The sequence below is a fragment of the Panthera leo genome, chromosome F3, assembly GCF_018350215.1.
Source record: "Panthera leo isolate Ple1 chromosome F3, P.leo_Ple1_pat1.1, whole genome shotgun sequence".
Classification (NCBI taxonomy): domain Eukaryota; kingdom Metazoa; phylum Chordata; class Mammalia; order Carnivora; family Felidae; genus Panthera; species Panthera leo.
Window position 1 is genome coordinate 52,675,068 of NC_056696.1, and position 288,358 is coordinate 52,963,425.

Below are 288,358 nucleotides of genomic sequence, written 5' to 3' on the forward strand. Positions count from 1 at the left end.
CATTTGCCTTCCGTCTTGTTCCTTGATAGTCAAGGGGCCCCCCCCACACACAGTGGCCAGGGAGATATTCTCAAAATATAAGTTGGAGGGTGCCTGGATGGCTCAGTCATCTGAACGTCCAACTTTGGCTCAGGTCATGATCTCGTGGTCCATGAGTTCAAGCTCTGTGTCAGGCTCTGTGCTGATGGCTCAGAGCCTGAAGCCTGCTTCAGGCTTCTCTCTCTCTCTCTCTCTCTCTCTCTCTCTCTCTCTCTCTCTCTCTCTCATAAATAAACATTTAAAAAATTATTTAAAAAAATTATATATGAGTTGGGTCATGTCCCTCACCTGCCCAAAGCCCTCCTGTGGCTTCCCATCTCTGTGAGTAAAAAGTCCAAAACTTTACCACCACCCACCTGCTCTGGCCCCTTCTCATGGAGCCTAATCTCCTGCCAGCCATGTCTAGCTCACTGCCACCTCACCACAGATTGTTTTCTTGCTATTCCTTAAAATACTAAGGTCAGTGCTTCTTCATGGAATTTTCACTTGCTCTGAGGGAATTCTTTCTGCTCAGAATGCCAACACATGTTACTCTTCAACTCCATTCAAGTCTCTTCTCAGATATGAGGTTAGGTGCTTCCTGAGTCCTCTTTCTAGAAGAGCAGTCCCCAACCCCTACACCGCACCATTCTCTATTTTTTTTTCCTCCTTAATTTCTCCTCTTAACACATTTTCCCAGGTCCTAATTAATATTTACTTTCTTGTTTACTCTCTTCAACTAGAACGTTAGATTCGGGAGACCAGGGACCATCTCTATTTTCTTGAAAATACTTATAGAAACTAAAACAATAATTATGGTACATTATGGAACAATGAAATTTCTTGAAGGAATAAATGAAAAAAAAGGCATCACCCTTAACTATTCTTGTTTATAAAAACAAGTATTCTACAGATGCCTTAAGATTCCTTCTTCTTCTTTTATTCTTCACCTTCTTTAATTTGTATCTAGTTATTTCTCTGACTAAATATGATTAAAAGTAATTTTATTTTACTTTTTAGTCACTTGGAAAAGAGCAAACTGGAAATGGTACTTTATCTAAATCAAATTATCTTCCATCACTCTCCTATGAGATAGGTCAGTGGCAAGTTTCATAGAGAATATTGGATACTATTCCATGACCTTAAATCAAAAACTAATTTTTACTACTTTTTTGCTATCAAATTAAATAACATTAAATTAAAATATAATTATACTTCAACATGAAAAATGTAAAAAAATATTTTCAATAAGTAAATTGAATTTTCTTATTAAGATAGAGTGTAACATTTTAATCATACATATCCCCCAAAGAAATAGTTCCTTTTGCATTCAGTACTTAGAATGCTGCATATAATAGTCACAGAACAGAAAATTAATTGCAGGAGAGATGAATGGAAGTAGTAGCATAGATAAAGAGTTATTAAGAAAATACCCTTTTAGAATTTATTGGACATTACACATTATAAAAGAATTTTCCGAGAGTGCCTCACAAACTTTTTTGTTTCGTGACAACTATGTCATGAAGTAAATTTGTATGGAGAGAGCAGAAGGAGCAGTGAGCCAGGCAAGACTCCATGCATTCTCCAAAGTTGTAACCATTGATGAGGCAAATCAGAGAAGGATTTTTCTGCCATGCTCCAATTTCCAGGGCCTGGTACTTTCTGTATTCAGTGGTTTACCCAGGAGAGGGTCAACCTGAGAGAAAGTGGGACTGTGATGCTCAGTGAAGATTGGGAAGCTAAATTCAGGTGCACAATTGCTTCTGTAGATTTCATATCTTCCTGCAAGGGATGAACATAACTAAAACATTAATCCATCTGGGTTAGGGGATTCAAGTTTAACAAAGTATATATAGAAACTCTATAAATATAGGCATATGAGTTCTGTAAATATTTTAGATGTTAGCCCCTTATCAGATATATTATTTGCAAATAACTTCTTCCATTCAGTAGGCTGCCCTTTCATTTTGTTGATGGTTTTCTACACTGTGAAAAAGCTTTTTAGTTTGATGTAGCCCATTTAATTATTTTTGCTTTTGTTTTCCTTCCCTGAGGAGAAAGATCCCCCAAAATATTGCTAAGGGCAATGTCTGAGAGCTTACTCCTCTCATTACTTCTAGGAGTTTTATGGTTTCAGGTCTTACATTTAAGTCTTTAATCCATTTTGAGTTTATTTTGTATCTTGTGCAAGAAAGTGGTCTAATTTCAGTCTTTTGCATATAGCTGTCTGGTTTCCCCAACATAATTTATTGGAGAGACTATCTTTTCTCTGTTGTATATTCTTACCTCCTCTGTCATAGATAAATTCACCATATACAATGGATTTATTTCCTGGTCATCTATTCTGTTCCGTTCATCTATGCTCTGTTTGTATCCCAGTACTATACTGTTTTGATTACGATAGCTTGGTAGTTTAAAGTCTGAAAGTATGTTATGTCCAGATTTGTTCTTCTTTATCAAAATTGCTTAAGCTATTTGGGGTCTTGTTTGGTTCCATACAAATTTTAGGATTATTTGTTCTAATTCTGTGAAAGATGCCATTGGTATTTTGAGAGGAATTGCGTTGAATCTGTAGATTGCTTTGGGTAGTATGGACATTTTAACAATATTAATTCTCCCGATCCATGATCACGTAATATATGTCCATTTGTTTATATCATTTTTAATTTCTTTCATCAATATCTTATAGTTTTCATTGCATAGGTCTTTCACCTTCTTTGTTAAATTTATTTCTAGGTATGTTATTCTCTTTGATGCAATTATAAGTGGGATTGTTTTATAATTTATCTTTCTGATAGTTCATTACGAGTGTATAGACATGCAACAGATTCCTGTGTATTAATTTTATATCCTGCAACTTTACTGAATTCATTTATTAGTCCTAAGAGTTTTTTGGTAGAGACTTCAGGGTTTTCAATATGTAGTATCATGTCATTTGCAAATAGTGACAGTTCTACTTCTTCCTTTCCAATTTGAATGCATTTTCTTTATTTATCTATATTTTCTTGCATAACTGCTGTGGCTATGACTCCCAATACTATGTTAAATAATTAAGTGCTGGGGTGGGGGGGGGCACCTGTGTGGCTCAGTCAGTTGAGCATCTGACTTCAGGTCAGGTCATAATCTCTCAGCTTGTGGGTTTGAGCCCCATGTCAGGCTCTGTGCTGACAGCTCAGAGCCTATAGTCTCTTCTGATTTTTTCCTGTGGTATGGCTTATAACTTATCTTTTAGTACTTATTTTATTTAATTGAAACCTCTCTCTCTCTCTCTCTCTCTTTTTTTTTTTTTTTTGATAAATCTGGCTAAAGGTTTATCACCTTTGTTTATTTTTTCAAAGAACCATCTCTTAGTTTCATTGATTCCCTTTCTTTCTTTTGGTTTTTCTTTCTGTCTTTATTTCATTTATTCCACTCTGATCTTTATTATTTCCTTCCTAATACTAACTGTGGGCTTTTTTTTTCTTTTTTTAGTTCCTGTAGGTGTGATATTATATTGCTTATTTGAATTTTTCTTTTTTCTTGAGGTAGGTCTGTATAACTATAAACTTCCCTTTTAGAACTACTTTTTCTGTGTCCCATAGATTTTGGAAACTTGTTTTTCCATTTTCATTTGTGTCAGCATATTTTTTTCCTTTTTGATTTCCTCATTGACCCATTAGTTGTTTGATAGCATATTGTTTTGTCTCCATGTATTTGTGGTTTTTCCAGTTTTCTTCTTGTAATTGATTTCTAATTTTAAACCATTGTGATCATAAAAGATGCTTGATATGATTTCAATCTTAAATTTATTGATACTTTTTTGTGGCCTAACATGTGGTCTATCCTGGAGAATGTTCCATAAGCATTTGAAAAGAATGTGTATTCTGCTGTTTTGGGGCACTGCGTGTATCTATTAAGTACATCTGGTCTAATGTGTTATTCAAGTCCATTTAAGGTCATTTGTTTCCTTGTTAGTTTTCTGTGTGGATGATTCATCCATAGATGTGTCCTTCTTTGCCTTTTGTTAAAGTCTTTAAGTCTATTTTATCTGATACAAATTATGCTATTCTCACTTTTCATTTCCATTTGCATGGATTATCTTTTTCCATCCCTACGCTGTCAGCTTTGAAAACTGGTTAAACAGAGCCTCCATAACAAGGGACATAGGGACACCATCAAGAAGGGTAGGAGTGGCAAAAGCAAGGTATGAACAAAAAAAGAAACTCTCCACCCCAGTTGCAGCAATCCACAACTGGAAGGGATCTCAGACACTTGGAATTTTTCCCTGAGGACCAAGGGGTTGGGTCTTCATATCAGGCACTCCAGTTCTTGAATCTTGCACAGGAGAGATGAGCCCCCCCAAATCTGGGTTTTATAAACTAATAGGGATTACATCCAGGAAAACCATAGACCTATACAGAATGGAGAGCCTGCTCTTAAAGGACTCATATGCAGTCTCACTTGTCCTGGGACCCAGTGATAAAACACCAATCAGAAAAGAGCCTAGAACATAGGTGAAGGAGACCCACTTACTAGTTCCAGGGCATCTGAGAGGCAGGAAACTTCTGAGACGCTCTCTGGGGATGGAGACACTGTTGGACCTCTTATGACCACATTCTACCTTGCTTGTGCTGATGCTGATGGGTGCCATCTTAAAACTCTCACTTTAAACTCCTAGTAGTGGCAGATGCACCTGCTGAGAGCTTTACCTACTGACTCTCATGGCATATTGGATTTCATGCACCAGTAAAATCTACCAAATTATCTTCATCTTCTACATTATACCAAGAACCAAGAGGCCACAACAATAGGGAGTGTAGATAATAGAAACCTCGGTGTGTTAAATGACCTGTTTAAAGTCTCATTAACAGTGAGTACTAGTTCTGGAATTCAAATACTTTCCCCCTCCCCTAACGTCTGATCTATAGCATACAGAGTTACTCACTCTGGCAGCCTGTCCAATCTTTCCTCTCTATAACTCTGTCAGCCACTCTGACCTTCTTGCTGTTCTTTTAGCACAATAGTTACTCCATTGCCTCTGGGCCTTTGCACCTGCTGGTTCCTCTTCTCAGAATGCCCTTTTATTGGATGTCCATAGGGTACACTCCTTAACCTTCTTTAAATTTTTGATCAAAGATCACCTTGTCTTAGAGACTCTCTTTGACAACTCTAAAGTTGCAACTCTTCTTACTCTCATTAATTCTTTCTTTTACTTTTTCTCACATTTGTCATCCTGTAAGAGATTATGCCATTTATTTAATTTCGTTATTATTTATCATCTATACCTCACAACTACTAGAAGGAGATCAGATTTTTAGAATATTTTTCCCACTGTATCACTACGGTTTTGAACAATTCTGAGCACCGAATAAGTGTTCAATAAATACTTTTAAAATTAATGAATGAAAGAAAAACATCCCTAAAATACTCATAGCATTTCTTTGTATTAAGTTACTTTTAATGCTAATAATTTTGACTGGTGCTAGAAAAAATTAAAAGCAAGCAATGGAAATTCTATAAGGAGTTAAAACAACACAGCCCCAATATTCATCTTTATTATGGATTGGCTTGATTCAGTGAATAAATTTAGAACAAGGGTTCCTGAGTTAATTTATGTGGATCTTCATGGACCTCTGAGAATGGAATTCAGGGGTCAATACATTATGAATAAATGTGTAAATTAAGCAGTATGCTTTTAGCATATTTAAGCAGTGGAGTCCATCAAAAAACTGGCCACAAGAATATTCTGAATACATTTTGTCATGCTAGATACCTTTCCCTCACCAAAAACACACTGCTTCCACTGGCCTACCTTAAAAATTGGATATGCCTACTATACACACCTAGTCCCTCATAGTTTTAGACACACTGTGCATTTATGTATGCAATTAAATACTATGTCTACTCTGAGGGAAATGATGATATAGTTGATATTTATTAAAGAAAACCCACTGTGGATAATTTTTAACAGTGAGAAAAATAAATATGCAATATATTTAATAAACCAATAATTTATTGGCTTATTGAATATCATGCTTAATGACATCCTTTAAATAATGGAATTCCAAAAGTAATTTAGTGTTTTGTGCCCATATAAAATCTGAATTAGTCAATGTGACTATCTTGAAATTTGAGAGACATTTAGTAGACAATTACAAATAAAAATATAGTATAGTTGTCTCTTTTTAAAATATGGTGCAGTACTAGGATAATTTAAATAGTGTTCATTTGGAGGATCATTTATTTCCCCTGGGTTTTTATGAATTCGCAGTTAATATTACCAGCACAATGAAGATTAAGATATGGAGCTCTAGAGTCTTGGTCAAAGTGGAATGTTAAGTGAATGATTTTCATAGAATTAGGATTCATAACTCCATGGAGTTGGCTACTTTGAGCACTCTGGCCTGTCACTCTTCTTAAGTACACATGCTATAAGCCACACTGCCTCTCTTGAATAATGCTCGTACTTATATATTGAACTGGGCTTAGGATTGTCAAATCTTAAAAAAAAAATAGAAAAAAATATTGTTTTCGGTATTTTATAATTGTATTTCCCCCAAACCCCATACTTGAACATTAACTCTTGCGGGTCTTAAAGGATGTGAATCAAATGTGGGATGTAATTAGGACTGCATCGTCTAATGAAGCACCATGGCAAGCAGAGGAAGGGGGCCGGCACATCCTGCTGATATTGGAGCATCCAAACCGCCCAAGGTTTCGGAAGACCAGGAAGAGCTGCATCCTTCACAGGAAGCATATGGAAAGCCTGTGGCTGAGGTCAGGAATCGTGTTGTGAGGCAGCATTTTCAGAACCATCTGTGTCCATATGTTTCGAGAATATGTCCTGGTGATAAAAGTTCTATAGAAATGTTTGGGAAATTAAACGGTATAGCTCAGGGACAGAAGAGGCTACAAGGTACGGATTATTTCTGAAACTTCATCTTGCACATAATGCTATGCGTTTTGTTTTGTTTTATATTACTGGTACCACCTTCGTTCCTTTCTGGAGTAAGAGCAAATGTATGTAAATGAATAAAAATATTGTTTCAATTAAATCTTTAAGAATGCAAGAGACATTTGCCCATAGGAAAAAATGAAATGTTGTCTACTATTCAGTACCCTTAATGAGTTTATTTCATTTTTTTAGATTCAGTAAATTCCAATTTTAAAAAGTTTTGACATATTTAAAGTTAAGACAGATGGGAACAGTGTTCAGGAAGGTAATAACAACAACAACCAGCAAATGAAGAAAGCTTTTCTGCCTTAAACCCAATTCCATGGGACCATAAATATGAATTGTGGTTCAGTGTTCATGATTGATTAAAAAAACAGACAAAAAGCTTTATTTATTCTAAAATTATAATTTTAGAAGTAGCTCATTTATTCAGAGATCAGATTTTATGCCATCTTGGTCTTCATCATCAGCAGTGGGGAAAAAATATCCAGCACATAATCACTTGCCACAGAGCCTTCCTTTATAACAGAATGGGGGATGTGGATTTCAATACACAATGTAATTTTCTCGAATGACATACTACAGAAACCATCACTCAGGATGAATGTTACAATCTTTTTTTTTTTTGTTTTTTTTGTACATCAATCAAGGATGAGAGCACAAATACATTTTAGAAAGATTTCTAACAAAACAGTTAAGTATTAATAAATAACCAATACTTGCATTTATTTACCTAATTTTTATCTACCTCATGTAGTCTTTTTTTTTTTGCAGTAGGGTTGTGGCATGACAGTTAATAGAAAGTGAGTAACTGACCAGTTACTACATGACCAGTCAGAAGTTTAATCCAAGCCTATATGAATTAACCAGGGAGCCCATCTTGAGTGAGTCAGTCTAATTTTTCTAAGGATCAATTCTGGCTTCTTCAAATCAGTATATAAGTTGGGTTAGTTAATTTCTTTGTTTTGTTCTAGCCCAAACATTCTAAAATTGTGTAACTTTAAGGGAGCAAAGACAATGAAATTCAGTTGTTCAAGTAAGATGTAAAGGACTTTAAGCCTATACATATTTGAAAATTGTCATCCCCAAAATTCAAAATTTAAATAAAACAGAAAAACAATCTGATTACTTGTTAAATAATCAACCTTAGCAAATTCATCAGCTTAACCTGCAATTACAAAATGGAGATTATTATGACTTTGGACTTAGGAAACCAAAAAAGTAAATGTGATTTTTGACACAATTGGAGAAAACTCTTACTCTGGACTTTTGAATTGTATGTCAATAACAGTAAGAATGGTAACCAGGCAAATAAAATTCTATTAAATGTCATGTTCTTGCCCAATTCCATTAGACCACCTGAGATATTTAAAATAAGCCTGAGGCAGAAAAGGAGCAAAATTAAGTCATTTATCTTTTGACTAATTTGTTCATGAAACAGACGGACTCATGCAGGGTTCCTTTCAGATAAAATATACCAAGTGCTTTCCTGATGTCCAAAGTCATTTTAATCTGAATATTTCTAGTTCATAATTAGCTGTCAAAATTATGATATTTTATTTAAAAGGACCCCTCTTGAGGAAGAATCTTATGTTAGAAATTTGGGCATTTTCGAAATTAATTTCTGCAATGTCCATGAGAGATCATAATAGAATACCTTTGAAATCAGACCTACCAGGTTGACTGTGTTTAATCCACACTAACCGTTTGTTTTGTCACCTACCAAGTGGAATCTTAACCCTGATTTATAATCATATAGATCTCTGGAATTCCAGCTATAGAAATATACATCTACAAACCTAAAAGTTAGGATGAGAAAGGATGAAGAAAATGTCATAACCTTGGTTTTAATCAATTCTTGTCAGTTAGCTGCTATTGGGTGAAATTCCCATAAAAAGAACTGTAACCACAATAAAATACCACTTCACACGCACTAGAATGTTATTTAAACAAAACAAAACAAAACAAAACAAAACAACCAGTGTTGGTGAAGATGTGGAGAAATTGTAACCCTAGGACATTGCTAATGGGAATGTCAGATGGTGCAGCAACTATGGAAAATAGTATGATTGTTACTTGAAAAATTAAGCCTGGAATTACCATATGATTCAACTATTCCAGTTCCAGGACTCACATGGATATTCGTACACTGATTTCATAGCAACATTATTCATAATAGCCAAAACATGGAAGGAATCCAAGTCCCCATTGATACAGGAATGGATAAAGAAATTGAGATACACACACACACACACACACACACACACACACACACACTATGGACTATTATTCAGCCTTAAAAAGAAAAGATATTTGCATACATGCTATATCATGAATGAACCTTAAACACATTATGCTAAATGAGAAACCAGTCACTAATGAGCTTCTTATGAGTTTCCTAAAGTAGTCCACGTCGCAGAGACAGAAAGTGTGATGGTAGAGTTTCCAGGGAGTGGGGTAGGGGGGATAGGAAGTTACTATTTGATAAGCACAGAGTTTCCGGTTAGGGAACATGAAAAATTTCTGAGGATAGATAGTGAAGGTACTTAATGCCACCAAATTGTACCCTTAAAAGGGACTAAAATGATATATTTTGCTAAAATGACACGTTATGTTATCTTTAAAAGGGAGAACTATGGCCAAGAAACTGTAAGATGCTTTATAAACAAAACAAAACACCCAAGCCCTACAACATATGCTGTTTTGAATACATACCTCATGTCACTATCCTAAAAACCTAAAATTGTTATAAATCTTTCAGATTTGTTTAAAAAATATTTTAGGTGCAAAAACTTTTGCAATAGATAGAGCTTATTTTGTTTTGTTCATTTTAGGTTACAGGTAGTGCTTCCGAGGTGATCTTTACATTTACTAATTTTTCTAAATTTTTTTCCCCTGCTTGTTTCAAGTCTGTGAACATGCCCTTTGCAGTGACAGTTCAAGTCACCAAACAAGGCACAAGTGAAACATCTTGCTCATTCAAGGAAACATGTGTGGATGGCCTTCTTTTTCAATGCCATCTGTCTGCTCCCACATTAGTCTCTGCATGTAGAGCTATTGCCCTCTTGCTGAAATTTATCTTCTGATTTGAAATGTAGATAATTTTACCTGGTTAACTTCAGACATATATTGGCTATCTTTTACATTCATATTTTGAAGAACTGAAAAAAATATATACTGCAAGGTAGTAGAAAGTCCTTTCCCCATGTAGGTGTATTTTATTGCCTGCAAGATGAAAAGGAACAACTATTTTTTTTTCTGCCAGCACATCTGATTTTTCTACATATTATGAATAACTAAATTCAGATAAATAAGCATGTTACAGAATAATTGGCTTTATCCTTTGCCCACCAGATATAAACTATGCTTTTAATTTTCTCTATTCCTTATTCATTTTTTGATATAAATGTTCAATAGGGGCTTAAATCCTTTTCCCAAGCTTCTCCTTTATCATGTTTCTAATTACCTAGCCTAATTGCTCAAAACCTTTAAAAGCTTGTGAAGTTTTTAAATGGTTTTCTTTGATTATGATTCTTTAGTGAAGAAAATGCGGCTAAACAAAAGTTAAAACTGAACACTGAATATCTGTGTTACAGAAGTAAAAAGAAGGAAATGAAATGTTTGCTTTAAAAACATAGCCAAAGAAAAGTGATTTTTATAATGATTTCTTATAGGCCACTTAGACAATATAAAAGACTCAAGATTCATGGTGACAAACTGATCTAATGAAAAGATTCATACATAATATAAATAGCACAGTATACGTACTAGAGACTGTCCTTTTTTGTTTCCGTAATTTACACATGCATCCAGTCAGAACAGTAAGAAAGGATTATTATATATTTCAGATAGATGCTTTCTGCCCAGTATAGAAATTCAGAACCCTAATTCAGATCTGAAGACAAAGACAATTATCAGCAGTGGCAAAGGTATGGTTGACACCTTCCTAGTGGTTAAGTTTCTGTCTAACTGGGTTCTAAAACAAATGTGATTGAGACCTCTGTCAAAAAAATTTTAAAAAAGCTCTGTGCTGGGAAAACGTCATTTTATATGCTTGTGATTTTTAAAAATATTGTAGTGAATAAAGCTATATATTATAAAACTTTATTTGGCACACGGTACAAACAAAACTGTATAGATCCAAGCCAGGTATTGGAATCAGAATTTGGTTTGCTTTGGAGTGGCATAGACTGGAAGGGTCCAGTTACTTCTAGAGATTCTAATGATAGCTGGAGGGTCAGGAACAGAGGCAGGGATGCAGATAAGAAGCTTGTGACAATGTTGCTTTAGGGATCAGCGTTTGGGAATGTGAGCCCAAAAGGCAGAGGGGAAGTAGAGTGTGAAGTTAGGCAGAAAAGTAGAATGAAAGAGGATTAGGATTTGAGAAAAGAATGTCAGGATGAGATTGTCTGAGGCAGTACACGTGGAAATTGAGGCCTCATATGAGCAGGTTTGTTAAGGGAATAGAGAAGAGATGTGGACTGGACGGGGCCAGCAGTTAGTTAAGGTGCGGTGGGCAGATTCAGTTGTGATGGAGCCATGGGAAGGTACAGAAATAGAGTTAACTGGAAGAACTAATAGGCAGCCAAGGACTACATTAGTATTGACAAAGAGACAAATCAGAGTCACAAATGTCTACTGACAGATAATGGTTACCTACACGTGGAAATTGGAGGCCAGGTACGAGACTAGCCATAGGAACCTGAGCCAACAGTGCCAGAAGCTGACCCGTAGGAAACTCTGATATCATCACTAGCGGGAACACTAGCAGGGGAGCTGGCTACCTGAAAGGCACCACCACGGGACTTAGCAAAACGAGCTCCCTCCAGCAGCAGCAAACCACGGATGCACAGCCGGAGTGGCGCATTTATGCAAGAGAAAGCAAAAAAACCCTTTCCTCGGGGTGCACTCATCTCCAGAGCAGTTGGGCAAGGCTGACCGCAGAGCTCATGTGGGTCCTCGCCCAGGTGTCTTTCTGCGATGCCCACTGACTGCCCAGCCACGTGAAGCATTCCCGCCTCGGGCACAATCCCTACAGTGTGGGCTACAAATGGGATCAACAGAAGGAAGGGCTTCATTTTTCTGTCACTTGTTTATCCAAGACATACCGAGCATCTGACTTGGCGTAGGTGTTGTGTGTGACTATCATCAAGATATGAATCAAAATCAAGCCCCACTTAAAGGACAAGGACGTGACCCAGGCTGAAGCTGGTGATGACGGGCAGTCTGACATAACTAGGCCGTGGTAGAGTGAGGCTCCGTCTATCCAGCACTATCAAGATATCTACACGTATTTCTGCATGTAAATGCACTACTAAAAAGAAAGAGAAAGCTTATTAAAGACAGAATGCTCTTCTATTGCAAAATTTAGGGTAGAAATTGTAAAATGCAGACTGCCGACATTCCCATGTATAGACAAACTTGGTAACTAGGAGTACTTTTAGTCACATAAATTTCTATGGAATATATTGAGGTTCTGGGATCTGACATTATCAATATTTAGCCATGTAAATATAAATACCATATGTAATGCTCTTAGATCTCAATGTACGTTAAGTTCCTTTCCGGCTGTGTAGTTCTCTGTTTATAAACTACCGGTCTATTTGATGCCTAAATGAAAGATAATATTTATACAGCACTAATCATGCTGTCCTTCGTACTTTGGGTAGTGACGTATTTAATCCACTCAAAAACACTGTGAAAGGGCCACTTTTATTATCTGCAGTTTACAGTTGAGGAAATTAATGGAGAAAGGGGTTACTCACAGCTGCAAAGTGACAGAGATTTGAATGCAGGAAACCTGTCCCCACAGTCACTGCCAGTATCTAAGATGCCACCACACATCAGATTTCTTATGGAGCAAAACTTTTATCCGAACATCAATGCAACTGGAAACCTAGTATTTAAAATAAGCAAATACTGAGATGCTTCAGTAGAAGAATGGGGGTTCAGGTGGATGGGTCAGAAGCCTAGATTTCTTGCCTCTTTCCTCCTCCTCCTCCTCCAAACCCTCCTATTCGACAGACAAGAGAATAAAAATTGCCAAAATAGGGTTGTCTGAGTGGGTCAGTCAGTTAAGCATCCAACTTTGACTCTGGTCATAATCTTGCAGTCCGTGGGTTCAAGACCCACAACAGGCTCTGTGCTGAGAGCTCAGAGCCTGGAGCCTGCTTCAAATTCTGTGTCTCTCTCTCTCTTTGCCCCTCCTCTGGTCATGCTCTGTTTCTGTCTCTCTCTCAAAAAGAAATAAACACTTAAAAATTACTAAAATAGATTCAAAACAAATGATCTCTAATTCAAGTGCCAATATTTTGACCTTATAACTTTAGATAGCACACACATTTACCTTTGTTTAAAACATACTTATTGCTTTTTATATATCTATCTGGTAAGCAAAACATATTAATCCTATTTTATAGAAAAAAGATAGTTTTGCAGATTCTCCTTGTCAGCATGAAAGATGAATATTATTGTGTAGTTGTGCTCGCTAGATTGCAATTACTTTCTCAGCAGTATATTAATTAGTCAACTGCAGTAGTCTAGAACTCTTTGATGCTAGGTAATGAGATTAATAATAGATTTCTATCAACCCTCCCAAAGCTACAACAGGCATCAAGTACTTCTAATCTATATTGCCTGTATGTGACATGAAAAAGCTCTTCAGGTGTCCACAGCTAAATGGGGATCATCATGTTCAGCACAGCACATGTTCAGCACAGTATCTAGTGTTTCCAAGGGTAACATCTACGAGAACAGCATTCCAATATCCCATTGCAAACCTGGTGTACAATGGACTGGCTCGTTTCAGTTAGGTATATGAAGTTGCAAGTGCTTTCCTATAGGAGTAATTCGATGCTAGCTATAGCCTGATGGGTCGTAGCTTCTAAGAGACACAAGCCTGCAGGTTAGGCGCTGGGCACACCACAGATAATGAGTGTTGAGAAATGTTTATTGTAAAAAGAAAATATCAAGGATTTCTCTTCATGAGGCATTCATAATTTTCCAAAGAGAAAACTGTTTTGTGTGGAGTAAGAGTCATGAATCATAGAAATATTATCTAAAAATTAAAGCTGGACTATGTATTATAAGTCCTTACGTGTACACATAGAAACACTAAAATCCATGCTCATTGTGTATATGGTTCTTCTGCCTTGTACAGTTCAAGCATACTCATTTCTTTCTTTTAAGGTCTTAGCATACCTTCATTTGGCCAGTAGAAGTATGCTATGACTTCTTTGACATGCAGGACTTCCTAATCATGTCGGAACCCCAATAGAGCTGCCTTCTCCTAGGGACCCTCTCTGGTGAAAGACCCACTATAAAGAAATTGAACTCCTACATTCTGCATTATGTCCCGTGACTACTTGAAACATTGGCACCATGAACGTGAATTTTAAAGCTTTGCCCTTTTCATTTTCTTACAAAACATGTGGAGTGACATCTGCCTAATGTTGGTGGTCCCATCACCAATATCTAGAGGGTATCTCTGGGTAAGCATTTATTTGTTTAAGATTATGTTCACTGAACACTATTCATATATATATGTGTGTGTGTGTGTACAGATATATATATATATATATATATACACACACACACACACATACATATATATACATATACACATATACAAATATTCATTATATACAGATATATATATATATATATGTATATATATACATACATACATATGTACATATATACAGATATTCATTCCAGAAAATGTTTGGCCAAATTCTCATTTATAGACTTAATGCTCCCAAACATTCATAGTGTGTTAATATTTTTCTTTGTTATGAAAAGTATAAGAAAAAAACATTATATATAGAAATATCTATATTTATAAATATACAAAAATTGTGAATATTAATTATTGATCTCAAATACATTACAGCAAAATTTCTAAGCAATTTTTTCAGAAGGATAAGTTTTGCTTTTGCACCAAAGAGAACATGTGATATTTGTAAAGCTCCCTGAGATAAATGTCTGCACGTATTGTTTGTTAACACGGATGCTATAGATTACCGGGATCTGTGGTCTGAGATGACCTCAAAGAAGCTGAAGGAGTAATGACTAGTCCTCTTTGCTGGCTGTTATTTCTGCCCCAGAAGAGGGTATCCTAAGGTTCAGAATATCAAGAAAGTAAGTTCTCATGTAGTTGTGGGCAAAAACATGGTGTCATAGTAGACTCTAACCAAAGACTGGAAACCATGAGATCCGCATGTGCATTGAAAGATTGTAGTATGGGAGGCTTGGTGTGTGTTTATGTGAATGTGTGAGAGTGTGTGTGTGTGTGTGTGTGTGTGTGTGTAGTAAAATTGGAATAATAAAAACCATAACTGAGAATGAGAGAGCCTACACTGCCTTCCCTTTCTTTGACATCCTCCCTTTGACACAGTGGCCCTATTATTGTCCTGTAAGATTCGATTGATACAGTTAGTTTAATGAGAAAACTGACACCACTATTTTTCAGGGCTGACTTAGTGTATTCTTCATTTACCATTATGCTTTGAATTAGATGCATTAAGTTGACAATGCTGAGTGCACTAGAGTGTCCTAAATGTCTGCTAGGTTGCCATGTGACAGAAAGGGACCAAAGAAAATTTCCAACCTGTGAGATTTAAAGTGCATTCCCAGAAAGAATGGGTTTTATTATCAAGTCACACTCCTCAATTAAACAAATATCCTCTTACATTACAATAATCATCCTCTAAGCCAGAAGTCAGTCTCTTGTAAAAGGTTTTTTTGTTGTTGAATTCCCTGTATGTAAGTGTTCCTGGATGTCAAGTACAACGTTTTACCTGCTCTCTTTAGGGTCACATGAAGGTTCTATTCGTCTGACTCGGTGCACGTTTACCAACTTCAGGGCTTTGCCGTGTTACAAGGTTCTAGCCCAGTTTCAAGGCTGGGAATAGCACCTGTTTCCTCTTCCCCTTGCATACTGATGGCTAATGTTCTTCAATTTTATTTGATTATTTGCTTTAAGGCAAGCTTAAGAAACTTTTTTTATCATTAGAACTTTAAATATTGAACACGCTTTGAAAAGCTCTAAAATAAATATATATTTTGTTCAGTTTTCCATAGCATATTATTTTAACCCTACTTTTCACACAGAACCTTCTTTTTAAAAAATGACAGATTAATATCTCTTAGAAGACTGGTATTCTGAAAAAGGTTTGGGAAGTTCTTGTGTAAAGCTTTGTCTCCTATTGAAATGCAAATGAAATTACACATTAAGCTGTACCATTTCACTAGGTATAAGTTCTATTTATCAAATCTTTTCCTAACAAGCTTCAAAGAAAGGGAGGAGGAGGGAATATGAGGACACTGATGTGGGCAGAACATTAAACCTTGGCCCAGTGTATAATTTTGTTTCAGAATATTTTGGGGCACATGTGGTCAAAAGAATATATTTTAAATCAAGGTCCAGAACATTCTGCTCCTACCTGGTGCTATGGGTATTTGGAAGCACATTTGAATGGATCATTGATTTATTGAAATCAAAGAATTCAGTGGTTTTCTGTGTGGGCTTATTAGTATTTGTGTTAGTCATTTTTCTGTGTATTAACATTTTAATATAATGTTTATGTAATAGGAATAAATAAGTAAATTATAACATTTTAAAAGTAAACATCAAAGATTTTCAAAATTATGATGTTTAGTCATGATTTTACAATCTCGGTCTCTGAATTATTATTACTACTACCATTATTGTCTCTTCAGCACCACAATCACCCAAATTTTCCTTTGATTTCCTGTGATCATGTAGTTGGTGGTTGTTACGAGGTGAACTGTATCCTCTCCAAATTCCTATGTTGAAGTCCTGCCACCAGAGCCTCAGAATGTGAATGTATTTCATTATAGGGTATTTAAAGAGTTCATTAAAGTCAAGTGAGGTAATCAGAGTGGACCCGAATCCAATTTGACTGGTCTCCTTATAAGAAGAGGTGATTAGGACACAGACAGAGAGATGACCACATGAGGACAGACAGAAGACAGCTGTCTGCAAGCTGAGGGGACAGGTTTCGGTAGAAGTCAAATATACGGACACCTTGATCTTGGACTTCCAGCCTCTAGAATTGGGAGAAAATACCCTTTCTGTTGCTTACTTCATCCAGACTGTGATATTGATTCTGTTATGTCAGACTTAGCCAACAAATGCAGTGATTATACAGGATATTTTCTTTTTACTCCATCCAAATGCAATCTCTGTGCTTCTCTTGCTCTGTCCAAGCTAATCTTTATGAAGCCTGATCAAGGCCTCCCTTTCCCAATGGCTTCAAGCTGGGCTCAGTGAAAAGGAAGCATCAGCAGAGGATCTGTGACCAGAAGAGTAAGATATAGCCATATTCTCCTGGCTTCTGGCTAGGTGTCTTCAGGTACCTGGCCCTCCTTAAAAACCATGACTCCTGTTCAGCTGCCCTTACAGCTTCTGCTTACCATCTCAGGTTTCTGACTAACCTCCCTTCCTTTGCCCAAAGTCTAAGGCTGGTAGGACTCCTGTCTGTTGCCCCACACTTGGGTACTTCCCACACCTTTGTTTATAACAACCTTATTGTCTTCCTCAGTAACTCCATTTCAACCTGTGTGCTGCTCCTGCCAGGGAGGGTACTGAGGCAGCAGTTTCGTGGATGTGAAAGGAACAGTCTACTCTTAGCAAGACCAAATCAAAAAGTCAGTGTTACCTGCTTGAATATATACTTTATGGTAATACATGGTCTCTTTTTTTCCTTATTCCTTTATATTAAATCTGATAGTGCCTTAAATAGATGGTACAATCAATGAGTAATTAGTGAGTAGCTATCTTACAATACCTTTTAAAGATGTTCATCTGCTAGAGTTGGTGCTTTTAATCTCCTAAACATAATTGCAGGTTACTCTAAGGAATCAGAGAGGCAGAATTAATGTTAGCATTTCTTAATGCACATGGTCTCAAAACGTTTTTTCACTCAATCTCACCCTATTTATCTCCTTTTTTACTACAAAGTGTTTACTATAAAGGGTTTCTATATTCACAAATATAGAAATTGGGAAAAGTGAAAAATTTGGTTTGGTAAATATAATGTATATTAAATACCATTAACTCTTATTTATATTGAGGAAGAGATCCTTGAAATTAAAACTATACTAAAATTATTTTACTATAAATGGTTTGAAATGATTACCAAACATACTCTAAGACACAAATCAGTTACCAATTCTAACCTTATGTAATTCCTTAATCAGATTTCAAGATTTTTAACATTATGTTTTTCATAAGCCATTTGTCAGTATATTGTGCTAAATATTTATAATAATTGTACCTCTGCTGCCATCTAGACTTTAAGGGAAAGCATTGCATCTAGATTTGGATGAGGTGATGCATAAAAAAGAAATGCTGATGCATAAGAGAATTATCTGCCAAAATTTGGTTACATTAATTTTAACAAACTGTTGAAAAAATCTTCATAAGAAACTTCCAAATAAATTTGTTTAATTATTACATAGTGTAATATACTCAAGCTTAGTTTATTAGTTAAAGTGGATGAGGAAAGAAAAGGGAAATATATATATATATATATATATAAATGATGAAGCGACTCATATTATTTCAACAAGTTTTCAGTAGAATGAGCAACACTGTAAATTAACATGATCAATTAAGGTTTATAGTGGATGTATTTACTGTTTTAACATTGATCTCTCAATTAAAATTAATCTACAACCATTAATTGCTCTTTTAGAATATGGCTGCCCCCACCATTACCTATTCATAAATTTCATTGGGCAGCCAAGTGAAGCTATAAATGTCAGGCTTTGGGGAGAATGAGCGTCAGGTTCAAATCCCAGTTCTGACACTTACAAGCCAGGTGAGTTTCAGCAAGTTGTTCAACCTGTCAAAGTGTCATGTTCCCCATCAATAGCAAGGAGATAATAATACCTGCCAGGTAGGCTTGTTTTGAGGATTAAATCTGATGACATAATACCTGTGCTGGACACAGTGTTCAGGACATTTTACCTGGCAGAGTAGATGCCAGCTCTCTCAGCTCTCAAGCCAGGCATCTCACTGAATTTCTTAGAGATACTGTAGTCCTTCCCTACACAGCCAGAAAATTGCCTTTAATATTTAGCATGTATTATCTTTGCTGTTTTAATTTTCTGATTAGAAACTTCATCTACATTTAACTTAAAAATTCAGATGCTGCAGAAAAAAAGGTTGATAGATAAGATGGATGATAGATGATAGATAGATAGATAGATGATAAATAGATAGATAGATACAGTTCATCACAATTCCACCCTCTCATCATCCCCAAAAGAGATCTACTAGCAAGATACAATACATATTGCTCTCTTTATTTTTCTTTTTCTATACATCTGCTGGCATAGTTTTTATTATTTTTATACTAACGAGATTAGTGTGTGCATTCTATTGTAAGCGGAATCTTAACAGTAACTCTCTGATCTGAAGTTCATTCGGTTTGACACCTGTTTCGGCATGTTTTCACACCAGAGAATTAGATTTGATTTGAGAAACACTGAAAAAATAATGCAAAATATTGCTGGAGATTTCTTAGAGAAATGAAGGTATCCCCAAAGTACCACTTTTCCTTCAACTGCCACCTCTCTTCTCTTGCTTGCTCTCTCTCCTCCAGCCCCCGCATGCCCTGGGGCTTTAGCTAACCTACCCTTGCCTCCATTCACAACTAACCACATTGCCTGCCATCTCTTTCCTTCCTTAGAGCAATTTAGCTCTCTCTTAGTGTATCTCATGAATAGAAGATTTCCTGTAGATTCTGCACAAAATGCCAAGGATGAAGGGGTCAAGGGTAGAGAATTGTAAGTAATTACTTTTTTGCTTTTATTACATTGATTTTCAACAAACTTTTTCACTTAAAAATATTTTCCTCGGTAATGTAACAACCAAGGTCTCAGACAGAAAAAGATGTTGGACTCAAAGGATTTAACTGAGGAACTCTGTGTAATGAAAGGAACTTTTACAGATGTCTGGAGAGAATTTAGGGAACACACATGGATGGTTACTGCTCTCAGGGAATAGCAATACTGAGAATCCATTAGAAGCCGTAGGCCACTTGGCCACAGGAGGCAGTGGTATTATAGATGCTGAGGCTGTTCTAGCACAAGTTTTGACCTTAGACCTTGGCCACTGTCTAGGTTGGAATGCATTCCCTGGATTTTGGCTCATTCTACTTCTCTTAAATGGAACCTAAGCAGACCATGAGCACAGAGCAGTACAGAGAAAGAGGCAAGTGGATGAGAGGAAGGAAAGGGAAGGAGGGGGAAGGATGCTGGAAACAAATGGCACACACAGACCTCCTTCAATACATGAAGGACATAGAGGATTTATTCTCAGCAAGTAGTTCTCCTAGGGCCAGGAGGCAGAAAATATATGGTTTGTCTCCTGTTTATGTTCTTTTCTTAAATTTTCCTCTTTAGTGAGCTCCAGATTATTTAAAAGAAGTCTGTTTCTTATTAGCATGAAGTTATTTTATATCTACTAACACAGGCTTGGTATAACCTAAAAGTTTAATAAGCAGAATTGAGTTGAAATCTATGCAAGATAGATTTATAAAGAATTCATGTATTCTTAATGGAAGCAATGAAGCACCATCCTATTTCAAAATTTTGAATATTTATGCATGCAGGTTACTGAATGTATATAGTGTGGCTGAATGTCACATGGGGTCTCTTTGTTGTTACTTAGATTATACAATATCAGTTTATTTAAAACTCCACTCTAAATGAATGATTTTTAAGAATGCATCAATGAGCTGTTGTTATGCATTAAAGCCCATCCGAACTTAGTGGCTTAAAGAAAGCACAATTTGTTACTTCTCATAACTCCCTTGGGTTATCCATCTGGAAATGTCTTCATCTGGTCTTGTTTAGAATCACTCACATGACTGCGATCATCTGATGGCTAGACTGTGGTTGGAAGCGTCACTTGCAAGTTGAGCAGTTGGTGCTGGCTGTCATTTTGGGCCTCTTTATTTTCCTTCACAGGCCCTCTTTTCCTGCAAAAGACTAGACTTCCACATAGAGACAGTTTTGAGCTCCTAGAGAGTGAAATATCTGGCCTTGGGAGTAACACATGGTCACTTCTTCCACATTCTATTGGTCAAAATAAGGCAAAACAGATTCCAGAGGACAGGAAACAAGATCCACCTTATTAAGTAGTTAAGCAGCAAAATCACATTGAAAACAGGCATGCTTGGTGGAGACGATTTTGCCATCTTTGCCAACAATCTACCACAAATCTCACTGGTCATTTAACAGTGTTATCCAAATTGACAATTTCGAGTCAATTCTTTTATACAGCTTATATTGCTCCCCACTCCTGTGAGATTATAATAGTTCATGTTTATAGGTCAGTATTGAACACCATACTCTTAACTCTTAGTAAAATTATGAAATATCTTATCCTTGTAATAAAAAGCCTGACTCCACTTTATGGTATTTGATTGTCAACAGCAGTTAAGCCTTCCCCTTCTTTTCCCCCATCTGTTCCATATCTGGCCAAACTGATAAGAAAGCCCAGGTGGTCTCTCTTTTGGTGCCAATAAGCGTTTCAACCCACATAAGAGTCTAATAGTGCAGGAGCCCTCAAACCTTGCCGCACACCTAAGCATCACGAAAAAACCAAGACAGTCACATTTCTCTGTCTTCTGAAGTCATTTTCATTTTGGATCAGCTTTGGAGGACTGCCTAGAAATCCTCCTTATATAAATAATGAAAACTCCGTGTGTGTGTGTGTGTGTGTGTGTGTGTGTGTGTGTGTGTGTGTATTTCCATACATTTTGACAGCTGAACTAAATTTTGAGCGGTGGTCCATCCTTTATCTTAAGAGTGGTCACAACAGTTGGCATCGTGAACAGGATTGTCTGGACAATAGCAATCACCACGAGCAGTATTTCTTTTCTTGCTTTGGCTTGCTAACTGGCTCTGCTACCTGCTGACAAGCAAGCACTCTGAGCTGTGCTGCTTTGTGTTGTGTTTTCTGAATACTACCTAAGTTGGATACTTTGATAATTGACACTTAGGAACAGAAGTTTGAAATTGGATTCTTCTTATTGTGGCTCCAGATCATATATCTATTCCCAGACATATCTATGTGTCTTAGATTTATCCATGTGTCTTGATTTCAACACAAATTGTGACTAACATTAGACTCCAGGAAAGGACTCTTAGCTTATGACTGATTGGTTAGGACCAGGCATTTGTCCCTGTTCATAGAGTGCTCTGTCCAATAAAAAACAAACAAACAAACAAACAAACAAACAAAACAAACCTGGACTGTCATTAATATGGAGGAAGAACAGCACTATCTGAAGAGCAGTCATTATTTGAGGATTTGAATTCCTAAGGTCCACAGTTCTGAAGGCAGATGTCTCATTAGAACTCTACAAAATGTCTTTGCTGCTGCTGCTATCTATGCTCCTATCTCCAGAAGACACCTTTATCCTCAGGGTTATAGGGAAAACATGTATAACAACCCTGTGACACAACCAGTGGGCTAAACATTTCCATGGGGAAGCCCTTACCCCTGATGATACTGATTTGAGGCTTTCTGGGGGAAGGAATGTATAATTTATGAATGATTGCAAATTAGAGGAATCCCCTCAAATTTCATCCAGTAACCACCAGAAAGACAAAGAAAGAGAAAGAGATGGAGAGAAAAAGAGAGAGAGAAAGAGAGAGAGAGAGAGAGAGAGAGAGAGAGAGTTGAGAGAGATGGGACAAAAGAAGAAAAACAAAAAAACACAGAAATTTGCATATAGGCAAAGGAGGACATTTAAAAAAATTACCTGAAACAGAGGTTCACAATTCGACAAAATTGAAACCCAAAATTTACTAAAAGAATGTATATGACAAAAAGAGTAATGATTGGCTTGTGTATGTCTACAAACTACATCATGAATTTACTTTAACATCTGATGAAATGCACCAATTGGAAAATCTTCATGGCCTTAATCATTAGTGGGGCACAAATTACAGTTATACCTGGGATTCCATTAACTTTCAACAAGGTACTCCCTATAATCTTAGGGGAGTTACTCAATATGAAATAGAAGAACAAACCAATGTGCCTTACCTTAGCCATTGGAATTATTGCCTAAATTCCTATGATCATCACACACATAGTCCAAAAACACTGGACAGTGAACATGGACATTGTGATGCAATGAATAATAAATTAAAATTAAATTAAAATTTTCGCACTTACAAATTGACTTGACACAATCAGGCTTTCTAGACCCATCCCTTGCTCCCCATTAAAACAGTTAATAAACTCAATGTAATGTAAAATAAGACTTTCAAGGATTGAAACCCATTATACAAGACCTATTTAGAAAAGGAGGGATTATCCTCACAGATTCTCCATTTAAGAGACCAATTTGACCTGTTCTTTAACTTCAAAATAATAGTGACTTTCTGTGGATAACTACAAACTTAATGCCATGTTCCCACCTGTTAAGGTTCCTATATGATGCCAGAGGAGTTCACCCATCTCTTTAACCCCTTGACTTCCTAGAAAGTCACTTGGGACATACTGAGTGAGCAGAAATGGTAGTCCATACACTTTACTGATGGAATCACCAGTATGCTCACTGAAGAGTTGCCGCTTCTTATTTCTTAATTGGGATAATTCCAATAAAGAAGAAACAAAAAGGTCAATACAGTTGGCCAGATTTCAAGTAATCATCTTAGCACTGATGCTCTGGCCAGCAATCAGCCTCATCTGCACATTTTTACTGAATTTTGGCCCATTGCCAAAGATCTTGCTGTTTAGTCTGGCCAATGACAATAACAACAATTCTTTGCCCAAGGAATTTCCTCTAGGGTAAAGAATTCTGGGAATTTCTTGCCTTATAGATACTCAAAATCCAAATTAAGATTACATCATCCCTGTACCTTTTAAAGTCACAATACAAGTCCCCATCGAGACACTTCTTACTCTCTTTGGAGTTCCACATATCAGCAGTAGTGACTCATTTTACTTCCCAAAATACACAATACTCAGCTCTTGAATAAGGCATTCAACAGAACTTTCACTTGCCTTACTTGCATCTGATTGCAGGCCTCCTGAGCACAAAATAATGATTTGTCATCCCCCAAACATCTGAAGTGAAGAGGAATAAAAGGGGCTGATTCCGGTTTTTGATGTTTGAGTGCTGCCATATTTTAAGCTTCACCCTGTCCTCTTCTCCTTCTGCTGAATATTTTGGCAAGTTGATGAGAAACTTTAGGTGCTTTCTCCATTAGTGTCTGTGGCAGGTTAAAGTCACACAAGCCCATGACAGCGTGGGAACCCTCACTGCATCCTCTCTCGCTAAAGACCACAAAAACTCCAAGCCAGTCTCTTTCCCCTGTTCTCTCAAGCCATGCTCAGACTAGTTTTGGAGACCAGCCCTGCTCTTCCATGAATGCCTCATCACATGGGTAACAAACCTTTTTTCTTTTTTTTAAGATGTTGATCCCTAAGACTTCAGAGTTTTTATTTTTTTATTTATTTGTTTTTAATGTTTGTTATTTTTGAGAGAAAGTACAAGCACAAGCAGGCTAAGGGCAGAGAGAAAAGGAGACACACAATCTGAAGTGGGCTCCAAGCTCCTAGCTGTCAGCACAGAGCCTGATGCTGGGCTTGAACCCACGAACTGGGAGATCATGACCTGAGCTGAAGTCAGACGCTTAACCAACTGAGCCATCCAGGTGCCCCAGTAATAAATCTTCCCATATATCCTTTTGTTGTGTGTGTGTGCATGTTTAGGCTTGACGTCAGATCAAATTTTGGGCAGGAACAGGGGCCATCCTCCTTCTTCAGAGAGACCATAACAGTCTTTTAATCTTATTTTTAGGAAGACAGTGTGATTTAGTGAAGCAACATAGACTTTGAAGTTAGACAAACATGGATTTTATTTCTGAATCTGCTACTTCTTAGCTAAGTAACCTTTGAGCAAGCTGCTTAATGTCTCAGACTTAGCTTATGAGACATGAATAAATATTTCCAAGATCAAAGAATGTAAAAGCTGATGTGAAATGAGCATTCATGTAAATAAGGAAGGACTCAAACAAGAATTCCCCATTTATATCTTTGTCACATTCATTTGATGTTTAAATCTTGAGTCTGCATGCAAAGGTGGCCAAATCCCCAATGCCATGTTAAGAAAGACATTCTGTAGAACAAACAATCTTATCTTCATACGGTCACCAACCCTTTGCCTCTTTCTGGCCTTCATAGTACCTGTCCCATTCTTTTTCCTTGTTGCCAAGCCTACTTAATCATTTCTGTGTTTTCTTTTTAGTCCCCAAACCCAATAAATACCTTATGAAAATCTTTTTTTAACATTGTGGTTATTAAAAAGTGCTCAACTCAGTTTACCTATGTGATTGGACCATGACAATTTATACAGACTACCTATGATTTATACAAGTTTGTCAAGAAGCCATTCTCTTATGGTGGTAGAAGAAAACTTCTCTAGTGATGTAATACAGAGAAATGTCAAGCCCCGGGCACATCCTTTTGGTAACATTCAAATAGAAAGAGCTTATTGGTTAAGAGATAAGACTGTATTTTAATCCCTGTACCTCTCTTTAGTAGCTAAGACTTAGGGCAATTTACTTAGCTCTTTTAAATCTAGGTATCCTCATCTACAAAATAGGAGATATTATTGTGCCCACATAGGAGTGCTTAGAGAATTAAGTGAAATAAAGTATTTAAACTGTTTAGAACGATGACTAGCAGATAAGAAGAACATTTATATAAGTTGTCATAACTACACAGTGTAAAAACGAAAACTCTCCCTGAAAAGGAATACCTATGATACTGTATTTGAATAATGTGTTGATTCTTCTATAGATACACATCTGCTTGCATCAGAAATACACGATTAAAGGTATTTTCCTTCTCTAGATTGCATGGTGCATGACTTTTCGAGGCATACACTGGATGCAGGCAGTATTTGTTACACTAGCAAAATAAGATGCCATGGAATGCTCAAAATAGTGGCATTTGAGAGTGACTACGATGACTATGAGACATAAAATGAGAGTTGTGGTTTTAAAAATGTGCATACAAACACCTTAACACACCTCCCTTCAAGACATGATTAATTTTCTTCTTCTTGAGTATGGGGGGAATTTGGTGACTCACTTCTAATGAATAGAATGCAGCAGGCAGGAGGATGCTTTGTCACTTCTGAGATTAGCTTCTACAGAAAATGCAACTTCAATTCTAGGTTCACACACTTTTTATTGGATCAGTTACTCTGGGGAAGCCAGCTGCCATGTCATGGCAGTCAGGCTTCAGAGAGACCCATGTGTGAGGAACTGAAATCTCTGTCAAACAGCAATAAAAACACTGAGACCTGAAAAGTGCCATGTGGCTGAGGTTGGAAAGGGACCCGCCCCCCAGTTAAGCCTTCAGATGAGACAGCAGTCTTGGCTGACAGCTTGACCATGACCTCATGAGACACCGTATGCCAGAGGACCCAGCTCCATTAATCCCTGGTTCCTGACCTGTGAAACTGAAAAATGATAAATCTGTGTTGTTTTAATTTGCTTAGACTTAAAGGTAATTTATTACATAGCACTAGATAACTAATACAGATGGACTAGAGGTTGTTGGATTAATTTAAGTGTGAAAAACTAGAAATTAGACCAAATAGAGGCAGTGTGAAAGGATGGAAAATACCTTTTATGAAGATTAGAAATAATCAGAACATATATACAAACATAGTATAAATACATACACACATTATACATTGTAACAGAATATAATGTATATTATACTCATTATCAGAAAAAGTTATTAGTAAACAAATTAATTTTAGTGTCTGACTAGAGGAAGTAGAGGTATGGAGTTTTGAACCTAGAAGAAATCACAATTACACAAATCGCTGACCCAACTTGAATTTAAAGAATCACATAGCAGTTCTCAATTTCACATTGTACTAAGTCAGCAGCTCCAGTGACATAGGAGCAACCTCAACAACTTGTACTAAAAAGAACATAATACATGGCAAATTACAACCATGAATTTTTGAACAAATATACCCCATACAATAATAATACTTTGCTACAGACTCATTTCACGAACTCACCAATATAACCTTTATTTGCTTATTTTTAAAGAAAAAGAATCCTAGGGTTTTCCATGTGAAAACAAAGGTTTTTCCATGTGTGAAAGTTATTGAAAATTTGGAGTATGATGGCCATAGTGCAAAAATGTGAGTTCTATTAGAACACGTATGGTAACTTGACATCATAAAACTATACAATGAACAATAAAACTTTAAAAGGAGTAACTTCTAATGAGGAATAGAATCATCAGTTCATAAATTTTATGGTTCTGCAATTAGGTTGTGGTTGGTAGAGCAGGCTAAAGTTTAAAACTAAGGGCTCATGACATCTGTAAACATGAGAAATTGCAACTACTGTTGATTGCAGAATCTCCCTTAACATACACACACATAAAATGCCCACATTCAAAAACGGGTTCACCATATTTTTGTGCACTGGACAGTCTGTAGCTTAGAAAACTTAATATTTGTTCCTGGACAGCGGTTACTGTAAAATCTTTCCATGTCCCTGCAGTTTCATTTTTCTAAGTAGAGATTTTAAGAACCCACACTCCTAGGGACTACCAGCTTTTAGGGACATAATCCTATGCATACAGTGTTGCAGATCTTGTCCAATGAACTCTACATTTCACAACAAAGAATAAATTAAATGCTTTGAAGAAAATACCTCTTTATCGACACATAATTGCCCATAATATTTTAATTCACTTTATAAGGCTGTTTTCCCATTGTACAATTTTCCATGTGAATATAATTTTCTGTAATTTAATTTTTTCAATAATTCTACCAGTTAGTATGTAATAGATATAGTGATTTCTTTTTGGTAAAGTTGTAAATAAATGTTGCCATTTTTTTCAAGTGATGTGTGGAATCATTGAAATCACAAATAAAACTTGTTTATGAGACAAATATAGAGACCTCATATAATGTATAGGAAAGCCTCCTTAAGCTTCCAGAAAATTTAAAATCACACCGTGTATGTTCTTTCTAACATTTTTTAACTTCTGTTTTCCATGAAGAAATATAATAAAATCTATGCAATGAAAAATATTTTTTTACTTGTCTTCTCGGGCCTCAGGGTACATCATCGGCTTTGCTGAAAAATTTGAATCACATGTTAACGGAAGAAAAATGCCATAATATATAAGGAATGGTGGAGCTACCGAACAGAATAAATCAGGTTGAGTCCTTGGAGTATGTAGCAACAAGATAAAGCATCTACGGAGTGTTGAAGGATTTAGCATTCTTTTCTTCAGACCTGGGTTTGAATTCCACTTTCTCAGCTAAATACCCATGGAATCTTAAATGTGATCTTAAAATGTTCTGAACTATAAATTCTTCATTGGTAATGTGGGGATATCAAGAATACTAACTTCCAATAATTGTTCAGAATATTAAGGAAGATAATATATTTGAGGCACTTAGCATAGAATCTAGCATTCCGCCTACCGCTGTCCATAACCCTTGAGAGTGTGTGTGTGTGTGTGTGTGTGTGTGTGTGTGTGCGCGCGCGCACGCACGGGTGTGTTCATAATTTGCTGGCTATTTTATGATTATCACCATTATTAGTGGCATAATTAATATTCTCACAATCAATATTACAAATAGATATGATTGTTTATTTTGAATTTATAAGGAAGCTGAAGTACTGAGAGTTTAGATAATTTGCTTGTATTTCCACAGCGAGTAATGGTAAAGCCATGATGTGATTTTAAGTTTTTCCGACACAAAACTCATGTTGTTTTAATGTACCATAACACTTATCTCTCTCTCCTTTTAGAGGCAGAATAGAACCCATAATTCCTCAGTAGTATATAGCCTGACCTGGCTGATAGTGAGGTTGTCAGAATAGATATAAATTACTCAGATAGTTAATCTTTTAAGTAGATAGACTTTAAACTACCCTGAACAGTGACCAGAAAATCAAGGTAGGATTATATATAAAATCTATATAGTTCTTTAAAATCTAGATGCATGACAAGTAAGATATGCCAATTGTTGCACTGACAAAATAGACAGTATTATGGCAGCTTAAAAAAATCCAGAATATATGTTTATAATAGTCTTTTTCACCATCTGTCTCACAAGTGTCAAACTTGGCTTACATGTCTGACATGCACAGCTGGTGATAGGCTGCTGTGATCCATCTGCATACATGCCTCATGCCAGTTGCTTGACTGGTACTAATTTGAGGAGCCTGTGCTCTAAAAATACTCATTTTGTGGGGCGCCAGGGTGGCTCAGTCTGTTAAGCTTTCGACTTCGGCTCAGGTCATGATCTCGCACACAGTGAGTTTGAGCCCCACATCAGGCTCTGTGCTGACAGCTCAGAGCCTGAAACCTGCTTCCAATTCTTTGTCTCCCTCGCTCTCTGCCCCTCCCCCACTCACGCTCTGTCTCTCTCTGTTTCTCAAAAATGACTAAATGTTAAAAAGATTTAAAATATTCATTTTGTGGCTAATAACTATTTATTCGTGTGTGTGTGTGTGTGTGTGTGTGTGTGTGTGTTTGCGTGTGTGTGTTCAAAACGTCTCAAATAAAATAATGCCACCAGGAGAATGAAAAGAACTAGAATTGGAGTCCTCCTTCTTACTTGCCTCTTGTAGGATATGGTTCTAAATATTTTAAGCAAAATTTTCTCATTTTCAAAATAGTAATAGTCAACTTCCCATTGGACTGTTGGATAAATGAAATCACACAAGTAATCCACTAAGGACTATGTTTTCAACATAGTGAATACACATTAACTACCACTACTATTATCCCTCCTACTATTGTTGTCATTACAACTGGTACATGATGCAAGGAAAATTATTTGTAATAGAACAATTAAATACAACAAAATCAATTAGAGGCAGTCTAAAAAGTTATCATAAATATCATGAAAGTAGAAGAAAAAAGGTGTGTTGTAATCAAAATTGTATAGCCTTTTAAGTATGCACCATAAGAGAAACACCAAAAACAGTCAATAAAAACCAAGGAATAAAAGGCAAAACTTCCACACATCAAGAATTACAAAAAAACAAAATTAAAAAATAAATCCTAGCTTATAAAAATTATTTGAAACAATAAAATAAATTCTTAATACCTTTACTATATAAAGATCTTTACAACTATGTAAGACACTGAAAACTCCATTTGGAAAACAGCAATACTACATGAACAGGCAATATTCAGGAATATTAAAAATCATTGTTAAACACATGAAAAATGTATATCCTCATTAACAAGGAAAGATAGCCAAATTAACCCAATGATGATTTAGTTTCATTTTAGCAATTAGCTATTGTCAAATGATATTAATATTGTTCAGTATACACTAGATCGGTTTGTTAATATCTGCAGGATGTGAGTATAAATCCGGCAACATGTATCGAGAAATTTTAAAAAGTTATCCTGATAATTGAACTCCTATCATGTTTTAATGGCATTTCAGACGAATGTGTTTCCAAAATGTTGATCTCAGTATATTTTTACATCCAAAATTGGAACCAAGTCAAATATCTGTGAATATGACATTTAATTAATAAATCATTTCATATAAATTTATATTGTTATATATTTACATTACAAAATACAACTATTAAAAGTCATGAAAACTTGTAAGTAAAAAAGATCATTGCCATATGAAACCGCTGGAAAGAATCATAAGACCGTAGGACCAACCATCTCCTCTTCGACTCGCACCCTGTGATTTGGTAGCTCTCTGCAGAACGGTCTGATGGTGGAAATGACAATGACAGAGGCTCCAGCCCTGGGGAGACACAAAGTTTCTCCTCCAGACAAATGGAGGGCAGAGCTGGGGCCTGCCTGGGCCGATCACCAAAACCTCCTGCTCCAGTGCCTGTCAGCCCAGCCTCCACAAACCGTTCGTGGCTCTCCGAAGCCTGGACTTTGTCAGCCTGAATGGCATTACCCCACCTTCACCAGGACTCGATGCCAGCAAGGCACTGGGCACACGTGTCACGTCACTCTTGCCCACCAGTTTTCCTTGACGGGGAACATGGAATCACAGATGATTTTTATTTTTGCTTCGTATTTTTTAAATTTTATTTTAGATTCCTTATAAGGATCACAAAACTGCTTTATAATTAGATTATAATTCAGTGACATCATAGTTGAAGTCCATAAAAGCTATGCAGTCAAAATTGGAGTGTCATAGGAATTCTGTACATTAGACAGATATTTGAAAACATGTTGATGATTCTCACTGCCCAAGTTCTGATGTCTAAATGACAAAGACTCTCTGGCCCTAGAGGACTGAGTAGTCAAAAGGCGATAGTACAGGGACAGGTTTATGTGTCTTCATTTGTCTCCGGGGAGAGTCAGTTCATCTCCGCCTTGAACAAAGAGGGAACACTAATGGTCTTACAAAGGGGGAAATGAAAGGAAATCTCTGACTATTTGTTTTTCCTGAAAACCAACATAACGAATTGTGTGATTCTCCCATGCTGCCTAACAATTATACACAGTGACAAATTGTTTCCTGAGATTGGTTCCAGGTGCTGCACCTGATGCATAATAAAGGAACTCAGTGAAAAATGAACAGTTTTCATTTTTCCTAAGGATAAAGGGAACCAAATGATTAGAACATCTTAAATCCACTGCACTATTTTCCTCTCCCTCTTTTTCTCTGTCTCTCTTTCTCTCTCTTCTCCTGTCCTCTCCAATCAAGTCATGACATGTTTTCCTTTTTCCGAAAAGAAATGTGTATTCAATAACAAAAGAAAACTATTTTAAAGATGTCGTTTTTTCAAAGGCAACAGTAAATGACACTTTTTCAGAAAGAAAATAATTGCTTTAGTTGGAGAAAAGTGGAAAATTCTAAAGGTTTATAGTAATTGGAAGAAAAAAAGAGCAAACTGTGATCTAAAAGAACTTCTATATCAGCAACGATCAAACACCTGCTGTGAAAAAAAAAAAGGTTATCTAGGTAGTACACATGGGTATAGATTAGATATAAACATACATACACACACTATATATACACACACAAATACATTTATGTGTGTATGTATAGACATATTTCATTAATAAGTTTACATACATATGCATACATAAATTTATATTATATTATATTATATTATATTATATTATATTATATTATATTATATTATTGTATCTTTCTTGACCAGTGTTAATAAATAGTAACCAGATGGAGAACTATCTTAAATGCATCATTTTATAATCACTGGGGAGGACAACAATATGATATAAAAGATATCTCACTGTATGTACTTGGAGAATTAACAAAATGGCAATGATTTCTAATTTCACTGCAGCATTCACCCTTTACTAGGATGACAATAACAAATTACAACATGACTATTTGCAACCCAGGCAAAAACTAATTTGGTAAGGTTTAAAGAATAAGACAACACTAAACTGTTACTTTTATGCTGGAATTCCTTATGTGAAACACATTGTTATTTATGCTGTGAAAGCCAAGGAAAAGAGGAGAGACAAAAAAAAGAGAAAGGCAATTTTCTTGTGTCTCTATTACCCTTTATTCATTCCTTTTATATTCTTCAACCATCCCTGGGTCTCCTTCTACACACAGTGTACCCTCCCAGGTACAGTGGTCCTTGAACATGAATAAAGCACACAGAAGTAACCACAGCCCTCCACTCTGCCCTTTGCAGATGCACTCAGCTCCTACAAAATTAACTCAGATATATTGATATGGAATATCATTGCTTTTGAAAATTCTATTTGTATTTAACTAATACAAATTCTATTTGTATTTATTTATATTTAACTCAAAGAGGAAATGTATTTTTAAAATGTTTGTTCTACTTTATACCACTTACTGCTGAGTGTCAGGTTACTCTATTTGGGTTATATCTAGCACAACGAAAACTCTTCTGGGGAAAAGGAACGATGAAGTTGTTTCAGCCTGCATAGATGCCCAAAGCACTTTTCCTGGATATAAAATACTCAGTAATAAAACATTCAAGGAAGATTGGGTATTTTTCTCTTTATGTTGCTAAATTTTGTATTTTCTTTCCTTTTTTTAAATAAAAACCTTTGGCGGATAAAGGAGTACCTGCCAAGTGATTAAAGGTAAATGAATTAAAAAACTCAAGGATTCTGAAAGAAAAAACTATTCTGAAATATAAGTGCCCCAGACATTTATATCTAAAGTAGAAAGAACTTATCCACTAAGAAACATTGCCATTTGCCATTGAAAATTTTGTTGTTGTTTTATCAAAGGCTAACAATATTTGAGTAAAATATTTGATCCAGGGCTCAAGATAACCGAGCCTCCTTTGTTCATTTTTATATTCACTTACAAATATATATTTTTCAGGTTTTTTTTTGGTATCCTCATCAATCTTCTAAGCACTGGGAACAGAACAGTAAAAAAAAATTAAAACTAAAAGTCCCTGCCTTCTCCTTGGGAAGAACAAACAATGAACAGTATAATAAATAGTATTTCTGTGGTAAGTGATAATGAAACACAGAATGCTGGGATTTGCTAAAGATACTCAGGAAAGATGGCCCTGCTAAAGGGATATTTGAGCTAAGAACTGAAGGAAGTAAGAGAATATGATGGGGGGCTATCTGGAAAAAGCCATCATGGGTTGAGGAACAGCAATGGCAAAATCCTGGATGAAGAGAGTCTTCAGTGTGTTTCTGATACAGCAGGGACCAGGATGGCTGGAACAGAAAGAACAGGGTGAAACTATATAATGAGGTCAGACAGATAGGTATTGAGGGTGGAGTACAGATCATATACAGCATTTGATCATTGTAAAAACTTAGACTTTTACAACGAGTGAAATGAGGAATTAACTAGACTTTGGACAGAAGAGCCACATAAGCAGCCTGCTGTGTTAAAAAAATCACTTGGGCTGCTGGGTTGGAAATACCCTGTCTATGGAAAGAAGATATTAGTTTGAGAGCCATTGGCTCATAGATGGCATTGAAAGCAATGAAGTAGATTTAATCCTAGTATTTCTAGTTACCATGCAGCAAGTCCCAAGTGAGTCTTGTTCTCAGGCTATCAACAAAAACATACTAGAGCTACATACTCTTTTTGTTTCCATTTATCAATTAAACAGCCGAAGATGCATAGAAATCATAACATTTTGTTCCAGCTAATCAATCAGAGAGTTGAAGATGCATCAAAATTGAACAAAACTAAATTTCAGTAATATAAGCAGTCTACAGAAAATAAACGTGCAGATTCAGAAAGCTCAGCTAACCCCAAACAGGAAATGAGAAAGAAAGAAAAATAAAATATGCCGGGTGTTGTATGTAAGTGTTGAATCACTAAATTGTACACCTGAAACTAATATTACACTGTATATTAACTACTGGAATTTAAATGAAAACAAAACCAAAACAAAACAAAACAGGACATGCCTAGATACACCAGAATCAAACTGCTAAACGCCAAAGATAAAGATTCAAATTCTAAAGTAACAAGAAAAATGGCATGTTGCAGAAAGGAAACACCAATGCAAACAGGTGTGGAGTTTTTATCAGAAACCATGGAAGCCAGATGTCAGAGAATGCAGAAAAAACATATGAACAACTTCACATTTATTCATGATTAAAATTCTAAGTAAACAAGGAATGGAAGGGAACTTCTATAAGCTGATAATGAGCATTTACAAAATATATAATGATGACTATTGAATACTCTCCTTTCTCTAAAATAAGGCAAGGGTATCTGAGGTCACCTGTGCTATTAAAATCATACTAGAGGCCCTTGTTACTGTAACAATGTAAGGCAAAGAAATAAAAGCCATAACACCTGGAAAATAGAAGGTTAATCTTTATTTGCAGATGGCATAATCATTTAGATAGAAAATCTTAAGGGATCCATATATTAAAAACAAACAAACAAACAAACAAACAAACAAACAAACAAACTTCCAGGGATGCCTGGGTGGCTCAGTTGGTTAAGCGTCCAACTTTGGCCTAAGCCATGGTCGTGAGTCTCACTTTGGGCTAGGTCTCACGGTTCATGAGTTTGAGCCCTGCGTTGGCCCTTTGTGCTGACAGGTCAGAGCCTGGAGCCTGCTTCAGATTCTGGGTGTCCCTCTCTCTCTGCCTCTCCCCAACCCGTGCTCTGTCTCTCTCTCCCTCAAAAATAAATAAACATAAAAAAAAGCTTCCAGAACTAATATGTGATTGGCAAGGTCATAGGACACAACTATAATATATAAAATTGATTGCTTTTATATACAAGAACCCAACAATTATAAATTATAAGCCATTTAGTTCACATTGACCTTAACATAAAATACTTAGGAATAAATTTAACAATGACTGAAAAATCTTTTCATTGAGCAGAACAGAACTCTGCTGAGAGAAATGAAAGAAGACCTAAATGAAAAGATATGCCATGTTTATCAGCTGCAAAACTCATTTATTAAGATACCAGTTTTCTGCAAATTAATCTGTTGATAAAATTCAACACCAACACAATTTGAAACTTTTTTGTGACATTAACAAAATTATTCTCAAATTTATGTGGAAATTCAATTTAGAACACCAAAACAATTATTTATTCACTCATTCATTCATTCATTCATTTATTTTAGAGAGAGCACAAGCATGAGCAGGGGAGAGGCAGAGAGAGAGAGACAGAGAGGAAGAGAGAGAGAATCCGAAGCAGGCTCCATGCTGTCAGCACAGAGCCCAACACGGGGCTTGATCTCATGACCATGAGATCATGACCTGAGCCTAAATCAAGAGTCGGATGCTTAACTAACTGAGCCACCCAGACACCCCAAGAATACCAAAATAATTTTAAAAGATAAAATGGAATTGAAGGAATTAAGCTACTTGATTTCAAGATTTACTTTAAAGCTGTAGTAATCAGTAGAGTATGGAATGAGTGAAATAATAAACATATAAGTTGTGGAATAGAAAAAATAATCAACACAGAAATCAATCCACATATATATTGCCAATGAAGCTACCAAGGTAATTCAGTGGGAAAATAAAAGACTTTAAGATTTGTGTATGTTTTACTTTATTCATATAGATGGTACTGAAACTCTGGATATGTGTATAGAGAGAAATGGACATCAACCTTCGCCTCGTGCTCTACATAAAATAAGCATAATTATTAACTTAAAACCAGCCTAATATTCAACTGACTTTCAAATAGGAAGATTATCCTGGGGGCTCCTGGGTGGTTCAGTCGGTTAAGCATCCGTCTTCGGCTCAGGTCATGATTTCACAGTCTGTGGATTCGAGCCCCACATTGGGCTCTGGGCTGACAGCTCAGAGCCTGGAGCCTGTTTTGGATTCTGTGTCTCCCTGTCTCTCTCTCTGCCCCTCCCCCACTCGCGCTCTGTCTCCCTCTGTCTCAAAAATAAATAAGCATTAAAAAAATAAATAAATAAAATAGGAAGATTATCCTGGATTATCTGGATTTGTCCAGTGTAATTTCAAGGGTTCTCAAATGTGAAAGACAGAAGCATAAGAATAACATCAGAGTGATGATGTTATGTAGCCATTCTTGGCTTTGAACATGGAAAGAGATCATGAGCTAAGGAATGTGGGCAGCCTCCAGAAGCTGGGGAAGGTAAGAAAATGAATTCTTTCCAAAAGCCTCCACAAAGAAACAAAACCCTGATAGCACTTTGATTTTTAACCCAGTGAGACCCATTTTGGAATTTGACCTTCAAAATTGTATGATAATAAATTTGTTGCTTAAAAAAATGGATCATAAGCTTAAATGCAAATGGTAATACCATCCAACTCTAGAAGAAAATGTAAAGGAAAATCTTTTCAACCCCAGGGTAGGGTAGCATTTCTGTACAGGAATTTCTTCTCAGCAATCCTTACAAAGTATATATATTTTTTCCGAGTCCAGAAAGTATAGAAAAAAAGGATTAATTCAAAAAATGTAAAAAAAAAAAAAGTATTGTAATTCTAAAAGTACTAAAGCTTACCAATCAACATAAAGACAAAACTTGAAGAAATCCACTAATATCAAAGTGAGGGGGAAAACAGAAAACACTAACATATGACCATAAAGTTCAAGGCCAATATCTGCATGAACTGAAGATCATGTAGGAGAGAAGCAGTCACGATGCTCACTGCAGTTGCCGTGTGTGTGTGTGTGTGTGTGTGTGTGTGTGTGTGTGTGTGTGTGTGTGTGTTTGGTCCTGTCTGTTGCTAACAGGGAAGCATTCTTACACATAAAATAACTTTTAATAAATTTAAGTGCATAATGTATCTTTTTAAAACCCTCAGTAGTGTTCCAAGAAGTAATGTATTTGGGAGAATGATGCCTTTAAATTGGCAGTTTCGGCAAATAATTTGAGGCTATTAAACTTGCAAGGAGATTCAAATGTTGAAGTATTCAAATGCTACAGTAGGAGTGCCTGGATGGCTCAGTTGGTTAAGCATCCAGCTCTTGGTTTAGGCTCGGGTTACTCTCTCATGGTTCGTGAGTTTGAGCCCCTGATCCAGCTCCGTGTTGACAGTGTAGAACCTGCTTGGGATTCTCTGTCTCCCTCTCTCTGCCCTCCCCCCACTTGCACTGTCTCTGTCTCTCTCAAAATAAATAAACAAACTTAAATAAATGCTACACGGTAATATCCACAGGTGTTTTTCAGTGTTTGAATATTCATTATAGGCTTCACTTCTTTCTAACTACTTTAAATGAAAGTATTGCAGTGAAGAAGATATGGAATTATTGTGGAATACTCCAACATGAAATTAGAAACTGTTTTAAACTCTAAGTTATCTAAAGAAATAAGATACAAATGGAAAGGGAGGCAAACTTGAGAGACTCTTAAGTATAGAGAACAATGTGAGGGTTCCTGGAGGGGAGGTGGGTGGAGAGATGGCCTAAAATGGGTGATGGGTATTAAGGAGGGCACTTGCTGGGATGAGCACTGGGTGTTATATCTTAGTGGTAAGTCCCTGCATTTTACTCCTAAAACCAATACTCTACTCTATGTTAACTAACTTGAATTTAAAGAAATAAATTACAACAACAAAAAGTAATACTAATTTTAATGGCAAAGCCAAATCAGGGCAAGCAAACCACAGTTTCATTACGTAAAAAGAAAATAAGTTTGTGTTTTGGGAGACAATTTTCTGTTGGTCTCTCATGTGTAGGTATTAACAACAACTAATTTGCTCCAAATGGCATTTTCAAGGATTTTTGTATAAGCAAGCTCTCAGGGAAGATAGAAATATCTTTCTCCCCAAAGATTTGCTCTGCTTAGTTTCCAAGATATTAAAGATAAGGATTTCCCCCCTCCTTGAATAAATTTCCTAACATTCCAGGATAGTAAATAAAACTAGTTTTCTCCTTCAAGATTTGCATATATACTTATATTATTAGGGTAATGAAAATAATGTCTCTCTCTGGAGGAGAGGATGGACAGATTTGCCTATAGCCTTCTATATAAGATCAGGCTCCCTGATATCAGTGTTCTCTCCTGTAATGTACTCTACTGTGTGCATACACAGTAGCTAGCTTTCATCACGTCACCCCACAGAAATGGGGACTAAGGTGACTGACACAGCAATGGTACTTTGGCTACTGCTATTGCTGTGAGGAATAAACTGCATTTGCATGCTTTCTGTCAACATATATTAAACTGTGGCAAGCTAACTGATTAGTTGTAGGCAATGAAACCCTCAGACACTTTGCATGTTGTCAAAACATAAAGCAACATGTATGCTAACACTCAGTTTGAAGATTCTTTGTATTAGTTTTTAATTTTAGAATAAAGAAGAGAATTTGAAAGGAGACCAAGAATGAAGAGTCAAGGCAGGAGGAGTTGTACCAAAAGAGAGTGGTACCCTAGAAAGTCAAGTTAAATGAGTACACTCTGTAAAATGTTGCTGACAATCACATAAAATATGGATGGAGATCTGATCATCAGATATAGTACTACAGAGGTCAAGAGTGACTTTGGCAAGACCTCTCTCAGTAGAGACATAGGAAGACTAACCGGTGTGGGCTCAAGAGGGAGGAGTGGAACATACATGCGATAGCAAGTAAGGATATTCTCGTTTTAGAGTTGAAGGAACTGAGGGTCAGGAAATTTTGAAAGACTTTACCCCCAAAACACTTCTCTAGTAACTAATGATGTTGAGAGAATCTGGTTCTGTCAGATTCTCTTTCCATTATAACATGCAGCCTACTATACAGAATGTTAGAGCTGTAGAGCTGTCAGGGTCTTAATTCTCTTGACAGATGAGAATTTAGAAGTCATTTGTGAATTAATGGCACTATTCTGAATTATGATTGAGATGGACTCTGCATTGGCTAGCTATACTTTTAGGTTAATGAAGATATATTAGATTTAAAATGATGGCTAGGTGATTTACATTTCAATTGACTCTGGGAATTTAGGGTTTATTGCCTGGGGAAAACCTTAATTCTCATATATTATGATTGACTACTCCATTGTTAAGGGGATATAATTTGATTTTACCTAGGTCTTACAATGCAATTTAGCTTTTTTCTCCTTAAGTGTCCTTCTTTTTATTTTATTATTATTATTTTTAATGTAGAATTGTATCTATTTTGGTCCTTGCATAAATTATGTGCCAGAATGGCCATCTCAAACCACACAGCTGCTCTCCAATTCCAGAGAGTTTTGGTTAATGCAACATCTGCCTTGTCTGTCTTGTGCTTGCCCATGTATTAATACCCAGCTTTATGCAGCTCACAGAATCTCTCAAGCATATAATAAATAAGTTCCAATGAATTAGAACCTTCTGCTTCAGCTGATATTAGTTTTTGTTGTTGTTTTGTTTTTTCTGTTGGCTAGTTTAAAATTTCTCCTGTTCTCTCAGAACAGCTCAAATAGTCAGGGATTAAAACTATTTTTTAAAAGGCTAGTGTTTTTTTTTTTTTTCTCCAGGAAAGTTCTGAATCCCCTTTCATGAAATAATAACTGGTTTAGAAACAATTTTAAAAGCCAAATATTAGAATATGAGGTTTTTGTCACCCCATTAAAAATGGTTTTCATTTCAGAGTGAGCTGGATACACTATGTTGAAGTTATTCTAAAAATAAGAATTACAATTTTTTAAATGTATTGTATTTTGAGAAGTATATATTTTCTCACCACATACTATAAAATAATTCAAAACCAAAAATATATAAAATATTATTTTCCCTTAATGGAATTTCTAGCCGAAGAGGAACAAAGAAAGGAAAAAGAGGAGTATGCTACTGACATTCATCTACAACAGATTCTACATGAGCATTACATTTTTCTTAAATATCCAGGGAAAATAAATTAAATAATACTGTCAGAATAATTTGCAGACCCACTAATTTCTCTGTTGCTTTGGTTTTGGTTTTTAATCATATATACTGCTTTCTGTTCTCAGAGTTCAGGCAAGTACATGCAACTCCATGGCAGGCCTTCCAACCTGGCTTTTGCATTTCAATTTTCTCTGTATCTTTGTAGGAGTATGCTGGAATAGAGGGGTGAGAAGATAAAAGGCACTCAGGAAGAGAGGGAATCCACAACTTTTCTAGAGGTGAAGTCCTATAGATTCCTTGCCTTTTTAGTTCCCCAGTTTGGTGGCAGTTCTTGGTGAGGAGAAGCTTGTATGAAGCACATAGGTTGACTGAATCCTGGGTATAGGGGTCTCCAGACTTAGCAAAGATCATTAGATACTAGGTACTGATGAAGCTTCCAATCTCAACGGATTGGTCCTGACCAATAAGTATACCAACATAGAGATCTTCATATAACTTTGGAACTTAGAAGGGAATCCCGATAATAACAGATTGAATTTCACAAGCTAGGAAATATAATGTTTTGGAGTTTGATATAATCTGATTTAAGAAAGATAAATAATATGACATTTTCTACATAAAGTATATCTAACATGTCAAGTAAAACTTTGATGATTGCCATTAAATTAAAAATACTTAAAACTTTCATATAATAAATTTTATTTTATATTTCACTCACATTTCATATAACCTCCACAATCACATGAATATAGATAATATTATCCTCCATTTTAAAGATTCATAGATCTACATTCAAAACGTTAAGTGGCTTTATCTAAGAAGTGAAGAAGCGAAATTTAAATGCTACCCAATTCCAAAGTCTTCCCACGATATTTCAAAGAGATACTTTTATTTTAGGGAGTAACCACTGTAAGTCATGGCCTCATGTGGGAATTCAATTGGAATAATAATGTTGGCTCTTCTTTGAAGATTTCACTCTATCTTCCCCCTAAGAGGAGATAAAGATTTCCCTGCAGGTATCCTTTTTGAGTCAGCCAGCCTATCTATAGAACACACACTTTTTTCTATTCCATGCCTGAAGTTAGAGAAACTGACTGTTCAGAGATCTTGTGGTTTCCCTGCTCTGACTGTGACCAATGGAAAACTTAATTCTGGGGTCCAGAACTAGAAGTCCACGCACTTTGAATCAACGTTGATTTTTTCAGTAATAGTAATTATATTTTCATCTTTGTTTTCCATGTGCTCATCTCTCAATCTGTTCCAAACTCATGAAGGTAGATGAAGTACTATTATTTTGTCCCCATCAAACTCTACCAACCGTGTTTGAATAGCAACTTTCAATTTTCTGTACTTAAATTTACTCGGTAGTTCTTCACGTGAACTCTTTTGGCTGCAAACGATAGAAATCTGGGTCAATCTAAATTTAGTCATAAGAAAAACGTTAATCAATCAAATTGCAAGAGAGTATGGAATGCAAGCAGGTATTGGGAACACTGAAATCATAGACTTGAACATTCTGATCTCTTATATCAGCTTATTTTTATGTTGCCTTCACTGAAAACTCTCTCCATGTAGGGAGAAACACCGCCATGATGCTTCTGATGCTTAAATCTGTAATCCTGTCTTATAGAAACCATAGCTGCAGACAAAGTAACCATAACAACTAGTATTTATATTTTAAATGTGCTGAGCACTTTAGGTACAGTAATTCTTTTTATCCTCACAACAGGCTTACAGGATGTTCCCAACAGTATGTCATAGTGACAGACAGTATTGGGGAGCAACTCTGAATGTGCTCAAAGTTGGCTTGCCAACCTACACTGCTTAGACTGCTCCTCCCAATTATATACTTCCTCTCTTATTCTGATTAAAAATGCAAGACTGCAAAACTGACAAAATTTGGGTATTTTTTTCCTAAAAATATTGATCTCAAACATGGCCTTCACTGCGTGAACAAGAAACTATAAAATTAAACGTCATCTCTAGTTACATGGGTAAGTTTGAATTTAAAACACAATATTTGGCAAAAATGTTTTTGATCATTTTTATTTTATGAAAAGTCCATGCTTGTTGAGTTTTTCATTTCTCAAAATTTACTTGTTACCATGTAGGCATAGTTGTTTACTGGATAATTCAGTGGCATAGGTTATGAAAGCTGGAATCCACATAAAGAAAAACATACAATTATGAAATATTTAATGGAGATGCCACAATGTATCACTTCTTTAATACTTGATATTTTACCATGAAATTTAGGTTGGCATTGCCTTAAAATTAGAACTTTGACATTTCTGATTATAACAAATGTTAGCAATACTTCTTAATTCTTAGTGACAGGATGTAGTTGAAAGAAAAAGAGAAGAATTTTGTTTTGAATAAGAAGGATCCAAACAAGAACACGGTTGTAAAAATAAAGTCAATACTCTCATGCATATTGTTATCTTTGGTAGAGTGAATGTGTTTTAATAATACAAATCAGAAAATATGAATTGATAGGTATAAATATTCTTACAGATGACAGAACATTTGAAATGGGGAGTGTCTCAAAACCTAGAATATTTGGTTACTATATATATGGTTATCTGTCAAGATTAAATGAAAATATTACTTATGTTTTGGTATTTCCTCTGTATTGGAGGAAAGAGCATGAACATCTTACAAACTATTAAGAAGTAAAATGATTTTTTTAAAGTAGGGTTTTTGTCAGTCTTTGTAGCATCAGTTAAATGTGATCATGAAAAACATTAATCCTAAACATACCTTTTTGTTGGTTTCAACAACTTTCCAGCATGTGCCACTGTCTATTCATATGAGAATTTCTCTTTCTTCAATCTTTTTTCATTCTGTTATTCTGTGACTCCCACAGAGGCCCAATGTCATGGAATTATCTTTCTGTTACAAATAAAAATAAAACAAGCAAGAAAGATATATAGAAAGGCAATTCCCCTTATATAGCCTATTAAATTAAAATTGTCATGCCCAAGTGTGCGTTGAATATTTCCACAACAAAATCCTCCATGGTTGTCATTCCTGAACATCCACATAGAGACTTTGGTTCTTTCATGAAGGTGAAATGCAATATCAAGCCTCTTACGTCTCACACTGTTCCCTGAAAAATGTCATAAGTCTGTAACTATTTTTCTCACTTTGACTCTATGTATTCTAGATATGTGCTGGAGATATATTAAATGTTTTGTGGTTTAATCCAGGACATATGATTATGAAATTGAGTTCAGGAAATATCAGTACTGAAAGTCCTGTAATTCCCTTTCTACTGCTGAAAACTTTCTATGATGTTAGTATGCCAATTATCCTTTACGGAAGTTCCCCAATTCATTTCCACTAATGTACTCACTAAAATGGATTTCAAAAGTAGTATTTTCATATACTTTAGAATGTACTAATTCTGCAAAAAAACAAAACAAAAACAAAAAAACAAGCTTCTACTTTTTCAGTTATGTCAGGGCCACGGTTTGAGGGTTGAAATTCTTCAAGGAGCAATGAAAAGCCAATGTCTTTTTAATATATAACCTTACTATTTAAGGCAGTTTGTTTGGTTTTTCTATTCTTGCAGCCAAAACATGCTCTCTGATTTCCAAGTTTCATTGGCTAGCCTGGTGCTCAACTATAAATAGTAATAGGCACATTATTTATCTTCCCTTCCTGGATCTAAAATTCTGCTCCCCTACCAACATTGTTAGAGTCTCACTCTGTCTGGCCAGCTGGTTAGTTTCTGAGAATTTTCTCTTTAGACTTTGGAACAATTTTCTTTTCTTCAGTTAAATAATCACAAGTGCAGATGTCTTTGAGGGCAGAGTAGGTAATGTAAAAGGTGTAATGCCAAGGGTAATGAAAGGTGTTTGCCAAGGGTAAGCGAGTAGAGCATGTTTTTCAGACTTTAGTTTGAACTCAGTGGGCCATAGTCAGTCCTTTTAAAGGCGAAGAATAAAAAAAAAGAATAGAATAGACTAGATCAGAACATAAATGTAGTAAGGGTAAGGACTCTTTTGTATTTGTGTGTATGTGTGTGTGTGTGCGTGCACGCATACATGTACGTGCACATGTCTGTATGTGAGTGACAAGATTGGGGGGGCGGGGAGGGAGACAGTATAGGCTGGGGTAACATAAAATATGTCTCTCACTGTTAGTATTTTCAAATTTTGAAACATACTGAAGCAGATAATATCTGCTCCATTTAGAAACATTCAAATTTAAAACAAAATCAATAAAACCCTGCTCTAGCCAAAGAAAATACATATACAGGTGTAATTCAGTCTAGATGCAACAAATATGTGATTCCAAGTATGTACAACACTAATTTATTTTCTATTTAAAGATTATCAGGAATGGATATTTTAGAATTGAAATATTTACACTGAATTTACCAGTGCTTATTAAAGTTCCAGTACATCCTGAACGTACTGAAGTGATTATAGATATTACTAGGTCATCCTCATTTACTTTGCTCCATTTCTCACTTCTCCCTGAGTAGTTTATATGCATTTACATATAAAATTCAAAATCTTGTCACTAGGTAACAAATTGATAATGTCATATAAAAAATGCTATCTTGTGACATCAGAATTTTTTAAAACTACTTTAAAAGCAAGGTAACCATAAAATAATGTGTTAATATATGTTCAATGAAAGATTATTTACCAAAACTTTCTGATCTCCTGAATTCTGTCTTCTTGGTGAATACATTGTATTCTTGCTATGTAAAAGTAAATATCTTCTTTTTCATTTGATGAAAAAAAGTATACATTCAAAACATGTATCTTGGTGTACCTTGGTGGCTGAGTTGGTTAAGTGTCTGGGTCTTGATTTTGGCTAAGGTCATGACCTCATGGTTCATGAGACTGTGCCACATTGGGCTCTGTGCTGACAGCATGGAACCTGTCCAGGATTCTCTCTCTCTCTCGCTCTCCCTCTCTCTCTCTCTCTCTCTTTCAAAAATAAATAAATAAACTTTAAAAAAGATAGTTTTAAAATATGTATCTGAAATAATTTTTTGAACATAAAAAACTATAAATTCCCAAACTAAGCTTTCATAAGCATTATAATTGATGGCTGTTACGCGAGATAACATTCTAAATCAAATATTCAGAAAATCTGATAAAATAAAAATTAGTTCACACTACAAAACTCAAAAATGTAATCTGTGTATCTTCTCCCTTACAAAAGGAGAAGACACTTGTGATCTAGAAAGGAAATATACTATTTTAACTTTTGTTTTATTATAAAACTTAAAACCGTAGAAAAAAACCAATCAACTTAAAAAACCGGACTGCCTATCAAAGCATTTATTACTTTGTCATGATAATTAAACTGTTGCCTTCTTATTTGATAGAGTCAGCTCCCTCATTTTATAATTTGCAAACTATATTGCTCCATTGTTACATTTGTACACAAACACTTTTAAGCATAAATACCAAATTCAGGAGAATAGGAATAAGATAGATTAATGTAGAAGCCAAGAACACGGAAGAAAAGACCAGTTATTTTTCAAGTGATCATCTGAACTCCTACTCTGGCCTTTCACTGTGGTATAGGAGCCCACATTTCGCATGCCGCTCGGTCTACAATGTCGTCCTGTGCAATTCTGAAACAATCAAAACATATTTGCATGAAATGCATCCTGCCACCATCACTTTGGGCTTCATTTGGGAACAATTTGGAAACAGCAGTCTGGATCATCTGGATATTTAGAGGAAAGTTTTGGTGGATGTTTGCTTGGACTGGTGGCTTTCTCTCTCTTTAACTGTTCTGTATTTTTCACATTCATTCTTTGGTGCTAGGGGTTCCTCGAACGATGAAGTTATTTTGCTAAACTCTTGTTAACAATAATTCTGTTCCATCTGACTGAGGCATGTTTTCATAGGGTTTTATTTCTTTATAACATATAAGAAGACTCTTTTCCAGTCCTGCTAATGGCTCTAACTTCTGCCATAGCCTGTTGCTTCCACTCCACATTTTTTCTTTCCATGCTCCTTCCTTCATGACCTTCTCTTCCTCCTTCACAGCCTCTTCTCCCTCCACATCAAGTTCATCTTTTAATTTCATTAGAGTCAGAGGGAGTTCTGGGTGTTTGGAGGGGTAATTTCTCTACCATTCCAGTTCTTAATTTGGATTTGTTTCCTTCTTTCATGGCACCAAAGACAACCAGTATAACTTTCTTTCTTTCTTTCTTTCTTTCTTTCTTTCTTTCTTTCTTTCTTTTTAATTTTTTTTCTATATCTCCAATGTGATTTCCAGTTTTTTTGTTTTGTTTTGGTTTGTTTTTTTGTTTGTTTGTTTTTTTTAGTTCTGGTATTTCTGTGGGCTTTACAGTTTTTATCAGCCCTTTACGTCTGTCCTTGTTTCCTCAGTCGCAAGTCCTTGAGTAGTCTCTTCTGTGACACAACATCTAATGCACTCTTTGATTTTGTTTGTGACGTGAAAGCATCTAAAACATCTGGAGATGGTGACTCTGACAGAGCTTTCTTTGAGGCCTTTAGCCTCTCAGAGATTTTAGAGAATTGTTTTTCCCTATCATTTAACTTTGCAACAAATGGCTAAAAGGTCTCTGACTTCTTGTCGAATTTTCAGCCTTCTTCATTTGGTTCAGAGGCTTCTTCTCAACCAGGTCAGTCAGATCAAGGAAGCTGTCATCATCATTACCATAAGAATCTTTGTCTTCCCAGTTTTTGGTTTTCTTTTTCCAAATGATCTGCCTCCTGACTCAGCAGGAGTCTCAAAGTGCATAGGATCCAACAAACTTCCAGTGAACACTATCATGTCTTTTTTCTATCCTGAGCCGATGGCTTCAGCCTTCAGTTGTTTTTTGGTTGAATATAATTTTACTCCAGAGAGAGAGAGAGAGAGAGAGAGAGAGAGAGAGAGAGAAGTGCTGTGTCCCTGTTCATCATCAGATTCATACTCTAATTTTTCTCCTTCTAAGTTAAAAAAAGGAAAACTCCTCTTTTAGATCCTTTATATAAAAGATGCCTCTTTCTTGCTGAAATTTGGAGGCAATGGGTTCTTTCTATTCAACTTTTAGCTTCTACAGCATCTGTTTTTATTTCCCAGATTCCACCTATCTCATCTTTACCAGCATTTCTTTTCCTTCCAGTAAAATCCATTTCCTCTTCTTCATCTGGGTCTTCTAACATCTTCTCCAACATCCTTTGTAGCTGCTTGCCCAGTTTCTCCAATGGTCTTACTACTCACTTGAATCCTGTCCCTGTCTCTGTCTTCCTCTTATCCCTGCAGAATAAACAGCTGGTGCTACTTCCAAAGCTCAGAACATGCTCCACATGGACCAGACAATGGATGTGCTGTGGCATTTAGATTTTTTTGAGAACAATGCCATCTCTGGGTGCATCCCAGAACAATAGAGAGAAGACAGGTCCCTGGTGATAGCGTTGCATCTGAGAGCTGGATGGCTTGTGTGCAACATGACAGTGTCTGAAGGTACTGGAAGGTGCTCTGGAAAGTATGTTACAACTAGGCAGTGGCCTTGGAAAGGCAGAAACTCAGCCCTTCAGCCTGCTTGTGCCATGGATGGTACTGCTCTTCAAAGTCCATAGGCTGCAGTGGCCGTGACCAGGCTTCCACAGGAAGAAACTGTTGTGGGTAGGGGGACATGGCTCCTCCTCCTGTGGGGACCTAGGAATGGGGTCCAACTGTGCCATGGGTCTTTCCTTCTTTATTTCCCCAAGGTTTGAAGAATTGGCTGGCCTTTCCTCACGTCATGAGGGGCACTAGCAGGTCTGGCTTCTTGAAGTCACCATGGAGTGCTTTGACACTAGGGACTCTGACAGAGAAGAGGGATCGCTACTGATCTTTGATTCACTGTTTCTCTTAAAAACAGTGGAGACAATAACAATCTACATTAATGTTTTAAGGAAAGATTTGAATAAGGCATGTATTTGGGCCTTACTATGGAGCAAGGAGCTATGAGGCAGAAAAATGATTATATATTCCATATTAATATTTTTGTACAGGTGAGGTTAATTACATTTAATACAAAATGTGACCGTAAAAACTTTAAGGTTTAAACTTGATATGTGAAAGTTAGAAGTTCAACCTGTCCATTTACATTGTTGGTGGAAGGAGGTGAGTTCTGTCCCCAGCTCACATGTCAGAAACTAATAGGAGACCATTTCTTAAGTAAAAATGTTTTGAGTTTATGTGATTTATTATCTTATGAGTGGGGGAAATCTAACTATGGGGTTTTGGTAGCAGCATTAGGCTTCAACTCACTCTGATGGCTGTTCAAAACTTAAACTCATTTTAAGTTGTCAGCCAGATATTTTACAATCCATGAGAATTCACAAGCAGAGATGCTAAGCAGATTTACCCTGGACCTGGTCAGGATCTGGCTCACACTTCCTCTTGCTCACTAACACTCTTTGACACCCACCTCCAAATGACGCAGACTTGTCACATTCAAAGGTCAGAGCCTGTGAGCCTCCAGGAACAGTGGGTGAGTGAAGAACAGTCCCTCATATGAGGTCCCTGGATGATTGACAGCAGGCTGCTCTGGACTGCTATATGCCTGCAAGAGTGTGTCCATGGCTACGTGTGCTGGGGTGGCTTTAGGGAGCCCTGAAAGCCCCCACCCACTTCTGAGGTTGCAAGACTCAACCAGAAGGCCAGGAATCTCATCTCTGCTCAACAATGCACTATTAGTTTCAGGTGTATACCATTGCAATTTGAGCTTTATGTATATTATGAAATGATTCCCTTTAGTTATCATCTATCACCGTACAAAGTTATCACAATATTATTGACTGTACTTTCTATGCTGCACATTACATTTCCATGACTTCTTTATTTTGTAGCTAGGAGTTTGTATCTCTTCTCCTCTTTACCTATGTTGTCTGCCCTCCATTCTCTTGCTGCTCTGGGAACCACCAGTTTGTCTGCTGTGTCAATGAATCTGTTTTGTTTTGTTTGTTCGTTTTTTTTTTTTTTTTTTTTTTTTTTTTTTAGATTCCATATATGAGGGAAATCACACAGCATTTATTTCACTCAGCATAATGACTTATAGGTCCAATGGAGTTGTTGCAAATGGCAAGATTTTATTCTTTTTTGTGGCTGGGTCCATTTTATATATATAACATATTTTTTATCCTTAATCTGTCAATGGACATAGATTACTTCAGTATGTTGGCTACTGTAAGTAATACTACAATGAATATAAAGTTATATATATATTTTCAAATTGGTGTTTTTATTTTCTTTGGGTAAATAATACCCAGAAGTTAATTTTCTTAATATTAATGGCAGCTCTTTTTTAGGAACCTCCATTCTATTTCTATAGTGGCTGCACAAATTTACATTCCCACCAACAGTGTATGAGAGTTCCCTTTTCTCCACATCCCACTGATGCTTGTCATTTCTTGCCTTTTGGTAACAGCCAATCTGACAGCTTTGAGGTAATATCTCGTTATGGGTTTTGGTTTGCATTTCCCTGATGATTAGTGATATTGAACTTTTTTTCATGTACCTGTTGGCCATCTTCACATCTCTTTAACTTCTTTGACCATTTCTTAATCAGCTTTTTTTTTAAATAGTAAGTGGGGGAGGCTCTTTGTGTATTTGGGATATCTACTCTATTGGATGTATGATTTGCAAATATTCACTCCCATTCAGTAAGTTGCCTTTACATTTTGTTGATGGTTTCCTTTACTGTGCAAAAACTTTTAGTTTGATATAATCCTATTTGTTTATTTTAGCTTTTGTTGTCATTGTCTGAGGAGACTGGTTCAAGAAACTATTGCTATGACCAATGTCAAAGAGCTTACTGCCTATGTTTTCTTCTAGTAGTTTTATGGTTTTAAGTCTTAGATTTAACTCTTTAAGACATTTTTAATCTCTTTCTTTCTTTCTTTCTTTCTTTCTTTCTTTCTTTCTTTCTCTCGAGAGTGAGCACAAAATGGGGAGAGGTAGAAAGAGAGGGAGAGAGAGAGAATCCCAAGCAGGCTCCTCACTGTCAGTGTGGAGCCTGATGCAGGGCTCGAACCCTTGAACAGTGAGATCATGACCTGAGCTAAAGCCAAGAGTCAGATGCTTAACTTACTGAGCCACCCGGGTGCCCCTTAATTTATTTTTGTGTGTGGTGTAAGAGATGGGTCCAGTTTCATTCCTTTGCATGTAGCTGTCCATTATTTTCAGCACCATTTTTTGAAGACATAGTCTTTTTCCCTTTGTATATTCTTGCCACCTTTGTCATGGATCAATTGACATATATGTGTAAGTTTCTTTCTGGAATCTCTATTGTTTGTTTTAATGCCAGTATAGTACTATTTTGATTACATAGTTTTGTAGTATAGTTTGAATCAGGGAATGTATTACCTCCAGATTTGTTTTTCTTTCTCAAGATTGCTTGGCTACCTGGGGTTCCCATCAAAGTGCCAATGGTATTTTTTACAGAACTAGAACAAAGAATCCTAAAATTTGAATGGCACTAACAAAATAGTTCATTGTTAACACAGGAAAAGTTAAGAATAAAAAGTAGTTAACACAAGTTAACTCATTAAAATAGTTCTATAAACCAGGGCTTTTTGGTTTTTTTAGTGGAATAAAGCTGGAAATTTTCAATATTACTTAAACATCTGGGTTTTTTAATGCTTATTTTTGAGAGTGAGTGAGAGTGAGCAGGGGAGGGGAAGAGAGAGAGGGAGACAGAGCATCCCAAGCAGGACCCATGTTGTTCATGTTGTCAGCATAGAGCCTGACGCAGGGCTTGATCTCACAAACCATGAGATCATGACCTCAACTGAAATCAAGAGTCAGATGCCTAACCGACTCAGCCACCCAGGCACCCCAGTATTTGTTTTATTTTTAATATTTCTTTGGATCTTATTTGATTTCATTGACCCAAGATTGCCAGTATAGTCAGCCTATAGAAGTAAATTATCCTGATCTTTTTTCTGTATGACACCAAATTATTTTGTCTAAATTCTTAACATGGTGACTAGTAATGTCAAATAATGGGTTATGTCAAATGAGGGGCAAGATTTCTTGCCCATTGTTTTGTATGGCTGTGTGAGCCAGGTGGGCTTCTACAGGAATTCAGGAAGATTCATGGTAGGGACACCAGCCACAGCTCTGCACCGAAGATTCACAAACATACACCATTCTTCCTGGGCATGTTCCATAGTGTTTCATCCAGTCCATCTGGAAGAGAATGGTGACAAACTAGGTTGTAAGCAAGCCTATTTTTATATTTGGTCTAATCGTTCACATGCAAATTATATATGAGGAAGAAATATAGCATAAACTAAGTGATACATGCATACTAGCGTGTTATCACTTCTTCATTTGTGTGTAAATATGTGGAGAGTGGTATAAAAGGTAGAATGGGATAAAAGAATAAACACCCTTTTATTTACGGAAAATAGTGGCTCTGCAAGTAAAAATAGTTCAATTCAATAAATGATCTGAGTCAACTTATTTTAATACCAAGTAAGTAGATGATAGAAGATAAAATAGTATTGGCTAATCACCAGCTTTATTTTAATAATACATTCTTTTATTATTTTGATCAGATTGAAACTCACACCAGAAACAAATTATAATTGTTTTAAATTAAAAGTTCATTCTTGACTAGTAAAAATGAGTGTATTGTACATTTAATAGATGATGTCATGCCTAAGAAGGAACTCTAATTCTTTTGTTTGATATAACTTTTTTCTTAAATAATTTTTCATAATTAGTACTAATTTATAGTAACGAAATGTCTTACTTATGAAGAAAATACTGAATAATGTATTGACTAATAGCATATGTTGAATTATTTAGTGTAATTTGAGAGTAATAATTAAATTCATGTTTTTTGACTCTGACAGTGAAATACATCATATACAAAAAATTTTGGAGTATCTGGTATTTTTTACAGAGAAATTATGTATTTATATTTCAAAAGCAGAAATAGAGGTATTCCAAGTATATTATGGAAAAAGTCTGTATTTTTGCTAATTTAATGTTTTGGAGACATAAGACACTAACTAAACATTTCAACCATGTAATCTAGTTAGTATTATTAAGTATTATTCAACTTAAAAGTATATCCCATGTTGAGAAGTTAATAAAAATAAAATTAATATAATAAAATATTAACAATATTTAAAATAAGAACATTAATATTAATAATAAAATAATATTAATCATCCTAATTCAATCATTACAATGTCATAAGTCAGAGTATACATATGGGGTTACCCAGAAAATTCTACCCTAGATTTATTTTAGTTTTGGTAGACAGAAATAGTTTGCCTTTACCAGACCCTATTATTCCAGTCTATGGGTTTAAGGACTTTATATTATCATAGATACAGGACACATAAAAAACCTAGAAAGGGAACTAAAATATGACAATTTGAACTAGTTAGAGAACAAGAACTATCTGTATCATTGAGAATAAGATAGCACGTACATAAGCACAATCTAATCGTAGTCAGTAAACCAAAGGTATTTAGGTTAATGGAGGGCCACTGTGGATTGAGTCTGCTCACGTTGGCAGAAAGGACCACGGGCATTGAACTCGGCTCAGCGGTTATGTAAGATTCACAGAAAAAATGAGGCTGCTCTGGATGTTGTAAAAAGCACACACACAGGGAAATCGGCAGAGCCTAGAGTGGCACTAAGAGAGATACGATGTCCGCCACAAATACAAACCACATAGGTAATTTTACATTTTCTAGTGGTCACATGAGAAAAATTAAAGCAGATAAATGAAAGTAAACTTACAAAGATATTTTACATAACCCTGTATATTCAAAATACTATGTTTCAGACTTTCAAATTATTGAGATGTCTTGTATTATTTATACTAAGTCTCCGAAATCCAGTATATATTTTACAACTATAGCACATCTCAATTTGGACTAACAAGATTTCAAGGGTTTAATATCCATAGGTGGCTGGTGGGTACAGAAAGTTCAGCCTCGGTGTTTTGAGTGAAGAATTCCTTAGTAGTTTCATATATTGTATTCATGAGAAAATAAGAAAAGTAAAAAATACTCTGATAGTTTAGAACAATGTATAAATATTACAAAAGCCTAATCCAAAGGGTACTTTTTTGGTCCCCATCTCATTAGACTTTTCTGCTGCATTTGCCACCATAGATTACTTTTTCCCTCCTAAACTACATACCAATTGTTCTCTCCTATTTCACTGACTAATGAACATTTGGCCTCTTAGTTAGACCCCTTTGTCTGCTCTTCAATGTTGCTGTTTTACAGGCTCTTTTTGGACCCCACTTTGTTCTCACCCTGCAACTTCTCCCAGGAGTATCTCAAACTCTTATATATGCTGACATCACTCAAACCTTACCTCTGACTTTACATCTTCTGTTAATTTTTATTTCCAAATGCCTGTTGGTTATGTCTAACTGATGTTTTACAAGCACACAAACCCATCATCCTTCTTTCCATACCTACTCTTTTAGTCCATAGTTCATATTGTGTCATCACTATCCATGGAATTAGAAACCCGACGGTAAGCCTTGACACTCCTCACTCCCTCACTAATAGGAAATTCCTGTTGATTTCACCAACCAAATATATCAATATGCCTCTCCCTCTAAAAACATGTGCAATTCACTTGCCTAGTACCTATTTCTTGGAATGAGGCAAAATCGTCATCGATTCTCTGTTCTACTAATCATGTGCCCTCAAACCCATCCTCTCAGCTTCTATCAACGTCAGGGAAAATGAAACATTGACTACCTTTATTTTTCTTTAAAACACTTCCATGGCTTTCATAGGTTAAAGAATAGGGTCCAGACTCTCTGATCCTTCATGTCCTTACTGTCTTGCTCTTTACCTTTATTCTTGTACCACTTTCTGAGTTGAACTTCACACTCTACCAATGCAAGACTCCATGTAACTCTCCACAAACATCAAGCTGTGTGGTTTACTGAGCTATGAGTTGTGCTTACATGATTCCTTTTTTTTCTTCCCTGTCTTTATCCCCAGACTCATCCATTAAGAGCCCACACATGCTAAAAACACACAATGAGGCAAACCATAGGAGACTCTTAAATACAGAGAACAAACTGAAGGTTGATGGGGGAGAAGGGGGTGGGTTAAATGGGCGATGGACATTAAGGAGGGCACTTTTCAGGATGAGCACGGGTGTCATACGTACGTAAGAAATTAATCACTAGGTTCTACTCTTGTCGCCAAGACTAAACTTCATGGTCACTAACGTGAGAATAAAAGCATTTCAAAAATGAAAAAAAAATACATTTATGCATTTATATTTCAAAAGCAGAAATAGAAATATTCCAAGTATATTATGGAAAAGGTCTATATTTCTGCTAATTTAATGTGTTTGGAACATAAACTAATTAATTAAACATTTCAACCATTTAATCTAGTTAATGTTATTAAGTATTATACAACTTAAAAGCATATCCTATGTTGAGAAGTTAATAAAAATAATATTAACTATGTAGTACATCATTGGTATAGGTATTACATAATTTCCTATAAAAGGTTGTAAATTGACCACCATCAAAGACTGCTTCAGACTGGGTTGGGTACTCTTGTTAGAGCCTAAACATCCCTCTATCACGTTATTAAGCATATATATCACATTATCTTCTAAATGTCTCCACCACCAAGCTGTATTCATCTTTGTATCTTTGCTATCCAGCACAATGCTTCTTATAAGGATTTGATGAACTCACTGAAATCAGGTTAAAAATACAAGCATGTGTATGTGCATATTTACACACACGACTATCTGCACACATGATGTACGCTCAAGCAAAGCAAAGATTAGTTTAAATGCAGCAGTGTAAAGAAATGGAAACATTTAAGTAAACTATAAGTTGAATATGTGTAAACAGTGAGTACAGCACCCTCAAAACATGAATTGTGTTCAGGTTGCTTTATTTGAAGAATATGTGACCGTTTCAACTCTAACCTTCCTTGTCCACACCTAAGGACTGGATAGCTGTGGGTGAACAGAGGGAAAGAAGGTTAGAGAGATTACTATTGAAATCGCCACATACAATCCAGGGCACCAATTCCCTTCTCGAGCCCTCAGTTCTTTCATCAGCAAAATGAGGAAATGAGGCCTCTAAGAGCCCTCCCGAATCTGAGACTCTATAATTCAGTACTGTGTCTGCATAAGGGGTAGAGACAGGAGGAATACAGTGAGAGGAAATACAACATAACTTGCCTACATCCCAATGCATTCCACTTGAACCTATTAAAACATAGATATATATAATTTTATCAGAAGTGTTTTGTTATATTATTATTATTATTATTATTATTATTATTATTATTATTAAGTAGGTTTCATGCCCAGGGCAGAGCCCAATGAAGTGCTTGAACTCACAACCCCGAGATCAAGACCTGAGCTGAGATCAAGAGTCAAACGCTTAACCAACCAAGCCACACAGGCACCCCTGTTTCATTCATTTTATTTTTTCAAAATACATGAGTATTTATGATAGATGATAGAAATGATTAATTATGAGGAAATGTGAACCTGTTTTATTCTTTTTAAGTCCAATAGGCATTACATGATAGCAATGTCTGTAAATTTTGATGATCTTAGTTTAATTTTCCTTTTCCCAAGATAGGATATTTGCATTAAGATAATATTGAGTCTGGTAGGAATTTAATTCCTTATGCAGTTGTACTCAGGAAATCAATGGGATTAAGATTCACTTGGTCAGTCATGTCACACAAATGTGTTAAAATCTTTGTATTTTTCAATAAGAAGCGTTGAGTGTCATTAAGAGTATACAGACTCAATATGGCCCTCACCTCAGTGGTACCTAGCACATTACTGTGTATACTGTTAGTGTTTAGTAGCTGAATCATCAGCATACTAGCAAAAATGTGCTCTGCAGAGCATAATAGTATAGTGTTAAGAGCATTATCAATGACCAAGAATAGACTGAAAAGCAAGGTTTCCATCCAACCTCCAAAATAACTTCCTGCTTGTAACCTCTGATAACAGCGTGGTTTATAATGGTCTGGATATTTTCTGTGCCATTGCAATGGGATTTCAAGTGGAAATTTTCCTGCCAAAAAGAAAGCAAGACGCCCTGAATCCTATGAAAACCTGTCGGTTGAAAACTGTTCCTGAAGTTAAATGTAAATTTTGTGATCAAATCAGTGCCTGCTCAATAAAATGCCTGCTCAGGGGCGCCTGGGTGGCTCAGTCGGTTAAGCATCTGACTTCGGCTCAGGTCATGATCTCATGGTTTGTGAGTTTGAGTTCCATGTCAGGCTCTGTGCTGACAGCTCAGAGCCTGGAGCCTGCTTCAGATTCTGTGTCTCCTTCTCTCTCTGCCCCTCCCCAACTTGTGCTCTGTCTCTCTATGTCTCTCAAAAAATAAATAAATGTAAAAAAAAATTTAAAAAAAGAAGGGATCTTCTTAAAAAAATAAAATAAAATAAAATAAAATAAAATAAAATGCCTGCTCAGCTGGAGTATTCGCTAAATTAAAATAAATTTTAACATTTCACAAACTGTTCATGAAATTGCCAAACAACTATTATACAAGCATTAAAACTAATTATAATGTTTTTCTCCTGTTTCAAAAAATATACATTGAGTAAACTTCAGAGTGAAATAGTATTCTGTACATTACCATTGCAACATAAAAGGCAGTACAAACACTGGAAACAATGTGCCCCAAATGCAAATTGTTGCAATCAGCTTATAGACTGTAACTTTTCAAATCTTTACATGTTTTATGCCTTTTCATTTTGTTTTAATATAAGGGAATATCAGAGATAGAGAAAATCAGCAGTTGTCATTTACTATGGGATAAACTAGAAGATAAAATCCCTACACATACTACTATAAGAAATTTATCTCAATGGTCTTTGTTATGGACTGAATGTTTGTCTTCCTTCCAGAAGTTCCTCTGCTGAAACCCTACCCCCTAAGGTGCTGGTAGTAGGAGGTGGGGACTTTGGGAGGTAAGGAGAATTAGATGTGATCAAAAGGGTGGAGGAGCCCTTAGAAGAATCAGGAGACAGTTTACTTTCACTGCTCTGCTCTCTGCACCACCAGGACGCAAGAAGTCAGCAGTCTGCAACCTGGAAGAAGGCTCTTGCCAGAACCTGAGGGTTCTGCTACCCTGATTTCAGACTTTCAACTTCCAGAACTGTGAGGAATAAAATTCCCATTGTTTATAAGGTAGCCAGTGTATGGCATTTTGTTACAACAACCTACGCGGACAAAGAGGTTCCTATAGTAACAAATAACATAATGGGAATGAATGGAGGAAAAAGACTCTTTCCCTGGTGGCTTTGGACTTCACTAATAATGTTTGGTTATTTGTATTTTTCTTAACATTATTTCTTCAAGTCCAGAGTCTCATAGTGGCTTGAAGGATTCTGAACCCCTGCTCAGACCCTCCCTAATGTGGGAGCACTGGACAAGAAACGGTCTCTCCAGATTTATAGGAATCATTGTCACTGGAGATAGTTTTCAGAGAACCTTGACCATGTTCACAGGAGTGAACTCCTTGCCCTGGGCCAGGGCACAGAGAGGAGATCCAGCCTTGCCCTCAGAAAGAGACCCATCTGTCAGAGAAGTCAGAAGACTTGGGCCCCAACAATCCCTATCTGAGGCAAATTTAGATGTAGGTGACTTATACAGGTGCCATGAAGACTTGGGAGAGGGGTGGGAGGCAGGGACAAATCTTTAGGGCTGGGGAAAGGGGCAATTTCCCGAGCAAAGAATATGGTCTTCAAGGCATGGGGCGTTTAACTAGAGACTTCATTTCTCATGTTTCTAAAACCGCACCAGCTATAAGGGGCTGGGGGCGGGGGAAGGAGGGACCCTAGCATGGTGAAAGTTGAGGCTGAAGAGATCAGAAACGCCTGGAGCAGTGCATCTGGAAATTCCAGAGTTATGCTATGGGAAATAGGGAACCACAGGGTGATTGGAACAGGACGACACCAGTAGCCAAAGAGAAGGGGCAGAGGAGAGTGTCATGGCAATAGGTGAAAGATGATAGGGCCTGAAGAGCTTTGGGTCCAGCCCGCTTCCTTTGCAATCTAGGGAAACTGAAGCCCAGAGAGGAGAACAGATTTGTCCATGGTGATCAGTTGACTTCTGAGGTTGAAAATGGGGACGGAGGCAACCAACAGAGGGCCTGTCCTGCTTCTCCGAAGACAAACACGTGATCGTGTGGGTGCTGCTGGGTCTGGGGTCAGCTAAGGGTTGGCGTTGCTGGAAGAAGAGAGAAATGAGAGACAGCAGCAGTGTTTTTGTTGACCAGTCCCTGCCCCCACATCCCTTGCTCCCACAGTCTCCTGCCTCCTACACCTCCCCGCCCCAACTTCCTGCTACCTGGGGGAGACCCTGCACCTGCCCTGGCCTCACACAGGACAGATGGCAGAGATGGAGAAGGCGGATATCTGTTCTCATGGTCCCTGTACTTGTGTTTCTGTCCGACCTGCGACTGTGCACACTATTGCAGCAGTCTGGGGCCCACCTCCACGGACTTGTCCTCACAACGCCATCTGCTCCGGCTACGGGAAGGGTCAGCAGGTCCCAAAGGCAACAGAGCAGCAACATGCCCTCAGAGCTCAGGAGCAGGGGTCTGAGAGGTCAAGGCCCCGCGCAGCAATCCCTGCTGGATGCAGTTGTCCCCGCCGGGGGCTGTGTCCTCTCCGCAACATCCCCCCCCCCCCCCCACTCCTCATTCCCACCCCCCTGTGGTAAGCACCGCCCACGTTGACAATAACAAAACCATATTCCGAACTACATTATATTTTCAAAGATTTCAGTTTTATAAATATGAATGCTTCAATGCTGCCATTTCAAGGGGGACCAAATATTCTCAAGATATGTAAGAAACTGAAATTTTAATTATTCACAAATAGCTAAAGTTGACAGGATGGTGCAAAGAAAAAAGCCTCAAAATACTTTTAAAAGCATGTTTTGTTTTGTTTTTTTCCTAGATACTTTTACGTGGTGAAACTGACCTGGAACTCTGATCTCTATAATCTGTCTGGTTTTAAAAAAAACATTAATGTTTAGTCTTTGGACTTGAAAAAACATCATTGTGAATGATAATTCCAAAATCAGCCCGTGACCCATTACATCTCAGTGGATTTGGTGGCCTGATCCTTCCTCATTCTGGTGTAACCCCAGCATCCTGTTTCATTTAATTCTTTAAACTTTAATTAAAAAACAGCAGGAAAAGCCAAGAAGATAAAGCAGATGAAAATCCCTTTATAGCCTGTAGTATGGTGAATAACAGTTTGAGAGAATGAGGAAAATTTTGTTCAAATATGAGTATGATCCATGCAAATTTATTTCTTGTGGGCTATTATTTTGCAGAGGAAAACCATATCAATCTATTGTCTTACTGCACCAAAAATATCAGACTCAAGCTATCTGAAAGGTCCATATCAGATACACAATGTTATTCTACCTAGCTCTTTTTTATCCTTCTACTGCATTATTTAAGCTTGTTGTTAAATTTACTCTATTGTGCTATCAGATTCATAATCTTGTAATGCATTCTGCACTGGATGATGTGGCCATTTCAATAATGTAGCAAATATGAGAACTTAGCTGTAGGTTTGTTGAAGGGCAAATTAACCTTACAGCAATATTCTGTGTTAGAAGTGATCTATTTGTAACATAATTATAACCTGAATTGGGATCCAAGCAGGTGTTAATAAAAATGTGGCAAGTGCCTAGCCCAGTGCCCTGCATATCAGATGCATTCAGTAAATGTTTTCTCCATAAATAGTTGGGGAAATAGATGAGGGAAGTATTTGGAGAGGTGGAAAAGAAAATAATGATTGTGTGTGTGTGTGTGTGTGTGTGTGTGTGTGTGTGTGTGTGTGTCTGTTGGAAATACCTCTGGAAAGTAATCTGAAGAAAAATTCTTTAATAATGTCCATCTTTTCCACTGGTACACTTAGTGTGTTTGAAACTCAATTTCTTTATTTGGGATAGAATAATCAAATGTGGAGGTTTGTGCATTTGATTAGACCAACTGATTTTCCTGAGCTGAGCGCAATCATAGACGGTCATAAAGAGGTCATTTGCCAGGGTCTTGCAGGGTGAATTTTAAGAAGAAGCAAGTGTTCCCTGAAAGTTCGCAAACTAGAGGCAGAAGAAATAGAAAGAATCAAATGATAAATCACTCAGGAATAAATGCATTTTCCGAGGACATCCACTCTGCTTTTTCTACAGGGGAGGGAAACAGCTTCCTCCTATGTTTTCTGTTCCTCATGTTGGACTATGATGGTGCATTATCATTCTCCCATCACCCCTGCACAGAACCTAGAGTCCATCTTACAGCTTGTATGACATGCTTTCTGACTACTTCAGTTTGTCTTCTCCTCAAAAATTTTTGGCTGAAATTTTATTTTAAGTTTAAATATTTTGAGAGAGAGAGGGAGAGAGAGAGAGAGAGTTCAAGCAAGGGAGGAGCAGAATGAGAGGCAGAGAATCCCAAGCAGACCCCACGCTGCCCATGCATCACCCAATGCAGGGCTCGATCTCATGAACATTGAGGTCATAGCCTGAGCTGAAATCAAGAATCAGACGTTTAACTGCCTAAGCCACTCAGGCACTCCTTGGCTGAAATTTTTATACGCCCAAGCCCACAGGTCCTTTAAGGGAAACAGTGACCCTCTCTGGCTCATGTTTTACTTTCTCCCTCAAAGTCATGCAAGTCCAGGATGCCGTGAGTCACTCGGGGTCCAAATACCTTCCAAGTACAGGTCCTCGATGGGTGATTCTCTGAGACCCCTCTGTCTGCGCTCCACCTCACTCATATTGGTGCTAATAGTTCTTGTTTCCGACTTCGCCACAGATCGAGCTTCATCTCATTCAGACCAGATTTCCTCTCTATTCTGCTTGTTTGTTCTGTGGAGGCAATTCTAACCCACTTCCCTTCTGTGTTCTTTGCCAGGCTCTGCCATCATAGGTCTCCTATCACTTGCCCATTGCTTTCATTCTGGGTGCTGACACATTCACTTAGGTTCTACCCAGACCGCATGTCTCTGCTGAGCTTATCTTGCTGTGGTTCAATATCCTCCTCTCCATTATGATTTCTGCTGCAGTCTCTGAAACAAATCGTAGGGTTTAGTGGCTCTCCTTCTGCTTCTCAGATGATGGTTAAATACTGGTCTTCTGCAGTAACTGTCAGTCTCGGGAGTGTAAGACTCGTGATGCAGTAATAACTAGCCCTGGTACTGCAACTGCCTGAAGACCAAGAAGATATTCATATGGTCTTCAAACCTACAATCACATGAGAATTATTTAAGTACCACATAAACGTGGCACTAATTTTGAATATACACATAACCTGATGATTAATAAAATAAAATGCGTAAGTTATTAATTCAAAGTAACTTGTGCCATTGTTTACTTCATCCGTCAGTGCACAGTAATAGCACAGCTCCACATGTGTTTCCCATGTTGACACAGGTCATTGAATATTCTCCAGGTGTGGCCGCAGACTGTCCTACCACCCATCATTATCGGGTCAGTTATTGCTATGTCATGATCCTGTCCTGTAGCCAACACGGGCACCAAGGGTGGCATTTCGCCCAGATTCCCACATTTGAAATCTCTTCCGGGATTTCTCAGACTGGAGCCAATGGGCGCAAAGCCTTTCTTTCCTGGTGGTTTGACCTTCTAATACCATGAGACATAAAAGCTCTCTGTTCCTTCTCATGGAACAGAAGATAATCTAGAGTAGAGTAATCTCTAGAGTAAGAGAGAAGCAGGGATGAGAAGAAACATGAGTCCTGGAAATCTGTCTCTCCACAGATACCCAAGAATAACTGCGGATATTTATGATCCTCAAGTTTTATCAAGTTTCCAGTATGCCTCAGTATTTAGACAGTGTGCTTATCACCTGAACCGAAGAGACAGTCAATAAAATAATTCATTGCATTGGTGTACAATGTGCTGTGTGTGTGTTAGACTGATCTTCTCCAAGACTCAGAAGTGGCACAGATCAGATATAATGTGGAAGTATGTCTTCTGTCTGACCAGAGCATATAGAAATGACAATGAAAAATATTAAGACTTAAAACAGGTCATCCTGACATAAATAAAGGATTGTCATGAGATCTCAGCTCCTAGGAGTTGCAGAATTTGTTGTGAATGGTCAGAAATCCTTCAGTGGAAAAACCATCTCACAATGTGTGGAGGAGTCTCATCTATAAATTAGGCCCACTCTTGTCTCCTGCAGTTGGGGATAGAAAGCAGCCTAGTCTAATACATGAGTAACACATACTCCACCAATCACATCTTTTTCATTCCAGACTCCTTCCTTATCCCTTTAATATTTTTAGCTAAGTCGTAATTCGAGTTAATGTCCTTACATGGAAATTTCACTCTACACACTGGAGCTGAAAGGCCAACAGTCAATAATTTTGGAAGTGGTTAGAGAAGGAGCGAAGGGCTGCCATTTGAATTAGAAATGATAGAGCTACAGGGGTGTGCTGCTCTTCTAGAGTCCAGTTTATATTAGCAGACGCTTTTACCCAAGTAGCAAGATTTACTAACACAGAAGGGTGATGAGTGATAGGCAAGAATCAAGATTGGCTGCTCTGCAAGCCTGAACTGAGAAGTGAAAGAGAAACACTGTTGCTGCCAAGGCAGTGAGTCTGGGGCTGGAGAAGAATTAGATAAGGAGCCCTCATGTTTGAGGGACCCAAGGAACATATGCTAGTTGGTATAACTAGTAGGCACCTAGGTAGATGAATGGTGTCTAAATATTCCCAAGTGATGAAACTGGGGGTAGGGAATCAATATTCAGCCACGTACAGGTGCTCATTGAAACAACAGAATTGAAGAGATTGCTCAGGACAGCACAATAAGTGGAAAGGTACAGGGCTAGAAGGTCAGTTCCTGGTAGCTCCTTATTTAAACAAAAATATAAACAAAACATTCCTTTGTAGGTTTGATAGAAGAACTGCCTGCTTAATTTTTAATAAGAATAAGTGTGTCCTTTATAAAGTTTATGACTAAAAAACCATGACATTTAGCTATGCCATGACTTACATACCTCTTTCTTTTTTTTGTCTGGAAGCCAGATGAACTCTACTCATCATAGATAAAATTATGAGTCAGGAAAAATTGCTTCACCTTCTTCATCAGTTACTTTCAGTGTTTACTTTCCATTCATTGATACCTTCATTTTACTTTCTTCCTGTCTCAAGTGACTTCAGTGAAAGATAACAAGCTTAGGAAGGAGTTGATACTTTTGGTCTGATAGACTTGCCAGTGCCCTTTAAAAGATAAGCAAAGAAAAGCATAGAGTTCCCCGGGGAATAAAACCAGCTCCACCAGCCTTCTTTCTAGCTTATTTTATTTAAAGACGTTCTTTGGATCTTTCTCCTTTGGACAGATTTCTTAGGTTTAGAGTATGAATCAAACAAAGGTTTCACATGATGTAGTAGACTGAATAATGACTCCCAGAGCTACCAGAACCTAATACCTGAAATTTGTGAGTGTTACCTTGCTTGAAAAAAAAAAAAAAATGTTGTTACAAGTGTGATTAAATTACAGAACTTGAGATGGGGAAATTATATTTGATCATCTAAGTGGACTCCAAATGCAATACTGCAAGTGTCCTTATAAGAACAAGGCATAGGGAGATTTGACACATAGACGTGAAGGAGCATACAGAGCTTTGAAGGTGCTGCACTTGAAGATTGGAGTGATGTGGCCGTAAGTCAACGAATGCAGGCGGCTACTAGAGAGTGGAACAGACAAGGCAGGACTCTCCCCTAGTGCCTCCAAAGGAAGCCCAGCCCTGCCCACACCTTGATTTTGACTCGGGGATACTGACTTTGGACCTCTGGTCTCAAGAACTCTTAGAGAATAAATTTCTGTTGTTTTAAGCCACCAGTACAATGGTGTTTTGTTATAGCAGCCGTAAGAAACTCCTACGCATTAGACAAAACCTGCCTTTCCTGCTTCTCTTGTCCCTTTGCCAATCATTTATATTTAATTGGTTCCTTGTTTTGTACAAACGTCCACATATATTTATGTACATTTTATTTTATTTTCAACCAGTCTCTATTTCAAACCCAGCTCTGTACTCTGTAAAATCCAAAATATCATCATGAAGTGCGGGGGGGGGGGGGGGGGGGGGGGGGGGAAGAAAGCACAAGGAACATATTTTTATTTTACCAAGGAGTTGCAAGCCACATGAGAAATGTAGACAACAAATTGGTATGTCATTTCTAGGACTATTTTTTTTTCCATTTTTTAAATTTTTTTCAGATTATTTATGTGAAACAGAGTTAGGTCTTCTATAGGAGGAAAATTATTGGCTCCCAAGTTTTCAGTTATTATTTTATGATATATGACTTTCCCCAGGGGGACTTGGTTTTCGTTCCTATATTGTGACAGCCAGGGTGTCAGTGATGGCAGATGTCCATGTGTCACGGTCAGTGGAATATTTGCCAAATATTTTATTCTCTACCCTTCCCCACCACACACACTTTCTGACCCCCTTTTCGTTAAGCAGGCAATGTCATTACTTCTGGCCAATGAAATATGGGTAGAAGTGACACATGCCAATTCTTGTTCAAGGCAGTAAAATTTCCAAGGGCTAATCTTCAGGGGCTCTCCTTTTCTGTACCAGTGACAAAGGGACCTTTGTCCCTATGGACCTTTGTCCATAGTTGCAACATGGAGACTTGATCAGTCCAAGTTTAGGTCCTGCTGACCCACAGAGGACCTGTACTGTCAGAGAGAATAAATTTTTGTTGTGTTAAACTAGTGAGATTTTGTGGTGCTTGTTGAACCGTTTCCTAACCTATTGTGATAAATTCAGGGTTTCTTTCTTGCTTCCAGTTTTCTGACAATAATATAGATTTTCCTCAACTTACAATGGGGTTACATCCCAAAAAATCCATAGTAAGTTGAAAATACTGTAAGTCGAAACTGCACTTAACGCCTAACTTAGCCTACAGTGGGTAAAATCATCTAACACAAAGCCTATTGTATAATAAAGTGTTGAATATCTCATGTAATTTCTTGACTCCTGTACTGGAAGTGAAAACCATAATGCTTGTATGGTTACAGAATCTTCGTAAGTAGACTGGTTGTTTACCCTCACGGTCACGTTGTTGATTGGGACTGTCCAGCATCACAAGAGAACATTTTACCACATATCACTAGCCTGGGAAAAGATCAAAATTTAAAATTCAAAGTACAGTTTCTATGGAATACACATCAATTTCACATCATCCCAAAGTTGAAAAATTGTAAGTTGAGCCATCATAAATCCGAGACCCTCTCTAGTTTCAAATAAAGAACTGGTAAAGAATTTAAACTTAATTGTAATATCTTAGTAACTTCCTACAGAAAGAAATTCAGATTTTGGAAGAAAACACTCCATTAGCTTAGTTTAAAATCTGAAATGAGAAATAATCAATTTTAAGAATGGAAGTACATAATTTACATGCAATAGTATATATAATTCCTTTATAAATATGTTTTAATTGTAACTGAAAAACATATACTTGTTATTGTCTCCCCCCAAAAAAAATTTAGACCGTTAATCCCTTGCCAAGAGCAATAGCTAGAAATATTGCTTTTATGGAATTATAATACAAAAAAAGTTTTTTTTTCCCTTTAACAAACTACTTTGATAAGATTTCATGAATTGTAAGAATTTTATTCCCTTCAAACGGAGAAATCCTTAGAAGTTTGATAAGAGTTTTAGTGTAAAATATTTTAATGATGGTATTATAAAATAATTAGCATGCTTTAAATAAAAGTATACAAGATCATGGCCAGCAACATGTATATTGTGAAATATTTTTTATGTCAAGATATTTTAGAGACAAAAATAGCTAATATAACTAAAACATTTGATCAATTAACTTAGATTAAACAATGAATTGGTTAGAAAATCTTCACTTACTACATAGAGAAGTTGACTTTTTATGTAAAGAAAGGCATTCACTAGCTTGTCATGTTTTCAGAAAAACAGATAATCTGTAATTTCTTGTTCCAGGAACTCCTCATTAGAGGTGTTCTCATTGGAGTTTTCCACCAGATGTGAAACCTCACAGAATTCTCCAGAGAGGTTTATCATAATCAAAAACACAGCCTCTTGGAGAATATGTCATTATTCAAATCTTTAATAGTAAATATAAAATGCACACAATTGAAACAGAAAATAACAAGCAGAGGTCCCTCAGGGATGCGGGGATCTCTGCTGGAATAGAAAAACTTAATGATCCGTGGAAATAGAACAATAATCAAATTTGCAGACATAGGAAGACATTAATATAATGATAGCAGAGGTACTTAGAAGAGCGTGGAGCGTGGTTCTGTGGAGAATGGTCAACTCGGTAGATAAGCAAGTAAAATCATTATTTTGGAACTGATAAAAACTCTTACCTTGTCTTATCTGAAAACCATATTTATCTAAAGTTTATTTCTATTAAAATTGGACTGGAAGCCTGATCTGGGAGTTCTTTTGTGACTGATTTGCACCAATTCCGCATCAAGTCTATTATAATGAATATATTTCACAGTATTTCAAAGTTGACATTTATTTATTTCAAATAATCCCTAGTTTATTCAAGGGCCAAAATGAAAAATCAAAAGGGGTGTCAAAAGATAAAAAAGCTTAGGCGAATGAAACAAATTGAGGTGAAAACAAGGTATCCCCTTGGTACCCTTCATCTTGTACTTAAAATTAACAAATCTAAAGTCATTTAGTGAAACATAGTTCCAGCCCAACAAAATTCATACATAATTTTCACTTCCATATGAAGCGTCTTATATTCAGTCAGTTTAATTATCTACAGCCCTTGAATGGCATTTTTTAATCCTTTGTGGTTCACTGAAAAACTTTGTAAAGTATAACTAAGTAGTGTGTTCATTAAAATGTCAGAAATATTTCGAGTCCAAATAGCACAGCTTCTTTTTCCTAAGTGTAGTAATAACGCAATAACTGTGCCAGGAGGGTGTAATTAACAACCATTTAAAAGAACAATTGTCTCCAATTATTCAGGATCTTCATGCATAGCATCTTAATTAAGAACCAAAATTATTTTTAAGTTCATCCATAGGAAAAAAATACACAAGGAATAATGAAAATAAACTTAGTGAAAAATACAAATTTGCAGAACAGAACTTATTTAATATGTTTTACACATAACATAGCTGCAACTGCTTTGTCAAGGCACTCAAATATCATTAACGTTGATGGAATATTTGAGTTGACACAGAATTTAGAAAAGCACGGCGGTGATTGTATTCTATTTGGATCTTCACACTAGCTGTTGTGACTATAGAAATTGAGAGGCCATTTATGCTGCCATATTCTGTTTAATCTGAATTAACTTATAATAGAGGTGTGACCAAGTCCTTGAGTGACAACGTGTACCTCTCTATTACCAGGCCTTCCTGAAGTTTTGTGAAGGAGCTGTAAGAATCAGTCTAAACACTTTCCTGTGAGTCATTTCAGTGGCCAGCATTCCTCATGTGTGGGCTTATACAAGGGAAGATATTGTTAACACATGGACATCTTGAGCTAGGGTTGTTCCTCCTGCCTCTACCTGCAAAAGGAAAATGAGGCTGGTTGCCTCTCTGTTTACCCTGCCATAGCACCAGGCCACCTTTAGGAGACCTTAATTTCCCCTAAGTGAAATACATGTCTTTCAGTCTACCTTGGATAGTTGGATTTTGAAATGATTACATTTTGAAACGATAAATTTAAGGACCTGAAAGTGTCTCATAAATGGACTAAACACTAAATTAAAAGGAAGATATTGTCAGAGTAAAAATACTTCAGGGGCACCTAGGTGGCATCTGACTTCGGCTCAGGTCATGATCTCGCAGTTTGTGAGTTCAAGCCCCACGTCGGGCTCTGTGCTGACAGCTCAGAGCCTGGAGCCTGCTTCAGATTCTGTGTGTCCCGCTCTCTCTGCCCCTCACCTGCTCACACACACACATTCTCTCCCCAAAAATGAGCATCAAAAAATGTAAAAATACTTCAAAAGAAAGGTGCAACTATATACTGTTCATAAGAAACATTAAAGACACTACCAAGTTGAAAATAAAAAGATATCAAAAGATAAAGAATGCAAACACCAAGAACAAGACAATCGATATGGCTATATTAATGTAGACTCAAAGTAAAAAATTTAAGAAGGACATTTTATAATGACAAAAGCATCAATCTATCAAGATACACTTCTAAATGCTCATCTATACTCCCCAAAGATTTAAATGCATTAAACCAGATTTGGCAGAATTATAGAGAGAAGTAGACAAGTCAATAATCAAAGTTAAAAATTGTAATACCTCTTTCAGTGACTGATGGGCCTAGTATGCATGTGGTGATCTTTAGGGTAAATTAATATACAACAGTGCATATAGTAATTGTAGATAGAGAGAGAGAATTAATAAAGAGAAAAATGGAATGCTAAATTTGTGGAAGATTCCAAAAAAAGAGAGACAAGTTCTTAAAACTTAAGGATCACATAAAAAGCAAATAGTATGATGGCTATTATCAATCCAATTTATCGGTAATCACATTAGATACACTTAGACTAATTTCTAAATTTCAAATATAAAATGGTAACAATAGATTTTTTTAAACCTCACCATGTCTTTATAAGACTCCCCTAAAACATTAGGAAATAGGTTGGAAATAAAAGGGTGAAGTTATATCATGTAAACCCCAACCAAAAAAAGCTTCTATAGTTACATGAATGTCAAACAAAACCAATTTTACATCAAGAATTGTTGCTAGAGGGGCACCTGGGTGGCTCAGTCGGTTAAGCCTCTGACTCTGGATTTCTGCTCAGGTCATGATCTCATGGTTCGTGAGTTCAAGCCCCGTGTCAGGCTTCACACACTGACACACTGACAGTGTGAAGCCTGCTTGGGATTTTCTCTCTTTCTCTCTCTCAATAAATAAATAAACATTAAAAAATAAAAAGAATTGTTGACGGAGATTAATGTGGACATTTCATAGTGAAAAATTATCAAGAAAGACATAACAGTATTAAATCTGAAAGCATCACATAACCTCAAAAATATAAAACGGTAGAGATGGGTGCTTGGGTGGCCAGTCATTTGGGCGTCCAACGTCAGTGCAGGTCATGATCTCATGGTTTGTGGGTCCAAGTCCCACATCAGGCTCTGCAATGTCAGATTGGGATTCTCTCTCTCTCTGCCCCTCCCCCACTCGTACACACTCTCTCTCTGTCCCTCAAAATAAATAAACTTAAAATAATAAAATAAAATAAAATAAAATAAAATGTTATAGAGATATTCGTTTCAAGATGATGTATTAAAGCATCTAATAGTGCATAAGACAATGGTACTTAGTAAATGTCATTTGCTCATTCACTTAAAATCAGAAAATAGAATTTAGGGGGCACCTGGGTAGCTGGGTTGGTTAAGCATCCAACTCTTGGTTTCATCTCAATTCATGATCTCATAGCTCATGAGTTCAAGCCCTGTGTGGGGCTCTGCACTGTCAGTGCAGAGCCTGCTTGGGATTCTCTCTCTCCCTCTCTCTCTGCTCCTTCATTGCTCCACATGCCCCCTCCTTCTCGCTCTCAAAAGTAATAAATAAATAAACTTAAAAATATATATATTAAAAAAAAGAAAATTCAGAAGAAAACTAGGTTGTACCTCCTATTCTGCAACTAGCTAGCTGGTAATTCTGTCTCTCAATTTCCTCAGCCAAAAATTAAGTGATGATACCTTGTATAGCCCTAACATTTGGTGATTGCAGAAGGAAAAGCAATGGTAATGCTACAATGTAGTTTGTCGAAAGAAACTTTTGATTTCTGAAAAGCTACTGCCCCACCCACTCAGCCTCACCAATTCTCGAGTCACGTGGGGTCATATGAAAAAACTTGGTGTTAACCACTCTGTGTACCCACCAGCTTCCAAGTGTGGGAATGGCGAGCCCTGGTGAGCAGCCGGAACTTGTTTTACGTATCATGGCCCTGCAAGGTGTTCTCACTCCTTAGAGGAAAACAAGTTCGGAGAAATTAACTTGTTTCCCCAAGCCCTGGTAGATACCGGGACTTCTGAAATCTCAATTGCTTAAGTATATTGTCTCAAAGTTTAATTCACATTTTAGAAAAACCTAATGAATCTGTTAAGTGGTTAGAATGATTCTTAATTTTGTTTCACAGAGAAAGAGGATTTTAGAGTTCAAAAGTTCATTATGTAATGTGTCTATCCAGTCTCATTTTATAGATGTTGACATTGATTGACTGGCTTAGAGTGGTTGCTAATAAATATTTGTTGGCTGCATTAATGCAGTCATATTGAATAACACGGCACAGGGAGTTCAAATTTTGCCACTAATTATCTATGTGATTTCTGATTTCAATTTCTCTAGTTATAATTAGTTCAGATTTACTGGCTTCAAATACTCTTCTCAAATGTCTATGATTTTCTGAATCTGATTGCCTGAGGTCCTGGACCCAACAGTAGATAGAGCCGATACTGGAATCTGCTGTTGAAATGAGTTTTCTTTTAAAACAGTTATCGTTTATACCAGCTGCATTTTTAAATTACAGAATATATGCTTAAGATATATGTTTTATTGTATTGGCTACTGTTGATTCATCAAATCAATTTCAACAGCAAGAGTCTGCAATGTCATCTTTAAATAACCGCATATAGTACGCCAACTGACACATAATGCCTAATAAAAGCCTGCATTGACCATACTCTTACTATGTGCCAGGCAATACTCTAAGAACCGCACATGAACTCACTGAATCCACGTGGTAACCCTGCGAGATATGTTCTATTAGTGTCTCCATTATACAGCAAGAGACCTTAGGTATGTGCACACATGCATGTATAAACACACACACACACACACACACACACACACACACACACACACACACTTAACCTGCCCTAAGTTATCTAAGTTATAGGACTAGTAAGTGGCAAAGTGAGAATTTCTGTCATCATTGTGCATTTAGTTGTTTGTGTTAGAATCAGGGTAAAGATAATATCTGCTCTCCTTAGCAAGAAAGAAAATACAGCTCATATTAGAAGAGTTTTTGAAATACAGGATTTGACATACATGAAACAGCTAAAAAACTAACAACTTACATATGTCAGACTGAAGCAGCCAAGTCTCTGAATGCAGGTTTTGCATCAGTAATAGCAACTGAGGATTTCCAGTATTTCTGCTGCACTTGTAATTGCAAATAGACGTGGGGAGGTAACAAGTCTAGATTAACACAGAACTCTATTTTTTTCTCCTTCCCATCCCCAAAATAGAGAAAACATCTTTCAAGAATGAGAAGAAAGGAAGCTGCTAGGCGTAATGAAATCAAATGCATTCAGAAATCAACTGTAATGCATTGTTTTAACCATCCAAGAAACTAGTGATTCTTTCCTCAATCGCACCTGACATTCTTTTCAAAATATCACCAAATGCTGACATGCCATCATTTGACAGAGATTGCTTGTCAAAACCGAAATATATTCTTAGAGTGCCTTTCACTAATAACAGTCCTCACAGCTGTGAGAACAAGGAAAAATCTCCCACCCCCACTTTCTCCTTTATTATCCGTCCTTTTGGGAAATGTCAACTTGCAGAAATCTTTAATATGTAGAGGATGACTCTATCAAAGCATCAACACCCCTGAATTCATAAAATGACTCTGCCCACTGAAATATCAGTAAGTTAAGGATAAGGTGTGGAGTTCACGGTGCTAGTACGAGTCTGTTTATATTTTCAAAAGCCCACTAGCTAGCCTCTCTTCAATTTGTAATATTTTTGTTCACAGAGACTTCACAAACTCCACTTTGAAACAAGCCATTAAATCATATGGGGATTATTGCATAAATAATGAATGAACAGAGAAAAATGGGGTCATTTAATTTTCTTTTAAAAGCAATGGACTCTGGATTAATCTTAGCAAGTTCTTTGGGGAGTAAAATTCATTACTTTGTCATAATGTTCAGAGACTTTCTATTTATGATTTTGTAAATTTTATAACCTATAGTGCAGTTTTATAACCTGTATGTAAGTGTGCATTCATACTTTAGGTGTAATTAAATAATTTAACATAATCAACAACACATATTTTAAGAACATGGACTTTTAAAGACAAAATTTTACCAAATAAATGTATTATAAGACAATCACCTTATGTTACATTTAACTATAAGAGGCTTTAAGTATCTCTGAAAAATACTTTATCTTTTAAGAGTTTTGTAATGTGATGTCAGTGCAATTAGCCGGAAACTTATGTCTAAATGTGACAAACACAAATATCCATACACACAAGAGTTCAAATCAACACTATTTATTATATTGAACTAGGAATTAAGCCAAGTCAATTAAATAACAATGGTTTCCATACAACAAAAGGAAACATAGCCACTAAAATGATGCTATAGATCTATATTTATTGAATAATCAATTTTATGACATATTACAGAATATTTAGATCAAATTTATGCATTTATTTGTTATGTGGATATATAGATTTCCAGTTACAGACTTATATTCATGATCTTACCACTTTTTACCTCCTGTATTAGAGTTCAACCAGAGAAGCAGAACTCCTAGAAGGTATACATGTATATATACCCATACACACACACACACATATACACATATATACATATATAGACACACACATGTTGTGTGTGTCTGTATGTGTACACATGTGCATGTGGAACGAAAGATGCCAAGGAAGTCAGGAAGTAGCTTCCATGATTGTGCGGACTGGACAAACAGGTCTGAAATCTGTAGTGCAGGCTGTCTGGAAAGGAAGATGATAAGCAAGCTGGAATTCATGTGCATAACCATAGCTTCTGCCCACAAGAGAATTTTTTCTCCATCTACAAGGAAAATTCAGCCCTACTTTTAATACTTTCCAACTGATTATGTCAAGCCTATCCAGATTATCCAGGATAACCTCCTGACTTAGAGTCAACTGATAGGAACTTTAATTATATCTACAAAATCCCTTCACAGTAGCACCTAGACTACTGATCAATTGAATAATTGAGGACCGTAAATAAGCCAAATTGACATCTTAAACTAGCCATCACGCCTTTCAAACAACTATTATCTCTTGCTTGGATCACTATAATAACCTCTTCTCTGGGCGACTTGTTTCTGCTGTTGCCCTTGTTGACTCTGATCTTGACAGAGTAGCCATAGTAATCATGTAATAAAGGGCAGATTATTACATTGCCCTGCACAAACTCTCCAATACCTTTCTGTTTAGCTTAGAGTGAAACTGAAGCTCTTCACTATGACATACAATTGTTGTGACCTCCTATTCCTTCTCTGACTGTGTTCCTTAGATCTAACTACCCCATGCCTACCCATGCCCATTCACTCTGTCACAGTCACACTGGCTCCTCGCTATTTTGTGAAAACAGCACAATGCCTACAATTTTCTTTCCCCATGTGAACAGGAATTGGATGATTTCTTAATAGGCTCATCAGTAGACCTGGTATAGCAGAGGAAATAATTGGTCAAAATAGGGCAATATAAATTACTCAAATTTAAGTACACAAAGAAAGAAAAGTGTGGGGGAAAAACAGAATGGAGCTTCAAGAATGTGGAAAATAAATTATCTAGCCAAGGGATAAGTAGAAAACAAAGTAGAAGAAACATCCAACAAGATAATGCCAAATAATTTTCCAAATACATCACATTGCCAAAAAAAAATTGCCAAGAAAAAAAAAAAAGAAGATAAACAGGAAAAACTTGAAGTCAGCAAGATAATAAAGACACATTACATGGGAAGAAACAAAGGTGAAAATTAGAGTAAATTCCTTATCTGAAAATACACAACTCTGATGATAATTGAGAAATCTTTAAAGTATTGAAAAAAAACTCAATTCATATTCCTATGTCCTATAAAAATGTCTTTCCAAAAACTCATGTCTAAATGAGAAAGTCTACATGCAAACAAAACTAAGATAATTCAAGAAAATATTTTTTTGTTAGTATTGGCAGGGAAGCATTTGTTAAATTGCACTGCTCAAAAAATGCCTAATAAACATTGCTCAATCTCTCTTATTTCCTCCTTATGTTGGGTGGAAGAAATTGGAGAGGAAATATTTAGGAGCTCGACTTAGCCAAGAATCTAGGTCACTTCATATTGTTGTAAAGCAAGGAAATAGGTCACCACATGCTTCACTAAGCATGCAATATATGTAAATCTGTCTTTCATTAGCCACTGTGATGGAGGAAACAGAGTGTTTGGTAGCTTTTTCTTTGGAGACAATCCAGAAAATAATTGTCGTTTCAAAAAATTACATAATAGTGGGTGAAATATTTTAACTAGGTCCTTCTTTCGTAATTTATACAATTGTGAATAGAATTCTTATTTCAAGCTTATATTATAATAACGAATATTACCATGCCATTTTAAAATAAATCTAAAGAAAAATTAGCCACACCTAATTCTTTTTCATATAATTCTTTTTTTAATTCTCATGTTTTTTATCTGTGTAAAAACAACAAATGTCTTCAATTCATGGGGGTATTGCAGAAGCGCTCTCTGTTTCTCAGTGGAGAGCAGAGATTCACAACAGAGTGTGGTAATTCTTTCATTAAAGTACAAGCTATGCCTCTTCTTTTTCCATTAAAAGATGCCTTTGGCATGAAATGGAACAGGATTTGGCTGTATAGAAGTAAGGGAAAAGAAGCAACAGGTAAAAAAAATATACCAGGATTGATCATCGTATGTATATACATAAGGAAATGACAAAACTCTGGAATAGGTAAAAAGAAAGGCAAATATAAAAGCCATTTTTTCTTATTGTAGTTGTTTTAAAAGATAACTGACTGAATAAAGCAAATATAGTAGCAATGTTTTCCAGGTTTATAGCATAAGAAAAAGAAAATTTATGGGGCTCAGTCAATTAAACGCCCGACTTCGGCTCAGGTCATGATCTCAGGGCTGGTGAGTTCAAGTCCCGTGTCAGGCTTTGTGCTGACAGCTCAGACCCTGGAGCCTGCTTCAGATTCTGTGTCTCCCTCTCTCTTCACCCTTCCCCTGCTTGTACTCTGTCTCTCTCTTTGTGTCACTCAAAAATAAATAAACATTAATTTTTTAAAGAAAATTTATGAAAGTGATAGCAAAAAAAAAGATTATAAGAAAGATTTGGAAGTGTATTGTAAGAATACTACCCTGTACAAAAGTCACGTATTATTATCTGAAGACAGTGATTAAGTAAAAATGTATATTTTAAGCCCTAAAGCAACCATAAAACTAGCACTAAAATAAATTAAAAATAATACTAAATATGAATAAATACTAAAAATAATACTAAAATGAATAATACTAAAGTAAGATGCCAATAGTTGACATAAAATAGAACTAAAGTACGGAACTAATAGAAATCATATAACAAGAAAAGAACAAAGAATAAATGAAATGGAGTAAAGAAGTAGAAAGATTGTAAATTTTGATCTAAACATATCAATAATTGTAATAAATGTAAATGGTCTAAACACACAAGTTGAAAACTGTCAGATGTTCAGGTGGATTCAAAATCAGGACATGATTATATACTATCTATAGAAATTCTAACTATAAAGACACAGATAGGTTGAAATAAAAATAATAGAAAAAGATATGTGATATAATAACTATACAAAAGAATGCTGGAGTAATTATATAAATATTATACCAATCACACTGCATATGAAATATTATCAGAGCTAAAAGAGTCATTATACAATGATAAAAAAGACTATCATAATTTTATTCTCTTATGTTAATACATACTGTTAGCATTAATAGCCAAAGTTGGAAACTTAGTAATAAGCAAAAGAAAACAATATCCTTGTATCTAATTTTTAAAAGAAAAATGTAAATAGATATGGCATTTCATGTAATATAAATAATTTTAAGGTAGACTTCAATTTTTCTTTCTCACAAAAAGAACTGTCACCTTGTGAGAAGAAAAAGAAGTTGGCAATTATCTGACAGGTAAAAATAAGATTCTAGATTTTAATTTTCAAATTTATGTATAGTTTTGTTGTTGTTGAGTTTCTTAAATCTATCTTTGGTGTTTGATTTTATGTGTCAACTTGAGGGGTCCATTGGGTGCCCAGTTATTTGGTCATACATTATTCTGGATGTTTCCATGAGAGTGTTTTTAGATAATATAAACTGAGTAAAGCAGACTGCTCTGCATAATGTGACTGGGCCTCATCCAATCAGTTGAGGCCTAAAGAGAACAAAATGTTGACACTCTCCTAGGAGAAAATTCTCCCACCTGATGACCTTTGAATTGAGACATTGCCTCTTCCTGGTTCTCCAGCAGCTTTCAGCCTTTGGACTCAAACTGGGACATTGGTTCTGCAGATTTTGGATCTGCCAGCCTCTATAATTTTGTGAGTTAATTCCTTAGAATGAATCAATGAATGAACGAATAAATAGATAGATAAATAAATAAATAAATCCTACTGGTTCTGTTTCTTTGGAGAAACGAATACACCATCCCACACACCCTCTTTTTTTATCTTAAGGAGTACAGTTCCTATATTTTCATGTAATGCATATTAGAGTACCACTAGGGTTTCCAATTCTCAGGTTGAAAATTTATTATACGAGAGAAATTTAAAATTGATTAGGGACTTATTAAAATACTAGCATGAAAATGATGATTACATAGCCTCCTGTAGAAGTCAGGGCTTAGGCAGGGAAATGAATAATTTAGGTAAAAATTCATGTCACACTCAGTAATACAGGAGTCAATCAACTTTTGTTCTTGCAGTCTCTATTTCTATTTTTATCCCTGTAATCTTGCAAGTTGTTTTTTTTCTTCTGCTATTTTAATGAATGCTGGCATAAAGATTCCATTTTAATACAAGTTTAATAAGGAATCTACTTTATTTAATGGCCAGTAAGATAGCATCATCCCATAGCTACAAAGTATACTTCCAAACTGTGATGGTTCTAAGTTATGTAAATTTGTTAATGAAATATTAACATGAAACTGCTGCTAACTTGTGTCACTTGGACTTTACATGGTCTCTTAACTTGTCTCAGCATATTCTGCTCCACCTGACCTTTCACAATATGAGCAAAGTGCACTTTTCCAAAGGCTGGTGTAGTCCTGTCAACCCTCTGACAAAGGCATCTTCCTGTTTTCAGTATCTTCCCGCAGTTCCTCACACAAGCTTCCAAATCGCCTTGTTCAAATTGCCTTGTTTCCTCAGCGTCCTTCTCCTGCTCTCACTCTAGCTGCAGTTCTTTGTTTTTTCTCGTGAGGATGTTCAACTTCTCAAGTTCCTCAGTTTTCCACCTTCTATCCCTCCCACTTCCTTTCCCCAGATGAATCAACCTGCAGACCTTTCCTCAATTTCCCTTTCCCAGCTGTCAGCTTTCTCACCACCCTGAGTCATGCCCCCAGAGCATGACATACCTCATCGAGCACGGTTTTAACTTATTTGGTTCCTCCCTCTCCCTCCCTCTGTCTCTCTCTCTCTCTCTCTCTCTCTCTCTCTCTCTCTCTCTCACTGAATGGTAAACTCTTTGAAGACATCAACATGCTCTGTTGTTATATTTTATCTTATTTGTTTTTGACTTCCCAGCACCCACACAATATTTGGCCTATACCAAAGGCTCAATAAACATGGGTTGAGGTAGTAAATAAATAAACCACACGGTGTACAATCTATTCAAATAATTGGCTTAGTTTGTCTTAGCAGTATCGACAATTCTAGAGAGAATAAGCATATATAGTAAAGGTCTGATGAGGGATAAAGCAAAAACAAAAACAAAAACATCAACTCTCTTTTTAAGTACTCAACTGAAATCTTTGTTTTAACCTATATTTGAAAAGATGCGGCATTTACATTTTAAACAGATCCTTCTCATTACTGTGTAATTTGAGTAATTTTTATGTTAAATAAACTTTTTTCTTATCACACTTAGTCTCATAATTTTCCCTTGCCCCGTCCTTTTTTTTCTCATTTTACTTACTTACAAATATAATCAAACAAATCTAAAGAAAAGTGATGAGTACAAGGAAAAATGTGCACTTAATAGGAAGTGAGGAAGAGCCTAATATTGAAAAGAATCATAGATATTGGCAGAATGTAAAAATTAAAGTTTTTCACTAGAAAAACTTTTTTTTTCTTCTTTTTTTTTTAATTTTTTTTTAACATTTATTTATTTTTGAGACAGAGAGAGACAGAGCATGAATGGGGGAGGGTCAGAGAGAGAGGGAGACACAGAATCAGAAGCAGGCTCCAGGCTCTGAGCCATCAGCCCAGAGCCCGACGCGGGGCTCGAACTCACGGACGGTGAGATCGTGACCTGAGCTGAAGTTGGATGTTTAACCAACTGAGCCACCCAGGCGCCCCTAGGAAAACTTTTTCCATAACCCATTGATAGTTATACCATAGACATGAAAAAGATAGCTCTGGGAACAATATTTTTCGAAGTCATTATGTTTCAAGTTTGGGGTGGCTTTCTGATTGTGGCGGAGTGTGTCAAATGAGAAGGTTTTTATTTTGCAGTATGGTCAAAAGAACTTACTTGAATATAAGTTATAAGTTATATGAACATGCTTCAAATGGAGAAATAGGGTAATTTTACAGATCTATTTCCTCACTCTCTTCCATTTGCTGTCAATTAAAATTAAATTGGTTAATAACTCATGGATATTCACTAGTTACTTCATGTAAGACAGGTGATTTTAAAGATCAAAGAGAAAAGTAAAGACATACATATATTGTAGCAGTCAGAATGTGGGGAAACCAAATTGGGGTTTTCTAATGAAGAATTCTCATAGATATGCCTTATCGACCTGTTGCTGAAACACATCTGTATCTTTGTGCAGATGAAACTGCTTCATTGATTGACTCCCACTCATTCGCAATTTGGTGTGTCTCACGCGCAAATTCACCATCGCTTTCCTTAGGTTCAAAGTGGTTAGGCCTCTTCTGTATCACAGAAGCTTCCTCCTTCTCCACCTTCACATTAATATTGTACAGTTTTGTCTTAATTTTGTCTTCTTGTTTTGTTTTGTTTTGTTTTGTTTTGTTTTGTTTTGGTTCAGCCATGGTAAGTGGTGGAAGCTTCTCAGCTGCACAACAGCGGTGACCACTGGGAAGAGGTACGCTTGGGAGTTCAGGTGAATTGCTATTTGTAGGACGTGCTCACTTAGATGGACCTTACTGGTTCTCAGAATTGGCTGTGCATTTTAACTTCACAAGGACTTTAAAAAATCCAAGTATCAGGGTTCTATCACTATAGACTCCTATTTATTTTGCTTACAGTGTGATCTTGAGACCAGGACCTAAAACTATCCCCATTTACTGCATATTAATACCACTCCCTAGAATCTCTTTCTCTCCCAATTCCCTCAACAAAAGGTGCCCTTAATTTGGATGTTTTTGAGTCAGAAATAAAGAAGGATATGCTATTTAGTTATTGAAGCCAATATCACATTATTAATGTGCTTCTAAACAGGTATAACTTTTGATAATGGAATATTGGAATTTGTGACATGAATCATCTTTAATTAGGAAATATTATCAGTAATGGGAAATGTTTCTAACGCTATTATAAAAGTGTAGGACTGAGAATTCACTGCATGGGGAACCAGCAATAAGACAATGTCTTGATTAATAAATGGCAAACAATCTAGAGGATTCATTCAATAAGTACTGGGCCTGACATATAAACAACGGTAAATATTTTATGGGGAAATGCGCAGATTATTTTACCCAGCAATAGCTACCCTTCATGTTAATTATTTATGAGGGTTGTTTTACCTACCTTTATTTGTCTGGTTTATGCCTGTGCATTTTTGTAAATTTCTTTTACACAGGAGAAGACAAAGGCATTAGAATTTCATAGTTCATTCCAAAGGGAAATGCTAAATTTGCACTTATATAGGACCAAAGGGTTTAATCGGTTAAAGAATGAATGTTGTAAAATATGCTGAAAAATTAATATAATTGAAAAATGGAAGTATTTCTTATAAATAGAATGCCCTTGACTATGAATGCCTGCACATAAGATTAGGAAGATTGGCCTGGATAGATCTGTCAGTTTACAGAAATAGATACGATGTAAAAAAAAAAAAAAAAAAGTTTTAATCCATATAGGGAAAACGTATGGATTTTTCCAATTATAAAGGTAAAAATAACCTGAGAATAAAATTTAATACCTGATTACTACATTCTCTATTGAGTGAAAAGGTAGCCATTCATAATTTTCAGTACAATCTTACATTTTGACAAAACTGAGAGAAGATATGTAAGCAATGTTGCTTTATATTTTAGTAGATTTAGACATGCTGTAAATATTCTTGTTGCTTCTGTCTCCTCATGGCACGTTCATTTGTCTTTACACATAATTTACCCCCAGATCTTTCACAGACCTTCTAAGCAGATTCTTTCCCCCATCTATTTGGTTCCTTGTTAACTAAATTGAAAATAATTGTAGAAATTGAATATGTCCTAAAACAATAGTCCTTCACCAATTTATCAGAAGCTACATTGAGTGCGCTCTTTAATTTTTTAATTAAAATATATTAACTTTTAATGGAAAGAAGTTTTGAGAGGTAGCCAGAAGTGAACTGAAGCTTGGAAATAACATTTCATAGCTGGCTCAGGCAAATCCCTAAGGGTTCCCGATTTTCATTTTCTCATCTGTGAACAAAGGATAAGTCTACCTATATTGCAGGGTGATGAAAAGGGGTGTAATAATGTAAGTGAAGAATGTTGTGGTGCCTGTTATACGCTAGATCATTCACAAACATGTATATTACTATTATTCAGTACTACTATTTCTGTGCTATTATTTATTACAATTATTTTACTCTAATTTAATATCTCATTTATTTTTACAACATCATATGAACTAGACCATATTAATTATTATTATTTCATATAAAGGAAACTGACACTTGGAGAAAGTAGATAGCTACCTACAGAAATATTTGAAATAACAGAGTTAGTGTTTGGCTCCAAGCCACCTGCCTGAAGAATCCAGCATCACTGTGTCCTTCCAACTGTTATATTATCAGTTGGAGAAGTTGCTACTCTTGGAGTCCGCTATCTGAGAATTGTCTTGAGAGGTCACTATATCATCACCCTGGGTCTTCCTTTGTCTCCTTTCCTGTGTGGATTCACCTACTTTCTGTATCCAATTCTCCTCTCTTCCTGTTTTACACCCTTGTTTGGTCAAACACATCTTTCCTGAGAAAGGAGTGATATACTTTTTTAAAAGTATGTCTTTTAAAAACTTTTTTTGGTCATTTTAAAAACTTTTATTACAGAAATTTAAAACATGTACAAAAGGAAAGAATATCATGTAACGAAACCCCATATATCTATCACCCAAATTTGATAATTCTCAACGTGTGATCAAACACCACCATGGTTTATAAATCAAATAGGCTATTCACCTCTAATACTTAAGCATATATCTCTAATCTAATATTTTTACATACTATCATAATAACATACATTATATAATGCTTTAGCAGCCATTGATAATTATAGTGTGGAAGAGGTAATATTTGAGGCTAAACTGTCCATTTTAAGAACATAATTACTGGATAGTTTTTCTGATATAAAATTCTAGGAAACGAATCCTTTCCCATCCTATTATTAAAGGCCTTCATTAATTTCTTTTGTTAATTTCTGGCTTCCATCATGGCTATTGAGAAGTCAAACTCTATTCACATTCTGTATCCTTTTTGTGGCCCTGATTTTTAATCTGTGGGGTATTTTAGGATCTTATTGTTATCCACGGTATGCTGGAGTAGCACGACTGTGTGCATTGGTGGGTGCTTTTACTTACTGTCTTACGCCTGCCACAGATGGCCTCATATTCAGGATTCATTTTCATCCTCTTGGATATTTTTAGAATGACTTTTAGACTTTCTTTCTGACTTACTGATTATTACTTTTTACGTTTGTTTAATGTTTATTTATTTTTGAGAGAAAGAGTGAGAGAAAGCATGAGTGGGGGAGGATTAGAGAGAGAGGGAGACACAGAATCTGAAGCAAGCTCCAGGCTCTGAGCTGTCAGCACAGAGCCCGACGCGGGGCTCGAACTCACAGACCTTGAGATCATGACCTGAGGCGACGTCGGAAGCTCAACCGACTGAGCCATCCAGGCGCCCCTCTGACTTATTGATTATTTAGGAGAGTGTGTGATTATTTAGAAGTTATTGTCTTGTATTTTAGCCAGAAAAAGTCAGTCCTGGCTTATATGTGTAGGCTCTGGTTCCAAGGACAATTTTATTTTCAGAGCCCTTTCAGTGTTAGTCTGGTCTGCTTTATGTACCTGCTCACCAGAACACCATGTTGGATTTCTGTTGATGTCACCCATGGGGTAGACACTTACCCGGTGCCTGGTGTGGCTGGGTGGAGATACCAGGCCCACAGAGTGGTGAGTGCTTTTGTGCCTCTTCCCCAAAATCCAAATGGAGAGGATCCTGCTTTGGTGTCCCCATGGAGTGGAGTCTTTCCTTGAGCCACCGAGTGCAGTTAGGTAGAGTATGGGAGACTCATAGATCAAAGAACAGTATTTCCCCAGGTTTGTTCTCTAGCCACGCAGTTGTAATGGCCTTTCCTCCAGAGAGCAAGATGCCTTCCTGGGACACTGGGAGAAGAGTTGAGAAGCTGCTAGAAAGCCAAGTTGGGGGCAGGGAAGGGATCACCCACCCTGTCTGCACGTGGGCCATCCATCTAGGTAAAGTAGGTCCCTGCGGGAACTGGTTGGAAGGTGGGGATGGCTTCCCCAGCCCTGTCTTTCCTGATGTCCCTATTGTGAGTGATACCAGCTTCACCTGCAGCCATTTGGTGAGAGATGGAGTGCTCATACATTTTTTTTCCTTTATTTCAGTTTTGCTCTGTTGTGTTTTGTTTTCTGCTTGTGAGCTTCCTTAACTTTGTCTTCCAACTCTCCTATTAGAATTTTAAAATTCTACTATTTTATCTTTAATTTTGGAAAACTCTTGTTCTTTAAAACTTCTTGGCATACCTGAGTCACTCAGTCAGTTAAGCGTCTGGCTCTTGACTTTGGCTCAGGTCATGATTTCATGGTTAGTGAGTTCAAACCCTACATCAGGCTCCACATTGATAGTGCAGAGCCTGCTTGGGATGCTCTCTCTCCCTCTCTCTCTTCCCCTCCCCCACTCATGCTATCTTTCTCAAAATAAATCATTAAACATTTTTTAAAAACCTTCAAACTTCTTTGAAACAACCATTATTTTATTGTTTTGTGGCAATAAAACCGTTTTTTATCTTTAAGGTGTTAAGATTTATTTGACAGTTTCTTCTTTCCTGTCAGCACTGAGACTTTTTTATTTCCATTTTGCTGCTTGCTTATTTTGTTTTTAGTTTTTCATACTTCAGGCTTTCCTCTAATGTCTGGGGACCTTGGCTCACTATTGACATTTGCTACTGAGGAGCTAAAATGACAATAAGATGTTCTGTGCATCCTCTAGCTTATTGCTAATGGATTTCTGTGAAAGGAATTGGACCTTTTTTTCTCTTTTTTTTAACCGAATTGCATGAAAGATAAAATCCAAATGGTGCTAATTAGCATGATTGTCAAGATTTCTAAGATACATTTGGTTTCATCATACTGAAGGGAATATACTTGGGGAAAAGTACGAGGGTGATTGGTGGACATCGTTTGTGTTCTGGAAAGACAGTGCCTTGCAACCATACGATGTAGCATTCATTCAAGACATTTAGCAGGTATATTCATCCAGATGAGATGGTCTCTTCTGACCTGTTAAAATGATGGCAGTCAAAGAGAGATGAATATGCTTCTCAGAGTCCTGAGATAAAACTCACTCAGATGTTATTATTAGCATCTGTGCACCATTTTTTGAGGCATTTGGAAGAAGATGGTAACTCTCTGTCATGTATGCTAAAGGGCTTTCTTTAATATCCTCTCATCAATAAAACTTTTGACTTACATGAAGCCAAGATTTGTTCTTTTTATCAATCTTTCGCTCCCTATTTGTTATTTATATACACATTAATCTACATTTGTAGAGCTACTCGGTTCTTCTACAAAGAATTTCTGGTCTCCTTCTGAGAATCTAAACCCCTGTTTGCTATTGTTCAGGGAGGCAAGGGTGAGAGGAGCTGGGGAAAATTCATTTTTTTAGTGTGCAAACTTTGGTACCTATTCCTGCCCTGAATCAATCCTGATGTCTCCTCGTTAAGAATATCCCTCATTCAGTTACTAGGGAACAACCTCTTGTTTTTGCTGAGTTGGCAGAAGGTTAAATAGTCTGCTAACTAGGAGGGATCTGGGCACCCTAATACTCCTTATACAGACTTTCACCCAGTCTTACTATTGAACAACCTGGAGAGATACGTGTGTCTCCAGATCCTAAGACTTATTTAGATTCCATGGCATAAATCACCTTGGCTTTTAAAAAATTTTCTCCAAGCTGCTAAATCTGCTATCATCAGATAGCTACTTTTCAGTTTCCCAATTTTTGTTGATACATCTTGCTTGACGAGGTTATTCTTCTATTTTCATCAATTTGAGGACTATGATTTTTAAATTATTTGACTGTCATTTTATAAGTATTTCATGAGGAATGGAGATAAATGTATGTGTTAAGTCTGTCATATTTAAATGAAATCATATATTCATTTTCTATATGAATTTGGATATCACTTCAGGAAATATAACCTGTCCTTTCTAAGGCTTACTATTATATTAATATTATATATTTATACATAAATAGATGGACATGTTCCAAATGACTCCACTAGAAATTTCAAAATTTACTAACACATGGTAAGGAGAATGGAGTAATGTTGAGATTTATTTATTAGATCTTTTTCGAGAAAAATTTTATCAAAGTAATCAACGTGAAATCTCTACATTATGATGTCATCCAAACAACTGAGTCCTTCAGATTCCTGCTCTGTTCGACAGAATGCACAGATTACTTTTCATCTTTGTCTAATAGAAAAATATTTACTCCAATACCAACAAAAATAACAAAAAGACCTACTTTAATAATATTTAAAGTGAAACCAATTGTAGTCTAAGATGTTTACTGACCTACAAAGTTAAAAAAAAAACTTTTCTTAAAAATATGGGTAGTATGAATGTTCATAACTGATGGTTTTTTTAGTTTTGTTTTATTTTTCATAAGATTTGTTGATTCCCACTGTCAACCTAGCTGTTCTGGTAAGTATTAAGGGAGCATGTAAGTTGAGATAGGCAGACACTGTTCATTTTAATGCAGGTAGTGTTAAATGGATAGAACTATAATAAATAACTGAGTTCTCATCCTTATGGACATTTTGTGAATCTGTCAATTACAGTCACATGATTCCGATGAGAAGCCTTAAGGCTGCAACTACATCTACACATGTTTGTAGGACCTGAGTAGTTATTTCATGCAGAACGCAGGATAACCACCAAAAAAAGTTAGCTCGTTTTAGTTACCTAAAGTTAGTTAGGATGGCAAAATTAGATCATCTGTAATAAAATACTTCACTAACACCATACTTTATCAATAATTGAAGTAAAATGAAATCATATGCAACTATTTTCCAAGTCTTTTATCTAAGAGAATCAGGAGTAACTTTTAGTTTCAGATGTACTCTGTATTTTGCAAGCAAGTGTTTTTGAATTTAATTTATAGTTTGGACTCTACCCACGTACCAAAAAAAAATGATTTATGGATTATTCAGTACTTTTTGATTCCAGGTGAGAAAAGCACACACTGAATAATATATGTAATAAAGGGAAATGGATCAGCTCAGATAGCTAAATAGTAGAAAGCCCAAAGAGGATTGAAAATAGATTTGAATGTTGCAGAAATCATTCTCACTCTCTCCTTGTTTTTATTGGCCTTCTCTATTCCCCTCAACAACTAGGTATGTTTTCTCTATGTGAGGGAGGGTATAGTTTAGGCAGATTACAAAATTGCATCCTCCTAGCCTTGGAACAACGAGTTTTAAAGCTCTGACCTTCAGTTTGAGCTCAAAGGTACTGGGAATGAACTTTCATGGGGCCAGGGGTCATGGGTACTCTTATGAGCTGAATTGTGTCCCCTTCAAATACATGTGTTGAATCCTAACCCCTGATACCTTAGAATGTGACTGCATTTGGAGTTAGTGCCTTTAAAGAAGTGATTAAGTGAAAATGAAGCCATTAGTTTGGGCCCTAATCTACCATGACTGATATCCTTTTAGAAGAAGAAATTTGGACACACAGGGAGACAGCATAGAGGCAAAGACCATGTGAGGACACAGGGAGAAGATGGCCCCCTGCAAGCCCAGGAGGCCTCAGCTAAAACCAAATCTGTCAACACCTTGATCTTGAACTTCCAGTCTCTGAAACTGTGAGAAAATAAATTTCTGTGGCTTAAGCCACCCAGTGTGTGATACTTTGTTACCGCAGCCCTAGAAAACTATGAAAAGTGCCATGATTGGTTGTGATCCCTGACAACCCCTGTGGCCGTGGGAGCAACATGCCGTAACTGTAAGTTCCGACTGGAGAGGCGTGGGTACTGTGGTGGTAAGAATGAACAGCTCTACAAATAAAAAAGGGAGGTGGGCACATTGCCAGAAAGAGAAAGGAAGCCTCAGGAGACAAAACAATGGTGTCAGCAAATCATCTAATAATATTAAACCATATATGGCATTATATTTTTATATTTGAATTATAAAATATATGAGTAAAATCATGAAAAATAAAGTGCAGGAAAATATTAAAATGAACAACCTTGTACTCACCACCAAGATAAAGAAGTCAAATGTTACCAATATTTTGAAGCTCACTGTGTGACCCCAACCCTTCCTTCAAAAAGTAGTCATTTATCTTGAATATTTTGCCTTTTATTCTCTTTCTTTTTGTCATAGTTTTAGTAAGTAGATATCACCCAAAATACTTTTTTTTAGTTTGGCATCTTTTCAGGCTTTACAAAAATGGTGTCCAACTCCAAGCATGCTTCTGCAATGTTCTTATGTTCTCAATATTGTAAGTATTAGCTGATACATGTCATTGCATTTTTACAGTTACACAGTAGGGAAATTATACACTAATTATGTTAAGGTATGAAGATATACTCACAGACAGACTAAGGTCACACCTATTTTTCTGTTTTATAAACAATACCATTCTGCTTCATATGCATGACTCCTAACACACACAACACACACACCACAAAATACACGAGTCCTCTGCCACAAATATCTAGGGGTAGAAGATTACAGAGCAGTAGTTTTCAACCAGGGGTGATTTTTTTCCTCCCTGAGATATTGGGCAATGCCTGGAGACATTTTGGAAGGAGGAATAAGGAACGCTGCCATCACTTAGTGGATGGAAACCAGAGATGCTGGTAAACATCCTACAAAACATGGGACAACCCCCAAACAGTGATCCAGCTCAAAGTCTCAATATTGCCATGGCAGAGAAAGCTCAGCGTAGAGGACATAAACCTTCAAACTTGTGGTCCTTTTTGCCCACCAGACCACAGCTCCGAAGAGTTCCTTGTGCTCCATATCTTGCCAATATTTTCTACTGACAGACTTTTTCATTTTTTTTTTAATGTTTAGTTATTTTTGAGACAGAGACAGAGCATGAGCAGGGGAGGGTCAGAGAGAGCGGGAGACACAGAATCTGAAACAGGCTCCAGGCTCTGAGCTGTCAGCACAGAGCCCGACGCGGGGCTCGAACCCACGGACCGCGAGATCATGACCTGAGACTTTTTCATTTTTAACCATCATCTTCATTTTCTGAAGTCATTGAGAGTTTGACTCTATTTGTTGTTATTTTCCTGATGACCCCCATTCTTTGTGAATTTCTTTTTCTTTGTTTTTGTAAAAAACAAAGTTCTGAGCTTATGGACAGTATTGTCATACAATACAACTTCCCATCTTTCCAGGCCCTCTTTTTATGTCTTGTTTCATGTGGAGAAACTGAAATTCACGGCCTCCAGGGAGCAGTAACTGCTACCAAGAAAATCAGCCACTAGCTTTGATGCTTGTTACTTACTCCAGATTTATGTTTGCCTTCTTTTTTCTTTTTCTTTTTCTTTTCTTTTCTTTTCTTTTCTCTTTCTTTTCTTTTCTTTTTTTTTTTTTTTTAAATTCTCTCTTTTCTTTTTCTTCCCCATCTCCCCTGGTAATTTATCTTATTTTTCAGGTTTTGAATTTATAAGTATTTTAAAATATACTTTATCTTAGATTCACCTGGGTAGCTCATTCAGTTAAGCCTCCAACTTTGGCTCAGATAATGATATCATGGTTGGTGAGTTGAAGTCCCATGTCGGGGCTCTATACTGACAGCTCAGAGCCTGGAGCCTGCTTCAGATTCTATGTTTCCCTCTCTCTTCCCCTCCCTTGATCATGCTCTCTCTCTCTCCCTCTCTCAAAAATATATAAACATTAAAAAAATTTTAAATATACTTTACCTTATATTTTTGGTGTTTTATGCAGAGCAGATTGATCAGGGTATGTAGCCTATTATAACTGAAACTGACCTTTGGGATCATATTTTAAGCTTATATTTGCATTTTATAAAATTCAAAGTGATATACATTAATCGAATTTTTTACTATTTTCCTCCTAAAATTCTATGGTACTTAAAGAATGGTAAATGTTTTAGTGTTTAATTACATGTTTAGAAGGCATAATTGAAATTGTATAAATATATGCTAAATGTCAAGAAAATTTCCTTTACCACCCATATGCAAGATGCCACTGAATCTTATAAAATATATGTGACTTGTACCTTATACCCAGTCTTCTCTCTTCATTTGTTCTCCAAATCCTTGATGAAGGTTACCCCTCTATCATATTTGTTTCTCCTTTTTTTTTAATTTAAATTCAAGTTAGTTAATATACAGTAGTGTCTTGGCTTCAGAACCTAGTGATTCATCTCTTACATATGACACCCAGTGCTCATCTTGAAAAGTTCCCTCATTAATGCCCATCACCCATTTAACCCACCTCCCACCCCCCTCCAGCAACCCTCAGTTTGTCCTCTGTATTTAAGAGTCTTTTATGGTTTGCTTCCCTATCTGTTTTTATCTTATTTTTCCTTCCATTCCCCTATGTTTACCTGTCGTATTTTTCAAATTCCACATATGAGTGAAAACATATATGTGCCTTTCTCTGACTGACTTATTTCACTTAGAATAATACACTTTAGTTCCATCCATGTTGTTGCAAATGGCAAGATTTCATTCTTTTTCATCACCAAGCAGTATTCCATTGAATGTATATACCACATCTTCTTAATCCATTCAGAAAACATCCAGATGGCTAATAAACATATGAAAAGATACTCAACATCACTCATAATCAGGGAAATGCAAATCAAAACCACAATGAGATACCAACTCACACCTGTCAGAATGGTTAAAATTAATAACTTTGGAAACAACAGACGTTGGCAAGGATGTGGAGAAAAGTGAACTCTTTTGCACTGCTGGTGGAATGCAAACTGATGCAGCCACTCTGGAAAACAGAATGGAGGTTTCTCAAAAAATTAAAAATAGAATTATCCTACAACCCAACAATTGCACTACTAGGAATTTATCCAAAGGAGACAAAAATGCTGATTTGAAGGGGCACATGCATCCCAATGTTTATAGCATCATCTCTCTGACTGCTTCAAGAAGCTGCTTTCTCATTTCCTCCAACTAGGAGCCATTTTCACACTGTTGCCAGATTTCATTTCCTCTGGACATGTTACCTGTCAGTTACCTGATAGACTTTTGTGGAGTCTTTTGTGTACCAAATAAAAATGACTTTGTTTTGTCATCTGGTCATGATGATTCTTTTGATTTTAGCTCTCTACCCTTTTTACCATGCCACATGTGGTTGGATTAAAACGAATTTAAAGTTCCTATGCTTGACTTTGTATATGCTGTGTTTAATCTTCCTAAAATTGGCATCTTCCCAACCTTTTCTGGATCATCATTGCTGTTCTATCTAGACTGAGCTAAAATCTACCTTTTCTATGAAAGCTGCTTTTAATCTTATGGCAGAATTGGTGACTCCCGTCAGCGGGCCCTGTAACATTTTGACATTTTATTTGATAGTTCTGAAACAGCATTTATCCTATGGTGCTATGCTGGTATTTGACAAGACTAATAAATCTTTTTCCTCCTCCTCCCATCCTTTCAAAGTTTGACATCTACTGAAGGAAGACGGAGGAAACAGCCATGTGGAAATCAAAATGTCAGCTCGGTTGCCAATAGAGCTGTTGGAGAAAGTGGCATCCTGGTTTTGTACTCCAGTGTTCCAAAGACTTACCCATCCAGTGACAGCATTGGAAACCCACAGCCTTGACACAGTGCCTAGGCTGAGAACATATCAGAGCACACACTCTCATTTAGGTGACCACGTCTAGAAGAGTGGTGGTTCAACCATGAATACTCGGTCTCAAAATGTACTCAACTATGAATTGGAGAAGAAAATGAGAAGGCAGAAGGAAAGCAGAAGCATTATGCCATTGAAATACAAAGCAGGAGAAAGATACCACCTATTTCCCATGCTTTTTTGTGTGTTTTTTCCCTGGTACCATATTTATTTCCAGGAATGCATTGTTTGAAGGAAGAAACATATGCATGCATCTTTGTAACTTCCACACCAACTATTTATATAATATTTTGTTGACTATTATAAGATTTAAAGCTAAACTGACAGATTTCAAACCCTAGTTCTTCATGTGTAATATTAGGATAATATCATACAAGAACTTCTGTAGAGTGTACATAATATAAATAATACCTTTATTGAATGGCATACTTTAAACCTCACTTAATGTTAGTTACTATAAGATATAATTTAATGGTTTTCCATGACTGATATGTGAAATTTTCCTTTCCAACACTCCTTTGATCCATTCAAAATTTTCAATTAGCCAGTCTCAAATGTTCTGTTCCGAGGGTTGCTATTAATCAAATGATTGGAAAGACAAAGGACAAGGGCAAAAGAACCTGAGAAAAGTGAAGAAAATAGTCCAATGTAAACATATAAAGGAATAGAAAATCTTTCTCACTTTTCTGACTTTAGGAAATGAGGTATGCTCCTTAAGTAAATTTCCAAGATAACTGAAGTTTAACTGACGGTCTCAAAGGGTATGGAGGAGCTTTGCAAGCCTCCAGGATCCTGTCCTTTGCCACCCTCAGAAAACACCGATCTCTGAAATTCTCAATGCAATTGACCCAGAGCTACAAAGCAATCACTGACAGTTAATTGGAATTCAAATCTCTTAATAGTTCTTTCTTCCTTTAGCAATTTATGCTATTATTTTAAAATACCACTCGTATCAAAATGAGACCTTAAGGAAGGCAGTCATTTATTTAGGTTATGTGTTCCATTTTATGAATCATAAAAAGCAAAGGGATGATTTAAGACAGTCTAAAAGGTGTGTTTGTATTTTGGTGTTGATTTGAATTTCAATTCCATGTGTGATGGCTGAGTGTCTTGGGGGAGGGGACGTGGGGTAGAGGAACAGACTCAGGAACACTTACACCTCTGTCCCCAAGGTGTCGTGGGACAGAGTGCCATCTTAGTACAGAGGAGATAGAAAGAGACAGGTATGTAAGGAAAGAGATGAAAGGCTATGACGATGAATTAGAAAAGGAATTCCTGCCTATGACTCTCTCCTTAGTGAGTGCATGGTGAACGACAAACTGTGTCTTTAATTTCCCACTGGTTCCCTTTGGCAAGTACCAAAAATATTCTCTTAAAACAAGAGTAGAAGCAGTTTCTTTCTGCAAATAGCAAGAAAATAAACATGAGCATGGCATGCAATCACACAGTTAAATGTCTTGTAGGTTCCCTTCACCAAATAGGATGTGAGAGTGTATGCGTGCACCTGATAGAGAAAAAATGTGTAAGCAAATTTAATATAAATTAATTTGTGGATTTTATAAGTTATTGCAGTTCATGTTATTTTAATCCTAGCATGTATGTCCATAAAAGCAACTTGCATCAAATCCTGACTATATAGGGGTCAAAGACTAGTGACTTTGCCAAGAGAAGTTGCTTGTGTTGAGCAGGGACCAGGGATGAATTCACCTTCCCAGGAGGGCTTAGCAATTTGATATTAGCTAATGAATATTTTACCGGAGTGGGGATTGGAGGAAAGAGGTATAAAGAAGGACTTTTCAGCCCCTTCTGAGGCCAGTTCAAGGGCCTGGAACTTGGATCTCCAATTGTCTCACTAAGCAAAAAGCCTACATATAGTAGCTGCCAGGCACCCAAAATCCCTGCAGAGGTGAGTGGCCCCCAAGCTTCTTCCATGTATTAACAAGGTCAGTGAGGTTAACCCATAAGCTGGTTAAATATCAGTAAAGGAAAATTTGGTATAAGCTTAATTTTAGAATGTTGTGAATGAGAGGACATTTTCTTAAGCAAATGCTTAAATTAATACCAAATGCATAGTTACTGCATTTGAGTTAAGATCTGTATTGCATAGAGTATATAATTCTTTACATTTAAATATTAATATACTGTAGATAACTTCCAAGCCTCATTATAAAGCCTAATAAAACCCCAAAAGTTTTGTCTTAAATCAAAAAGTTGCTGTAAATTATTTCAGGTTTGATGCCTTTTTCAAGCATATTTCAAAAAGAGAACCCATTTCTCTCTACGTTTCTATAGCAGTGGGTTCTAAATGATGCAAAGAGTATGGGAAATATCCAAATGGAAATTCAGCCATTTTATGTGAAAATTAAATCTTTTTGTGTAAAATATGAATTAGAAAAGCAACATTTCACAGCATTAGTTTCAGTGTTTAATTTAAGGGGAAGAAGCAGAAAGGGCTCATTGTCTTGGAGGGGAGGTGACCTGAAGGGGTTGGCCAAAAGGGCAGTAGGACTTAGAGAGAAAGAGAAAAGCGATTACATTAATTTTAATGGCACAATAGCAGTTTTCAATAAGCTTTATGACAGCAGAAAAGATTGATTTTTTTTGCACTTTGTGCTAAAACGTGCAGTGTCCTAAGCTGCATTTTGCCAGAAATCTAATACCTGTAATTTATTGTATCCCATATTCTCAATGTTAAAAGAGGAAAGAAGGCAAAAGTCTGAGGGCTTAAAATATAATGGACTGCAGATTCATTGCTAAAACTCAATTGGAGTCCTAAAGATTTCCTTTTAATTTTAAAATGCACTTAACAAAAATTAAAAAGTACAAGAATAGCTGTAAAATGGTGTCAGAACACTGTGTTTTCCACATTCTTGCTATAAGAAATGATATGAATTTCCAGAGTCTGAAAGTGGGAGCAAAGAGCCTGTCGTTTAAACAGAAGACACGCTGTTCTGAGCAAAGACTCTCCAGTCTGCATGCGATATTTTGCTAGAATGAGAGACCAAGAAGCACATTTCTCTTCAGTAGACTTATGCTGTAGTCTAAAGGTCAACACTGCCCTACTGTTTCTTGGTCTTTTTTATACCCTGCAGTCAGAGTGATGACATCCAGATTTTCTCTGTAAGTCACCATTGCCTTGGACACTACAAAATGCAGTTTCCTTCAGGAAATCTCTTCTACACACCAAATCTATGGTCTTGATAACCACAGTACTGATTTCAATGAAGACTCTAAAACATGGGGAGAAATGTACCAGATTGCCATCAGATTAAGATGACCTAGAGCTTTTGGCTTTCCTCAAGCTTAGGATAAACCATTCATATAAAGCAGCAACTGAAAGGTATTAAAATAAGATAATCGGTAAAAATTGTCATCCAGATGAGAAGTAATATTTAATTCCATGTAAATGGAACAGTGAAAAATTAGAGTAGTCCTTTAAAAAAAAAATTTAGGGGCGCCTGGGTGGCTCAATCGGTCAAGCGTCCGACCTCAGCTCAGGTCGCGATCTCGCGGTGAGTTCCAACCCCGTGTTGGGCTCTGGGCTGATGGCTCAGAGCCTGGAGCCTGCTTCCGATTCTGTCTCCCTCTCTCTCTGCCCCTCCCCCATTCATGCTCTGTCTCTCTCTGTCTCAAAAATAAATAAACGTTAAAAAAAATTAAAAAAAAATTTAATGTTTATTCATTTTTGAGAGAGAGACAGAGACAGAGACAGAGCATGAACGGGGGAGGGGCAGAGAGAGAGGGAGACACAGAATCCAATGCAACCTCAAGGCTCTGAGCTGTCAGCACAGAGCCAGACAGGGGGCCTGAACCCACAAACCATGAGATCATGACCTGAGCTGAAGTTGGGTGCTTAACCAACTGAGCCACCCAGGCACCCCTAAAAAATTAGAGTACCTTTAAAGGGAGAGAACTAAGATGTAGAAAATTTGGAAGCCACCCCATATAAGGACTCCTTTAGAAACCTCACGTACCTTTTCTTAAGAAGAAAGGATTTGGGAAGAAAGAAAGGAAGAGTATGATCAGTGCCTTCAGATATATGACCATCTTTCTATCAGAAAAAGGATTAGAATTCTGGTGAGCTTCTAATGTCAGGTCCAGGACAAAGAGGTGAAAATAGTGAAGAAGTAGATGGTTGTTCATTGTTAACCACGACCATAGGACAATTGAGGTTGTAATGGAGGGGATGGTTTCAAAAAATAATGACTTCCCCATTACTTCAGGAAGAACCTAGATGTTCTAAGGAAGTGAGATGATTCCAAAAATGACAGCACAGCTGGTATTTGGTGCACCTTGTGCCCTTATTACAAAGCCATCGGTGCTCATCTTTCAGACTTATCAAAGGAAGAAATGGTCACTCGATTTTGTCTTATAATACATGCCTCACGTGTTTGTCACAGAGTTCACCAAATATATATTGTAAATATTTAGTAACAGCCATTATGTCCCAGGTATTTTGCTAGATGATAGGAATAAAATAGGAAACAAGATAAACAAAGTCCTTGAACTTAGAAGATTCTCTCTTGCTGGTAGTAATCTCCAGTTCGGTTATGTATTAAGGAAGGATAGAGGATCTGTTGTGATTGAGGCACACATGGTAAGTGTACTAATACAGAACGGTTGTGTTCATAGAAGTGGAGTGGGAAGGGGATGTCTGTGAAGTATTTATTCTGAAGATACAAAATTCACACAGAGTCATGCAGGCTAAATAGTACTTACCTAGATGAAATAGACTGAAGGGTTGGGGGAAAGAATAGAGAAAAAGTGTTCCAGGGAGAAGAAAGTATTTGTGAAGCCCCAAGATTTAAAGGGGGTGGGAGAGAGATATGAATACTCAGTGTGTTTGATGAACTAAAAGAAATTCAACAACGGTATTGCAAGGCACTTGCTAAACTTTAAACTCCCTGGATCAGCTTTCTTTTTAGCCACTGTTATCACATGAACGGTTAAAGAAGTTATTTGTTGTATCAAAATGAATTAATATGCAGTTTTAGAGAGGAGTTGGTATTACTAGAAGTTAAATTCTTACAAAGTTAAGCAGGGCAGATCATATAAGGCCTAATAAGATCTTAATATTTTTTGACTGATCCTAGAAGAAATTAGGATCCAGGAAATAGTTTTAATTATATAACCAATCAAGAGCTATTGTCTTTGTAGAAAAAACAATATTATTTTATTTTTATCAACTATAATACATCAATCCAGACTTTTAAAAAGGATTTTATATCAATCATATTTTGTCAGAGGCTTTTTAGTAAAAATATTTTCAATATCAGACCACAATATGTGAATTGACATACAATTATCTGTAATTCATAGAATAAGTTTTACTTCTATTAAAGAATAATACAAAGGGCTTTTTATTTTTAGTTGGGTTGTAAAAAACACATTTTTGAATCTTAAAATGGAATATGAATATTTTAGAGTGGTTTGTTTTTATTTATTCAATAAAATAAACACAATTTAGGACTATTTTAAAGATTAAAGTTCTATCAAAGGAAGAAGGTGAAAAGATGCCTAACTGCACGTATTTCATAGCATAGAGGTGAGTGAGCATTTAAAGGACATGGAATAATTTCATGTACAAAACAAACCATTTACTAAATGATAACCTTAGTACCTTAGAAGAGTTAATTTACCTAACATGAGGAACACTTTCCTCACAGGGAGTAGTTGTCTCTTCTCAGACTCTTGATAATTTTTGAATTAAAAAAAGGGTGAAATAAATGGTCAGATGTAATCTGTCTTTTGTATATTGATTATAATTACTATTAATCTTGGTGATTGCTACTGATGAAGACAGATTTATTCCTGCTAAAATGGAGAAGGCTTTGCTTTCAGAGTTTTTTTTTATTTTCTTTTTACATATTTATTAGTCTTTCACAAAGTACTCGATTAATCTTCAGACTTAAATTAGCAAACCCATCAAGCATTTGTCTCATTAAATGTAGGCAATGGAAATTCTAGAATAAAGTGATGCTTTGCCAAATTCACTCTTGATGCACAATCATTGGTCATGTCAATTCAGAAATCCAGAAAACTCTATAGTTGCTAGACTTATCATTTATACTTCACCTACTTCTGAAAGAGAATTTTGTTCACAGTTCACAGTAAAAACATACCCACTCCTAGAACCTTGCCTTAAATCTCCCAGTAAAACTGTAGCTAAGAAAACATCTCAGTGCAATGGGGTGCAGGTAACAGAGGCATGATAGAAGAATAATCCAGCATCCTTAGAAGTAACAAAATGAACTCTTCAATGAAAGCCCAAGAAATGTAAAAGTCTACAACACTGTGAGCAAGTACTGATAGGTAAAATGGAATATGGATGAATTATAAAAGAGGCAGAGTTAAACTTATATCATAAGCTGATCACTGGGCAGTTGAATGTAAAATAGTACAACAGTTAACTTGCAAACTTTAAGGGATTTTTCTCATATGGAATAGATAATACAAATCTATCCTGCTGATTGTCACATATAGAGTCTGAGAAGATCCAAGGCTGGGTTCAAAGGCCATCTCTATTATTAGGCAATACTTTTCTTTGTTGCCTAAATAGTCCCATTTTTCCTTCTGCCAATGTCAACTATCATTCTAGATACCTTAGTTTTCTTAAATTTTGCTTAATTTGCATTTATGGCCCTAATGGGGTTTATGCACTGAACTGTGTCTCCCCAACCAAATTCATATGTTGAAGTCCTAACCTCCAGTACCTCAGAGAGTGACTATATTGGAGATAAGCTTTTAAAGAAGTGATTCAAGGGACGCCTGGGTGGCTCCGGCATTTAAATGTTGGACTCTTGATTTCAGTTCGAGTCATGATCTCATGGTTAGTAAAATCCAGCCCTGTGTTGGGCTCTGCACTGACAGCATAGAGTCTACTTGGGATTCTCTCTCTCTCTCTCTCTCTCTCTCTCTCATCACACATACACACACAATAAACAAATGTTTAAAAACTTTTAAAAAAAGAAGTAATTCAAGTAAAATGAGGTCTTTAGAATGGGCTCTAATCCAATATGACTTGTGTTTTTGTAAGAGATTAGGACACAAACACAAATGGAAGACCATGTGAAGAAAGACACCAGAGGAAGACTACCACCTACAAGCCAAAGAGAGAGGCCCTCTGAAGAAATCAACATTGCCAATTTCTTGATCTTAGACTTCTCGACTCTTCTAGAACTATGAGCAAAAAAAATTGTTATTTAAGCCACCCAGCCTGTGATACTTCATTTCAGTAAAAACTGAAAATAGGAAACTAATGCATAGGGGATTAGGAGAAATTCTAGAAAAAGTTATCTCCTGGTAGAAAGAGCCCATAATCCTAGGAGTTATTGGTGCTTAGAAAAACACCATACTACAGGGAAATGATGTTCTGCAGACAGAGGTCTTTAAGTTTGGAGTTTTATGCTTTAATAGTATAAGACAGGCATGAAATTCAGTGATATTCAATATCTTTAACCCTCTGGATGTATATGGTCATTGTACCAACTACTTTTGACATAGCATATTACATTTTGAACTCAATTCTAGTTTTTTAAAGAAATATAAGATTAAGGAAGTACAGGTTTGAATTGATTCTTAGAAGCAATCATACCTTTTACCTTCATGAGATTCCAAACTCGACTCAATGTACTACTGATTAATTTTATTCAGGAAAAAAAAACTTAGATATCATAAAAGTAGGAAGAATTATTACATGTTTAATAGTTAAATGATCCCCAATAAAGACATTACCAAAATACAACAATTTTCAAAATGTCTTATTTTCTCTATTTATAATTATTATCCATTTTAATGAACTATTTAAAATAAATCCCAAGCATTATGTCATTTCACCCTTGCTATGTAGCACTAAAAGTATGGATTTTTAAAATATAACTATGTTTTATTATTGTATCCAACTAAACTAAAATCATTCTGATATCATCTTAGATTAGTCCATAATCAAATTTCCATGTTTGTGCTTTTTAGCAATTGGCCGTCAGTTCAAACAAGAATCTGAAACAAGGTCTACATGTTATATTTGGTTGTTTTGTCTCTTAAGTCCTTTAGGCTAGAGCAAAGCATTTTAGCCTTCTCCTTATCTTTAATGTATTTATTTTTCTTTATTATAGACATTGTGTCCATTGTCCTGTAGAAAGAATCATATTCTAATTTTTTTCTGTTTATTTCCTTCTGGTGTCATTTAATTTGATTCTCTAACATCCTCATTTCTACTTCCTGTAACTCCAGATTAGCCCTAGATTCAGACCTCACATTTGGGGAAAAAATACTTCGTGAGTAGTATTGTGAGCATCACACTGCATCATATCCAGAGGCAAGTAATAATGTGTGTAGTCCCACTGTTACTTCTTGGGTGGTTAGAATGTTTTAACATTCTAACACTTGACCCTTCCATTGCAAGTTTTGCCTCACCCTTTCATCTGATGGTTAATCGACTGATGGTTATTGCTTGAATCAATTATTTAATTAAGTGTGGCAAATGGTTATTTTCTAATTTTACAATTTCTTTAACAAGTTAGACTGAGTTTTTCTGTAAAGAAAATAACTTCTCAGCTGAAACTATTTGGTTCCCTGAAATACAGTTAGTATGAAAGGGATAGAATAAGTTCTAGGTGCCCTCATTACTTCCAATAGTTTCCAATGATTTATTTGCTTGTCATTTATATGGCTTTCTCTCATTTATTTGACACTCATCATGAACCTATGGAGATTTATTGATATAGTATGTGTTTAGTTATTTGCATTTATTATTCTTTTTGATGCTCAGATAATCACATCATTGGTAAATGCTAGCTAGGCCTTTCAAGTTGTCTCTTCTGTCCTTTGGACAAAAGCTATCACTTTCTTGCTTTTAAGCATAAGCTCTGCTAGGTTCATCTTCAAATTTCTTAGCAACCTAAAATCACCATTCCCTTTAGGGGGATGGTACTTGGAAGCTAAATTCTAAGCACCCAAATCAGGAGCAGTCTATGTGCCCACCGTATTTGCCCACGGGCATGCTGACATTCTTCGTACTATTCAAAAGCATTTACTGTAAGCAGTACAAAAGCAAGAAATGTTTATGCCTTTTAATTTATTGTTCTTAACTCAGAACTCTCTTTATCATGTAGTTGCATTTTTTCTGAATGCTTTTCAGTATAATCACTGTAGAGGTCAACAATAGAAGCTTACTATGAAGTATAGTATATAACATAGAAGTACATTATCAAAGTTGCATTACTTAAAAATTCAGATAACATATTATTAGAGAAAATTCACAGAAGAACAACAGTATCATAACTAAGAAAGGGTATGGGAAGAGAGAGGTTGAAAAAGTAAATTTGAAATGTGAAGTGGTCAGTTGTACACTCTGGAAAATGGTAGAAATTCTAACCTTCAATGTCCCGTTCCTACTGTTTCCTCAGGCAATGGCAATTATGATGGGAGTAACACATGTGATTCTGGTTGGAATCCTGTTTTCTTTACAAAAGGAAACATAGTTTCTATAATTTACTGACAGGAAGAACAACTTATAAAGCACTTTTTTTTTCTTTTTTTTTCCTTTTTTTCCTTTTTGCTATTCCAAGAGGACCAAAATAAAAAGATCACCAGAGGAAGCCCCAAAAGTTTAGAACTTGAGGAACTCTTAAGCATCTTAAGGGAAACTTCTTTATGGAAGGGAAAACTAGTGATCATAGACTTGTCCCAATCACAAAGCACATATCCAGCAATATGGAGAATTCAGCTCATGGCTCTCTACTATCACATATCACTCTCTAGTAAAGAAATAAACTTATTATGTCCTTTTATCTCTTCATACCTCCTATCCTACCACTGTATGAGAATTGGCCTTCATATTTTTAAGGTATTTTTAGCAACCATAATGTTATTTTTATATTTTAATGTAATTTACCAAAAGGTTTTTTTGTGTGTGTGTATACATATACATATATATACACACATATATATACATATACATATATAAATATACATATATAATATACATATATATTGCCTATATATGTACATATATGTATATATGTATGTGTACATATATGTGTGTGTGTATACATAGATACGTATATGTAAACACACACACACACACACACACACACATATAGTAAAAATCAATGATTAGACGATTCAATAGAACCAATCCTAAAAACAACGTCTTATCCCACTTGGTTATATGTGAAATTTTCATAATACATAAATATGTAATTGTTTGACTAGGATGTTTCTCCCCCTTAAGACACCTTCAGAATTCTGTGAATCATCATTTGCTTTATTTGCAGGAGATATGAGGAATCACGTTTTGTGTTGTCTTATTAAACAATTTGGAAAACTGACTCAAATTCAATCACTGACACACAAAAAGAAAATTACTTTTAAGATATCAGTCTGACTTTCATCCTTCAAAGAACACTCTGACATTAGATGTTGATAGTTTAGCAGAAATTCCAGGGCCCAAGGCTGTTTTACAGCAGCTGCTTTATTGATCCAGACCACATTCAGTTATTTGTCATGGTCTTTTCTAAAAATCTAACTTGCTTGTGTTCAGAGGTGGAAGAAAAGAGCAACAAATGCTTACTCTTGCCTCCTAGCAAAATAACGTGAAAATTCTGACATTATCCGGTGACAGGAGACTTTCGCCATCTTTAAGTCAAATATTTCAGAAAAATACGGATTTCAAGATTGCTAAGTGGATAAGCACCATAGAAAACAGTATCTTGTGGTTAGTGATATGGGCTCTAGATTCATATTGACGGAATACCTTATTAGCCATGTCAACTTGGGCACATTACTTAGTATCCATAAGCTTTAATTAGCCACTTATAAAGTCAGGATAATGATAGGAGCTCAGCAACAATATTTTTCTGAGGTGATGCATGCACCATGGCTGGTTCATAAAAAGTTTTCAATAAATTTTTGCTCCAATTATTCACATTATCAATATAGAGAGAGTTATATTACTAATATGAATAATAATAGGTAGTTCCCAAAGACATGAAGTTCATTGTCTTACACTAAGTTTCAGAGGAGTAAGTTTATAAAATTTTACTTTCATTAGTTGGTAATGAAAACTGAAAACAAAGAAAGAAAGGGAACTAAATGTGTTTGGTATACACAATTTTTTCGAGTATTTAATGTATTTAATGTAAATACTTCTGCAAGAAATTTTTACTGGATAGACGAATGTAAAGCTAAGAGCTAAAATTCTCTAGGACCCACAGCATAAACCTGAGCTGAAGTCATTTAGGTTAAACTAAGGTCTCAAATGTGTAAATGTTTTAGATACTGGAACTCAATAGCTAGTGTGGAAGATAGCACACTTTGAAAAATCCCAAAAAATTGGAGACAAGTGACAGGCCAGAAGAAGAAATCTTTCTGTTTTGTAAAGACTTTCTTCAAATCCTTGCCAGGTAATGAGTTAAAGATTACTTTTGTGGTTCTAAAGGTGTTTTCACGTACTTATTCATATTGTGTTGCAATTATTTCTTTTGTAACTAATCCTTTGAAAATGGATGCACACACGTGTACACATGCCTGTGCGCGCACACATACACACACACACACACACACACACACACACACACACACTTATCTTTCGTTGTGCCCTAGCAAAAACAGAGGATATTATAATCAGATTGAGAAGGGAAAATGGGTGGGATATTCACTTCCAATCCCCCCTCTCTGTAAAGAGAGCTTTCCTACACTTCTTCCTTTCTAGTCTTATATTTTATTCTAATACACTTTTGCCTGCTGCTGAAAAAAAAAGGAGGGGGGGGGCAAAATGGGCATAAAGGTCTCAATTAGCAGTCCCTGACACATCATATTTAAGGAAAGAGCAAGATTTCTCTAAAGACAACATAATCCTCAAAGAATCACCAGGTAAAAATTATGATGGCTTTTTATATCATTACGGAACAGTTTTCGGGTCCTGAAAATGAGTCTACTATAAGTTCTCGTTCTCCAAATCCATCTCCCTGCTTTAAGACTCACTTAGCTACACAAAGACTATGTGCCAAGGGACACATCATGATAAAACAGATACAAATTCCTGCCCTCGGAGAGCAGAAGATACAAACATAACTCATGATCACCACAAGTATCAAAACTGCCCAAGAAGTTAGGCCTCAAATGCTGACAACAATACCTGAAGGAATAAGGTGTGGAAAAAAGGAGGTTATATAATAACTGTCCTGATGGCCTGAAAATGAGGATCATATCTGCCATTTCACTATTACAGCTCTCGTTTTCTTTAAAATGAATGTGATTGGATTCATTGATTTCTAAAATTTCTTCCAGCTTTTCAATCCTATTAAACAATACTTTGATGTCTTTAAGGAGTTAGCATATTGCAAGAGAGGTCAATTGCTTAAATCCAATAATTTCTATATTCTTTAATTTTGTTATTTTGCTAAAGCTTTTAAATACCCACAGTCTACTTCAGATTCCCTCAGTTAAAACAAATGCTCATGTGAATCATTAAATTCAGTGGTATTAAGATGACATAGATAAACACACTTCTATTTTCTAACTGAATCTTTATACCAGACTTAATTCCTTTTCTGTTGTATTCTCTAAAGTAAAAGTTGGTAAAAATAATTGTATTGTCCGCATATAATAACTCCATAATTTGGTTTCCACTCACAGACTATTAGAATACCTGACCTCCAAGATGCTGTTAATGCAGTTTTGAAATTTAATTTTGATGTATTGATTTTTTCCTAGGGGATGAGAACTATTCCAAATGGAAAATATGATTTGCAGTTTATTTTTTACTAGTAGGGAAAAGCCTAAAAGAAATGTTCACAAAAATAAGATTTAGTTATAAAGCGAAACGAAAATCAGAATTAACTTTTGTTTATAATTATGTCAGTTGTTAAAATAAGTCAGTTGAGGGCATTTTTGGCAGTCAGTTAATGCTGGAGTAGGGGAGCTGATGGTCTGTTTTTGTGTGAGATATTGTTTGAAGGAAAAGAATTGTTGGACTTCATAAAATTAATCGCCTCATCCACTAAATACAGTGGGCTTACAATATCATTTTAAAAATCTACAGTCTTGTTAGGTAAGTAAAGAAAATTTGTAAATAATTTATCTTTTATAAACCAACATAACTAAACTATTATTTTCTATAAATTAGTTTAGTTTAAATGAGCAAGATTAGGAAGAAAGTCTCCAAACACTGAAAGATCAAGGTCATCTCTTTTTTCCTAACGTTCAACATTCCGATGCAATTATTGCTACAGTACAGCCATGCGTGTGTCCTCGTTATTCCCTTCAGTGCCACATGCAGTATATGAAACAGCGTAGGCATTCAACAAAGGATGTGTGGGATTAACTTGAATTGTCTCTTAAAAGACTAGATAGAGTTTAGAATAGAACTCTGCATTATATTTACTAAAGCATAATTTGAAATTTTACCTATTTTTATGTTTGTGTATATCTTGCAAATATACTTTGCCTCTATATTTCTATAGATTTATTATGATATAACACTCATTTATCTTATAAGCCAAGGAAAAATTGCTTTACTAAAAGTGTGGTTTAGCAAATCTGAACTTTTTTTTTAATGTTTATTTATTTATTTTTAGAGAGAGAAGAAGAGAGTGTGAGTAGGGGAGGGAAAGAGAGCAAGGAAGAGAGAGAATCCCAAGCAGACTCCTTGCTGTCCCGACAAGCCCCATGCAGGGCTCCATCTCATGAACTGGGAGATCATGACCTGGGCCGAAATCCAGAATCCGAGGCTTAACCAACTGAGCCACCCAAGCGTTCCTACTTTTCTATTATTATTCATTCTGCCTCCACCCCCCCTGCCCCTTTTAAAATAGTTTTTTTTACTGAAACATCTCCTTTGCTATACAGGGAGGGCTTTTTCTGGCTTTTCGGTATCATCCCAGCATCCTTCTTGTTTCACTTTATGTTTATAGTTCTCTTTTTGTTTTGTTTTGTTTGTTTATTTTTGAGAGAATGATCAGGGGAGGGGCCGTGGAAGAGTGAGAAAGAGAGTCATAAGCAGCCTGACCCATGAGAGCCACATGTGGGGCTCAGTCTCACAACCGTGAGATCATGACCTGAGCTGAAATCAAGAGTCAGATGCTTAACTGACTGGGTCGCCCAGGTGCCTCAATGCTTATAGTTTCTTATTTAATGTATGCCATCCCTAGAGTCCTGCCCAGAGGGCAGCAACGGTGCCTACCTATAGTTTCAGGGCCTTGCAGTGCCTGCCATTTAATAAGTGCACTTAACAACGGGTCTTAAAATTACATTTATTATAAATTACAAAATTACATTATATAACAGCTCAGACAATATTTATCATTGAATTACAAGATGGCTAAGGGAGACAATAATATAATGCAGAGGGGAGAAAATATATCCTTGTGAGATTGACCACAGAGGTTGAACTCCAAACTCACCTTGATGATGTGCTCGCTGGGGATTTAAATCTGGAAGTATCTACAGTGCTTATTCTGCTATTTTCCATCTGTGTTGCTCCCAGGAGCAGAGCACACCTGCACTGAGGACAGCATACAATTTTGTGACTTTATTAAAGCCTTTCCCAGTGCCCTTGAACCCTTCTGGGAGCTGGAGAAAGCTGCACACAGCACTCTTTTCTTAAGGGACAGACTACAAAATGAAGAAACTTTCAGTTTCTGATTTTTTCGGCCACAGAGTGAACTTTCCTAAATTCATTATTTATAAAATGTAAATATGACATTTATGTGCAAAAGGTCAGAAACAATCATCTACACATATTCCAAGCAAATTAACCTTAAAATGTATTTTTTTACAAGTCAAAAAAAATCTCATTGAATTTCAATTCAATATAAAGTTTTAATTTACTTAATTTATTTAAGATGTGGGATCTATTTTTCCCCTCATGAAATACCAATAATTTAAATCATCCTGTAAAGAGTTGAGTGGGCCTCATTATATTAAGTTATATTAAGTTAACTACATTCAAATTAAGCTTACATTTTTCTCTTATCAATTATATCTAGACTTCATCACTTCAAGTTTTTTTAATTATTCAATTGATTCAGTGTACAGGATGGAACCTAGTCCCATTTCTGATTTTCACATCTGAAGACATTTCATTACATTTCCTCAATAGTGATTTTCTTCACACAAAATCAACCAACTGATAAAACACTTTAAAGAATTCTTTGTTATTCTGGCAACTGGCCTGCTTGTAAAAATTGCAGTTAATCTTTATTTATAGCTTTGTTCCCAATAGTGTCTTGTTCTTGTGAGGAATCCCTTTAATTTCCTCTCTATAATATTTCCACAAACATATTATAAACACAAACGATGATTTGAAAAACAGCTAGTTCTTTAGAAATTAATCAGAATGTGCAAATTATATTTCAAAAATAGTTTCTTCAAATTCTATTGTGTTAATTGTGTGTTAATTGCTATGTAAAAACAGAATTTTTCGGTCACACAGCGCAAAACAACACAGATTCAGTAGGTCACCAAGGAATGAGGTGGGTAAAGGAAGATTATAATCATTATGTACATCTTAATTCCAAACATCTACATTAGAAGAGTGGTGGTCTATTATGTAGCCTTCTCGGTCATGACTCAGAGCCTTACCTCATACTTTCTCTCTGCTGGATTTCCCTATGAAGGCCTGCCTTCCAATTGGTATTTCTCATTTACTTCAAGCTACAGCTCTTCCAGAAAGTATGCCTACCCGGCGTGTACTATAAACTAGTGCCCCTAAAAATCAGACAATAAACAATCAACAAGTAAGGCTGACCAAAAGGAATCAAAGCAATCATGCCAACCCCCTTCTCAGTGTGTAGGAGACATCAGAGAGTAGAGGATCCTGTCACACCGAGATCTCCTGGCTCATTCCAGGAGGACACCAGCTACTTAGCTCTAAGTACAACCATCTATCTCTATGTAAGCTGTGGGTGGCAGACCAAAATGAAAATATTGTCTCTTATTCAAAAAACAGAAAAGAAACGTTTTCCTTTTTTTCTGTAATTTCTTTCTTACTTGTTATGCTGTTTTTATTTTTTTATTTTTATTTATTTATTTATTTATTTATTTATTTATTTAGAGAAGGTGCAAGTGAGTGAGGGGCAGAGAGGAGAGAGAGAGAAAATCCCAGGAGGGGCACAGAGGGGGAGAGAGAGAGGGAGGGAGGGAGAGAGAGGGAGAGAGAGGGAGAGAAAGAGAAGCGGGGCTCACCTGAAGTGGAGCTCGAATTCACCCAATGCGGGGCTGGAGCTCATGTTAAGGTGTTTTCAAATTGCTATTTTATTGCTGCACTCCTTGGGATACAGAATACTTGCCAGATATGAGCTGGCCTTCCTAGTCTCCCAGGGCCCCGCACAACGACTTGCAGGCTAGTGTGGGCACTGGACCCTGAACCTCTCTTTGCTCCAGGCCCTGGCTGGCTTCAGAAGGGGATGGTTGGTGGGTGGGGTCAGAAAAGTAGACCATCGAGAACCCCTCCCCAGGAGGCAGTGGGAGGGGAGACCACCCCGAAGGTAAGACTCCACGAACCTGGTATATGCTCATTTCACTGACTTCATTTAAAAGAGACACAAATTCAAATATAAAGTTATTAAGAATTTTAAGGCAGCATCAAACCCGAGCACAGGACACACTTTGGAGCACAGGGCCCTGGGCTACTGCTCTGTGCTTAGGGGCAAGCCGCAGGCTCTGGCTGTAGGTGTTAGTTGTGGGAGGTTTGTGAGGAAGAGTTGAGAGAGGGGTGAGTAGGAGAAAGGATGAACGAAGGCTATCCTTGAAATTCAGTCTTTTCTGGGTTTGGACTGGATCTTGAGACTAGACTCATGACACCATTATATCCTGTCTCATAACAACAACAATAAACTGTGATTTTCTCAACCACAGACAGACCTGAGATTAAGGAATGGAATGACAGGATATGTCTGAATGGAGAGTTGGGCCAAGTGAGTCCATCTGGTTCAGCATGGCCATCAGTAGCCCTTGGGAGCTGCAGAGCTCAAAGCTCCCAACTGGAGCCAGAAATTATCATTTTATTACCATTATCTTTCTCAGGGGGCTTGCTCCTGGTTCCTGGGCTGCCATAGCCTGGGGTTAGGGTTTGACTCAAGTCCATAGTTCCTGGGCTTGGGTTTGGCTCCTTTGTATGGTTTAAGTAAAATGTACATTAACATACATACTAGGAAAGGTAGTCTCTCCAGAAAAAGCTGGTAGAGTTGCCTGCTTCCACAACTTTTTTTTTTTTAAGACAGAAATAATCTTGTCCCCCTCTGTTTAAAACCTTTAGTTGTTTTGCATTCTCCTTAAAATAAAGTCCACTTGCCCTTTGCAGATGGCTTTACCTAGCTATTTCCTATCCCTCCAATATGACATTTAGGTTAGGAATATCTTATGAACCCTCATTGGTTGCCAATATCATAGCTTTCAGTTCTAGAATATAGCTTTTAACTTACATATTATTTTTTCCCATTAGTCTTAAGGTCCTTGAGAGGAAAAATGTCCCAATTATTACTGAATTCCTAGAGTTTCACAGTGCCTGCCACATCAGAAGCTCAATAAGTATTAGTTAAAAGAATGAATATTGATCTTTGAATTTTGTCTATGGGGGCGCAGGGGGAGGAACAACAAGCTGATGAGATTTTGGAGTAAGAAAATACCAAGAATATTCATTACAGAATGAAGTCCATCATGATCCCAAGAGTAACAGTTGGCACATCTCCTTCTCCCTCTTCTCTGCACCTGGCATGACAGTGGAGAGGGGATGGTGATTGAATTTGCATCAGGCAAGCTTCACAGTCTTTTGGATCCACGTCGACTCCACAATAGGCTCTATCCCTGGAAGGTCTGCTGCAGCCACAGCTGTGGCCCCTCCCACTTCGAATGCTGCTCTCCATTGCATTGAGCTGGATCATGTAGAATTCACTTTAAAATGTGACAGCAGATGCTATCACATCTGCCACAACCTCAGAGTGGATCTTTCCCAAGACTGCTCATCAATTTTAAAGCACTTTCACAGCAAAATGCAGAACAAAATTCAGAATCTGGTAAGAGGCATAGCTGCAGCTACATTTCCAAGACCTTCAAAATCTGGGTGTTGTTTGCCATTAACGCACCCACTAGTAAAAAGTGCTTTCAAAGAAGAGCATCAGTGGTCATAGTTCACTGGACATGGTGAACACTGGACAAAGTATCATGGACAAGGTTTTTGACTCTACTCATTCAGATCTATGGGGGAATATGATGACACTGACCAAATTGAATGTAGATCATTATTATCTGTTAGTGTTTGTGAAATTTTAGATTTCTAGGTCCTGACTGCACAACTTTTAGTGCATCTCTATATAACCTGTATCATAACTCATCTAATAAAGTCAGGAAATTAACTCATACTTGAATTAAAAAAGGAAATTATTAATATCACTGAAACAAATGGGAAACAAGTAAAATTGTCATAAATAGGAACTGTGAAAATAAATATAATGAAAACAGAAGTATTCAACTAAAAATTAAGCTCGACTTATAAAATTTAAAATAAAATAAAAATTAAAATGATATGTCTTGATGTCCCTTAATTTAAGGCAAATAAAAAGTACTTTGTCAATAATAAAACTGTGTTGGGGGAGGGGTGGTGGTGTGTGTGTGTGTGTGTGTGTGGGTGTTAACCAGATCTGAGAGCTGCATATTACTTGTATATCTTTTTTGGAAAGGGTAATGTATTTGACCTCAGATAGAGTCTAAAGAGGAACATCACTGCCCCATGCTCCTCAGGTTTGCACAAGCGAGGTTTCCCATAAACATGCTCCATCTTCTCTCCACTTTACCACTTATTCCACCATAATGAAGGTGAAGAAACTTCTCTAGGTGAGAGCTGGTCAGAAAGCACTGGGCACATGGAATGCCACTTCTCCCTTTTTCTTTTTGGGAGCAGGTGTGGCCTCAGAGATTCCTGCCCAGTTGGGAGGCATGCCTGTTCTTCTGTGGTAACTCATTTTTCTTCAGGAGAGCCAGCAGCATCAGGGGAATAAAGATGATGTTTGGCTAATCTGGAGGCTGTTTTTTACCCTCATGGAGAACATTACCTCCTTCAGTGTTGCCTTTATTTACTCTCAGAGGAGAGGAGATTAAACCTGCCTAATTTTAAGGTTCAGTATAAGCTCAATAAATTAGCTAATATTGTCTTAAATCATCTCCTCTGATCTGGAGTAATAAAAATAATGTGTTTTTTATACCTATTGCTCTTTTATTCCTCAAATTATTCAGCACCAGAACAAGGAAGAGGGTCATTATTTTGAGTGGTGGCCCTCTGTGACTCTCAACGTATGACAGTAAGAATTAATTCCTAACCAGATGAGTTTTTATTAAATTTTCTTTATTCCAAGAAACCAAGTGAGATTATTTCTTAAATTTATTCTTATTCTGAATGTGTTAATTTATTTGATCATATCTGAAAGGCCATGGAAGAGAGATTTCTTATCCATTCCCTTCTAATTTAGGAAAATATGTAAGAAGAATGTATCAAGGTTTTACAATACTTCTTTATAATGTTAAAATATTCTCTGGGAGTGTCCAGACAAGTTAAAAATAAAACAATTCAAAATAAAAATGTTTAAGAGTGTCTGGGTGGCTCAGTTGGTTAAGCGACCAACCTCAGCTCAGGTCATGATCTCAACGGTTTGTGAGTTTGAACCCCACATCGGGCTCTGTGCTGGTTGGGGCAATGTCTGCTTGGGATTCTTTCCCCACCGCTTCTCTCTCTCTGCCCCTTTCCTGCTTGTGCCCTCTCTCTCTCTCTCTCTCTCAAAATAAATGAATTTTTTAAAAATTAAAATGTTTTCAACGTCGCTCCTCATCAGGGAAATACAAATCAAAACCACACTCAGATATCACCTCATGCCAGTCAGAGTGGCCAAAATGAACAAATCAGGAGACTATAGATGCTGGTGAAGATGTGGCCAAACGGGAACCCTCTTGCACTGTTGGTGGGAATGCAAATTGGTGCAGCCACTCTGGAAAACAGTGTGGAGGTTCCTCAAAAAATTAAAAATAGACCTACCCTATAACCCAGCAATAGCACTGCTAGGAATTTCCCCAAGGGATACAGGAGTACTGATGCATAGGGGCACTTGTACCCCAATGTTTATAGCAGCACTCTCAACAATAGCCAAATTATGGAAAGAGCCTAAATGTCCATCAACTGATGAATGGATAAAGAAATTGTGGTTTATATACACAATGGAGTACTACGTGGCAATGAGAAAGAATGAAATATGGCCCTTTGTAGCAACATGGACGGAACTGGAGAGTGTGACGCTAAGTGAAATAAGCCATACAGAGAAAGACAGATACCATATGGTTTCACTCTTATGTGGATCCTGAGAAACTTAACAGATACCCATGGGGGAGGGGAAGGAAAAAAAAAAGAGGTTAGAGTGGGAGAGAGCCAAAGCATAAGAGACTGTTAAAAACTGAGAACAAACTGAGGGTTGATGGGGGGTGGGAGGGAGGGGAGGGTGGGTGATGGGTATTGAGGAGGGCACCTTTTGGGATGAGCACTGGGTATTGTATGGAAACCAATTTGACAATAAATTTCATATATTGGAAAAAAATAAAAATAAATAAAAATTAAAAATGTTTAAACAACTTTTGATTGATTGTCTACATAAATACAGTTAGAAGACTTGCTCCCAGGGCCTCGGGTATGCAAAGTCTGATACGGTAATGAAAATTACAGCACATTCTAGGTATTAGTAGTGGTCTCAGCCCTCTTTTAATTTTGACAACAATCCAAAAGATAAATACTCATATTCCTTTTTTTCCCAGCAGATTAAATAAAAGCTCAGAAACATGGAGTTGCATAAATCATAACTCATACAAATCATAAGTGAAAGAACCAATTCAAGTCCAGTTCAGTCTTGCCTGACTTGAGGCCAACTGTTGATTGCTATGTTTTCTTTCTCTGTGGAACTGAGTTGGAATCTGAGACAACAGTCTGGTCTTCTAAGAGTGCCTGGTTCAGGGAAATGTTTTAGCTAGGGCTTGTCACCTCTGATAAGGCATTTTAGAGAGCCAATGGGATGAAGGTGCATAGAGGTTCTACAGGTAGTAAAGACAGAGTGAGCCAAGGCTTCAGGAAAAAAACATGGCATGCCCTGAGGGAAAGGTGAAAAAAATCCTTTTGATTTCACTAAAGAAAGTGATAAATGAATATGTTAACTGAGATAATTAAGTGTGTGAAAATCCAGGCATAAGAGCTTCAACTATTGCTGTAGACAATGGGAGAGAAAGGAAGATGATTGACCTCAAATGAAATTCTTCCTTGAGTCAGGTAGGGAGTAAGTTACATTACAAATGATGATTCTCTTAATATCCATGGCACCCTATCAGGAATGAATTTTAACTTCTATTTTATAGATGGATAATAGAGAGATTTTAATAAGTTGCTATCCATCACACAAGTAGTAATTGATAGATCTTAGATTTAAAATATGCATTACAGTAACCCTAAAGCAAAGTTAGGAAGGGGAAGGAGAAGGGTGATGTTGCAGTGGGAGAAGGTGTGAGTTGGTGAACTATGGGACTGTTCAAGGTTTAAAAAGAATGCTTGGGAATTACAGCATAGTAGACTTGATAACTGCCCCCCACCCCCATCCTGCACCTCGAGAATACATTCCTCCTCTCCTTCACTGCTTAGCAATCAAGAGGTTTGGACAGGGGTACCTGGGTGGCTCAGTCGGTTAGACCTCTGGCTATTGGTTTCATTTCACAGTGGGTTCAAGCCCCACATCAGACTACACTGACTGCTGTGGAGCCTGCTTGGAGTCTCTGTCTCCCTCTTTCTCTGCCACCCCCTGCTCACTCTCTCTATCTCTCTCTCAAAATAAATAAATAAACATTAAAAGAGAGAGAGAGAGAGAGGGATTTGGAGAGATTAACTCTACCCTTCACCCCAGAGTATCCCCTACTTTGTCATGGAAATTTCCTCTTCAGAGCCACAGCGACAGATTCAGAGAAAATTAGTGCATCAAGAGCTCTGGCCATAAGCTTTGATTCAACAGTAGTCCAGTCAGTGTAAAACTCAATATTTTTATTCAATAGTTGTGAAAAGACCCCCCTCTTTTTCTATCCCCAAAGGTGAACATAGCCCTATTGCTATTAAAACAATCTTCCTTTCATGGGGGAGGTCATCCAGGGAATGAAGCTAACACATAGAAGAGGGGCAGATTTACTAAGTGTGAAACAGCCTAGTTTTGGGAGTTTGAGTTGCTTGAATCTTTGTATTCCTCAATAAGTTCTTTCTTTAAACCAAATTAGGTTGAGTTTTCTTTTTCTGTTTTTTATTAATTTTTTAATGTGTATTTATTTTTGAGAGAGAGAAAGACAGAAAGAGACAGAGAGAGAAAAAGTGTGAGTGGGGGAGGGGCAGAGAGAGAGGGGGAGGGCACAGAATCTGAAGTAGGCTCCTGGCTCTGACAGCTCAGAGCCTGACTCAGGGCTCAAACTCACCAACTACATGGTCATGACCTGAGCTGAAGTCTGATGCTTAACCAACTGGGCCACCCAGGTGCCCCGGTTGAGTTTTCTTAATTGCAATAAAGAATTTTAATATAGAATATGATATAATAATTGTACACTTATAAGAAACAGAACTTAAGATGTGAACTAGATTGGGAGGTAGGACAAATGCAATAAATACCCACTTAGCTGGTGACCAAGAGGACCTTAATACTTTCCTCACCTTGACTAAACTTTGGGCTGGTGTCTTCCTGACTCTAGGCCCCTGACTTCCCTTTTCTGACGATTTACTGTAGAAAATTTGAAATGATAAATCTTTTCTCTGCCCTCTTAAGATATATATATCTTTTGAAAGAACTCTTTTTAGTTTTACAATCCAGGATCCAGGATCCATCCTTGATATATAGTCATTGAAGGAGACAGAGCCCCTATCTTCCAATCGCTGTGGAGGGTAGAGACCTAACTCTGAGGGGCCCCTTGCTCTAGGTTGTAACACACCTCTTATTATGGAAGGATTTTTTACCTCAATGCCCAGGATTCTTGTCTCCCTGTTTCGAAGAATGAAAAGCTGGACACAAAATAAAATGAGCAGCAGGCAAAAGTTTATTAAAGTATAAGATTAGAAAGAAGGAATGGTCTGAAACCTCTCATTACCGAGAGAGAGGGCATTCAAAAGTGAATACTCACAGGCTATGGGCAAGGGACTTTGTTTCATAGGATTTTGGTTGCCCCCCTTGTTCCTTCTCAGGTTCTACCCATATCAGCTAGGTAACTCTAAATCCCTAGTCATTCTGTTTTGATTGGCTCTTTTCCATTGTATGAGGGGTGCTTATTTTTAGTCAGGTCTTTGTCAAATTCCTGAGGGAAATCTGAGTGGGGAGTAGGTGATGTCTTACATTTTCAAGAGAAACTTTACACCTGAGGGATTTTGCTCCACAATAGTGGAAGAAATGTTTTAAAATTTGTGTTTTTCCCTACCCAGAGTCCTTCAAGCCCTAGCATCCCCTTCTCTGCCTGCTGAATCCTATCTTTTCCTATCATATTATCATGAAGATACAATAAAGTTTACTTTTTCTTTAGGAAAACCAGTTAGCAAAAGCTGATGGCCTATGACACACTCCCCCTGTCCTCAGTTCTTAAAAATTCTCCTTTGCTTTGGCCAGGTTGAGCTCAGACCCAGTTCTGGTTTTTCTCCTTTCTCCCCTATTGCAATAGCATTGAATAAAGTCTTTCCTATCTGTTTAACTTTATCTGGTGCAATTTTTCCTTTGACACCAGTAACCAAGGTCTGCAAGCCTTGTTAAATGGCCAAAAAATTTTTAATGAAAACTCTAGCCTGTTATTATTTGGGATCCAATGAGCAGCACTGGAGGATTTGATAGCAATGTCTTAAGGATTATGAAGTGTGTTAGCTATTTTGTACATAGTTTGTACATATCTACTAGAAAGTGATAACTTACTTTGAAACTAAAAGTAGGGTAAAAAGGAAATATGGAATTGCTAAGAGAGATCCTCTGCCTGAAAGCTGCAATCCGAAGCTATCTGGTCCGTTAATTTGAAGACCCAGAGATAGAAAAGCAAACTTCTCCGTACAAAGCTTAGATTTGTGTGTGATAGGTTGGTGAGAGATGTAACTGAAAGATAACATTGGAACTTACAGGAAACTGACCTTTTAGGCCATTTTCAAGCTTTTAAAGTATTATTTGGCTGACAAAAGAAATAATCACTCTAGTTGCAGAGGAGCCTGAGGGCAAAGGACTAGTTAGTGTCTCTCCAACCTACAGCGGAAACTTGTGTATTTGTTACATACCAGAAATACTCAATTGTTGTTCTACAGAAGTTAAATCTCCAATCATTTGAACTTCAAATGTCTTCGCAATTGATGCTTTATCGTGATATCAAAATATTATTTGGTTTGCATACTCAAAGTAGTATTTCTATTTTTAATTCACATAATTGCAACTAAATTTTGTTTGATTAATTATATACTATAAAATTCATCTGCATTCCTCAATAAAGGATATGAGTATTAAAATATTAAGGGTTCTGCATATTTAATTATAAAATACCCAAGTCATTTATTCAGCTATAATCTATTATGGGTGGAAAGTATATAATCTGCTTGATGATTTGCTTGATAAATGTATTTGTCTTTTTAATGAGCTTCTTTGTTAAGGTGGTTAGAATGATTAATGTGCCAGAGCACATCATCAGTAACCTTGAAAACCAAAAGTCAATATTTGGAAAAAATCCTTACACAGTGAAATGCAGTGCTTAAAACTGCAGAAATCTCCATGGGGATGCTAGCCAGTTGATTAGCAGACATGTTTGACATGTTGCTATTTAAACAGGATTAAGTGTACTGGGTAAGCGATGGGCAAAAAGGCAGGCAGGAGGAGGGGCCTTGGAAAAGCAATTATAACACAAGAATTGTTAAGCTCCATTATCTCCAAAAGGATTTGATAGTTCGGATTACTAATTGCCCTGCCACTAGGCACAGAAAATATAGCAAAAGAGCTATAATTTGCTCAAAGAAAATATACTTAAAAGCAAATATGCATTCCATAGCATATGTGTAATTACCTTTCATCTTAATCAATTGCTTGACCCCAAGGATTGCAAAATACATCTTGTGTTTTCTATGGATGGAAGATATTGGTTCTAGAATATAATCATTTTGTATCATACGAAGTTACAGGAAATAAAATTCCTAAAATATAAGGCAATGAAACAGAATGAGAAATTCATAAGAAAAATAGGTTAAAACACTTCTTGTCAGTTGTTTTGCAGATTTCTCCTAGGCCCACAATAGTTCTGTGTAGCCAGAAAAACATTGACCTGACACCACTCAGATTCACTTTTGGCAACCTCTTATTTCCTTTTTCACCTTTTTTGCTCTTATTACTAAGTTAGAATATAAATTCTTCTATGCTAGCATATTCCTATGGAGATAAAAGAGAAAAGAGAAAAGGATTACAGAGATAAAGCATGTTCATATTTTTGCACAACTGATTTCCTTTATATTTACAATTTTATTTAAACCCCAGGCAGTCAAATGAGTTGTAATCTCATGAATAACCTATATCATCATAAATGTTTAAACAAATCGCTAGACTCTTTTGCACTAAGGTACATAGGCACTATTAGATTATCTATTTTGTAGAGTTTTTTGAGGTAAATGTGTCAAACTCTTTGGCTTCATATATTCAGTAGCAACAGCTTGAATAGAACTCTATTGGTGCTGCTTCTGTTCACATCACATCATTTGAGCACAGCATATATCTGAGACATTGGACTCTTGAGTCAGACCCCTTGTGTTTGAATCTTGGTTTTTCCCCTACCTGGTTGCGTGACCTCGAGAAAGTTGGTTATCATCTCTACCTTAGAATGCCCCGTCTAGAACAGTATTTGGCCCATGTCAAAGCCAAAGACCAACAGGAAGTGCACCTGTGATAAAAAAAAAAAATGTTAGGTTTATGGGGCACCTGGCAGGCTCAGTTGGTGCAGCGTGCAGCTCTCAATCTCAAGGCTGTGAATCCAAGCCCCACGTTAGGTGGAGAGATTACTTAAAAATAAAATCTCGGGGCAACTGGGTGCCTCGGTTGGGTAAGCGTCTGACGGTTGATTGCGGCTCAGGTCATGATTTCATGTTTCACGAGTTCGAGCCCCTCATCAGCATCTGCACTGACTGCGTGGAGCCTGCTTGGGATTCTCTCTCTCCCTCTGTCTCTGCCCCTCTCCTGAATGTGCTCTGTATCTCAAAATAAATAAATAAACTTCAAAATAAAATAACAAAATCTTTAAAAAAGTTAGGTTTATTAACTCTTCTTTTTTTTTTCTTTTTAATGTTCATTTATTTTGAGGGAGAGAGAGACAGAATGCGAGCAGGAGAGGGGCAGAGAGAGAGAGAGGGAGACACAGAATCTGAAGCAGGCTCCAGGCTCTGAGCTGTCAGCACAGAGCCTGATGCGGGGCTCAAACTCACCAACTGTGAGATCATGACCTGAGAGGAAGTCAGATGCTTGACTGATTGAACCACCCAGGTGCCCCAAGGTTTATGAAGTCTTCTCTACTAAGCAAGGCAAAAGATCACACCTGGTGAAATCTTCAGGTACCCAACTTAGAAGAGACTTACTACAGGACGTAAATTGGGAAGAGGTTAAAGGAAGCAGGGATCTGTTCTGGATTGGATGCTATCCAAAATAAATGCAATTTGCTGTTTGGGTAGCTTTTCTGAGAGTCAAGAAGAGCAAGGAAGCTATAGTTGTTATTAAAGTAATAGTATAAGTTGGAAGCAGGAGACGGTTAGTAATATTTTGTGGCAGCATGGGGTCTGCTTCTTTTTTTTTTTTTCAAGCTTGATAGTCATGGAGGTTCCTCATCGAATGCTGATACCATATGAAATTGATCACGTTCATCAGGGAAATACCGTGGTCTAATTGGTAGCAACTGCACCAGCCACTAGCTTATAGCTCCTGGACTACTTCTGTTTTGGTTGTTTTGTTTTTGTTTTGTTTTATTTTGTCTCAATACTTCTTTTGGCCAAAGGCTGATAAAGCAGGCAGCAGGATACTGTTGAGAATTTACTAATCGGAAAACTGTGCCAGCAACACTCTGTCTACATGAACTAAGGTTAGCTTTTTCTCTTCCTGTTATAGAGTAAGTTATCATATAATTTGATAATGGCTACCCAGTAACTTTTAGGACTGAAAAGCTTTCATGAGCCAACTTCAGTACAGACATTTACTAGGAAAAAAAAAAAAAAAAAAAGAGTATTCGTCCTTATAATAGATTGAAGTTAGGAGACTAGATGACCAAACCCTGACTACAAAACACGTATCTCACAGTCTAGATTAGTGTTTTCAGTCATGTCTTTTTTTTTTCTTTATTGGCCTGACCATGGAATTTTCATTACAAACACTAACAAGTATTTGCTATAACACTTTCTCAACTAGCTGAAAGGAAATCAAGAGCTAATGTGATTATCCATAACAGCACTAGATAATATTGTAAACTAGTTTGTTTGATCTTCAGGGAAAAATTGTTGTTCATTGAAGAAAAAATGGGACCCCAGAATTTATCAGGAATAGAAGAATCATTTATGGCAAGAGGAGTGAGATAATCTTTGATACCTTTAAAAGAGCAGATTTTCTGACTGAAGTTAAACAGGACTTGCAAAGCAATAAGCTGAGTATGACATAAAAAAGATAGTCCTTATATTTGTTTCTACTCTTATCAAACTATGTGTTGATGAAAGTACTGTACTGATTTCAGTAGAAGCATTTTGTTGACATGGGGTCAAAGTCTACTTTAATGAGATTGAAAGTTAGAATTAATGATGAAAGAAAAATGTAAATACTTAAAGGAACATGCAGAAGGAAATCAATCTTCTGAAAAAGGTAAGAACAGTATTTGGAATTTTTATCAGCGGGATCAGGTGAAGGCTGACACAGTTAGCAATAGCTAGGCTCAGATCAGTAGTTATGGTCTGAAAGAGGCTTCTCTTTCATTAAGTGGCAGTTAAAAGACTGTGAAGGTGGAAGTGGGAAAAGTTAGAGGAGAGCATAAGGAGTACCCTTAACTGATCACCAGACAGCATAGACATATGATAAGAGACAAGACTGTATTACAGAAAAAAGTACAGAAGTATTGGGAAAATAGTATTATTTCAGCTTCTTGGTTGAAAGTTATTGACTTTGTTTTGCCATATAAAACAAGAGTCTTGGAGTCAGCTATCTGCTGTTAAAGAAAAGTTGCACCAGACAAAGCAAACAAACAGACATTGATTTTATTCTGATACTCTTGCCAATAATAGGAGAGAGCATAGGCCAAGGCTAGATAGCCAAGTCCAGGGAAACAAAGGCCTGCAGAGTGTTTAAGAGCTAGAATAGAGGGACATTAGGTTATTTGTGTTTGCTAATTTTCTTTACCCAAAAGAAAAGTAAACTTTCTCTTATCTTCATGGCAAGAGGTAGTTTTACAACTTGGAGCAAGGGGACCACCAAAGTTAGGTGGAGAAACCTACAAAGACTGGGAGATAGGGATTCTGTGTCCTTCAGTAAGTACATTACAGAGGGACGGCTCAAGGTCCAGGTCCTGAGAATGACCTTCCTGTAAACCAGCAAAAGACTTTTTTTTTTTTTTTTTTTTTAACGTTTTATTTTATTTTTGAGACAGAGAGAGACAGAGCATGAACGGGGGAGGAGCAGAGAGAGAGGGAAACACCCAGCAAAAGACTTTTTAAAATGATTTACATCTCAAAGGGGCAGAGAAAGAATTTATAATTACAAGTTTCTTAAAGTAAATGCACTCAGAAAAGTCAGAGGCATAGAGTCAGGAAGAAACTTGTCTAAAGCTTAGCTAAGCTGAGGAGGATGTTAACAGTTTCTCAGTCACTCTCTTCAGGATTGTCAGCTTCTGGAATATTCTGTAGGCTACTGTCAGCTCAAGTTCTTCCAAAGGCATTTAAATCTAATGAATGAGAGATGATGACCCTGTCTTTTTAAATTGAGGAACATAAATCCAAGGATCAAGATTTTTCTTGGAGATCCTTGTTAATAGTATGATAAAACCCTTACCATTAGAGGTAAACTGGTGAATCAGTCTCTCTCTTTCCCTCTTCACTTTCTCTCTCTTTCCTTCTTCACTTTCTCTCTCTTTCAAATCTCACAGGAGTCATTTATGTGACTATCTTGGAAAAGCTACTTCTTTTTGTTTAGTGCTAAGATTTTGTTGTTTCAAGAATATTTTCTATCCACATTGCTTTTCTACAGGATAGAATCTCTGGCTAAATATGAGATTCAGTGATGCATGGGGTAGCTTTTTCTTAACTTATAAGGACAGATCTTGTGTCACCAAGCTATCCTAGAAAACCAAGGAAGTTCTAGAGCAGTGCTGTCCAATAGGACTTTTTGTAGTGATGGATATGCTCTTACCTTTACTAACTAATATAGCAGCACTCAGCCACACATAGTTACTATAGAGCACTTGAAATGTGGCTAGCACCATGGAAGGACTAGATTTTGATTTACTTAAGTTCAATTAATTCAAATTTAAATTTAAATAGCCATAAGGCCAATGGCTACTATATAGAAGAATGCAGGTCTCAAGTTCTTAGAACTTTGCTAATTTTTGATTTTAGAACTTCATGTTAACTCTTTACTTTCTCCTGAAGTTGGAGGATAAGAGCAATGAAGATTTTTTGAGTGAAAGCCCTTGCAAAATTTTAAATAAATTTCTCCATAAAATATAGTTTACCAACATAGAAAATCCTTAATCCAAACTGAAAATAAGCAAAAAAAAAAAAAAAAAAAAAAAAGACCAAAACATTTTAAAGCTTATGTGATGTTTGTATAAATATTTGGGCTTTTTTGTTTGCTTTTGTTTTGGTACCTGGCAAGCTCAAAGTCGGTTAACTTCATCTGAATTGATTTAACTCCTAGGAGTAATATTCCAAAAATAAATTTGAATTTATGATAATATTGGACACTTCTGGACAGTGTCAAGTTTCGGTTTTAAATATGGCCTTTAACTAACAAAATCAAATCACAGTTATCCCATGGAGTCTCTAAAAGTTCTGCCTAAGGTATAAATAATTATCTAAAGAGTTACAAAATAAAGGAATTTTCATTCCTCAGGCAGGAGAAGGAGATACTGGTTTCAGGTTGTTTTAGTGATATGCGAAGGGGAAAGAAATCATGAAGGTATAAATCAGATATTTTAATTTATTTCATAAAGTGGATTATTATAGCCTCTGACAATAGTGTGCAAACATAGATAGCTAGAAATAGTTTTTTTAGAAAATTATTATATCAGTATTTATTCTTAAATATGAGAATGTTTCTTTAACTTGCAAAGTGTGTGTGTGTGTGTGTGTGTGTGTGTGTGTGTGTGTACGTGTGTGTGTCTGAGTGTCTGAGTTAACTTGCAAATGCCATAAAGGAAAAAAGGGTTCCCAATAGTTTTTTACATCATTAAAATTTAAGGGATGCCAAAAGCACCTGATTACTTTCACTTTTCCTTCCTTCGCACCCACTTAATCTTTTTAAAAAATAAGATGAAGAAGTAAATCTTTGTTTTATTGATAGCCATTCCAGGGAGCCAAAATTTAGGTTAGGCGTGAAAAGAGGTCTTAACAATTTTAGTATTCTGAATTTGAACTTGAATTTGGAAAAGACAAAACCAGAATTTGCCAGAGAACATAAGATGTGAACATAAAGCATTAGTGAATTATTACAGGTAATATTCTGAAAACATGCTGCATCAAAAAAAATGATTAATAGGAATATTTTGTAGTCTTGCAAAATTAAGAAGTTATTAGAATATTTATTAAAAGAAATCTCTGTTATGTGGGGACAGGATAATTTAATCTTTTAACAAAAAACATATTTGATTTTGTAAGGGGCATAATTAATGCAATGATTTTCATACAACAGATTTGTGAATGTCCTGTTATGTACATTATATAGAAATACATAGATGTATAAATATACAAATCTCCCTTATTGCTCTACTGTCCCTGTGATATTGTCCTTCATTACTTTAATGGAAAGGCTTGCTTAGGCCTGTCACCACCATGGTCCAGATGAAGAGAGTGAGAAAGAAAAGTGGAGAATGAATAGCACATATTACTTCTGTCCATATGTCATTGGCCAGAACTTAGTCAGATAACTACTTTAAGGTACAAGGAGAATTTTGAGAAATATTCTCTCTATCCAGGTCTCAGGGGCCCTTCTAAAACTAGCAGGGGGAGTCAGAAGTAGGATGAAGGTGGGGTTCTACTAGAAGACAGAAGTTTGCTGTATTCCATTAAGAAGCACTGCTACATAATTAGATAATGCCTATAAACTGTAGGGGTGGAAAATTTTCCTTTTTTGGCTGGTCTAATTATTAAATTGATCTAAGACAGATTAACAGGAAAAAAAAAACTTTGAAAACATGTATGACTCCTGTACATATGACAGAGACCGAGGGAAAGTTAGCTTTCTGAAATGTCTGAAGCCATCACCTTAAGTATCAGCTAAAAACCAAAGAAGATGTTGGGCGTGGAGAGTCAGTCATGTGCGGGGGAGGGGGGGGGGGTTACCAGGAAAATCACAGGAGACAAAGATAGGGTTGTTATGAAGAGTTAAATCTGGGCCTTCTTTACTGATAACAGTTGCTGGACACTGATTCATCCTTTTCTTCCTGGTACCATAAGGGAGACAAGTTTCCCATGGAGATTTCCCTTATAAAGGTAAATGTATCTTACAGAAGGGTGACTTCTATTCAGTTTTCAGAGCTTTGCCCTGTCAGTTGTTTCTTTAAAATAACCAGTTTAAAATAATCAATATATCAAAGAGGCATATTTTGCAGCAGTATCTTGTGTTCCCCTTCAGTATCTTTATGTGTAGATGTACACCTGTCCATCTCACATCTCGGTGAGTGAAATTTCCCTTTTAAGTGAAATAACTTCCTTTTCTTTCTTTCCCCACATACCATGTTCTTACCTAGTTCCTTTGCTCATAAAAAAAGGATTAAAGTGTAGATTTAGCCATAAAATGATTCATATGTCATACGTTCTTCACACACAGTAAATGCTCAGCCATATGCACGACCAGAGTAATTAAGGAAGTAGTGGCAACATCCAGCGTTACTGGGAGCAGCTTGGCTCTCGGTGGTATCATCGCATCTCCTGCTGGGCTAAATAGACTCTGGGAAAACAAATGTGTTGGTGGGCAACGTGAGAATTCCAAGCCAGCTGACTATTTAGTGTTCCAGTACCCAAGCCAACAGTCTGTCTAAGTACCTCTTTGGGAAAGCAGAACTCCACCTTGGGAGAAAAGTTACATATTTTACTAGTGAATGTCCAAAAATGAAAACTATGGAAATATTGCTTTAGAATCTGTTATTTTTCACCATTACTGACAGAGAATTTCCTCCTGGAGGGAATAATTTTGCAAAGAAATTTGATAGTTGACTTGAGAAAACAAATCTCTCCTAAATATTTTTCTGTTTTCAGTCTTCTTTTAACAATCTTGTCACACAAGCCATTTTTATATGCTTATTCTAAACCTCACCTGTTGTGAGGGTGGCAGAAAGGTCATCACTTTTTATTCTTTTTTTTTTCTGTATGAAATATATTCCTGAGAACTCTCTTATAACGAAGTTCTGTTTGGATGTAAAATTAGATAAATAACAGGTAAAAATATTCTTTACATTATATGCTCCATGGGGTGCCTGGGTGGCTCAGTCGGGTAAGCTTCCAAATTTGGCTCCAGTCATGGTCTCGTGGTTTGTAGGTTCGACCCCTGCATTGGGGTCTTTGCTGACAGCTCAGAGCCTGGAGCCTGCTTCGGATTCTGTGTCTCCATCTCTTCTGACCCTCCTCTGCTCAGGCTGTCTCTCTCTCTCTCTCTCTCCCTCTCAAAAATAAATAAACATTAAAAAAATTAAATTATAAGCTCCATGAGGATAGAGGGTTCCCCCCCCCCCCCACCATCTTATTCACTATTTATTACAGGTCTTGAAATGTTGTCTGGCCCATAGTAATCATTCAAATATTGTTGAATGAATACCAGAGAATTTTAATATAAAATTTAGCTCCTGAGTTGATGTGGTTGGATATACTCTTTCTTAGGCTTAACAGTTTCTTATGAAACATATTTTTTAAGAATGTGGAAGTCACAGGAGTAGACATTCAGAAGTTGGGTGGGAGGGTGTAAGTAGAAAAGAATGGAGTTGGGAACATTCATGACAAGTGAACATACATAGGAATGTTATGTGCTCTATAGCGTACTATTAAAAACTGCTTCAGGGGCGCCTGGGTGGCTCAGTCGGTTAAGCATCCGACTTCGGCTCAGGTTACAATCTCACGGTCCATGAGTTCGAGCCCCGTGTCGGGCTCCGGGCTGATGGCTCGGAGCCTGGAGCCTGCTTCCGATTCTGTGTCTCCCTCTCTCTCTGCCCCTCCCCCGTTCATGCTCTGTCTCTCTCTGTCTCAAAAATAAATAAACGTTAAAAAAAATTAAAAAAAAAAAACAAAACTGCTTCCAGTCTGTGAGATAGAAGGAAGCGAGGTTGGCTCTATGTTTACACCTATAAGATCTATAAGATGTCTATAAGATAAAGAACACACCTAGCCAGGGCCTTTTAGGAGTTGTGAAAGTATCGGTCTCTTCCACTTTCTGAATCACTAGACAGTAAAACTTTAATTTGCGAGCCTAATTCATTCCAGAAACATGCTTGTCATCCAAAGCACTTGTATATCAAAGAGAATTTCCCCATAAGAAATAATGGAAACACATGTGATTTATTCCACCACCCAAATATATTCATATAAAAATGATTACAATGCTGTAATATAATACAAAACAATAAAGAAAATGCAAAATATAAAGAAAAACAAATTAACCTGCACTTACCTTTCAAAACCTTTGTGGCTGGTGTGAGGGAGAAGAGAGAGGAGGATTATTGTGTAGAACCACTTTCACTACCAGTAACAGAAATCACTTCTATCTATATTGGCTCAAAGGAATCTTTTTCTTTTCCTGCAACTTTAACAAGAAACCTATTCAATGACCTAGAATGAAGCAAAGCATTCCTAAGCTTACTCTTTTATGGAAAAGCAAAGGACTGTCCATAGGTGCTTTGAAGTAACAAAAAATACACTAGTGACAGTTGTGGGCACCTTCCAATATTCTGAAAAATCACTGATGTTTGCCAAACATCATGGCCTGAGACTGAGCATCTGAGCATGGGAGACAATCACCCACAACCCTTCAGCAATAGAGAGAGAGAGAGGGAGAGAGAGAGAAGAACCATTGGCTCAGTTGTGATCATGTGACGTTTGGCATCACATAACTACTCCTATTGCAAGACATAGCCTGTTTATCAAGTTAAAATGTATCAGAAATGTTTGCTCATCTTGTGGAACACTCACAGAGCAAGTTACTCGCAACCAAGGTTTTACTGTATTACTACTGAAAAGGTCAAAATATTATCAACAGGATTTAACCTGTGGGGTAATTTAAATGCTTACATTTAAAAAAATAGTATACTTGGCAGACACACACATACAAACTTTCACACCAGTTTCTAGTGTATGTGCCTCATTTGAAGATAAGGACAAAGTTTACATCTGGGTTCTGTTTTGAATATGTGGCACAGGCCAAATGGCCCTTTGGCCCCTCTTTAGAGAAACCCTGCTCCTGGCAAACTTCTAACGCCAACTTTCCCTTCTTTCTGAAGTTTTTCTTGGTGCCTTGGGCAGCTTTGTGTGCACTTTAATTTTTTTTTTTTTTTAAGTTTGCACCACATCCAAATCGTTTAATTGTTTGTCTCAATGGCTGTGCTTCCCCCAGTTGACAAATCTTTGAGCACTGAGAGAGGTTGAACATTTGTATCCTCTCCAAAATTCATAAGTTGAAACTTATTCCCCAGTGCGATGTTATTTGGAGGTGGGACTTTTGGGGGGTGATTAGATCATGAGAGTGGAAACCTCACGAATGGGGTGTTTTATAAAAGAGGTGCCAGAGAGCCCCCGTGAGCTCTGAGGCCACAGCCAGAAGATGTCTGGCTGCAGCCTGGAAGTGGACTCTCCCCAGAACTTGACCTTGCTGGTATCCCGAACTTGGACTCCAGCCTCCTCAACTCTGAGAAGTAAATTTCTGTTGCTTAAACCATCTGGTCTGTGGTACTTTGTTACACCAGTCTGAAAACACAGACAAGCACAGAAACAATGAGCAGTGTAAAATATTCCTTTTTCACCAAAATTAAGAAAACTAAAATGTATCCAGTGAATGAACAAATGAATGAAAGAATAATGAATAAATGAATCTTGGTCCTCTGTTCTCGCTTTTCCTCCTTATTTCATTCAATTCCATGTACATTTCCAAAGAAAGATAATGAATACAGTTTGGTTTTTCAAAATAGACTTTTCTACCTAAAACACTGCTTCTGTCTAAATACTCAGGAATATGACCGAACCATTTTAGTTTCATTCTGCAAGTAGAATTTTGAGAAAATATTTTTGTCACATTTCCCTAATTGGTCAGAAGAATGCTTTAGCAAAATTTAGTAATCCAAAAAATAGTTTTGTTCAATATAGTGAAACAGATCAAGATTTGAACAAAGTTTTAAACTGAAATTAAATTTTTATGAGTCCTATATGCTTATCCATGATACACATACACTAATTCAAGAAGTGATATATTATGGTCCTCGTGGAGGTTCCACAAAAATGTCATGGACGTTCTGCTCCATTGCGGGAAGTCCCTGGACAGAGAGCTCTTTTCCTACAGCAGTGTTTTCCCTTTTCCTTTCCTTCTACACTTCTTTTGAATCAAAACTCATTCACATTCTGGGGAATGCTTGTACTATGACTCATCTGGGTTTTTTATATAGTCCCATATTCAGAGGTTGTATAACAGAAACACCGATTTTGTTCTCATTAATCCATCCTTGACTAAACTATAGTTTGATTACTTAGGATTTTTTGTATTCTCCCATCTATCCTCTTTTCTCTGGAATTTGTTCTATACTTTTTCTTTTTCATAGCTCTCATTTACAGTAAAACTGAGTACTGAACAGCAGAAAAGAAAATTTATATTTGTCCCATGAGAAACCTATGTATTTCAATGTTTCAGAAGGCTAGTGGACACTAAGTAGGTATACTAAGTACCTACTCTTTGTTTTCTATATTGAACTTGGGGATGTTTTTTCCCTACCCATGAAAGGAACAGAAACCTAAAAAAGCTCCAGTTCAATTTAAAACCCAGGATCTAAGCAGTTTGAATGGGTATTAAGTGGAACAAAAAAGCTTTTCCTCATCTCTCTTGAATTTGTTTTTATTTTTATTCTAGTAAAAAGGTACAATCGATCTAGCCTCTGTACCACGGTAATCAAATATTGCTTCAGTCAGCAGGTAAAAAGGGAACAGTTTTTGCAAAATGGCTTTATGACCAGTTCTATAAATACCTATAGTTTATCTTCCCTGAAGCTGTATAATATCAGACTGCCTAGCAAACGCTGGCTCAGACCAGTGTCTCGATCTCTGCATATGTACCTATGTTAACTATTTGTCAGCGTTTATTCCCGTGATGTTCACAAATTAAACTGAGTTACATATTCGTCTCTTTACTATACCCTGCACTCTATGAGCTAATGAGAAATAAGTGGCATATAGATAGCATGAGGCAAATAGGACTTTTGAATTCATTATAACTTTTAGACCAAATGTAGTTTTCTAGAGTAATAAAGTGTTTTGATTGCGTTTTTATTGTACACACTAGTGGATCAGGAATGCAGGGAGGAAGGGAAGAACTTTAAAGTATATTGTCTGCCAAATGAAAGACGTCTTAATATTTAGCATTTGCTTTGGGACTTGTGCTTCATCCTGGATTCGCCAAGAAACAGTCTCTGAGATGAAGAGTAGAAGGGAGGGGGTGTATTGTGAAAGGCTCCAAGAATCCATGTGTATAGAAGAGAAGAACATAACTGGGCAGGGGGAGAAGTCAAGGTGTAATGCAATCGCCATAAAGCCTCAGTTAACCTCACATGGAGTTTTATTTTGTCTTGAAGAGAATAAACTGAACTTGGTCATGTTAGTCAGTTGTTATGGAGAAGAAATGTCCAGGGGTGTGGTCTTGGGTACAGTGGTTCTCTGCAGTTGAAGCGGTCCCTGAAAGCAATTGACAGCTGAGGACTGCTTGCCATCAGGTCTCCCAGAGACTGGAGAACAAGTCCTTCATTTCTGAAGGGGGATCCGGGCAGCACAGCATTCACTGCAGATGGGCACGCCATATGCCATGAATCAGTCATGTCAATCGTCTCCATTTAGATTCAAAAAGAAAAATGTATTAGGAAATTATGTTAGTAGCTTAAAATTCATGAAGCAGCATAGGCAAAGTTATTCTAGTCAACAATATACTTATTATGCTAATTGCATCTTGTGTGGGATATTTTTGAGTAAGAAGTAATCCATGTTATTTATGGAACAAGCATGTTAGAAATTAAGGAAATAGAAAGATAAATAAGACAGTAATAAAGCTCTTTTTCTAACAGAGTTTATCACCAACTGTAACAGAGTTTAGAAGAGACAGCATGGTGACACAAGTAAGTGTTCTATAATGATGATCACCATCACGTAGAGTCAGATGGTGTTCTGGGAGTTAGACTAGTTCAGATAGTTCACTATAAATGAAATGCCTCATACATAAGGTGCATTTGGATGGACTTTGAAGCAAGAAGAGGATTTGGTTATTAATAATAGATATTGGCTGGAAGAGGCAAAGGATTGGGATTTAAGTAAAACAAGCAAATAAGTGAGTGTAGAAAGCAAACAGGACAATAAATCAATATGGCCAGAGTAAAGGGTGTGTGACAGGGAAAGGAGGGTTATAACATGGCAAAGTCAGAATGAGGACAAACAGGGAAACCCTAGCCTCCAGATACAGAAACTTTTCAGTTGTATTAAAAGAAAAAAAAAAATTGAATGTGTTAAAACTGTCAACTTAGACTTCTATACCCTATAAAAATATCATTCAAAAATCAAGATGTCTTCAAATACACAAAAGCTAAGAGACTATCTCTCCAGGAGACTATTATTACAAGGAATGCTAAAGGAGATTCAGACTAAAGAGAAACCATTCCAGAGAGCAGTCTCTATCTACCAGAGAGAATGAAGTACACTGGTCAGGATGAGATGCGGTAAGTGTAAAGATTATTTCTCTCTCTAAATTTCTCCATGAGATTGCTGACAATCAGAAGCAAAAACAATAACATTTTGTGAGTTCTACTACTATTATACCGTATCTGGCAATAAAATAAATGACAATAGCACATAGAATGGGAGGGACAATGGAATTATTACGCTGTTGTAAAGTCCTTATGCTGTGAATGAAGCCATGTAATGATAATTCAAAATAGAATGTTTTCAGGTAAGAAGGCATTGTCTCATCCCTAATACAGTAGGTCACAAAGTAGTGTGCATTGATCTGCAACATCAGCATTACCAGGGAACTTACCGGAAATACAAGTGATCAGCATTTATCCACACCTCTAGTGCTAGAAACTTTGGATGCAGGTTAGGGTCATCCAATTTATTCTGATGCATGTTAAAGTTTGTCAGTATGGATATGGGTACAGGCACTACTTTGTGCCCTTTGGGGTGTCTCTATTGGTTTAAATATTTTGGAAAGTCATGTAGAAATATATACATTTTTACAAGTTTATCTGATATTTCTTTTTCCATAAGTGTGCTCTAAGTTGAAATTTGCAGAATAAGTCACAAATTTACACACACTGCATATAATTTATAATATCAAATAAATGGAAACTATTTACAGTCTGAGGAGAAAGGAAAATGTTTGATCAAATGTGATACAGTCAAATATCATTCTACTACTAAAATGGATGTTAGACCTATTTGTGTAGACATGGAAAATTGTCTAAAACATTTAATTTAATTAAAAAACCAGATTGCAAAATAGTATGTATAGTGTGATTCTATTAATGAAAATATACATTTATATACAGTATAAATACAGTTTGAATAACTATATTTTTAAGTTTAAAAATTATGGTTATAAAATGTAAGTTTAGCATGTAGTTAAAAGAAAAAAAAAGGCAAACAATTGAAAAAAGCATAAAAATGAAAGTTCTCAACCTTATCAACTAACTCAAATTCCCCTCTGTCAAAGCCAAGCATTTTAAATGCTTCTCTTATTAAATGTAGAGTCATTATTTATAAATTCTAATATGCTTATATACCTATTTCTTCATTAATCAAACTTATATAGTAAATATTGAATCTCTACTTTGAAAAATAAGGCTTTAGCTCATTTACATTTCCACTTCATATATTCTTCCTTTAAATTTATAAAAGTTAAATAACTGCTTTATCTCATATCAAATATCTTAAAATTTTTAATTACATACTTAGGCTTTTGATTCTTGACCAGTTTTATTTATTTATTTATTTATTTATTTATTTATTTATTTATTTAAAATGTTTGTTTATGTTTGAGAGAGAGAGTGCAAGCAGAGAAGGGGCAGAGGGAAAGGGGGACAGAGGATCCAAAGCAGGCTCTGTGCTGACAGCAGTAAGCCAGATGCAGGGCTCGAACTCACACACCTTGAATTATGACCTGAACCGAAGTGAGAAGTTCAACCGACTGAGCCACCCAGGTTATTAATTAATTAATTAATTAATAATTTATTTAATATTATTTGAAATGTTTATTGTGTTATTTTGAGAGAGAGAGAGAGAGACAGACACAGAGAGAGAACAAGGATGGGGGGAAAGGCAGAGAGCTAAGGAGATCAAGAGAATCCCAAGTGGGCTCTGCTGTCATTGCAAAGCCTGATGCAGAGCTCGAACTCAAGAGCCCTGAGTCATGACCTGCGCTGAAATCGAGAGATGCTTAACCTACTGAGCCACCCAGGCACCCAGACCAGTCAATTTAGGTAACATTCTCTAAGTCCACAATATGTAAAACAAAAATTTGGAACTGAGACTCCCTTCTTTTTCCCCTTTTCACGTTCCAATTTGTGCCAGTTCTAACATTATTTTTGTACTGACAAGGTTTATAACATTTGCATCCTATTCTAAAACTAAGTTTTTTTTGGCCATAGGTTAATTTTAAACTTTGAAAAAGTTAATAAATGACATCTAATCTATTATGATTATATAAATAAAATTCAATTTAAAACCAAGCAATATGTCAGAATGGACGTACAAGAAAGCAAATATTAGTCTATCACCCTATGACACTTATTTTGTGCCATTTAAAAATAATATTCTATGAAAAATTGAATAGATCAAAGTTATGCCACATTTTCAAGTACTTCATGTTTTGCCCACAATTTTTTGAATAGCATTTTGTACTTTTGGAAGGATTTATCATTACCCTGCCTTTTCCCTGAGTACCCACTTTTACTATACCCTTAACATGGTCATTTTATCTTAATTAAAATATTTGTTGAATGGAGTTCGCATTCTTCTAAAGGATCCCTTGTGAGAGGCCGACACTTTCCTGTTAAAGCATGAAATATTTGCTCTAGGAGATAACTGCATCATTAGCTGTTAACATAGGACTTCTACTGTTCCTTATTTCTACTGTTTTTTTTTAATCTTAATAAATTCTCTTCCTAGATTACTGTTTCCATTTAATTATTATACAAACATTTTTTCCAGGAAAGATTCATAAAAGGTCTATGACTTTTTCATAAAAGACTATGAAAATTTATATTTGAAATTTTTCGGACTTTCTGTAAAGTTCCAGGAATTTTTATAATGAGTTTATAACGATTTATAATCATTTTCCCTAAATTTGCTGAAAATTCATTTGTATTATCTTCTAATGTCTAGTGCTCCTGATGGAAACTTAAATAGAAATTTCCTTTCAATTTTGTTCCTGTACAAGTAAAGTTACCAGAAGTCACAGTGTGCCTGGGGTAGTCTTGGGCATCCTTGTCCTTTAACTACAAAGTTTTCAAGGATTAGATTATAAATTATATAGGAAATTGACTTTATCTTTGTATTTATGAAAATTTATGAGAGCTGTGTGAGTCACTTTGTATTTATTGAATTTGGCACTTAAAGACCCCATCATTTGAAGATTTATATTTAACTCTCAAAAATATTCTTCTATTTATTATTACTATTATTATTATTAATTATTATTATTGTTTTGTCCCATGTTCTCTGTTATCTCCTTAATTCCAATTTCTTGAATACTGGACCTCTTAAATTGATCATATTGGTCAGCTTTTTGTTTTAAAAAAAATTTTTTTTAACGTTTATTTATTTTTGAGACAGAGAGAGACAGAGCATGAACAGGGGAGGAGCAGAGAGAGGGAGACACAGAATCTGAAACAGGCTCCAGGCTCTGAGCTGTCAGCACAGAGCCTGACGCGGGGCTCAAACTCACGGACCGTGAGATCATGACCTGAGCTGAAGACGGACGCTTAACCGACCAAGCCACCCAGGCGCCCCTGGTCAGCTTTTTAAAAACCATTTCTCTTCCTCTTCCATATTTTGCAACTTTTTGCCTTTAGGCTAGATGTTCTGGAAAAATCTTGATTTTTACTTTCATGATTTTAATTAACTTTTAAAGTTTTTTTTTTTTAAGAAATCACACTTTAGTTTTAATGGATTATTTCCTTTTCTCTGTTTCTTTTTTCATGATAAACTTCTAGCTTTTCATTATATTATATATCCACATCTCTTTTCATTATATATCCACATCTCATTATATTATATATCCACGTCTCTAAGAATACTAATTACATTTTTTTTGAAATTTTTCTTTACTCTGAATTACTGGTTCCTCTCAGCTTAGTCATTTTTTTTTTCATTTATATTTTTCCACTTTTTTTTCTGTTTTTCTCAAATATTTGCTATAACTTTGGATGTCCATTCTTATTTTAAAATGAAGATTAAATTGACTCATATTAGCAGTTGGCTTGCATTTTTTTGTTGCTGCCTGGGTGAGCTTTCTTCCATAGTCCTCTCACCCCTCCACCTATGAGAGAATTTACTAGAAACTCTGCTTACACAGACTTCAACTGATAATTTTTGCTCTGTGGTGCATGGCTAGAAAGCAGACAGATGAACACAATCAACCCAAATGCTAGAAAGTGCTAGATTTGCTCAAGAACACTGATACTATCAAAAGCCCAATTCTTCTTCGAATGTAATAGAAGGTATTCAGTGTTGTGGTTTTTGTCTGGGGATAATGGCTGGACTGTGAGTTACTCAGCACACAGAGAGAGGAAACATTGTTAGACAACAAGGCTCTTTGTAGACTCTTTGATTAATCAGCGTTTGCTGGTCAGCCCTATACTTCTGCAATTCTTATCCAAGAATTCTGGCTGTATTGGCTCTCCAGGGCCCTGAAAAGAAAACAAAGGCATTTTCATTGTGTCTTTCTCAGGAACATCTGCATTTTTCCTTCTCTGTTCTAATTATATGTCAACACCCTTCCATCTACTTTCCATTTTCCACAAATCCAATTACAGCTTTGATAAACTGATGACATCCACTTCCTTCTCTTCAGTGTTATGCATTTGAACCCTTTGCACCTTTGATTGACAATTCAGCAGGCTTTCCGGGGAGAGGAAAAGGAACATTCCATCTTGAACTATTGTTTCTTAATGAAAAATGAAATTAATATTTGGGAAGAAAACTCTTTTGTAAGAAAAAAGTTTTATGTTAAAAACTTGTGAAATTCTGTGTTAAATAAATTTAGAAGGCTGCTCTACTGCAGGATTTCTCAGTCTTTAATAAGCCATTTTAAGGTCAATTTCCAAGAAAGAGACATGCCAGAATAATCCAAAACCTCTTTTTCTTATACGCAATGTTTATAGGGGGAAAAAAATCTTGTGTAAAAAAACAAAGATATTAGACTAACAAACTAAAATGCAGCATGAGCTCTTACAGAACAGGAAATATCAATCTTAAAAAATATGGAACTAAACAGCGAACAATTAAGAACTTTGAGAATCTTGACATTTTTCACTATATTGTAATTCAATTAAGTTTTATGAATACCTATACTGGTTCCACTGATGTATTATGAGTTACAAAATTAGTATTTCACTAACTTCATATCATTATGAAATGTTTTCTGTTCAGTCCCTTCTGTGTCATTAAAAAAAAAAAAGGACTAAATGACAATATAGATAACCTTGGGTACCTTGAGGATTGTTTTACATAATAATCCAAACTTTGGGATTCTATTTAAACTCCCTATACTTTTTTGAGATACTGTGAAAGTAGTTTCCTTATGAGATTTCTGTTTAGATTGGAAATTCAATGAGAAAACCTGGTTGACAGTATTTCAACATTTCTAGCTCCCGCTTTGCTTATTATCTGAAAGCACTGAGGGATCAACAATAAAAAAAAGTAGTGAAAATGGAATTCTGCTTTAACTTTTTTAAAGTTCTGAAAGATTTTGACTGAAGACAAAATTTGGAGAAAAGGTTGCAACCTGCTTCAGCAGTTGTATTTGTCTCTTATTGATCTACTTGATCAAGAACAAACAACATAGCAATAAATGTGTAAAGTTGCCTGTTTTTAAATTAAAGGTAATAGCTTAAATAAAGTGTTGAAGTGGAACTTAAGTGTGAAAATAGAATCTTAAAACATATCACAAATCCTTTGGATGCATCACAATTGAGGTTTGATACGTATTTATTTGAAATCTGATCATTACTGGATTTAATTCATTCTGGTGTGTAAATGACAAGCTTCCTTCTACCTAAAATTACTGGCAGCATCATTATTTTTGGTGCTTTAAGTTTCTCTGTGTGTAATATTATTAAAAAGTAACACTAATTTTTACAGTTATGGAACGAGTAAGTCATGGCGATGAAAGGTGCAGCCTAGTGAATATTGTCAATGATATTGTAATAGTGTTACACGGTGACAAATATAACTACACTTGTGGTGAACATAGCATAATGTATACAAAAATAATAACACTATTTTTAACAAAGTATTAAAAATAATTGGTAGAAGATGCTATTTTGAGTAATTTTTATCACTCACCCCCACACAAATGCACACACATAAAGCAAATTTTAAAGCTTTCTCCACCCCTGGATATGAAAACTTTAAATGACTAAGCTGGAGAGAATTTAGAAACAAGATCAACAAACAACAACATCATGAACAACAACCACAACTAAAATGGAAAGGCACAGGGCAGTATAATTGCTTTCACTTTGTTCCCATCTGCTAAACTTCCAAAATATGTCATATTTCCCTAGCCTAGCTCTTTTTTTAACCATTAAATGGTATTTTGTTGTTGTTGTCATTAATAGAATTTTTATAGTTCTTCTGATTTCTTAAAGTCCTTTTATATATTTTATACGTTTAAAGAACGTTGGGCAAGCGTCTTATCTCTGCATTATAGGCGCCTCTATTATGGCATAAACATTTTTTGGCTTTAGAGAAACCATCAAGCATTAGATAAAACCAGGTTTTGCACGGAAGTGCCTGGACTATTTCACTTTCCCTGTGGCTTCACTGCTTTGAATACATACTTTATCTAAATCTTACTGTAGTCTGAATACACTGATTCCTTATTTCCCAGTTCTGGAATGCAGTCTGATTTAATGAATATGCTCACTTAAAGACTTTCAGGAGAAAAGTGTCTTATTTTATTCACGTTATACCGCACAATATTTTGGAACACAGGCTCCATGAAAAAGAAGAATCTATTATTAAGCTCTGTCATATGGCAGGGATACACAAATAACGCATGAAAAGGTTTGAATACAATGTTGGGCACATGGTAAGAATTCAGCATATGGTAGCTATTATCATTATTTATGTATTATGTTTCCTCATGTACTCATAATAAACAAGTAAGGTAAAAATCTCCATATTGGACATGAACAAACTGATAACATAGCTTAAGTTATGCATATGAGGTTCTCAGGTTAAAAGTTTTAGAATTTGGGCTTTAAAATTCAAAAGCCAAGGTCTTTCCATGGTGGAGGACGGCTCCATGAAACAGCAAGTGTCCAATCTCTGTGATTGAGAATCATATGGATAACTACAATTTTTTTTAATTTCCATACTTCAGCATAGATATAGGGCATGGCCAAAATATTTGCTTAAACCTTGCTTTCAGGCTTCTGGCCTCCAGAGCTGTGACAGAATGTTTATGTTGTTCTAAGACTAAGTAATTTTGTGATAATTTTCTATAGAAGCCCCAGAAAATTAATATACTATCTCATGTGGCCTGGACATAGTAGGTGATAAATAAATATTACCTACTATCAATTATCTTTAGGACACTACTACACAGATGAGCTGTATGTGAATAAAGAAGAAAGTCTATTATTTAAGTCTACTTGCCCTGGAGTGATTTGCTTTGCCTTTCAATTCAAAAGTTGTTTCTGTAAAGGAATTATGTATAGTAGATCCACAATGTGTTAAGTATGCACAGTGCTGAGAACACAGCAATAGATATAGTAGTCTCTGCCCTCACAGATATCTGGGAAGAAAAGACACAAACACATTTACTGTTCATTGAAAAAAACGATGGTAATTTTAACGGTAGAGACAGACACAAGAAGTCTTGGGAGCAAAAAGGAAGAACACCTGACCCAGCTTGAGAGAAAAAAAGACTAAAAAGAGGGTACCAGGAAAAGAGAAGAGGCACTCTTATCAGAGCTGAGGCTAATACTTTGTCCTTGAAAAGTTAGATCGCAGGAATGAGTGTCAAAAGGGCTCTGTTGAAGTATCTATAAATAAGATTTTTATATAACATTGATTTTTTTTTGTCCATACATTGCTAACTACCTATTCTGTTCTAAAGGTATATTTAAAATGTTGATTCCATTCCAAAAAACCTAATTGCAATTTTGGCTTTAGCAATGTGTTTTTGGCACTGTTCCTCTTTTTTTTTTTAATCTTCACAGTCCAAATTCTACAATATACCAAACATATGAATATTTACGAGTTAGATTAATGGCTCTTTTGATAAGGATCATGAACACTTTTCCCACTATAAGCTGAGTTGATTCATTCATTCAAAATTATTTATTGAGCCCTACTATGCTTCAGCCATGATTACCTCAGAAGATAATGACTTTTAGCACACTTTATGAGAGCTAAATAATTAAAGATATTTTCTTTTTTCCTAGGTGAGTTTGTTAAATAAATATTTCATTCTCTGATTAAGATGATGGGATCTAGAATATTAGATACTTCTATAGAACTGAGTATACAGTACTGTACATAAAGAAATTTGAAATTTAGTGCCTTGGATTTCTTTTAATATAAGAGATTTAGGTTAGACAGAAAATGGTAGGAAGACACTAGAAATGAGAAAGAGAAAAATCTACTACCAAAAAATAATACAGCCATTTCAAGAACTGCAGAGGCAACTGGAAGTCTGATATATGATGGGGGCACTAGAGAAATTTATTTCCAGAACAGCCTGCGCATCCTGTGATTCTCCCTGAAATATTAAGTGAGATATAGAATAAATTGAAAGGTTGAATTAACTTGAAAAAACTCATGAGCCTCCAGTGCTGAAAATATGGTCAATATTTAACCAGGAAAATACTGTTAGGTGTAAAAGAAAAGATATTTGCGTGTATCCCATGGACATGGCAGCTGTCTGCAGATGCTTCATGAGGTACTCACAGAAAGAAGAATCAACACCAGTGACAAGTCAACATGTCAGTCAGTGGCTGAGAAGACAAAGGTTAACCCAACCGAGATTAGCCCAAGCAATAAAATGTATCTGGACTTACCCAGATCTGATTGCTACCAACAAACTTACATGAGAATTAATTCTCAGAAAGTCAAATGTTTAAATATAAAACATTAAAACGTAAAAATACTAGAAGATAACGTAAGTAAATTTAAAGAAAAAATAAATTGAGAGAATTTTCTATTATGTTTTTAAAACTAGGAATTATACATAAATGCATTCAACTACATAAACATTTAAAATTTCCCTATTTTTCAAATGGCTAACTATAGAAAAGTCATTTAAACTCTATTTCTCAGGGAAAAATTGACTTAAAACCAAAAATGGGTAGCACTACACATCCATCATAATGGCCCAAGTGAAAAAGTTTGGCAATAATTGTTGCAGATATAGACCCATTAGAACTCTCATGCATTGCCAGTAAGAGGGTTAATTTGTACAGCCACGGTGGAAAATTCTTTGATATTATCCTATATATTTGATCAAATACACATCCTTTGGCTCAACCATTCTATTTGCAGTATATGCCTGGCAGTGATGTGTGCAAGTGTGCAACAAAAGATATGCATAAAAATTATAATAGCAGCATTATTTTTAATGGCTTCAAACTAGAAATAACAAAAAAGTTCATTAATAATAATATGTATAAATAAGTTTTAAAATTGTCAAACGTCTTACATAGCCATGAAAATGAACAAACCATGATTTCATTCAATAACTTGGACAAATTTCACAAGTATTATATTGACCAAAAAAAAAAAATCTGACACAAATAAACAAATACTACATGATGTATTATTTAAAGTTCACAACAGGGGAGAAGGAAGGCATTGCATTTAGGAGGAAGGGAGGGACGGGGAACTTCTGTGGTGTTGGTCATCCTATTTCTTGACTTGAGTATTAGTCACACAAGTACATTCACTTTCTGATAATGTATTGAATCGCGTACTTATGATTTGTGAACTCTTATTTATGTATGTTAATTTTACATTAAAATGTTTAAAAGAAACTTCCTTAAGGCCAAAATATTTACAGGGAATAAGATGGTTAGTAAAAATGACTGTGTTCTCCTGAATTGCATTCTCCCCCAAAACTATATGCTGAAACTCCAACCCTGGGACTCTATTTAGAGACAAGATGTATAATGAGGTAATAAAGATTAAAGAGGTCATCAGTGTGGGGTCCTAATCCTATCTGACTGCTGTCTTTACAAGAAGAGTGAGAGATATCAGGAACATACATGCCCAGAGAAAAGGCCTTGTGAGGATACAGTGAGAGGTTGTGGGGGCCAAAAGAGAAGCCTCAGGAAATCAAACTTGCCAGTACCTTGATCTTGGACTTCCAGCTTCCAGAACTGTGAGAAAATAAATTTCTGGTGTTTAAGTCACCCATCTGTGTACTTTACAGCTATTTTATTATGGGAGCCCAGGAAAACTGATAAAATGACCAGAGGAAAAAAGATTGGTAAGTGTTAAAGACATGTACATTCTTAATATTTTACATAAATTAGATAGATGATCATACACACACACACACACACACACACACATAAATGAAAACTGAAATAGACAGCATTAGCTAAGGATATGATTAATATTATGTTAATATTAATAATCCCAATTAAGAATAATAATAATAATAATATAACCACCACAAACAACTTGAAAAATAACACTTAACATGTGTCAGGCACTGTTCCAAGCTGTAAACACACCTCCTTGAATCTCATGAGATCCCTGTATAGTATGTATCATTTTCAACCCTGTTTTATGGGTGAAAACGCTGAGGCTCAGGGGGACCAACTAAGGTTCCATATCTATTGAGTGGTGAAGCAGGGATTCCAGCCTTGGCAGCTTGACTCCAAAGTCCATGCTGTCGACCACTGTATTTCACTGCATGTGCTGGTGCAAACAATGAAATGCCATTTTTCACCTATCAGCTGTATAATGATTAAAACACCCAGATAATGCCCAGTGTTGGCATTCTAATGCACTTGCAGCAGCAATATAAATTGATCTGAGCTTTTTAGAGGGCAATTTAGCAATTTATATTAAGTCTTTTTTTTTAATCACATAAACAAGAAACAATGTAAGGACAAGGATATTTATCACAGTGCTATTAATAACAACAAAAAATGCGATACAATGGAAATATTCATCAAAGGAGATTGGTAAGATAAATTATGATATGTACATTCAAAAGGATCCTTTGTATCTATTAAACATGATGTAATTGATCTATATTTATTGACAAGAAAAGATATCCATGACTTACTGTTCCATGTAGTATTTCCACTTTCATATTTTTCTGCTGCTGTAAGCATTGTACCTTTTATTTATCTTTTTTCCCTTCTCCTTTTTTTTTTAACTAAGGAAGCTTTAAAAAAGATTAAAAGTTGGCTTCACCTCAGAAGGTAATTAGTTCTTCATTCACTCATTCAAGAAATGTTTACTGAATCCTCGCTATATGCAAACCCTTTTCAAGGTTTTATGGACACAAAACTGAGGAAAAAAATTCCCTCATGGAACTTTCATCACCAAAGATACTCAAATAGTAGCTACATAACTCTTTGGAACAGGTGGTTCTTTATGTAGAGTAAATTCATTTTTACTGATTGGGCAAAAAGATCTTTGAAGTTCTTTCCATTCCCAAGTGCCTCTAAATCTATAATTTAAAGAACACAATTTCAAGTGTTAAATGTTCTTTTGCTGCTCCTTGAACTTCCTAGGGCAATTTATCTGTCAGGAAAAAAAAAAAAAAAACAAACTGAACTATGACTTAACTATGGGGCCTTAGCTTAAAAAAATGTATATTTAAAATAATCAAAGCTTGAAAACTGACTCGACCATTAAAATGATAGATATGAAACAGTGAGGATATAAATATATATTTACATATATATAATATAAATGATATTCATATTTTCCAAAATGACTCAGGAGAAAATTGCTAGGTAATAAGAGAAATAGGTCCTGGACATAATTTTGGAGTCATTCATCTTTTAGGAAGGGCTATGTAAATCTTAGTTTAGAATTATAATAAATAATAGGGTACTTGGAATATCAGGAAATTAATCTGTATTCATAAGGTTCTTTGGCATTAATTTATCACCTTAACCTTACTTCCTATTTCTTTCATCTTTTTCTTTGCCTTTTTTAAAGCTTTGATTTGTTAATGAAAGAACAAGTCTGGCTGCTTCTTAATAGGTTAAATAATAGCCAATCATCTGAGTTCCTTAAAATCTTTAGTATAACAGGATGCATTTCAATTAAAATAGTAATACCTGTATTATAATCTTTGAATTGCCATTATTTGACATTGTTTTGTCTAAGATATAAAGATGGATTCTTTTTTTATTGCTAATTTTCATTCATTCATTCATTCATTCATTCACCTATTCAAAATAGTGCCTTCCATGTGCCAAGTATTTCTCTGAACATATAGACAGGAGCAAGACAAGTGCTATTTGCCATCATGGAGCTTTTGCTCCAATGGGAGAAAGAAAGACATGATGAGCAAATAGAATTCTGTTTGATATGACATATTTTGAACAACCCAAATATAAACTCTATTGATTGATCATCTACTACAAGGTGAGCACATTAAATTTGTTATTTCACAATTCCTTATAAAACTTTGAGGCAGGTGTTATTAAGATAGGTTTCCTTTGCCCCTCAGAGGCTAAGCGACTGATCCAAAGTCCACTGGCAGAACTGGTACTGAAACCACGTATTTCACACTCCAAATCTCACATGCTTTCCACTATGCTATTCTGCCTTTCATTTTAAAAAGTAACTATATTTGTTTACCTAAAAGTTTCATTTTTAAACATGATGCTTCCTTAGTCAGCTCAGGCTGTAGTAACAAAGTACCAGAGATTAGGTGGCTGAAACCATAGAAATTTATTTCTCACTATTTGGGATGGTTAGAGATCCAAGATCAGGGTGCCACTTCCAGGGAGGACCCTCTTCCTGCTTGTAGATGGCTGCATTTCCACTGTAAAAGGTTATGTGGCAAAGAGAGAGAGAAAGCTCCAATCTCTTTCTCTTCTTCTAAGCACAGTAATTCCCTCAAGAAGGCACCATCCTCATGACTTCATGTGAACGCAGTTACCTTTCAAAGGCCCCACCTCCACATACATAGCATTGGAGGTAAGGGCTTCACCATATGACATTTGGGAGGACACAAGCATGCAGTCAATAATAGATGTTATTCCTTGAGATATTGTAATAAGAAAGAGAAACTACTACTATTATTTTTTATTCTAAAAACCATGAATCATACTCATTTTAGAAAAATAGATATTAAAAATTAAAAAATACTTGCAATTTCATATGCCAGATATGCCTATTAATAATAGTTTTGGGGTGCCTGGGTGGCTCAGTCAATTTAGCGTTCAACTTCAGCTCAGGTCTTGATCTCACAGCTGGTGTGTTCGAGCCCCATGTCAGGCTCTGAACTAATCATTCAGTTTGAGTCTGAAGTCCAAAAAAGACCCATTCCCACCTTCTAGCAGTCAGGCAGAAGGAGTTCCCTCTTACCCATGGAAACATCAGACTTATTGTTCTATTCAGGCCTTCAACTGGTTCAGTGAGGCCCATCCACAATAGAAGGAGCAATCTGCTTTACTCAGTCTACTGATTCAAAGGTTAATCTCATACAAAGCAACCTCACAGAAACATCTGGAATAATTTTGACCAATTATCTGGGCATCCTATGTCCCAGTCAAGTTGACACATAGGATGAACCATCACAGCAGCTATTCTTAGTTTATTACTTGAGTAAAACTGATGAAAGGTCAAGGCTGACTCTGTATGAGTACAGAGAACAGAAGCTAGACCTAAGGCATTTAGAGTTAATCAGTAAGACAAGCAAATGGAGATGGTGAGTGTTGACAACTCCAGAAGCTTGTCAGTAAAAGAGAGGGAAAAAAAAAAGGTCAAATATGGGGTTGTTTATAGTTGCCTGTTGTGTTTTCACAATGGAAGTATGAAGTAAACATGAAAGGAGGTTGAATATTTAGAATAGAGAAGATAATGTATCTAATGATTTTGATAATGTAAAAGGGGGTGGGATTCAAATTTGTTGGGCCTGAAACAGGAAAGTGAACGCCCATTTCACCTTGCCAGGATGAAAAAAGTAACGATAATACATAAACATGCACATTTGTATACTTGGTGTTTGGAAACAGACAATTTCTCCTCAGTGTCTCTGGCTCCATGCACTAAGATGTAAAGTCATACACTGAAAATAAATCCCCCGTGGCTCTCCAGGCTCATAAACAACAGAGCTAGAAACAGAAATGCCACATGTAAATAAGCATGTGTAGAAATGTTTATTCAACATTGTTATGGTACCTGAAATATTGGGATTATGATGAATGCTTATAGTGTATTTTAAAAAGCTTAAATAAATTATGAATGTTACGTCTGTTAGGGTCAGGCGTAGGGCAGGATAAAGATAAAGAGTCAGAAGCTAAAAAATTTTTAGCAGCCAAAGGCTTTATTGGGAGCTAAGGTCTTGGGCGAGGTTCCGTGACTCAGGGAGAGAGAGAGAGAGAGGAGTCAGGGAAGTCGCGCCCAGGGGGTGGGGGGGGGTGGGGGGGGGTGGGGGTGGGGGTGGGGGTAGGTTTTTAAGCTGCAGAGGTTCCGGGTTTAGGTCCGGTGGGTCTTTTTCGCCAGGTCGTGCTGTCGCTCGGTGATTGGTTGACCTTCAATTGGTTCTGGTGCGCTGCTCGGGGCTTTCTGTTGGGTTGCACTGGCAAGATGGCCGTCCCCTCTACTGTGGTTCCAGGGACATCCTAACAACGTCAAGAATATTACAAAGTTACCATAATGAATGAGGTAGAGCTGTAACAGTTGATTTGGAGACACTGATGATGTACTACTGATGTGACAGAAGAAAGCTGCACGGGCTACTTGATGGAATCTTTACCTTTTAATTAAACAGTGGCTAAGAACTATGTATGTGTGTGTGCGTGCGCGCATTAAAATATGAGACTGGAGAAAAAGAAATGTAGAAAAAAGAAATAAACATTAGTTGTTAACAGTGATCACCTTGCAGATATAAGTTGAGGAGAGAGGAGAAAATGGAATGAATTAGAGGGTGGGGTGAAGGAGAATGGGAACGAAAAGTGCTTTAAAGAAAAAATATGTGATAATAACCGACTTACACTACGTCATTTACATTCTTACAAATGCTTACAGTTACATTTCAGATGCACCACAAATGTGCTGAGATATCTGATAACATTTTTTAACTTTTATTTTCTAATAGAAATGTTATTCCTTATGTAATGTGAGAACAATCTATAAACCCACTCCATTGTGGAAAATGCAAATAAATGCTTTTGTTCCTATTACATGAAAGCCATTTGTTAATGTAACATAGTTACAGTATTAGCCTGTTGTTTTATTTGGGTTTTCTAGTTTTTGAGGAAATCATAGAGCCTGAAAATAACAAAAATAATTTGATTTGATACCTTCCTCTGTGATTTCTGTCTTCTCTTACTGTAATGGTTACAACATGCAACACCATTGCTAAGTCATAGTGGAGATAATAGTCATGTGTAGCTTGTCCAACACTAACGGGAAAGCTATATGAGCACATAATTGTTAAATGCTTCGATGGTGGATTGAGATAAATCTCTTTATCTCATTAAAGAAGTAGTTTTCTATTACTAGTATAGGAAGAATTATCCGGAATGAATGTGTATCTTAACCATTATCAGATTTTTTTGCTTTGGTCTATTGACATATTAATAGGTTTCTAAATATTAAACATTTGCGACATTTCCAGAACAAAACACACATTATCTTGGATTCTATTTTTTAAGTGTACTGCTGAGCTATTCTTATTTATATTTGATTTAGGGTTTATGCAAAAGCAAGATTGACTAATTTATTACAATCTTTGTCATCTTAAAGATATCAGTGTTTGTGATTCACTCTATACAAAGGAAAGCAAATAAATTGCATAATCCCTTTCTGAATTTCCTGATCTCCTAAATAAACTGGATGAACTTATTCATCGTTTTGCTCATATGAATGCATGACTCTGGAGTTGTTAGTAACCTTTGACACTGTTGTATTTTCCTTGACATTTCGTTAATGTGATGCAGATTAATGCTACTGTTTTTATGTTTAAAAGACATCACTTGTGAAAGCAATAAGATGCAGGGCTTTTTGTGGTTTTTTTTTTAAGTTTTAACATTTCTAAGTCATTTAAAGGTATTCAAATTCCCACAGAGTTTAATAAAGCAACAATAACAACAACAACAAAAATATCCTAGGAGTTCAACACAGTGGAAAAGGCATAAACTGTAGGTTGGGGAAATAAATGGGTGGTCAAATAGCCCTAGTGAAGAGCAAACATTGCTAATAAGGCAGCTTTCAGAAAGAGCACCTTATGTTCCTTTATCAGTTCAATCAAAAGGTGTTTTTTGGAAGTTTACCATGTATAATTCTCAGTTACCAGCAGAAGTTTGAGGTACAAGTATAACATTTACAGGTGTTCTCTTTATGGGGAAAAGAGATTATTTAAAATAGTTTTCATGTAGGACTATTATGCTTGGTGACATAAGAGAAAGCCAAATCATAATTTTTAATAAAGATATGAAATTCTATGCATTTGTTTTTAGATTGACTGTGGGCATCAGTGTAGGACTGATGAGCTCAGCACACTCCAGAGAATAGTAGATTTAATATAATAGATTTAATACAATCTATTTAATCTGTCACCTGGAGTATCAGCCCCTGCTCATGTGAAATGAAGTTTTCAAATAAAATTGATTTTCTACTAGCTTTCTCTTACTAAACCTTCAGATTTTTCTACAAGAACAACCCCGATACATTAAGAAGACACATAAAAAATTAGAAGTTAAAAAAATAAAGACAATTTTTTTTCTGTTGAAGTTGATATGTAGGTTATTTTAACTTTAAAATACATGCAAATTACTATTCCTCATTCATTTATTTCTAATGCCTACAATGGAACTGATGAAAAGGTGTCATATTTGACTGGTCTTCTTTTATTAAAGTTTTTTTTTCTTTTTTGCCATTTATCCCCATGGTCGAAATCAATATGCTACAACTCCCCAATTTTATCTCATATTCTAACTTTTTCCTCTGCCCTTTACTTGCATGTCCAACTACGATTTTTATTTTAAATTCCCCACTTGATTGTCTCATGCTTATACCAAATTTTAGAAGTCCAAAAGACAACATAAACTCCATTCATTACCCTAAACTTGTGTGGTTTTTATTTTTAAAAAAAATTAACATTTATTTATTACTGGGAAACAGAGAGAGACAGAGCATGAGCATGGGCGGGGCCGAGAGAGAGGGAGACACAGAATCGGAAGCAGGCTCCAGGCTCTGAGCTGTCAGCACAGAGCCTGACGTGGGGTTCAAAGCCATGAACTGTGAGATCATGACCTGAGCTGAAGTTGGATGCTTAACCAACTGAGCCACCCAGGCACCCCAAAACTTGTGTGTTTTTTAATGAGTAGCACTAATTTTTATTCCCTAGTCTTCCTCACTTCTTTCCATTAAAATATCATGAAGTCCCTTTGGTTCTAACTTCTAAATGTTCCTCTGATATGTTCACATGTGTCCGTCTCTACCCCCATCACATGAATCCAAATCATTATCAGCTTTTATTAGACTAGAGCTATTTCACCCTTACTGTCTTCCAAGATTTTATCCTTGACCACAAACAAATCTATTCCACAAATAGAATTCACAGCAATCTTTTGAAAACCTCTAGAAAAATAGCAAAACTAAATCACCTGCTTAAAAATCTCTGTTAGCATGTGCCCTCCTTAATGCCCATCACCCATTTACCCCATCCCTTCACCCGTCTCCCCTCCAGCAGCCCTCAGTTTGCCCTCTGTATTTAACAGTCTGTATGGTTTGCCTCCCTCTCTGTTGATATATATTTTTTTAACATTTATTCATTTTTGAGAGACAGAATGTGAGTGAGGGAGGGGCATAGAGAGAGGGAGACAGAATCTGAAGTAGGCTCCAGGCTCTGAGCTGTCAGCACAGAACCCAACATGGGGCTTGAACTCATGGACTGTCAGATCATGACCTGTGCTGAAGTCAGACAGTTAACTGACTGAGCCACCCAGGAGCCCCTCCTCCCTCTCTGTTTTTATTTTATTTTTCCTTCCCTTCCCCTATGTTCATCTGTTGAGTTTCTCAAATTCCACTCTGACTTAAATAATATGATATGTGTCTTTCTCTGACTGACTGATTTTGCTTAGCATGATATACTCTAGTTCCATCCACGTTGTTGCAAATGGCAAAATTTCATTCTTTTTGATTGCTGAGTAATATTCCATTGTGTATTCCATTCATCAGTCAATGGATATTTGGGCTTTTTCCATACTTTGGCTATTGTTGATAGTGCTGCTATAAACATGGGGGTGCATGTGCCCCTTTAAATCAGCATTTTTGTATCCTTTGGGTAAATATATACTAGTGCAATTGCTGGGTCATAGGGTAATTCTATTTTTAATTTTTTGAGGAACTTCCATACTGTTTTCCAGAGTGGCTGCACCAGTTCGCATTCCCACCAACAGCACAAAAGGGTTCCTCATTATCTGCATCCTTGCTAACATCTGTTGTTTCCTGAGTTGTAAATTTTAGCCACTCTGACAGGAGTGAGGTGGTATCTCATTTTGATTTTGGTTTGTATTTCTCTGATGAGCGATGTTGAGTATCTTTTCATGTGTCTGTTAGGTGTCTGTCTTCTTTAGAAAAGTGTCCATTCCTGTCTTTTGCCCATTTCTTCACCGGATTATTTGTTTTTTTGGATGCTGAGTTTGATAAATTCCTTATAGATTATGGATACTAACCCTGTATCCATTATGTCATTCGCAAATATCTTCTCCCATTCCAAAGGTTGCCTTTTGGTTTTGTTGATTGTTTCCTTTACTGTGCAGAAGCTTTTTATCTTGATGAGGTCCCAGTAGTTATTTTTTGTTTTTATATCCCTTTTCTCCAGAGATATGCCCAGTAAGAAGTTGCTGTGGCCAAGGTCAAAGAGGTTGCTGTCTGTTTTCTCTTCTAGGATTATGATGGTTTCCTGTCTCACATTTGGGTCTTTCATCCATTTTGAATTTATTTTTGTATATGGTGTAAGAAAGTGGTCCAATTTCATTCTTCTGCATGTCACTGTCCCGTTTTCCCAGCACCATTTGCTGAAGAGACTGTCTTTTTTCCACTGGATACTCTTTTGCTGCTTTGTCAAAGATTAGTTGACCAATCTTTGTGGGTCCATTTCTGAGTTCTCTATCCAATTCCATTGATCTATTTGTCTGTTTTTGTGCCAGTACCATACTATCTTGATGATAACAGTGTAATACAGCTTCAAGTCCAGAATTGTGATGCCTCCAACTTTGGTTTTCAACATTGGCTATCCTGGCTCTATACAAATTTTAGGATTGTTTGTTCTAGCTCTGTGAAGAATGCTGGTGTTATTTTGATAAGGATTTCATTGAATGTGTAGATTGCTCTAGGTAGTATAGACATTTTAATAATATTTGTTCTTCCAATCAATGAGCATGGGATATTTTTCCATTTCTTTGTGTTTTCTTCAATTTCTTTCATAAACTTTGTATAGTTTTCAGCCTACAGATTTCTCACCTCTTTGGTTAGGTCTATTCTTTGGTATCTTATGATTTTTAATGCAATTGTAAATGGAATCGATTCCTTGATTTTTCTTTCTGCTGCTTCATTATTAGTGTATAGAAATGCAACTGATTTCTGACATTGATTTTATATCCTATGACTTAATACACTTTGGATGAATTCCAAACTTACTAAAAAGCCTACAATATAATGCGAGATATGACCTCTATTTTTCCATCTTCTTTTTTTACTTCTTACACTGACTTTCCCAGTTACAAGGCTCCATTCCCACTGGCATTGCCTTCTGCAATGTAAACATGCTCAACCCTTCAGCTTAAAGACTTGGCCTGACCTCCCTCTGGATTGTTTTCTGTTGCTACTTTCCATTTTCTGGTAGCAGTGTAAACATGGCCTTCTCAAAAACATCACCTGTGGGCGCTTTCTCAAAAGCATATTCATTCCTTGTTATGTTCTGCTTTCGGTAGCATTGTTATTGAGTTTCTCACTTACATTTTACCTGCCACAACTTATAATTACAGATTTATGTATTTATTTTTCTGTCTTATACAGTGATTGTTTGATACAAGCAAGCCATAAAACCAAAACAAGCTGGGGCAAGTGGAGGAAAACCTTAGTTTTGGAAATATTAGACTAGATATGATTTTGCATATGTAACCATTCATCTGTGGGTGCAATTCTATTAGTAAATGCCTTAAAAATTATTAAGTACAGTTGTACAAAGTAATGAATAATTATGCTAAGTAAATTTCTCCTTGGCAAAAGAAACAAAAACCAAAAAGTTACTGCTCAAAAAATTTATTATTACATGTTTTTTTTATAGAAGATTAAGCACAAAATAAAATGCGGTCTAGTATTAAAATAAAATGAGGTCTAGTATTGAAATAAAGTTCCATATTAATGTCTTTGTTGCCTAACAGAATGAAGGGGAAAATTGGTGTTTGAATGATATAAAATCTAATCATAAATATTTCTCTTTTTGTGTGACTGAATTGCATCTTAGTTCCTTCTATCCCCTTTGGCACATGGGCTATGCCTTTTCTCCTATTCAGAAAAAATTAGATTACTAATCTGAAATCAGATTCCTTATTTTATGTCACTTGTAATTTTGGTTAAATAAGAAATTTCATCTCAGGGGAGAAGTGCAGACAAAAAAATAACATGTTAAAGTCATATTCACTATAAATTTCTATTTTCTTTTTTATAGAATAAAATGTTAAATATTCAAGTAAAATTTTATTGACAAATAGCAGAAAGATGAAAAAAAATGACCAAATCCCAAGTGTTTAACACCATGAATTTTCACATGGTAAAAGTTACAAAGCAAAAATTTTTTGAAGTAGCCTATTAGTAGCAGATAGGAAGCTTTATTATATATACTTCCAGTCACTAACTTCTTTCCAAAGATGAATATTAACTTTACTTATATATCAGCATTAATTAGTTTTATCTGTTTTTGAAATTTATATAAATGGAGTCATGCAGAATGACCTATTTTACATCTAGCTACTTTCTCTTAGTAGTATGTTTGTGAAATTTATTCATGTTTTGTATAACTTTAGTATCTTAATTTTTATTGCTGCATATTATATTGTATACATATACCACAAATTATCTATGCATTCTGTTCCTGATGGACATGTAGAGTAGTTTCATCTCTTGTCTTTTCTAAACAGTGGTGCTATGAATATTCTTGTACATCACTTTTGATGTACGTATGTTAGGATTTCTACTGACTATGCAACTAGAGTGGAATTGTAGGTTTTAAAGGTACATAAGGGTTCAACTTTAGAAGATACTGTCAGCTTTCAAATTTGGATGCATCTGCTTACGTTGTGGTTATCAGTATACTAAAGTTTCAATTGCTCCATTGGATGTTAAAAGTCTTGTTAGAGTCATCATTCCAGTGGATATATAATAACCATAGTATTTTAATTTGCATTTCTGATCCCTGATTAGTAATAGCTCCTAAAAGTGAATAATAGTAACTTTTAAGGTCGTTAATGGCCATTTGGCCTTTCTAAGAACATTATGAAATGTTTAAGTCTTTTCTATTTTTTGTATATTTGATTATCTTTTATTGACCTGGAGTTTTTTAAATATACTTTCTTTGTTGGATATATGTATTACAAACATCTTTATGGCTTGTCTTTTTTCTCTCTTGTATTCGTTGAAAGAGAAGTTTTTTTTTTCCTTTTAACATTCAAGTATAATATACATGAAAGGAAGAGCACTGTCTTAAAATAAAGATCAATATATTTTCACAAACTGACCACACTCATGTCACAAATTCATGACCCTACTTGCCTACCATCCCAACATATAACAAGATAGATTACTTTTGTCTGATTTTTGATAATTTAAAAAATTTAGTGAGATGTAATTAATTGATCAGTTGGTTTTTTGTTTTGTTTTGTTTTGTTTTTTCTTTACAGGTAGTACTTTTGTGCTCTGCTTAAGAAATCTCTACCAGCTTCCAGGTGATGAAAATACTATCCTATCATTTCTTCTGGATGGCTGGTTGTGGTTCTTTGTATGTATTTTCTAGAAATCTTTTCATATTCAGTTTCTAAATTAACTCTTCTGTCATCAGAGAATATATTGCATGATTTTAATCATTTGAAATTTCATCAGTCTTATTTTATGGTCCAGCAAGTGTCTATGGACATTTGAAAAGAATATGTATTCTGTCATTGGTGGGTGTGGTGTCCTGTCTATGTCAATTCAGTTAGGTATTGTGAATCATATAGTTCACGCTTTCCTTTACTTACGTTTTTCGGATCTACCAGTTACTGAGAGAGGTGGGTTAACATCTCTCACATTGATTATAGGATTATGTATTCCTCCTTTTTATTCTGCTTTTGAGATATATATATATATATATATATATATATATATATATATTATTAAGTACATACGAATTTAGAATCATTATTTCTTCTGGTATCAGTGTTACTTTTTACTACTACTAAAAACAATGTTTTTGCAAAAAGTCTTCTTTATCTGATGTACATAAACTTTTTTGCTTTTGTTAGTATTGCATGACATATTTTTTCTATCTTTTTAATTTCAATTTTTGTGTATCCTCATATTTAATGTGATTTTTCTTATAAAGCACCATATACGTAGGTTTAATTTATCTAATATTAACCAGATCATTTTTCTAACATTTAATGTAATCACTGATATAGTTGTGTTTACATCTATATTTTGGTCAGTTTTTTATTTTCAACTACTTTTATTTCCATTTTTTCTCATCATTTTGGTTTCTTTTTAATCAAGCATTTTCATTATTGTATCTTTCCTATCTTTGAGGTTGTTAGCTATACTTTTATTTTACTATTCATTAGTTGGCTATTACCCTGGAGATGCTAAGACACTAATATTAAATATTAGAATATATGATTTCCTTTTTTTTCTGTGCTCACCCTACTGTTTTATCATGTCTATCTACTGAACCACAGAAATTTCTTAGCACGTGTTTTCTGTCAATATTTTCCACAAGTGAACTTCTATCAATTACAATTCGTCCTTGGACTTCCATGATCAATGTGAGTCTCTTTTTCCTGCTAAAAATGCATGCATATTTATGCAGTAAGATCAAATTATTAAGAAATGTTTTAAAATAATGTTTATGTAACAAATCATGATTTTCCATACCTTTTTTTATAGTTTTATTTTAGTGTTAATTTATATATTTGAGAAAGAGAGAGAAAGACAGCATGGTGCAGAGAGAGAGAGAAAAATCACAAGCAGGCTCCACACTGCCAGTGCAGAGCTGGACACGGGGCTGGATCCCATGAACTATGAGATCACGGCCTGAACCAAAATCAAAAGTCTGAAGCTTAACTGACTGAGCCACCCAGGCACCTTGTGATTTTCCATACCTTAATAACTGTTTCATATTACTACTTTTAAATTATAGGGTAAAATAAACATAACATAGGAATACTCAAAGTCATTATGTGGTCACCAACAATGTGAACCTCTCAGATACATTTATTCTTAAAGGTATTTTGCCATCATGAATAAGTAATCCTCTGTAATAAGAATGAAAATGTCTCATGTAAACATTTTTAAGCTTTTTTCAATCAGTTGATTATAATGGCTTTCAAATAATCCCCATATTTCATAAGTTTCTATTGGCTTAGTTTAACAAATTTACTGAGTGTATTCCAATCTATTTTTTTCTATTATTTTTCTATTAATTTATTTTCTATTATTTTTTCTCAACAGAGCAGCAAGAGTATCTTTTCAATGGAATAAATCATGTTCTTTACCTATTTTAAACATTTTAAGGATTTCCAACTGACTTTTTCTTACTTTACCATCTTTTTAGTAAAAAGTTATTTACCCTGACTTTAGAGACTTTTTGACATGCTGTTTCCCTCTTGTTTTCCTAGATGGCTCCCTCTGTTCCTTCTAGACTCTTCATAATTATCTTTTCCTTGACTGATGAATATAATTATTTTTTATCCTATCACTCTCTAGTCCACAATCCCAAACTGTCATTCATGGAATTTCTTAAAATTTATAAATATATACTGATTTCTAATTTGCTTGTGTAATGTCTGTCATGTGTGGTGGGTTGCTAACTGTGAATACAAGTACTGAATCTGTTTTCATAATGTTCATATATATATATGAATACAATATTTTTATATATATATATATGAACACAATATGTTTATATATATATATATATATATATATATATATATATATATATATATATATCCCTGAGCATAGCACCAGACACTCAGAATGATTCAAATGATTTTGAAGTTCTGTGGAAAAATCAGGGCTGGAGATCATAGTTTTAAAACCATCTTTACAATACTTAAAATACTGTGATTAGGTGAGCTACTTTAGGTAGATTATTCAATGTCAAATGTCCATCAAAAGCTGAGGTCATTGTGGCACTATTCTTTGATCAGAGTAGGTAAGAGCTGATAAGGCTAAAATTGCATGCAAGCCAATAAATATTTACCTTTAAAAATAGTTCATTTTATTTTACCCTGATAAGTAAATATGTGGGAACTATTATTAACAATAGCTCATGGGGCACCTGGCTCAGTTGGTTAAGTGTCCAACTTTGGCTCAGGTCATGATCTCACAGTTCATGAGTTCAAGCCCCTCATCAGTCTCTGTGCTGACAGCTCAGAGCCTGGAGCCAGCTTCTGGAGGCTTCCTCTCTCTCTGCCCCTTCCCCACTTGCTCTCTCTCTCTCTCTTTAAAAAATAAATAAAAACATTAAAAAGTTAAAAAAAAGAACAGCTCACAAATTTATAGAAAATTTGTTGAACATTTTTCAAATTATTGCTCAATTAATTAATGGCTAATATTTTTATTAAAACATTTTATCATACCACCTGATGCATTATTAATGGACTATTTACTACCATATAGGTTAGGATAAAGTTCAGCTGCTAAGTGATAAGATAAGGGTCCTAAATATTTTTTTTTTCCTTTATTACATAAAATAAGTCTGGAGATGGCTCCAAGGTCATTGGGAACCCTCTTTATATCTTTCTGCTCCATTATTTTCAAGGTCAACTATGACCCAAGTGGATGCCAGAACTTGAGAATTCCCAAAATAAAAAGGAAAGAAAGTCTTAAGGAGCAATATTTGAAACTCTACCTACTAACTTCTTACATTTTAGTGTTGAGCCCTGACTATAAGGAATAGTGGAGGATGTAATCTTCTAGCCAGGAATCTTGTCACCTTGAAACAACAACAACAACTAGGCTTCTTTTTTTTTTTTTTTAAGTTTATCTATTTATTTATTTTTGAAAGAGTGAGAGAGCATGGGCGTGAGTCAGGGAGGGGCAGAGAGAGAAAATCCCAAGCAGGTGCTACACTGTCAACATGGGGCCAGATTCAGGGCTCAAACTCATGAACCGTGAGATCATGACCTGAGCTGAAATCAAGAGTCAGGCACTTAACTGAGCCACCCAGGTGCCCACAAACTAGGGTTCTAATAAAAACCAAGAAGAGTGGAATAGAGGACAGGAACATAATCTTATTCACGTAAATTGTAATGATTTTGAATGATGTCACTTTAGAAGTTTTTATATATAAAACCACATCAATGGCAAAAGAGGAATATTCCTTTAGACAATGAGAGCTGAAATTACTGTTTTTTAAAGGAAATTGATTAAGTGTTTTGTTTAAAGAATTTATTACCTGAATTACTGCAATTTAGCATAATTTTCAAGTTAAATATGAATTATTTTAAACATTAAATTATTGTTCAATAACCTTTTGATTTTAAAAGATTTACGTGAAGTGAAAAATTGTATTCTCTATCTGTAAAGAATTTTATTTATGATCTTATATTTATTGATCATTGTATATTTAAAACTTATTTTTTTTAAAATAGCTACATTATTAAATTTATTTTGCTCTTACTTTGATCTGATGGGATTCTATCTAATGGTGCTGGGAAAACAAACATTTACATTTCAAATAATTTCTCCACTTAGCAATGTTTAAGTATCTAACACTTCATGCTCTGTTTTAGAACATTATAATAGTATCAGTAAAGTACATACTTAGAGTGGTTTGTTTGGCAACATTGGGTACCAACTAGTACATTTATTTAACTTCTCAGCAGTTTATTGGCATTTTGGTGAAAAGAGGTGATGAAGGCTATTTAATTAACCTCAAATATTTCACTGGCATAAGAAAGTGAATCATCTGCCAGAATCATTAGCAATTTATAAGCTGAGTTCAGCAGCAAATGGTCATAAATTCAATCACATGTAACCTTTCCAGTAAGTGACATCAGTCAATTGAAATTTATTATGGGGGAAATCACAGACTTTGACATTCACACTAAACATCCAGAGCATTAAGATTCTGCTTGCCAGAATCCTAGAATCCACTTTGTAGATAATGCACAGAATTTTAAAATGCAGAAATGATGGATAAGAACTAAGTAGTTCTTCTGAGTGTTATCAAGAAATATGAGAGGTTCAATATTTGATAATGCTTCATTTTCTCCAATAGGACAAACTCATACTGTGGGACCTAGAACAACTGTGATTACTGTATAGTAAGTGTCATAAAACATTGGTGAATACCTTGGTGTGGTGTGTAGATAGTCTGGGGAGAAGCTTGCTTGGCAACTTTCCATTAGGTACTCATGACAGATAACCTGAGAAAGCAATCAAATTTCATTTTCTGCATCTTTAGTGGTAATGTGGGGTTATACTTATATAGAGTAGAATGTAATTGATTTTAGAGACTTGATTAAATTATCAATAGCATGGCATAAATATGGGCTTAATGATTTTAAATTGAGAGTTCATTTGTTTTATAGTTGGGGGACTTTTGGAAAAATGAGGAAGAAGAATAATCAGATCATCACATCTATAAGACATTAAGGGAATTGAATATTCGTTATTTGAGGCAAACACTAATACGTTCATTTTCATTTGTTAAATTCTGTAGACTGCCAGAAGGTTTCATCAAGTGTAGCCCTTCCAGTAAATGACACAAACTAATCATCATTTACCAAGTGGGGCAAAGTAACTTGACAGTTATGGTCAAGTATGTTTTACAAGCTTGAGGTTTCACTTAGTAGAGAGTGCAATCAGTATTTGTGAACAGAGTAAGTATTGTGAGTAGAATTTTGGAATGACACTTATGTACATAATATGTAAAAGATTTCAAATGGTTTTGGAATTAACTCTTGCATCCTAATATAATATCTAATATCCCACTGAAATAGCTAAACTTAAAAAAAAGAGTACAGAAAGATAGGTCATAATAGAGTTGGTTCAAGCTGTTATTTTAGATGTCAGTTCATAGTGAATTTCCACTAATAATAAATCTAATGGATAGAATTATAGCTCATTTGCATGTATATGTTCAATTAAAATGTTATAGTCAATATACAGAGAAGTTATTTTATTTATTTACTTATTTATTTATTTTACTTATTTACTTTTTAATTTTTTAATGTTTATTTATTTTTGAGAGAGGGAGAGAGAGGGAAAGAGTGCGAGTGGAGGAGGAACAGAGAGAGAGGGAGACACAGAATCTGAAGCAGGCTCTAGCCTCTGAGCCGTCAGCAAGAGCTGGAGGAGAGGTTTGAACTCACAAACCATGAGATCGTGACCTGAGTTGAAGTTGGATGCTTAACTGACTGAACTACGCAGGCGCCCCTGGAGAAGTTATTTTAATTATGAGTTAGTGCACCTGTTTTTCTTAGTACATCCAATTTTTCATAGGCTGACCTATGCTGGCTCTTTTATGCATGTGTGGTGTGGCTATTAGGTTGACCCTCAGGTCAGCTAGAGAGTGGATGATCTAGAACAGCCTCATTCATATCTTGCATATTTGTCAGTTGAGTATATCACTTCTTCTCTACATAGCACCCATTTTCCAGAAGGCTAGCTTGGATTTACCTTCACGGTAGACTGAAGGTTCTAAGTATAGCAAATTCCAGTGTGCAGGTACTTCTCAGGTGTCTGCCTATGTTACATTTGATACAACAGGTTACATTGCAAGAGCACACAGCCAGTAGGGCTAGTTTGCTTATTTTTTTAAACCTGCTCCATAAATTTAACAATTTATTCTCTAGATACATGGACTCTCAGAAAAAAAGATTGAAAGTCTTGTATCTTTTCTGAATATTCACAAAAAAAGCACCATAAATAATATCATACTGAAAATTATATTTTTGATTTATTTCTTTAGAATTATTTACCAATCATGTAAGTTAGTAGTATCTTTTATCAAATAAAAAAAGTAGGATTCTTTGTGTAAATGTAGTTTGCTTCATTGTCCTTGATCCAATCTTTCACAATTTTTAACTGAAATACATATTAATCTGGAAGGGAAACACCAGAAACCTGAAATATAAGTTAACCTGGGAAGAAACCAGAATATGCAGAGAATTTTCATTTAAGCATAAGATTAAATGAACTAAATGAGAAATCAAATTCAGTGAACAATGCATGATATACATTCAGAATTAAAATAAAACTATTTGCATAACAAAAGTCTAAAGAGCCTCTATCCCTTTAGGAAAGTTTGCCCTCTTGTCTTCACACTAGAATTTGCATGAGACTGAAAATTAAATAGCATACATTTGTTTGAGGTAATAAAGTACCCTTTTTTTCACTTAAAACTTCTTTTCCCCCCAATTTACCTCTTGTGTGAGAATTATTTAAGAACCGAGAATCTCAGGGAAAATGAGGCAAAAAGGAAGTAGGAAGGAAGGGTATGATAAAGCATTCCCTCTTTTCAGGGAAGTCAGCCTACCAGGGTGGATTCTGTTTATTCAGATGATGATGTGTTATTCCTCAGCTTTCTTATTTGTACAGAGGACCTTCCAAAGATAAACTTCATGAAGTTTTAGATTTAAACAATTAGATATTCGTAACCAGCTATTGGCTAAAAAAGCTGCTTGGCCATCATCCAAGTAGGAATAAAGGTGACAAGCTCTTCCTGCTGGTAAACACCAGGGCTGGGATGCTGTCTCCTCGTTTGACATCGAGTTAACTGTCAAAAGCTTGCTTTATGATGAAGAAATCATCACAAACTAATCCGTCAAGTACACTATACTCATGTCCTCCAGATGGATCTAACACACAGCTCTTACCACTTAATAGTCGTTAGTGGTATTCAATCACCAAGCTCTTAAAACTAATATCCAGTGTTCTCCATGATCTGGCTTGATCTATTATTTCTAGCCTGAGATTTTACTATTTCTTCCATCAAGCATCACTTTCTAAGGACACTAAATTTTATTATAGCTATAGTTATTTTTAATACTACTGTCCTATGTCTTTTATACCGGAGCTAACCAGCTAACTCTCCACCATATTACAGGATTAGAACATTCTGATTTTGACTGTCTACAGAAGTCCCATGTCCCCTTATTTGCTTTCCAGGGTTTCAGTGGCATGTGGTCCATCATAATCTGGAAACAGATGATATTCCTTCTGATGTATCCTCAGAAGGTTAACAGTAGTCTAATGTTACATTACGATGCGTACGTCATTCACGTCATTTTATCTCATCATATAGGTGTTTCATCATCTCACACCATCAAAGAAGAAGGGCGAATGCAGTACAATGAGATGTTTTGAGAGAGAGACTGCATTCATATTAACTTTTATTACAGTATATTGTCATAATTGTTTTATTCTTTTTTTTTAGAGAGAGAGGGCACAAGTGAGTGAGGGGCAGAAAGAGAGAGAGAGAGAGAGAAGAGAGAATGCCAGGAGGGACAGAGGGAGAGAGAGGAAGAAAGAGAAAGTGAGAGAGAGAAGCCGGGCTCATGCTCACCCAATGTGAGACTTGACCTCATGAACTGTGACATCTTGACCTGAGCCAAAGTCAGATGTTTAACAACTGAGCCACCCAGGTGCCCATAATTGTTTTATTATATTGTTAGTTATTACTGTTAGTCACTTACCATTTCTAACTTATAAATTAAACTTTATCATAGATATGTATAGAAAAAAACATAGTGTAGGGAGAGTTTGTTATTACCCGGTTTCAGGGATCCACTGGGAGTCTTGGGATGTATTCCCCATGGACAAGAGGGGATGGCTGTACTTACCTTCACCAGTGTGCTGCCTATTTTCATGTTGCTAATTAGCATTCTTCCATTTCAGCTTGAAAGACTCCTTTCATCATTTCTTATAAGGCAGTTCTAGTGGTGTTAAATTCCCTCAGCTTTTGTTTGTCTGCAAAAGCCTTGTTCTCCTTCATTTCTGAAGGATGCTTTGCCACATAGTTTTCTTATATTTAATATTATATTAATTAAAAAATATCCCCCTGTGGTTACATCTGAAGCTTTCTACGTATAATTAACTATGTAACATGGTGTCAAAACTAAAGTATATTAGCTGGAATATCTAATCTAATTTCATGACTGAAATCCTAGATAATGCCAGAGTAGAGAATAGTGACTATAAACTCAGTCCTTGATCAGAACGCCCTTGTTTTAAAGATTTAAATACTTAAAATGATACAAATTTCATTTTGGATATTTAATTTCTTTTTTTCTTAAGTGATAAAATATTCATAAGTAATGTGGCAGAGGAGGTGATGAATGTCTTGAAAGAGATAATTCTTTGGAGAATAAGAATAGTTTATAATATTAATGCAATAAGCAGTGAAGGTAAGAAGGTAGGTAAGAAATATAGCTTATGTCTTGTGACTTTCTATGCTGTTTATTATTATAAACTTGATAGCTGTTCTCAGAGGTTGAAATGATTTTGATGATTGGCTGTCAATCACATACGAAGAACTATATTTCATACTGATGGTTACTAAGTAAAGCGGTACATTAGGAGCTTTTAAAATCCAGATTCTTTTGTTACAACCAGTAGCAGAATATGCAAGTTTAAGAAATAGAAATATCTAGTTTTCTCCCAAGTTTTCAGGTACTTTTGTGATCAAATTTTAACTGCCGTACTCTCCGCTTCTAGGTAATCTCTGGAATTAGGGACTAATAGTAATTGTTGAATAAATTAGCAAAGTATGGGAATCATGCTTTTGTGTATCTCATCTTTCTCTTACTGGAATAGCCAGATACAGAGGAGTAACCTCTTTAGTTGTTACATATCACTGTTGCAGGTTATGCTGGTCTGTTACGAATGCTATCTTTAAATGGTACTTTTTGGATTTTTTTGCTGACTCACTACTTCTCTTTCCTTTTTTCTGAAGTGAGATGTTCTACTACAGTTCATATTTTCATGGAGAGATCACTAGTTACTCACCAAATGATAGATAATTCAATCAGTTTGGGAGTTTCTTCTCTCAAGCATTAGCCAAATTCATCGCTGGAGGTTATACCAATAACATTTGTGGCCAGGGACTATGTTAAAGGGTGTTGTGTGTTAAAGGAATAACAGTAAGATGTTCTTTGACCAGGGTGTACAGAAGCACCCAAGTATGTGCCATTCATCACTCACGTTCCAGAAATAGCTCCTCAGGGCACGTGTATACACAAAGAACTGTAGCAGACAAATGAGAACAGGTTAATATATTATTTGTAAAATTATCTTTCCAAAACCCACTGCAGATTACCAATGAATGAAGCTATAGCATGTAAATGCTATAATAGGTATGCAGCTGAGAACGGATGTTGACCAGCCTCTTTTCCCCCATTTTCCTCTAGCAGACTTCTCACATCTCAGTAATACTACTGCTGAGGAAAGGCCATTGAAGAGTAGCATGGTTAAGGATGATACATACTATCTCCAGCTCACAATCCAGAGAAGCAGCCTCGTGTTGAGGTGTTGAGAGGCAGCCCTTAGAATCTTCCCATCCCATCCCTAATGTGAGGAATATCCAGCATTTCCTTTTCTTCCTCTGGAATCAAGTTAACTTGGTCTCCCTCAAGACCACTACAATAGCTTCCTAGCCTCACTCTGCTCTCTCTCTTAATCTACATTTACTACAACGGTTTATGTCACCTATTCAAAATTCATATCCACAAACTATGCCATTTCCTTGGTTATTCTTTTTGGATAGTTAATCAGAATAATGAAAATAAAATCGAAAAGTCGTTAGCGTTCTCTACACGGTGTGACTGTGGGCAACCCTTCCACTGGTCCCCTGTGCTCGGTACTAATATCCGTCCTATTTTTCAGACACCCGGTCATGCTCTTCTCTCAGAGCCTCAGCAATGGCCTCAGTCCGGATTGCTCAGCTCCCTCATGTCCACATGTCCACTTTCTTCATGTCACATCCTCAGGGAAACTGACTACCTTTACAACCCCTTCTCCCATGTGTCTCCATTCATTCTCTTATTTTTCAGAAAGTATTCATTGCTATATAGAATTAAATTATTTATTCACTGGTTTATTTGCCTATTATTTAGTCTACAAAAGACTGAATTCCATAAGGACACAAAGTTTAATTTTTGGTATTTATAATTTTTTCTTGTTTATAGATTTTTGTTCACTACAGGATTCTTAGCAACTCTACCAAACCTCAAGAATATTTCAACTTAAAATAATATTTGTGGAGTGAATGAACCAGCCACCTAGAAAGACCATGACACCAAGAGAAAAGCTCCTTGACCTGCAGCTCCCATTTTCCCAGCTTTAGGGAGAGATGCTATACTTAGGTCTCTCAAGAAAGATTATTTACTTGGGGCACCTGGGTGGCTCAGTAGGCTAAGTGTCCAACTTCAGCTCAGGTCATGGTCTCATGGCTCCTGGGTTCGAGCCCTGCATAGAGCTCTCTGCTGTCAGCATGAGCCCACTTCAGTTCCTGTCTCCCCCCTCTCTGTCCCTCCCCAGCTGGTGCTTTCTCTCTGCCTCAGAAATAAATAAAAACATCAAAAAAAAGAAATATTATTTACTTATTTAGTGGCCCGAAATGACAGTTGCAGTTTAATTTCAGATAATCTGTGTCAAGCTAATTTAGATCATTTAATATTTTTCTGTCTCAGAAATAATTTATATCAGAGGTAATTAAATAGATTACTAAGAATGTTATTACTTAACATGGAGAACTATTTTGCGTTATTTGTTAATTTTCCTTCTTATTGGAATTAACCAAATATTTGAAGTCAATTAGTAACATTTAAGCAATATGATTAAGTTTTAAAGTCCATTTTTTGTATTTACTTAAAAAAACAATCAAATGTCTCATGTACTCTTCCCCCTATCTACACACTTGATAGCCAGATGCAAAGGAACCACATATTAAAATTAAACTATTTCCAGTATGCGTCTATGTTTAAATTCTCTTAGAACTTAGAATATTTTGACAGAAAGTATACAATAAATTATTGTTTTAAACCTCAGTCTTGAAATATAGAAACTGATTGCTATGTATTTTTAGAATGTTTTAACTTAAGAGCCTTATTCAAACATTTTGCTTTGTTAGACTATGATAATAGACAGACTAGAGAGGAGTATTTAAGTATAAGTATATGTACTGTTTGGATATTCACTGGAAAATGTTTTTCTGCATATTTTTTCTCTGCAATATTGTTCGTTTACCATTGTCATTGTTCATTCTTCACATAAGGGTCAATTTTAGAAAATTTCTTCCACTTCTAAAATTGGTTTACTGTGAAGGGTTTAAAGATAATGAATGCAGGGGTGCCTGGGTGGCTCTGTCGGTCAAGCGTTGGCTTGATTTCGGCTCAGTTCATGATCTCATAGTTCTCAAGTTCGAGACTCCTTGGGTTTCTCTCCCTCTCTCTCTCTGCCCTTCCTATTTGTGCATGTGTGCACTTGTGCACTCTTTCTCTCAAAATAAATAAATAAACTTAAAAAGATAATGCAGGACAATATGTGTTTATGTGTGCATATGAATGTGTGTGTGTGTGCGTGCGTGTGTGTGTGTGTGTGTGTGTGTGTATGCACATGCACTTGTAGGTAGAATAGCAAAGTGGTCCTGGGGAAAGAGTACTAAATTAGAAAATGTATTGTTGCAGTGGGTACTGTATTACTAGGCCACCGGAATGGCTGTGAAGGTTATCATCTGAAATACTGTAAGAGGCACAATTTTCATCAAGTTCACAGCCAGCATGGCTCTAAGCAGTGCCCCTAGAGTAGGCAGCCATGTTTACTGCCAAGACTACAACTGAGTCATAGGCAGTAAATGGATTTCTTTGAATCACAGTTTTTATTTTATTATTTTTCTGTAAAAACAGTGTTAATAAAACATGATTACCAGGGTGCCTGGATGGCTCAGTCAGCTGAGCATCTGACTTCAGCTCAGGTCATGATCTCATGGCTCATGAGTTTGAGCACCACGTCAGGATCTTTGCTGACAACTCAAAGCCTGGAGCCTGCTTCAGATTCCGTGACTCCCTCTCTGTCCTGTCTCTCCCCTGCTCATGCTCTCTCTCTCTGTCTCTCTCTCTCTCTCAAAAATAAATAAACAATAAAAAAAGTAAAAGAGAGAAAGAATCCCAAGTAGGCTCCGTGCTGTCAGTGAAGAGCCTGACTCAGGGCTTGATCTCATGAATCATAAGATCATGACCTAAGCTGAAATCCAGAGTCAGGCACTCAACTGACTGAGACACCCAGGTGCCCCAAGTGTTTGCTTTTCTTTAAAAACAAAAAAGCAATAGGATAATCACTGAATGTTTTAAATTGGATAAGTTTGGACAGATAGTTGTGGGGGGGAGCATTGAATGACATGGTAAGTCTCTCATTTGAAAAGATTACAGTGAATGTAGTATAAAGAACTTCATTGGGAAATATATATTATATATATTTAACATATATATATATATTATATACTGTCTTGGAATAGCCACGTAATCAGTTCGCCTCTACAAATATAATATTTGTAGAGGCGAACTGATTACTATTCCAAGACAGTAATTTGGACATGGGATATGGTGACAGATTATTAATGTTAGAATGCAAGAGATATTAAGAAGTAATAAGGAAAATAACTGACACTGTATCACTATGTAAGATTTAAGGATAAACAAGGCACGTGTAGCTAGAAGCTTGGTGATTCTGTTTTCTGATCCATGAATCACTGCAAATTGACCAGTTTGGGAGTAGGAGAGGAGGGAATGATGGTTTTTGTGAGGGCAGTTGTGGACATGTTGAGATTAAGGAGTGGAAATAGAATTGGAAATGTTGATGTGAGTCTGGGCACAAAGAAACGTTTTGACAAAAGATGTAAATTTGGTAATTATTGGTATGTTCAGGGTTACTGAAGCACTGCTTTCAATAGAATGTCTATAGAGAGGGAGAACAGAGAGAGAATAACCTGGAAGTGAGCCCCACAGAAACCTAGCTTTTAATTGCTAATTAATGGTGAAGAAGGATGTGGTCATAATCGTAAATGAAGGATGCCCAGAGATCTGGAAGTAAAAACTGGAAGGAACCGAGTAAAGTGTTCTGTTAGGAGGAGAGCATGGCTAACAGTGTCAAACAGTGCTCAGAGCCCCTTTATGATGAGGACTGACACATGTTCCTTGACTTCTGGCCCAACTCTAAGAAAACATTTCATCCTACTGATGGTAAAAATCTGTTGTCAGTCACATATAACATGCCACGTCGAACTAGAAAATGCAGTTAAATGGGTATAGATTACTTCTTTTTTAAGAAAATCAGAAGGAGTAATATTGCATGCAAAGTTGTATCATTTCAAAAGTTCACTGACACGAACCTCATCCCTGCACCCAAGTTCACATGTCTAGCCTTGCATCTAGCATTTACATTTTCCTTAAAATGTAAAATCATTAGGAGAGGTATTAACTTATTATTAATAAAAACGGTTGATTAGTAATCAGAAGCATTTTCATGGAAATGACAACAGATGAATATTAGGGTCGAAGACAGGTGAAATATGCCAAAGCAAATCAGTTTGGGTGGATCATTCCCTCATCACTGTCTGTTTTTAATGCAGAATTTACTTCTTTATCTTCTCAGAAACAGACTAAAATTGTAAAACTTAAAGGTGCATTGTAAGAGAAATAGGAAAGTGGGTAGATTATAGGTTATTCCCAGTGTATACCTTCTCCTCTTTTATAAGTCAAACATAAAGCCCTAGTGGAATTGTTTGGGGGATGGGGAAATTTCCTGTATACTGAGCATCTTTGCATCAATATTTAAGAGGCATAAAATATCCTGTTACTATAAACTGAATAGAAAACCATCTTCTATGTAGTATATCAATGTCATCTTTATATTATTAATTCATTACAAGAAAAACATATTACATTTGTTCTTTGAACACAGTAATGTTAATATGATAGTATATTGGAATTCTGCAGAAAACAGAAAGGTACACAATTTCAGAGATTTGCTTACACATCTCTGATGTATTTTGAGATCAAAACTTAAAATAAATATGTTAGAATTTTTGTCTTATTTATGAACCAAAGTTGTTTGGATGATCCAGTCAAAATGCTTCATCAAATTACATACTTTTATACAAGATAAAATAATAAAATTAATTAAAATAAAATACATCACAAGAGGCAAGCAACACAACAATGCATGATAGTATGGCCTTTCCTTCAATCAAGGCGCGAACCACAAACATGTTAAAGTTTGCACAAGTGGGCCCTTTTTGACTTCACCTCTGTTTGAATCTGAATTTTTATCCTCAGGTTTCATCTTCTCTCCAAGATGACTTTTTCTTTGAATATTCAAAGTTTAATTCCCCTTCTACATATTAAAAAGCCCTCCATCTCACATCTTATATCAATTGTTCTAGAATATACTCCTTAAATCTAACAGCTGAGAATAGAGTGTGTTTCCCAGGACCATTAATGACCCCTCACAGCTTCCTAATTCCAGCAACACATTCCAAGACAGTCCTTCTCACAGAGTTGGTCTACTGTGGTTTCATGAATCTTCATTTTTACATCTTGATTGGAATTTTCCATCTTTGTGTGTGTGTGTAATTGCAATCATAATGGGTTTTTCTCTCTTGTATACAAACTGCACTCGCAGCACTTGCTCAATAAAAAAACATTAATTTTCTGAAGCAGTGCAATCCAAACCCACATGAGGAAGTAAGGAAATGGTTTCCTGGCTCTCTCATACTATGAAGAATCAAAACCATAGATGCCTACAGTGGTTCACATTATTATGTATTTATCGTTCGTTTGAGAATCTATTAGAAATAAGAATGAGGCACATTGCTGAGGCGTAAGTGGCCAGTACTCCAGCTGCACATGAAATTATTTCTAATAATACTACATCCATTTCTTAGGGTCCCATTCCATGTTCAGGTTCTAAAGAGAGGGGAGGTTTTACTGTTGTAGTTACACACGGCCTCTCCACACACAAGTGAAAATGAGGCTTCACATTCTTCAACATTTTGAACTGTTTTCTAGCTCTGTAGGACAGAATGATATTTAGTAGAAGCGCAAAAGATAATTGGGAGTTGAAGTTGGAAATCTGTATTGCTCATTGAGGCCTTATGCATCAGTAAGGTTGATTCATTCGTTCTTTAGTCATTAGTTGACTCGCTCAAATTGTTATTTGCTCATTCAAAAAAAATTGCCTACCCTTAGTAGGCCATTTATTTATAAATGAGTGGTTTGGAATAGGGTGTCTGCAAGCTCTCGTCTCTCCATATTGTTTTTATATGGTTTGTACAAATTAAGGGACACACTCACCTGCTCTGGGTCATAACATACAGGTTTAGGCTCTATATGTCTTGAACATTTTTATATTACCTCCTAATGACAATAATCTTCCCTAGTTTGGCAAACCAAGCCCTACCAGTCCCTGGAGTATTCCTTCTCTGGTCAAATAATTTAAATTCTTTTTGGAAGTTGATAGTTTGAATAGCAAATAACGGCGGCAAGAATACATTTCCAAGCACTTTCTGCTCTTTTATGTACCAGCACAAATGTGAACGCTGAGTGTTCAGTGATTCACAAATAATTTTGCTTAGGCAGATGTCAGGCTAACTGAATATAAATTACCCAAGACAATTTTTAAAATACCAGTTCTCAGTATCTCAGTAGATCTGGGGTATAGTCCAAGACGCCAAGTTCTTCTGATGCTAAGCCAAGTTTGTGAATCTACACTCTACTCTGTTTGCCATCTAGAAGATGATACTGTTATAAATGGCTCCAACATTGAATATGTATGCACATGAATTCCAAGATTTGTTGCCTGCTATCAGTGTAATTTTGGCCAAGTAATTTAACACCCCAGTGCTTCAGGTTCTTCATTAATAGGTGTTTTGTGAAGATTAAATGAGTTAAATACATGTAAAATGCTGAGACTTGTACCGAAGGTAGGAAGATATTATCATTTTCATTTTTATTATTAGTCGTTCATTTATTTTGTAGTCATCCAACATTTACTAACAACTTATAAAGTATCAGGCATAGTAGTTCATGCTTGGAGAATATGTAACTAAAGAACTCTTTTGCTGTTTAAGAGTGAAGCATGAAAAATAGATTTATAAATAAAGAATTAAAATGATTACATTTATAAATAAGTAATTAAAATAGTCTCTTTTGTAAGAGCCAAAACTATAAAACCCTTAGAAGGAAACTTAGAGGAGAATTTTCATGACATTGGATTTGGCAACAATTTTCTGGATATAGCCTCAAAAGCACAGGCATCAGAGAAAAAACAGATCAATTGGACTGCTTCAAAATTAAAAACTTCTTCCCATCTTCTAACTGGCTATTTCTTGCAATGTACCCACTGCACTGGCAAACCCCTTCACTTCTTTCAAGCCTTTGTCCAGACCGTGCTTTGTGACTGCTCTTATTCTGCAAACTCTTTTGCTCACGACTTTTTATTCACAGCACTTTTTTACCTCTAACATATATAGTTCACTTAATAAGGGTATTACTTATCATCTGCCACCTCTCAGTAGTCTGTGGGCTCCAAGAAAAAGGAATCTCTGGTTACAAAGTTGTCCCAAGCATCTACACTAGTGGATGGCACATAGTTATGCTGAATACAAATGTGTTTGGTTAATGATCTGGAGAAGTCAAAGAAAAGAAACTGTGACAGATACCTGGTTGGTTTCCTATGGAAAATGAAGTTCAAGAGAGATTTGGGTATTGATAAAAACTGATCTATGAGCTGGAAGCTTTCATTCCAGATGCAAGAGAGATTGGTGCTCAACAGAGGTTGGCACTGAGAGAATGGAAGACCATATAAATATCAAATTGGCAGTCAAGCCACATCAGAATAAGGACAGAATATTCTCTGTCCTGTTTACCTTCTGGGTCATTCAGGTGCTTTACACATACAGCATTGAATTGCCAGTCTGCATGGATTTCATATGATAGGATAAGATATTTGGCCTTATTTAACTCCCTGCACAGGACATTTGGGATAGCCTTTATCATCTAAAAGGTAAATTAACACAAATAAACTTTTAGAAGAAATGAAACAAAAGTTAGTCAGGGAATCTTGGATGTAAAATAATTACTAGGTTAATCAAACTGTCTGTTGTTCTCCTATGTGGGAATGGCCGTACTGTCTAAATGAGAACAACGCTAATTCCAGCTGGAGTAAAAATTCAGAATAATCCAGACAAGAAAACAATTTTCTGATTGTCCCACGAAGGAATGAATTATACATTACAAAATGATTGCTTTTACATTTTCCAGGACAACATTATTCCATTACAAGTCTGTGTTATTCAATTCTTTCGTATTCTTTAATAATAAAACCTGCAAGTTTGTAAAGTTAAGTAAAGAATATATCACTATCATTTCAGACAGTATGATATTACAAGTTACCAGAAATGCCTGGAAGCATCCCACTTGGGTCCCTTCAGAGACAGCTTATTTTCTATCTTAAAGGCTATAAAATAGAAAATGAACATAACAAATGTTTCTGTTTGTTCCCCCGACATGGTTTAGAGCAAAGGTAATACATAATCATAAGATAAAACACGGCTGGCGATCTCTTGCTTAAGGTATTCATATCTAGCAATATCTTTGAAGTTTCATTCATTAGGCAAATGAGAAAGCCAGTCTATAATTTCTCTTATAAATTAATTTTATTCAAGCATAGAACAATACAAATCTACATCACCAGGTACTCTTATGTTCTATTACATAGAAGGCAAGTGAAAAATATCTCACTTCCTTAGGTCAACAGACCATTAACTAAAATCATAAGAATTCACCCAGTCCTTCTATCAGAATGTCATAAGAGCATATATTCTCTCAGAATTTTTGGTTGCTCCCCAAATCTTTGCTTTTTAATATAGCATCATTCAATTTGCATTTTCCTAATGACAAAAGATGTTGAGAATCTTCTTATATCGTTATTTGCCATCTGTGTATCTTCTTTGGTGAGGTGTCTGTACAAATCTTTTGCCCATTTTAATTGGATAGTTTGTTTTCATGTTGTTTAATTTTATTTTATTTTTTAATTTTTTTTTTAACGTTTATTTATTTTTGAGACAGAGAAAGGCAGAGCATGAAAGGGGGAGGGTCAGAGAGAGAGGGAGACACAGAATCTGAAACAGGCTCCAGGCTCTGAGCAGTCAGCACAGAGCCCGACACGGGGCTCGAACTCACGGACCGCAAGATCGTGACCCGAGCCGAAGTCGGACGCTTAACCGACTGAGCCACCCAGGCGCACCTCATGTTGTTTAATTTTAAGTGCTCTTTGTATATTTTGGAGACAAGTTGTTTATCAAATGTGATTTACAAATATTTTCACCCAGTCTGTGGCTTGTTCCATTTTATTCAAATGTGTTTCACAGACCAGAAATTTAATTGAAAAAAAAAATCCAACTTATCAAGTTTTTTCCTTTGTACATCATGGTTTTCATGTTATATCTGAAAACTCATCACCAAACCAAAGTCATGTATTGTTTACATTTAGGTGTATGACACATCTGGGGCTAATTTTTAAATAAGGTGTAAGGTCTGTGTTTAGGTTCACCTTTTTGCATATGGGCTCCAAGTGTTCTAGCACAATTTGTTGAAAAGAAAAATATTCTTCCTCTAAATTGCCTTTGCATTGTCAAAAGTCAGTTAAGCGTATTTACGGGAGTCTATTTCTGGGTTCTCTATTCAATTCTATTGTTTATTTATTTATTCTTTTATCAATATCACAATGTCTTAGTGTCTTAATTAGCTTTATTAGCAAGTCTTCAAGTTGCATGGTACAAGTCCTCCATGTTTTCTTTTCTTTTTTTTTAAATAAACTTTTTTTTTCTAACGTTTATTTATTTTTGAGACAGAGAGAGACAGAGCATGAACGGGGGAGGGTCAGAGAAAGAGAGGGAGACACAGAATCTGAAACAGGCTCCAGGCTCTGAGCTGTCAGCACAGAGCCCATTGCGGGGCTTGAACTCATGAACCGCGAGATCATGACCTGAGCCGAAGTCAGACGCTTAACCGACTGAGCCACCCAGGCGCCCTGGTTTTTCCTTTTATTTAATACTCTGTTAACTATTCTCTTTTTTTACACCCAGAAAAACGCTTAATACCTTCAATTCCATAGTCTTAGAAAGGAAATTTCCATAGGCATGTCATATGTCATTTTAAAAGAATGCAATGTCGATTGTTCCATAGCTAAACTATGCAACAGAAAAAAATTAAAACACTATCTCTAGTTAAGAATATTGGATTGACTAATAAGTAAGATTTTATAACTCTTAATTAAAACACATACTAAAAGTTATATTCACTTTCTTATATTTTTGGTTACCAATGACTTATAATTGATATAAAATCATCTGAAAATTCCCATTGTCATCTTTATTGGACACTCCTGATCATTTGATCATTTTTGTATGAAGGTAGAGACTATAGAGAGGGCTTATGAAGTTCTTTTGCAAAATCATCACATTTGAAAGTAAATCAGTAAGATAATCAATATACTTGTAAATTCCAAATGAAATTAATTTCTTTAAAATTGATGTTTTAAGATACTTCATCAACATATTTCAATGAAATTATCCACAGGTCCTAATTTAAATGCAACAGTAGTTTTTCAATCACAAGAAAAGTTTCAGAAACAGCCCCTGAAATAGCTTGTAATGTGATAGTTTTAAATTCATATCAATAATATTAAAAAATGTATAAAGTAAAAATCAACCGATCTCATGAACACATTTCTTTGTTTCAAAAATCACAGACCAGTGTATGTGTATTTTCAAAGTAGTGACTTTATTATTTTAAAAAATAACTTATGTCCATAATTCAATAAATTAAAGAAAACCAAAAAAGTTCAGAAGTAAAGATCAACACAGTAGTTAAAAACCTACTATCTGGTGGCCAACAGACACATGAGAAACTGCTCAGGGAAATCATCAGGGAAATATAAATTAAAACCACAATGAGAGATTCCCTCACACCAGTCAGAATGGCTAAAATGAACAACTCAGGCAAAAACAGATATTGGCAAGGATGCGGAGAAAGAGGACCTTTTTTGCACTGCTGGTGGGAATGCAAACTTGTGCAGCCACACTGGAAAACAGTATGGAGTTTCCTCAAAAAATTAAAAAATAGAACAACCTTAGGACCCAGCAATTGCACTACTTGGTATTTTTCCAAGGCATACAGGTATGCTGTTTTGAAGGGACACATGCACCCTGATGTTTATTGCAGTGCTATCGACAATAGCCAAAGTATGGAAAGAGCCAAATGTCCATTGACAGATGAATGGATAAAGAAGATGTGGTATATATATATATGTGTATATATATATATATATATATATACACATATATATATATACATATATATACACAATGAAGTATTACTCAGCCATCAAAAAGAATGATATCTTGCCATTTGCAGCGATGTGGATGGAACTAGAGGGTACTCTGTTAAGTGACATTAGTCAGAGAAAGGCAAATCTCATATGACTTCACTCATATGTGGAATTTAAGATACAAACAGATGAACAGGGAAGGGAAGCAAAAGTAATATAAAAACAGGGAGGGGGACAAAACATAAGAGACTCTTAAATATAGAGAGCAAACTGAGGATTGCTAGTGGGGTTGTGGGAGCAGGGGGTGATGGGCTAAAGGGATAAGGGCATTAAGGAAGACACTTGTTGGGATGAGCACTGGATGTTTTATATAGGGAATGAATCACTGGAATCTACTCCTGAAATTACTGTTGCACTATATGCTAACTAACTTGTATGTAATTAAAAAATAAAAGAAAAGAAAAGAAAAGAAAAGAAAAGAAAAGAAAAGAAAAGAAAAATACTCTCTGGGAATAAGCAGTGTAACATTTCTCTGTGCCAAAAAAGTAAATAGAAGGATGGATGAGTATATTTACAGATAGAACAGATTTTACAACCAGAAATTAATACTATAAATGATATGCTTTAAATTCAAGTATTAATTATAATTTTCTTGAATTTAACAGAAAAACTGAAGAAACTACATAATCTTAAAAACTATGTTATTTTTACTATAAGTTCTAAATCTTCAAAGAGATGTCTTGATTCAAGAAAATATATTATGAAAACCATAATAAGTTGGAAGATATCTTTTAAGTGCATGTTTGAGTCTTACATATTACGAGATTATTTGATTTTCCTCTGAATGATGGATTGATTAGCTTGCTTACAATGCTTTCTCCTTCTTTCCTTTCTCTTATCTCTCAGCTCTTTGCTTTATAATGATTTTACTTTCCCAGTTTGTGGTATTTACATTTTGTTCAAGTTGTAATTTACCTTATGTATTTAAATTGTGTCATTTCTCATCAGTCCATATGACAAAATATTTCTCATTCTAAGTGATTTATTTTGATTAATGTCTGTGTTAGGTGGATTGAATCATCCAAGAATTTTGTTCTAGAACTTGTGTAAGGATACTCTATATTTCCAGAGTATTTTGTGTTTGAGAAAAAAAAAAAAAACCTCTTTTTTAAATGTGTATTTATTTTTGAGTGAGCAGAGAAGGGGCAGAGAGAGAGGGACACAGAGGATGTGCAGCAGGCTCCACACTGTCAGTGCAAAGCCAGACATGGGGCTTGAACCCATGACCCATGAGATTATAACCTGAGCTGAAGTAGAATGCTCAACAGCCTCAGCCACCGAGGTGCTCGTCTGCTTTTTTTTTTAATTATTATTATTAAAACAACAATTTGCCTGAATATAAAGAAAAATCCTAGTTATACTTTTTCTTTCTCAAAATATTATAGATATTCCTGCACTGCCTTCTGGTATTAACTGGTACTCTGATAAAGTCTGACACCAGCCTCACTTGCTTTATCTGGCTGTGTGAGAATAGTTCTTATTCTTCATTCTCAACATTTAATTGCTTAATTAGGATGTGTCTCAGCCTTAATTATTCTGTGTCAAATTTTCTATGCAATCCAGTTCATTTTTGATAGATAGATTTAATTCTCCCATTATCTTAGGAATATCATCCTGTATTATATTTCTAAATATATATTTTTCTCATTACAGGATTCACTACACAGGGACACCAATCATCCTTAAGTCAGATAAATTTGTCCTCTTCATCTATCATCTTCCTGCAAATTCCTTTAATTTCTTTGTTTATTTCCTTTAAAGTGATTGCTGGACTTCAGTCAGTCATTATAGTTTTAGCAGAATTTACTCCATCCTACTATGTGTCTCATTTCTAATTAGTTTGCAACAGTTTGGTTTTGCTCTGCTTCTTTAACTCTGCTGTCTCCATAATTCTCTCAATGAGTTATTTTATTATTATAACAACTTAAAATATTTATTGAACTCAGGTAATACACTTTCTCCCTGATGATATTCAGTGGGTTTGAATTACAAAAATGACAGTGTCATATAGTTCAACCGAATGAATTATGTCCCATTTTTTGGTTGTTGCAGTTGGGTTGTGTATTGATTTCACAATTCCTCAACGTGTGTTGACTTTGCAAGTCCTTGTGGCCTATCACCTACCTCACCTGTAGTGGTAATGATACCTCTATTGTTTTTTAAGTTTATTTACTTGTTTTGAGAGGGAGAGAGAGAGAGAGAAGGAAAGAGAGAGAGATTGGGAGAGAGAGAGAGAGAGCACACAAGTTGGGGAGGAGCAGAGAGCGAGAGCGAGAGAGAGAGAGAGAGAGAAAGAAATAGAGAGAGATTGGGAGAGAGAGAGAGAGAGCACACACAAGTTGGGGAGGAGCAGAGAGAGAGAGCGAGAGAGAGAGAGAGACAGAGAGAGAGAGAGAAAGAGAGAGAGAATCCCAGGCAGGATCCACACTGTCAGCACAGAGCCCAGTAAGGGGCTCAAACTCACAAACCATGAGATCCTGACTTGAGCCAAAATCAAGAGTTTGATGCTTAACCAACTGAGTCACCCAGGCACCCTGGTGGTGATACCTCTATAGGAAGTGATATTCTACAAGGTTTGCCTTATCTTCTCACAGGGCTTTCTACTCCCCACCTTAGGCTCCTTCTGTCCACATTGGAATGTGTTAATGAGAATTTCAGTCTATTTTCTTTTACTGTCCTTCTTATAATTTTCTTCCAATCAGCAATTTGTACCTTTTCTATTTAGCTGTTTCTGGTGATTTTTTGCACTTTTTAACAACTGGTTTTGATTCTTTTCCTCTGAATGAAGAAAAATCTTTGATACTATTTCATTCACCATATTTCTTCCTGTTGGATGACTATAGGTTCCCCTGAATCCATTTCTTCTGAGAAACATTTTCTAATATCCCTTAAGCCGGTCTTTATTGTGCCTTCCTATAAGTTAAATATGTGACCATTTCATCAAATTCTTTAGAGTATCCATTTATACCCTAAAGTGTATGCTTGCTTTGAAATGATTTTATATATGCATGGGTTATAAAATATATTTTGCTATTTTCTTGCCTAAATCTTTTAAAGATCCTTGGTACAATATAATCACATATATTTTAATAGTATTTTTCAGATCTTTTTCAGATAAACTTCTTTCTTTAAAAGAAAGTTTCCTTTCGTCCTATAATAAGAGAGATTGTATCCTGCCTCATTTTCATGAGTATTTAGAAGTATATAATTCTTTTTAAAATTTTTGTGAAATTGCAGATAAAAGCTATTACATGCATGTCATGTTTCTGCCTATGTCTCATTAAGTTTAAAGGTAGCCACCTCAAGCTTTGAAATAAATTCCTAGAAGCTACATAGTTGGAGGGTCTCAACTTTCTAGCACAAAGAGTTGTTACAAAGTTCTCATTTTTATTCTGTGAACTTGGAAAATTAATTTAAGTTTGTAAAGTTCAACAACATGGATAAAATGAATCATCTTGTTTTCTCTTCTGAGATAGTCACCATCCATAAGCTAAATGGAGCTTAATGTTCAAGGCAGATAGGTATAAATGGAGAAATAAATAGATATAGAGGCAGATGTAATGTAGGTGTAGAGGTAGCAGTTGAGGATATGTGTTTCACAAACCTACTTTTTTAGTTGTGCCCAAAATGCACATGAATTCAGAACACCATATTTGACATTTTCTTTACTTAATTTGATTCTACATTTTCTCTATCTAACAATCTTATGGGAGTCATTTGAGAAAACAGGATGCCAAAGAATGTGGCTTCAATATTAGTTCAAAAATAATAATGGAAGAAAGTACTATGGGATAGAGTATATGCAAGAGTTGATAAGAAATAACCTGAACTATAGGGTATCTAGTAATCCAATCAGATTTTCTTTTCGTACTGAACACCAATTTTTAAAGTTGCTCTACTTATTTTGATGCATGTAAAAACATGTATACATATAAATAAGCATCAATGCTTCCATCATTCATTCAATAAATGGCCTTTAATGTTAGTATTATGTTCTTAAAACTGTATATTTTTTTCAGCCACCTTATAAGTGAAGGTGAAAATAATTGAGTATGTTTAAAAGTGGTTCCTAGTGGGTTTCCTCTTTGATAACCGTGAAACAGAAAATCATAGTAGCCATTTATATTTAAAAAAAATAAGTGCCATGAAGGTTTAAGAGGTGGAAAGAGACACTTTCATTTTTGTGTTTGGACTGCATTGCTTTTCATGTTTCCTCATAAAGATCCAACTTTCATGTAAATTTCAGTGAACATATTCCTTGATTTAGAATCTTAAAACTATCTCTCCGAATAGAAAATGACCTTTGAAACATCGTTTTTTGATATGTTTTCTTTCTCAAGTTGGATCAATGTTGAATTTTAGAATTATAAACTATTTTGCCTAATATCTGTCAGTTTTATTCTTTTATATTACTTGTCTTTCTGAATTGTACTTCAAACAAAAGAAAGTAGATAAAAAATAAGTAATTAAAATTTGATCAAGTAATAAACTGAATCTTTTTACCTCAATCAAAAGCATTTTAAGGGCTTATTATGATGGATCAGTGTACACAACTCTAGTGACTAATATTTAAAGACCCACACGTCCAATATTAAAGGTAATTCAATACAATGTACTTGTAACTTGATAAATTGATAAGTAATTTGATGTGGAAATTACAAAAATAAAGAAGACTGAGAGATGAAAAACTTTAATTGGAGATTTCTCTATGAAGGAGCTATCCTTTGAATGAAGCACTGATTATTGACAGATTTTGACAGCAGAAAAAGGGGAAGGATTCCGAGGGACTTAACGACCTAATACGCTAGGGACATATAAGATTCCTGAAGATAGTTCTGTGGCATTTTGAGGCCCAAAAGAAAGTTAACAAATTCTCCAAATAAATGAACCCTCTGAAGACCATTGTCTCTTAATAGTTGCTAAAGTCAAATATTGTTGGAACTTTCATTACAAATCAGATCTTTTTACTACCGGTAGAATTTAAGATGTTAACTTTGAAGTTCAGTATTCTGGATTTATATCTCTATTGTTATTCATTCATTCATTCACTCACAAAATATCTATTGAAGGCTTGGTATATATGCCAGGCACTCTTCTTGATGCTGGGACACAGCTGTAAATGAATATGTTCCCTTATGTAACGTGAATTCCCATATTAGAATTAGGAGGTAAATTCTATGAATAAAGTGTTTGCTTTTAGTAAAATGAAACAAATGCAGGGTAAGCAGTCGGGGCGGGGGGGGGGGGGGGAGGATGGCAAATGGCAATTTCAAATAGAGATTTCAGAGAAGACCTTTCTAAGATAACGTTTTCAGCCAAAACTTGAAGGAGTTAAGGGAGTGAGCCAAGTAGACATCTTACAGAAGTGCATTCTCAGCAGAGAGAACAGCTGATTCCAAATCTCTGAGGAGAAATAGGCCTGTTTTGTTTAAGAGGGGACAGTGTGACCAGGCCAAAGGGAGCCTGGGGGGTGGAGATGGAAAGGGGTGGATTAGCAGAAAATCAGACTGAGAAGTATTAAGGATCAGATGCTGTAGGGCCCTGTGGGCAGTTGTAATGTTTTGGGTTTTGCCTTTCAATAATATGACAGCTCAGTGTTGATGGGTTATATATTCTGACTTCTGTTTTATAAGTATCACACTGGCTGCTGCATTAAAAAGAAGACAGTACTGGGTCATGTGGGATAGAAATTGGCAAACTTGTTAGGAGATTATTGCAATAATCCAGTCAAAAGATGGTAAGGGTGCCTAGAAACAGGAAAGATGAGAAAAATAATATCTATTCAGATTTGAACAAGGACACAGGCAAAAGTATGACCTTGGAACAAGGTTGTATATTGACCTTGTATGGACAATCTACCTGATGACAGAAAAATGCTAATATGATAATGTGGGAAGTCAAAATTTTACCCATCTTAGGTTTTCAGCTGGGACTCTTTAACAAAAAACACACAAACATTAATAAGAGAAAAACAGTTTATTAACACATGCAGTACATTTCATGCAAGAGAAATTAAACCAAAGTAACTCAAAACAGAGGCTATTATAATTCAAACTTCTATAGCATCTTCAACAAGAAACAATGAATTTGTAGAGAAATGACAAGACAACGGAAGGTAGTTTTTGGCTTCCAAGGGGTGGCAAACTAAAGTTTGGGAACAGGAGAGGGAACTAATGGAATAATGTTTATTTACAGTTTCCTCTGGCAACATCTCTGGACTGATGCATCTGTCTCCAGTAAAAGGAAAATACACATCTTGCCTTTAGGTAGAAAAGGCGTCTCTGGGAATAAGCTTTTATCCTGTGGGATCTGATGCTATCTCCAGGTATATAGTGTCAGAATTGAGTTAAATTGTAGCACACCCAGCTGGTGTCCAGAGAAGCAGAGAATTGCTTGGTATGGGAAAAACACCTACGCATTTGATGGCCAGATTACAGAAGTGTTCTGAGTGTCTGGGTGAGTGTGCAGAGAAAAACAGCTTTCTCTTCTTCACTATCTTCACTAGTAAAGCAAATAACGCTGTAGTTTTCTCTTTCATTAGGACCAAGAGAATGTAAATACCCATGACTAGTTTAATTTTTTTGTGGTTCTTTAGGTCAAAACATAGCATGTGGAACAAGGAATATGAGTGCAAAATTTGGGGAGTTTAAAGCATGGTGTTTTCTTATATTATGTAATAACTTTTGCATGGAAATCTGTCTTCTTACTCTACTCCTCTTTTAACTCAAACATCAGTAGGTCTTCTAGCAGAATTCTGTCACTTTAGAAAAAATTTAGTAATTACAAAATATCATTTGTATTGGTTAGATATATTTTTGTGCATTGCTGCTTTGGTAGCAATTAGAATATGAATAGTTCAAGTTCTGATCCATACTGATATCCTTGATATATGAGCTCCTGCCCTGATAAAGGTGGCTTTTTATTGGCGATGGCAAAAGCTAGACAGTGGCCCTGCAATATCATTTTACCCATCAACATTGGCCCCTGTCATTCCCTGGTAACACCAGACTTTTATTTTTTCAATGGCAGGTGGGCATCAGCTCTAGAGAATCAAATTCTATAAAGATACACCTCAATTAAATTTGGACTTTATTCCTTCATCCTTCCTTGCCTGGAAAAAATAGTGTGATTAATCTACTTTTGATTTAGGGTATGTTATTTCTTTACTGCTTTTTTTTTTCAAATAATGTTTACTTTTGAGGGAGAGAGAAACAGAACATAAGCAGGGAAGGGGCAGAGAGTGGGGAGACACAGAATCCAAAGCAAGATCCAGGCTCTGACATGTTAGCACAGAGCCCAATGCGGGGCTCAAACTCATGAGCCATGAGACCATGACCTGAGCCAAAGTCGGAAGCTTCACCAACTTAGCCGCCCAGGTGCCCCACTTTACTGGCTTTTTAAGAGACATTATCCTGTATGCTATTGGCTTGTGAAATTCCCATGGTGAGCTTAGGTTAAATAAATTGTTGGCAAAGACAAACTCAGTCTCTGAAAATAATTTGCCTTTCAAACTAAAACAGTTCTGTATTCATATAGTACTGTTTTGGGAAAATACTCCAAGGTGTACTGTTTTCTCTCAATTTTTCACAGTGCCCAGGAGGTGAGGGGTAAAAAAGACTTGCAAGTAGGGTATCACTTGGTGACAGCACTGCATCACTGTCTCCAAGTCCTAAGTCCCACTGTACTAAGGTATTGACTATTGTCGAGACAATTTTTTTAAGGTTATTAGTAGAGACACTTATGAAAAGCCTGAATAAATTGTCTTCTAATTTAACTTTATGGAAATGTTTATGTAGTCTCAAATATTAACTTATTGGTTTATTCATTTCAAAATTCCATATAATCTCTACTAAGCATTATGCCCAGGCGGTGGTGTGGAGACAAATGTTTAATAATTGGCATTCTGGGAGAAGAGAAGCCCTCATCTAAGGCATGTGCAGTTTTTTGTGGTATAAATACTTTCAATATGATTGATTTTCAGCTATCAACTTGATATTCACTGAATGCCCAGTATAAGAGGGATGTGCATAGTTAACTTTGGACAGCTGGTACAAGGTCTGGTTTTAGCACACCCTTGGAAGAATGACGATCTGTAAGGAGAGATAAGATACTGAGAAGAAACAGCACCGCCAAAACCCCAAAAGGAACGTTTAATATATGAGGATTGTGGCAAACGATTTAAGCATTTCAAACAAACAAAAAAACACACCAAAAAAAAAAAAAAATGCTTGAATCCGTTATCTGACTTTCTAACTTTGAAACAGGTGAAAAGTAGTATCTTACTATTCTTGGCTTAAATTACTTTTCTAATTTCTAGCACATTGCTGACTTGCCACAACTTAGGGATTTTTCTTCTCCTTGGACAATCTCTTCGCTTTAAAATTGCTTTTTCTCATGCGGTAGCTTTTCTTATTTTTATTTCCACTTAGCCATAGAGAGTTATAAATTGGTGCTTTACTGTTTGTCAATAAGAGCTCTATAAACCAGTCCACTACTAGGAAAGATATGGGACAGAGGCCTGAGATTGATTCTAGTTAGTATTTAGTTAGAATGATCACAGAAAATATTTCTTGACAAAAAGCCCATTTTGAAACCTTAAAAAAAAAGTGAAATACTTCCAAATCTTTTCTACCTAAAGGTAGCTGCCAATTTTCAAAGAGCATCTGCAATGTAGCTCTCTGGTTTTTCTATTTTCTGTGGCAGAAGAGGAGCCATAATATTTATCCTGTCTAACATGACCCAGTTTGATCCATCTGGTTCCCTGTCTAAATCTCTTTCAGAAATTCTCTGTAGAATTTACTGCTACCTTGGATTCTCATTGAATTATACATAAGACTATTTTCTCTCCACATGTCTGCTCAGTGTAGTGAGACTCAAAAAATATTTTCAGCAATGTACATGTAAGTGTAATGGTTAGCCAATTTTATTTTAGATCTTCCAAATATTTTATTGCTTATGCTTAAATATGGAGAGTTATTTGAGCTCTTTTTCATGACTTTGATTGTAGTTATTTAAAATATATGTTTGCGAAGCTGAACCTCACAAAAGAAAGAAAATAAACGGTATTTTTTCACCTTGTAGTCTGCTCTGGTTTGAAAACACACAATATATTTTTAAATTTGCTGTCTGCCACTATACATTATCAGAGATGAGAGCCTGTGCATGACCAAGTTTCATATCCTATTTGGTATGCTAATAATTCAGGTTGTCTGTTTTATCATCACTTAAACTTGTCTAGGCCGCCGAAGATCAATGGGAACTTGAAATTAACTGCAGGTAGCTATTCAAAAAGAATATTGCTGCAGATGTAAAAATGCGCATGTGGTTATAAAAAGAAAAGTCAATTTCACTGTATTATATCATGCATACATCTCTTAAAATTGCTTTATCAATATATGATATGTGGCAAAAATAAGTAAAATAAACAAGGAAATTCTCCTTTTCTCTATTTTCTGTCATTTTATATTAGTTTTAATGAAAATACTTTGATTCATTATATCCTATGGAGAATAAGGAAAATATTTCCCTGTGGGTTTTGTTATTCAGTGGTTATTAAAGAGACACTGAATAGAGGCATTTTTTTCTAAGACATTGATTTTATTATTATTATACTTCAGTAAGTGGGATTTATAGAATAGTGTTTTCATCTATATATTTTGAGGGAGGGGAAGCTTAATGAAAGATTTGATTATTTATTGGGAAAGACCAAAGGGATATTTTATACTTTGTTAAGGAAAAACAATGTCTTAACAAAATAAAATACTTATTTCTGAGATGCCAATGAATATGGAAAACATATTGTATCGTACCATATTTTAATCTTTTAAGAAATGTTTCACAGTATTTCTTATATAAATCAGAACAGAGAGTTTTGTTACTTGTTCATATTTGATCTGTATGAGATAAACAATTACAACCAGCAAGCTAATTTAAACTTCACATAAATTTAAGACTGTAGAAACAATTACTATTACTCAATGGATATAGAGAGAAATTGCAAAGAAGGATCACTCACAGTTGAGTAGGGTGAGAGAGAAATGCATTTGACTTGAATACAGAAAAGAGCCCAACGGTCCATATCTGGCACCTACCTACTCAGCAATTACTGATAACTACACTTTCTAAAATCCACATTACTGAGCTTGGTGGATTGTATATAAATAACAATAGCGATAACAAGCTAATTGGCAAAAAAAAAAAAAAAAAAAAAAAAAAAAACACTAGCTTGTTAGTAAATTAAGAATATGAAATGGATTGAATCTCTTAACAATCAAGTAAAGCCATTTTAATGATCAAGAGGAAGCATATGAATTAAACAATCTTTAAGAACAAACTAATAAAATGCTTGGAAATCTTAGGTATACAAGCTTATTAACTGGCTTCAATGTTAAAGTATATTAAAAGTATTTTAGAAGGGCACCTGGGTGGCTCAGTAGTTGAGTGTCCAAATTTGGCTCAGGTCATGATCTCACGGTTTGTGAGTTCGAGCCCGGCATCGGGCTTGCTGCTGTCAGTCTAGATCTCACTTTGGATCCTTTGTCCCCCTCTCTCTGTCCTCCCCCTTGCTTGCACTCTGTCAAAAATAAACATAAAAAACTTTTTTGGAAGTAAGTAAATTAAATAAATAATAAAAATTATTTCAAATCTGTTGTGCATCTGTATGGATTAGGGGATGAAGACAAAAATATATGAGTAAGAAGCTTTTATTCCACTCCTCATGCTAAGAAACTTTGGTTGAAATTCTTTCAACCATATCTCTTCTTGTTCCTTCAAAAGGAACTGGAGTACCTTACAGATTGGATAAATGTTCATATTCTAGGGCACTATTTACTATTAGAAGTGGTCTCTGTGCATTAAAAGGTTTGTGTGTGTGTGCGTGTGTGTGTGTGTGTGTGTGCGTGCGTGTGTGTGTTGTACAGCCTTGCTTTGTGTGTATGCCCTAGTGTGTTTATCATGAATTTGGATGTCTGCCTATTCATTTGGCCAAATAATAGCAAGCTTCTAAGAACAGGATTTGAGACTATATATTATGACCACACAGATAATGAGTAAAAATTGTGTCCTTCGACCAATATTCACCAGAATTTTGATCAAATGGTATTAGTAAATAGTCAGATAATCATAAAGTATCACCTTTGTCCTTATTTGTTACAGCTCCCTTCGGGAACTTAGGAGAGGTTGGGACACTAGCTACAAAGGTTCTAGGTATTCTTAGGTCAGCCAACCAGTGCCCTCATATTGCCCCAACGTCCTTCCTTTTCCTACTCCAAGCACTCATTTATACTGTGTCAGCAAAGACAGTGTGCTAAGTTCATCCATGACTCAAGATTCAATAGCACTAAATAATCATCCGGAGCTAGATTTCAGAAATATAAGAATAAGAGGAGTATAATTCCTCATTTTATCATCTCCTTAGACTTTTACATTGAAAGTAGATGTAGATCAAACTGCTGAAACCTGACACTTCAGTAAGATGAAGATAAGGACAATGTAAATAGTGAGTGGTAGACTAACAACCTGTTGGAATTTTGCGGGCAATCTGTTAGTATTCCATGAAGAAGACCAAAGCCTTGGTGGTGGCGAAGATTTTGGATAACCTAGAAATCACTTATGACTAATCTTACATGTGAAACAAAATGTGTGAGAGTAAAACATCTTTTGTGTATTCAATTTTCAGGAAAAAAAGTGGCAAAGGGGATAGAGTCACATATGGCAGCAGTCACATATGGTAAATGGTTGCTACTTGGATTCAGCCTCCTGTGAAAACATATGCAACTGATTGACACAACAACGTACGCAAGGGGTGGGCAAGAGGAAAAGGGATTGCTCGTATGTTAACGGCATTACACGTTGGCCTCTACAGAGTTGGGGTTTGGCCAGACTAAGGTGCATAGATTTTTTGACTTTCTGTCTACTGGAGGTCAAGGGAGACTCAGAGTGAACCAGTCAGCCCAGTTTCAGCAGGCAAGACCAGACAGAGAAATTGAAAACAACTGAAGGATCTGTGAAAGGAAAATCATTAACTATCAAATAAACATGTTATTAGATTCGATCTCAAATTCTTAATATATATATATATATATATATATATATATATATATATTTTGTTGTAATAAGAAGAGGATGTCAAAACAGAGCATAGATACTACATACACATATAGAAAATTAGCTGTTGATAGAAAATGTTTACATTGGAATAACAACCAACACTAAAATTTCATTTTTCTTGTTTTCAATTTATTAAAAATGGTTTCATGTTATGAAAATAGTTTCAACTTTTTTTCTAAACTTCTACTCTAGCAATAAAGTCAGTATATGTCTCCTATTGGCAAAAAATAAAATATTTGACACATCAGGTAAAATACAATGAGTACAACAGTAATTTTACCATATAAGGATTTATCTGTCTGATGCACTTCACATATGAGAACTATTCATTTCTGTTTCTTACGTCTTGACTTCACCTCCATTAACATGTTCTTAATTATTCATCAAATCAATAAATAGTAATGGAATTGGTGTACCTTATGTTTCAGCATAAGTGATTATATCATCTTTGTATATTTGTTCAGTAGAATATTACTTATCAGTGGAATATAGTCCTATACAAAACCCTATTATATAAAACATGTAAAAATGCAGCTTTTTAAATGGAGCTAGCCCAGAACTCCATGCACTCAACCACTCTCTCTCCATAATATGGAGTTGAAGACGTCGAAATTAACAAGTTCTACCTCTCTCTACCATTCAAAACTAAGACGTTCTCTGTGTACCCTCAGTCTCCTCATCAGTAAACTAGTGTAAGAGGATGAAGGAAGAGAGGCTAGTAAGGTAAGTAAATCAGAAATTTGATGAAAGCATTTTGTAAAATTGTGTAAGTATTATTTTTGTTATTGCATTGAAAATGCCGTGAACAATCAAAAATACTTCCTTTCTTTTGTTACTCTGATGAGTCCTTCACATGCAGCATGGAAATAAAATGTGAGCTGCATCAGTGTCATTTTCTACACCTGATATAGATTTTATAAGATGTGTCCACACAGAGGTAGTGGGTGTGACCACCATATTAATTAGTCATAAATGTGTTTGTGTTAGGGTACTTTGAAAATGACCAAAAAAGTTAAAAGGGACAGATTTGGGTATTAGAGAGAAATGGTACACTGGCTAAAACCACACATGAGGAATCTTATTCTGTTGCTTCAAAAAGAATATGGGATGTCTGTTAAACATTTTATGTAATCGTATTGACCTAATGATGAGATAAAAAAGAAAATTGGCTTATTTTCTTTCTTAACATAGGCCGAGGTTAATATAGAGGTAAACCAAGAAACATTCTTAACTATAGAGAACAAATCGATGGTTCCCAGAGGGTAGGTAGGTGGGGTGATGGGTTAAATAGGTGTTGGGAATTAAGGAGGGCACTTGTGATGAGGCCTGGGAGTTGTATGTGTTGACTTACTGAATTCTACACCTGAAACTAATGTTACACTGTATGTTAACTAACTGGAATTTAAATAAAAACTTGAGGGATAAAAAAGAAAATTGGTGGCTATTGTTACTGGCATTGCCCTGAATGCTTATTTCTGCAGATGAGAAAAAGTTTCATTTTGAAAACTTTGTTCCACTATCATTGTGGCTTGCCTAAGAAATATATTTAGTGAAAGAGACATCATACACATTCATAGTACAAATTGAAACAATATCAGCACAGGTCTTTGTGACTGAGTAGAATATAGTATAAGCACTCCACACTAGCATAAGTGAATCTTCTGAAAAAATGCTAAATCATAGGCATGTATAATGATTATTAATACAACAGCTGTACTGATGTGTCCCATATTAATGCAAATATAATGTGCTTGGCTCCTTTTGTCTGCCCAACCCCATTTGTAAATGATGCAGGCTGAATGTCTTATCCTGTAAAAGGAGTTGTTGGCGAGTAGTTACGAAGTGACTACACTGAGATGATTTTATTTTTCAATTCCATTTCAAATGTGCAATTTTCATTTTCTTTTCTCTTGTGCTTTTTGAGACATTACAGACGTTTGAAAGGAACGTTTCTTGTTAATCTCAACATTCCCTCCCATTTTATAAAATTGTCTCTTTTGGAGTCCGCCGATCCTATCATGTCCTCATTGTGTTTCACGGTTCCTGCTGGAAATGCGATACCACAATAACGGTTACCTTTTCCTGAATCTTTGCCACAGGCCGCAGAGTCATGTGAGTATCGTGCAACCAGGAGAGAGACGTGCTATGTAATAAATTTGAACTTCATCTTAATGAATACTGATTGGTACTAATTTCCATAGTTGTTAATTCTGCATCCTTAAATCTGTGAGGTGAATGTTGGTATAAACCTGGCAGAGCAAACAGGAGTTGATAGATCCAAACAGATAAGCAGATCTTCTGGAGAATGCAGTAGCTGATTCTGCTAGCTCTGTTGGAAAGAACTTGCTTACTTCATGCTGTGAACAACATATTAGATATTTCTTCTTTCATTTTTCTGTCAGAGGTGGCTGACATTTTCACTGGCTAGCATCTTTTCTTGAACATTATTAGTCATATTTTCTTTGGCCAAAAGATGTCCATCATGAATTTTCATACATAAAGTACTCTAAAACAACATTTATGAAATCACCCAAACTTTAAAGTTGACACCAGTTGCCATACTCACTATCAATATTCTCACGGTGCTATTTGATTATACACTGAAATCAAATACCACGAAATATGACAGATGGGGTTGGCTAGAAGTATACTTCTACTAAATCTATGCTTTAAAAGTATCATGGTCTTTTCTTTGGGACACAATCATGATCATGGCTCAATTTGACTAGTTCTCTCTATTTGTTTTGCTTGAAGACAGAATAACAGTGTCTTCACACATGACAGGGAAAGCAGAATGGTTGATCAACATCTTCCAACATCCAAAAACTGTCATTTTACTTTGGCCCAGACAACAGCTAATTTTTACTATGTAATAAAACCATTCCAAATCTCACTAGTTTGATATGACAACTATTTATTTGCTTACAGTTGTATGATTAGCAATGTGGGCTCAGCTCAACTGAAATGACTCAATTCTGCTCCAAGGGGTGTTGGCTGGGCTTGCGCTCACATTTGTAGTCAACCGGAAATAGAAAAGCCTCACCCATATGTCTGGTGGTGGAGTGGCTGTTAGCAGGGCAAATGGAGGTAAGTGTATATCTGCCACTAATCTTCCAGCAGGCCAGTCCAGGCTTGTTGCAAAAAGTGGTGGTCGTAGGGTTTTCAATTATAGCTAAAGAGGGCGATTGTCAAGGTATAGGCACTGTTCAAGTGTGTCTCCCTGTGTCATGCTTGATAATATCTCATTGACCAAATCCAGTCACATGGTCAAAACCAAACTCACAAGGTGAACTCATAAGTTCGTAAATGCACTCCATTTCTGGATGGGAAAAGCTCCAAGTCATCTTGCTCCAAGATGCAAAAAGGTTTTATCTGGAGTCGCAAAACCTTAGTGCCATTTTTTCAATAGACCGCAGTTCAACTTCTATATTTTTAACGAGAGTAGCCACACTGCATGGACTGGACTCCAGGGTCAGCAAGTACTATATATCTAAACTTGGATGAGTTCCTTAACCTCTCTGTGCCCAAATTCCCTCATACGTTAAAAGATATTTTGTAAATAATCTTCCCACAGGGAGATAAGTAAGAATTAAATAATCCCTCTTGTGTGCTTTGAAGAGTACATGGCAAATAGTGGGACTTCAATATGCCAGCTATTGTTATCTTAGCAACAACAATTACCGATACGTGTTATCTTTCAAGCCTGGGATGCACCTTCTTATCCACATAATCTATTCCTCTCCATAGGAACACAGGCTTCTTACTCTCTGAATCTGGCCTTGCCCATCATCTCATTATTTTTGATACTCAGACTTTTCTGTTAATGACAGATTGTTGTCTTTACCAGCTGTTAAAACATGGAGTTTTTTAAATGGAATTTTTATATTTTGGACACCGATTGACCTCTTTCTGTCATTTCAGCCCCCAAAGCCTTTTCTAATTCAGGGCTGTCACCCCTGATCTTCTCTGTCTGGAGCACTTTTATGCTATTCTTCCCATGGTTGATTCCACCTCATCATTCAGATCTCATTCAAATATCACTTTCTCACAAAAGACTTCTCTGATCATCATGCCTCAAAGACTCCCTCCTCATGCATTACATTATCTCATTATCACTTGACCAGTTTTATATACCACATATGACTCTCTAAAATGGTTATGGTCATCTTCCCCCACTTGAATGTAAGCTCCATTAGTGCATGAACCAGGTCTATTGCTTTGCAGGCATCCCTAGTACCGAGAAGAGGGTCCTGTATACAATCGGTTTTCAATAAAAAATTCATAAACGCATTGAAAGTATGCTATACTCTGTTTCTATGTGCCCTACTGCCCCTGACACCACATTTATACCCTGTGATCGTTCTTAGTAAATGTCTGTTCAGTAAAGGAGGCAAAGCGTATTCAACTTGTCTGTTTATTGGCATTTTATGGAGGTCACTAGCTATATTAGAGAGTTTTCTATTCAAAACCAGGGGACTAAAACATCAAGCTAGAAATGATGTTAAGGACCCAAGGAAACTTGTGTAGCACAGAACAAAAGTAATGGATACGCTTGATAGCAGTAATTCAGTTAGGTCTCTATTATCTGTGCTAATGAAGAGGAGCAATGAAGCAGATGATCCATAACAACAGATAATGAAAAACTATTTGCATTTAACTCTGGGATGCATTACCCAGAGTCCCTAACTTGTAAACAGGTTATGTTCTGAAAGGTCATTTGTACAGAAGTTACTTTGGTCTGAGAATGCATTTTTTCTAAAAAATAACATAGCTGACTTATTGTGCAAACAATATTTAGGAACTAAAAAGCTTTATCAGAACGTGCTTTATACAATTTTAGTACAAAACACACAGCTTTCAATTTCCAAATAGAGAAGTCGGGAATGTGTCCTCATTAGCCACAGACCTGATTCTTCCCATCGAATCCACAGGGAACGAAAACTTCTTTGCCTCTGCTACTTTCATCCCTAGAGAAAAGTCTCTGCCCCCACCAGGCAGATTCTGGGAGGAAGACTGGGGGCTTTTGAGTAAAGGTTTGAGGGTGGTAGGCAATCATCATCAGAACTTCTCTGGCAGCTCCATGGAGACCACTTTAAAATGAGCCCGGGGCAGGGGGCTGGCAGGTGGCATCCTAAAAGTCAAATGCCCAACAGAGGGGTGAGAGATCTATGCGTCAAATTTTAAGCTAATTTTAGAACCTGTAGATTAAGAATATCAAGTAACGAATTGTTGAAATTTTGTAAAGAGAGAGTGTACATAAAAGGAGGCTTAAAGAAGAATGGAAATGTTCGTAATAACAAAAGCATAAAATAACGTAAATTCTCATTCCAGGGTTCCTGGGTTCTAGCCCCGCGTGGGGCTCTGTGCTGACAGCTCAGAGCCTGGAGCCTGCTTCAGATTCTGTGTCTCCCTCTCTCTCTGCCTCTCTCTGTCTCTCAAATAAATAAACATTAAAAACTGTGAAATGTAGACAAAATTAAACATCATTAAACAAATAAACTATAGTGACAGACAATATTTTAGCAATGTAACATTAACTGATATGATATATCCAAAATGACATGCACTATGAGAGTAACTATAATATGCATAGTTAAATACAACTAAAATAACTATAATGCATAAGGATGCAATATAATTATATAAAAGAAGTCAAAGGATTAATGAATCTGAAAATATGAGTGACAGCTATCTTGGGTTAGGGGAAAATGAAATTGACAGACCATATGGTTAAATGCATAGTATTATCAAAAACATATTATTAAGGTTTTGTCTTGAGTGGTCTTTTTTTATCCCCATAATACTTACTACCTTCTAAACAAAATCTTATTTATTTACTATTATATACCTTATATACTAACTTTCTTTTTTTAAAAAAAAATTTAATGTTTATTTATTTTTGGAGGAGACAGAGAGAGAGTGTGTGTGTGGTGGGGGGTGGGGCAGAGAGAGAGGGAGACACAGAATCTGACGCAGGCTCCAGGCTCTGAGCTGTCAGCACAGAGCCCGACATGCGGCTCAAACCCACGAACCGTGAGATCATGACCTGAGCCGAAGTCGGAAGCTCAACCGACTGAGTCACCCAGGCGCCCCTTATATACTAACTTTCTAAGAGATATTGTTCCTTTCTCTTCTCATTTGTTAATGATGCTTCAGGTACAGAAAATAAATTTTAAAAAGGGTAGTTATGATATGTGTCATTGATTAGATGATTTTATTTTATTTTTTAAGCTATTTATTTATTTAGAGAGGGAGAGAGAGAGAGAAAGAGAGAGAGAGAGAGAGAGAGAATCCCAAGCAGGCCCTGCACCATTAGCACAGAGCCTGATGTGGGACTCGAACTCACAAAGCATGAGCTCATGACCTGAACTGAAATCAAGAGCCAGATGCCTAACCAACTGAGCCACCCAGGTGCCCCGATTAGATGATCTAAACAAAGTTTAGAGAAGGTTAGAGAACTAGTCTTGAAGATATCTGAAGGATGAGCATCCTAGAAAATGGGAATAACCACTGCAAGTGTCCCAAGGGAAGAGGAGAGACAGGGAGAGACAGAGAGAGGCGGAGAATAAGGGAGAAAGAGACTGGGGATTTTGAGCATCTGAGTATTATGGCGTGACTTAGGTAGTATAAGACTCACCTGGAACACTTTGTTGAGCAGAGACTGTGTTGGGAGGGGTGGGGGTGGGGGAGGTGGGGGGTGAGTCTGGAAGGAGACCATGTAAAATCCATTAGGAAGCTATCATAACAATCTGCTTGAGAAATGAATTGGAACATAGTAGTAGCAATGGAGATGTTAAAGTGGTCAAATTCTGTAGGATGTGAGACTAAGAGAAAACTAAAAGTGACTCTAAGGTTTTTGGTCTTGGCAACTGGAGGAATGGAGTTGTCATCTGCTGAGATAGGGGAGATTTAGAGGAATAGGTTTTTGAGGGAGATGATCAGGAATTCCATTAGGGCATATGAAACTTAAGATTTTTATTAGAGACTCAATTTACATTTTAAAATAGATAACATACAAGTCTGAAGTTCAAGAGAGAAATCTAGGATGAAGAAATAAAATTGAGAATCTTTAGCATTTTCGATGATATTTACAGCCTTGGACTTTTGGATGAGGTGATATTATCATCCACCATTTACATTTATGGCTAGGAATTTAAGGAAAAAAATTTGCTTTTATATCCATTATTCAGGTTGAAAAAATTTTTTCACAGTGAATGTTAGTTTCAATAACACTTGTCTGATCTCCTGCATGAATAAGTGTCAAAAATTAGAACATACAAATAATATCTCTTTACAATTTTGCTGAGAATAAATGAAATACTTCATTTAGGGTTCTTCTCATTCATTTATAGTGCTTATTTATTTGTTCCCATGATTTATATTACTATTCAAAATCTAAGTATCATTGCCCATGGCCCTTTGCTGCCAATGATTACTCTGGTGAAATAAAACTTTATATTTAGAACACACTTCTGTTATCTGTTATTTTGTTGTCTAATTCAAATTCCTTCCTCCCTGGGAAGTGAATTCCTTCGTCTCTATTTAGAGTTGTAATTTGAACTCTAGAAAGAAACAAAGCCTTCAAAGCCATTAGGGCATTGACACATAATCTTACCAGTAAAGAGAAAGGCAGCACAGCTGATTGACTGTCTTCAGTTTACTTCATTTATTGACACTGTGTTAGTTTCAGGCAACTGCCATAGCATTTTACAGAGGAGGCCTTGTTTTACTAATCTTTTATCCTACCAAAATCTCCAGGGCATTAAATATTTTTTCTCTCCCCTCGTATGCATCTAAATACACAAAAAGGGAGAATTTTAAAAATAAAATGAGAGCTTGGTTTTTTTTTTAATGTTTTTTTTAACGTTTATTCATTTTTGAGAGACAGAGCATGAGCAGGGGAGGAGCCAAGAGACAGGGAGACACAGAATCTGAAGCAGGCTCCATGCTCTGAGCTGTCAGCACAGTGCCTGATGCGGGGCTCGAACCCACAAAACGTGAGATCATGACCTGCGCTGAAGTTGGGTGCTTAACCGACTGAGCCACCCAAGCACTGCAAAATGAAAGCTTGTTTTAACAAACTGTAAAGTTTCTGGGAGGTAAATATCTGTCATGATTCTTATTATCAAATTTGTAAATTTTGCAGAGATTTCCTTGGTTCGATAATGTAATTTTTATATTGATTACTCCCTTTTAGTATGTTTTCAAATTCCTTTCACCAGGAATGCTGTTCCTTGACCTATTTTTCTCCTGCAGTGCTTGATATGGTTTTAGGATTTGAGTTTTTTTAGAGACACTTCTCAACATTAATGGCAATCTTTGGTCTTTGATATGCTAATTTTTCCTGATAAATATGCTTTTTAAGTCACTTATTAAAGCGGTGTTTGTAAATAAATTTTAAAGAAGTTTGTCTGGTATTGGAAATACATCGTTAGATGTGTTTGTTATCCAAATCTTCAAAATTAATAATAGTAATGCTATCTTATCACATTGCCATGTAATGAAATTGACTATCCAGACTGTAATTATTTCTGCTTAGCTTTTCCAAATGTGGATTTCACATCAGCTCCTTTATTTCAGTCTATTTCTTTTAAAGCAGTGAGCTTAAGACAAATGATGGCTACCATTGTCATGGATTGGGAATTTGCATAAAAGACTAGAATGAAAGTCTGGAGAAATTAATGAATAGACATAATTGGAAAAGAATCTTTATTCTTTTATAATGTTAGTGAAAGTTAGATATGGTTTTAGTAGTTGTGTTGAATACAGAACGCTAGACGTTGACTCAGTAGATTACAATTTAAACATCTGTGTCACCGTGAGCAAGTGCCCCGTTTCTTGGAGTCCTTTTTTTTTTTAAATACAGAATTAAGAAATTCAAAGGCACTCCACAGTAGAATGTAGTTAGGAATGGCTAGATTAGGGAGTGAGAATGAAGAACCCAATGTTAAGGTATTAAGTGTAGGGTAGAAAGTGGCTAAAGCTGGTGAAGACAGCTGTGAAAGCACATCATCAAAAGATGAGGACCCTAGTCATCTGTCACTCTGATCTGGGTGGTTCCCATCAGAGAACTTCACGTGGCAAGTTGGCCATATTGGAAACTGGTTACCCTAAGCCAAAGCTCTGATAGCAGAACAGAAGGCCAAAGTCTTGAACAGACACTGCATTATTGGCCACTCAGCAGCTTTTGATAATGATTTGATACAATCTTGGCCATGAATGCAAGGAAGAGGACACACTCTCAAAGTTACGGGAGCTAGCGGTGAGCTAGCCTGCATATGGAGTCCTGTTTGGGTGCCTATTTGATACTCTATAGCTAAGAGACCTAAGGCATGCCTCATCTTAGTTTTGTTAATACTCATTCAGAAGTCAGGCCTGTAGGAAGAACCTCCTGGGGCTCTTGTGTGAGGAACCAGGGACTGATTCTAACATACTTTCTACTTTTGAAAAATCTGCCTTCAAGGGTTTCTGCCGGCCAGTACCAGATTTGGCCATATTTGCCATACTTTCCCTCTTTTCAAATGTACAAGTTCTACAATTCTACTGGGTATCTAAGTTTTACATGAAAGCTATTTAATTTATAATATGCATAAAACATATAATGAATACATACAGGATGGTTTTTAGCTTGAACTATATCTTCTGCACCTTTGCTTCTCTCTGCCTACATTATTCTTCTCCAGACATCTTCATGGCCAGTGCTCCCACTATTACGCAAGCATTTCTTAAATGGTGCCTTCTTTAAGCCTTTTATTGGCCACCCTATTTAAAATTGCAATATGCATCCCTACCCGGCATTCCTAATTTGGTGATTTATCCCCATTCTGTGATCTATTTATCTCTATATAACTTATCATCATCAAATATAATGCATTTATTTATTGTCTATCTTTCACTCTGCTAAAATGAAAGCTCTATGGGAACATTTTATCTGTTTCATGCACCGCTGTATCCCCAGGATCTAGAACAGTGCCTAGCAGATAACAGGCATTTAATACTTCTTTTGTGGAATAAAGAAAATGATATAAATATGAAGGCACCCAATACAATGTCTTTAATAGAATCATAGAGCCTTGCTACTCCAAGTGTGGTCCAAGGGCATTAACATCAGCATCATGTAGGAACTTTTTAGAATATAGACTCATAGCTCAATCCCAGAGGTACTGAATCAGAATCCTCATTTTAACAAACCCCCAAGTGAGTTGCTCATTAAAGTTTGGGCAGTAGGTGTAGAGTAGGCACCCAGTGAATGTTTCCTGAATCTAAATGCAATATACTAACAGCTGTGGCATAGGAACATGTAGATCATTAATGGTCTTTTAAAATTAATACAGTTTAGATTAATGAGAAAAGAAAATCAATAACAGAAGGGAACATTGGACTTTAATTGTTTAACATTCTAATATATAACATTTTGATTCACCTGAAGGTCAAATTCCAGTGGAATTATTTGTTAGGCCATAATCCTCTAATGAAGACTCAGGAGATGAGGAAGACAGGGCATATTCATAAAAAAGAATAAAGATATTTTGCCATACTTAGTGAGGCTAGCCACCCATCAGTCACTCAATAAACCTCATAGAAAAGGTTTTAAAAGGGTTAAGATGATTAAACAGAGGATTAAAATGTCATGTGGGCAAAGTCCATATGTTTTCATTTTTTCAACCCTCACTGCCCTTGGGTTATTTTCTAAATCCTGTACACATAAAAGTACACCAGAGGCACATTCGGAAAATAAATACTTTCTTCTATCCTACTTGGACTGGTGCCTATAATTTATCTGCTATGTGTGTGCTCTTTAAAGTACTGAGGGCAGAGAAAATGGTAATAATTATAGTGCCAAAAAGGGTTTGAATAAATAAACGAATCAATCAATCACTCAATATTAGGCCTTAGATAATAAGGTGGGGGCACTTGATATTATGATTAATATCAGGTTCTTCTGGAAAAGACAACCGTGATGAACTGTCAGCCTGAACGGAGGTAGGAAACAAGAGATAGCTGCCCTGTAGGCCTGAGGGAGAAACTGCCAGTGACAAAGTAGGTATAACTGAGCAACTCTCTTTCCAGGTGTGCCTGTGGCTGGACTCCTCTCTATATACCCAATAGCACTCTGGATATCAATTAAACCAAAGGGCTATAAAGAAATAGAAACTGAGCCACATATAAGCCTACTCTGGTATATTTCCATATTTAAAAATTTTTACTTTTACATATGTACATTTTCATCATTTCCTCTTTTCTCAAAATATTTTTAAGCACATTTCATGAACTTGAAAAATCACAAATATAATATGGTAAATGAGCATAAAATTTATGTTAAATTTGAATGTTGATTTAATTTCAATGATGAAGTGGGCTGGAAAGAGAAATAAATGAGTTGATAGAGTCTAAGTCTTCTTATGCTTTTGAGGTGAATCTTTACATTCTATATTTATATTTTTGCTACACAGGTCTTTCCCCTAAAAAATGTCTAATTAGTCTTAATGACACTATTATACAAGCAATCCATGTATCTGCTATTATAAGATATGAATGTGCAATAAGCTAAAAATTGTGCAATGTGTATTCAAAGCTAGAATTTTCTGATCTTACCAGTTAGAAAATTGTTATATAAGTGGTTTTTTACTAATTAAAAAATGTAATTTTCCAAAATAAGAAATCTGAGATAAATAATTCCCAGGCAGCGAAACAGAATTATGATCATCTGTGAGATAAAGAATTGCTTATTTCACAAATATTTTATGTATTTGCAAGTGGTACTTTTTATATTAAATGATTAGACAATGACTCTCTTCTTTGTTACTCTAAGAAATCTTCTTATAAGGAGGATATTGAAAATAGACATGGGCAAATTTTGCAGCCAAATAAATCTGTATTTAGTAATTTCTTTATGCCGTATTTAAATAGTTCACACATCCTATTATAATAATATAGAAGTAGATATTCTTATAGTAAATGTCATCATGTCTTACTTTAAAAAAAATTATAGAATATAACTTATGTTTTGGCAAAGTGAAATTTTCAATTTTAAAATGTGCTTTCTCCAAGTCAAACTGCTTTTAGTAATTAAATATTAAAATGCAATTAGAAATAATAAGTACAATAATTATTACTGGGATGACATTTCAAAAAACTTGTACAGTCCACTTTGTCACTATCTTGTTCTTCCTTCATTCTAACCAGATAAACTCTAAAGTTGATGGCGGACACTTTTGTTTGGCTACCCAAAATTATTTTCTTCACTTTCTTCTTACGGACAAAACCCACTTAATTCAGGTACTGCCATTTTCTGCAAGACTGCATACGTGGTAGGCTGGCCTCAACCACAGGCCCAGCATATGGGTTCTGATTGAACTCAGCCAATCATTGAAGATCTCACTTCCATTGCCAATGACAGGTTGGGTTTATTACAAGATGCAATTCTGGCCACCAAAATGTGAGGTATATGTTGGGATGCTTTTGAGAAAAGATTCCTCCTTTTTTAAGAAAAATATAAAGGAAGAGACTATCTCTTTCTCTTAAGCACAGGCTCCTATGCCAATTCTTGAGCCCTGTTCCCAAAAGTGTGGCATCATCCTCCCTTGAAGAATCAAAGGGGCCAGAACAAAACAAAAAGGACCAGTACTGTTTGTTGACTCCATGGGGTGGCTTTTCACCGGCAGCGCTGACAGCAGCATGGATCAAAGCTTCCCAGATTTGTTAGAATTTAGTACTCTTCCTATTGAGATTTGGAAGTCATATCCACTTCCTAGGATTCTGCCACAACAGCTCATGCAGAAGGAGCAGCCCTAAGATGGACATATTAGGCTTTCTTCCAAGTGGGTTCTCAAGCGATTCCTTGAAGGGAAAAGGGAAAAAGAGAGAGAGATACCTGCAGTTATTTGCTTCCCAAGCATCTAAGGCAAGCCATGCTTATTAAGCCTACCAGCTTTTTCTGAGCAAGCCCTCTCATCTTTAAAATACGACCTTCTTGAGGCACCTGGGTGGCTCAGTTGGTTAAACATCAGACTTCAGCTCAGGTCATGATCTCACGACTCATGGGTTCGAGCCCCACGTTGGGCTCTGTGCCGACAGCTCAGAGCCTGGAGCCTGCTTTGGATTCTGTGTCTCCCTCTTTCTCTACCCCTCTCTACTCCCACTCCGTCTTTCAAAAAACAAATAAATGTTAAAAAAGAAAGAAATTTAAAATATGACTTTCTTTTAAACTGGAGGGCCATGTGAGGTGGAAGACAGAGAATGGACTTCAGAGCAAGACAGGGTTGAGGCTAGCTCTCCACTCTCCCACTTACATGATGACCTTCGGCATTTTACTCCTCTTAGCCTCAGTTTCCTCATATACAAAAGGGAGATCATGATACCTAACTTGTGAGGTTGTTAGAAGGAGTAAGATAATGCATAAAGTGGCTGGCATATCAACTGACATATAGGAAGCAGTAAATAAATAGTAGTTATTATGATATGTTAAGCCTGGTAATGTGTTTCTGTATCATTCTCTGTATAATATGCTGTTTTTCTCAAGGAAAAAATATTTTTAAACTAAGACTATTTTTAGAGCAGTTTTCAGTTCACAGCAGCATTAAAGGGAAGATTTCCCATACACCTCCTCTTCCACAGTTGCACAGCCTCCCCTGTATCAACATCCTTTACCAAAATAATATAGTTTTTACAATTGATGAACCCACATCGACACACCATTATCACCCAAAGTCTCTAGTTTACATTACTGTTCACTCTAGGTGTTGCACATTCTATGGGTTGGGACAAATATATAACAACATGTATCCATCATTATAGAATCATACAGGGTATTTTCTCTGCCCTAAAAACGCTACGCGTTTGCCTATGCATTCTTCCCCATAGCCCAAATCCTGGCAACCACTGATCTTTTTACTATATCAATCGCTCTTCCTTTTCCAGAATGTGATAGAATTGGAATCCCACAGTGTATAGCCTTTTCAGATCGGCTTCGTTCACGTAATATATATTTAGATTCTTCCATGTTTTTTCATGGCTTGATGTCTCATTCCTTTTTAGCACTGAACAATATCCCGTTGTCTAGATGTACTGTAGTTCAGCCTTTCACCTACTGAAAGCCATCTTGGCTGCTTTCAAGTTTGGCAATAGTGAATAAAGCAGCTATAAACATCTGTGTGCTGGCCTTTATGTGACCATAAGTTTTCAACTCCTTTGAGTGATTGGTGGGTTGTATGACAAGAGTACTGTGAGAAACTGCCAAGCTGCCATCCAATATGGCTGCACCATTTTGCATTCTCACTAGCAATGTATAACAGTTCTTGTTGTTCCACACCCTCACTAACATTTGGTGTTGTTAGTGTTCTGGGTTCTGGCCATTCTAATGGGTGTGGAGTGATACCTCATTGTTCTAATTTCATTTCCCACATGATGTGGACCACTTTTTCATATGCTTCCTTGCCATCTGTATATCTTTTTTCGTGAGATGTCTGTTAATGGGTGTCTGGCCCATTTTTTAATTAGGTTATTTTCTTATTGTTGAGTTTTAAGACTTCAGTGTAAATTTTGGACAACAGTCCTTTATCAGATGTGTCTTTGCAAACACTTTGTCTTCTTCTTTTGACATTGTCTTTCAGAGAGTAGTTTGTAATTTTAGTGATATCTATCTTGTCAATTGTTTCTTTCATGGATTGCCCCTTTGGTGTTATATCTCACACCATCGTCCCCATGCCCAAAGTCATCTTGGTTTTCTCCTGTTATGTTACTAGGAATTTTATCATTTTGTGTGTTATCTCTAGTTCTGTGATTCGGAGTTAATTTTGTGGAGTGTGTAAAATCTATGTCTAGATTAATTTTTTTGCATGTAAGTTTTAGTTGTTTCAGCACCAATTGTTGATCAAGGAGGATTTTTTAAAATATTTATTTATTTTGAGAGAGAGAGAGTGAGTAGGGGAGATGCTGAGGGAAGGAGAAAGAGAGAACCCAAAGCAGGCTCCACGCCGTTCAGCACAGAGCTGGATATAGGGCTCGAACCCACGAATCATGGGATCATGACCTGAACCAAAAACAAGAGTTGGATGCTTAACTGAGCCACCTAGGTGCCCCTAAAAGAGGGTTTTTGAACTAGAGTTATTGCGTGGCTGATGTGGGTCACTGTTAAATCCTTTATATAGGAAAAGGCCCATATTTAATCAATTAAAAAACAAGTGGTATTGCACAATAGGAAATACGATGACATCTACAACATCCAATGTATTATCCCTTCGGAGATCCAGGAAGTCCAGTGAACTGGAGGATGGAGACAGAACACATATGGAAGCTTCATGTGCATCGTTTAGATGGCAGCCCTGGGAGAAAGCCTCTGTCTGTCTCTCCCGACTCTCTAGATGGTATGGATTTTGCTTTGAGAATAAATCTGAGGACTGTCCCCCATTTGAGGAGATTCTAATGCTTTTGATTTAGTCCCACTAGCTCTTTGATATGCTTTGAAATAGAAATAAACAGCAGAATTCACTGGCTTCTCTCATCTGAGGGTGTCAGCACTCTGTAGAGAGCCTTTCATCATTTGAGCATGGGGTTTATACTACGCCTGGGTCTACTACTGATGGAGGCATTTCCCTATTCACATGATATGATGATTACTTCTGTCAGAATTTGCTTGTAGGAGAACATATATGCTATTGCCTTCTGCCTAGAACAGCCTGTTCTCCACAGTTTACCTAATAAACTTAGGCATCCCTCAGACCTCAGTTCAAATGACACTTTCTCTGTCAAGTCTTCCCTGATACTGTTAGATTCCATACTACATGCCTTCATACCTTTTTAAACTCCATAGCATTTATCTCACTGTGTAATTGTGTAATATATAATGTATATTTATATAGTTATTTATTTATAGATATACTATGTATATTAAAGTGTATATAGTAAAACCTTGGTTTGTGAGCATAATTTGTTCTAGAAACATGCTTGTAATTCAAAGCACTTGTATATCAAAGTGAATTTCCCCACAGGAAATAATGGAAACTCAGATGATTCATTCCACAACCCAAAAATATTCATACAAAAATGATTATAATACTGTAATATAATACAAAATAATAAAGAAAGTACAAAATATAAAGAAAAAATTTTAAAAAGAAAAATAAACGAGTTAACCTGCACTTACCTTTGAAAAGTTTTGTGGCTGGTGTGAGGGAGACAAAAGATAGGAGGGTTGTCGCATAGGATGACTTTCACTCTCACTAATGGAATCACTGCCATCCATTGGCTCAACGGGATCTTTTTCTGCATGGGAACCATTGTATACACTTGCATGGATGTTGCCAGTACAGTGTTAATAAACTCTTGTCATATACTGTATTTAATGTAACTGGCAATAAGGCAGCAGAGGAAAGGGTCTATATCTGCAGGCAGCCTGACTGAGAAAGAAGCAAAGCGTTCCTAGGCTCACTCTTCGATGGAAAAGCAAAGGATTGTCCACAGGGGCTTTGAAGTGACAAAAAATACAGTAGTGCCAGTTGTGGGCACCTTCCAACATTCTGAAAAATCACTGACCCTGCCAAACACCATGGCCTGAGACTGAGCATCTGAGCTTAGGAGACATTCACCCACAATCTTGCAGAGAGAGAGAGAGAGAAGGAAAGAGAAAGAGAGAGAAGAACCATCGGCTCAGTTGTGATCATATGACATTCAGAATTATGTATTACTTGTATTACAAGACATCACTCATTTCTCAAGTTAAAATTTGTTAGAAATGTTTGCTCCTCTTGTGGGACACTCGCAGAACAAGTTACTCACCATCCAAGGTTTTACTCTATATAGTTATTTATTTAACATTTATCTTTCCTACTTGAGGGGACAGGACTGGGTCTGTACCTCACTGCAACTAGAAGGACAGTGCATGCCTAGCACAGAGAAGTGCTGAATAAATATTTTAAATTAGCAAATAAAGAAGTAGTATTAAATGGATGATTGTAAAAAAAAAAGAGTGAATGGATGAATACCATACTTTAAGTCACATAGCAAAAACTGAGGAGACTTTCCTCACGTGAGGACGATGTTCAAGAACCACCCGCCTATGGAGTTCAATTCTGGCCCCACAATTAGCTGGGTGACAAGAGGCAAAGCATTCAATGTCTTGGTGCCTCATTTTCATCATCTAAGCAAAAAAGATAATAAAATGTGTACTATACAGAGTGGCTATGAGGATTAAATAGGTGTGTAGTATGTAATAAGACTAAACAAGTCTATACCACATCACCCCTGTTTTGTCTTTCCAAGTTGGAATTCTCATGGCCATTGTATTCAGATTGGTTCTTAAATACACCCACCCTTGGCTTGCATTAGCGTAAGTATTTTATCCAATCTGCTTTATATGAATGCAGACCTTGGAACTGCTATGAAACTTTGCCAACACGAGACAAGTTGGCTAAAGCCAACAGGCCCAGAAGCATAGATCAAAAACTGGAACTTGAATGGAAACATTTAATTAATCAACAATGGATTCACTTTCTCAATTTCTTGACCGGTGATAGGATCAATGCCCCTATGTATAGGCCACTTTATATTAGGTTTTCAATAACATTCAGCCAGAAGTTTTCTATCTGATATAATGGTGACAATCAAGTCATCTAATTTCTGATCATTTTTACATTCAGGCTACCGAAATCTGATAAAAATAATCTTAGCATCCAAACTGACTGTCACCTAACTTGTTGTGTCTGATCTTTCTTGAATTCCACTTCTTTTCAAGTCATTTTAGTTTTTCCTAGTCCTCCTTCTTCTGGTCCCCTACACACTTATTGCAGTTGTCTGTGATATGTTTTCTTTTATGATTCCTTATGTCTCCCCCACTAGAATGTAAGCTACATGAGAGCAGAGACTACAACTACCTCATTTCTTGTAGTATCCCCCTAGTAATAATAACACACCAAGCATACAATAAAACACACTATAAGAATGAACGGGTTCAGTGTATAAATCAGAAGTGACACATTATCTATATTCATGGGTAATTAAACTAATTCCATTAGGTTGAAATTATGGAGGGTGTGTTTCTTCTTAGACCCTATTCCGATTCCCTAGCATGTAATTTATAGGCATGAAAAACTATTTTTTAAGCATAATTTGGAAATACAGTAAAAGCATGAAGAAGTAAATTGTATTTTTGAGAGGCATAAGGCAACATAACATCCCTAAATATGTCATTTCTCCACTAGATAATAACAGCTCCCGCCTCACATGGTTATTGTAAGCATTAGGTAGAACTGGACAAGGAACGCACTTCAAGATTCAATAAGAACTCTAGGGCTGTTAGCACTAATTATCACCACGGGCAGTTAATACACATTTTTTATTCAATTCAACACACCAAAAAGTGATTAGCCTCATTTCTAGGGTATGGGTGAGGAAATTGAGACTCAGAAAATCAGCACCCGGGTCAAGGACCTACTGCAAGTAACTAGCGTGGTGGGCATTTATATGCATGTTCACACAACTCTGGACTGGATCCAGTTTCCACCATGCCACCACATGAAGAGACAAGCTATAGCCAAGCTGATGCACACGGTGGAAGTGCAATCATCTCCAAGGGACTGAGTGCATCCTGTAAAGTGAAAACTGCAAGAGTGAAGCCATGTGTTACACAGGCAAACTATACATAACAAAAGCATTAATGTAAATTTTCAGTTACAACAATTCTGGAAGATTGAAGGGAAATGTTTCATTAGTTCTCTCTGATTTGATGATCTTGATTTAAGCTTACAGCTATTGCTTAGAAGCATACAACCGACTTAATAATTTACTGGGAGCTGTTGTAACTTACAAGCTGGTCTCTCCAATTTAAACAGCAATCATATGTACCTTTTTCTCTTCATTCTTTAGCTGGGAGTTTGTGTCAGCAATCATTTAGATCACTCAAATAGAAGATTTGCTGATGCGAACAAATTTAAAGCTGGTTAATTGCATCAAATTTTTAAGTGAAAAGCATCTTCTTTACAACCCTCAAATACAATCAAGGAGGGGGCTAAGTACAGTTTGAATGTTCTTTTCGCAGTTCTTTGGTGACAAAACTGCTGACCTGGTTGTTCTTTCATCAGTTCATGCTGAACCCAACATGAAGAAAATAAAATACAAATTCTGAATCTTTATGTAAACATCCAGATGACATATTCTGCAAGGAAGGCAGTTTTGAATAATAAAAACTTTTGTACAGACTCACATTTCATCATGTACAAAAGCTTACTCCAAACATTATGCAAAGGAGATTGAATGTTCTTTCCCAGATGTATCAAGTTGTTTTGGATGACCCAGCCCTGAAATCTGCTATGATCAGTAAATGGAAAATCATTTTTCATTACTTTCCTACGTTTTTCTTCCCAAGAAACCAAGTTGCCAAATGTATTTATTAATTATTATACTATTTCTATATTTCTCTGACCACCCTGAAATAAAAGAGCAAAATATTTTTTCTCCATAAATCAGAAAAGTAAACTAATAGATCTATTTAAAGTACTAGTAACATTAGGGGCTCCTAGGTGGCTCAGTCGGTTGAACATCCGACTTCAGCTCAGGTCATGATCTCATGAACTGCTCATGAGTTCGAGCCCCACGTCTGGCTCTGTGCTAACTCAGAACCTGGAGCCTGTTTCTGATTCTGTCTCCCTCTTTCTGCCCCTCCCCCACTCGTGCTCTGTCTGTCTCTTTCTCTGTCTCAAAGATAAAATAATAAAACATTAAAAAATTTTAAAAAATAAAGTAGTAATATTAAAAAACCAGTTTTTATGCATTATGTGAAACTCAATTGTCCTTGCTTCAAACAGAGGATAAACACCTCAAATTTAAACTGTTTCAAGAGCTCTTGTGTATAACATAAAACTTAGTATTTCTCTCCTCCTTGAAAACAGGAGCACAGGAACAATCTCTCTCACAAGCTAAACATTCTTTCTTTTTGGTGTTACTTAATTTTTTGCAACAGTGTCACTTCTATCTTATTCCAAGTCATCTCCTACTATTGCTTAGTAGCTCCCATAAGTCTACCACATCAATGAAATTCATCTTAAAGTTGCTGAAATTCCCCAGTTTTTTAAATCCAAGACTTCTCTGTGGCTTACTTGCCACAATACCACCATTGACCCAGAATTGTCTCCTGGATTTCCTGGAAACCTTTGGTTATTCCTTCTCTTTCCATTCATAAACAAACAAACAAACAAACAAACAAACAAAACAAGACAAAAACACTTATTGACACCATAGAAAAACAGAGTGAGGAATGGTACATTACTTCAGAGTGTAAGTGAAAGTAACACAAAGTAATTACAATACAATGATATAAATGCTATAAAGACATTATGTACAATGGTAAATGGAAACAGAGAAAAATCAGTTTGTTTCCTTCATGATTTCTGGATTCTTTTCACCTGTGTATCTTCAATATCCATTCAGTTTATGAAGATTGCTAATTTATTTTTTTTTATCTTCTGGTCAGAATACTTGATCTTTAATTTTACATTTACAACTAATATTTCACATTACCACCTGGGAAGGTAGTCCAGCTTGAAGTGAACATGTCATTCTTGATAATTTTTTTTAAAGAAATATAACTTTATCAAACTAGAAATATAAGGAAATTTCTTCTACTGTATAAAACTCAATAAGAAATATCAAACACAACGGAGAAACAGAACATTCCCATTAACATAAGAAAAAAACCCAAGATATGCACCATCATTTTTAATTTTAAGTATCCTTAATTGATCCTAAATATTCCAAAAGAAAAAGAAAAAATACACAAATTGAACGTGAAGAGATAAAATTTAAAAGTCAATTGAAAATCTAAGAGAAAACAGAAATCAGTAAATTACCAAATTAGAGACCCATATAAAGATATTATGAACTCTCATATCCCAAAAACGTATCAAAAAATTCCAATCAAAATAATAAAAATAATAAAATGCTAAAGAGTAATCCTAAAAAAATGGAAGTACTAATGTTAATATTATTTTTCAACTTTACTTAATTATATAAAATAATACATGAATACTTCTATAGAAATACATTGTATTTATGGATTAGAATACTCAATAGAGTGAACATGAGAGCCCTTTCCAAATTAAGTTATAAATTAAGTGAAAACACAATCAAAATTCTAATTGAGTTTTTAAACTATAATAATAAAATATTAAGTTTTATATTGGAAGATAAATACAACAGAATAACCAATATTTTTTAAATAAAAATAGCTCGCATGTATCTTGCTGGTTATAAAAATATACATTAATTCTTTACTCATCTAGACCCTGTGACATGACAGTGCAGATACAAGTGAATTCAAAGCAGTGCGTCCAGGAAAGAAAGGAGAAATAAAAGAGAAGAGGGGGATGATCGAGTAGGCTTAGGATAAATACAGAATTTTAAATAAATGGAAAAATAATTATTTAAGGAATAATATTTAAATAACTATTTATTAATATGAGAGAAAAAATAAAGTTAATTTCTACCCCACATCCCATACACAAACATTAGATATCAATCAGTGTTAAATGTACCAGCAAGACCACACTTAAATGGTAGAAAATTTGTTATTTTTAATAAATATGAGTGGGAAGAGTCTTTTGGAGAAAGGAATAAGATTCATAAGAATAAATAAATATGTTGCATAAGGAAATTTAGTTAAAATATAAGTAACAAATATCTATGGGGTACAAGAAAACATTTTGTATTATGTACCAACCTCCCACAAACCACCACAAAAAATAAAGGCAAACATAAATTAGTAGAATAAAGTACAAAGGATATGGGTAGCCAGTTCAATTAAGAGGAAACAGCAACAAGAAAAAACATCCAGCGGAGTAATCAGTGAATATTCAGAAGGATGCTCCATCTCACTGGTCATCAGGGAAATCAAATTAAAACCACAGTAACATACCTAGCATCTACTTTCTATTGATTGACATAAATTAATCATTGTTTACTAATATTAACAATATAAATTTTATGTAGTTTACAAGGCAAGTTCTTACAGGAGTGTTAGAGGATGCAAGATAAAATTTGCAACCACTTGAACTTAAAGTTTCACCTCCAGAATCTACCTTAAAGCACAACAAATGTGTTATGACAAATATAAAATGCTAAAAAATAAACCTAAAAGAAAATATATCACTCATCATTTTAATCAAGTAGAAAAAAAAATCTAAAAGCTCATTCAAAAGTAAAATGACTACAGATATAAGGATATATAGCCAGTTATTATAAAGAAAGAGAGAGATCTCTCCGCAGAGGGATGTACAATAATTTCCATGCACGGAGTTAAATTGTCTTACCATGATAGCCATGGAAAGCAAGTCGTGAAGCAAAGGTGTGTGTACTGCTATGATACTAAAGAGGGTAACTCCAGGAAATAAGAGGGTGTGTGGGAAGGAGGAAAGGCCAACCCCATGATGCAGGGAGCCGCTTGGTGTTAGTCCCTGGTGATTGCTTGATCTGTAAATACGTTATTTCCAGAGAAGTGACTGCTTCTCAGAACAAGACTCGTTATCCTAGGGAGAAAGGCATATTTTATCTATGAAGCCTCATCTCCCACATATAAAGTTTTGCTTCACAGGCATCCCAAAATATATGTGTGGGCACCTATATGCATTAATGGAGGCATTTCCAATGAAGCCCAGAGACCTTGTGTCTACAAGGGCAGTAAACAAGCACTGTTGGGTTGTATTTGCATGGACTTAGTGGTCATGCACGCAGAACTTGTTCTTTCAGTGAAGTCTGTCAGAAGACCAGTGGCCAATGGCCCAGGAGGAAGTGAGGTTGAGAGGACCGTAGTGGCATATAATATTGCCTGATAGATTAACACATATGTTGGGTAATCACTTATGTTACAGATGCAGTCATCTAACTTAATGGTGTTTATCTCTAAAGATAAGAATAGATTTGGAAAGGTAAGGTGGCACACATCATGCTTTATATGCATGTCAGTTGAATTACTTCTTGTTTTTTGTAATTATATTTGCAACTATATTTGCAAAAGACAATACATAAAATTTTACATGTTCAGATACTGAAAGGTAGAAATGACTAGGCCAGTTTTAATTATAAACTTAGTATATGGGGCGCCTGGGTGGCTCAGTTGGTTGAGCGTCCGACTTCGGCTCAGGTCATGATCTTGCAGTCTGTAGTCTGTGAGTTCAAGCCCCTTGTCGGGCTCTGTGCTGACAGATCAGAGCCTGGAGCCTACTTCGGATTCTGTGTCTCCCTCTCTCTCTGTCCCTCCCCCACTCATGTTCTCTCTCTCTCTCAGAAATAAATAAACATTAAAAAAAATTTAAAAAAAACTCAGTATATGTAAAACTTAATTTACTCTATCATTTACCACCCTATGTTTCCTATTTTACCAGCATTATCATAGAACCAACCACCAAAAATAAAAACCTTAGTAACATTCTCAATTCCTCCCTTTCTCTTTCACTTCACATGTAGTCAGTAACCATGGACACTGAAACATCAGACAAACCTATGATGTGTCAAAGCAGATATTTGCAGTCACATAAATCAGCCAAGCTTGCCCCCAGTTTCAACAGACTGTCACTGGATCATATGTATTTATGTATTTAAAGAAATAATGAATCACTCAGAAAGGAGTAGCAATGATCAAGAAAAAGCTAGAAGTTTTGGCACTTCTCTATTCTTCAGTTTCCCCATTTGGAAAATGGAGCCTAACAATATTATATCTGCCTCACAGAAACTGGAAAAACATAGGTTAATAGTGGCAGTGTGCTGCCTATAATATCCAGAAGCTTTGTTCTGATCAACACTCTGTCAGGTATATTTCAGTTATAACAGCTACACTCACTGCCATTACCATCCTGATTATAGATTTCTCACTCTACTCCAGGCACTATAGCAATTGTTTTACACACCCACCCACCTACCCCAACAAATATACACTTCATCACAAGAATTCAGTAGGTTAGTATTATTTTCATTTTACCAGTAAGGAAAACAAAGGCCTGAGATACATGGTATCTTGGTCTCAAATAAGCATTCACTGCAAGGTGAAGCAAGACTCAACCACCATTTTGTCTGACTTCAAACTCTGTTCTTGAATGTGTGTGGCTACTCCAGGTTAGCTATAGCGTAACCAATCAGCATTACTCAATCCCTGTGCCACGTTACCTCAGTATGGACAAATGTTGATTTTCCAGCTCTAGAAAGCTGAGAAACATATCATGAAATCTGTTGGTCTCAAGAGTGTTTAGAACCCCCTGGGGTGTGGTGGATGCCAGCTGCTTTCAGACATGACATAGCATCCTGTTTCCTTCCCATTCAACTGTACAGGAATGATGGTTGAGCATGGAGTTTGGAGTCAGACTCCCTGTGATTGAATCCTGTCTTTACCATTTACTGTTTGCATAACCACAGGCAAGTTCCTTGACTTCTGTGTGTTTTAGTTTTCTCATTTCTTAATGGCACCCAATAGTAATCTCTACCCATAATGTTGGACAGGTCCTACCTAAACATTGGTTAGACATTAAACGGGTGGAATGACACAGGATGTTCCCTTTATTTCATCTATACCAAATCTACTTATCCTTTGGAATCAACTCACATTCTTCTCTTCTTGATTAATCCAACCTGCATCACTCAATTGCTTTCCCAACTGGTCTTTATTTATATGTAGTCATGCCATTCTACACTTCAAATGATTGAACGTTGCTAATTTGCACAAACTATACTATATGCACAAACTATACTATAAAAACCACGCTTGATTTAATACTAGTTGATTCAGTCACCATTTTTTTCTGATCAGTTGTATCCCTTCAGCTCCAACTCAGGTTAAATGCTTATTGTTCAGAAAGACTTCAATACTTGCAGACCACAGTGTGGTGCATATGTTACCTTCTCCCAGCATATTATGCTTATTATAACCTCCATTAAATAAAAGTTTGTATAATTATTTGTTCAAGGTTCATCTCATACTCTGTTATTGTGGGCTTCATGAGTATAGGGATCATCTGGCATAATCCTTCATGTATCTCAAGTCCAGTATACAACCAGTACATGGGATGTTCAGGATATTGTCATTGAATAAATGTTCCCTGGAGCCATGTTTTTTACTTTTCACTTTTTGTGCAGCCTTAAACATAGTAGACATTTAACAGTGGTTGCTTAAAATGATGCCCTGGCAAATGGTAACTTTCAGCATTTTTTTTTGTTTTACTTTTTTTTTTCTCAGAACCTTGAGTATAAAAAAAATCTGGATTGGCTATTACAGTTGGGAACTTTGCCTTGGCTCTACCTATGTTTAAAATCTAGGTTTCCAATAAAGTAAGGCATACTGTAAAAAAGATGACTTCTTTCTTGGGGAAGTCTATGTAGTCATTCAGATGAGCAAAAAAATGATTGCATATTGTAACCTAAAATATTGATATATTTTCTAAGAAACTCATTTTCTTCTAAACTGCTCAATTGAACTATAGTAATTAAAACAAAGAATATTTTCAGAATTTATTTCATAATCACAAAAATAATGCTGTCCTCTTCATATACTTTTTGTTTGTAAATTGAACGTGTTATCAGTGACATAGGCCAGTTTATATGGGAACAATGTCTGGGGAACTCTTTGTCTATTCACCTGTCTATCGAGCTACTGAGAAATCTGTCTAAATTCTATTGCAAATAATGTAAAGATGGTTCAGAAAAGATTTATGAGTAGAGTTAAGATTAGTTTATTTCAATTCATTCATCAATTTATTAATGGTCTACTATTACATAGACAGTAATTCAATTACATCAGCAGTTTGATTTATCATTTAGAAATTGAATATTCCAACCAGAGTATATCAATAGTTTTCAAAATCAAGTATGAAAATGATTTTAAAAGATAATCAATATAATGAATAAATAAAACTTGAGGAAAAATTTCAGAGGCTTGCATTAATCTCAGGAAAATATTTTAAACCCAGTTAAATGTACATAGTCAAGTTCTGCAAAGAAGAATGAATAGAGACTAAAATGGGATTCCATTAAAGACCCTCTTTAAGTGACTATTTCTAGGCTAAGTAACACATTGATATTCTGAGACTTGATTAACTTGATTTAGGAACAAAGTCAATTATCTTTACCCAATGGCAATATAGTAGGAATACGGAATTTTCTCATCATGTGTTTGTCTTACTGTACATCTTTACATAAACTAATCAGAAATTAATATCAATAAAGTAATAATATGCCAGGGGAAAATGCCTAACCTTTTGTTTATAAATTGAAGCCCTGCTTTTATTCTTTGTCAAAATTTGAATATTTCATTTTCTTTAAGCAAATGTGCCTATTTCCTGCCTAGGCTTCACAGAGCTAAGAAAATTCCAGAGCCTGCAATTTTAAAGAAATCTAGTGCACCACTGATCTGGATTTTAAAAGAAATGAATTATTATGGGAAAGATTTCCAGGGGAAAGAAAGACAACTTCAACTGCAGTAGGAACACACTAGTTAAACTCTTAAAGTGATTGTAGCAAAGAAAAGAAAGTCAGAGCCAGGTGATCAGATGATACGATTACCAGGTAAAACTCTTTTGTGATTCCGGTTACTCCAAACAGCTCCTTTGGATGGCCCAGTTTAATAATGTATGGAAAACTGCTGGGGGATGGGGATATTTGGTGAGTTCTCGAAGAGAAGGCAGCTAGGGAAGGAGACTCACGGGGACTCTGGCTGCTTAATTGTTGGTCTAAACATGTGTAACATCTTCTTTCAGTCCCTGGCCAATAGGATGCACTATGGACCAGCAGGACAATCAGAAATCAGCTAGGAACATTAGAAGCCTGTTTGACATCACATACTTCATGAGAAGTGTTGACATACCTCATCCAGGTGCCAGATTAGACTGCGGAAAACTATCACTGCCCTTTATCTTTCACTAAGATATGACCCTAGTACCTTGTCAGGAACTGGGGCAACTGCTCTGGTTATAGAGGCTGGGGCCATGGGGGTCATGTCTTTCCATATATTCAAAAGGCATATGTCATACTTTTATTTTATACAAATACATGTGAGAGACATGTTAGATATTTTGTGATCTCCAATATCCACATATCCTATTTCTTTCATGTGTTACCTACTTTCCTCCTGTAGCAAATATTCCCTTTGATCATATGTATCTTAGTTTTGATTTTTTTAATGTTTATTTATTTTTGGGAGAGAGAGGTAGATGCAAAATCCGAAGGAGGCTTCAGGCTCCAAGCTGTCAGGACAGGATCCAGTGCAGGACTCAAACCCATGAACCATGAGATCATAACATGAGCTGAAGTCAGATGCTTAACTGACTGAGCCACCCAGGTGCCCCAGTTTTGATTTTTTTACTGTCTTATTTATTTGAGAGAGAGAGAGAGAGAGAGCAGGGGAAGGGCAGAGAGAGAGGGAGACACAGAATCCAAAACAGGCTCCAGGCTCTGAGCTGTCAGCACAGATCCCAATGCAGGGCTCGAACCCACAAACCGTGAGATCATGACCTGAGCCGAAGTCAGAGGCTTAACCAACTGAGCCACCCAGGTGCCCCAGTTTTGATTTTTAATAACTTCTATTTTAATGTTAGTTACCATGTTTTGTTTTGTTTTATTTTGTTTCATTTTGTTAATTGACATCAAACTGTCTCCAGGGCTTTTTAATACATTATAATAAATTACACTTATTTTAACTAATTTTTCAATCACTGTCTTTACAGATTAAGTGTTGTGTACTTTTTAAAAATAATTTATTGCCAAGTTAGCTAATATACAGTGTATACAGTGTAGTTAGTCTTGGCTTCAGGAGTAGATTCCCATGATTTGTTACTTACATACCACACCCAATGCTCATCCCAACAAGTGCTCTCCTCAATGCCCATCACCCATTTTCCCCACCCCCCCCAATACTTCACCCCTTTCAATGCTCAGTTTGTTCTCTGTATTTAAGAGTCTCTTATGGTTTGCCTCCCTCTCTGTTTGTAACTTATTTTTTTTCCCTCCCCTATGGTCTTCTGTTAAGTTTCTCAAATTCCACATATGAGTGAGAACATATGACATCTGTCTTTTCCTGACTGACTTATTTCACTTAGCATAATACTCTCCAGTTCCATCCACGTTGTTGCAAATGGCAAGATTTCATTTTTTATCATTGCCAAGTGTTGTGTATTAACAGACAAACAGTAGCATTTTAAGGTGACAGATTTTGTCTTGTTTTTTGTTTCTATGTTTTTAATGCAGCAAAGGCCATTTATCAACCATCTTTTGTAAGTTTGGCTTTTTAAGGGATACAAAGAAACATAAGCTTTATGATTTTTAAGAAATCTCATAGTTTGAAATTGAACACATCCATAGAAACAATAAAAAAAGGGTGTGAAATTGAATAAGAAACTAAATAAATCTAAGCTGTGATTTAATCCCCTTAGTAAGTTCAGATCAGCAGATAAATATATTGTTAAATTTTATGCTGTTTTTTCCTTTGCTCTTTTCTCTTGAATCTTATTATATTTTTTCTCAGTTAACTATGATTACATGTACTATTTTAAATTATTTAATTACAATAAATCTCCTCTTACACATTCTTAATTGACACAGGCTATATTGAGAAGGTTATGTATCTTCTTTCTTTATGATTTTCCAAACGTTTCTTTCGTATTTGTGGTTTTAGCTCTACCTGATTTTTTGATGCTTCTCTTTTCATTTGAGTGTCAAGATGACAGACATCCATACAAAAATGTGTGTGAGATCAAAAAAAGCAGAGGGTAGGATTATGGGGCACTGACGGTTTCTTTCTAGAGTTGTAGGGGCCACAACCCTAGAGCCGGGACTCAGCTGTATGGTAGGGAAAGTAGTGTAGGGCAGAGTTTGTTGCTAGATCAGCCCAGACCACATTTCCAAAAGGGAGCCACTCAGGTGGAGCCTAAGACAGTAAGAGAGTGAGACTGCTACATCGATTCGTATGGAAGAAGAGAATTACTGGAGTATGCTGCCAGTTAAAGACAAATTAACTAGATGGGAAACAAAAGTGGAACAGTATAAACATTGGGATGCATTATGAGTATGAGGATCACATAGCCAGAAATGATTTTATAAACAAGGGAACACTGACAATGAGCAAGGTACAGTATGTGCTTGCAAGGAGGCTTTTAGGAAGCAATGGAATGAACTGACCTTTGTAATATTATAAGGATTTCCATAGGTAAAGAGCTAAAGGATTTCAGGCTGGGGGTGCAGTGTGATCAAAGATATGGAGGCGTACATGTGCATGACCTGTTTACAGAAAAGTCAAAACTACCAGAATCTAAAAGAAAAAGAGTCTAGAGCATCATTATCAAGTCATATTAAAAGGGACTGCATATAGTAGCAGATTCTGTATGCACCTCGGGACCATCAAAAACTTCTAAAAGAATGAATGAATGCCACTAGAGCATCATAAGAGAAAAAGAAGATATAATAGGAGAGACAAGTACTAGGAGACAAACTTACATGGGTTTCATGGTTGTTAAGACAACCTTTTTTGGTGCTATGTGGGGATTATGAATATGGCAGGCAAATCATCTTTAAGGCATATCTTGATTGAAATAAACAGCACCAGGGATCAAAGTAACATTAGGGAATTTTCCTTTATAGGTTCAGAGTATACTCCTAGGAAATCAAAAGGATAATGTTCTGAATTCTAGATGGATTGTGCACACCTAGAAAATATGCCCACAAGTTAAAGGTCTAAACAGTATACTATATTCTTAGATGATACTCTTATTTCCATGGAGACTTATAGTGAACAATTCAAGAAAAAAAATTGTTGATTCTTCCTACATATACTTAGCAAGTGTCTATTATTTCCTAGACACAATGCAAGTCCTGAGGATGCAAAGCTGAATAAAATATAATCCCTCTCTCAAGGAGATATAACCACCATGAAGCCTAAAATGGAAAGTGCTAGATCACTGACTGAAAGAGGAAACTGTGAAATCATGTAGAAGGATCTAACTGGAAAAGTGAATAGACTTCTCAAAGGAGTTGATGTGTACATTAAATCTTGATTCCATGAGGATGAATAGAGTAGGAAAAGCATTCCAAACCACAGTAACACCACATGAAAATTGTCACAAGCTATGAGAGAGCTGACATTCAGAAAACTGGCTGAGCAAAGTTGGAAATTTCACAGTGAATGTGGCAAAGGTAGAATGGTTGTCAGGAACCAAAGCATGAAAGGTCTAGTAGGCCCATTTCTTCAACAGGTACTAAGGGGCCATTAATTTTTTTAAGTAGGGAAATAACTAAGAACTGAATTTAAAAAAGATTACTATGACTGCACTGTGGAAAAGGAAGTGAAAAAAGAGGAAGAGGAAAAATAAGGAGGTGATTTTAATAATCCAAGTGAGAGATAAGGGAAGACAAAGCTTTAGTTTTGTGGAGTCCTTTAGCAGTAGTGGAGCTGGGGGTGGGGGTTGGGCAGGTCTGAGAGGTTTTCAGTAGTTAGTATCGGGAGGTTGTGAAACTGAGGGCACATAGTGTAAAAGGAGGTCCCAGTAAAGGTAAAATCCAACTACTGGCTTGTCAAATTAAAGAAATACCGTTCTACTTCCACTTAGCAACTTAAAACTAAGGAATAAATGCTGACATTTACCAAATCCTTTCCAGTTTGGAGGTGGTGCTATGAGTTTTCTTCTTTGTCTTAGAGATGTGATTAATTGCACTGACAAAGGTATAATATTGAATTATAGTTAGTATTACTGGAATAAACCCCACATACTCATGGCTGACTTTAATTTGTCACATGTTCATTGTCAGAGACATCACTTAAGGGAAGTAAGCATCCTTAATGATGACACCTGCAGTGTAATGTTCCCTTCCCACATAACAGACATTAATTTTCATGATGGTTTGTCAATAATTTCATATGAAAGAAAATGTTACTTATGAAACCACCTTTTATCACCATATTAAAAATGATTCAAATGTATTGAAAACCTGTATAAAGATATATGCTTATCCATATATATATATGTGTATATATATATATATATATATATATATATATCCATCCAGATGTGCTATCACATACTGAATTAGCAAAACTAATTTCTATTATGTCACAGAAGGTATAGAATATAGAGCAAGGGCTTTTAATGTTATATCTGTGCTTTTCCCCTTCCAAAATGCCAATTTTGATGGTTGTAACTGTTCTCCAACTTTCAAAAAGCATTTGTCTATGAGAATTGGAGTGGTCTGAGAATTGTGTGTGTGTGGGTGTGTGTGTGTGTGTGTACACACATAGGCATATACTATGCACATGCATATGTACATATGTATATGACTATATATTGAGACTATGCAATTGTAGTTATTCTGCACATAGCTTCCTTTATCTTCCCTGATAAAGAGAGAATGCTGTCAGACTTCTTATTTCCTTAACCAACATAAAAAGACAGGGTGGATATGGAGACAGGTTTTCCTATTTGTATTTGACAAACTAAGGGAGTTACTTTGGAAAGTTATAATATGAAGCAGTGACCTTTATCCCTCTCTGACTTGTTATAATTTTCAAGTGCCTTCACTCATTACAGACTTGTTGGATCTTCTTCATATGTGGAAATCTAGATTTCACCCCAGGGGTTAAATACAAAACCACTGCTCAAAATTTTCCTTCCTTGGGAAGGAAATCAACTGTCTGCAGGATTGAGGCACCACCGCCAATGCTCATTCCTAAAGTGGCCATGCACAAAGTGACTTTGTCAGAAAACAGCATCTTTCAGAAAATAGCATCAGGAAGTTATTTAATTTGAAGGAAAAGAATCACATCTCTATCTGCAATTGCGCTGTGATGCAAAAAAGAAACACCCGCTAAAATAGCAGTGCACCTCTGAGAGGCTGGGTTTCCATTTCAACATTTGAAAATTAAATTATGTGTCATGCTGAAGCTTTATATTTATCAATTACTTCACTAATTCAAGCCCATGGCCTGTTTCAGAATACACATAGTGCACAGCATAATCTCTGCTGGGCAGTCTCACATGATATTCTTGTGGTTGAAATTATAAAAGATCATTCAGATAGAAAATACACAATGGAACATTCTCTTATCATTCAGAACACAGACTGCATTCAAGCAATGAAATAGGTTTCAAATTCATTTCTTAGCATTTCCAGGTGTATTTCTATTGCTGTATTATACAATTTTTGTCTAGTTTTCTGCCATCACCTCTCACATATAGCTTTATTGATTCCATGACAAATAAGTCACTCAGCTTGTAACTACCATGTTATTTGAAATTTCTATTCAAGGTTTTCTGGACCATTCTCCTTTACAAATAGAGTCACTTTCTTATTATTTATTCTACTGAATATAACAAAAGTGGATACAGAGGAAGTAATATTAGCTTTCCCAGGTGAGGAATAAAACTGACTTATGTTCTATCCCTGGCTCAGTTATGGAAGGAAAGTTCTGCACATTCAAGATTTGTATACCTTTCCCCCTTTTTCCTATTTAAAATTTAAAACTACAGCATAATATAGTAGTGAACGTGATGAAATCATTAAATTTTGCTGCTGTGAATAAGAAAATAATATTTACCTGTGCATAGCTACCTTAGAGCAAATTAAAAAAAAAAAAAAACTTGGTCATAAAGTAATTTAAAATGTAACTACCTAACAGTTTCTGGCATTTATTAGATGTTGAGCCATATTACTGCCCATGTCTACAAACTGTCTAAAAATATGTGTTTAATGGAATGGACCTTTGAGGTTCAATGGAAAAGATTGCTTTGAAAGTGACAAACTAGAATTCAAGGGGGGTGCATGGGTAAATTAAAGAGAACCTGGAAAGGCCATGAACAAGGAGCACCCAATTGCAAGAGGAGGTCTGAATGTTGAATGAGAATTGTCCATTTATCTGCAAAATATTTACTCTGCATCTCAAGTGATCAGGAACAGTAGTAGGTACAGGCCAACTAAGGTGTCATTTCTGACCTCAAGGGGGTCATGAAATAGTACACTTTTATTTGTGGTCAGAGTTGGGGACAGATATTATCTGATGATAATATGTTAGAATGTAACAAGATTTAATCTCCTCAGAATTCAGTAGCATGGGTGAACCCATTAATACTTTGGAATGCATATATCCAACAATAGAGACAGATTGTAGAAGACAGGAACAACAGCTTCAGATGTCTCAGCTATCGAGACAGCCAGGCCAAGAGAGTCTGGAAATGTCACAAAAACTGTGGTTTTTATGGTAAATTCGAAGGAAAATTAGGAATTTACCAAATTGTCAAATGTTAGGCAAGAAGGGAATATGACCAGGAAAGTAATAAAAAAAATTTTTTAATGGAAACAGTTATAGAAAGTTATAGATTTAAATAGGGGCTCATATATTTTGGGAAGAACATTTTCTGAGATCCAGCTGGAGCTGTGCTGGGCATGGCAAGCATGATAAGACAATTAGGAGATCACGCATCTGCCCCCGAGAAATATTAGTTTACAGCTGGCTGGAGCATCTTACTAATCAGCACAAAGTGACAGGTTCAATTTCTATAGACTAGACATCTCTGTTCTATTTTACTGCCGTAACCTAACATTCCTTGATTTGGTTAGCTGTCTTTAAAATTGATGACTCTGGTCACAAGGATGGCTGAAAGAGGCCAGCTCAATACATCAATTTAATTCTATCATAAAAAAATTAAAACAATAGGACATTGGTGTCCTCTATATAAAAAGGACAGACTACACATACATATAGACTCTCACAACTGAAAAAGACCTTAAAATTTCTATGGCCCAACTCATGTATTTTTCCAAATTAAAATGTGAATAATTACAGTTTTGAAATGACTTGTCTACTGTGACACAATCAATACTTGTGACAGAGTTCTCAAACAGCTACTTGGATGCTCTCCACCTCTCACTCCAAATTAAATTCCATTCTGGGAAAAAATCTAAAATGGAGTCATTTGGCTTAAAACTCAGTTCTGAACAATTAGGTCTTTTCTAATGTTTTTAAGTTGTTTAGACTTTCACGTTTCTTTGATCTTCTTTCTCTTACCTATGAGGTACATTGGGTTAGCATGTCCCTGTGCCTGTGGACCAGAGCCATTCTAGAATTTATACAGAGCTCTCCACTCCTTTAATCCTCACTCAGTACCCTTGTCCCCTTAATCATCACTAAACATGTCAGCAATGTGGATCAATCTGAAGGACAGTTTAACTCACAGGGTGACTTGGTCACTGTCTAGTAGTGATCAATGACTGAATTGACCTCATCTTGACTCCTGTTTACACTGTAGACTTCTTTGTGTCTCTATAATATCCTTCATTGAGCCTCTGGTCTAGGTCATCTGTCTACAGTATCACCAACCCCTCAACAAAGTAGGCCATATGACAGACCTGCCTGCTTTCCCCTCAGCCACTTTCCAAGTCCCTTCTTAGAACATGAGGCTTTCTCCATGCTGCACAGAAAGGAAAATTGACTCAGGATGCAATGTCAGCCCTCTCTGTGACACACTGTACCACTCAGGTCCCCTTTTGGTGCCACCCTCAACCTGTCATAAGGTCGGTCTGCTGAGGCACATACCCTTCCCCGAGTCCCAAACATTATTCCCCTCAAGAGCTCCCATCTTTGGTATTTCTAGATTGCCTTCTAACACATTTGACTTGGAGAGAAAATATGAGGACTCATGTGTCTGATTTTTCTGCCTCTCTTATTTTCTTTCTCATTCTTTTCTAAATCCTGCAGCTCCATAAAGACAGCTTCCAACATTCTCTTCCTCTTCTCTGTCCTCTTCTCTCTTTAGCACAGCATATTTGTCCGAAAGCCTAATGCTCATTGATAAGAAGGTTAAAATCTACACATTCAAGAAGAAACATCTTGATCTCTCTGGGTTTCATTCTTAGCATTCTTCAGTGAGATCTTTTATATGTTACCTGTTGCAAAATTCTACTTAGAATGGCAATTCTTTGTCTTTATATTTCTTATAACTGTCTTAATCTCCTGATCACACTGCTGGATAGATGAATGCCTCAGGCCCACCAGAAAGAAAATTAGGTGCAATATAATGTAAAAGAGATGCACAACCCCTGTGGTAATCTGAGGAAATGAATAAATGAATTAATGCATAAATTTAAACTGAGAATTGGAACATTTCTGGGATTGCAATCGTAACCTGTGCTCTAATTTAAAATGCCACTTAAATATAACTTATTTCATAAAGTAATAAGAATTATTGTTAAAGTTTGTTAGAAACTTTGGGTCCTAGGAAAAAATAACGCATACCACCCATCAATAATGTTCCTCCTGAGTTTTGTGGAAAAGCCATTTGATGAGAAAAACAGACAGATGTATGGTGACCTGAAAATGGAATTTATTTAAGGGGGTTGGAGAGGGGAGAGATGAAATACAGGCAAAAAGATAAAAATATGAGACCAAAAGAAAACTGGGCCAAGATTAACAAATGAAAATGAGTAGAAAGTCACGAATGATTTTTACGGAGCTTGAGGAAGTTGAACATTTTAGTATAGATATATAAAGGAACTGGAGCACCTCCTGAGAATGACAAGAAAACAGCTAGAAATTATTTTCCTATAAAGTAATAACACAATACACTAGGAAGTTGGAATTTAGAAACTCTATTTTTCATAGAGTCTATATGCATTTCTTAAGGGGAATCAATGGTAGTCCAGTTAGGGAATTATGCAAATCTATCAAAGAACTAGATCACTTTTATTACTATGTGATTTGAAACAGAACACATATGGCTTATCTAACAAACTCTGTAGAACATATTCTTTGGAGCGTAGTATCATTGAAATGCAAATGGCATTTGTAATGTAGAGGAGCCAGGTTTGATGTTATTGTTTTGCCCTTTGAGATACAGTGTGTTCCTGGCATGACACTCTTTCCCTTGTTTGGAAACCAGTTAGCACAGCTTCTCACTGCCTAAATTCTTTGTTATCACTCATTTTTGGTACGTCTAAGACTTTAACTTGGTTACCTCTTTCCATTTTCCCGGTTTTCTCTTTCTGAAAAAAAAAAATATGTTCTAAAGTCTAGTGAAAGAGGATATGTTAGTTTTTTAATGTCTGAATACTTTGTATGTAATCACATAAAATATTCTGTGTTTATGTATTTACTCAAACATATTCATATAAAATCTATTTTCCAGGACTTATTCTGATCTGTGGTTCATACAACTGGAATAAAATACATGGCCCCTGTCATTCTGTAGTATATGGTATGGGAGACAGCTATTAATCAAATCAAGTGACTTTATGCCAAAAATATACCAATGTGATACTTGAGTAAGCACAGTGGATTGGAAAATTATTGTCTAGCAGTTTAATTCTACCTAAGCTAATAGGGTGAGACACATTGATCAACCATAAGCTTATTGGTGTCTTGGAGCAGATTTCATAAAGACGTTGTCTTTTGAAAGATCGATTTTTTAAAAAGTGTCCTTTCTCTGGGCAGCCCAAGCCAAAGTACATGGATTGATTGGTCAGGAGCGTTTGTACAGGATGCAACATCTGGTGGTCCTGGACACAGACACATCTACAAAATCATTACTGCAGTAAATGATTCTTTAAGAAACCCACATGTTGAAAATACCAAAGTGTATGTTAAATTCTTAAGATTTCAGAGGTAATTAAAAATACTACAAATATATTTAAAGACTAGTGTTAAATAAATGCTACCACCAAATGGAGATTATTTTTAATTTGAAGAGCATATTTATACTCAACCATACCTTTGGCCTTGGAATATCTCTGGTCCCTGTGGCAATTCAAAGTGATAATCACAAAATAACGCTAGTTAAGTAGGTAGTCCTCTTGAGCAAAATTCTCTCTGGACATAAATTGTGCCTTTTCTGAAGTCTCTATTCCCAAAGGAATCTTCTTTGATCTTATTTATAAATGTTCTTTGTTACCCAAAATATCCAAACAGACAAAAAAAGAAAAAAACAAACAAACAAACAAAAAAACAAAAAAAAACCTTCCAGTTGAAGCAAAAAATCTAAAACAGATGGAATCTGATGCTTTGCCTGTACCTGACACTCAGTGTGTTAATAGCTTTTATTATGTTATCATTGCTTCATCTGGTATTTTACTCTCCCACTGTGGCTCAACAGTCTTTCCCTTCTCGTTTCACACTCTTTTTACACCATATTTTCAAAACCCTCATTGTTGGGACCTGTCAACCTCCAATGTCCTTTTCCTCTGGATGATTTTCTAAATGAACAGCAAGGCACTCTCCACCTTTGCCTCAAACTCATTTTTCTCATGGCCTTTAGGAAGAATAAACTGACAGTGGTAGAACACAAGTTAACATTCATCTGCCATTGCTTCTGTTATATCTCACCATCTCTCAAACTTGCTATATTTTCAAGTCTCAAATGCTAAAACTCCTCCCTTTGACCATAGAGCAATGCTCTGGACTCTCTCTTCCAAGAAGAATCCTTTATTTACCCATAATTTATGCCACTGTAGCATATCTCTCTCTCTTTCAAATTTTGCTTTGGTTTCTAATCTTAGATAACTCAATAACACACTTTCCCAATCCTAAATTATCAATAGCAGTATTTGTTTTGCCAGCTTCTCTAATGGAAGTAGGCACTGGCCAACCTATGAAAGTCACACCCCTTGTCCAAGGGAGCAGGGAGAATAACTTAATAAAGAACACAGTTATTGAGGATAGCAGGGTCTCTGGATGAAATAGATGCCATTAGTTCATCATGACTTCTGGCCTCCCTTCCTTCCTGGTCAGTTGTGCTTTCCTCCCCAACTTTAATCCAACAGACATTTCCACATGAGAATTTGTGAGAATTTGCAATTTCTTAACCACTTAGGGGCTTCTTCATTCTCTCTCAATGATTAGTTTGTGCAAAATTGAAATTGAAATGGTTTGAATAAACCAAAAATTAAAGAACATTTACGTTTTATTGGCCTATTCTGCAACATGCTTACATAAAAGACTATACCACAATACATTTATTAGAGAACAGTGAGTTGGCATTCATTTATTACAATTAAATCACTAGGACATATTAGGAAACAATATTGTCAACCTCCAAAATTCTAATCTCTGGGTCCTAAATTTATCACCTTTTAGGTTGAATTGGCGGCTTCAATTTGGACTCTTCCCAAAGCTCTCTTGATATGTAGACATTTCATTTGCATACAAAAAAGCACACAGCATGGCTGGATAAACCAACCATCTGGCCCAGGCAATTTATCTGGATTATTACTGAACTGTACAGAACTATGTAAATATATATTCCTAAAAATCCAACTGCTCTCTTCTCCATCTGCCTTACTGCATTTCCCTTCAGTAACCCTGAGCAGACAGGATCATTTGTTTCCTCAACCCCTGACACAACAGATACACGCATATCTTCCTGCTCTATTGACTGTTGTTAGTGAAAGTCAAGTCATAAAGCCAAACTGGTTGGTCCGCTGCCAGTGTATGCTATTCAGACTCAGTCAGCCTTTGTAGCTGATTAACATACCTTTTACTAGTCTCCATGAATCCCCATCTCATTGTCTCATTTTTCACAATGCCCATTCCAAAATATTTGCATTCTCTTCCAGTCCTGGATTTCTCATTCTTGAAGATGATCTATTTTAGAAACTCAAAGCTAAGGATACCAATGAATAAATATCAGTATAAGTGCACCTGTATATTATTTTTATTATGTATAAGTGGTGTCGGAATTCATTACATGATATGAGTTTCACAATTAAACCACTGTCATATTTCTAACGTTCTGAATTTAAGGACCTCTGTTATTATTATTAGGCAAGATTGAATTTGGAAGATTTCAAATGGTATCTTTAAATCATTACTCGATGTCCTTATTGGTAAATCCAAGAAACTATACAATACAGCATATTAAGAGCATGGATAAGCAGGGACTCTGAAGCCAGACTGCTGAGTTTAAATACTTACTCTTCTCCTCACAACACTGTACCCTTGGCCAATTTACTTACTCTGTCTTTATGTTTATAACATAACTACTTTTGTCTCATCTATAACAATTTTGTCTTATCAACTTCAAAATTCTAAAAACTAAAATAACATTTTATTTTATTTTATTTTATTTTATTTTATTTTATTTTATTTTAAAATGTGATCTAGATAACTCTTTTTTTAAGTTTATTGATTTTTGAGATGGGGGGAGGAGCAGAGAGACAGTGAGGGAGAGAGAGGATCCCAAGCAGGCTCAGCGCTGCCAGTACAGAGCCTGATGTGGGGCTCCAAACCATGAACTATGAGATCATGAGCTGAGCCGAAATCAAGAGTCCGATGCTCAACCAGTAGAGCCACCCAGGCACCCTCAAGTAGTTAACGTTTTAAAAGTTTCAATGGCATTACATTTGTTACATAAAATAGACATCCTGTAACTCACCCACTCCCCGAAAGGCGCACCTGCTTGGACCTATTCTGTTGATATGTGACTCTATTCCCCCTTCATTTTTTGTTCATTTGTGCAGCCCCTGAAGTTAATGTTTCCCTTTCCCCTGCTTTGTTGACCCAGTTTTGCAAGCCGTCCTGCATTGGAAGAGTTTGCCTCATTAACTCAGCTTATTTTAATAGAAGAATACATGGGAGTTTGGGGTAAAAGCTTTAGCTAATAATAGTGAGTAATCATTGGACTACTTTCTGTCCTTTGTGTATATATTCAGCTACAACATTGGTCATAGTCAATAGCAAGTTGAGGATCCAGAGCATTTTGTATACAGGCTGTATGATCCCAAAGACACAACTATCAACACACCACGTCCATTTCCCCAACTCCATCCATTACTCCAGTCGTCTGTGCTCTACCCATAGTGTGCACTGAAACTGCTCTTCCAAAGTCACGAATAACTTCATTGTTAAAGCCACTTTTCTTATTCCTACCACATCCCTGCATGTTGCTCACTTGTTCCTTGGATTTTATGATAACACCGCTAATTTTCCCGGTTTTTCTCACCATTCCTGTTTTGTCATCTTTACAGGCTCTTCTCTCCGTGCCCTTACATAATCCTCACTTGAAATGCCCCTGTTTATCCTGCCTTTGATCTCTATGCTTCTGAAACAGCAAGTTGATGCTGAATTGTCCCATCCTTCACGTTTCAGCCATGGTCCAGTGATAATCATACCCTCGTGATCCCTTCCTTTGATTATATCAACAGAACCTTAACCAGGTTCTCTGTGCCTCTAATCTGGTCCCTTTCAAACTTCTAAGGTGATCTATCTAAAATAACAGTGCTCTTGTGATTACCCACAAGCTACAGAATGGGGTTTAAATTCTGTAATGGAGTCCACATGACCCTCCACATTCTAGCATCTTTCCATCCCTCTAGCTCCAAGTACATCTCTTGCTGTGTGTATTATCTTCCAACAGCTCTGTGTATTCTCACAAATTAACAGTTTTACTTAAAAAAAATGCATGCTTTCCCATGTACTCTCTGCCTGGAGTATATTTTCCTAGACTTTAATTGCATCCTTTAAGTAAGATACCGTTTTAAGTAAGTTTAAGTAAGACACATGTCAATTCCTCCAGCCTATTCCCTAAGCCTGGATGAAATGCCCTCTCTCATTACCCTCAAAGTATCTATTTTATGTATGCCCTGGCATATTAATTGCATTTCACTTAAACTATCTTCTTAATACTTGAGATGTCTTTGATGGCAGAATATGTAATATGTATACGTTTCCCCAGTCCTTTCCAAGGCACTTGTCCTTTAAAAGGCACTCCATGATATTTATTGAATGGATGAATAAGTGATTCAGCGAATGAATAGTTGCATAGGGGCAGCAAAACTCTCAAGAAATTGACCCTTGAAATATGCTCAGTAACCTCTTTCATGAAAGTCTAAAACCTCATTCAGCCCAAAGACACGAAGCTAGTTATGCGGCCCTTGTGTTTCTTTCACCCAGAGACAATGAATCATACCGAATTACAGCTCTTGAGACCTTACAGCAAATGCAAAATGCCCTGTAGGACATTCGTCTTTCATATCGCATTATATTTTTAAATGATAATTGTTGTCATAAATGTTCTTACCCACATTTCAGCTAGTTAAAAATTTTGCCTGCCTCCATAAAATGAAAGATGCCAGATTGTTTACAGATGAATTAATCATGACATTATCCCTGGAACTTTTAAATTACATCAATTACATTGCATTTAGCATCACAAATAACCTGCATATTAAACGAATGGAATCTTTTCTCCTATTAATAAAGATTAAATCATTAACTACCACTGCTTGAATAGTAATGTGTCTGCAGTCAATGGCTCCCAGGACAGATAAGAAATCTTGCTCTGTCACAAAATATATGCCATCCTTTTAGGAGCACCGTCAATCTTTATGGAATTTGGGAACATTTGTTTTCTTTAGGAGTTCATCTATGAATTGATTATAACATTTAGATGTGGTAGGCTGCCTAACGCTGAGAGCTCAGGAGAGCTGTGGCAAATAATTCCACATTAAAGAATCCAATGCTTGGGCATCTTGGTGAGACAAAAGACAAGCTTGGCTTTTCAGTTTCCAACTTAACTTTTCAGATACTTAAAATATTTGGATTTAGTTGGTCAATGTGTTTCAAATTGTCACTTGCTAGTGTCTGAGGCAGGTCAGGCAGAGCCATAATTTGTAGTGTCTCCTATGAATCATGCATGCATATAAAATAAGATAAAAATAATTAAACGAAAACTTTATTTACATATACTGTCTCAAAATGTTTGCTGAAGTTGCCTTTAATGCATTGTGCTAATTTAATTTTGTTACACTTTATATATTATAAAATGTTACAAACCAAATGTTACAAACCAAACCAAATTTCTCCTATCTATCCATAAATATGCTAAAAACAACAAAACAATTACAATATATAGCCAAGCCTCTGCCACCATACCTAGCCTTAGCTTTCTTTCACTGGCGTATAATGGAGAACCAAAGGTTGTAATCTTAGGGCCTTGGAAGCTACCCCTGCCCACCATGAGCTGTTTCTTGCAGCCTTCAGATTCCCTTTGTACAACCATAGTGGACTTCTCAGCAGGAAAGGGAAAAGATCTAGACTATTTGCAGCCTATAAAACCACAGCGACGTTATTAAGACTCTGGCAAAAGGCGAGCAAACACTAATTCACACACTCTCAGGGTGTGCCATAGGTGTTTAGGCCTTGTCAGTATCAAAGGATGGTTTGGGTGGATTTACTTCTACATAGTACCTTAATGTTTTCTTCTCATTTAGTAAGATGGACTTTTCCTAAGGTCTTTAAGAAAGCAAGCTATAAGCAGTCAAGGATATAAATCTAATATTGGTGAGCAGGTGCCACCTGCTTTAGTGGGGAGACGATAGGTGCCAGTTTGCTCAAGCAATTTGTAGCCTTATGAGTGTTTTGGATTTTGAGCCATGTGAATCTAATGTCTATTCAAAACCTACATTAAAATGGTATTTAAAAACAATATGGAGAAAAACTACATGTCATAAAGAAGGGAATGGCTAAATATGTTATAGTATATTCATATTCTAAATATAATAATTCAAATTATTCTGTAAAGATTGTGAAATGCCATAAAAAACAATTATGCTATGTTAAGTGAATAAACTACATATGTATGTGAATGATATTATTATGACTACATTTTTAAATATAAGCATGGAAAACTGGAAGAACACAAATGAAAAATGTAAATAACAATTATATCAGTGAAATCACAGGTGGGAGTTTGCTGAATTCTACTTTTCTTCATTTTTGTCATTTTCTTGAATAATGACACATAGTTTCCATAATGTAAACCTCCAAAATGAAGGCTTAAATTCTACTTTGATTGTTGCACATTTATTAAATAAAACTCAAAGAAACAATAATCAGAATGCCATCCATTATTTATTTAATTTTTTTAAATAAATAAAAATGTAAAATTTATTTAAAAGTGCCTTTCCTTTCCATTTGTTTTTTTCTGAGAGTGGTCACTATCTTGTACTCTGGATCAAGTACTTAGCATAGTTTCTGGCTTGTGGTGGGCACTCGATAGGTGCATGTTGAACACAAGTGAATAGAATCCGTGGGTAATACAGAAGCCATCAGAAAAAACTGCATGCATGCCCCATGAAAACTCTACAAAACAGCATTTATCCACACCCATTTCCCCCTCTTTGTGTGTGAATGTATGTGTGTGTCCCTCTTCTCATTTAAGATAATCACTCAGTATCATGAATTCTATCACTGAAGGAACTCACTCCATCGACTCTACTCTTTCTCTCATTTGAACTCTCTCTTTCATTCCGGTATCATTCTGGTTAGACATTACATGAATTTATAATTCTCCCATCTTAAAACAAATAGATAAACAAAACTCTTCCTCGAATCTCTAAATCTCCCTTCAACAGTCAGTCAGTGTTAATTTGGGTTCCCCTGAAAGCTGAAACTGAAGCAAATGCAGACTGTTTATTTGAGAGGTGATTTCGGTGAACAGGAAAGGAAAAAAGTTCAATAGAAGGGCATGATATCATGATCACCACTATGGGAACTTCTGAGAAGTAAAAAGAACGCTTTTCAGAGTTGTGTCTGGAGAACTGCTGGAACATTTATCCAGTAGCTCCTGCGTCCCAGAGGTTAAGGACGCTCCTGGGGAAGGTACCTCCTCTGAGCTGTAGAGACACGCTCATTCATTCAGCAGCAGAGCAGTCCCTCACAGCGTGGGAGAAGGCACTAGGCCAAAAAGCTGTACAACTCATAACATGCCCTGCCTAAGAGTAGGGCTCTGCTTGTTGTCCTCTCAGGCTGCTTCTATCTGGGTTCAAGGCAAACCGCTTCATAGGCCTGCTCATACCACCACCAATTTGTTGGCAGAGATGGAGGGACATCAGTGTAGGAGCACCAAACCTCACAGCATCAAGAATAGAGGAGCAATGGTTTAGGAAATAATATGGTGATCCAGGCTTATATTCCGCTGGCTTTTTGTAGTATTTGGCTCAATTATCCACTTTTTTCTTCTCAAAATACAATTTCCCTTTAATACCCCCATTGTTTTCCTGCATTTTTTCCTGGAATTTCTTTGTTTGTTTTCTCTGTCTCCTTTGCAGATTCCTATTTTAAACCATGGAAATTCTTAGAATTCAGTCCTAGACTGTCTGCTCCTCACATTCCGTTCTTCCATTTCCAATGTTGCCTCCTTGTTCTCTAGTTTTATTTTCTTTCTACAATTACTTGTTGAATTCTTGTCTATATCACAAGCTTAAAATTTCCAAAGGACTATCTCTTTATTCAACCCATGACAAGGTGCACAAGAGGAGCACAGTAAATATGATTAATCAGAAATCCATGGTTTTTGGCCCCGCTGCTCTCTGGATTTGCCCAGTTGCCCTCAGGTGTGTAGTCATCTATTCTTGCAGGAAGAAGCCACAGGGAAAACAAGGCAGGTCTGTGATTCCCCAGCAGTATATACACAGCAACATTCTCAGAAAGTGCTAAAAGTCTAATGTAAGTAAGAATCTTTTTCACACACTACTATCAGCAATTAATGAAGTACAATTAAACCACTGCTAGCTATATTTTTGCTTATGAAAAAGATGGAACAAATCTATCTTTTACAAAAAATGAAAACATAATAAAAGTATTAAAAAGATATTTTCTGGGAAAAATTGCTTTCTCATGTTTGCCTTTTATATATCATAAATAGAGAAAGGGGGGACTTTAATACCCCACTTACAACAATGGACAGATCATCTAAACAGAAAATCAACAAAGAAACAATGGCTTTGAATGACACATTGGACCAGATGGAATTAATAGATATATTCACAACATTTCATCTGAAAGCAGTGGAATGCATATTATTTTCTAGTACATATGGAACATTCTCCAGAATAGATAACATACTAGGTCACAAATCAGGCCTCAACAAGTACAAAAAGATTGAGATCACACCATGCATATTTACTGACCATAGCACTATGAAACTTTAAATCAACCACAAGAAAAAAAATTGCAAAGACCACAAATATATGAAGGTAAAGAACGTCGTACTAAACAATGAATAGATTAACCATTAAATTAAAGACGTAATAAAGGGACACTTTGGTGGCTCAGTCAGTTAAATGTCCGACTTCAGCTCAGGTCATAATCTCACAGTTTGTGAGTTTGAGCCCCGTGTCAGGCTCTGTACTGATAGATCAGAGCCTGGAGCCTGCTTTAGATTCTGTGTCTCCCCCTCTCTCTGCCCCTCCCATGCTCATGCTCTGTCTGTCTCTGTCTCTCAATAAGAAATAAATGTTAAAAATTTTTTTAAAAAGAAGTAATAAGAAATACATGAAAACAAATGATAATGAAAACATAATTGTCTGAAACCTTTGGGATGTAGCAAAAGCAGTCATAAGAGGGAAGTATGTAGCAATACAGGCCTACAGGCCTACTTCAAGAAGCAAGTAAAATCTCAAATACACAACCTAGCCTTACACCAAAGGATCTAGAAAAAGAACAGCAAATGAAGCTGAACTGAATGAACTGAACTGAAATAGGAAGACATCAAAATCTTAAACAGACCAATTACCAACAAAGAAATTGAATCAGTAATAAAAAATCTCTGAACAAAGAAAGTCCAGGGCCAGATGGCTTCCCAGGGGAACTCTACAAAACACTTAAAGAAGAGTTAATACCTAGTCTTCTCAAACTGTTCCAAAATATGGAAATGGAAGAAACCTTCTAAATTCATTTGACAAGGCCAGAATTACCTTGATTCCAAAACCAAAGACCCCACTAAAAAAGAGAAGTACAGGCTAATATATCTAATGAACATGGATGCAAAAATTCTCAATAAGATACTAGCAAATCAAATCCAGTAGTACATTAAAAGAATCATTCACCATGATCAAATGGGATTTATTCCTAAACTGCAAAGATGGCCCAAATCAATCAATGTGATTTACCACACTAATAAAAGAAAGGAAGAACCATATGATCCTCTCAATAGATACAGAAAAAGGATTTGACAGAGTACAGCACCCGTTCTTGATAAAAACCCTCAACAAAGTAAAGGTAGAAGGAGCATACCTCAACATCATAGAGGACACTTACGTGAGACCCACAGCTAATATCATCCTCAGTGGGGAAAAATTGAAAGCTTTTCCTCTATGGTCAGGAAGAAAAACGATGTTCACTCTTAGTACTGTTATTTAACATAGTACGAGAACCTAGACTCAGCAATCAGACAACAATATGGAATAAAAAGCATCCAAATTGGCAAGGAAGAAGTCAAATATTCCCTATTTTCAGATGACATGGTACTGTATGTAGAAAACCTGAAAGATTCCATCAAAAAATTGCTAGAACTGATACATGAATTCAGTAAAGTCAACATACAATGTATACAAAATCAACGTACAGAAATCTGTTGCTTTTCTATATACAACAATGAAGCAGCAGAAAGAGAAATCAAGGAATCAATCCCATTTACAGTTGCACCAAAAACTATAAGATATGTAGGAATAAACCTGATCAAACAGGTGAAAGATCTGTACTCTGAAAACTACAGAACATTTATGAAAGAAATTAAAGAGGACACAAAGAAATGGAAAAACGTTCCATGCTCATAGATTGGAAGAACAAATATTGTTAAAATGTCTACACAAGCCAAAGCAATCTACACATTTAATGCAATCCTTATCAAAATACCACTAGAATTTTTCACAGAACTAGAACAAACAATCTTATAATTTATATGGAACCAGAAAAGATTCCAAATAGCCAAAGCAATATTGAAGAAGAAAAGCAAGGCTGGAAGCATCACAGTTCCAGACTTCAAGTTATGTTACAAAGCTGTAGTGATCAAGACAGTATGGTACTGGCACAAAAACAGAGAAGTAAATCAAAAGAACAGAATAGAAACCCCAGAATGGACCCACAACTAAATGGTCAACTAATCTTCTACAAAACAGGAAAAAAATATCCAATGGAAAAAAGACAGTCTTTTCAACAAATGGTATTGGGAAAATGGACAACAACATGTAAAAGAATGAAACTGGACCTCTTTCTTACATGATACACAAAAATAAATTCAAAATGGATGAAAGACTAAAATGACCAGAAGCCATAAAAATCCTAGAGGAGAACACAGGCAGTAATCTCTTTGACCTTGACCATAGCAACTTCTTACTAGACTCGTTGCAAGGGAAACCAAAGCAAAAATGAACTATTGGGACTTCATCAAGATAAAAATCTTCTGCACAGCAAAGAAAACAATCAACAAAACTAAAAGCAAATGATAGAATGGGAGAAGATATTTGCAAATAACATATTAGATAAAGGGTTAGTATCCAAAATCTGTAAGGAACTTAATAAACTCCACACCCAAAACACAAATAATTCAGTTAAGAAATGAGCAGAAGACAAAAATAAACATTTAGCAAAAGAAGACATACAGATGGCTACAGACACATGAAAAGATGCTCAACATCATTTATGGCTCAGTAGGTAAAGCATCTGACTTTGGCTCAGGTCATGATCTCACAGTTTGTGGGTTCGAGCTCCGTGTCTGGTTCTGTGCTGGTGGCTCGGAGACTGCTTCAAATTTTGCGCCTCCCTCTCTCTCTCTGCCCCCTCCCCTGCTTGCACTCTGTCTCTCTCTCTCTCTCTCTCAAAATGAAATAAACATTTAAAACAATTTAAAAAAAAACTACAATGAGATATCACCAAAAATCCTGTCAGAATAGCTAAAATTAACACCACAAGAAACAACAGATGTTGGAGAGAAAGAGGAACACTCTTGCACTGTTGTCGGGAATGCAAACTGGTGCAGCCACTGTGGAAAACCTTAGGGAGGTTCCTCAAAAACTTAAAAATAGAACTACCCTATAATCTAGCAATTTCACTACTAGGTATTTAGCTAAAGTATACAAAAATACTGATCCAAAGGGACACATGTACCCCAATATATATAGCTGCATTATCAAAAATAGCTGCATCATGGAAAGAACCCAAAAATCCACTGACTGATGAATAAGTAAGAGGATATGGTATATACACACAATGGATACATAATAGCATCACAATAAATGAAATCTTGCCATTTGCAACAATGTGGATGGAGCTGGAATGTATTATGCTAAGTGAAATAAGTCAGTCACAGAAAGACAAATAACATGATTTCACTTATATGTGGGATCTAAGAAATTAAAGTTAAACATAGTTGAAGAAAAAAAGAAAGGAAAACCATAAAACAGACTCTGAACTGTAGAGAACTGAGGGTTGATGGAGGGAGGTAGGCAGAGGATGGGTTAAATGGACAATGAGTGTTAAGGAGGACAGTTGTTGTGATGAGCACTGGGTGTTACATGTAAGTGATAAATCACTAAATTCTATTCCTGAAACTAATATTACACTATATGTTAACGAACTGGAATTCAAATAAAAACTCGAAACTATATATATATATATATATATATATATATATATATATATATTCTGAGAGTTGGCTGGCAAACAAAAAAAAACAAATTATATATATATATTATATATATATATATATATATAATATATATATATAATATATATATATACACACACACACACACAATAAATAAAGGAAACCCAGCTAGGGAAGCGAAATTTCTGGTCAGTTAAGAAACAATCAGTTCCACCCGAAAGAAAAACATCTCTTTTGACACCTCCCTTCATTGTGATAAATCATTTGCCTTGGAGAAGTGATGTTCACAAGGTAAAAAATTAATTATATTCAAGTGTGCAAATGTCCTGAGTGAACGGACTAAGGTAACATTCTAATTTTTTTCCTAAACAAATGTAATATCTTGATGAGTACACAGAAATACATATAGGAAGGTAAATTTTAAATATTTTGTGAGAAAGTTTAATTGTGTCTAATTAATTTAGAATATTATGTTTAATGACTTATGTCTCTAATTTAGAATATTATGTTTAATTACTTACAGAAAACAGCAAACTCAAAGCCACCAATGGACTATTTGTGTATATGAAAGCAGAGTCTAGAAATAGCTAAGCCAACATTAATATTGTTGTCATGATTTATTAATTTAATGTACTAATGATTCATTAAAATTCTTCTAACCAGCCTCTGTCATCAATCAACAAATATTTACAAAACAGCTATTAGGTATGTGCATGCTCCAACTCTGTGATAAAATAATATAGAAAGGAAAATACAAGACCGAATTAATCCTGGATAAGAAACTAATGCAAAATTTTGAATTATTTGGCTTCGGTATAGGCAATCTGTGATGTTAGAAAAAAAATTAAAAGACCAAATGGCTTTATGGTTGGCTTACTTCACGTTTCTTCAGAGATATTCAGAAACAAAGTTGCTAATTAATGCAGTAGCCATGCAACAAATAAACGAGATTGAATAAAGGAGGGAAAAACAATAAACGTATATTCTCTAATTCTGAAGAAATCCTCAGTTTCTTAAAAAAATTATTGTTTTGACTCCATTTTTGTTATGACAAAAATAATGAGACTTTTGCCTCCCAATTTAGGTTTCATATTTTGCCTTGAGACTACCTTAAAGACTGACTTTTGTTTCAAGGGACATGAGGAGAAGACATTTTAAGACATAAAGGACCCAAGCCTATAATTGAAGTTTCTCCATACAAAATGATTTTAATACTGATTTCTCTTCCAAAAGTATCTTTACTTGAAATATTCCAAGAAAAACTTTCCTTGCTTTCTTTTAGGTTTATTTATTTATTTTGAAGGAGTGAGAGAGAGAGAGAGAGAGGGAGAAAAAGAATCCCAAGCAGGCTCTGCCCTGTCAGCGTGGAGCCCCACTGGGGGTAGATCCCACAAACTGTGAGATCAGGATCTGAGCTGAAATCAAGAGTTAAATGCCTAACTGACTGAGCCACTCAGCCAGACCTTTACTTTCTTTGTAGATTATATCCTTATATTCAAAACAAAAGAATAACAGTATATTAGATGAAAACATTAATTTAATCTCTACCCTATCCATGTAAATATGTTATAATAATATAAATATCTTCCAAAAGAGCACAGACTTATGATTTAAAGATGTTTTATGTTTACTTAGAATAAATGTTTGATCTTCTTAATATTTGTTATATAGATAATGAAACATCCTAAACCATGAGCCTATACTTTGTAGTGTAATCAATAGACAGAATTACCAACTAACTTAAATAGCAAAATTTCCAATGTGAACCATTCTATGCCTGGCATAGATATTCCTGGCAATGCTTCTTCCATCTGTAAATAAATAGAATTGGCAGGATTGTTACTAAGGAAGAACAGTAAGACAAGGCTCTGTTACAGTAATGGGAGGAAAAAACATAAAGCATAAAAATGTTCCTAGTATCTTGATCTTGCACCAACTCATAAGAGCATTTGCCATTGGGTGCCCCAAAGGAGAAAAGAAAAGGTGTAATTGCATATCATCACTGTGATGTGATAACCTTTAGATGTGTCAATTTGGCTAAGCTACAATCTACAATTTTCAATCAAATACTAATCCAGGTGTTGCTGTGAAGGTATTTTGTAGATATAATTATAGTCCATAATCAATTAACTTTAAGAAAGGGAGATTATCCTAGATAGTTCCTTACCTGTTTATGATATATAAAAGTCAAACATGAGAAAGCAATTATCTTAGATAATCTGGGTGGACCTGATTCGATCCAGCGAAATGCCTTAAAATCATTTCTAAAACTTCCCTGATAAAGAAATTTCATCTGCAGACAGCTTCAGCCAAAGCATAAGAGTTTCAGTCTGCCCTATGGATTTTGAATTTGCCCAGCCAACTCTCAGACATGCTTAAACCAATTCCTTGCAATAAATCTTTTAATATGTATCTTCTATTGGTTCTGCTTCTCTGGCTGAACCTCTGACAATTCTCCATTATCTTGGCTGTAAAGGAGCAAATCAGTCACCTCAAGGAAAAGAAGTAGTCACCTCAAGGAAAAGAGCTGGTGGTTTCCAGGGGCTTTGACATAGGACAAGACACATTCTGCCTTGTAACATAGAACTTCAAGCTTAACTTGAAACTTAGCTCGAAACTGTTCAAGGAGAAAGAACACTAGAAGACTAAAAAAAATAGTCTCAGTAATGTTTAATAATTTTTCAATGTTATCTTAAGTGAAAAAAAAAAGAGGGGAACTTTCTTGAAAAATCTTTCTGACTGATGTCTCTATAGAATTCTGGACCTTTTACTCATTCATTTATAACAACTAACCTATTCATTTATTCGGGGTCTGGCAAGGAGAAAGACAATTCTCCTGAACTCAGGTCAATAAGTCCTTGAAAGTCTTTCCATTTTCAAAAACGTAGGTGACCTTACATATTTAAAAGGAATTTATTTTCTACACGGATTATTTATATTCAATCACTGAATTTCTTTGAATAAACAATTGCTCTACTGTTTATCATCTTATGCTTAAATTGATTTTTCACACACACGTGTATTGATATCTATGTGAATATACATATGGTTATGCAAGTTAGCACATATATGTAGTTGAGAAATTATGCTAGAGTCAAGGATTGCGTGTGCCTTCATGATTATGGTCTCTGTCATAAAGCCCATGACCAAGGTACAGATAATAAACTGATTTATACATATGAAAATATTTTAAATCTCATTGCACCTGTCTTATAATATCCCTTTCTCAGGACTAATGATATAAAAATTCAGGATTAAGGATCAAAGCCCATAAATCATAAACAAAATGATGCCTGTTTTTCTTCTTATAAATCATTTTTCTGAAACCACAAAGTACAACAGTGCTCTCCATCAATCCATCATGCCTGAAGCTAAATACAACATTAGTTTCCAAAGATGTGCACGGTTTCAGTATTCAGCAAAAGTTCCTTAGTTTTCTTCACAGGTATTTGAGAGTTAAATCATCAGTGAGGTAGTAAGTGAAAGGAATTTATTAGAACATCTTAATTTTTATTTTAATGAGGAAAAAAGTAAAGCAGATAGGTAGTCCACTGTTCTGTTAAGTGTAAGTGCCCCAAACTGGGGATCTTGTTGTTATAAAAAAGCAAAGTTAGTAACAAAGCAACATTTCCTAAGGAAACTATAATGATAGGGACCGAAGGCCCCAAACTATACTTAACTCTTAACATATTTTAAGTATAGAATAAATAATTCTAGCCTGGGTTTGTAGCCTGGGAAATAAGAATCTTGAAGTTTAGAGAGGAGAAAGGGGAAGAGAGTGGTGTGAGAAAAAAGGGAGAGGAGACAGGAGAATGAGGTGGAGGGGAAACTAATTGTCAGTTCCTAAAGGTTGACCTAACCTTAAGAAGCAACTGAGAATTTCTGTTATTTCTACCCCCTGCCTCTTCCCTGATCCCTTTGCCCATTTTCCCAGGCCTCCAAGTGACTCCCCTTTTCTAATTATGAACACTGCCCTCCAGCCACTTCCAAATTTAGCTTTCTAAACTATACAGATCATACACCTCTAAGTGGCAATGCCTGCTAAAGTCTCAAAATCAGTGACTTCAAAAGGGCATTGGAACTGTAATAATAAAAAAAAATTAAGACAGAATCTTTGGGTAGAGGAAGATACCCACAAGGTAACTTGGCACAGCCCATAAGCCACTTACATATTCATTCGTTCATTTTGTTTATTGAATAAACATTTAAGCTTTTCCCTTGATGGGTCATGCCAGTTTTCTTCTCCTTCCAGTGTCTTGACTTCTACCGTAGAGCCTTACAGACTCCAAAAATCTCCCGGTTTTAGTGTTGGCTCTGTTTGCTTATTTGTCTCCACAATGGCTCATATGTTAGTGAAAGCAGGGGCTCCGACTGGTGGAAGCTGATGAGGTGCAATAATCTGTACAGAGGGGTCGCGAAGAACTTCATCTGTTACTCTCCATTAATGTACGCTCCTGGCAAATTAACTGGGTCAGAAGACTTACATAAAAATTTAATTAACTGGTTAATCAGGTGGACAAAGATCAAGCTGGATATTTAAAAACCTGGAAGGAAAAGCAAATTAATTACTTCAGTGGACTCCCTATCAAAGAGCTACTAATTCCTTTAACCGGATTGAGTTCATTGGGCCCCAATATTCCTGCCACTCAAGAGACAAAAGACCCCAGTTCCCCATGAGTGATGTGTGTGGAAGAGAATTTGTGAAACAAACTGCATTTATTAACTAATGATGACTTTATCGCTGTTACTAATCAAACCAATCTACAACTGCTAATCAGAATTTCTGCTGCGCTGTTTGCAATCAGATCCTACCTAGCCAAGATTACAAGAAATTACCTAAGTCCCTGATACGGGTTGCTCATACAAAAAAAAAAAAAAAAAAAAAAAAAACAATTGCACTGATTTTAATAGTCTAATATTAGAAAGTGTGTATTTATTCAAAAAAATTCAAATCACACTCAATTTTGAGAAATTATTTGGGGAGACTTAAGGTCTTACTTTACAATGTTATTATTTTATTTCAAGCATTGTATCAATAAATTCAACAGAAGAATTTTCAGCCAAGAGGAGAAAGAATAAACAAAAAATATAAAATAAATCAGACGTGGCTTTGCAGATTTTCTTCCAGGCTTTCTAATTATGTGTTATTCCATCTTTATAGTTGTGCAGAAAATTCAAGTGTGGTAAAAATTGCCTCATCAGTTTGTCTGATTGGAAGAACTAATTTAGGCTGAATAGGAATATGTTCTCAGAAAAAGAGTGATGACCTTGAACAGCGTGATATTACATACACGTTTTTGTTGAAGAGTTTCTAAGTAATTTTCAATTACAACACATTCAGTTCTATATAAAATCATGTTTTTGTCTGATCATATTTATTCAAAGAATTTATATTGTTAAGGGATAAGTACATTTCAAAATGTAAGAGTGTATTATACAAAATGTTCAACAACATGAAAATAAGTAGCTTCATGTATTAGCTTGTGTTCATTCTATAGATAATTCTGAGTGTCTACCAGGTGACAGTATTCAGTATTCTACTTGAGTGTCTTCTAGGTGACAGACACTGAGAAAACGAAAGCAAATAAGACAAACATGTCTGTCCTACTGAAGCTTAACGAATTAGCTTAATTACAAAAACTAGCAATTGACAATTTAAGTGGCATGTTTCAGATAGTAGCTTGTAGTGATGGTCTCTTTCTAGACAATGAAATGTATTACGCTACTGTTAGTTTCTTTTTTTGAGTAAACCCGTCCAATGACACTGGCTGATTTCACCTCAAAATTATTTAAGAAGATGCAGAAATTTATCTTAACACCGTGTTAAAGAAACATTTTTTTTAAATGAAAGAGTCAAAAATTCTCTCATTTTCCAGATATGATGTTTATACATAAATATCAGGAACTGAACCAAATTGCTACAATTATGACTTAAAATTGTTAGAAACATTAAATACAGAACTAAAAACCAAATTCATTCAAATTGAGGAAGTGTCTGAATTTCAATGTAGGTAATGCATTGCTTTTTCTGTTTACCATTCCATTAGCATGGAATAAATACAGTCCTTATAAATTCACTACTTCTTGTCAGAATTATTTAAATAAACAGCTAGGCAACTTTTTTTCATATATATTCCTTGTCAATTGCAATATTTGTCTCCTCAGTTTTGTCTTGTACTACTCACACGTTATCTTCTAAAAATGCAAACTTATTTTCTGCTAAGAAATATTTGTGAAATTTTCAAAACCTGTAAGAACAATGACAAAATTTTCACCTTGAATTCAAAGTTGCTCACAATCTGACCACAACCTAATTTTCTCAGAATTTTCTCAGAATTTCTCTCAGAATTTCCCCTCTTCAGAAATGATGTAGAAGGCTGAAAATGCCCTGGCCTAAAAGTCAGATGATCTTTGTTTTATTTCTTTCTTTTTCTTTTTAACTTTTGTAAATGTTTATTTTTGAGAGAAAGAGAGAGGGAGAGACAGAGTGCAAGTAGGGGAGAGGCAGAGAGAGAGGGAGACACAGAATCCGAAGCAGGCTCCAGGCTCTGAGCTGTCAGCACAGAGCCCGATGCACGGCTTGAACCCACGAGCCATGAGATCATGACCTGAGCTGAAGTCGGACGCCCAACTGAGACACCCAGGCTCCCCCTCTTTCTTTTATTTCTGATTGTGCCACTAACTCTTTGAATTAACTCTCTTCCTCCCCTTCCTCTCCTCTTTCTTGCTCTTAAACTTTTCATCAACATTACCATTCAAGTGAAATCTAATATTTAACTCCTCATAGAGAAGAGGTATAAACTGAGCTTTTTTGGATGTTGTTTGGCAAGACAGTAGAGTCCTACTGGCTTGTACACCCCCATCCCTTCCTGGTCTTCTCTGAAATGCCTTAGGAAAAAACCTTAGGACTCCACTGAAAACATGAAAACTCTTGGCCTAACTGATCTCTAATATTCCAAGAAAATTTCCTTTCCTGTCTTCTAAAACAAGTTTCATCAATTATTCTACTAGACTTTTACCTCCTTAGTTAAAGCTACCTTGAAAGATGCAATCCAAAGATATTTTTTCCTTCTTATCAACTCAACATATTCTATCATATTCTGCTATAAAGCATTTTCAAAAATATGTGTAGTAAACACCAATTCTGTTAGCTATTAACAGTTAGGGAGAGAGAGAGAGAAAGAGAGAAGGAAATAACACAATCTAGGTTGAAATAACTTTGGGAACTATTCATATAGTCTGGATATATCTGGAGTCTTATTTTAAGACCTCTCAAAGATTTTTTTATTGTGATTAAGATTTTATATGATGAAGATTTAATGTAGTTCTAGCTATCATGTTCATTGGGCTGCTTCTCATTACCTTTTTTTTTCCTTCCCTAAAACCTTTATTTTTTTTTAAGTTTTTTGTTTAAATTCCATTTAGCTAACATATAGTGTAATATTAGTGTCAGGTATACAATATAGTGATACAACACTTCCAGACAACACCGGGTGCACATCATCACAAGTGTGCTCCTTCATCCCCATCATCTATTTAACCCAGCCTCCCACCCACCTCCCCTCTGGTAACCATCAGTGTGTTCTCATTATCTGAATGCCCTGGACATTAGCTTTTAGACAGGATCTTGTTGTTTTATTATTTTTATTATTAACAGTGTAGTGATTAAGAAGCAGGTTATGTTTCCTTTTAATATCCTTACACCTAATTGTCCACAACCTTTTTATATGTGTATGGTAAACTAATAAAAATTTGGGTATTGAATATTATCTTATGGACATAACAGCAACATTAGCAATTAAAAATATAATATTTGATATCCCCATTCTTTTAGCTCATTAACCCTGCTTATGTCTGGGGATTATCTCAATGGATACTGTGACAGATCAAATACATTTCTTGCTATTCCTCCAGCTAAGTATAGAGTCCTACTTCCCTCCCCTGGATTCTGGTTTAGCTTTCATGACTTCCTTTATGGCAAAATGATACCATCCCAGTTCTAGGTTTACTACCCTATATAAGACCACTGGAAGTTTCCACCATTTCTCTTTGAGCCCTCAGACTCCATGTAAGAATTCCAACTACCCGTATTGCATGGACTCCCTCGGAGCCTGCTGAGAGACTTCATGGGGGTGCTCTTTTGGCAGCTCTGAGTAACCAGCCAACAGGGAGTGTCAGCAATCATTCCAATCTATCCTTCAGATGACCTGGATCCAAGCTGCTATCTGCCTGCAACTGATCACAAGACTCCGAGAGAAAACTGCCAGGCTGAAAGCAGCCAAACCAGAGAACCAGGAGAAATAATAAATTGTGGGTTTTTTATGGTTTTATTTTATTTTTGAGAGAAAGACAGAGAGCGAACAAGGGAGGGGCAGAGAGAGAGGGAGACACAGAATCTGAAGCAGGCTCCAGGCTCTGAGCTGTCAGCACAGAGCCTGACGTGGGGCCCGAACTCACAGACTGTGAGATCACGTCCTGAGCCACAGTCGGACATTTAACCGACTGAGCCACCCTGGCACACCTAATAAATTGTTTTTTTAAGCCACTTAGTTATGGGGTGGCTTTTGCACAACAATGGGGTAACTGGAACAGTTATCATTCTCATACCCCCATACTATTATATCGATATTAACCAATATCTTTTATAACTCATATTTTTATTCAGATTTTTTGGTACGTGTTTCTTTTGATAATCATATAACTCAGACAAAGGACTAGCAGTCATTTATAAAGTAGTTCTTTTAAATAAGGAATTGAAGAAATCCAAATATGTAGGAGGCAAAGAGCTACAAAGCTATGCATGTACACATGACACGAAAGATTATGGTATTATATTTCGTAGTCTTGCATGGGTAGATTATACTGGTTCTCCATCACGTCATTTTCCTAAACAAAAGATCTTAATAATACTCTAAACATCTGAAACAAAATTTTTTTCAATGAGATATGAGGATGGTTTTATTGTTGCAAAATATTGGAATGCATTTAAAAAGTCAGGAAGACTTCTAACTCAAAATTATTTACCAGAGTTTTTCATAAGCAGATAAATGAATATTATTGTAAAACTTCAAAATTACAGAATAATACACATGGATTGAAGTTTTAGATCTTTAAAACTTTATAAAAGTGAGAGTTGTTATATATAAGTGTAATCATTAAAGAATAATGAATTTCAATTATAAATCTTCTAATCTAATTATTAGATGAAATTATAAACTTTTTCCTCTACATTTTATAAAGTAGAGGGATTCTTCACATTTGTTTTACAAACCACTGATGTGGTCTTTGGATGGACATGACATGTAAGTCCTTACAATCCTGTGCTCATGTGAATATGTCTATTATCTGAGTAGAGGATCCATGTCTCAAAGAAAAGAATAAGCCCTGGCAGCTTTAAAAATTATAATTAATTTTTAAAAAGACTTATTTTAAAGCCAAAGAGACCTAAAAGGTCACCAGAGTAAAACTGTATATTGGAATAGATTACAGGATGGCTTAATTCCTGTTGAAATCCTATCTTTCCATATTATAGAAGTCTCTCCCCCGGGACTGGCCATACTACTGTACCTTCCTGTAGATGCATGTAGAGTATTTATTTCTCTACCATCCTGTGCTTCCCACTATTCCAGTAGCCTGCAGTGTTCATTGCCTATGTAGCTCTGCTTTGTCTAATAGATGAGGCAGAGAAGGAAAACTTCCGTATTTTCTATTATCTTTTATACACTATAATGTTGATCAGTTGAAAGACAAAGTGAATTCAGTCAATGTGTCCTGAATATATATGTGACATGGAATGGATGATGTGGTACATTTCGTCAGAAATGGCTACATTTGGTCAAAAATGGAGCTTTGTCAATTGTAACAAACGTACCCCTCTGGTAAGAGATGTAGATAGCAAGGGAGGCTATTTATGTGGGGGTGGGGGGAGGGAGGGGTATAAGAGAAATCCCCGAATCTTCCCCTGAGACTTGCTGGGAACTTAAAACTGCTTTAAGGAAATGCATTTTTTTTTAAAGTCGCATTGTATACCTTACATATACACAATTTATAATTTGTCAATTATACCTTAATAAAACTTGAAAAAATTACCACAAAAGTTTAACTGCAAAGAAATTCCTGCCTAAAATAATTTTTATGCTAAAAACATGTCTAAAAGTGATTATAAGTGTTATTACTGACAGTATTGTTTCAGCAAAGAATACTGATATCCATTTGTTGGGAATTTTATAGACATTATTATATATACATTCAATGGGCAGCAAATATTTCCTTTTACTCCATACTAATGCTGGGAGAGTGGGTGTGTATACTCACATATACATTCAACTATATTTAACTTATCCATAAAGAACATGAACACATTAAGTAATTAATGCCTGTCACTTACTTTGAGTGAATACCATTTGAGTCAAATGCTATATCTGTGGTAAGTAATAATAATAATAATCAAGATAATGGGCTGTCCAATTATGTAGGTTATTTGCTAGCAGTTTTAAAGCATACTTTATATTTACCCAGAGTGTAGAGATTTATTTTTTTTCTGAAAAAAGAAGACAAGCATTCAATTTAAAAGAAAACATTTTTACATGTGAGAGACATACTGATTTCTAGAATGATTCTAAAATTGTCTAATGCCCTTGGCACAATCAATCAAGCTGTAGTCAATATGCTAAAGACAAGTGAAGAGCCTACTGCTTCATGTTTCCTTCAGTCAGTTCTCTCAGGATTAAGAAATATTCCAATTCACTCCCCCATGAAAAAAAGCCATCTTATTTTCCAGATCACCTGGTTCTTCCAAAATCCTCTCATGCCTTCTATAAGTTGCCATAACTGTAGGACACTTCCTGACCATAAGACTCATTTTATTTCATGAATAATTCAGAATGGCTCTGAAATATTATTGGGGGGAAAGAATTAAGCCAACAGGCCAGGAATCTAGTCATTGTCCTGTGGGAGACGGGAAAGATACTGGGAAGGAGAGGAAGCAGATGACATAATTCCCTTGTCAACTGGACTTTTTCAGGTAAGAAAACTAATGATATTTGCTAGGAGAAAGATTCATTACCTTTAAAATTCCTTTAGAAAGTTGGTTCTGGCTAAAGATTACTTAGATTAAAAAAACCCTGTGTCAATGATGCAAGCTTCCCTGGAGAATATTACCTAAGTCATACAACTCTGGGCTATAACTCAGTACAGCTGGAAGATTCTTTCCAGTAAGAGTAACCCCACACACCACAAACATCATGTGCAACATGGGAAAGCAGGACCTAGTAAGCTGTTCTTGATGTGGCGACCCCTTTCTGCTTCATGTGTGATTATTGACTGCCTGTGATCTTGACATCATTGAGTAAAGTCTGATAGCGGGTTAGATCTAGAACTTGACAACTCCAGTCTACCTCTTTTTCTTTCCTTTCTGAATTTTCTGCTACCAAAGTCCATATCACAAAATTTACATATATTTTCTCTTATTTTTATATGCAACTATATTATATTCATACATATCTTATTCCATTCTGTCTTTTAAAATAAATTTTATTAAATGTTTTTACAAACGCTATAGGATATATAATGAGACCAACATATCTTTTTTCAAAAAATCCTCTAAAAATCCCCTTGTTCTGGTGGATAATCAAGGATTAAAACCCTGGGCAAGATGGATGTGACATACTCAAGAAGGACATGCTGCGGTAAGGTCAGGCTGCCAAGTGCCCCATTCCAGGCTTCCCCCAACTTGCAGGGTCTCCCACCCACAAAGAAGGAAGTCCTGCTGTGGAAGCTGGTGGCCTTGCTGGAAGAAGAGGCAGAAGTCATCAACCAGAAGGAGGGAATCCTGGCTATTTCACCCGTTGACTGGAACTTACCCCTGGACTGAGATCCTCCTCAGAAGCTGCTATAAGTTAGACTTCATGTCTCTATGCTCTTTGTGTGATTTTCCAAGCCTTCCTATTTCACTCAGGGTTGTGGGATGGTGGCTGCCCTTCTCTTTGTTTTTGCCAAAAAGAAATTATTTAATTTTTTTTCATATTAAGAGCCTTTTCAAGTAAAAAAAAAAAAAAAAGATGGATGCTAGGTAAACACTACTTGTGTTATTAACCACACAAGCAAAACTAATGGGTATTTATTTCAACGCAGTTTTCAGTGCCACAAGTCCTTAATAGTAGTCACTGATTCTAGTTTCTTCTATTTGCCTTGCAAGCTCTGCACCCTGTGAATCACAGTTTTATTATCTGACTTCTTACCTTAAAACCTTTAGTGACTCACCCCTGCTTACTGTGTAAAGTCTAAACTTCAGATTATAGCCATAAGGTATTTAACACTGTGATCTCAGTTATCTGGAAAGAGGATGTTATAAGTCTTTCCATATAACCTTATTATACCAAACTATTTAGTGCACTATCAAGGCTGAGTTCCAATTTTCATGTCCGTGTGTCTCCATATAGTCATGACTGATGCCAGAGTGTTTAATTGTAAAGGATGTGCACTGCACAAGGGTACCATATTTAAAGAGGGTGCTATGCACTTCAAAAACAGCATGGTAAATGTCTTGCTCTAACAACACGAGTTATGTTACAACAATTTTCTGAAAGATAAAAGTTAAATTCCTGAGGAAGAATTACCTTCAGGAGGAGCTGATGACAGCTTGCATGTCAACAGTTGCCAGACCTTTCAGATCAGGGCTCTGATACTAACTGGATCTCTGCTACATCTCTTGGATCTGATTGCTAAATGGAGGTTTCAAATGGGTTCAGCTCAAGTTTTCAAACCACATTATTTATGTTCTATATCCCTATGCAGAGTCATTGTTGGTTGAATCATCTGTTGACTAAAGAAATCTACTCACCACTCAGAAGGGACTTTAGGAAGAAATTTCTGAGAAAGAGATATGGATGGAAGCAGATGTAAAAGATATCATAGACCTTCAGGCTTAATATTCTTTACTATGTTCCCCTCTCTGCCTACAATAGCTTTCGTTCACTGGTTAACAGTGTCAAAAATAGCCCTTCTATCTTTAAATTTTCATAACTGTGATCACAGTCTGAGACGATGGCTTTCTCTCAATGTGTATTTCAATCCATTGGAAAAGAGCTACTCTGGTCAGAACAGGTCATATACCTATGCCTCTCTTTGGAAATATCAAACCATCTTAATTAACAACTCCATCAGAATCACATGAAATTGAGAAAGTGCTTTTTCTGCAAAGAAATTGTGGAAATAAAAAGAAAAAAAATAGTGGATGCCTTCTATCCCATGACTTCTCATCAGCCACAAATACCCTTTCTTGGCATTCACATAATTTAAAAAATTCCCAGCATAAGGAAATACAGATATCCCATTCATTAAAAAAATAATCTCACTTATCCTTTCCAGCCTTTCCAGCCAGGTCCAGATGGGGCCTTCAGATCCAATACTTTGTGAACTATTGAATAAATAGTTTGTGGAACTAAAGAATATATTTAACCACCACAAAACACTGAGTACACACTGATGACATGAAACAGATAAGCATCCCACAAAGCTTGTATTTAGAAAGGGGAAGAAAGAAAAACCACATGTAAGGCGTCTCTCGTACTCCTGGGACATGGAATGCAAAGACACCCTTCCAAGGCAGTGAAATGAGTTCTTTGGTTGACCAGTCTCACTACTCATGATTCTCTGGAAAATTCACCCTTCTATTGGCCTTCCTATTCATATGTGGAAGGGAAATTGGACAACTATTCTGCTTGAGTATTCTGTTCTTATGGAGTTGGTTTCAAACCTTAGGAGTAAACAATCATGAGTAGTTTCTCAGCTAGCTTGGGATTTCCCTGGTTAAAAAAAAAATGCTGGCAAGTTTGCATTCTCTCTACCTCCCCAGTCAAGTAACCAAACCTAGAAATCTTGTTCAAAGTTGATCCATCTGGATTTAGCAGTTCTCTCCCTTAGCAACAGGCTTTGGTTCTCTACCCCCAACCTTGGTCTATATCTTGACAACCTCCCTCCAGGCCGCTGTCCCTAAATTAATGGCTGAAATATGGACTAAATGCATTCTACCTGACACCACAGGGCTAAATCCCAGTGGGTGAATCTATACAATGTGATGGTAATTAATTTGATCAGAAAGAGAAGGTAAGATGGGTAGTTTTCACATAAAACCAAAGGATCTAGGTGTCTTCCATTTCCCAGTGGCTTTTCTAAATGTGTTTCCTGCTTCCCACCTTGCCAGGGGCAGAGGCTCCTGCTAGTGCAATCTCCCACTATGCAGGATTATCTGTTTCTCAGTCATCGTGCAGCAGTGGCCATAGGAAATTGTAGTCTCTTATCTGTCTTCTTCTGGTCAGGCCAGTGGAGACTGAAGCTTAGACCTCTCTTCCCCCATACTTTTGCTATAGGCTGCAGGCATTAGACAGTAGTTCTTAGGTAGTTTTACAGTAAGCGTTTATACTACAAGCTTCTTTGCTGCAAGCATTTCTACATTTTTGCCACATAACTAATGGTCCATAAGACAATCTGCCATAAAATAAAAAATTAACTGGTTGACAGGTTGATTTGACAGTTTGTTGGTTTTATCAACGGGCTGACAGTTTAGTTTCCTTTCTCCATTGACTCAGTACTTCCATTCTTATATAAATCTTAGCCCTCATAGCAGTCTATACAGTGGCACAGAGTTTTGAACCCTCGTGTCCCATAAGACTTTGGAACATCTATTAACAGACACATGATATGCCAAGAACAAACAACGGTGTATAAAGATTTCACAATACAATACAAAACTCAGTCACAGGGATGCATCCTAGTATTTGGAAATTGATACTCACTTAATGAAGGAAGAAATTTCAGCAAAAAAAGAAAGTGTGATGCCAAATGAAGAAACAAATCAACAAACAAAATAAAAATGTATAACACTATCAACATTGTGAAGACAAGTGCTTAGGTAAAATCCACAAAATAAAAATATGTTATTTGCACAGTATTGCCATAAATCTACACACATTTTAAAATGTATTCAAATATTTTGTATTTTGCAATAAAGTATTTTACTTTTAATTTTATTATTCATTTGTCATGTTTCATTATGTCCTTTTTAATGAACATCCTACCTTTTTTGTGATTTTATCTTTTATAGCAAAATTGTCTGATAGTTAGCTATACAGCAAAAAATGTTTGTGGTGAAAGTGCTTGGGGCAAAGATGCTACAGCAAAAATACCAGTCACATTGGACAAGATGTCCCTTCTTCCTGACGTCACTCAACCACGTGTCTGTTTCTAGACGTACAACACATATCTGCCTAATCAGTTGCTTTGCTCTTCATTAAAAAGATTAACTTCCCAGCTTGAGGGAAAGATACTCCCCTGCCATTCACCTTGCCTTGAATCAACAGATTTCATATTTTGGGGTCTTTCAATTGCAAAAATTGCCTCTTGCTACCAATGTTTTTGCTTCCATCACATTGTATTTGCAAAAGTATCAGACAACCAACTCAAACTACTTTTAGTAAATAAATATCGTAATTCACTGAATTAACTGGAAAGACAGCAAAAAGGATCTGGCTGCAGGCCGGAGTCTGACTGATCACATTAACCAGGACCGGTAAGTCTCCTTCTGGCCATGCTCCTGTACCCACCTCTGTTCTCCCTGCAACTTAGCTCTGCTTTCCTCTGTGCTAGCTTCATTTTCAGCCAGTCTCTCTTGTTGAAGAAGAATGAAAGCTTTGTTTTGTATTTAGGTTTACAGATTGCCAGAAGCATGTTTTTAACAAACTGCTGCAGTAGGGCGAGATGGTGAGATGGTCGAAACTGATTATCAAAACCACTGAGCTTTTTTACCAGGCGGGAACAATGGACCCACAGTGAAACAGAAAGGAGGCAAAGAAAATAATCTGTGGCTCTTTTTACATCTTAAATGATTAACAACCAAAGCTTTTTGTGAACTGTCAAGAATTCTCACTTTATTCTTATTTTATGACAAGGTTTCAAATATATTAAAGCATACTCTAACGTGCTATAGAAGATGTACATACAAAAAAAAGAAAAAAAAAATCTGTAGGGCACATTTGAGTGTTCTCTAGATTTTTAAGATATTTAGAGAGAAGCAACATCAGCAACAAGCACTACTCACAGGAAATGAATGTGAGATTATCTAATAAAATACCACTGATATAAGAAATGTACAATAGCATAAACAAAATTAGTACAGTAGACTGGCTGTCTTTTGTAGACATACATATGTGGAAGTGTTGACTTTACAAAGAAAAAGACAATCTGCCTCTGTAGAAAGGAGGAAAAGGGCAAGAGGGAAGACCTTTGAGGAAATGAAAAGTCATCTGAGGTATGCAATTCGATAGGTGGGTACATGAGGAAAACGGAACGTTTCCCATGACTACTGTAGCAACTAATTAATACTGAAAGATGAGTAATGTAAGTACTGAGTACCATTGCCAAAATCAGTCAAGATAAAAAAGAACACATTTAGAGTACACTTAGCAATTAACAATAATCACAGTTTAAACATCTTTTAAAGAATACATTATCACAGCAAAAAAAAAAATGTATACAGTTAATGAATCAATATATTCATGAGTTCGTTTTCTTGGCAAATTTGCCAAGCTGAAAACAAACACTGAAAATGTCAATGGTGGTATTTCCCCAGAATCAAAGATTGACAACATTTCGAAAAGAGAAGAGTAGTAACATTATTTGTGGGAATGTATGTGACTGTGGATGTGGTTAGGAAGGAATGCTTCTTTCCCACACCTGATGCCTCCTTCCGCATAGAGAGTTTCCTTTGCAAAATATGCCTGGCCTTCTATACTAATTGGTGGTCTTCACAGGGAGAGGAATAGATCAGCATGATTTTCCTCCAGCCCCTTTCTCTCTCGTTTTCTTTGGGAGTGACTACCTGCCTGTAGAGATGCATGCTCTCTGCTTCCCTCATTCTTCCAGTTCTTCCATGCTGTGAGACTTACTAAAGCATGAATTCCTTTGGAAAAGTGGAGCAGGGAAGGGGGGCGAATACTGAAGCTTGTGAAAGTAGCAGTTTCAATTTCAATTTAGGAAAAGTGTTAAGATTTGGTGTACTGCAAACGGAGATTATAGGATGGACATTTGGGGAGCAAAATCCTAAGAATGAGGAATCTGGCAGAGTCTTGAACAAGAGGCTTGAAGTGTTGGAGGCACTGCATTAACTCAGGTGACGTGAGAAGTTTGCAGAGGCCTGTATTTCTGCAGTTTGGTTTTATTTTGGTGGTTGAGTTTAACAACTGAGCCTTAGTTGAATAGCTAGGCCACATGGAAGATAACATTTCCTCAAGGTTAATAGTGCTTGTGTATAACTGGCCCACCCTCAAGCTAATGAGTATGAGTCTCAGAAAATACTTGTAGTCCTGTGTAAAGCCTGGGGTTATCTGAATTGAACGTGATGCCAGTTTTCAAGGAAGACCCAGGCCATATATTTAGAACTGTTATAGTTTGACCTTGATCCCCACAGGGTAAATGTGATATTGTGAATTATATAATAAAAAAATATGTATTTGGTTTCTTTTTCTGTTCCGGGCACAGAGCTCCCTAAACCCTTGGAATTCCCTAAGTGATGAGAGCAATAAAGGTGTCTGTTGTTATGTTAATGAAATTACTTATGCCAATGCAAAGAAGTCTCTATAAAAACCTGAAGTAATACGCATATAAGTTTCTTCTTTTTTTTCATGGCTTCTTACTCATTTCTTTTTAGCACTAAATAGTATCCCATTGTCTGGATGTGCCGGGTATTTGTTTATCCATTTATTCATTTTATTTATTTATTTATTTATTTATTTATTTATCTTTTTTTTTTCATTTGCCTGCTGAAGGACATTTTGGTTCTTTCCAAGTTTTGGCAATTATCACTAAAACTGTTATAAACTTCTGCATATAAGCTTTTGTGCCATACATATATACATATATTTAATATAAACTGGTTAGAGGGAAATGCAAAGAATCTAGAACAGCCAAACAATTTTTAAAAAGAACAAAGTTGAAGACAAGCTGCCTGATTTCACATATTACTAAAAGGTATAGCGATCAAGACAGTATAGTATTGGCATAAATGTAAACATATAGATTAATAAAGCAGAAAAGGGATTCCAGACAGAAATCCATGTAAGATTGATTTTCAACAAAAGTGCCAAGGTCATTCAAAAGGAAAAGATAGTCTTTTCAAAAAAATGGTTCTAGAGTAATTGGAAATCCACATAGCAGAGAAAGGAAAGAATAAGTCTGAACCTTTACCTCACACGAAACACACACACACACACACACACACACACACACACACAAATAACTTGCAGTGTATCATAGACGTAAATGTAAGTGAGAAACTATAAAACGTCTAGAAGAAACATAGAAGATAACCCTGGCGACTTTAGGATAGCATAACCCCTAAAAGAAAATAAAAGATAAAACAGGTTCCACAAAAATTTAAATCTCTTTGTCTTCAAAAGACACCATTAAAATAGAAGAGATAGGCAACAGATGAGCAGAAAGTATTTGCAAAACACATTTCTGATGAAAGAGTTGTATCCAGAATATATAATAAACTCTACAACCCAACCATCACCATTAGAGGACAGACAATGTAATTAAAAATGGACAAAAATATTTGAATAGAAACTTTACCTAATAATACATACAAATGATGAATATGCATTTAAAGAGAATTTCACCATCATTTTTCATTAAGGAATTGAAAGTTCAAACCACAGCGTGATGCCTCTATGTAACTATTATAACACTAAAATAGGCAACTTTCCACCTCAGGTATTGGTAAGGATGTAAGGAAATGGGAACATTCATGCATTGCTAGTAAGAACATAAAATGTGACAGCTACTTTGGAAAAACAGTTCTTTAGTTTCTTAAAAAGTTTTAAGACCCAACAATTCTATCCCTTGTTGGATTAGGAAAACATGTCCACATAAAAATCTGTACTTAACTATTCACAGCAGTTATTTAAAATGGCCCCAAACTGGAAATAATCCAAATGCCCATCAACTGGTAAATGGATAAATTAAATGTGGTATGTGATGGAATACTACTCAATAATAGAAAGGGGTGAACTACTGATAAATGCAACAATTTTGATATCTGTGATAGACACCAAGAATGTGAGAATCAAAGATTGTATCAGAGGGGGAAATTTCACAGTTCATTTTTTATGCAACTATACTAACGGCTAAAGAAAAAATTATTTATTCATTCACCTATTAAATATGGTAAGGAAGACTTTATTCAAGGGCATCACCATGATATGTATAGGGACCACTGCCGCAGGGTTTTGCAGCAGGAGAGAGAGATTGGGCTCAATTCTGAATACAATGCATAAAAGTAGGAGTTACAGGTGAGGATCAAGATGAGGGGGTTGGAGGATGGAAAATTACTAAGAATAAACACTAAGGTAAGGAAGAATTGTGTTAAGTTGACCCAAGAGGACTATTGGTAGAGGCAAGTCAGGGTGATCAGACATCACCTGCGGGTGATGTTGATGTGATAATTTATCAGATGATGAGGTGACGGTTATCACCAGGGGTGGGGATTGTGACTCACACTGACTTAGCTGGATTCTTACTAGAACTGGATTGCATAAAGAAGAAAACCGGAGCCCAAGATCAAAGGCTTAGTCAAAAGAGAGCTCAGAAGAGCTTGACCAAAGATGGGTCAGGGAGAGAATCTTCGTCATTACACAAGCTAAGTGTGGCCCTGGTACAAAACCCAAAGGTCTCAGGTTTAGGCAGCCTCTGACCTCACATATTCAATCTTTAACATGAACATGTTAAAGAACATGTCGAAGTTTTACTACTTCCTGATTTGTACCTGTTCATACAGAATTTTCTTTGCATTATGGATTTCTTCCCCCGATATTTCCCTTTAAAATGCTTCTTTCCAAGAAAGGTCACAGAGCTATAGATACAGCAGGCCAAGCACCTGCTACATGTGTATGGCTAGTGAACAGGCACCTCTCAGATACAGGGTCTGTACATGAGATAAGCAACTCTATTTGCGTCTGGGGAGAAAAGAATTCTTCTCAGATGGCAATATATGCACCTGTCAGGAAACGGTTGTGGGTCTGAAGTTGCAAAAAGTTGGCTTCCTAAATATCACCAGTGATCTGTTGAAAAGCAAATGTTTATTGCTTACTGCCGTAAGGAAGAGCAAACCATTACTGGTGTATCAGAGCAGAGACAGGAATGTCAGAAATTGTTGAGAACTGGGAAATGGATTTAAGGCAGTTCTTTCAAAGAGGGGTGTGTGTAGGATTAGGTATGAATCCAGATATAATAGCTCAGGAATGGTGGGAGAATTTTTTTAAAAATTAAGGCTCGAATTCAAATTGCAATTTTAAATTAACCTGTCTTTATTTTCAGGGACAACCTAACGAAAGTAATTTTGCAAAAAGTGACCTTTGAAGCTTTGTTGTCTACTAACATTTCCCACTGAGGAATAAATGAGTCTTTTCAGAAGCTACTACATAAAATGAACCATCAAACTGTTTGTCTGGGTAGACGTCTCCCTGAGAAGCGAAGCAATGCCAAAGGAGGCAGTGAAATGGCAAAGACCCACTGTTACACACAGGCAGCTGTGGTTTCGGTTTTCAGTGTCCTGTCTGAGTGTGGAGGCAGATAGTCTTGGTTCTCAATTTGTAAGCGACCTCACTAAGCGGTGTAGACCAAGTAATTGTGCTGTTGACTAGAGCGCTCTTGTGGGTCCCTTCCAGCTTCAGGAGCTATGCTGCCCGGTGACTTTGCTGAAGCTTCTTCCTCGTGACAGACTCAGAATCCAAGGCCCACAGAGGAGGCCCTGGTGACTCAGGCCAGCATGAGTGACCGGAGAAAGTATGTCATCTCAGGAAATATGAGGCCAAGAGCACTCATATGATGTCTGACAGGCTTAAATATAGACCTTTTTTAAAAATCCATTTAGTACATTTGTGGTTTGGGTAAATTACTTAACCTCTCTGGACTTCTGTTTCTATGCTAAATGAGACAACCCACCTGAGATAGTGGCACATAATAGAGCCCAACAGATATCTTTCCTCTCTTCCTGTGAACCTGTCTACTATGGAGAACATTTACCTAAAACATGGCATTATAATTTATTTAGCAGCAATTTCATATTAAAATGAGAGGTAGAGTTCTACTGAGTAATCCACAATACTGTAAACACAATTGTCTACCTGTTAAAAAATAAACATTGTGTTTTATGAAAATAATCTGCAATAAATGGGGAATTGTTACTCAATGAATATAAAGTTTCAGTTATACTAAATGAGTAAGTTTTATAGTTCTTCTGTACCACATGGTATCTTGTGTTAATAATGTGTTATTGTGCATTTCAAACCATGTTAATATTATAGCTTTATGTTAAGTGTTCTTAGCACAAAAACAAAAAGCAACAGTAACAACAAAACCACAAAAGAACACAAGGGAATTTTTGGAAGTGATGCATGTGTTTAGCACTTTGATTGTGGCGATGGTATTGTGGATGTTCACATATGTCCAAACTCATCATAAGGTATACATGAAACACGTTCAATCGTTTGTAGGTCAATTATAACTTGATAAAGCTTAAAAAGTACTCACAATGAATTTCTAATTTTCCATTCAAATTGTTCATTTAAACTTACAACTCTCTAAAAGTATTATATTTTAACTTTTCATAACCTAGCTCCTGTTGGATATTTACTTAAAATAAAAGACAGACTTAATGAGATTTAAGTTAATTTCACTTGTTTCAAATTTTAACTAAGAAAACCCCACTTTCTTGTTATTTTTAATCCAGATATATTTGGTGTGAAGATGTAATTGCATTTTTAAATTAACTTGTCTCGTACCTTCGGGGACAACATAATGAAAGTAATTTTGCAGAAAACTGACCTTTTCTCTGTAGCCTTCAACAGGATGTGCCCCACCAAAAATGAATCAATACTCTAGAATCTATTTTAGGGAGAAAAAAAGATATATCTTATATTCATAACAATTTTGTAGCATTTCTCTTGAGCTTATTTCTAATTGTAATTCAAATATGTTTAATTTATTTTTTAAATTACAATAAATTAAGCACCACAAATTTTAGCAATACCTTTTCCTAAGCAGAATGTTAAATTAATCTTTTAACCAAGTCTTGAATGCAAGCATAATCCTGTGACCCTTATTAATAGTGTAAAATGTTATGTTGCTTCAGAAGTTATTTTTGGACCACCTTCTTGGATTCTACATTTCTGTTCTCCTGAGCTCAATATTCTGAACGGTTAGAACTTAGTAGAATGACAGTGTTAGAGTTGAGATTTGGTGTTTGGGTGGTGAGAATAGATACCTGAACAGTACACATCTCCCTCTCTATCTTTCTCTTCCATCAGGGTGATTTTGTCTGATTATCCCTCTTCTAATCCGTGATTAATTATGTCATGGGATATTTCAGTACACACTCTGGTTCTGAATAGCAGACAGTTTAATTGGGTCTCTAATCTTATGCTTAGCTTTTTGCATGTTTTTTTTTTAATCACCTTCTAAGTATGTGCTACAGTCACAGGCCCATAATTGCCACCTATCAGATTTGGAGATCTTATATTTGCTCAGATTCTCCATCATTGTGCTCCACCAACCAGGTTTGGCGCCTCAGTCTTGATAAGTGGCTGAATCAGGCCGAATCATATCTACGCCAATATTAGTACTGGACCTCTTACTGACTGGCTGCATTTGGTAGGATGAGCTTTAGCAACACTATTTTTTGACTTCAGTTCCTTGCCTGCACCGCAGCAAGGTCACCGATAGCTCCAGCTTTCTTTTCATTCCACAGCTGATATCCCAACTTGCTCTAGCGGGTCCTTATGTACAAGTGCCCAACACAGAGCTTGTTACATGAAACTGAAAACTGTCCACATTATGACAGTTTTCTCAATTTATTTTTCCCAGTTTAATTTTTTTTCCTATAGTGAAAACTAAACCCTGTTAAGTGAGTCACCTACCAAATGATGTCCATCCAGAGTTTTGAAAGAATTTCAGACAATTTATAAATGTGGACATGCCTCTTGACCAACATCGGGGCTCCATAGGATAAAACACATTTCACTTCGCTGGAAACATGATATGAACTTTGATATGGTTGAAGATTACATAACATTTCAGTAAATATAACCTTCCTTGGGAGGCAATATGCAATCAGTGGGAAAAGAAGCACCTGCAGAATAAACAGTACAAGAGTACTACCAAAATACGTATGGAATAAAAAGAGAATGTATGATTTTATTTAGAGACTTACAAAGTATTTTCACAAAATTTTACATAAAATGCATTTACTATTAGAACTTATCTTCAAATAAACACTAGAGAGAAAATATCATGGACACTTTTACAATTATTGACATTCTTGATCAATAATTTTTGTCAGTCTTATTCCAATAAATTTTGTTAACAGTTTTTCTATAGGGTTTAAGAGCATGGACCCTAAATCCAGAATCCTGAGGTTCAAATCCAAACTGCATCACCCAGTAGCCAGACAGGCTTTCTTTTATTTTTGTACCTCAGTCTCACCTATGAAATGGGGATAATAATAGTAATATCTGAAAAGACTGTTACGAAAGCTGAGTTAATATACAGAAAGTGCTTGGAACAGCTTCTGGGCCATAAAAAGTACCATGTAAGTGTGGGCTATGAATATTATTATTAGATTTGGTAGTAATAGTATCATTATTTTTGCAACAATAGTGCCTTCAAATGAGAAAAGCGAGGATAAATATATAGGAATGTTTTCCTGGTTGAATAAAAACCAATAACAATTAAAACATAAGAAAATCTTTTTAAAAAGCCAGAGTAATGTAAAGGACAATTTTTCTTTTCATTTCTTTGCCTTTAGCCATTAGGTAAGATATTAAGCACAATTCACAGTTCTTCAATGCTACATTTGAGTGACCTTATTAACACAGGGGAAAAAATATCATTTACAAGATAGTACAATATATTTTGCATTTGGCAACAGAAGCACTATATCAGGAATCTACATAAGAAAGCTGTAGAGTTTGGAAGCAAGCTGGCTCCTATGCTACCCGTGGTGCTGCGGCATAGGAACAATGATAAATGCTCAATTATATGGCATTGCATCAATGTAGCATGTCACGAAAATTAAAAGCATGCATCATTTTCCAGATAAAACACACATTCTGGGAAAAGCTAAAGAGAAAATTAAACTATCGTTTTAGCAAGATTGTAAACTGGGCTTTCCGTATTCAGTGGACATCACTGCTCACCATAGAAATTGCCATTAACTTTCTTTAGCACAGTCCTCTACCTGCTGTAACAACGGATGTAACACCTATCCTGTTGCTCAATATGTACTAATTATAGATGACAGTCATTTAACACGGTGAACACTCTTGTCAACACAACATTTGGTTTGGAAATATTTGAAACATTTTCCCCCAAACCTTGTGTGTTTGTGTGTGAGTGTGAGAGAGAGAGAGAGAGAGAGAGAAAGAGAGAGAATTAATAGCTCATGATACACTTAAAATTTTATTAATTATTTTTGAGAGAGAGAGCATGGGCAGGGGAGGGGCAGAGAGAGAAAGGGAGACACAGAATCCAAAGCAGGCTCCAGGTTCTGAGCTGTCAGCACAGAGCCTGAAGCAAGGCTCAAACCAACAAACCTTGAGATCATGACCCGAGGCAAAGTTGGTCACTTAACCCACTGAGCCACCCAGGCGCCTGCCCCTATAGTCAGTGATACTTTTAAGTTAATTTTGTTTCTCATAGTAGAGCTTCACTGCTTTCAGCATGACATCTCACAACAGAATTATCTGATCAGAAATCAGACACAAATTCTTGACATGCATTGATTTTATCATTTGCATAATTACTAGAACACCAAATATTTGAATTGTGTTTGAAATCTAAAATGTTGGCATTTTAAATGTCTCTGCAAGTCATTTCAGAAAGAAGAGATAAACTATTTTCTTTTCAAAAGAGAACAGATTTTTGTAATTATCTAGGGAAAGCATATGCTAAAAGTTTAACATTCATTTCTGAACAAAAAAGTATCCCTACATAGACAGGTCCATGTTTACAGGCTTAAATTTGATGATATCAGTCCCATAAAAATGGATGTTTTCTATTCAATAAAACAAATTTCAGACAAAATTAACACCTTTTTTTTTGCTTTTCTTTGAAATAAAATGAAACAATTTAAGTGACTTATGTGGGTTAATATTATGTAGGCAAGAAAAGGATTTCTAGGCATTTAGAAATTCCCATCTCCATCTGGAGACAGAATGAACTGCCTGTGGGTCATTGTCTCTGACCCAGGTGGGACTGACAGTGGTGGCCAACATGGCTTTCAGGACGTTTCTAAAAACAACTTTAAGCATTGAAAAATACCTACACTGTTACTTCCTGTGTTGCTTTGGGGTGGTGGGTCCTAGATACGAGTAGCATCAAGTTTGTTTTTCTAAACTGCTTGTCCCCATGAGAATAGTAGAGGCAGTTACAGAAAAAGAAGGAAGAATAAATGTAAAGTTGTACGTGAATTTACAAGTCAGTTTTTATCTGCCCATCTTACCTTGAGGAAGAATGTCATGTATTAACCAAGAATGCTGAAGGTAAAGTTTAGTCCCAGCGGTATCAGATCATGGGAGAAACAATTTATAACTACTGGGAAAATCTGAAGAATCAGTGATTCTGTCATTGATATTATGGTATTCTTCATTTAATGAAAAAACAAGGGTGTATTTATTTATTTATTTTCAATATATGAAGTTTATTGTCAAATTGGTCTCCATACAACACCCAGTGCTCATCCCAAAAGGTGCCTCCTCAATACCCATCACCCACCCTACCCTCCCTCCCACCCCCCATCAACCCTCAGTTTGTTCTCAGTTTTTAAGAGTCTCTTATGCTTTGGCTCTCTCCCAATCTAACCTCTTTTTTTTTTTTCCTTCCCCTCCCCCATGGGTTTCTGTTAAGTTTCTCAGGATCCACATAAGAGTGAAACCATATGGTATCTGTCTTTCTCTGTATGGCTTATTTCACTTAGCATAACACTCTCCAGTTCCATCCACGTTGCTACAAAGGGCCATATTTCATTCTTTCTCATTGCCACATAGTATTCCATTGTGTATATGAACTACAATTTCTTTATCCATTCATCAGTTGATGGACATTTAGGCTCTTTCCATAATTTGGCTATTGTTGAGAGTGCTGCTATAAACATTGGGGTACAAGTGCCACTATGCATCAGTACTCCTGTATCCCTAAAACAAGGGTGTTTTTAAAGAGAACATAACTACTACCAAAAAGGGAAAAGGTGTTTTTAATCTAAGTTTTGAAGGATTGATGAAACATAGACAAGTAGTTTTTTATTTAGAAACTCATAACTTTTCCATGACATGGATAGATATAGCACTATATAACTTAATTTTTTTGTTTTTATTTATTTATTGAGAGGAGAGAGGAGTACAGACAGAGAGAGAGGGAGAGAGAGAGGATCCCAAGCAGGCTCCACATTGTCTGCATAGAGCCCAACGCGGGGCTTGAACTCACAAACTCTGAGATCATGATCTGAGCCAAAACCAAGAGTTGGACACTTCACCAACTGACCCACTCAGGTGTCCCATATAACTTGATTAAACACAGCTCTTTTGATACACAAGAGAATCAGGAGTGGAACAGAGAGGCAGTAAGTTTTGAAAACAAGTACCCTTGTATTAATTGTCTACAGCTATCATAAGGAATTACCACAATTTTGGTGAACTAAACAACACAAATATATTATACAAATATATGTAGGACTTTGGAAGGTTGGAAGTCTGACACAGGTCTCACAAAGCTAAAATCAAGATGTCCACCTGAGCTGGTCACCCTCTGGAGGCTCTAAATGAGAATCTCTTTCCCCACCTTTTCCAACACCTTTCCACGTTCCTTGGTGTGCAGCCTGTTTTTATCTTCAGAACTGGCCCCATGGCAGCTCTCTGAATCATCTGCCATTTCCACATCCTCTTTTTGATCAAAGTTGGGAAAGGTGCTCTGCTTTTAAGGGACTACATGAGTAGTTTGGACCTACATCGAGAATCCAGGATCACCTTCCTACCTAAAAGGTCCTCACTCTTACATCAGCAAAGTCCCTTTTGCCAAGAAAGGAAATATATTATTCTCAAGTGTGGTTGTTTAGAGAACTGTTATTTTGCCTACCACACTCTGTTTCAAAGAAGTTAATACGCTATTTCCATTGTACTTAAATTCTCTTGCAAAGAATTAAAGAAACCTTTCTCAGTTGCTGACTGCCATACACACACACACACACACACACACACACACACACACATACAGGTTTGCTCACAAGTAAAAAAAAGTAACAATAAAATATTTTACATTACATGTTATTTTACATTACATGTTAATAATAACTAAATTTAACAAATTTTGAATTTTAATATGACTAGTTTTATAAAGTCAATGACGGATGATCATTTTCTTTCTGATAAAATCATAAGCCAGATTTTCTGGGGAAATTAGTAAATGGGGACTGAAAGTCAATGACAATTGCCATTTGTTCTATCTGCTTTAGTGTGAAATTCTTTTATGAAATGAAAGAGCATAAAACTAATATAATTGACGGATGGCAAAAAGTAACAAAAGGTCATCCTGATACTGCTACTCCAACATTTTCAATAGACAAGACACTTCTGTATGGTTGATGTCTAGCAAAAGTTCTCTGAAGTCAAGAGCAGAGTCTTGCCAGTTTTCTTGTTCTCATATAGTGTCTTTGGGGCCCAGTGCCGTCTCAGCAGAACATCACTCTCGAGTCCTAGGAAGTAAAGAAGGGTGCCTTTTAAACAGTACCACATCATTGCATGGAGTTAGTTTTTATATTTGTTCTGTGTTTACATAAATTCTGAGTAGGATTTAACTTATTTCACTGGCGGCCCAACTGGGTCTTCCAATATCTGATTTAGGATGACATACACAATGTTAATCCAGCCTAAAATTATCTTCAAATTAATTAATTTCTATTTGCTAGTAAATTCCACATTTAAATACTCAGGCTGATACTACTTCTTAAAATTATAATAGTAAATAAGATAAGTGAAATCTTGTACTAGAGAAAAATTCCAACTGACTGAGCATTATGTTTCTTGATCAAGGACAGTTTAGCTTTTGGAAACTGGAGAAAATGAAAAACGACTCTAGTCCTTCAAATGGTTACTGTGTAAATCAAATTAGGGATTGACAGTGCAGAAACTTCCTGTAGTTCAACATTCTTCCCAAACCATCTAATCAATAGAAGCATGATCAACAGGAATACAATGTAGTTGTCACCTTAGCCTTTTAAGTGTGGTCAGACAGCACATTGATGAGAGAGAAATGCTAACAATTGGAAGCAATTGAAGAAAAACAGGTAGCATTTCAAGAGCAATAGTAGAAATGTCTGAGTCTTACCTTTAGTATTGACTCCTGCAGAAACACTAATTTCAAGGAAATACATCTTTTGCAATAGAGTTTTTGACACTTCTTATTACTTCGTTCATTTTGTTCCTTAAAATTAAGCAGTAAGGATTCTTATAACTATTTATCCTATAATTGCAAAGCAATTGGAGATTTGAGGGTAAGGATTTTCAAGAATGGAGTCCCGGGACTTCTAGTCATTTATTTCTTTGTCACAGAAATCTGCATTATCTTCCTGGTGGCTATTACCTATGCCACCACACCAAGGAAATTACCTACATCCTAAACTGCTATTTTACTCAAAAAGTATTGATCCCAAGAACAAATAATGTTATATTGTTTTCCATGTTCAAATTAACCTCGAGTAAACCATAAAAAAATTCAACAATGGAAAATGAAACCTAAAATTAGAAAATAATGCATGTAATATGGTCAGATCTATTTATATGCTCATTTATATCATAGTAATTGTTGGATATTTCTAAGAGTGAATCTGCCAAAAACAAACTTTCTTTATAAGAATGGGTCCTAAAAGGAGTTTGATAAAATTATAATGTTTCTCTCTGTATCTTTCTCAGTCTGGTTTTTAAGTTGATTCCCAATTCCGTGCCTGATTTCAAAATATATTTCATGGGACATTTTTACAGACATAGATGTATAAACAGTTGACTCTTGAACAATACAGGTTGAAACAGCATGAGTGTACTTACACACAGATTTTAAAAATAAGTAAATATATTGAAAATTTTTTGGATATTTGAGACAATTTGGAAAAATTGACAGAGGAACCGCATAGCCTAGAAATACTGAAAAAATTAAGAAAAAGTTAGGTATCATTGTAAGAATATATAATAGATATAACATACAAAATATGTGCTAATTAACAATGCTAGTTGTAAGGGTTCCAGTCATCAGTAGGCTGCTGGTAGTTTGTTTATCCCGATGTTTTAAATGATTACCTTCTTTTCATTACACTTTTAGAAACATAATTGGAAATAACTTTCTCTTCAGAATCATCCCTTAAATTTTCTTTCCTCTAAAATGTGATTTAAACAAAACGTAATTTAAAAAAAGCAATTGTTTTTGTAAATATCTTGTGTGTAATGAGAGTAAAGGTAACCATTCTGTTTACTTAAAAAAATGAAATGTTTTAAAAATTTATTTTCCTGTGTATTTTTTGAAGTAGTTTGACCACATACATAATACCATTTTATTTATATTTTCCTCCTCTGAAATCTTAGTTATATGTGAAGAAACATAAGTGTTATGGTGATAACATGTGTCATGTGTTAAACTACCATTGAAATGGAAGGTCTCTTATACATACTTCTGAAAGCAGTAATGCTTATGTTTATATTCCATTTTATTTTTTATTTTTTTAATGTTTATTTTTGAGAGAGAGACAGAGACAGAGTGCGAGTGGCTAAGGGGCAGAGAGAGAGGCTGACACAGACTCTGAAGCAGGCTTCAGGCTCTGAGCTGTCAGCATGGACCCCCCACAAGGGGCTCAAACTCAAGAACCGTGAGATCATGACCTGAGCCGATTGGATGATCAACCGACTGAGCCACCCAGGTGTGCCATATTCCATTTTAAATTGAATATTTCATTAAAAGAACACGTCTATAAAAGACAAAATAGTAAGCCAACATAATGGCCAAAGGATTTGAGCTACAAAAATGATTATGAAGAATATGAGATTTATACGACCTATCATACGGCACATTACCTAGCCACACGTCTCCATTTCAGTTGGTTTCCATAAATCAAGTCAGAATCAGTAATTTAAAAAAAAATAACTTTTGAAGTTTTAAAAATACTCTGGCTCTATTGGTGTATCCATTTCCCTACTCTATAATCTTGTGATTAATAAGCATCCATTTTCAGATTTTTATATATTAATCAAATAATATTGAGAAGTGTTTATATTTACAATATTTGCAAATTTGAAGAGTTATATAAAAAGTATGCAAATAATTATAAACCCAACTCCTCATCAATAGATTAAAGAAGAAATGGGTTGAACTTAAAGAGAAAACTAATGGAAGTGTAACACACTTCTACATTTTAATGTAATCCACTGTATTCTTCAGAACCAATGCTACAGAAATATACGAATTACATCGGTAAGATTTGATTATTTGTATATACTTCCACTGGGCTAACAACCAATGTAGGCATTAAACTTTCGTTTTATCTTCCTCTTAAGAAAAACAATTTTTCTCTAAAACTAGTCTATGTTTTAATGAGAGCATAATGATAGTTAAACTCTCTCTGGTGTCTAAAGACATGGAAGTCAATGCATGACTTCTGTCTTAACATAGTATACTAGATGTAAACAACCGAATTTGTGTAGCAAGTTATCTTAGTCTTACTTTGTTCTCTAAAACACATCTAACATCAAATCTAAAACATATCTAACACAGAATTCACAGTGCAACTCTTTACTCTGAAAAATATCTGAATATATTCATTAGCTAAACATCTAGATATAGTTATATGCACAAATGGATGATTTCCCATTTTTCAAATCTGACTTTTAAAAATCTTAGATAATCTGTAACTTTTTATGTCAACTGAATATAACTTAAAAAAATAAAATAAAATAAAATAAAATAAAATAAAATAAAATAAAATAAAGACTATTGATATCACTCAACTCCCACAAAATATCCTCACAGAAATAAATTAGCAGAGTAGTGGGAGTAGAGTGTTTACAATAATATGACAGTTTATTGACTCATGGGTGGTATATGATACCATTGCAACAATCTTGGTAACTCATGAGAATTCTCAAACAATTCACCTGATTGACCAGTGTATTGGAGAATATAGTGAAGTCTAATGTAAATCCTGTAATTGCTTGAATAGCAGAGAATATGCAATAAATAATAAGGAAATAAGAAACAATGAATAATAATTTAAACGTTCAATTGCATCTAAGAAAATAATAAAAATCAGATTTTTAAATATTTTAACCCATTCCTGGGTTGCAATCAGATGTCAAAGAGATTCTACCCTCATAAAGCATAGTCTCTGGGTAGACAAGCAATCAATGGAACATAATAGGAAACAGAATAAAAGTAAATGTGGACATGTCTTATATGTTTTCAAATACATTTTTCATAAAGTTAAAGAATTACAAAATATTCCTTTCTTGCTCATCACAAATGTTATTTTATTAACAACTTGTTCAATATGTAAAAAAGTTCAGTAATTTTTTTAATAATACATTAAATATATATATAATCATTTCTAATGTTTTCTTATCCCACCAATATCAGACTTCAACTTAGATTTATGCCTTAAACACAAACTTAAATAAGCAGAATGGTATCAGAGATTGTGACCTGGAATATATCTTGCTAATCAAGCTCACACAACTCAAACAGAAGATATTTCAAGAAGCTTCCCTCATAGATCTTTGGAAGACTGTGCAAATGCTTGTAGAATAACATATTTTCTATCCAAGGACCCAGTCCAGATTCAATTTACAAAAATTGGATCAAACTAGGGAATAATTTTTTTCACAAGAATATAGGTTTTCTTAATTAGCTTTTAAATGTTTGTTTACAAATCATTAACCACTGAACAAGGAGGCTGAAGGAGTGTATGACTTAACACTGAACATATATTACCATAATAGTCAGATGTAAATGTGAAACAGCCCTGATATGGGCATCAAAAATAAAACTTAGGACACAAAACTTCAGTTCATGCAGAAATTTTTGAGAAACAAACACAATGGAAGTTTTACTAATATTATAAGGGAATCATTAAATCTGATATTTGTTTCTTTAAAAATGTCTCTCTTCTCTTAATCATGAAATATAGTGCATACTTATTTTAACAGACTTTAAAAGTAATACTTTATCATTTACTAAGCAAGAAAAATGCTAAAAAGAATTATTGTAATTGTGTTAAGTAATTTATTTTGTTTGTATTTGTTCTTGGTTTTCTCCAAATTATTTCTTCTCTTAAATAGAGTATGGAATCACTATTGGCCTAATGAAGTCTCAAATGATTAAAAAATCCCACCATAGGGCAATTACTCAATACTTGAGATAATAACACATTTGCAACAAATTCTTATGGATATCCTTTTCTTTCTTTGAGGAAATGTTTTAACTATGTGTCTTCCAAGAATTTATTAATTAGGATGACAATAAAATAAGCAAAAAATATTCAAAATACAACTCTGACTTTATTAACCTTAAAAACATTTCTCTGTTCCCAACTCTGTACATCTGCTTCTCATTTTAGAGATCAGAATTTCTCTCTTGAAAAAATGATAATGAAATTAAGGAAAGAAGGAAGAAAAGAATGAAAGAAAGAAGGAATAGAGGAAGAGAGAGAGGAAAGGACGAAGGAGGGAGAATGGGAGGGAAACAAAAGATAAACCTGATAACCATTAGCCTTAGGACTAGGAAAGTCTTACACAGTAACATATTACTTAATCCTTTACTAAAAGAAAAACCAGGCCGCCACATTATGTAAACTTGTCTATCTATATGAAGTAAAATCTGGATTGTTTTTTTCTACTTGTTTTTAATGCGTCCATTAATAGTACAATTATTATGTTGTAATACTATCAAGAGTTTGGATGGAATTTAGCCTGCTGGCCATGTTCTTTATCTAAAAATGCTAATGCAAACCTCAAGTTGAGAATTTTAATATATTGATCTATCATTTGGCAAATTGCAGGCTAACAGAATTGCACATGCAGCAAGTCAAATATTTCACAGGATTACAAAGCAATATTTATGTGGACACAACTACACTAAACATAAAGTGTCAGCCTATGGTTTCACTTATTCCATAAATATTTATTGAGCACATTTGTGTGGCTGGGACTGCACTGGAATATGGTGACGCTGTGATAAACAAGGCACAGCTTTTGCAGGTAGAACATTTATTCAAGGCAATACTTGGCTTTCTGAACGAAGGGTGCTTCTTTAATTTTTTTAATGTTTTTTAAATGTATTCTTTTTTTAAATTTTTTTAATGTTTATTTACTTTTGAGACAGAGAGACAGAGCATGAACGGGGGAGGGTCTGAGACAGAGGGGGACACAGAATCTGAAACAGGCTCCAGGCTCTGAGCTGCCAGCACAAAGCCGACGCAGGGCTTGAACCCACGGACCGCGAGATCATGACCTGAGCCGAAGTCGGACGCTTAACCGACTGAGCCACCCAGGCGCCCCTTTAAATTTATTCTTGAGAGAGAGAGAGAGAGAGAGAGAGAGAGACAGAGTGCAAGCAGGGGAGGGGCAGAGAGAGGGAGACACAGAATCTGAAGCAGGCTCCAGGCTCTGACCTGTCAGCACAGAGCCCAACGCAGGGCTAGATTCATGAACCTCGAGATCATGACCTGAACAGAAGTCAGACATTTAACCAATTGAGCCACCCAGGCACCCCAAGGGTGATTCTTTAATGGCTCAAATAAATACATGTTAGGGCTAGCAACCCAAACTTTTAAGAATAGTTTTCCATAGCAGTTTGTTCTTTTCAATTAAGGCTTACAATAATTAATATCTTTGTCTAATATATCTTTCCTTATAAATACCAATGTCTAATTGGGGGCATAAAGGAAAAAGATAACATGAAAGTCTCTTAACAACCTACCCAGAACTTTTTTTTTAATGTTTGTTTATTTATTTTGAGAAAGAGAGAAAGAGACAGAACGTAAGCAGGGGAGGGGCAGAGAGAGAGGGAGAGAATTCCAAGCAAGCTCCGTGCTGTAAGGGAAGCCTGACATGGGGCTTGATCTCACAACTCAGATCACGACCTGAGCTAAAATCAAGAGTCAGTTGCTTAACCAACTGAGTCATCCAGGCACCCCTGTACTCAGAGCTCTTAAAATACAGTATATGATATATATTTAAGTAAGGAAGAAAGTGAAATGACATTACAAATGACATTACATAATTTAATCCTTCCTTTGGTTGGATTTATTACTTCCCATATACTAAAATCTGTGCATACACCCTTCCCTATCTCAGTAAGTGGCAACTCCATCTTTGCAGTAATTCAGATAAAAACAAAACAAAACAAAACACACCTTCAAGTTATTCTTGGCTCCTCTGTCCTTCTCATACCTGATCTCTGACTCTTTAGGAGAATCTGTTAGTTTGACATTAATAATAATAATAGCTATTGCTTACTACATGCTAGGAATTGTTCTGAATGCTGCACACATATATTAACTATTTTAATCCCCACATAATCCCATGGGTTTGACACTTTCTCATGCCCATTTTACAGATGAAAAAACTGAAGCACAAGATGTTAAGGTAAGGTCACAAGTTAGGAATTGGAGGAGCCAGAATTTAATGTAGACAGTCTCATGCTAGAGTACATGCACTTAACTATGACCAAGATGGCCATAAAGTCTCCTCCGCTGCACTAAACTTCAGACAGGTTTCTTCTTGACCATAGGCCCCTTACTTCTCTTTTCATAGAGCATTTTCCTCAGCAAACTTGTAATTGCACATTCTTTCTCTACCTCTTTGAAACGTAGATAAATTTTCTCCCAGGTTTTGGCCAGTTTTACAACCCAGGAGTAACTTTCTCAGAGATTGGGGAACCATCCTTTTGCAATGTAATCATAGAAGGTGATAGTGTTTTATCCCCCAGTCTCTGTGGGAGGATGGGAGCCTAACTGTGATAAGTAACAATTAGAAAACACATATGACCAAATCATAGTTGACCAACTTCCTCTCTAGGACATTTCCACTAGCTTGTCTCAGTGCTTACACTTCCTTTTTTTTTTTTTTTTTTTTTTTTTTTTAGCAGAATTGAGTTCAAGCTCTCTCTCTTGTAATAGCCTTGAATAAAGTCACACTTGCCTGTTTAATTTGTCCAGTGCAATTTTTCTTTGACAAATGTCATGCTATTATTTCAAAATGTAACCTGAATACAGACCTTCCTTGCCATCTGCACTGCAAATCACTCTGATCTGAGGCACCATCGTCACTCTTGGATTGATCTTCCTCTGAGTTCTTTCCTCCCTCAGTCTCCTTCAACAGCTGATAGAGTGATCCTGTTAAAACAAAAGTTAGCCATTGGATTCCTTTGCTCGGATCTCTGTCATAGATTGAACTATGGGCCACAGTATTCTAGTGAGCCCTTGTATTCATACCCTTTGCCTTGTGACTTTCTATTTCCTCCACTAGAGGTGGAATGCATCCTCCAGCCTCTTGACTTTGGACTCAGCCATATGACTTGCTTTGACCAGTGAAATATTAGTGGAGGCAACACAAACAGAAACTTGAACTGTCTTTGTGCATTTAAACTTGCTCCCATGTACCTCTAGTATCGCTAGAAAAGAACATGCCCTGGGTAGCCCATGGGTCCAAGGAGCATAAGAGAACCTGGAGCAGATCTGGACCAATCTTTATCTTGGGAGGAAGCTCATCTGAGACCAGATTAGATCAGCTGACCAACACAACCAAATAGGCATGAGTGAGAACAGATGGTTGTTTGCTAAGCTAGTAGGTTTAGAAATGATCTGTTACACTGAATTATTGTGACAGAAGCTGATGGATAAATCTGCCAATGCCCCTCTCCCTGCCTTACCCAGAGCAAGGTGGCCTTTAATGAGGTCTTGTGCTGCTACCTCTCTAAACTCCTCTCTTGTCCACTTCTCTTTTACCCGCCCCACTCCATCAACACTGATGCCCTTGTTCCTCCTCAAACAGGAAACAAGCTTGCTCCTACTTCAGGGCTTTGCATTTGCTGTTGTCTCTGCTTAAAATTCTCTTCCCCCCAGGTATCTTCACAATGCTTGTCCTCAACTCCTTCGTATTTTTACTCAAAGGTTACCTATCACTGGGACCTCCCTTGCCCAGCCAACTTACGATTTTGTACCCTTTAGCATCCTGTTTCCCTTTCCCTAATGATTTTGTTGTTTGTCATTTGAATTTTTTTTGAAGGTTTATTTATTTTTGAGAGAGAGGGCGACAGAGTATGAGCGGGGAGGGGCAGAGAGAGGGAGACAGAATCTGAAGCAGACTCCAGGCTCTGAGCTGTCAGCACAGACTCCAACTCATCAACTGCGAGATCATGTCCTGAGCCGAAGTCGGACGCTCAACCGACTGAGCCACCCAGGCGCCCCCTGGTTGTTTATCATTTGTTACCATCTAGCATATTTGTTGCCTTGATTCTTGACTGATCTTCCATTACAATATGTCTCATGAATGCAGATCTATTTTGTTTTAATGTTATGTCCCCACCACTCAAAACAGTGAGTGGTGGACAAATACTGGGTATAAGAATGAATTTGTATGAATGTCTTTCTATGCAAGTCAGGGTCTCTCTGGTACCCAGCTGCCATAGACATTCTTTCCTCACAACTGGGACTACCTACCCACTCTTGCAGGCTCAGTCTTATGTTGGCTTCTCATATTAAATTTGGGAAGAAGTAAGCTGAAGAGCCATAATTCAGCTGGAAATTCAACATTAAGGTATTTGGTTTGACTGTTAATCCTTATATCCTGTTTCTTTAAACTGAGCTTCTCATTTATGCCATGCTGGCCACTGGGTTCTTGTCATATTTCCCCAACTGAAGTATCCCTGATAAGCCAGGATTTAAGCAGTATCTTGTTTTTCTTCACCTCCTCTGGCCACTAAAGCTTCTCCATACCCGCCCCCCCCCCCCCCCCCGATTCCTATGATGGACTTCTGCCTTTAAACCAGCATAAAAAGGCAGAGGGGGACTGAAGAGGAAAGGGGACCAGTCAGAGTTTCCTTGGTTGCTTCTGAGTGAGGAAGCAGATTCAGCAGTTTACTAGAACACTGATGTTAGAATAGCACAGATTTTGAGAGCAGTACCAATTTTGTGTGTTTAACATGAGTCAAGTACTTTTACATACACTTTCTTGTTGATGTTAATCCTCATAATGACAAAATGAAAGGTAGTTTTATCTCTGTTTTATTGATGAGATAACCAGCTCAGAGGGATTAAGAACAAACCCAAAGATCACAGAACTAGAGAGCAGCTGAGCCAATATTTGAACCTAGAAATTTCTTATTTCAGTCTCTGTTTTTTTAAAGCAGATCACAATTGTTCTAATCAGTTCACATTCAACAATTGTCCTTTCTCTTTCCCTGTCCCGCAATTGTATTGTTTGATTGATTCTTGGTTTCATCCATCAGACTATAAACACTATCGAGAATATGGAATGTGTCTTTCCCTCTCCATTTCCTTTTTACTGCTGCCAAGGAATGAACACAGTATTTCATGAAGTAGGCACAAGTAATTATTTCTTACCCAGAAGTAAATGTATCTTATAGCGTATAGATAAATATTTTGTATAAAAATTATTTTTTAATATTTATTTATTTTTTGAGAGAGGGAGAAGAGCGTGAGAGGGGGAGGGGGAGAGAGAGACACACAGAATCCAAAGCAGGCTCTAGGCTCCCAGCTGTCAGCACAGAGCCCGACGCAGGGCTTGAACCCACAAATGGTGGGATCGTGACCTGAACTGAAGTCAGATGCTTAATGGACTGAGCCACCCAGGTGCCCCTTTATGGGTAAATATTTTAAAGATATGATATGTTATATTTCTTGATTTATCTTGATTAGGGGCTACTATTCCTAAGTTCCCAAGAATGGAAATCAGTAGCAATCATGGCATCCTTTCCTTATGCTCTGGGCTATCATCATTACAAACGAAATGTATTAATTTTTTTCTACTCTTGCTTTACCACGGTGCTATCATTATTATTACTTTTTTTTAAAAAAAATGTCTAGAATGTTGAGTCAGTAAGTCAGTGGCTCTACTTTCTAGTGCAGGCTGCTGGCTATCTAGCCCCTTGACACATAAACCATTCAACTAATTTATTACTAGGTATTAAAGTAGTCTCAGTTTTGTATTGAATGTGATAGTAGTTTTTACAAATTTTCCAAACTGAGAAACTTCCAAATACGAAGAGTTTCAGTAAAGACAAATTACTATTTATCACTGACTCCACATATGTTGATTGGGTCATTATGAGTTATTGGATCATAACTAACAATTACTAATAAAATAATAAGATAATTTTAATTATCTCATTACTCAACATTTTAGGCTTTTTAAAAAAATGCTGCATCACATTTAGATTGTTGAGTCTCAGTACCTATAAACCGGTCCTCGAGATTCACTCGCACTGATCTGACTTTCTGTGAGTCCCACCAAACATTCAAATTTACTCTGTGCCTCTTCTGAATGCCTAAAAAGACGTGAATATAAAAATGAGTACTTCATCTTGGATAATTCATTTTGGATGTTGGGTTTTGCTTGCTGCAGAGAAGCTTTTTGAAGTGTCTTACGTGCCTATCCTGTACAATTTGGTCTGCAGATAACTGTAATATGGGAAGATATCAAAAGTGAATGTTTTAGAGAAATAATACCTTTTTTGAACAAGTCAAATTGCCTGTCCTTGACGCTTTTTATCCTTATGGCATGTCAAAACACTTTAATATCCACTGACCTTTCAAAGTTTGTAGTTCTAGCTCTTTTAGGGAGCTTTTGAAATTATGTAATACTCTGTACTACACTTTACCTTTTGTACTTGTAATTCATGTGAATCATGTTCACTGCACCTTATTTTTCCTTTTATCCATTTACAAGCTATACAGTGAGATATTTCAAAATTTTAACCATTTGAGGAAAAAATTCAAAATAGGTCAGTTACTTGGAAGGAGAAACAATGAGATGTTTGTTCTTATTGCCTCTAACCTCTCACTTAACTGGTTGATGGAAGATTGGAGTTTTCATTGAGAAGGACGCTATCTGGGCACTCAGCAATATTACCTGCAAAAATGTTTTAGTACTGTAGACGAACTCAGGTGAAGGATTCTTTGCTACACTTAGGATATGCCAAATTAATTGCATACCGGTTAATCTGTGATTTGGAGAAATCATTATTAGTTACAACACATTGCTTCTTCGATGACAAGAATATGTGTGTGACATTTGCTGTCTGTGTATCTCAGTAAATATATGCATCATAGTGCATTTGGCAGCACCTGAGAGAAATGATACATTTTAAAGCAATTTTATAATGTGGCACTATAAATGTCTGCAGGTGTTTGTCTTTGGAAATGTCGCCTAGTTACTCCAGCTAATTTCTTTGCATACAGCACCCCCTGCCTTCAGTAAATGAAAAATAGACGTACAAATAGCTTCAAGGCAGTTTTGTTGATGCACTAGTTGTGATCCTTCAAAGACATTTTATGTCTTCAGTATAAAACATAAACTAAACTAAATAAAGTGTTGGAAATAACAGAGAGAAACAGAGAACACCCAGAGACAAAGACAAATAGAGAAAAAAAAAGAGACGTGGAACACGAGTGTGGGAGTGCTTTGTGTCTCTCCCTCTTACTAAGCTGGCTGGCGTGGAGCTGAACAGGTAGCACTAATATTCAATCTCTGGAAACATTGGGTGGATGCAGAGTTCATCTGTGGCATCTCTTCACGTACCATCAAATTCACTCACTGAAACAATGGCCTTTCTTCTCCCGGCCACGCCAGAGTGACAGACAGCTGCAATTAGTAGCTGTGGGTAGAAGAATATGGGATTAAAAAAATCAATGTTTCAAGAAGGAGAGATTGATGCTGACACTTTCTTTAATGCCAGGGGACCCGCCAACGTGGACCAATATGTGAGAATGCTATCATCTTTTTTTGATTTTCTTTAAAGGCATATTTTACAATGATTCTAAATGGGAGAAAAAGAAAAGTGTACCGTGAGGAAGAAGAGTTGTATACATGAGTGGTGGGGGGAATCCTAGGGAGATCATATCTTCATCTAAATGGTAAAAGTAAGGTGCTTCCTGCTTCTCCCCCTCTTCAACAATGTGTGTGGTATTAATTGTTCTTTTAGTGTCTTTAACCCAAATGAAACACCAGAGCGCTACAACAATGGAGTTGGAGATCTGGTTGGAGGTAGCAGAAGGACATAGTACGACTTTCTGTTCCTTGCCCATGCTGTTTCTCTTGGAGACAATAAACACATAGTAAGCAGACATCAAGAGACAGAGATACAGAAAAGAAAGATAAAGACATGGAAGAGAAAAATAGGGCTAGACTTAAAAAAGAGAGAGAAACAAAGAAGGGCTAAGTAACTATTTGATACAGGAAGGAAATGCAGGCCTGGAGAATAGGCAGTGCTTTACGAATAAAGCATTTGGGAGGAATGTTTTCATAGTCAATGTGGCTTTCTCAAAGGTACCCAGTCATTAGCTGCTTTGCAGCATCAAGCAGCCAAAGATAGAACAATGAATCCAAACAGGAACTAAAGTTTTGTTTGACATTACCTCTAGCAAGAAGTAGTCAAATGGAAATCAATAAAAGTGTATGCTATTATAATCCCTGAAGCCTTTTCTGCAGTGTTGTTTGCTTAATGGTTTCAAAGCAATCCAAATTGATAATTCTGAAAACATGTATTTCACTGCCACTTACATTTTTGACGTAGCTTTCTACCAGATAAGTTTATTCAATTTCTTTCTTAATGTTGGTCTTCCAGAATCATTACGACACCCTCCCTGAATACTCTGCCTGGACTGCTCCCTCTTTCATTCCCCCAAGCACCTGGAACTGGCCTCTATTTTTGCATATAGTGTCCTGCCTTGCAATCATCTGTTTCACCAAGGTGAGTTCTTGCGACATTATCAATATGAGGACATAGGTTATTCCTGACTGCACTCCCCCTCAGAGGATGAACAACTGACAATGATTCAGGAATAAGACACCACTGAGAGAATCCTACAACAAAGAGTACGGCTGAAACACAGAGACCACGACAGACTATAATAGAAAGTTGAGAGAACTGGCTAAACGTTGACCGCATTGTCCTTCCCCCATGCCAACACAGCATAACAGGGAAATGTCTCCACTGAGCTCTAGTTTCCTCCAAGAGGAAACTAAGAACCCAAGGGGGACAACTGGCCTCAGGAGGATGTGCTGGGCTCATTGATGGAGAATACGACTATGAAGGAGAATGGGGGAAGGGCTGGCAACAACCATCACACAGACCTAAAGAGACCAAATTTATATCTGCAGTTCTTAAGTATTAATCCCAATTAGAGATTTTGCTCATCTGTAGAACTAAGTTGAGAGTGCATTCTGTCAGGGAACTCTGCAGAGAGCAGATCTGGCTGATTCAGACCCTCAAGGAAGAAGTTTCACTGGCTCCAGAACCCAGTTTTCCAGGCAAAGTGCTATGTCAAATCCCCACCCACTGTGAAGAGTGCCTTGTAGCACCATCTGACTAAAAGAGTTAATAAAAACTCCTTAGAGCTGTGCGGCCCAGTGGTTCTTGAGCTGAGAGGCAAGTGAGCAGAACTGTCCCAGAGCAAAGCGATTACCAGGCATGGAGTGTTCCCATGTTATGCACAGGCAGGGAGATTAATTCATAGCCAAGACTGAGGGTAGGTCCCTGCCCCTCCCACCACAAAGTGTATTTTGGAAATTGAGAATTGCCTAGAGAGGACTTTCCCCTTCCAGCCTAGGCAAAAGATCTGAGACAGCCCCACCGGCTGTGGAAAGTATTTTCCAGCTCCATCTGACCTGTAGGGCTGGAGACAATTCCTGGAAGTTGTGTAGCTCAGCGGCTCTCAAGCTGAGTGATGGATAAGCAGAGCTGATGGTTTGCAGAGCAAAGCAAGAGGCCTTATTTTGTCAGGAAACTTGGAGTATGGGTCAACTTGAACTAAGACAACAAAAAGCTTAACCTGCTTTAGAGCTGCTCCTTCGACTGCACTTGGGAAGGAAACCTAATTCATAGCCCTGCTCACTGCTTAATACAGCCTCCAGCCTGTCCAACCAAGAACCCTAACCAGAGATCACAAGAAGCTTCATAGATCATTCAACAACCCTATGTACAGTGGCACTTGAACAGAGACTAGAGCTCATGGCTTCCCTCCCCCGCAGAGCAAAACCAGTGGCCTCACCTGACCAAGGAATTTAATGCACAGTCTAGACTGGGTCCACAGTGAAATGTATAGACCCTTGGTTTTGTTTTGGTGCCCTGCCAGGGCAGGAAAGTTAATTCATGCTCTCATCTACTACTGAATATCGTACCCAGTCCCAACATCTAATAAACCTGACCAGAGAATCTAGGCAATCATGGAGCCCATCTTAAAGCCTCACTTGTATAGGGAACCAAGCCAATGGTCCTATCTAACTGTTTTCAGCCAGTGGCACGACCACCATCTCTATCCTCAGACCTCAAACTGTTGCCTTGCCCAAAAATAGACCATAGGAGCAAGCCCCAGCTGCCCAAGGACATCACCAGCAGACATTAACAGAAACCCAAGTTGAGCTGATAGATGAAGAACTGTCTCTGCCACTGCAAACCTATAAAATTCTGGAAGAGGAGCTTGATTATTCAGATTTGCAGATACCAACATGAGGAATCAAGGATCATGAAAAATTGGATAAAGATGACACCACCAAAGGAAACTAATAAAGCTGCAAAAACTGACCCAAAAGGAATGGACATCTATAAACTGTCAGAAAATTAATTCAGAATAATTCTCAAAAACGTTTAGGGAACCACAAGAAAACACAAACAGACAGCTAACAAAATTAGGAAAACAATGCATGAAGAATGAGTTCAACAAGGAAATACAAACCATCAAAATAAACAGAAACTTTAGAGTTGAATAATATAATAACTGAACTGAAGAACTCAACAGAGTTTTAAAAGTAGACGTGAGCATGCAGAAGAAAGAATCAGTGACCTGGAGGAGAGGTTATGGGAAATAACCAACTCAGAAGAGCAGAGAAAGAGAATGAAAAAGAAATAAAGAAAGCCTATGGGGATTATGAGACACAATTAAAAGAAACAATGTTTGCATTTTGGGAATTCCAGGAGGAAAAGAAAAAGAGAAAGGGACAGAAAGTATATTTGACACAATAATAGCTAAAAACTTCTTGAACCTAAGAAGAGAAATGAATATTCAGATCCAGGAGGTCCCAAAACTCCCAAATAGGTTGAACCCAAATAGGACCAGACTGAGACATGTTGTAATTAAATTGTCAAAATTGAAAGACAAAAACCAAAATTTGCAGAGCAGTAAGAGAATAGAGAAAGGTTACATTTAACTTATATGTTAAATGTAAGGCCTAAAACTATGAAACTCCTAAAAGAAAACAGGAATAAAGCTTCTTGACATAGTTCTTGGTAATATTTTTTGGACATGACACCTACAATACAAGCAATAAAATAAAAAAATAAGGAAACTAAAAATATTCTGCACAACAAAAGAAACCATCAACAAAATTAAAAGACAATCTACAGAATGAGAAAAAAATTGCAAATCATTAACCCCGATAAAGGGTTATATTCAAAATAAATAACTCATGCAACTCAAGGACAAAAAACAACCCAATTTAAAAAATGCATAAAAGGCCTGAAGAAACATTTCTCCAAAGAATATATATGAAAGGCCAATAGCTACATGAAAAGTTCCTCAACATACTAGCCATTAGGAAAATGCAAAATAAAACCATGATGAGATAGCACTTTGTGCCTATTGGATTGGCCATCATCAAAAAGATAGAAGCTAACAAACACTGGCATAGATGTAGCGGGAAAGGAACTCTTGTGTGCTGTTGGTAGGACTGTAAATTGGTATAGCCACTATGGAAAAGAGGATGAAGGATTCACAAAAAAAATAAAAAAAGACTACCATATAGTCTAGCAATTCTGCTTCTAGTAATTAACAAAAACATTAATTCAAAAAGATATCTGCACCCCATGTCGTAGCGGCATTATTTTCTATAGCCAAGAAATGAAAAAACCTAATTGTCCATCTGTCCATTGTTAGATAGATGAAAGGATAAAGCAGACATGTTTTATCTATATATCTATATCTATATCATCTATATCTATCTACATCTATAGATATAGATACATAATTCAGTAATGAAAACTGAGGAAATCCTACAACTCATGACAGCATGAATAGACCCTGAAGGCGTTCTGCTAAGTGAAATAAGTCAGACGGAAAAAGACAAAGACTCTATGACCTCACTTATATGTAGAATCATCAGTCAATCAATTAACCAACCACTGATTAACCAACCACCAACCAACCGACCAACTGACCAACCAACCAAACTCATATGAAAAGAGATCATACTTATGGTATCAGAGGTGGAGGGTAAGGAAGGGACAATTGAAGGAAGGTGGTCAAAAAGTAACAAACTTCCAGTTATAAGATAGTACTGAGGATGGAATGTACAACATGATGTCTACAGCTAACACAGTTGGATGACATATAGAAAAGTTAAGAGAACAAATCCTAAGAATTCTCATCCCAAGGAGAAAATCTTTTTCTTTCTTTTCTTTGTATTGTATCAAATAAAAAGATGAATATTAGCTGAATCTATTGTGGTGATCATTTCACAATACACGTAAAGCAGGCAATTGTGTTGTATACCTTAAACTTACACAGTGATGTATGTCAATTATTTCTCAGTAAACCTAGAAAAATAGTGAGTCCTTATGGATAAGGTCTGAGTCTTACTATGCTTTTTATCCTTATGAACAGATACAGTTAAGCGTTCAATCTATGTAGGGTTTTCTTTCTCAAGGTTAGTCAACATTTCAATGTTGTTTCCTAAAAAACAGCATAAAGAAATAGTCAATATAATTTTCCAGGGCACCTACATGTTCCCCTGATTTTTTTGTTCCCTACTCTCCCACTGTGGCTGTCCATTTTGTAGCTCTTTATGTTACATTTTAGTTACCATGAGCAAGTAAGAAATGAATTGAATTTTAACTGTGATGAACTGCTAGTGACAGAATAAAAGGTCATTTTAAAGTTAAATGCTAATATTATCTTTTCTCATTATTGGGCACATTAGGTTGTCTAAATTTTTGTCTAAGATGTTTATCATTATTAGTTATTCAAAAACAATGCAGAGCTATTCACTCTACAACTGATGAGACAGTAAATCTTCTAATGAAAAGGCTTCAAGCCTGACCATTAAAAAGATACTTAGTTTGAACTCCATTAGCAGTAATGAATGTGTTCTTTGACACATGTAACTTTCAAACCATACTCATATTTCACAAGCTAAGCAATTGGACACATTGGTCACAGAGACTGAAATGTACTGTCTGCCACTTTAACCTATGAAGATGAAATAAAAATATTACTTACTATTTGGTTTATTGAAGACATATGGAGGCTATTTACTTTAAAAATATTTTAGCATAATTAATTCTCAGTTTATATTAGCATGTATACATGTTAAGATTAGATATTAATTGGCCATCTATGTTTGCTAAACTAAGAGCTTCATGTTTTATAAATATTATTACTAAATCTCAAAACTTCTGCAAAGAGGTCTAGGAGTTGTTAAGAGCTGCATTTTTTTTTTTCATTTTCCATTTATAGACTGAGAAACTGAGATTCAGGAGTAGGAAGAGACCTGCTCAAGGACATTTACTAGTCATGCTTCCTTCTACTGGACAGAGTTAAAACCATGACTTCAATGCCAATAATTCTCCCGCTGCAGCCATGGGCCTAATTTCTTCTTTGTTGGCTAAGAAAGGTCCTTATGATCTACTAGGCCAAGGGCTCTGGAATGCTGATGTATCCTTATCTGCAGAACGTGAAGGAGCTTGGGCCAGGGGGGATTGTGTGGTAGGAGAAGGCAAGAGGTGTGAATTTACCTCGGTGGTGACAGAAAGCGGGGGTGGGGGAGGTTGCTCACAGTCTGTGTGGTGAGTGGAGAGAGGGTTGAACTTGGCACCCTGAGCACAGCCACACTTTAGGGACATACGACAAACAAACAAACAAAAACAGCTGACTTCGACTAGACACAGATGAATGGATTCAGAAAGCTGATAATTAAAAGCTAAAGTTACTATGACGTTAGACTGCAGTTAATATTGATATGTCCACCATGTGGAGATTATAGTCTTCATTCTCTTATGTTTTACGGTACAGAAATAAAGGAGAGTTTTTAGCCAGTGTACAATATTGTTTATCCTGTTTAGGAAAAACGGACAAGATAAAGAGGATATTAAGAGGCCATTGAGAGTTGACCATGATGTGTTCTTGATGTTGTGGCTCAGCAGAGGGAGGCACCTGCACAGCTCAAGTTTGGATGCAAGTTTCACTGGACCTCCATGCTCCACACCAGTGCCAAGGTGTGGGTTATAGGAGTATTGTAGTAGGGGAAATGCTATTAGAAATTTTTTTATAATGTTTTGGGATTGTGGGGCACCTAGATGGCTCAGTTGGTTAAGGGTCCAACTCTTGATTTTGGCTCAGGTCATGATCTCATGGTTCAGATAGAGCCCCAAGTCTGGCTCTATGCTGACGGCACAGAGCCTGTTTGTGATTCTCTGTCTCCCCCTCTCTCTGCCCCTCCTTGGCTCACACACGTGTGCACACTCTCATATGAGCGCTCTCTCAAAATAAATAAATAAGCATTTAAACAAACAAACATAATGTTTGGGGATTTCTTTCCTCTTTTAAGGCTCAAGGAAATAATTTTCTGTACATTTCCTATGTCTTCATAATTAAGGAAGGGCTTCTGTTTCACCTCAACTATAATTTGGATACAAGTGGACCATATATTTTTACAATTGTTCAAATACAATACTGCTCAATTCTGGAGAGTGAGAACAATTTTTGAAGACTAATTCCCAAAGAAAACCAATAGCCAGCATTTACCAGCAAAGTTGTTGTTGGCTGGTTGAGGGGAGGGGGACAAGGACAGGTGGGAGGTTCTTGACCCTCTCAGCATCAATTATACTCTTCCATTTCCTCATATCTCCCACCTAATCACCACTGTCTCCTCTCCTGAAGCAAGCCTTTGTCCAGAAAGGCAGCATATGTTACACAAAGAGGCTATGACTTGCTTTTTATTTTATCTCTCTGAAGTTTGAGTAAGTAACAAGAGGAACCGTAACCATGGATACAATGACAAGCAAATGCAGAGGATGTGAAGTGGAAACGACAGGGACTCAGGGATGTGATGAACACGCACTTGCAGAGTCTATGATCATCAGATGGAGACCTGGGTCTTACCAGAAATGCACTCTGTGCTTTAGAAAAGCAGACTTCAGAAACTTCAAAGAAAGGGCTTCTGAATGCAGGTGGTAGATTTAACCGTGCTTCTGATCTGTTCCCTCCATAAACCCCACTTAAGTGACAGTAAACAGATTTTTTTGTAACTAGAAACAAACCCACAAGGATGGAGGCAATAGAGAAGAATAAACACCAACAAACTTTTAGAAACTGTGAAGAAATATGCAAGTTCTAACTAACCTGACAGGAAAAATAAAACAAAGCAAACCAAAACTGTAAAGCCAAACTCTAAATCAGCAAGGATTGGGAAGAGCCAAGCAACAACTCAATATGTACATGCAGTTTTCAGGTGGCTCAGGAACTGGGAGCATCAGGTACCACAGGATACCAGCGAGGAAGAGTTAACCTACTGAGAATTGATTGAAAGCTTTTAGAGAAACTGGACTCAGAATATTTTTCAGTGCCTATCTGACATTTGCCCATGTCTTGTCAGACACAGATGCTTCATTCTTTGGAGAGGTTACAACTGAGGTTTTATAGGCTTTGGCAGCCCCCCGTGATTAAGGGTGGGGATACCATTCCAAAACAAAGAAAATAAACATACGCTGGAAGGTGAATGTTCTATTCCACTCCCAGTCCCACTTGTCTTTTCTGCTGTTGGGCTCCAAAATCATTGGCTGGCCATCATCCCTGCAGGCAAAAGATCAGAAGATTCTTCTCTGTGAGAATCTAACAAGCTCATGTAGAAATATTTCATCATATTTTAGCGCTTCTCCAACAAAATGGCCCACCATGTCAACAAATGACCTTCAGTGATATCTGTATTTACAAGCAGCACCCATAGGCTCAAAGTTGCCAACTGGGCTTTTACTCCTTCACTCTTTAACGGCACAGAGAAGCAAAGATTACTGAACTTGTGAGAAAAGTCTGCTAACATGAGTTACAGAAACCAAAAGAAATGAAAAGATAAAGAATCTTGGAAGGAAACCGATGCCATGGAGGAGGAAAAAAATCTTCAAAACTTTGTTATTAATAACATCATAGAAATAAAGATATTTCATCCAAGAAAGAAGTGGACATATTAAAGGACATATTCAGGGGGAAAAAGAAGAGCTCTGGAAAATAACATGAGGAAAGAAATTGAAAATTGAATAAAAAGTTAGAGAAAAAATGGGAAAAAAATCTCCCAGAGTGTAAAGTGAAAAGATGGAGATAAAAACAGGGGAAACAAATGAAATTAGAAAAGCAGTTAGGAAAACTCAGTTTCCAAAAAGTAGAAGTGCTACCAAGAGAGAAAAGGAAAACAAAATTGTAAATGACATAATTCAGGAAAATTTCCCTGAACTTAAGGACATAGGTTGCAAGATTAACAGATCCCACTGAGATCCTAGAATAATTATAGAAATGCAACTCACATTAAGGAATGTTGTTTCAATATCTCAGAGCAATGGTGTAGCACTGAGTGTGGTACAAACATCCAGAGAGGGAAATGGTTATTGAAAAGGGAAAGGGATCAAAATGGCTTCACATTTCTTAATAGCAAAGGTTGGTGAATTGAAAGGCAATTGAAAATTGCAGGTAATTGAAAATTGCATCCAAAATATTGATAGAAAATGATTTTCAGTCTAGAACTGTATGCCCAAACTGTCAATTAAATGGTATAGAGGAATAGAGACATTTTTAGGTATACATGATCTCAAGATATTTACCTCCCTTTCCCATAAAATTATTTTAAGATATGCTCCACAAAAAGAAAGAGAAAGGAAACCAACACATAGTAAGATACTAGGTAAACCGAAACAGTCGCATAAACCCTGGAGAGAAATTAAAATATCCTCCTCTAGGGTGATGGTAGAAGGGAATCTCAGAATGACAGGTATGTACTAAGCAAGGACAACTTGGTCTGAAGCAGTGTGGCTCAAAGTAAATACACTGAGGCCATCAACACCATATTCTCTGCCATTTTGTTGACTTTAAAAAAAAATGTTTGTTTATTTTTGAGAGAGAGACAAAGTGTGAGCAGGGGAAGGGCAGAGAGTGGGAAACACAGAATCCAAAGCAGGCTCCAGGCTCTGAGCTGTCATCACAGAGTATGACGCTGGGCTCGGACTCATGAACTGCCAGATCATGACCTGAGCCGAAGTCAGATGATTAACCGACTGAGGAACCCAGGCACCCTTGCTGCCTTTTTATTTGAATGAAACTACAAGAAAATGTGCTCCAATTGGAGAGAGAGGCAGGGGGGGGGGGGGGGAGGGGGACCTAGAAAGACAAATAAGATCTATCATATGGGTAAATAGATAAAACAACTAGGAGAAAAGTATAGAGAGTTCTTAGGAGAGCAGCAAGAAAAGTTCCATAATAAGAGTTATTTAGTAAGACTAAAGAGTAGAGAAATCAGATAGAATTAGAGGTCTCTAGAAGGAAAGATTCCAGGGGTACCTAGGTGGCTCAGTAGGTTGAGTGTGGTTCAGGTCATGTTCTCAGGGTTTGTGAGTTCAAGCCCTGCATCAGACTTTGTGCTGACAACTCAGAGCCTGGAGCCTGCTTCAGATTCTGTATCTCTCTCTCTCTTTCTGCCCCTCTCCACCCATGATCTGTCTCTTTCTCTGTCAGAAATAAATAAACATAAAAAAAAGAGAAAAGATTCTTTAAAAATGTTGGAATTATTAGGTTACATTATGTAATTAATCTTTTGAAAAATACTTAGAAGCTGTTTGAAGATGTGGAAAAAATCATAGAAAGCTATGCAAATTAAAAAAAAAGATATCCATTAGCTTTAGGAAAAGGCAGTAAATGAAAAGCAATAATAGCACACAATAATATGTGAATTATACATTCAAAAACATAGTAAAGTAAAACAACACTGATTAAACAAAAACTGTCACTCAATCATACGGAAAGGCAGAGGGAGGGGAAGCAAGGGTGATGGAGATGATAGACAATTAAATCCTCCTCTGTTATAATAATAAGTCAATGGATAATATCTAAGATCAAAAGGAACTGTATAACCTTGCAAATAAATAAATAAATAAATAAATAAATAAATAAATAAATAAATAAAATATATAGATAAATGCCTAAATGTCAGATGAAACAGCTAAGAGTCCAAAGTTGCCACCTCCGGAGAGACCACTTGGGAGACCAGGGTGGGAGGGTATACTGGGAAAACAAACAAACAAACAAACAAACAAACAAGCATTGTTAACATAATCGGGATATGCTACAGACAATTCATACCAGCTTCACCCAAGTTAATTGTTCTCATCTGGTCCCTACTCCCAGTCCAGTAATGTCATGCTGGTTGCTTCAATTAGCCATGGTGGGAGTGTTGACACTGGAAAATTCAGGAAATGTCTCACATCTTTATTCCCACCTCCAACACCCCAACACACACCCCCTAGAGGGAACTGGTCATTAAGCATTTAAGTGTAGTCTATTGACTATACGCCTACTTGACTTTTATTCATAAATTTGAAAAACATGTGTAGCTCAGCTAATAATAACTAATGAGTAATTTTATAATAATAAAACATTAAAACATTCCAGGAAAATATTTTTATGACCCTATATTCTAAGAGTCTTAAGAACATTGATAACTCAAGAAGACTTGAAGACGATACAAGTTATGCTAATATAATCACACATTATTCCAGTGAGGAAGAAAAAAAAAGGCACTTAAATTAATGCAAATGACAGGGAGCTTTAGATTCAACTCAGAAGGTTTAATGATCTATACAAATGTTGGAAAAAGGGCTACAAGATCATGGATGATTATGTGAAAGATCCACACTGTCAAGAGAACAAAATGAGTTTAAAGGAAGCTCAGGCTTACTCAGAAATTTAAGTTAAACATGAATCTTTTTAAACCTGTTTATGAAGTAGGAAAATAAACAGAAGAAGAGTAGGATGTCTTTTTTGAAATGACACGTGTTAACATTCGATGGAAAAGAGAACAAAACCGTTCAGCTCCACTGTTAACTGCAGTAGCCTTTATGGGGGGAAAGGTCAGATCACCACTTTGGGGATGTTCACTGTGTCTTGCAGAAGCGAAGACGTGAGTGATACTCGGATGTTGTGCTTTGCAACCTGGGACTGGGCATAGGTGCTTCCATCCAAACTCTAAAATGAACACTGTGTCTAACACATAGGCTGTCAGAGAAAATCTCCAACTTTTCCACTGGCCTTTCCCCTCTACTCAGTTCCCTCCTTATCAATTACCTGGATTTCATTAGTCTGTCACATGAGTCATCCCCCTGAGCTGGGATCAGTGTTTTGGCAAGTAGCCCAATTATGGTGATTCAGACAACAAACAGAGAAAAAAAACAGGTGAAATGATCAAATGATCAAAGAGTAAATAAATGCAATTGTGTTTCTGTCTAATGAATGAGCGGAAGATATCGTAGTCTGGGACAATAAAGTTGAATTATTAAAAATATATCTTTAGATTCCATAATTCACACTCCCAGTTAATGAATCTCAAACATGTCCCCATTCTGACTGCAAAACTTTAACAATATTTAGCACTTTAGCAACATTTAAAGTGCATTTATTTCCTTTCTGTGTAAGAATCCTCATTTAAAAACAATTTCAGCCCGGTCATTATTGTTAAAAAATTCTCTCATAGTGATAGTATCCTGTTTTTCTCTGAAAAGGATATTTGAGACAATTGCCTTCCTATGTTATGAACTCAATATGGAAACATGCCCCTGAAAGTCATGGAATAGAACAATTATCCTTTGTCTTTACAGCTTAAGTCAATCATATACCGATTCCAAAATGTATTCTGGTGAGACTATGGATAAGTCATAGGTTCGGTCTTTTGTGTTTCAACAAAGCCATTTTACAGTTGGGAACTATCACTGCTTACAATGATAAGACACATTCCCATTTTTTAAAAAATCTATTTTTGTGTATATTACTTTTGCTCACTGAACCATTTAAATTTTTGTTGATTATACAATAATTTGAAGCCCTTCACAAATACATTTTTTCTTACCATGACTCCAAGCTATAAAGGAGTAATTTACATTTCTAGTGACTTGGCTCACCCTGGGTCTCCTGAAAGAGAGCTGGTGTAGCATGGAAAACAGACTCAAAGACGGCGAGCTGAAGGAAGCTCTGGATACCGCAGTTGTTATCACGCTTTGTTATAACTGTATTAAGGTAGTGTTTGTCTCAGCCCATTTGGGCTGCTATAACAAAATTACCATAAACTGGATGGCTTATAAACAGCAGATTTTTTTCTCACTGTTCTGGAGCCTAGGATGTCCAAGATCAAGTCACTGGGAATTTCAGTGTCTGATGAGAGCCCACATTCTGGTTCCTAGATGGCACCTCCTTGTTGTGTGCTCACAGTGTGGAAGGGGGTAAGGGAACTGTCTTGCACTTCTTTTTTTATAAGAGTGCTAATCCCATTTTGAGGGCAACACCTCATGTCCTAATTACCTCCCAGATGCCATACCTCAACACACCATCACTTTGGGGATCAGGTTTTTAACATATTTAACTTGGTGGGGAGGGGAGCACAAGCGTTCAATCTATCATGTTGTTCTGCAAACAAAGAACTTTATGAGGACAGGGATGTAAATAGCTGTGCTAACGTCCTTTCTGTTAACTGGTTACATGAAGAAGTATACTAATATTATATTTCCATGTTATACAACATGAAGACAAGACAGAAATATAAGCTTGGTCTTCAAGGGGCTCATGATCAACTTCAAAACTCCTAGAACCATTAGAAAATGTTTATTACACACACAATATGACTAAGTGTAAGGGATAGGATATTTAAGGAAAAAGAATCCTAAGTAAAATTTTTATGCTTGAGGAAAACCAGCTGCCAAGCTTGACCAAACTGAACTTAATTATTCTAATGGGTCACTCTCAACTAATTCCAATCTTTTAGTCTAGTAAGAATATTTTCTGCAGAGAAAATGACTTTATCTTAGCAACACAATTACATTATTAAGTTTTTTAAGAAATGCTCAGTTCATTAAGAAGGAGACAAAGACAAATATCACTGATTTGAAATTGTTAGTTCAGAATCACATAGTATGAAATTGAAAGCATGCATTGAGTGAAAATTATAAATATGCTAACTACTAAGTGGAAAAAATTATTTGCCTTTAAAATAGTAGTTTCTGCTCACTTAATAAGGCATTAGGAAATAATGTCACAACGGTCCAAAATGCTCTGTTATAGGTTGTGTGGTTATGTTATAAATGTTACATATGCCTATATTATGTGGAGACTAGGCAATGTCTTATGAAAAATTTAATGGTACAGATGGGAAACCAACATAAAAGGCACTTCTGAGAGGAAGCAGAAGGTGGAGAGAAAAACAAGACCCTGAGTTGGAAAAATCTAGTCAATATGCTAGTTTCACATCTTACTAGCTATGTAAATTTCATCAAGGTTCTCAACCATTCCAAATCTCAGATTCCTCCTCCTTCCTTCCTTTCATCCTTCTTTTCTCCCTCCCTCCCTCTCATTTTTTCTTTCTTTCTTTCTTTCTTTCTTTCTTTCTTTCTTTCTTTTCTTCTTTCCATTCTTTTGTTCTTTCAATTTCTTATCTATAAAATGGGACAACTCTTCTGAACCACATGACTTTTGGTGAGAATGAAGTAACAAATAAAACACCTGCCATAATGTTCAGAACACTGTAGTCACTTGAGGTTAGTTATCCTTCCTCACTTAATGTTAGTGACTTTTGTCTTGTGGAATTTAACAAAGCAATATGCACATACTTGTCTAGAGAACTTAAGAGTTTTTATTAATTTCTCATTATTTCTCCATAGAATGGGATGTTTAGAATTGGACAGAAAACAAATGCACTTAATATTTTTTTTCAATTGAGAGACTACTTGTCTAAGAGAAATAAAAATCCAGATCCAGTTAAGGATTATATATCATAATACATGAGGATTTATTCTGATCATTCACTCTTTAGTATTCACCTCAATGCATATACATTATTTTGTAACACATGTACTTTATTTCTACAAATAGTGCTTTCTTTATCCATTTTTTGATTGTTTTGAGTTTATTAAAGCTATGAACCTTGACAGAAAAACCCAAATATATTTATTCTCAAAGATATTATAACAATAGTTAACAAACTCAAGTTCTTACTATGTATCAGGCTATGATACATACAGAATAATGACTCTGCCAAAGATGCCCATGTCCTAATCCTTGGTATTGGTAAATATGTTAAATACAGAGCAGTTGGGAATTATGGTTGCAGATGGCATTAAGGTTGCTAATAAGCTGACCTTAAAATTAGGAAGGGGTTATCCTGGACTATCTGGGTGGGCCCAATGTAATAACAAGGGTCTTTTAAATGTGGAGGAGGGAGGCAAAAGAGTTAGTATTGAAGTAATGTAATATAAGAGAGACAAGACCAGCCATTGCTGGCTCTGAAGATGGAAAGAGACCGGGAGCCAAGGAATGTCAGCAGCAACTAGCAGCTAGAATAAGGCAAGGAAACAGATTCTTCAGAAAGCCTCTAGCAAGGAATAAAGCCCTGCTGATGTTAGTCCAGGGAGACATATTTCTGACTTCTGAACCACAGAGCTTTAAAGTAATAAATTTGTGTTGCTTAAAACTACTAAATTTGTGATAATTTGTTACAGTAGTAAATGGAATCTAATATACAAGCACTCTTCTAAAATGTTTTCTGTTTATCAAGTCATCTCATTTTAAAAATAGTCATAACTTAGGTATTAGTATTATGCTTTTTCTTTCATGGTTAAAGAAAAAGAGCTGAATGCATGGAAAAGTCAAGTAGCTTGCCAGAGTTGGAAAGGACTGGATCCTAGGGAATTTGAACTTGTTCTTTGGCTCTATAACCTTCATTCTTAAAACATTTTAAAAAGAAACCCAAAAAACCAAAAACAACAACAAAAAACACTTCCTCTCTTGATTTAAATACAGTTTTGGGTGGTCCACAGAGTCTCTGATGCTTATCCATAGATGCCAGTGATCTAAAAACTGTTATCTGCCAATCATCAAAAGAAATAATTTTTGCCCCCCCCTTAAAGCTTTGTTTATGGTTCAAGAACATCACATATTAAGCATATTAAGATGGGTTAATGCGGGGCATCTGGGTGGCTCAGTCAGTTAAGCATCCGACTTCAGCTCAGGTCATGATCTCACGGTTTGTGAGTTCGAGCCCAATGTCGGACTCTGTGCTGACAGCTCAGAGCCTGGAGCTGTGGATTTTGGATTCTGTGTCTCCCTCTCTCTCTGCTCCTCCCCCACTCATGCTCTATCCCTCTCTGTGTCCCAAAAATAAATAAACACTAAAATAAATAAACATTTTAAAAGATGGATTAATGTAAAATCATTTTATCATAAATGAATTAGTAAAATAGCAATTTAGCAGCAATATTTAGAGAAAGCAGATTTGGGGGAAAGAGTGGGTATTGTATATGCTTCTCCCTTACCTTGCCTCTGTCTCTCTTTCTGGTTCTCTTTCTCTCTCTTTGTCTCTGTCTCTCTCTCTTTTTCTCTCATGCACATAATATACATTTTCCCAAGAGGAATTAATATGTAAATGAAACAAAGCAATGCCCTCACTAGGGAAACAGACCAAAGAAAGTCTGTCATAGGAAGGTAAAAGTCAAGGTCAGTCAGTTCAGTTTGATTAGAGCCTGTTGTGTCTGAGATGGTTGCAGACTGCACCTTCTACCATTCTCCCAGGCTTCACCTGCCTCTTGCATAGAGTCTGCACCTATCTTCTGACACCTGAGTATTTTTATTTCACCAGATTGTGAACAGTCTAAATAAACATAAGTAAAAAAAAACTTAAATATTTATGAGTCTTTTATTTATATTTTCTAATTTTTATTTATATTCTAGTTAGTTCAATATTGCATATGGTGCAATATTGGTTTCAGGAGTAGAATTCAGTGATTCATCACTTACATACAACACCCAGTGCTCACAACAAGCGCCCTTCTTAGTATCCATCACCTACTTAAGCCATCTCCCACCCACCTCTCTTCACCAACCCTCAGTTTGTTCTCTATTATTAAGAGTCTCTTGGGGTGCCTGGGTGGCTCAGTCGGTTAAGCGTCCGACTTCGGCTCAGGTCACGATCTCGCGGTCGGTGAGTTCCAGCCCCGCGTCGGGCTCTGTGCTGATGGCTCAGAGCCTGGAGCCTGTTTCAGATTCTGTGTCTCCCTCTCTCTCTGCTCTCTGTTCATGCTCTGTCTCTCCCTGTCTCTCCCTCTCTCTCCCTCTCCGTTCATGCTCTGTCTCTCTCTGTCTCAAAAATAAATAAACGTTAAAAAAATTTTTTTTTAAATAAA